The 243,793-nt window shown below is 38.2% G+C and overlaps 8 protein-coding genes and 1 long non-coding RNA gene across 14 annotated transcripts; 4 read left to right on the plus strand and 5 right to left on the minus strand.

The window, feature by feature from the left end:
* Positions 1 to 17,002: 17,002 nt before the first annotated feature.
* LOC119783629 (tripartite motif-containing protein 35-like) lies at positions 17,003 to 18,645 on the plus strand. The gene is made up of 2 exons (XM_038285248.1): positions 17,003 to 17,311; positions 17,415 to 18,645. The coding sequence occupies exon 2, from the start codon at positions 17,432 to 17,434 to the stop codon at positions 18,587 to 18,589; it is 1,158 nt and encodes a 385-aa protein (XP_038141176.1). The 5' UTR covers positions 17,003 to 17,311; positions 17,415 to 17,431; the 3' UTR covers positions 18,590 to 18,645.
* Positions 18,646 to 60,144: 41,499 nt separating this feature from the next.
* On the minus strand, positions 60,145 to 65,389 carry si:dkey-178o16.4 (vasopressin V2 receptor). Its single transcript, XM_038285216.1, has 2 exons — positions 64,347 to 65,389; positions 60,145 to 63,000 (listed from the first exon to the last, which is right to left on the minus strand). Exons 1-2 carry the CDS (start codon positions 65,206 to 65,208, stop codon positions 62,792 to 62,794), a joined length of 1,071 nt encoding a protein of 356 aa, XP_038141144.1. The 5' UTR covers positions 65,209 to 65,389; the 3' UTR covers positions 60,145 to 62,791.
* A 12,343-nt stretch (positions 65,390 to 77,732) lies between these two features.
* Positions 77,733 to 95,588, minus strand: trnt1 (tRNA nucleotidyl transferase, CCA-adding, 1). The gene is made up of 8 exons (XM_038285251.1): positions 95,472 to 95,588; positions 95,094 to 95,217; positions 89,345 to 89,538; positions 85,060 to 85,198; positions 84,235 to 84,361; positions 83,962 to 84,155; positions 82,066 to 82,319; positions 77,733 to 78,100 (listed from the first exon to the last, which is right to left on the minus strand). The coding sequence occupies exons 2-8, from the start codon at positions 95,215 to 95,217 to the stop codon at positions 77,855 to 77,857; spliced, it is 1,278 nt and encodes a 425-aa protein (XP_038141179.1). The 5' UTR covers positions 95,472 to 95,588; the 3' UTR covers positions 77,733 to 77,854.
* A 32-nt stretch (positions 95,589 to 95,620) lies between these two features.
* LOC119783633 (PRA1 family protein 3-like) lies at positions 95,621 to 101,316 on the plus strand. The gene is made up of 3 exons (XM_038285252.1): positions 95,621 to 95,819; positions 100,661 to 100,875; positions 101,047 to 101,316. The coding sequence occupies exons 1-3, from the start codon at positions 95,662 to 95,664 to the stop codon at positions 101,169 to 101,171; spliced, it is 498 nt and encodes a 165-aa protein (XP_038141180.1). The 5' UTR covers positions 95,621 to 95,661; the 3' UTR covers positions 101,172 to 101,316.
* On the minus strand, positions 97,033 to 98,927 carry LOC119783634. Its single transcript, XR_005280829.1, has 4 exons — positions 98,164 to 98,927; positions 98,014 to 98,077; positions 97,424 to 97,560; positions 97,033 to 97,126 (listed from the first exon to the last, which is right to left on the minus strand). It is a non-coding gene; the product is annotated as an uncharacterized LOC119783634 (long non-coding RNA).
* A 1,874-nt stretch (positions 101,317 to 103,190) lies between the features above and the next one.
* Positions 103,191 to 106,795, plus strand: LOC119783635 (PRA1 family protein 3-like). The gene is made up of 3 exons (XM_038285254.1): positions 103,191 to 103,479; positions 105,686 to 105,903; positions 106,145 to 106,795. Exons 1-3 carry the CDS (start codon positions 103,301 to 103,303, stop codon positions 106,318 to 106,320), a joined length of 573 nt encoding a protein of 190 aa, XP_038141182.1. The 5' UTR covers positions 103,191 to 103,300; the 3' UTR covers positions 106,321 to 106,795.
* Positions 106,796 to 112,368: 5,573 nt separating this feature from the next.
* Positions 112,369 to 168,045, minus strand: frmd4ba (FERM domain containing 4Ba). Of its 4 annotated transcripts, none has more exons than XM_038285224.1 (24): positions 167,786 to 168,045; positions 145,435 to 145,500; positions 145,213 to 145,307; positions 143,451 to 143,543; positions 142,424 to 142,508; positions 141,204 to 141,260; positions 140,871 to 140,893; positions 135,474 to 135,557; positions 131,353 to 131,418; positions 130,887 to 130,944; positions 129,424 to 129,510; positions 123,892 to 123,968; positions 123,289 to 123,427; positions 121,120 to 121,261; positions 120,898 to 121,031; positions 120,709 to 120,825; positions 120,128 to 120,356; positions 119,970 to 120,026; positions 119,758 to 119,893; positions 118,713 to 118,877; positions 117,280 to 118,040; positions 117,070 to 117,199; positions 116,500 to 116,736; positions 112,369 to 113,357 (listed from the first exon to the last, which is right to left on the minus strand). In XM_038285224.1, coding segments are annotated over exons 2-24 (3,039 nt in total). In that variant the 5' UTR covers positions 167,786 to 168,045; the 3' UTR covers positions 112,369 to 113,356. The 4 variants fall into 4 exon arrangements, with proteins under 4 accessions (XP_038141152.1, XP_038141151.1, XP_038141149.1 ...); XM_038285223.1 differs by lacking the exons at positions 116,500 to 116,736; positions 167,786 to 168,045 and adding exons at positions 116,044 to 116,178; positions 149,104 to 149,280; XM_038285221.1 differs by lacking the exon at positions 167,786 to 168,045 and adding an exon at positions 149,104 to 149,280.
* Positions 168,046 to 181,705: 13,660 nt separating this feature from the next.
* mitfa (melanocyte inducing transcription factor a) lies at positions 181,706 to 243,421 on the plus strand. 3 transcript variants are annotated; one of them, XM_038285257.1, is made up of 10 exons: positions 181,706 to 181,720; positions 191,728 to 191,965; positions 237,642 to 237,854; positions 237,937 to 238,032; positions 238,110 to 238,218; positions 238,481 to 238,564; positions 238,781 to 238,837; positions 238,982 to 239,057; positions 240,349 to 240,496; positions 242,549 to 243,421. In XM_038285257.1, exons 2-10 carry the CDS (start codon positions 191,945 to 191,947, stop codon positions 242,945 to 242,947), a joined length of 1,203 nt encoding a protein of 400 aa, XP_038141185.1. In that variant the 5' UTR covers positions 181,706 to 181,720; positions 191,728 to 191,944; the 3' UTR covers positions 242,948 to 243,421. The 3 variants fall into 3 exon arrangements, with proteins under 3 accessions (XP_038141185.1, XP_038141186.1, XP_038141184.1); XM_038285256.1 differs by lacking the exons at positions 181,706 to 181,720; positions 191,728 to 191,965 and adding an exon at positions 236,953 to 237,170; XM_038285258.1 differs by lacking the exons at positions 181,706 to 181,720; positions 191,728 to 191,965; positions 238,481 to 238,564 and adding an exon at positions 236,948 to 237,170.
* LOC119783626 (E3 SUMO-protein ligase ZBED1-like) lies at positions 225,786 to 228,459 on the minus strand. Its single transcript, XM_038285242.1, has 3 exons — positions 227,639 to 228,459; positions 227,029 to 227,245; positions 225,786 to 226,586 (listed from the first exon to the last, which is right to left on the minus strand). Exons 1-3 carry the CDS (start codon positions 228,457 to 228,459, stop codon positions 226,152 to 226,154), a joined length of 1,473 nt encoding a protein of 490 aa, XP_038141170.1. The 3' UTR covers positions 225,786 to 226,151.
* Positions 243,422 to 243,793: the final 372 nt, after the last annotated feature.

The raw sequence follows: 243,793 nt of genomic DNA on the forward strand, positions 1-243,793 counted from the left end.
CAATTTAAGAGCCTCTTTTGAAGAAATGCACAGATGTGAATAAGAGGTGCAAATGGGACCAGTTAACCTCATGCTGCTTGCCTCATAAAAACATGTTTGGACCTGGAAACAGTATGGTGTAGGATAGTTCGGGTTATAAATTTATTTTAATGAAGTCTGGTTACATTTCCTTGCTCTAAAACATAGTCTTTGGCTGCTTGCCCTGTTGGCAGCGAAAGGAAGCCTGCAAAGAACTCTCCATGTAGATGATTAATTTTGAGAGTACTTTCTCGTCAAAAGGACCTTTATACTTGATAGAAGCAACGTGTTCTGTCAGGCCTTTGAAATTCAAATGATGTCTTCCACTCTGCATACGGCTGATGGCTTTGAACACCCCCATAAAAGGGGAGCAACCAAGATGGGACCGACGGGAGCTCAAGTAAAACAGAGAGGTAAAATCAGTTCCTTCCTAATAGATGACAAGCCCAAAGCCAGCGGACAAAAATAAACTATTAAAAAGACAATGTCAAAGGATTCGAAATGTATAGAAACATGGTTATTTTTATAACAGCCATGCTGCTACTTCTCAAATACTGGCAGGCACCTGCCAACTTTACCATCGTGAAGATAAAAGTCTGTGGAGATGGATTTAAAATGGAACTGAAACCTTTTTATCTACCCAGGCTGTGGGTCCCATAAGGGGCTCCTTAAAAGGTTGAATATATTGGAGAAAAGGGCCTTACACTGTAACAAACCTTCAGAAAACACCCAGACATAGATTTTTTATATTTACAGGTGTGTCACACTGAATTCATTCATCAGAACCCCGTTTCACAGTTCTTATGTATTTTGTTTTTACCCTCTGTTGCCCTCTTGTGTCAGTCTCCTTCCTCTAGCTCCCCTCTAGATTCTTCTGTCAATATCTCTTCCTTGTCTACTAATTTCTCGTCTACTAAGTCCTCCCATTGTTGCTGTCTCCCATATATACACTCTTTGCTGGTCCCCGGTAATTTCTTTGCCCCTCATGTGTACTTTCCCTGACGTCTCCTGGATTTCAGTTTTCAGTATTTTGTTGCTGGACTTTTAATCTTGCCCTTTGGAACTATATTATATCTTCAAGAATCAACCTCAGCTTCTGTGTGTACATTTAGGTCCTCTTCAAACCTCCACACAACCTGACAGTAGGAACCATCCATGAAAAAGGACCCATCAGAGCCCATCCAGGAGGAAGCTACACTCAGCTTTTTTAGGGCTCACCTTGGACAAGATTTCCACTTCCCATCCATGCTGCACTTACCCTCTTCCATCTTGGAAGAGGGTAAGTGCAGCATGTGAGCTAAAAGAAATTAGTGAGAGACAGTCTGGGCTCCTGGCTGATATTGAAATAACTGGGCTCTTTGAGGAAATCGAAGGAATCCAACAAGCCGCTGCGGCTCAGTTCCTTAACCAACTTCCTCCATCCAGACCACCAATGACCCCCTTACCTGGTTCTTCATTTCTTGTCCCCGTCACTACTCTTCCCTATCCTAGTGATGAACCTCCCTTACCACCTGCCTCCTGCAAGCACAGATACTTCCGCCAGCAGAAAATGTAATGGCCTCCCCAGCAGGTCAGCCTGATGCCATCCTTTCCTCTCCAGTGGGTCAGCCTGATGCCATCCTTTCCTCTCCAGTGGGTCAGCCTGATGCCATCCTTTCCTCTCCAGCGGGTCAGCCTGATGCCATCCTTTCCCCTCTAGCGGGTCTGATGCCGCCGCTCTCTCCCTGAGTCTCCCTGTGTCAGCCTCATGGCCGGCCTCCACAGACTTTGCTTTGCCTCTGACCTGACCGCCGGACTCCAGAGACTTTGCTTCGCCTCCGGCGTCATGGCATCCAGCCTTCAGAGAATGTGTTTAGTCCTTGCCCCCTTTGGTGGGTTTATTTTTTGTTTGGACACTGTTTTTGGTTTTTGTTTCTTACCCTCCTTCCTGGTCCCACATCCGCCCACCTTGCGTGGTTTGCTTTGTGTTGTGGACTTTTATTGTTTTTGGTTTTTGTTTCGACATGCAGATCATTTTATTTTATTCTACAACTCAGTTGACAGGATATGATATTTGTTTTTGGTTTGTTGTCGTGGGAAAAAAGTATTCAACTATTCATCCTAGTTAAATAAACGGAGATCGATGGATTTCACTCAGTTGGCACATTTATTCATATCTTTGCAAAGAGAGAACAGTCATCATGAGGCCCTTATGGCACAGCATTCTGCTCTGTTCTGCTAGAGCAGGGTTCGCCCCCCTTACTTAGAACACTGCAAAAGTAGTCAAAGTCAAAATAAATTACAGACACTTTGGTTAACAGTAACATGTTATGAATAAACCTTGAGAAAGAATCTAGCTTGTTATGGGAAGAAGCTATGTCTGGTCTACGAACACATCCTGCAGAGAAATGTGTGGCCTTGAGAGAGAAACAGACTGAGTGAAAACTTTTATAGTGAGTAAATAGGATAAATTAATATATAATAGAAGAGAGATACAAATTTTCCGGCATTTGTTTAATATAAGTGACATGTCGATCATTTTATTTTAATCTATTTTTAAAGTACATGAATATATACTGAAATTATTTTCAGATTACACATAGAGTAATTAATTCTGCGGGGGAAAAGGAATAACTTAAGGATTAGGATTGGGTTAATTCAGTGATTACAACCTACTGAGCCTGATAGCAAAATCTGAAGCCATTGTACGGAACTGAGTATAATTATATAAATGCCAACAACAACAAACATTATAAAAACATTTTATAAAAACAAAACATAATTTAATGTACAGGTTTTATTTTTTGTACATAAATTTTGCCCTTCTGAGGCTTTGTGAAGGTAAATCTGTGTTTTGCATGGTCCAATATGGTGTCACAGAACATAAAAAATAATGTGCTAGTGTAATAATAGAGAAGCTATAAGTCAACTTTATACTTTATATGAATATAGTTTTTTAATATATAAAAAAATATTCATTTTCTGAGAATGTGTTTATTTAAGAGTTTATTTTTGGTTGCAAATTAACAAACATCTAGAAAAAGTACACTATATTATATTATGTTCCATGTGAATCCTTCATTCTTCTTTGCCTTTTCTAAAAAGTGTTTAAAATCAGTTGTAACTGTCGGAGAGGTGTCTGTCTGTCCAGACTGTGTTCACGTCAAATCACTCCGGTCACTTTTAAAAAGAGTGCAGGGGAAACAAAAATGTGCATTAGCTGTCCCACAGGCTGTGAGCCACGACTTGCACTGGAAGAAAATCCTGCTAAAAGTCCAGTTGTAGGATATTCCAAGAGCCCCAAAGCCTTTAATGGCTGAACATCACTCAACCTGTGAAACCTGTCCATCAAATTCTTTCCAATATTTCAGAATTTAACCCTTTGCCATTAACTAGCACTTCAGACAGGACCCTATCTCCTTCAACAGCACCCATACGAGGCTCCTCAGTTTCAGTGCTGGACAGGGCCTGTGGTGACTGCACAGCAGGGGCAGACAAGGCACCGAACATTTCAGCACTGGACAGTACCACCCCAGGTTAAATCAGGTTCAGCACTGGACAGGGCCTGTGGTGACTGCACAGCCAGGGCAGACAAGGCTCATGCCATTTCAGCACTGGACAGTACCACCCCAGGTTTAATCAGGTTCAGCACTGGACAGGGCCTGTGGTGACTGCACAGTGGTGGCAGACAAGATGCAAGCCATTTCATCACTGAACACTACCACCCCAGGTTAAATCAGGTTCAGCACTGGGCAGGGCCTGTGGTACCACCCCAGGTTAATTCAGGTTCAGCACTGGACAGGGCCTTTGGTGACTGCACAGCAGTGGCAGACAAGAGGCAAGCCATTTCAGCACTGGACAGTACCACCCGAGGTTAAATCAGGTTCAGCACTGGACAGGGCCTGTGGTGACTGCACAGCAAGGGCAGACAAGGCGCCAGCCATTTCAGCACTGGACAGTACCACCCCAGGTTTAATCAGGTTCAGCACTGGACAGGGCCTGTGGTGACTACATAGCAGTGGCAGAAAATATGCCAGCCATTTCAGCACTGGACAGTACCACCCCAGGTTTAATCAGGTTCAGCACTGGACAGGGCCTGTGGTGACTACATAGCAGTGGCAGAAAATATGCCAGCCATTTCAGCACTGGACAGTACCACCCCAGGTTAAATCAGGTTCAGCACTGGACAGGGCCTGTGGTGACTGCACAGCAGTAGCAGACAAGACGCTAGCCGGTTCAGCACTGGACAGTACCACCCCAGGTTTAATCAGGTTCAGCACTGGACAGGGCCTGTGGTGACTACATAGCAGTGGCAGAAAATATGCCAGCCATTTCAGCACTGGACAGTACCACCCCAGGTTAAATCAGGTTCAGCACTGGACAGGGCCTGTTGTGACTGCACAGCAGGGGCAGACAAGTTAATTGGTTTGGCTGAGGGCTTCTGGGAGGCTGCACATCACTCAACCTGTGAAACCCGTCCAACAAATTCTTTCCAGTATTTCAGAATTTAACCCTTTGCCATTAGCCAGCACTTAAGACAGGACCCTAACTCCTTCAACAGCGCCCATACGAGGCTCCCCAGGTTCAGCACTCGACCGGGCCTTTAGTGAATACACAGCAGTGGCAGACAAGGTGCCAGCCATTTCAGCACTGGACAATACCACCCAAGGTTAAATCAGGTTCAGCACTGGACAGGGCCTGTGGTGACGGAACAGCAGTGGCAGACAAGAGGCAAGCCATTTCAGCACTGGACAGTACCACCCCAGGTTAAATCAGGTTCAGCACTGGACAGGGTCTGTGGTGACTGCACAGCAGGGGCAGACAAGGCGCCAGCCATTTCAGCACTTGACAGTACCAACCTAGTCAGGTACAGCACTGGACAGGGCCTGTGGTGACTGCACAGCAGGGGCAGACAAGGCACCAGCAATTTCAGTAATGGACAGTACCACCCCAGGTTAAATCAGGTTTAGCACTGGACAGGGCCTGTGGTGACTGCACAAACTTAGTTGGTTTTGCAATTGTAGATGATTAAAAAAAAAGGGACGGTCCTAGGGGCTGAGTGGGCTCTCAGCCCAGACCAGTAAAAGCAGACCAGGAATGAAAAGTCCACAGGGCAGTTCTTCATCTGAGGTGTGACTAGGTGCTAGAGCAAATAGGGATCAGGAGCAATTAAAATAGTAGATGTGTATGGAGCATGGGGGATATTAAATGCGTTAAAAGAAAAAACATGAATAGTTCTAGCAATTAATGGACAGGCAGTTAGACTTATATGCGATTAAGGAGCCTGTAATACTTGTATTAAAGATAATGTAAATGCTAAAACCATCTAAAATGCTAATTTTTGTAAAATCAGCAAATGGTCAAACATCCTAGGAATGTATGTCAAGGGCAATATAAATAGAAGACCTTCAAACAGGAAAAAGGTTGCAAGGTTGCATGTTTCTGTAGTAATATCACCAACTCAGCCCATAATCTGTTAGGGCGAGACTTGATGGAAAAATTAGGCATTGCAATTTTCCCTATGCTGGGGGGAATGAAGGCTGTACGAATAATGCTTGTAATGGTGTTGCAACTAAATCCTTCTGTGTTTTATGCAACATGCTTATCATCTCTGCTCCATGTCTATCTGTTCCAACTATGGAAACAGCCTTATAAAATTCTGTTCGATGTAAAACCCCAGGTTCAAGATTTAGTATGTGTTAAAATAACTCAGCATTCTTTGCTATCACAATCTGATGAAAATTATTTCAAAGATATTCCAAATGCTTTGTGGTCTACAGGAAAAATTGATGTAGGACTGTTGACAACTGTAGATCCAGTTAAAATAGTTCCTAAATCGCAATACAGGCCAAGGATAAAACAATATCTGCTAAAATGTGAAGCAAAGGAAAGTATAAAACCAGTTATAAAAAAATTTAACGGGTGCAGAAACAAGTCTGTTGCTTGGGACATGTTATTTCAGAAAAAGGTAAAAAGCTACAAGAAGAGTGAAAAACTGTAATAGCAAGAGCGTAAGCCAGTAACTAAAAAACAAATGTCTTTTTAGAATTGTACAATTACTGCAGAGCTTAGATTCCACATTATGAAAAAAAAAAAACTCAGCTTTTCTTAAAGGAATAGTACACCCAAAACATGATTAGCCTTCATTTTCTACTCACCCCCATGCTGAACAACACTCTTGAGTACTTTTTTGATATCTCAAATGCATCTGGAGATCTGGGAGGCTTCTTGCTGTCTGCTGACATTCAAATAATGGAGGTCTATGGTGCCCGAGACAGAAAGGTCCATAAAAGTCCACAAAAAACGTGTCAATATTCCTCCATACTGCTTGTCCAATGTATTCCAAGTGTCCTGAGTGGGTAGCATCCAGAATTTACTCGAAACGAAGTCATTTAGAATGTTTTTAGAGCATAAACAGTAGTGTATAGGATTTCCTGAAAGCGCGTGCCTGCACGTTCCTGACGCTACGGAAACCGCGGCAGACCAAACCAGATGAAAGTGCGCATTCAGCTCGGCAAAGAACTCATGCTCTTCCTCAACACTGAAGTCCTCAGACATTTTTCTTTCGTTGTTTCTTTCTTTGCACAGGTAAACAGCACATTTCTTCTTCTACGCTTGCATTATTGGCAGAGCAGACGCTGAATGCGCACTTTCATTTGGTTTGGTCTGCCAGCTTCCGTAGCGTCAGGAACGTGCAGGCGCGTGCTTTCAGGAAATCCTATGCACTACTGTTTATGCTCTAAAAACATTCTAAATGACTTTGTTTCGAGTAAATTCTGGATGCTACCCACTCAGGACACTTGGAATACATTGGACGAGCAGTATGGAGGAATATTGACACGTTTTTTGTGGACTTTTATGGACCTTTCTGTCTCGGGCACCATAGACCTCCATTATTTGAATGTCAGCAGACAGCAAGAAGCCTCCCAGATCTCCAGATGCAATTGAGATATCAAAAAAGTACTCCAGGGTGTTGTTCAGCATGGGGGTGAGTAGAAAATGAAGGCTAATCATGTTTTGGGTGTACTATTCCTTTAAGCTTTATTTATGACACACCAGCAGCTATGTCAGAGACAAACTAATGGACCCCAGAAGCAGAACAGCAATTCACAAAGCTAAAAGTAGAATTTTTCTCAGCAACTGTCTTAGCTCTACAAAATTATCAAAAAATGTTCACACCTCCAGTGCAAGTTCAGCACCATGGACAAGTTGGTTCACCATGGGATCATGGCAGGTGCTGATGAAGAGATGAAGATAGCTTTACCATTTGTAGGATTGTTCTTCATATTTTTCCTTTTTATTTGTTGCTTAATACCATGTCTCCAGTCAATGATTCAGAGAATGATAGGATCCACTCTAATCCAGTATTCAGCTGTAACTTATGTTCAACTCCACCAAGATGCTGGTGAAGATACTGATGATGTGGCAACTGTGTAATCCGTTATAGGGATAATGATCGCTTCCGATGCAAGGGTCAGGTAAGAATTTTCCTCTATTGGAGAGGTTTTACCTACTCAAGGGACAGGTTTTTGAAGCTTTTTACATTCTTGATAAATCTTACATTTTTGCTTAAATTTTACATTTTAATCCTTTTCATATTTTGTTTTTTGCATATTGATCTTTTATTACTGAATTCCCTATCTGCAATGCATTTATGATGTCTGTAGTAAAAATCTTTTTAGAAGTACTACGTGCTGATGTTTATATGTACAACAGGAGGGAAATGTTAGGTTTATTCAATGATAATTCTAAAATTTATGTATGTACATATAAACATTAAAGCAAGGAGATGCCTCACTCTGTCTTATGATTAATCAGAAGACCGCTATGTCTTGTGATTCAGTCAAGAGGAGAGCTCTGCCTTGTGATTCAGTCAGTAGAGCATCCTGTCTTATGACCTGATGAATTGTCCTTTCAGAACAATACTCTGTTTTGTAACCATGTGATATGTTCTGTTAATAAATAAGGCACTGAAAGGAGAGGGGTCGAGGAGAGAGAGTAGCGAGTTGGGTGCAGCTCTCTTCCCCTTCTGCAGAAGCTGTTGTTGAAAATCCCTTACTGTGTACTCAGTCCTTCTTTTATGAACCTACATTTAACTTAACAGTGTTATGTGTTCAATGTTAGTTGTCCACGTTTGTTTTGTTTTTTTTAGTTTATTTAAGTCCCTGGTTCATGCCATGACTTTTGCTGGCCTGTGTGTCGAGAGGGTGTTAGCGTTTGTCTCCTGAGTGTTTCTCGGCCCTTCTCCGCCGAGCCCTCAGGGTTTCGGCTCGGCGTACGGGGAAATGTATTTCAGATATCATAAATACTATATATGCAGTCAGGCAGATAAATGGCCACTTAAATTGTGTAAACATGTCTAGGTATATAAAACTAAATTCTTTTCTAATTTACATTCTGAAAAAATGTAAATTGGAAAATATATTATTACAGTCTAGAAGTGTGGTCATTATCATTAAGATTTTTAGTGATCTACAAATGGAAAAAAATAGAAGAGTGCTTTTAATAAATGTAAATTCGGCCTGCCATAGCAGACTTCAAATAAACCTATGCAACTCGAGCAACAAACTTCTCCTTCTCAGTCTTCCTCTCCTAGCCCACTGTTTGTCTTTTAACACATTCTCCATTTTCTTTTTCAATTCTACATTAAAATCTCTAGTTCTAGTGAAATTGGCAGTTCCTGTTGACTGTTGTCATGGTGACTCGTAGGGACTCTATTAATAATGGCTTTTTTTATACTTGTTATCCACCTGCTCAACTCTGAGTGGACCTACTTAGGGTTGATTAAACTAATTCATAGCAGCCATTGTGAAACCAAAAACTCAGAGATACGAACCTTTGGCTAGATCAATTTAGAGTTGCAGATTTAGACTTGGACAACATTTATTGTCAATATGTATACACAGAGTGTATACAAATCTTTCATGACATTTGCATTCTCTAAAGTGCAGCACTGATCAAATGTAAACCGTGTGGGAGAAAATGACATGGTATTCTTTCAGGGACTGATATAGAAGTTCAGAGCATTAAATATATACGGTGCAAATATGCAGTGTTTTGGTTTGGTGTTGTCAGTGTAATGCAGAGTCTATGACATGATTTAGAGTTTTCTCAACAGTTCAGCTGTCTGATGCGGTGGTGAGGAAGCTGTTTCAGAATCTGCTGGACCTGCATCGAATGCTGCAAAGCCTCCTCCCAGAGGGCAGCAGAAAGACCAGCCCATTTAATCTGAGTTTGTTAAACCTGCTTAGTTAAATGGACCCCAGAGCCTAAATTCTTTAGGATTACATCAACATCACATAACCTTTTTGAAAATATTTCTTGAATTTGTTCAGTGCCTAAACCAAAATGTATCTCCCCATCAGAGGTGATTTTCATGGGAGCAAAAGGCTATGGTCATGTTGGTTTGCAGGGAGGGCTGTGCCTTTATTTAGAGCAAAGGAAATCTTCATAATTTTAAAGCTTCCAGACCATAATGGATGCAGCAGGACTGTTTTGGTTTGAAGCTGTGTTGATTATAAATTGGCTGCAGCTGGTGGGACAATGCTCCCACTTCATAACACCTGACTCCACTTCTGAATTAGACACACACACACACACACACTTCTCTTGCCATGTGTGGTAAGGACCATGTGTTGACGTCCATGGATTTTCAATCATTTTAAGCCTTTTCTATGTCTTAACCCTGACAATAACTTTAAACCTAACTATTTGCAAAATCGATTGTGAGGACCAGCAAAGTGTGGGCATGTGGAATCGGAAATAGTCCTATGACAAGGGAAGAACGAGAACAGACACACATTTTGTCTGTTTATTCTTTCAGGGATTTTCTAATTATATCCATTCATTTTGCATTAATTAATGTGGCCTAACCTAGATCTTTACCCTAACCCTGATCATTACCAACACATACCTAACCCTAAACCTAAACTATTTCACACTTCAGTCATAAACGCCATCCCCAACCCAAGAAGCGAACTTTTAGTCATAGGGACGAGTTAACCATCTCTCCAAAGAGAATATAAAATTATGTAATCATTTCTAAATCTTTCTAGTCATTAAAATGTGTCATTTTTAAACCTATAGGAGCCTGTTTCATCTCAAGTATTTGCACTAACTGTATGCATGCCGGAAGCAAACAAAAAGGCACTCAGCAAAATGGAACAGAAAAATAAATACCCAAAGTAAACAGAACTGCTGTAAAGATAATTGTATTCACAAAGAGTGGGGGGAGTCTCATGTCCTTATCTGCTTCTTTATCTGCCTATAAAATCATATAATTTAGACAGGTGAAAGATGTGGAGGCATAGATAAGTTATCCTGTTCTCCCAGCTTGGTCTACTGTGTTTTGACTTTAATTCATAAATGAAAAGAAAAAAAACTAATTACTTTGTGCCTTAGAGTTGCAGTACGCAGTGAGACAGTGACAGCTTCCCTTTGTAAGTAGAGGAGCAATGGAGAATTGCATTAACAAGTATCTCACTGTAAAGGGGCCCTCAAGGTGAATGGCAGATGTTCATATGTAAAAATAAAATGTTTAAGCAGTAAGAAATTTTAAAAGTAGAAACTCATCATTATGATTTTTAAAAAGTGTAACATATTGAGAGATTTAAAAAACAGCATTCAAATAGCTCTCTGGTTCAACAGGGAAATGGAGTTGTACCTTGAAAATGTCTACCGGCACTGGAAAAAATCGAAATCTAGACAAGTCATTTTTTCTTAAAATAAGTGCATTTGTCATGATGGGTTTAAGGTTCTTAGCGCACATGCAGAACACAACGGAGGCTGGGTAAAAGTTTAACAGAGTTTATTGAATGTTTCTACAACACAAAATAATGTACAGCAGGGGTGCTCAAGTCCAGTCCTCAAGAGCTACTATCCTGCAACTTTTTGATGCACCCCATTTTAAACACACCTGAATCAAATGAGTGGCTCATTACCACACCTCTGCTGGGCTAAATGAGGGGATTGAGCCTTTGGATTCAGGTGTGTTAGAGAAGAGATGCATCTAAAAGTTACAGGATGGTAGCTCTTGAGGACTGGACTTGAGCACCCCTGATGTACAGGGTCTGGAACTGGTCCGGGCTGGTTCACTGAAGTCTGCAGAGATGATAGTTTGATTAGTTAGGCAGGCACATGAGTCAAGAGTCCTTGATAATTCAGAATTCTACCTTGACTGAATCCGGGCTTCTCTTTGAGAGAGAGGGAACCGTTGGGTCCAGAGACTGTTTGTTCAGCAGAGTACACGAGCAGCTGCAGCGTCTAGCTTCTGACTTTGAATGGCAGACCTTTATCAGAGTTTCCAGCTCTTCACTAAGAGCAGCAGGGGAATCCACATAGGAATCTTCAGGTTAGGCTCACCAGGGCAGATTGGCAGGTTAAGCTCATCCAGAGCTTCAGGCTAGAGACAGGTTTCCTGTGAGGCAAAACAGAGGAGAGTTAGAATCTGATCTCTCTCTCGAGACAACTAAGATTCCTTCAGTTTCTAAGGCTCAGGTTGCTAACCAAACTAAGGTCAACACTGCGGCGTCGAAGTAAGGTCTGGCAGATGGTTATAAAGGGGAGGTCTCCTGATGAGTAGATGCGTCTCAGGTGTGCTGGAAGGGTCCAGCTCCAGGAGATCCACAGTGCACTCTGCTGGAGAAAGGTGGTACAGCTCCAGATCCCAACAGCATTTGTTCTCGAATTACTCCTCAATTCAATTGGCAACGTAAGTGAGATACGTTGCCAATGGAATAAGACAATTTACATTTAAAATAAGAAAACAATTGCATTGTTTTATTTCAAGTGCATTTTATCCAAATATCTAATTTTAAGGGTAAAAATACTCATTCCATTGGCAAATCATCTCATTTACTTACTCAAATTAAGAGTAAATCCATTAATTTAAGACATTTTTGCTCATTTTTAGATATTTTCTCCAGTGTGGAAGCCAATCAGCCTCTCTGACACAATATTTATAGAGTGGTGACCTTTGAGATGGCTTTTTGACCAAAACACAGGAGTAGTTACCACATTCTGAATATACTCTGTTGCTTCCCTAAAGGTTATTTCATACCTTAAAAGAAAATAAAAATATGCATAAATGTGATATTGATGTTTTGTACTTTGCCAATTTAATTCCATGACTGCATTTTAGTTTTTCCCTTGCTCAGTCGCTAGCTTTGAAAAAAGTACAGTGCTACCTTATCACATTAAAGACCTTTAGACATTTGGATTACATCCAGCTAGTTCTTTTTGTTTTGTTATGATTTGTAACATTAAGTGTCATAATTACTTATTGTTCATTTAAGGTTAAAAATAGTTCATGAGAATGTACATTTATTCCAAACCCTGGTAAAAATGTGTAGCTGAAACTTAAATACAAACTATAGAAGCACTCCTAGAGCACAAACCTCCTCCAAGCAGCAACTCCCCTAAAGATGTACTGTAACCTCCTTGTTGGCGGTAATCATGACTGTTTACATAGGCCAGGGTTGGTTTGTGTAGCTTTTTGATATATTGAATTATACCGTAAATTCTCTAATATTGGCCTGTATTCCAATAGCGGCCGGGTCTCTAATAATGGCCGGTCTCGCTGTCAGAGGAGGTAAATAATGGCCGGTCTCTAATACAGGCCGGGGCTATAAACGTTTTTTCTGGGCATACCTCAACATTATACTTGTGGTAGTAAGTAACACAAGTACCACAGCCCTGCGCAGCTGGACGACAGGCCGACTGCTGCCCGTCTGCGCGAGGAAGAGAACAGACACGCAGCACAACATGAGGAGGAGCGCGAGTGATGAGGAGATTAAAGGGAGAGATGAAGAGGAGGAGGAAACTGAGGAGGAGAATTAAACAGAATTGGAGGATTTTTTTTTTTTTTTTTACTTCAAACCAAGCGAGACATGGTAACTGTACTTTTTCAATAAATGAACCTAGTGTTTTATAGGTTCAAATAGACACAAAATCTCATTTTTATTCATTCCACTGGTAGTCTGTTTTGCTCAAATAGCAATAGAGGCCTGTCTCTAATACTGGCCTCTATCCAATAAAGGCCTGGACCGCGATGCACTTGAGTGAAATAAAGGCCCGGGCCTATATTAGAGAATTTACGGTATATATATGTCATGATCTGGCCTGTTTGCTCCTCCCTAATTAGTAATTCCTCTCACCTGCCCTTTTCCCTCCCTGCCTCAATTATAATGTATTCCCCTCACCTGTTTCCTCTGGTTTATAGTCAGTTCAGCAAGAGCATTCAGTGCCAGATCAATGCTTGTCTTTCTGTTCAGTTTTATTTGGTTCATGTCCTGGATCCTAGCTGCCAGTGGAAAGAGGGTTTTGGTGTTTGCCTCGTCTCCTGATTGTCCACTGTTCCTCCCCTGCGGAGTCCTCTGGGTTTTTGGCTCATTATGGGGGAAGGTTCAGTTTTTATCCAAGTAAGCCTGGCTCCAGGGAGGAGACCAGTTTAAAGTCCTGCTTCAAGTTCCGGTTCCTACGTCCTGTCTCGGCTACCCTCTTCCACTGTGCCTGCCTGTCTGCTCCTGTGCGTGACCACCTGGTCATGCTTCTGGTCCCAGTCAGACTCTGAACCCTCCTGGAAGCCTGTGGATACCTGAAAGTCTGGATCCTGCCACCTGTTTCTGTTCCTGCCTGATCTGGATTCTGCCTGTTCCGTCTGTTCCTGTCTGTTCTGGATCCCTCACCAGGATCGGCTTCCAGCATCACCTCTGGGACTGCAGCACTGGGGACATTCGTGGTCTGGACTGTTAAACCAGAGTGTCTGAGATTGAATTTTGGAAAATTAGAATCTTCTGTCAATTATTTCCTGGTTCAGGCTTTAAAGGGTTAAGGTTGAGTTCATGACACACCATAATTAGTCTAGAGTGTACAGGCATTGCTGAACATTTATAATCTACATTTTGGACGTGAATCGAACATAAAATTAATCTGTATACCGTACCTTTTTTGCTAGGTGGAAGCCAAACTCTAGAAGATGTTGGTGAGACAAGTGGAGCTGGGACTGAGAGCAGTGGAGGAAACCCTGAGGAGAGGATCGAAGGTTTGAAAAATCCATTTTAATTAAGCAATTTAAGACACGTGTTAAGATTATTATCTTGAAAAAACTGCCAATTTGATGTAAATTTCAAGCAATTTTGGTTTTCTGATAAACAGCCTATTTTATAGAAGAAAGAATAACACTAAATAAATATTTTAAAGGTGAGTAAAATTATTAGATTATAAATAGGCATATTTAATTTTCAGGGTAATTTGAAGGTATTTGAATTTATAAGCTCTCTTTAGCCAAACTCCATCAACATATCTTCAACTCATTGTTGCTGTGCAAAACATTCACTGTAAGTTTAAATTCCAACAAAGAAATAAAAAAATGTTTTCTATCCATTGACAATATTACTTCAGACTCTATTAATCACCATGTTGGGCATCAGCTGGTTAGTATGTTGTATGTGACCATTCTATCAGAGGTGGATAGTAGCTAGTTACATTTCAGTTACATATACTCGAATAACTGTTAGAAAAAATAAACTTTTAGGGCTAGTTGTACTTCACAGTACTATTCATTTTTACTTGAGTAATGCTCTTGAGAAAGTATTAGTCTTATTTAAGTAAACCTTCTGGTTACACTTAGCCTGACGTAGTCCTACTCAATTCTAGTCAGAATATGAGTCTGATACTGCTCCATAGAGCTGTGATTATGGGGCGTGTTTTGAACGAACCAGGAAAAAAAATGCCTCTGCACTCAATTGGATAGACCTACAACCAATAAGAGCAACGGAGTGCGTGACGTATGTTAAGCGACGCATAGCTGTTGTCAACAAAAATCAAAGCGTGCAGTTGCACGCCTAGAATAAGAAGATGAGCCTTGATCACGTTTCTCTGTTCCTTTTTTAAAATTAATTTGCTGTCGATATCTTCTAGAACAGACCTAATAGCAGAATCTACTCACCTCAGCTCTCCAGCGGCAGCCATTGTTGTTGTCACCCCAGCGCGCTTTGGTCACATGGTTGATTACGTTACTGTTGATCATCTGTCCATCATCGTATAAAGCCCGCCCTGACAATTTGATTGGCCCGCTAGATATTGTGCGAGCATACTCGCGCTACTGTTGAGCAATGCCAGCCCGAACTTCCCGACCTCAAACGTTGTGGGCGGGACTAAGTACGGAATGGCACCCAGGCTAGGTTACACTACCCACCAAAAGTAACTTCTGGGGTTTGGTGAATATAGGAATTATCTGACATAAAGGTAGGCTTTATAAGTTTCTACAGAGAAACATTGATTTGAAAAATTATTTCTTCTGGTGTGACAGACTGGCAACCTGTGCAGGGTGTCTCTTGCCCATAGACTGCCGGAGATAACTTAACATAACCTGACAGGACTAAGCGGGAGAAAATGGATATATGGATGGATGGATGGTTTCCTCTGCCAGAGTTTGTATTGTGCACATCCCTCTATATCTATTTAGAACATTGTAAACATTATATCAGAGGTTAGGAGCAAAGAATTACTAAGTACTTGACCCTTATTTTAGTAATTTCTTAAGAGTCTGCTTTCTACTTTTACTTGACAGAAAAAAATATATAAAGGACTGTTAATCTTACTTGGGTAAAATTTTTGTTTTCCCTTTCTTGCTCTGCATTTCACCTTTTAATTCTCAATTTGACAAAGATATGTTTTAAACTAAGAACTTGATACAGTCCATCTGTCTGAAGAGGATTATAGTTTTTGGATTCTAGGTTTACTGATTTTATGTGCCCCTCATCTCTCTTGGAGGACTGCTAAGAGCCTGACACTGATGTTCAATCATTTAATCCAGTATAAGCAATATATCCAGAAATCTTGTTTTTGTTTTACAGGTTAAACTAAGACTTAAATTTTATTCAGAGAGGACTGTTTTAAGTTAACAATGAAAAAATAAATAAAAAAGGATTAGCAATCCAGAAATATATTTTTTTCTTTAATGCTTAAGATCTGGGAGATGCTAACTCCTACCTTATTGTCAACTTTAGTTGCAGTAACTGCTCTTTCCTGGGGAATAGATTTTGCCTTCACAGGACACTTCATGAGTCTCCCTTTGTATCAGGATCACTAAACTGAGCCTTACTGCCAGCATTCGAGTTTTGTTGCCAGCTTTATGTAAAAATAAGGCAACAACATAATATTTACCATACCAAATATTCATGCCTTTCGCCTAAACTACCATTGACACACTAAATTTGTTTAAACAAACAGATAGCAATTAAATCATGCATAGTAAATCTAGTGAGACTCAACCTAACCAGTTTTCCCAGGTCCTCTCCAATTGGGTACCAGAAAATGGGTAAGAAAGGACAAATAAGCTCTTTCTTGAATGATATAAAGCCCATTTTAAACAGTTCTAAAACAGGAAGAACAGCTCATAAACTTCCAAGAGTGATGTAGAAACAAATAACTGCAATTAAAAAGCTCCATCATTTCACAGAACAATTAGAAATATCTGAATAATTCAGACTTATAGGGAACAGTTAAACAACAGAGCTTTTGTCTAGTCTAGAAAATCAGGATCTCATACAAATTGTTATGCAAAGCAGCTGGAGGCTAATAATTTGGGCTATGAGCTTCCCTTTATACAACTAATGTAAGATAACAGGTCATGTGTCTAACTGCAAGAAGCTAAAGTGGATCATATTCATGACAATGATTTCAAACATAGCAGCAAATATATAACAGTTGCTGAAAAAGAAAATTGCTGCTCTAATAGGCCTGTCAAGTACCAGACTGCACCCTGATTTTAATAAGGGTTTAAGACCTTTTCTGCAAAGCTTATTCCTCCACAGCAATGCGTGGTTTGTATTACTAGAAATGTTTGTAGAAGCTGTTTCATAATAATGTTTCAACTGAGAGAAACATATCTCAGTGACATGTGCAGAATGGTATTTAGAGCATGAATTTTAGCCCCGCCCCTCTCCTGACACACCTCTAACAACCCAGGTTTGTGAACTTTATTTCCACAAACTTCGTCCAAAGTATTTCAAGGCATGAACACTTGTTACCCCATGGTGATGGTCCTTGTAAACAAGAATATAAAACATGTTCAACTGCAGCTACAGAGGCAACTTGCATTAAATGGAGAACTTAAAATGAAAGCTTCAGTTGGATCTGAATCAGCAGGACAAACAGGTTTGAGATCCACCCTTAAAATCACCAAGCTGAGAATAAAGAAGAGCCACTGTGTGACCACACACTTCTGGCTTCCTCTGAGCGAGTCAACAACGGGAAGAGAAAACTATTAAAACTTCCGACACATTTTCTTCAGGCTGATCAAATTCTGAAGGTGAGATTAACCAAAAACACAGCTCAGAGTCAGATTGTGAAACATTAAAAGAAGAGGGAAAAGAGCCATGACTTAGTGGACTTTCTGTCCTCTGTATTTTCAGCTTCAATCAGAGACTAAATGGCTTCTAAATCAAAGGATCATCTCTGCAGTCTGCACTCTGAGAAACTAAAACTCTTCTGTCTGGACCACGAGGAGCCCTTATGCCACATCTGCAGAGATTCTGAAAGACACGTCTACCACAGGATCCGACCCATTGATGAAGCTGCACAGAAAAAAAGGAAAGAACTTTGGGAAGATCTGGAACCTTTAAAGAAGAGACTGAAGCGATTGAAGAAAGTTAAAGATGAGTTTGATCAGACAGCAGAACATATTAAAGTCCAGGCCAGGCACACAGAGAGGCGGATTAAGGAACTGTTCAAGAAGCTCCAGCAGTTTCTGCAAGAGGAAGAGGAAGCCAGGCTTGCTGCACTGAGAGAGGAGGAGGAGCAAAAGAGTGGAATGATGAAAAGGAAGATAGACACTCTGAACAGAAAGTTAGCAGCTCTCTCAGACACAGTCAGAGCCACAGAGGATGAGCTGGCAGCTGAAGACATCTCCTTCTTGAGCAGCTACAAGGCAGCAGTGGAAAGAGTCAAGCGTTGCCCCCTGCTGGATGTTCCACTGCTGCCCTCAGGAGCTCTGATAGACCAGGCCAAACACCGGGGCAACCTGGCCTTCCACATCTGGAACAACATGAGGGACATGGTCTCCTACACCCCTCTTGTTTTGGACCCAAACACTGCTGATTCAAGTCTCTACCTGTCTAAAGATCTGACCAGTATGAAAATGGGAGATAAGCAGCCCCTTCCTGATAATCCAGAGAGGTTTGATGGCTGGTCGTCTGTTCTGAGTTCAAAGTCTTTTGAATCAGGAAATCACAGCTGGGATGTTGATGTTGGAGACAGCTCATTCTGGACCCTTGGTGTCTTAGCTGAGTCTGCTCAGAGGAAAGGAGAGACACGGTCTGGACTTGTGGTATTAGGGTTCTTTGAAGATGAATACGTAGCACGGTCGCCACCATCTCCTCCCACTAACCTCCCAGTACATAGAAAGCTCCGTAGGATAAGAGTTCACCTGGATTGGGACAGAGGAAAGCTGTCATTTACTGATCTGGATACAAACAATCACATACATACTTTAACCCACCACTTCACTGAGAGGATGTTTCCCTTTTTTGTTGCAGTTGAAATGAAAATTTTACCAGGGGAGATTTCTGTAATAAAACAGCAATTCTGATGTTTAGGATATGAAAATAAAGCATTATTAATCAGTGTGAAAACCAAGGCTGGGCTTCAATTTTTTACAAATGTATTAGAATATACATTATTTTACATAAAGTTTATATAAAAATATTTTCAGCAATACAATACACACACAAGACTGATTGTCCCTGTTCATTTAAGTTGAGCACATATTTTCCCCTTTGTAAAACTGATTGGAATCTATAAAGAAGAAAAAACAGCTTCCACTGAGTACATATGCAGTTTGTCTTTTTTCTTTTGTGATAATTTTAGAAGAAAAAGAAAACTAATATTCTCAGGATCTTTTCGAGTGTCAATTTGTGTGCAGCTCGATCCCCTCTTGTTTTGTTTTTTTTCAATTAAATGCTATTTTTACATCTGAGACCTCTCAGCACAGTGTGAGGATTGGAATAAACAGTTCACAGTAAGGTAATTTTATCTGACAGGCTGCAGACTCTTTTATTCTCACTTTTGTCAACAGTTGCCTGTGGGTGATGAGAAAAAAAAATTCACAGCTGCCACAATTTATCTTAAAATGCTAAAATGAATCTAACTGAACTATGACAACATCTTTACATACAGTATACTTAATGAACTGCCCTATAAAACAAATCTTAATAAGACTTACATCACAACAAGAAGCTTCATGGACATCAAAGGAGATGAAGTTCAGCTTGTTTTTCAAGGGAACAAAAATTTAACTTGGTAAGCATGAATGGTAAATTTCAACCAAAAATACAGCATCATTATAGGATCCTTTTATGCACCACAGTCAATTTTAGTCACTCTCTAAAGTGATCCGGTTGACCTGAGTCAGTGTTACCATCATCTGTGAAAAATACTCGCTGGAAAGAGTAGTAGAAGGGAGACTAAAACTGTGTGTGCAGCTTGTTTTTTTGTCTTTATGAAAGAGAGAAAAAAATAATGTTACATTTTTAGTTTGTTTGTTTTGGGGTTTTTTTGTGTTAAGATGGGGTTCTTGGATGGAAGCAATAGAGAAACTTTGATGGGAAAAGTTTGATAAAATGGTCAAAAAGAAAAAGGTTGAGGCAAGAACGTTGTCAAGTCATGAACAGAGAAGTAGCATGGCAATAATAATAGAGTATATTCAGCAAGTTCTAAACAGAACTGCAGAGTATGTAAATGCTAAGAGCAGATGATACAGAGAAAACTGATGGGCATGAGACAGGTGGCCAGAATTAGACAGATTATGGTAGTAGTAGTAGATGAGTGTAAAAGACTGAATATAAATATGAATGGAAGTGAACACAGATACTGCGGAAAACTACAAACCTAACAAAAGTGGTTAATGAAATAAACAATGAAGTTTAAAGATTACCCCTCACCAAAAAAAAAAAAAAATCAAGCAAGCAATGAGCTTTTAAAAGGAAACTTAGTGGATATATATATATATATATATATATATATATATATATATATATATATATATATATTCCCCCTTTTTTCCTCCAAGCTTGGGTCCTGTACCAGAGGCCTGGGAGCTTGAGGGTTCTGCGCAGTATCTTTGCGGTTCCTAGAATTGCACTCTTCCAGGGATCTACTTATGCTATGAAACAGCAAGTCTTTTTCAAAGTGCTGAATATATCTTTACTTTAAAGTCTTAAGTCTAGCTGAAAATTAGAACATCTTCGTTGTTCGATGCTGTAGCATCGAACGTATTGTTTATATTTCGACCTGTCCAAATAGGGAGTACCAATATGTTGGCTTCACTTCAACTCCATACTACCACCGGGCAATCAGCAATCCAGTGAATAAAAAGAGATCAGTGGCCCTAACCCCTAAATCCCTCAATCACTATATAGAGCAGGGACTTTATAGTAGACTTTAGAGTGAACTCAATTAACTGACCCTTTGGGGCAGATGATCACTACTTTTTGCTCCACCGCACCTTGCCTGTAAGGCAAGGCAAGGCAAATTTATTTGTATAGCACAATTCAGTACAAAGACAATGCAAAGTGCTTTACATGATTAAAATACAGGAAGATAAAACAGAATCAAAGCAAGTAGGAAAAAATAAAAAACAAATAAAATAAAATAAAAAATGCAGAAACAAAAAAAGAATATTAAAAACAGTTGGATTAAAGAAAACATGTTTTTGTTGAATTGTTTAACTAGAACAGTCGAAGGCAATCCTAAACAAATGTGTTTTTAGTCTTGATTTAAAGGAACTCAGGCTTTCCGCACTTTTACAGTTTTCTGGAAGTCTGTTCCAGATAAGTGGAGCATAGGAACTAAATGCTGCTTCTCCATGTTTAGTTCTGGTTCTAGGTATGCAGAGCAGGCTGGAGCCAGAAGACCTGAGTGGTCTGGAGGGTTGATAAACTGATAGCAAGTCTGTGATGTATTTAGGCGCTAAGCCATTCAGAGATTTATAGACTAACAGAAGTATTTTAAAGTCTATTCTCTGAGATACAGGGAGCCAGTGTAAGGACTTTAGAACTGGGGTGATGTGCTCTACTTTCTTAGTCTTAGTGAGGACACGGGCAGCAGCGTTCTGGATCAGCTGCAGCTGTCTGATCCACTTTTTAGGCAGACCTGTGAAAACACTGTTGCAGTAATCAATTCGACTAAAAATAAACGCATGGATTAGTTTTTCCAGACCATGCTGAGACATTAGTCCTTTAATCCTGGAAATGTTCTTCAGGTGATAGAAAGCCGACCTTGTAATTGTCTTTAAATGCTTTTGGAGGTTCAAGTCTGAATCCAGCACTACACCTAGACTTCGGGCCTGATCAGTGGTTACTAGCTGAAGCGACTGAAGCTGTGTGCTAACTTTAGATCTCTCCTCTATTGGTCCAAAGATTATTACTTCAGTTTTTATTCAGTTGAAGAAAATTATGGCACATCCAGGCATTGATTTCTTCTAAGCATTTCCTCAGTGCTTGAATTGGTTCATAGTCACTTGGTGACATGGTGATGTAAAGCTGTGTGTCGTCTGCATAGTTATGGTAGCTGATGTTGTTGTTTTTTATTAACTGAGCAAGAGAGAGCATGTAGATATTGAATAGGAGGGGACCCAGAATGGACCCTTGGGGAACCCCACATGTGATTTTTGTCATCTCTGATGTAAAGTTGCCTACTGACACAAAAAAGTCCCTGTCCTTTAAGTAGGATTTAAACCAGTTGAGAGCTGTACCAGAGAGGCCGACCCAGTTTTCCAGGCGCTCTAACAGGATGGAGTGATCGACAGTATCGAATGCTGCACTGAGGTCCAATAGTACCAGCACTGTGGTTCTTCCGCAGTCTGTATTTATACGGATGTCATTAAACACCTTGATAAGGGCGGTCTCTGTACTGTGGTGAGCACGGAAACCTGACTGGAACACGTCAAAGCGGCTGGTCATATCTAAGAAAGTGTTTAACTGTTGAAACACTGCTTTTTCAATAATCTTACTGATAAAGGGGAGGTTTGATATGGGCCTGTAGTTCTGGAGTAGTAGTTTGTCTAAACTGTTCTTTTTCAGCAGTGGTTTGATATTTGCTGTTTTTAGGGACTGCGGGAAAATACCTGACAGAAGGGACGTGTTATCTGAGTCAAATCAGATGCTATGACAGGCAAAACTTTCTTAAAGAAAGCTGTTGGTAGAACATCAAGGCAGCAGGAGGAGGAACTTAGCTGCTGAATGATTTCCTCTAAGCTTTTATAGTTTATTTGGCTGAATTGGGACATTTGGCCAAGATCAATTCCAGTTGGAGACAACTTTGGTACTGAACTTGATATGGATGTATAAACTGATACTCTGATCTTTAGGATTTTCTCAGTAAAGAAATTAGCAAATTCATTGCAGGCCCGGGTGGAGTGGAGTTCAGGAGCCACGGACACAGGAGGATTTGTTAGCTTGTCGACTGTGGCAAATAAAGCACGAGTATTATTAATGTTCTTGTTAATGATTTCAGAGAAGAAAGATTCTCTTGCATTTTTCAGTTGTAAGCTATATCTGTAAAGTCTCTCTTTATAGATGTCATAGTGAACCTGGAGTTTCGTCTTTCTCCACCTGCGTTCAGCTTTACGACACTCCCTTTTTTCACTTCTAACTGCTGGAGCACTTCTCCAAGGAGATTTTTTCTTACCGGAAAAGACTTTCACTTTAATTGGAGCAATGCAGCTAATGATGTCTGAGACTTTAGACTGAAAGTTATCTACTAGCTCTTCTACTGAGTTGCACCCCAAGGTTGAAGTAGCAGAGTAAGCTTGAATAAAAGTTTCTGTGGCATTTTCCTTAAAGGTGCGTTTTCTTATGATGTCCCTTTGGCTAAATGAGTCACTGGAAATGATGCCCTCAAAGGTAACAGAAAAGTGATCGGATAGGGCAACATCAGTAACACTGACTTTAGAAATCTTCAGACCTTTAGTGATGATCAAGTCTAAAATATGTCCCTGTTTGTGTGTTGGTTGTTTAACATGTTGAGTTAAACCAAAGTTTCTAAGTGTGTCACACAGTTCTTTTGCACTTCTGTCTTCAGGGTTGTCAACGTGAAAATTAAAGTCTCCCACAATAATTAAACAGTCATAATCAACGCATATCACAGACAGGAGGTCACTAAAATCATTAAAAAAGTTTGACGTGGACTTAGGAGGCCTGTAAACATTTAGAAACATAGTTCGTACCGGGCTCTTTACCTGCAGAGCCAAATGTTCAAAAGAGTCAAATTTTCCCAAAAACACCTTTTTACACTTCAGTGAGTCATTAAACAATGTTGCCAATCCTCCACCTTTCCTTTGCTGTCTGCTCTCGCAAAGAAAATTGTAGTTTGGAGGAGACGACTCCAACAGAATATGTGCTTCATTAAGTCCATGTAACCACGTTTCTGTTAAAAACATAACATCAACATTGTTGTCAATAATAAAGTCATTAATTAAAAGGGATTTTCCTGACAGAGATCTACGTAATGTTTAATAAAGCCAGTTTATATGAATTAGTGGTTGATGTTGTCTCTGTAGCAGGCTGCATCTGACAGTTTATGACTCTTAAGTGTCTGTTCCTGTTTGTTCCCATTTTGTTTTTCTTATTTCTGCCACGTATCATCACAGATATTCCATAATCTCCGGTAGAAGGCCCAAGCTGATGCTGGAAACTGTTATGTCTGATAAGCTTGTTGCCAGGGCCCGGTGTGTATCACGGAGAAGTTATCTGAAGGTCCTGACGTTCCGTGATGTGTAGAGGAGGATCTGGGGCTCTGCTGCTTTTAGAAGATGCTGGTTTTTCACATAGCTGCGGCTTTCGGAATGGCTATGTGGAGAGGATGTCAACTGTAGGCCAATCTTGAAAACTTTGTTCATGTTATGAGAAAATTCCTGAAAAGGAACATCTGGGCTTTGTGGGGGAGAGGGGGAATTGGGTGCAGTCTGGACTGGTGTCTGTGGGGATGGAGGTTTTTGGTAATTTAAAGGGGAGTCCTCTTTTTGTCCTGTACCATTTTTGTTATTAGTCCTGCCTGTACAACAAATCCAATGATACTTTGCAAGGAGAGCTCTTGCAAAGCAATCTGGAATATATATGCTCGTCTAGTGACCATGGATGCTCATTACATTTCAAGGTGCATTTTGGGAAATTTCTGATCCACTACTTTTTCATCTACTAGACCACAGGTGTCAAACTGGTTCCAGAAAGGGCCGTGTGGCTGCAGGTTTTCTTTTCAACCAAGCAATAGCACACTAGACTCCAGTCGTCTCATCAAGTGAGTCCAATCTAAACATGATGACTTGATGAGATGACTGGAGTCTGGTGTGCTATTGCTTGGTTGGAAAGAAGAGCTGCAGCCACACGGCCCTTTCTGGAACCAGAATTAATTTTTTTTTTAAATATAGTGCCCTATATACTGATTAGGGTGGACGTTCAGACACAGCCATGTATGGCATATTTTGCTGTGTTTTGAGCAGCACTAGATGGGAACTCACAAAACCCAAGTAATGCTTGGTGCCATAAAATACAGTTTTGTATTTTCTTTGCTTCATTGAAGCCTCTTTATCTTTCAACATTCATCTGGTGATATAAATATCACCATTGAACCTTTCCGCGAAATAAACCCCAGCTGAGCAGCAGAAAACCATGTGACCTGAGTCACATTGGGGTCATCTAACTCATTACTTCCAACTGCTTTTGGCAACAGTAACAATATTAGCTAGATTCATGAGAACAGCATTACATGTGATATATCCACCCGCCCTTTGGCTATGGTCTTCATCAGATCCTGTCGTCTCTTCTGTTAGCTGCTGGGCCCGTGTTCTGAATTTAAAGACACAACAACAAACCAGTTTGCCCATATCCTGCAATCCTATTACTTCCACAATGTATCTGTGTCCCTGTCAGAGTTAGAGTAGCTCGTTCTCAAGTGTTCCTTCAAATGCAATGACTGCTCCAGAGGAAATTGAAAAATAAGACAAAGCTGCTTTTATATGATTTCCTTTTGTAATCACATCTTTAATAATAAAAAAACAGCTGTAACTAAAAGAGAAACATACATACTTTGCTGTTTTTGTAAACCGCTACAGTGGAGCAAGAGCATATCGGTTGTAATGAAAGCTGCCTGAGTAGTCCTCTGTCGTAAAACACAGTTTGAAAGCATGTCCCAGCCTGCTCGTTCTAAACCATTCAATTCTGCTCTGAAACCAGCAGGGAACTGGACAAAAAACACATAAATAATTCACTATGATCTGAACAACAGTGCGATATGGCCTGGATACTGATGGTCTAACAGGCAGAGAGCATTAAGCATAACTCATCGGACACGCAAAGCTTTGAACAATTATGGACAAGAAGCTGGTGGGAGGTGGAGAAAAGGTAAGGAAAAGGAGAGGCTTAAAGGTATCCATGCAATATAGATTGAAAACAGAGCAGAACAGTTTGTTATCATAACGTTCACAATGTTTTTTTACAGTCACTTCCATATGAAATCTGAATTCAAGGTCAGCTGGGGACCTTCAATTTAAAAGGGATCCAGTTCTGGATTGAAACAGCATACACCAATACTCTAAATTTAATTTGACCTTTGTTATCACCTCCAGTGCCAAAACATACATTGAACATACAAATATTCCAACATGTTGTTGAAATATTTGCTTTTAATTTGGAATATAATAAAGAGTTAGAAATATGTTTGCTGATACCCTAATGTTAATAATAATGAAATAGTTAATATAAAAGTAACCCCCCTGTGGTTGAAAGATCCTCCTCCCCGCCCCTTTGCTGAAGCTGAATTATTTTACAGAATTTTTCACATTTACACTGACTGGCCAAATAATTTAGACTTAGACAACTTTTGCCATTTTGTATACACAGCATTTTGTACAGCTTTCATGATATTTCTATACCATAAAGTGTAGCAGTGAGCAAATGTAAACAGTGTGAAGATGAAAACCATTACATTTCCACCTATATGCTTCACTGCATGTATAAGATTCTCTCCCTGGAACTACATGTTGTGTGCTCAGCTCTCTCTGTTCTTAAAACTTAATAAACAAAGTTAATAAATAAAATAATCAGCCAAGTGTAAATCTACCTCAGGCTTGTAGATTTCTTTTACCCTCAATAATCAGAGGCAGGAAAATTACATTTCTTAGGAATGAGGAAGACATAATTCCTTCAAAACACTGAGAAATTTCATCATGATTACTTCATGTGCTAAACACCTAAACGCATCCATTTTAAATAGTAAAGATCAGATTTATACCTCATCAGATTTGCATTGTTTTTGAAAAATTTCCAGAAAGGTTAAAATTTTAATTGTTGGTTAAATTCCAAAAATTGTCATTTGTCAAACGTCCACAAGGCCAAATATTCAAACTTCAGCCGATCAGCTGAATCAGAAGAGACATAAAGGTTAGGTTTTTCAAAATTGAATATTTTGTTGATGTTTAATTCTTTCTCTATAAAAGCTTATGTTTTTCTTACAAGCCTCAGCCTTCTTTGTAGAAGGTGTTGTTGATGAAGAATGTTCATTCAAAATGTGCTAATTAAACTTGCCACCTAAGAAAAAAGATTTTCTAGCAGTCTGCTGCCAAGGAAAACAGCAGGAGTAGTTGTGTTAAACATAGGATTGAAATAATGCATCTTTAGTCTTATGTATATATACATGTAACAAGGAACAAGGTACACTTTGAAAACACATCAGATCTCAATGGGGGGAAAAAAACCATGCTGTTTATTTATACTGATATGGACTGGGTGATGTGTTTAGAACAAAAGTATGCCACATCATTTGATGAAAAGGAAAATTATCAATTTACAGAGGGCTGAATTTAAACACACCCCAAAAATTACAGTGAAAAAATGATACCGCAGTCTAGTCAATTTTTCTGAAATGTTATTGCAGCAACTCAAAATGGTATTCAGTAATTTGTATGGCCCCCACGTGCGTGTATGCATGCCTGACAATGTCGGGGCATGCTCCTAATGAGACAACGGATGGTGTCCTGGGGTATCTTCCCCCAGATCTGGACCAGGGCATCACTGAGCTCTGGGAGAGTCTGATGTGCAACCTGGTGTCGTCGGATGGATCGAAACATAATGTCCCAGAGGTTTTCTATTGGATTTAGGTCAGGCGAGCATGGGGGCAATCAATGATATCAATTTCTTCATCCTCCAGGAACTGCCTGCATACTCTCGCCACATGAGGCCGGGCATTGTCATACACCAGGAGGAACCCAGGACCCACTGCACTAGCACAGGGTCTGACAATGGGTGCAAGGATTTCGTCCGATACCTAATGGCAGTTAGGGTGTCGTTGTCTAGCCTGTATAGATCTGTGCATCCCTTCATTGATATGCCTTCCCAGACCATTACTGACCTACCACCAAACCGATCATGCTGAACGATGTTACAGGCAGCATAACGTTCCCCACGCCTTCTCTAGACCCTCTGTTACATGTGCCCAGGGTGAAGCTGCTCTCATCTGTGAAAAGCAGAGGGCGCCAGTGGTGGACTTGCCAATTCCAGTGTTCTGTGGCAAATGCCAATCGAGCTCCACCGTGCAGGGCAGTGAGCACAGGCCCGACTAGAGGACGTCGGGCCCTAAGGCCAACCTAAAGTCTGTTTCTGATTGTTTGGTCAGAGACATTCACGCCAATGGCCTTCTGGAGGTCATTTTGTAGCGCTCTGGCAGTGCTCCTCCTTGCATAAAGGAGCAGATACTGATCCTGCTGATGGGTTGTAGACCTTCTACGGCCCTGTCCAGCTTTCCTGGAGTAACTGCCTGTCCCCTGGAATCTCCTCCATGCCCTTGAGGTTGTGCTGGGGACCACAGCAAACCTGGCAATGGCACGTATTAATGTACCCTCCTGGAGGAGTTGGACTGCCTGTACAACCTCTGTGGGGTTTATATATATATGTGTGTGTGTGTGTGTGTGTGTGTGTGTGTGTGTGTGTTTGTGTGTATGCATGTATATATTGGAGGAAGTCATGGGCGGTTCTAGACAGGGGCCAACGGGGGCCAGGGCCCCTGTAGATCAAGTCCTTGCCCCTATTATGGCCCCTGTACTGAAGACATAATACTCAAAAAAATTCTAATGATGATATGCGCTGAAACAGACATGGTAACTGATAGATCCTTTGGATCTATTTTATTTTTTTTCTTTACAAATTCCGTTTTATTAACTGTTTAAAAATATTGCATAAGTGGTATTGAGATAGGATCCCTGTCATTTCATCTGCTAAATGCTAAATGTTTTTTTCCAAAACAAATGTAAAAAAAAATACTCTACTTTTTACAGCTAATTTTAACAGTTTTTCTTAACTTCTAATTCAGATTTTATAGAAAACTAATTTCAACTTAAATTAAGTAAAAAAATAAATAAAAAATTAAATTCCTAAATTCTGAATGTATATTGACCTATTAAGACATTTAGAATTTTAATAAACCTAATTGAATAGAAATTTCACTTCCTGCAGATATCCTAATTTATTTGAATCCTTTGGCCTGTTTTTTTTTTTTTATTTCATGCTTTTCTGTGCCCCCATGAAAACATGCTGGCCCCCTCCTGGCCCCCCTGGTACATTTGGTCTAGAACCGCCACTGGAGGAAGTATTGCGTGTAGACTGTTATTACGGTTAAAAAGAGTGTGAGCATGTTGTGCATAGAAACAGCTTTTACGGTAGCATTTGAAAAAAAAACACATTGCTCCCCATGGGCTAAATTTATACTGTTTAACACCAGAAAAATCCTGCAAGTTGTCTGTGACTCAGTGATTCCACAATTAACATATAAACTCTCCTGCTAGTTGGTTTACTGTAACAGCCACTAACAAACTATAAGGGAATGCAGTTGGAGAATCAGATCATCAGGAATTTTGCTGTAAATAATTCCAGAGTCATAGTTTAGAATATGACCACTGTTGGTGTTGTGTATAATTAAGCATTAACACTAGGTGAAAAAGAACACCCATTTTAGATCTAATCTGAGCTTTACAGCACATTGTTACACAACAGCTCCGAAAGTCATACTTGACAGCAGAGAAGAGCAGCTTGACAGGTTCACTGGAGGAAAGCATTATTTTCATCAGATCAGCTTTGTTGTGGTAAAAATCTGCTGTAATTGATGGCAGAGACATGTTCTCTCAGGCGGATTGGTTTGAAATGAGAAGACTGATGGAGACGAGGGTTGCTGGGTAAACATGAGCTCATCGGTCTTCCCCCTGCCGTTGTGACTGGGGGATAAAGCTGTCGTTTTCGTTCACTTTTCCACTTGCTCTTCTTTTTCATCTCAGCACAGTTCACACCAGCCTCTGGCAAAACACTTATGCTCTATCTGGGTTTAAGAATTAAAAGCAAACTGACGGGATTTTAGCACTGTATTCTTGTCTAAGTCATCTAATTGGAATGCATATCATAGCAATTTTTGGGATAGCAAACATTTGCTGCATGACAAAGTGTCCTTCTCAATTACAGTTCTGGTTTGGAGTTAATATAATGATCACTAGTCATGTGAATGAGGTAATATTGGGCTGGTGGGGCTCTGGTTTGGGTATGGGCGGTTGAAATCTTTGCTCTTCGCAAATGAATTTGTTGCACTGGCTTCCACCTGCCAGTCCTTACAGTACACTGGGGTGGTTTGCAGCCGAGCACAAAGAAGCAAGGATGAGGAAAAGCTCCTTAAAGTCTAAGGCCATGGTTCTCAACCTGAAAAATGTGGCTTACTCCCTCAAGTCTGAGGTGAGTTCCTACCTAAAGTGAATGAGATCCTGTGGTCTGTTCACAATTGAGGAGAGAATGGAGCGAGATATTGATGGACCTATGGGTGAAGAGTATTGGTCTGTTTTGGTGAATAGACAGTTAATTTAAAAGGTAACGCTCTCGATCAGGGCCAGAGTGGAACAAATTTTTAGTACTACAGTTTTATGTCTCAGACAGGCCCACTTAAGATAATGTTCCAATATTATCAAAAATTATTTATGTAAAATGTAAACTTATAGGTTTAGTCTACTACATCAAATTGTTCTGTATAGGCTTTTAATTGGGTTACTTTTTTAATAGTCTTCTAATACAATAAAAGTTAGGGTTGCTTCTCAATGCACTTTTTTTTCAACATTAGTGCAAATTCCAAACATTGGCCCTTTCTTCATAACATATCAACAATAACAGAATCAACACTCTATTCAAATAAGTGTTCATATATATCCATATTCATATTCAATGAAAGAACTATAAATATCAATAATTCACATTACCTTCAGTTTCCGTAGGCTCTCCTGGACCTGCATTAAAAAAAAAAGTAACTTAAAGTTTTAGCCCATAAGATCCAAAAAGCACATTTGAACTTATCCAGTTAAGAGTTTTAAAGGGCTAAATATTCATATTTATGAAATATTTTGTAATATTCAATTTCACCTGTTGGTTTTGTGTTTTCACTATTCTATTATTGCTAAAAATGTAACCACTCACTTATATGGCTTGGGTACAGAAAGCATTTAGAACTTATAGTTTTTTGTTCACACACCATAATAACACCTGTTTCTTCCATACTAACAGAAGCAATCCCCTCATCACTACTGGTTTTGCTTCCTACACTAAGCAGCATTTGAATAAGAAGCCTATACTTCTGAACATACAAAACTGCACCATACTCTTCATTAGATTAATTTAATATTTACTTAATGAGTAATTCAACCTGCTAACTCAGGGATTGTGTATTCATGGCTACTTGGTGCTGTTGTATACTCCCTCTGACTCTACAAGACAAATATTACAATTTATGTGGCTTTGCATCATGTTATTATTTAAACTATATAACATTAGATAATGAGCCATAATACCAAAAAATGCAATGACCTGATAATTAACTTGCAGTGGTTTGCAGGCAAAGTTGAACTTGTTTCCTTACCCATTTTATGTACATTCATTAAGTCTACATTCCTACACTCAGCTACTGTCATGAAATCTGATTGATGACCGAAAGTTCAAGATACAAGCAGGTGAAATGAGCTTTACCGGCAGGGTGGCCACACACTCCCTTGAGGATAGGGCAAAGAGCTCGGCCATCCAGGAGAGGCTATAGGGGGAATTCTACTCCACATCAAGAGGAGTCAGTTAAGATGGTTCTGGCAAATAAAAAATAAAAAAACAAGATGGCTCTGGGATCTATTCCGGTTGCTTCCCGGTTCCAGGCATGTCCCACCAGCAGGAGGCCAAAGAGACAGCACAGAACACGGGGGGATCACCGGAACCCCTCTTCCCCAGCCGAGCTGGAGCAAGTGTCTGGAGAGATCGAAGTCTAGGAGTCTCTGATGAGGCTAACCCCTGCCCTACAAACACACACATAAACTGACACATAACCCTGTCCCAGATAAGCGGCAGACAACGGATATACAATTTTGAGTAACTGTCAATGGTCCCAAATAGGTAATTTCATAATTCCAACGTTTCAAACTATTACAGAAACCTCTTTGTTTTATCTTTAATAGTTTAGACCTCAATTTGGCAGGACTGACAAATCACTGAATTAGCCTACCAGTTTTGTTCTTGTTAACACAGGATGAAGAAAAACTGGTGTATGCTTAAATTTTTTCTTTAGGTTAGTATGATGTGTCAGTGCTCTGATGCATGGCAAAAAGGGGATTTCACAAGTGTGACCAAGATGATGAAGAGTTTGTTGCAAAAAGTGTTTTGAATCAAAAAGATTAAAATATGAAATGGTATCTTCACAGCAGCAATTCAACATTTTGAAATGTTTTCTTGATATCTTTATTTAAATGTAAGTATGAAAATAGATCACCTTCAAGACCAAATGAATTTGTCTCTACTGCAAATATTCAAATAATTTCATTTTGGTAATGGTTTCACAGCTATGAGTTGTTCATGTAACCAGAGGCCAGGAAAAATGTGCTACACTAAGTAGTACTGGGTTCCCAGTGCAATGAATGTTTTTTCTCCCCTATCACTGCTGCCCACATGGCAGTGCTTTCCAATCTCTTTATTTAATTTACCATCATTGGTTTTCAGAGTTTTTTTTTTTTTTTTTTTTAGCTGAAGAATGGTACTGATGGCCTAATGATCTGATATAGGAGTTAACTTGACAAAAAAAACTTTCGGTTCTTATTCATTTTAGAAGAGCTTGTTTTTTACAGTTTCAAAAGGAATTCAAATGAAAAACAGTATATGTTAACTCATCTTTGTGCAATGTGTCTTATGAGCTTTAACAAAAACGTAGCCTTACAATTTTGCCAGCTGTTAAGGGACTCTTGAAAGGCAGAGATACACATGTAAGGGAAGTACAGTAGTGCATAAACTCCTCCTTGTCTGAAGGGTTGTGTCAAGTTGGGGATGGGGTTTGACAAGACTTAAATGCAGACACTGAAGCTGAAGGCGGTTACTTGCAGATTTAGTAAAAAAAGGGTAACAGAAGCGCAGATCCAAAATAATAAATCCACAAAAACTGAGAATCAGGAATACTCACAACGAGGGGCCAAAGAAACAACGACAAACCAGCCACAGTGACTGAGCAAGAGTTGCATATATGAGAGAGAGTAACAAAGACCAGGCTAATCAGCAGATTAGGACCAGGTGTGAACAGAGGAGCCTAGGAGGAAGCTTGGGAAAAAGAGACTGACATTGGTGGGCAACAGAGGGCAAACAAGAAATACCTAAGAACTCAAATTCAATTAAAAATAACTAGAATAACACAACAACATCATGACAGTACCCCCCCACCTAAGGGCCGATCCCAGATGCCCTAAAATGTCCAAAAACAACCCACCCAGGGTGGGAGGATGGGGGACCATCTTTTCAGTTTTGTAGTTAACTTTTATATATTCCTGAGACGATAATGCAGAGTAAGCCTGACCATGCTATTTATGCACAAAACAAACTTAAGTGAATACACCAGCTGGGATCTGATGTAACAAGTCCTTACAAAGTTCTGCATGATAATACTTATGAACAGGTTCTTCCAAGTTTTGACACAGATTATTTTTATCAGAAACTGATTTAGACCTTAAGCGGTTTATTACAGGCCTAAAAAGGTTTTTATTCCTAGATTGAACTCTCCATCCATTTCCATCTATCTCCCTGCTGAAGACAATTGGGCCCACAGCATGAAGCTACCACTGCCATGTTCCATTATAGGGAATTTGTGTTCAGGACAATATTTAGTCTCAGCTTACACAAACAGTTTCTTCCGTTTATTTGCTGTGTCTCCTTCATGGCTTCTGGTGAACTGTAAACATGCTGCTTTATCATTGTTGCCTTTCAACTTGGGCTGACTTATTGACACTCTTACTATACATGGAGATCTGCAGAGAGCATAACTAATAATTGTCTCCCTCGTTGCACAGCCTTCTGTCAGGACATCAAAGGCTGTCAGGTTAACTCTTCCCAGCTTCAGAAGATGCATCTCAACTGTATTTAAAACATAACCTTTTAAACTTCTTTGTTCATTTATATACATGATATTTCTTCACTAATGTATTCTAACACACCCGTTAGGGTCTTACAAAACAGTTGGATGAGACAGATGAGATTTAATTATTATTTTTGAAGCAAAAATTGATTTATGAAACTGATTGTGTAATATTTATGGCTAATGCAAACCTGGCTTTGTGAGCAGGTTTGCTCTGACACTTTTGGCTGAAAGTAGCACTGAGTATTTAGAGAAGTATAGGACAGTAAGTGTAAGCCCGACACCTGCAGGTTGAAGGTTCCTACACAGTTCAAATTAAGTATCATTGTTCCTTTTAAATTTAAATTCTTCAGTCTGTCTGTTAAAGTTAAAAACTGCGGGGCGTGCTTTGGTTTTGAAGTGGTTAGCTCACATGACCCATGTATGGAGGCCTTTGTCCGCGACATGGGCGACCCAGGTTTGAATCCGACCTGTGGTCCTTTCCCACATGTCTCTCCCTCTCTCTCATACCCCCTTCTTGTCAGCCTATTGTCCATAAAACGAGCCACCAGTGCTGTTAAAAACTCAACAACAAAAAAAGTTAACAGATGCAGTTAGATAAATCTGTTGCATGTCTTAGAGAGACATATTGATGTAAGTACCTGCTGAAAAAGTGCTAAATCATGACTATCCCTGAAAAGCTGGATTCTGACCTTAGCTGCTGTCATGCATCACCTGATGGATGGCAAACAGGCTCCAGTCGCAACAAAGACAGAATAATTGATTGGGTATAGACTTGCTCAGCTCTTCCTGATCTCTTGCTGGGACTCCAGTCAACTAATCTAATCTACTACAATATACATTTAATTTCTATTTTATTATACTAAATCAGTGTGTCAGGTTGTATCCTTAAGATAATATTTGGTATTTAAGCCTTCAGTCACAAAGAAAGTTTGTTAATTGTTGCAGCTAGACCTTTAAGCAGATCTATAGTATTATTTATGCAATGAGATCTGAAATGCATACATGTTTTCCGTTGACAACCTGTGGATGAATTATTAAAGAAATATGCTTCTCCAATTGCTAAATTTCCATACTTAAACATTCAAGACATTATATTTTTGATGCTGGTGAAAATTCCCAGTCATGCAGGTCATAGTCATTACATAAAAGATTAAAAACAATCCACTGGACTTGGTTTGAAACCAAGTCCAGTGGATTGTTTTTAAACTTTTACGAAAATATATTTTTGATCAATACAGGAAACTTTTCTTTTGACAGCTCCAATCATACTGTAGTGCTTCCCAGTACTTGCTGTTACTGAATTTTCCAACATACTGCATAATCTTGCATTTTGTAAAGGAAAGTGCTGACATCTCCTGGACAAAGAGAACACTACACAAATTTAATTTATAAATTCAAAGATCAACAGGCTGTATTTTTTTTGTAGGCCATGGTATACTAGTGATACAGTCATTTACAACTTGATGTGCATTTAAATAGTATTGCAACATTTTATTTAAAACTTTCCTTTTTAAATTTTATTTATATGCTGCTTTTCTCAAAGTTAAACACAGTGGGAAAGAAAATCTATTAAAATATACATTATAATTAATGTTTCAATCTGTTCATGTACTCTTTGCACAGTAATATTTTAGTAGGCTACAATTCCTCTGGAGGGCACTTTTCTTATTCAGGTCAATTTCTACTTCTGCAAAATAGATGTAACATAATTTTGGTGAAAATGTCTTTGTTGGTGACTTGGCATCAGAAAGCAATATTTGATTTTGTTTTTTTTACATGGTTTTAGCAACTGAAAATCATTTATAACACCACAGTTACCATAAGAGCTCACAGTTTGTAATCATTAAGCATTTCAGTTAGGGTTGTAGGGTGTATTTTATAGGCTAAGAAAATTACTTTGCTTTAGATACACAGCAACAGATGAGAAAGTGTGATTATCAGAAACTTAAGTGTGGTGATGTTCTATAAACTAAACTCTAAACTCTATATGCATTCTAAGTGATTTTGAATTTCACACAATAGATATACATGTATCTATTGTACAAAATAGATTTTTGTAGAAGTCTTTCTATATTTCAGTTTCAAAATACAGTTACTCCTTGTCAAATCCTTGGGTCCAGTACACAAATGGATCGTAGGTGGAAGTTCAACTGAAGAAACTCATTGTCTCCTACATCCACCTTCGACACAGCCAATCAGCTTTGAACCACACCTACATGAAAGCCAATAGGCATCCAAAGTTCATCTTAAAAGGCCTCCGTTACGCACTTGTCTGCTCCTGTGTGCAGGCAGCAGATGCGCTGTGTGTCTTCATTCAGATGACTGCATTTCAACCCACCTCCAGCCTCATCTCCACTATAATAGCTCAAGCTTCATCAGAGTGTCATTCCTCCTGGACTCTTACTGCGTTCCCTGTCTCATCTTAACTGGTCCGGCAGAAGACCGCCATGTTGAGCCTGCTTCTGCCAGAGGTTTCTTCCAAAAGGGGAGTTTTTCCTCTCCATTGTTGCTCCATGCTTGCAAACTGGACTTCCATCTTCCAGGTCCCTGAGTGAAGCTCTAGTATCAATTCATGCAGTCCACTGGATCTCCCCATAAAGCTCAGCATACCGTCTTGCTATCTAGCAGTCTATAGACTGACCAACTTTATCTATCTCCACTCCACCACCAATTTCAGGCCTGGGTGGGAAACAGCCCTATTCTTTGCTCATGTTCACACATATCAATCAAAATTAAGTGCTATGTTTCCTGCCGAGGTCTGAGCACTAAAGACAAAGTAATTGTATCAATAAAATTCTCCTAATTTTCTTTTCTCTTCGTGTGAGTTTTTCAGATTGAAGTTGTGTTCTGTGAGTCACACATAAAAGATCTCATGCATTCTCATTTTTTGCCCCCTTTGATCAAAACAAATGGCACAAAATAAATCCAACCATCTGTAATAAAATTTTCCGACAACTTGTATTTTATAATGTCTTGTTGACAAAACTTCAAATCAGTGAATACGACTGCAAAACTCTGCTGCCGTGTGAGCCACAAATCCAGCTTAATAAGTTATACCTAAGCTTTCAGTTTTACTATAAGTATCATGCTGAAATTGAGCAAATTTGATCTGTAATTTGTGGGTAGTTCACATAGCAATACAGCAGAGGATGCTACCTGCTCAGTCAGTCTTCACCATATGGAAATACATGGGGGTGGGGGGCCTACTGCCACATTGCTTTCAAACAGCAATGTCACAGCAATGCAGAATTACAACCTAGGGGAACAATGAGCAAAGAGGATGAATAAAACAATTACTAGGGTCAGCTTTAAATATATATTTGTTCCTAATTGAGGAAGTACAGTAAGGTAAGCATTAGTGAGAAACACAGCATAGCCTATCCAGCACAACTTTATAACATGCTAAAATATAAGATATATCAAGATTAGCATCCTTCAAAGAATACATGGGGTATATCCTTAAAGGCAAAATGGTAGTAGGCCTTCTATGTATTTCCAGCTGATGAAAACTGATCAAGCAAGAACTGCCCTTTGAAGTGTGTCCATGTAACCTACCCAAAAGTGTCAGGTCATTTTTGCTTAACTCTACTGTGATATGTGTAGCAAAAAATAAAGTGTATAACCTGGCAAGCCAGACTGATCATGTGTAACACTCTTTAGATATTCACCTTTTGAATCTGGGACTCCTCTTTCACTTTGCAGCTGATTGGGCAAAATGTCATCTAATTGCTCACCTACCAAAGTCTGATTTTAGCCACTCATGGTAATAAGTGAAATAGCAGCATGAGAAACAACAGCAACGTTCTAATGCCTTTTCTGTTCCTCTTTCAAACGTGAAATTGGGGATTTAACAAAACAGATGTAATACCAGCAGACACGTGTGCATCCTCCTGCACTGCCATATTTACTTTAGTTTGACTGTAGGGTGGGCAGTTCTTCTTTTTATGCTATATGTATCATATTTCTGCAACATGATTGACAGATCCTCTTGGGTTGGTCTAGATTAGTTGAAGCAGGAGCCAGACAAGATGGACTTTTGTAGATGTGTTAAAGAAAAATCTGTAATAAGATAAAAGCTGTAGGGACATTTAATATAGGAGCTGGAATCTATTTTGCACCATTTGTTTCAAATCAACTGGAGCAAGAATGCAGGAGAATTAATTTTCTTCTGTAAAATCCTAATTGTCCTTTTTAACTACTGTCTGTGGTTTCAAAATCACAGCTGCAAAGCTCAAATAGTTAAGATTCAAAATGATTTCCATAACAGTGAGCAATGATTTATAATCTATTTTAGAGAGCTTTGTTGCAGATAACTTTGTCCCTACACAGAATGTAAAACCAATATGTATGCTCAACATCTTATCAATAACACAAATGGAATAAAACATGCAGATGGTCCTGCATTCAAATAGGGTATAAGTTATAAGTGCTTATGCATCCATCCATCCATCCGACCCCGGATAAGCGGAGGAAGTGCTTATGCAGAAAATCATTAATCAAATGGAGCGAACAGTGTACAAATATGAAAAAAGACTGAATTTTTTTTTTTTAATCCTTTAGTTTGGAAATAAAAAAAAAACAATATTGATCCCTGCTAAAGTTAAGGAAAATGATATTGGATTCAATTTACTTTCGCTGAATCTTTTACAGGTGTCAGTGCTCATACAAAAATATATTTATCCGAAACACATTCTTATAATCATCAAACAATGACTTAAGTTTTTCCAGTGATGAAACCAGGCTTTTTTTTTTACCTGTTTAAAAAAAATCAATGTAAATAACTAAGAAAAGCTTTTGTATTCAAGATCAAAACAAAAGGAAAAACAATGTCTGTCTGCAACGCATGCATATACCTATTTTGTTTTTTTTTGTCCAATATGTCTTGAGGTATGTACAGAAATTTGATGCCAATTTAACACCTTTACGTCTTTGCTGTGCAGCGCCCTAACAGGTTCTGACTTTATAAAAAAAGAGCAGAAAGCTTTTCAAAAGAAGATGCATGACAATGGATGCTTTCGACAGAGCCAATGATTAGAAGAAAAAAAAAGCTGTGAAGCATTTTCACATGATTCTGAGTCTCTTGACTGTTCTTTATGAGGAAAGAAATGTATTCACACACACTTAGACACTTACACTTAGACAGATTTATTTTGTCATTTTGTATACACAAATGTAAACAAAAAGAAATTTAATTTAAAACAGCTCTAGACAATTAATTTTTTTTTTAAGTGCAGCCTGGAAAAACATTATTAAATACAAAAAAAGAAAATAGTAATATAAACATATGACTATATATTTACAGTTCTGGGGGGGTCATTGATGATGTTATGGGCTCGGGACACGCAGCGCTGGGATGAAATATCTTTAATCGAGGGAAGAGGAGCCCCGATGATCTTCTCTGCTGTTCTGACTACTCTTCTCACCTTTTTCCAGTCTGAGGCGCTGCAACCTCCACACCACACAGTGAGACAATTGGTCAGCACGCTCTCTATATTGCTTCTGTTGAAGGTGGTGAGTTGACCAGCTCTACAGCTGAGCTGACCAGTAGAGAGTGGTTAGGCCTGTTCTTACTGAAGTCCAAGATGATCTCCTTCATCTCCACGTTCAGGATCAGGCTGTTTTCTCTGCACCAGTCCACCAGCTGCTTCACCTCCTCTCAGTAGTCCTGGTCGCTGCCATCAATGATGAGGCCCACCACCATGGTGTCATCTGCAAACTTCACTATGTGATTGGTGGTGAACCTGAAACACAACATATATATATATATATATACATATATATATATATACATATGCAAACTCCAAACAGAAAGACCCAGGGCTGTGACTCAAACCCAGAACCTTCTTGTTTTTTGTTATAGAAAGATATAGATATAAAACCAAGTAGATGAATCATAGACTTCTAGAATCCTGTAGTGGGGATATGATATAATTAAATTTTTTTTATTTAGCTTTTAAACAAATTTGCATTAAAGACTTATAATGATAATGATATATGTATAAGAGGAGAATAAGTGACCAGACCTATAAAACCAAAGGTAGATTATTTTAATTTCCAATTGGTTTTAAAGCAATTCAAGCATCCTAATGCTAATATATACTGTATAAAGCGGATTGCTGTAGCTTTAAGGCAGTAATTCACCAGAAACCAATTTACAGCATGAATCAGTAATTCCCTGGAGTGATCACAGAGGTTGTTAGACACAAGCTCTGGTTGTTTTCTCTACACCGATTTTCATGTTCTTGACTTTCGTTGCTTTTACATCATTACCTGTTTTGGCATATTTCAATGATTTCTCATAATCGATACAGCTTTATGTCTTTACTGACATTGTGGGCTTTTATTGCCACAAATGCAACATGACTTGCTTTAAAGCAAAATGCTGCCTTCAAATGCTGTTCATCGATTTCCTGAACTCATTTTGTCTGCTTTCTATTCTCTCTGTATGTGTCTGCAGCAGATAGATGTAGTATGTAATGACAGCTTCATTATCTAAGATGAGGCTTTTCTTAATTCTTCTGTGGCTATACATCCCCTTCACTTAAATTTTCATGTGTAGTTGTAACAGTTGTATGGGGTTTAGAGGTAAAAAAAAATTGGAAATGGCAATGAATATGTTAATGCTTTAAACAAAAAAGGGTAAAAAGTCAATCTTAAATATTTTTATGAGGCTGTTGAACTAGTTTGTTTGTTTCCTTTTTTTTTTTTTTTCAGTACTAATTGATAGAAACAGATCCATCCTTCAGTGGGAGTTGTGAAAATTATGGTTAATAAGGGATGGCAATAAAAAAGTATTGGAAATATGAATGTTATAATATGTGTCTGCATTCAAATCTGAAATGGAATACTGTTCTAATCTGAAGGTGATTTAATAACAACACTCGTTATTGCACTGGGAACACTGGACAATTATGTCTTATCATGCTTAGCCCTGTCACATGACAGAAACATGCTCAAAGAAGAGGCATTGAAACACATTCTTATTGGAATAAATACATAAATCATTGGACAACCCCTCAAAATAGTTCCCCTCACAACTACAGATATCTGTTTTTTTTTTAAGATTTAAGCTTTTAATGAATAGTTTAAGGGGGAACTATTATGCCTCCTTTTAAACAAGAAATTATAGGTCTATGCCGTGTACAAAACATAATTATTACAGTTTTTGTGCAAAGCATAATGAGATTTTATAACATCAGTTTCTCCCCTTTGGACTTACTTTCAAAATCAGCTTAGTTTCACAAGCATTTTTGCCACATGATTATTTTGCTACTCATTTATGATTGAATAGGTTATTATTTATTTACATTTGATAGCGATAGCTCTAAAGTAGATACATTTTCACTTTTTAACAATGTGCAAGTAGGGGCCTGCCTATGGGCATTACTCTAAGGATGTATAGATGTCAGAAAAATTCCCTTAATCTGCTTCTTTGGTACTCACCAAAAGTGGACAATATTGTTTTTCATTTGATGCAACTCATAGTTGCTTTACGCAACTTCATATTATATTTCTCGCAATTGGGCAACGTCTAATTTAAGAACGAAGCCACATGCTTAGGAATCGTTTATCCTATTAGACAGAAATCACTTGGACAGGACAGAGTACAGGAGGTGGAAGAAAAACTGTCATTGAAGTTACTATATATTTGTGTTAATATTACTGTGGCTGCAAAATCATTGTGAGTGTCAAGAGCAGCTTAACCATGCATTTTTTTTTTTTAGCAAATTTTTGTTTGTAATTTTAGACCAATGTCAGCAAATCAAAGCAAAGAGCAACCTTAGAGATTTCTTCAGCCAGGTGATTTGATCAAAATCCAGAGTGTATTCACAAGCACAAAAGGTCCAAACCAAGGGGGAAATAAATCTGATCAATTCAAAGCAGACCAAATGTTGTGAATGTTGAAATGCTTTAAGAAAGTATTGACATCTCTTGCAGAGGTAAGACAAGAACTTACCTCTTACCTGATTATTTTGCATCACATAAGTTTAGTATTCATGGTTCACACTCATATGGAAGTATCAAAGCCTTCACTATTGATTATCAAAAGAACATAAAGGCCAGTCTCATATCTGCACAAAGCATCAAGATTATCTCCCTGATTTGGGGCAAATATTCTCTGGGCTCTTGAGATCAAGTGGAACCATGATGGTCTTGAAGAATGCTTTTTATTCAACATTCATAGATTCACATAGAAACACAGAATAAAGTTCAGTGTTCAATAAAGTCTGGTGATGCTGATGCTTTTTTTTTTTTGTTCCATGGGGTTTCAGAGGAGGACAAATAGCTGGATTAGAGGTAGTAGTTGAAGTTAATCATGAAGTTAAGTCCTTCAGAAGTGACCTTATTATGAGAAGGTGTGTGTGTGTGTGTGTGTGTGTGTGTGTGCGGGGGGGAGCTCATGTTGTTTAGGGAAGTTTTCTCTTGGCAGAGGAGAATCTTTCTAAGTTTGGAGATTGCCCAGTTTATTTATTCAACAGCAAGCAATTTCGGTTTAGGTATTATTTCATAAAAGAGGATTGCTCCCTGACCAAATGGACAAATATGCCTTCCTCTAACCTCCAGCTGATGGATAGGAAACCTTCCTTGCAGGAATTACATCTAGAAGCCTAAGAACATGAATCTCTGCTTATCACCGAGTAGCCAGGATCTGTGGCAGTTAATGCACCAGTTTTTATGCATCAAACACTTAATTACAAAAAGAGAACAATATTCAAGACAGAGTGCTTTTTAATAATGATATGCAGAGGTGCTGTTTTCCTGTTGTTGACAACAGAATCCTGGAGGAGCAACACAATTCTACGCTCATTTGTAAGCATGCATAATTAAAAAACATAAAAAGGAGACATTATTTTGGGTATAAAATCAAAAGCCTGTTAACCAGTCTATGGTTAGATATATGAAATCTTGTCGGTTTGCTGTATTAATAATCATCAGCCCTTTCTAAATTATTCATATGCTGCTGTCAAATCCTCATTTATGGACTGCTCTGAGTGATAAGCCTGCCCACAACCTTTTCTTTCCCAGCTATATGTCAGGTTTCAGCATCTCTTATCACTGTCCTGCTGGCCTGTTAGATCATGGTCTACCACAGATATATAAAGTGCTAAAACATCACTGGCTTGCCAGCTTCCACTGTGTGATATGTGTTTTTACAGGGCTATATTTCAGGTCAGTTGGTGAAATTTTGCTCTATCAGTTACATGATTTTGTTCAAAAATTGTGTGAATTGATCCCCTCATGTTTTGGCTGCCACAGGTCAGCTCAAACATGGTGTTGATTTAATATATCACAGCTCAGTCCTTAAAACCCATGAAGTTATAGGGCAGGTCATAGTTTTTGGCCACTTGCATACCCCTTACAAATGGAATCCTCAGCCATCCATCAGTGAGATCTAAAAGCAAAAAAATTATATCCAGCCAGCTAGCAAAGATACTACCACATGGCTGTACACTTTATTTGGGGAATGACCAGTTACATGAGCCCTTGGATGATAGATCACCTTCTGTAAATTACCGTACGCTGGAAAAAAAGTTAATAAGTAAAAAAGCTAAAAAGCTAATTGAAAAGTTAAAAAGTTACATAAAAGAAGTGCCTGTATGAGCATTAATGACCTGAGTTTATTATTTAACAAACGAAAATGGGTTTCTTTTACTGTCTTAGTGTTTTTTTATGAATTTTTTACAAAATACCTTTTTTATATACATATTAGGGGAAATGGCCATTTCCTTTCTTTTACATTGACCTTGATATTTGCCATCAAAATACAAATATTTTTTAAATATTAAAAAAATTGTAACATTTTGATTGTCAAAGTATTTCAGTGAGTGCCCTATAAAATGTAAAGCCCTATAACTTTAGTCTTTGCAAAACTCCTCATCCCTCTTGAACTCTCTCGTGTATCCTCATGTTACTGACACAAATTGAACATTTATGTTTAAAAAGATTTCTATAAAAAAAAAAGACCAATATGAAGTAGTGCAAAATTGAGAAGTGGAAGGGAACCTACATTATAAATGGTTTTAAAAACATTTTTCAAATTGAAACCTGATAAACATACCAGAGTCCCCCTGTAGATCATTTAGTCTCTAAATTCAGCTTTTCTGCAAGAGCCAAAGAGATTTACTGCAGAACATTAATAAACTTAGAGCAGAGCAAGGAAGGTAGGTAAGGAGAGAGTGTGAAGAAGATTAAAGTAGAGCTAGGTGATAAAACATCCAAAACTTTTAAATTTGTCATGGACTTAGTTAATCCATCATCTAAAGAAAAGTATGAATGAGTGATTAGTGAACCCGTGGAAGACGTAGAGAAGACCCTCACTTGATGTTTTTCTTCACTGAGGACAAAGTTAATGAGGGTTTGCATGTAGCTGAATACAGATCGACCCTGGAAGACAATATAAACTAAAAGAGGCTTCTAAAGGTATTAGACTGGGAATGAAGCTGAATTTCCAGCTGGACAATGATCTTAAATTTTCAACCAGAGCTGTAGGGAAACGTTTGAATAAAAACATGTTCATGTGCTAAAATGACCCAGTAGATGTGTTTGTTTATAATCTGTGATATAAATAGATGTTAACTGTTGCTTTTCATCCACTCCAACTGAGCCCAAGCTTCATATTTTGAAAAGAACAATCTGTGAAGATTGTTTTCTCCAGATGTCTAATAGCAGTAAAGACATACCAGAAAACTTGCAGATCTCAAAAGAGACATTAATATTTACGTTTGACCCAGTATAAATCACACTTATATAAAAAGAGGCTATAAAAATAATTTCAAAAATATGTTCATAGACGTTCTCTGTCAATGCAAGGCAAGTTTATTTGTTTTGCACGGTTGAGCATAAGATAATTCAAAGTGCTTTACATTAATTAACAAATAAAATAAAAATCAGAATCAAAGCAAGGTTGTAAAACAGGTGGACCACAAATTTTAACTAATAATGCCTCAATTAATATTTTAATTTCAACAGTCAGATGCAGTTGTAGACAAATGGGTTTTTAATTTTGACTTAAAAACTTCAGGCTTTCAGCACAGTTTTACAGTCTTCTGGAAGTTTGTTCCAAATAAGCATAGGAACTAAATGCTGCTTCTCCATATTTGGTTCTAGTTCTTGGTGGACCAAGTAGGCTTGAACTAGAAGACCTGAGTGGTCTGGGAGGTCGATACACTGAAAACATCAATTGATGTTTGTGATTTATAGACTAGTAGAAGGATTTTAAGGTCTATTCTCTGAGCTACAGGGACCCAGTGGAATGACTTCAGAACTGGGCTGATCTGTTCTATTAGTTTATTGAGAAAACAGGCAGCAGGATTTTGGATCAGCTGCAGCTGCCTGATGGACTTTTTATACAAACCTATGAAGACACTGTTGCATCAATTCAATAATAGTAAAGATAAATGCATGAGTTTTTCTAGATCCCGCTTGGACATTAGTCCTTTAATGCTGGAAATGTGCTTCAGCTGAGAAAATGCTGAATTAGTAACTGCCTTTATGTCCCTCTGAAGGTTCAGGTCTGAGTCCATCATGACACCAAGATTTTGGCCATATTCTCTGGTTTCTAGATGTAATAGCTGAAGCTGTGAGCTAACTATGGAGCTCTCCTCCTTTGCTCTGAAGGTTATTGCCTCAGTTTTTTGTTTTTGTTTTCTTACCTTGTATTTTCTCAGTAAAGAACTTTGCAAGTTCATTGCAAGCCTTTTTAGATTAAAGTTAATTGGCTAGAGAGATTTTTTTACTTGTCGACTGTGTCAAATAAGGGGCAAGCATCGTTAACCCTGGGGTCCCCCAAACCTGTTAACATTGCAGAGTGTCCCAGAAGTGTGGTCTGCTGGACACTTCCCTAAAATATTTTTCACACTTGACATTTTTAAGTCCTCATTAATCTCAAGTAGTAGAGTCTTCAGAGTTTCCATCTGATTTAGTGTTAGATATTGACATGGTCATTATAGTGGGGAAGTTTAACATCCATTGCTGACATTAAAAAAAGATAGCTTAAATACAGCCTTTAATGCCATCTTAGATGCAATTGGCTTTGTTCAAAATGTATGTAGTCCCACACATTCTCATCTTCATACTTTGGACCTTGTGCTGATGGAAACAACAGTATTTATCCTCACAACTCACAAGTCTCTGACCACTTTTTAAAAACCTTCAGGATTACTTTAACAGAGTTCTTCTCCCCCCAAAAGAGGATTCACTTTAACAGATCATTATCAGATAATGCGGTTACAAATTTTAAGGAATCTGTTCCAATTATTGGTCAATCATAGGTTGATGATTTTGTTGTTGGAGTTGCTAGTTCTCTGAGTATTGCCTTATACAACGTAGCCCCTTTCAAAAAGAAAAACTTTTAAAAATAGAAAGTTGGCTCCCTGGTTTAATGCAGAGGTGCACACTTTAACTTTATGAGGATATTTTATTGACTTGCATTCATTTTATATGGCTTAACCCAGACCCTTTCTCTAGCCCTGTCCACTACCAATATACAGTATACCTAGCCCTAACCTAAACTGAATTAAATCTAACCCCAACCTAAATAAGATAACTTTACCATATGCAGATCAGTTAAATGTCGGCGTATGTAGCTGGAAGTCTTCACGATGAAGGATATTTTACATAACAAGGCTCCCACGTTGTAGGTAAAACAAGACAACTCACAAAATTGTGTTCAATTTAATATAGTAAAATATGGCTTGAATATGTTAAGTTATTTATGAAATAGACAAAAATACGTTAATTTAGTAGCTTCAAATTAATTTATTGGGATGTCAAAAAATACAAAGGATGGTATTTTCCTTTTAACTTAAATTCCTCTAATGATAGTAATGCACTGTGTTTATCTGAAGAAGCCTCCAATCCCTGTCACATCCTCATTTCCCACTGAAAGGCCATTCTTCTCCACTCCTTCTCCGCCTTCATTTTATTGGACTCTTTACTGTCCCATGTTCTCCATTCTCCATTCCACCATAAGTGTCAAACTCTGTGGGAATAGATAACCTATTAATTGTGGTTTGAGGACCCAAACGCAGAGGCAGAGAGGCAAAGGTGAGTTCTTGCAGTTTTAATAATGAACACCGGTGACAGAGGCAGGAATCCAAAGATCCAACTTAAAATGATACACAAACCAAAACCGTGGAGAAATCATGGGAAACACAAGCACGAGGAGCCAGGGAAAAATGACGAGAGACAAGGCAAGACGAGGAACCAGGACTGAGGAACTGCACAAGGGGTGTTTTTATGGTTGGCTGAACAAAGGGAGGACTAACGGGCAGATTGGGACCAGGGGTGAACAGAGGCTTTTAGGAAAAGAGCTAGGGAAAAAGGAAACCAACACAAGAGGGCAACAAAGAAAATTCTAAGAACTCAAATACATCCGGACAAAATAAAAAAATAAACAGGAATTAAAGTAATAAAACTAGAAAACAAAGAAAAATATGAAACTGCAAACTGAAAGAAAACTTAACAAGACATCAAACCAAGACCATAATATAAGATGTATAGCTACAAATAAAATATGTTATAAAGTAATACTGAGTTTTCCATTCTGTCTGTGAACACCATGGACATGTTAGATCAACAGTTGGGGAGTATTAAAAAATGTAACTGCAGACTTAAATTTGTGACTTGGCCTGGGTTCTCTTCAGTTAGGATCAGAAATCAGTACATGAACGACTTTTTAGTAATAACCACACAGTCCGACAGAGAAGGAGAGAAAAGAAAAAGTCATATGCAGTTCATTCATGAATATCAAAGTGATTTGGAGATCATCACGGTGCCTCTCCTGATTGATATGCCATGGCACAGCCCTGCTTCATCCTAAATTTATGTTTAAGACTGGTTCATCATCCTCTGCTGGTCTTTAACTTATCATGCATTTTGTCTGACATTTTGCTAAGATAATTTCCATCTGCTCATCTCAAAACAGACCAAGAGAAGCTGTGTTCTTTAAGAAAGTATTATATGGTGCATTAAATATTACAGAGCATTGAAAAATGAAACAGATTTGTTATTTTATATTTCCTTTCACTACATTGAGGAAGCTTTTGATACTTTTATCAAAAACGGATATGCTCTTTCTTGTTCAAATAATTTTTATTTCATTAAGGTAATAAAATAAACTTCATCATGGGAAACATGCTTGGCAAACATATGGCATTATTTACAGTTCAGTTCAGATTAAACAGATAAGTTTAAATTGGGACATAGTGAGCATAAGGTTATCGTAGTACAGATCCTAAGTTTCTCATCACTGCAGCAAATAGCGAAACATTTTCATCAACTCTCTGTGTCTCTCTGTCTCCCATCTCCTACTGTTTTCCTGCACACATCTGCTGGAGCTCTCATTACTCTTACAATGGTGCAAGCAGAGAAGAGAAATTCACTCAGAAAGTGATGATGGTGAAGCCAAAGGAGGACAGAGTTAGTGATTGTTGTCTCTTGGCGGTCCAGAATAAGCAGTGGAGAAAGATCAGTCAGAAACATGCCACCCTGTTAAAAGCCTTTATTTAGCTTCATTATTATATTATGATATACTATATCATGATTATACTGAAGATTAGAAAGATGCTTTAAAAAACAGCTTCAGATTTTATTATGATATACATCCTTTATGCTCAGAAAAGGTAAATACAGATAACATTTAAGTAAACTGAACATTTATTCCCATTTAGGTAATCTAAGATTACTCAAAGTCTTTTTGGTCGCTGAATACCAAAACAAAGATCAATGGAGATGTTTGATGCCTTCAAAAAATTCTGTGTACATCCAGGTTAAATATTATGATTTATGAGCAGCTGCTGTCACTGCGCCTCTAGGCTTTAACAAACCGAACCAAAGATGTGTAGATCTTTGCATCCATCTTGCTTTGTGTAGTTTAATATTGTCAATAGTACAACACTACTAATGCCACTGGATTGTGCATGCAGCCATTTGCAATCAGTCTGTATACATAAAATCTTCTAAAAGTGCTGCGATCAAAAACACAAGCCAGTAAATTATATCAACACATCTAAAATAAAGGTTGTTGCATTTTTTTCGTTATTTGAAACTTACCGCTTTGCTGAGTTCTGTTGGGTCCTGTGTTTTTGTTGAGGGAAGGAGCTAAAGTTTTTCAGCTAATCCCTCTTTAAACTTGCCAAGGTTTGTCTCCTGAGGTGCTTTACATAAACAAATATGACATTCCCCATGAATGTATGTTTCCATGAATAAATCAATTTAACCATGGAGTTAGAGGACATTCTGATCTTGGGGAACAAATAATTGAGATGTGAATTCAGATGTGCCCTTTACAACGTAAAGTTTGAGAAATGTGCTTCATGCAATGAAGATACAGTGCCAACTATAGATTTCTCTCCAAACCATTGGAAGACATTTTAAAATTGAAAACCGTGGGCTTTTCGAGCAGGAAAAATAACCTAATCATGTATTATCACTTGTTTTAGATTGGAAACAAGTTTTTGAAATTGGCCTTCTCAAAGACCTGACCCTAACCCAACAAAAACATTTGTACACTTCACATCAAGAAGGACCACAACAAATAAATAGGAATGTTACCAATTAAGTCAGTACCATCGTTATTATTTTTCTCTTAGTTGGTTCAAGAACAGTTTTCCTCATTTTAACCTTTTCGAATGTTCTGTTATGTGGTTTTAATTATTTTATTTTTTATTAGAGAGGGCTCTCTTTAAAAAAAATAAACATTTCAACAAAGCGCTGCAATAGCTCGCAGTATAGGCACAGGCAATATGTCATTTTTACTACTGTATGAGTGCAACTTTTGTATTCAGAAATATATTGCATTTCCAGTCTTCTTTTATATAACATAGTGGCACCACAAATATGTAAGACCATTCATCTTTCAGATCATGAATAATGTCTCCTAAAGTATACTGTAGTTAGTTAAATAATTATTTTTAATATTCTACACATGCATACAAAAAAAAGGTTTGTTCTTTCCCGCCAGTTGATAGAGCACAAAATGCAGGATCATCCTTTTAAATGCATGTTAAAGCTTTCATAAGATTATCGTGCTGCTCCATTTAATGATGTAACCTTCCTTTTACAATAACTCTCAGCTTTGACAATTTTCATGTTTAAATTTGTCATTGATTTAGGGTGAAATGTGTCAGAAATATATTTTTTTCTGTTGACTTCGAAAGTCTCTCATTTGATAAAAAGAGGTTTAAAACGCCAACCCCCCTGAATATGTACAGACCACTGTTTGTCTTTGTCAGTCCTGTCTGCTTTCCAACCTTTATCTTCTTAAAGGAAGAAAGGCTTTCTGTGCTTTGCATTCCAAATTGTAGAGATTTTACCATAACAACCTCCAATTTTTCTAATACCTGCATTTTCCCAAATGTAGCCTTTAGTCATGAAAAATTACGCTTAAAGAGATATTAAGCCGTTGTTCTGAAGTGATCCCCAAGGCTGCCTCAAAGGGATGTTGTTCCAGTATTTCCCATTATTGTGAGTTAGGGGGAGGTACAGCTGCAAGTGTACGACTCCTGAAGGAGGTAGATTGAATTCTTCTGCAACACAGGTGGGATTGTATATATTGCCTTCTATTATTCTTTGAGAGTAAGCTGGATCATATAAGCTTAAGAGTCTTTTGCACACAAAGAGGAAAAAAGCCTAACAGTTTTTACAGCTTGAATAGCATGATTAATAAGCTGGTTTATGTTCAATATTCTAATATTCTACGTTCTACTTAGGAGGTGAATTACAATCCTAAAAAACTTTAACAATTTAACAATTTTATTGTTTGTTTTTTTTTGCACAAAGACAGGAAATATACAGCTGACACAGATAAATTCAGCAATATATAATTTGCAATAAACAAATACAAGTTGAATAGGAATCTTATGAGCATACAGGTTAATATTCAACTATCTGCAAAGAAGAACACCATGGCAGTTACTTAAAGTTGTGGGGAAGTCATGTTTAAATGTCAAATAATTCTGGCTTAAACATGTATATAAATGTGTTCTTTATCACATGATATTGTCCCCATGTTAAGAAGAGGGGAACGTTATAGGCCCGTCAGATACTGTTCCCCCATGTCATTTATGTTGACATGGGTACTCAGGGGTTGACGTTAAGGATTTTTACCACTTGCCCTTCGGGAAAGTGACTTTCACATTTCATTTGCCCAGAAACAATTTTTACTTGCCCAGTATAATGTTTGATAAATATAGTTCCTGATATTAATTTTTCTATATATATCAATGAAACATGTTTGTTCTTTAAATGTTTTTCTAATTCAGTATTTTTTAAGTTTACAGGTTCCTGGTGTGTATATGCATTCATCAGATAATGAACTCAAGCCTACATTACCGTGTTAACATGCTTTTCAATCCTTCCTGCACAAACTGTTGTGTGCTTGGAAAAATGTAAATTGTAATGTTAAAAATCTAAAAAAAAACAACTTGACAGGTTAAAAACTTAAGATAAATCACATACAGAAGTCAATGTCACAAATAAATAACTTTTGTTTTAGAGTCACAGTATGTTTATACAAGATAACACCATTAATATAATGTGACTTTTCTAGAGAATCATTATACATAGTTTTATGCAGGGTTTCCACAGTCTTACATAATTTCAGAATTCCCTGACTTTTAACAGGATTAGTTTTCCCTGACAAAATAAATGCAGCAACAAGACAATAATAACATAACAGGTTACCAATTTAACATGTTTAGCTCTATAACATTTAGGTGCACCTCTCCAATGTCTAAGAGAAAAAAATTTAATGAACCTTTTTTAATGTATGACCTGCATCACTGTACAGAAGACTGCCATATGATAGCGCTTTCTAGCCATCTGGCGGAAAATCACCTGGCTTTTTCAAATCACGTGCCTTTTTTAAATCACGCGAGAATGTGTACAAAACAACAAAAATGGCACCGGCAACGCTTCTGGGTCGTTTTCAGCGAATGTCTGTGATTTAAAAGTAATTTTGAGTGATAAATATTTTTTTTTTGCGATCATTGCACTTGCCCAGCAGGCAAATGCAATGAAATTTGTACTCTCCCGACAATAACAACTATTTGCCCCAGGGGATCGGGCAATGGTTAACATCGAGCCCTGGTACTTGTCTTTGTCATCCACTATGGCTTTTGAAAAACACGGCGAGAAGGTGGGGGCCGGGTGGTGAGGGATACAGGGCGAGAAAAGCAAAAGTAACGCAATAGTTACTTTTACTAGTAACTAGTTACTTTTATTGTAGAGTAACTCAGTTAGTAAGTTAGTTACTTTTTGGGAGAAGTAACTAGTAACTATAACTTATTACTTTTTCAAAGTAACGTGCCCAACACTGCCCATTACACAAGTCCAAATATTATGTCATTAAATAACATATTTACCACCTCTAGTGGTGGTGGTGTGTGTTTGGGGGGGGGGGGGGGGGGGGGGGTGGATTGCACAACAATCATTTCTTTCCCCTACAACCCTTAGAATACCATGAGGTTCTGGATTGAGTTCAGTTGAATTTTTAACAATTTTATTGAGAGTTTTTTTTCTATTGACATTGATCAGGAATCTATCAATATATATAAGGAGGTTGATTTAGTACCCAGCACCAATAGAAAAGTTATACCAGCTTAGAGGTCTGAGGCAAGGTTTAGGTTTAGAAAGCCCAATGTGGAATGTTGCATTACTTGTGTTCCATTCATCCACTGACAATGGCAGTGTAAATCACTACTATGGCACAAGTGAAATCTACAGGCACGGAGAGAAGAGGCCAGTAGGCCCATGAACATAATAAAAGAAAGCCATTGACATTTTATTCAATGTGTGTAGGAAAAACAGCAAAAAAGGGGGTATTTATGAGAAAAAGCAAAGACTAAATGGCAGAATCATGCTGCTGGGATCCTTTTTTTCTTTAGAAGGGGCAGTGGTTGGTAAAGCTCAAGAATGCAGTAGATGTTAGAAAAGAGATGAGACTGGAAGACTCTAGAGAGAAAACTACCCTGTTTAGACATCCAGAGTTAATTGCTTTAGATAAAAGTATAATATATATTGTTTAGAATAGTTGAGTCAAATTCCAGACCTAAATCAGACAGAAAATCTTTGGAAATAATGAAATTAAATACATTAAATCCAGTGGTCCAATCCAAATGTGAAAAGGAGTTATAATAGCTTTGAAAACATCCCAAACAGTGAGTTGTGACAAAACAACTTATGATTTAGACCACATTCCAGAGATAGACTGAGCTTAACAAATGTAGAAAATATTTCTACCATTGTAAACGTTAATCTTTTTCCAAATACATATTATAACATCTCAGCCATGTTATAGCATCCTTACCTCACCCCAAGTGAAAAGTCTCAGAGCCAACACTGACCTCATCAAGCCCTAATAGCTCCTCTGATAAATGGAAATGTTCCTAAATATCACAGACAGAAGCCTATTTTTAGTATCAGGAGCTGTCATGGATGGAAAGCACTGATTCGTTTTAATGAGGCTGGGGATTTGCACAGAAATAAAACATTTTTAAAAATGTTATATCTTTGCCCTTTCATGTAAATCTATTAGCTGCTTGTATAAAGTCTTTTAGAAAGCAGCTTTGTGAGTTTTTTTTATACTTAAGTGAATCATAAAATCCTAAACACATCCAGTCATGTAATGTTTAGTATGCACCACAGGTACCACAGGCATATTTGATTGGAAACAGTTGTCTTCAAGCATCTCAATGCTCTCTTGGTTTGACAGTTTGGGAGTTGATAATAAACGTACTGTGACCATATACTTGTTTGTGGCTCGTTGAGTATTTTCAACCTATGCTTGCATGGTGAGCACATTCATTTATGCAGAATAGCCATTATTTCTTACATCCCCTACTGATCCTATAAAAGAAGTGCTTTGGGAATTGAGCAGCAGCCATTTTTTTGTTTTTGTTTTTGATGCAATAGGTCTGGAAACATTATTGGTATTCTGAACATTATAATGTATTGTTTTTCTAATAAACGGTTAGTTTTCCCCTGTTAAGATTAGTTTAATCATATGTTGCTTATGAAGGATAAATATATCTATATAACATCTGAAAATCTTCATACTCTAGCATTTTAGAGGTATGTTTGTACCTTTAACTCACTTTCACTTTTGTATTAGGTTATTAAAAGCCAATGATTATTTCCACAGGAAGTAGAGACAGAGCTTTTGTCATCACTCAGAACAGAGGACCCAGTTTTCAAGAGGAGACAGACAGTGGGATTATTCAAAAAGCATTTATTTAAAACCAGCAGATCAGAGTAGCAGCTCCAAGGCAGGAATCTCTGCTGGAGAGAAGCACAGGTCAGTGACCACAACAATCTGACGGAGGACAACCTTGAATGCACGATTCACCAACCTGGTCGCAGAGTTCAGTCCGCGTCCAGAGACTGAGTAAGGATCCAGCCAGTGGGCCGCCAACAAGATGCTGCAGGCACTGCCCAGAGTTTCCTAGCTGCTGACCCCCGGAGAACATGCAGGAGTCAAAAGTCGGGTCAGGACAGGCAGGCAGTTAAGGCAACATGAAAGGGACATTTCATGGATGTAAATTTTATAATTTACGGGAATCGGACCGAAGATACAACCAAGACAGGTCAGTGACTTTTACAGGCTTTATTTGAGAAATGAACATGGGAAGCATAACGGGAGCCCCAGACTCGGGAGGTCCAGAGCATGAAGAGCCGGTTTAAAGGCAGTTACCTAAGTAATGTACTGAAGTCCGGTTGCAGACAGGGTTTGCTGGGGCACGGGCCCGTAGGCAGCTGTCAGGTTTACAGAAGTTTCCAGAGGGGCTTTCCAGAGACGTGATCCAGAGGGGTTCAGGCTCAGCAACAGTGTGGCAGATCCAGCAGCACTACAGACAGTGAGATCCAAGAGAGGAGGTCCAGTTCCAATCCAGGTCCGTAAACAGAGTCCAAAATCCAGAGACAGATCCAATCAGGGTTCAGGCAGGCAGACAGAGGCAGAACAGGGACAGGCAGGCTCGGTAACAGAAAGCAGATCAGATCGGGCAACAGACAGGCAGATGGCTGGAAGGTTCTCACCAGTAGGTTCAAGACGATCTGGCACAGGTAGCTGATCTGAATGGGGCTTAAAAGCAGGTGGAAACAGGTGAAACCAGTAAGGACTGATTGTAGGTGAGGTGAAGCTGAGCAGGAGTGCAGAGTGGATAAATAGGCCAGCCCCAGTGCCACAATATTTCAAATATGCTGTAGATAGAGCTGCTGTATCAACAAATCAACAAAAAGGCACGTACTGTACGTTACATCAAAATCTCCACAAATCTGAAAACTAGCAGCATAAAAATACATTTTGCTTCCAGTCTGAAAAAGTACAAAACATTTTGTGGGTAGGTTCATACAGGTAATTTCTGGATAGTTTCATACTGTATATGCAAAAAAAGAAACAACAACACTGCTTCATATTAAGCAGAATTTACACCAGTATGACATTTTTAACTTTACTTTTAACACTTTTGGTTTTATTAAAGGAAATATCGAATTTTCTCAGGTGCCAAAACAAAATGTAAAACCTCTGTAAAGGCTCACCAGAGGCCATAACATAAAGTTAACATGACTATAACAGCCGAATGCGGTGATTTCCATGTTGCTCAGCAAAACGCTTCACAAATTTATTTACATCCAATGCTTTTGTGCATTTTGATTTGAGTACAACCAAACTTGATAGTATCTTTTCTGTCAAAGTTGACCGCAAATATGTCTTCATGAGCCTGAGACGTCAGGCCTAAATAACATCATAGTTAGAGAAATAACATTCTGCAACCTGATTTTTATCATCTCAAAATCAGCATTGCAGCTATGCTAGCAGCATTGTGCTTTCATAATGATTTAATTTCTCGGTAGATGGTTAATCAGTTTCTACCTGTTTCATCCTGTGTCTCCTCTCCCCATGACCCCTGACTCCCTCGCTTTGCCCCATTCGGTTTTCAAAACTAATCAGTCTCAGTCGCACTCGCGTCATCTCGTCCTGCATTCACTACAGTCCGACATTGGAAATTAGTGGTCGTAAAACAGTAAACATGGTAAAGCCTTATTATGGAGCTTCTTGTTTTCACTCAGAGATCTAAAAAACTTGATGGCTGTGTCAAGGAACGATATGTAAAAAAAAAAAGGAAACATTATACACAGTCTTTCAAAATTGTTGATGTAGAGTGGCATAAAAGACAAACTCCTAAGCTCAATTTTTTTTACCCCAATAAATTTTATGTTTGAAATTATTTAAATTAATCAAAAAGGTTTTCTGATAGGAAGCTTCTGGTAGATATAGTTCTCAAACTATAAAAACAAATAATGTAAAGCAGGATTAATCATAAAAATAAAGTTTTCTTTATCTATAATTCAATAAAAATCTAAATGTAGCAAAGAGAATTATCTTCTTTTTATTAATCATTTAAATCATCTTTATCGAGATTGTAGCAGATGCTTCTGATCTTTAGCTCCCTCCACAATGTTTCTGTCACACTTTAGTCAGGTCTCCAGCTACTCTGAAACGTTAATATTACTTTTTGGTGAAATAAAAAATAAAAAAGGTCTATTTAAACCCCAGTGTCTCAAATGGCTAAACTGTATGAGATAATAACCTAAGAGGTTTCTTTTGATTTTGCTTTTTTATTAATATTCAATGACTCAGGTTATAACACAAACGTACCTGCAGGCAAAGATAATGTGTGAAAATGCAGAATACTGTTTTGTCTTTGTGGAAAAGCAATTTTCCCCCAAACGTAATAACTGCTTGTACCACCCTTGGCTTCAGAACTACCCTTCATGTTTGGGATAAGTGGGGCCATTTCTGACCCACTCATCTTAGCCAAAGGGTTTCAGTTTAGCTGCGTGGCCCTGTTAGAGGGTCTTCAAGGAAAACTAGCCTTCATTATTTGTCTATTGCCAAGCCATTTTAGGGTGGGCTTGCTGCTGTCCTTTTGATCTTCTTCCTGCTGCATAACCAAAGTGTCCCTTGAGCTTTAAGTCAAAATCAAACCACCCACAACAAAATCATTCACCTTTGTCTAATCATTTAAAAAATATCCTTCCAAAAATGTTTGAAATCACCACCCTCTTTTTATAAGTAGAGAGACAGATCTTGGCCTGACTGCACATTCCCCAGTAGCCAGTGGATAGCATTAAAGCCTTGAGCATAGATCTTTCTCCTCACATGCTCAAACAAAAAAAACACAAATACTGACATTTTGGTGTAACTTTCATAACACCTTCTCTTTCCACCAGCAACCTCACAAACTTTGACAGAACTGAGATTGAAAATGTGCTAATGTTGTGTAACTCAGCCTGGTTATCAATGGTATGCAGGCAAAAATACAAGAGGCCCTGCAAAGGATAGTGAGGGGAACTGAGAAGCTAACAGAAGAGTATTGGCCCTCTCTCAAGTATCCTTTCTAGATTTTCTATCATCAGTGTCCTCATCAGAGATGGGAAGTAACGAAGTACAAATACTTTGTTACTGTACTCAAGTAGATTTTTCTGATATTTTTACTTTACTTTACTACTTATTTTTATGGCGACTTTTTACTTCTACTCCTTACATTTTTACACAAATATCTGTACTTTCTACTCCTTACATTTTAAAAAATTGGCTCGTTACTTTAGTTTTGAATCATTTCAATGGAGTTACCGTTATTATTTTTCACGTCATCAATACCAAATTCAATCTAATTGGATGGGAATCTACGTTGCATTTGACGCACCACTACAAGATGAATCGACAGATTCGGCGGTATTCATTGGCGGCAAATCATTGCAGCTTGGTGGCGGTGGCGTTAGCATAGTAGTATGGACGACGAGATGATTGAAAATGAACACAACGGAGATCTAGTCCTATTGGCAGACATCCATTTAAAATGTAGGCAACGGCATGAAAAAAGTGGTTTCTACTTTTACTTTTATACGTACTTTAAGTAAATTTACAAGCCTGTACTTTGTTACTTTTACTTGAGTAAAGAAGTTTAATCAGTACTTCCACTTTTACCAGAGTATTTTTTAACACAAGTATCTGTACTTTTACTCAAGTACGGAAAGTGAGTACTTTTGCCATCTCTGGTCCTCATACAGTCCTCATAAACCTTTAGAACAGTATATCCACCAGACTGCAGCACATTTTTCTACTACAAGCTGGTATAAATCTGAACTGCTGATAAAATTACCTAATTTACACTTAAGCAGTCATGATATTTTTATTTAATTTCACACTTAATCCATTTAAATTCCAAAAAAATGGCATGTCTGGTCATGTTTTTATTTGTGCAATTGCTTTCATAATAACATGAAAATAATTATTTGATTTATTAGAAATATGTCTTGTCAATCACAAAAGCTGGTTGTTTCTTCAATTCAGGTTTTACACAGGCACCAGCATCTGTATTCTCTGCTGCCTGTTCGTGTTCTGCACACAAATCAGGAGGAGGGAAAACAGCAGAGAGACGTCAGCAGTTAGAAAATGGTGTTGTTGAGTGGAAGCTCTGTTGTGTTCCAAGATTTGTGTGTTTTTTGTTTTTTTTTGCAAGACAAGGAGGTGGAGACCAAGTTATCTCCTCCTGCAGCTGCTGGCTGCCGGTTCTTCATCGTTAAATTGAGGGTTAGTGAAACAAAGTAAGTTTTATCTAGTTAGTGTGGTTCAGGAGAGAACTTTTTACAAAGTCACAGCATGTTGTATATAAATTTGGTTGAAAATGAGATTAGGTGCCCTGCAAATGTTTTCATATGGTTATAACTTATCCACAAACTGCACTCTGCTCTTAATTAGCATATTTATGTGGAAGACACACAAGAGATGCAAAACTGGAATTGACGGGATTTTAAGAGTATGTATGCTTAAAGCCCCTGTCACACCTTAAAAATTAAGCCAGCGTATGCCTAATTTTCTGTGTATTTTTTCAATTATGGGCGTATACATAGAGTATTACCACCCGCCAGCAGAAAGAAAGAAAGGGAAAGAAAGAAGGTTTGCAGTTGCAGCAGATTCAGCGTCATGACTTCTAGGAAGTTTGTTAGTCGTGGCCATGACGTCAAGAGGTACTTGCCGTATGTCTGTGCCAGCATGCTTCAGCGTGTTTCAGCAAGCTTTAGTGTGCTCATAGCTTTTACAAAACTGACCCATAACTTGTCCAACATTTGCCAGCGTTTTTGCCAGATTTTTTTGTACGCCAGGCATACCCTGTCTAAATAATCAAAGTGTGACAGGGGCTTTGCTTTTTGCTGTTCTGCTGTTATTGCAGGTGATTCTGAAGATTTTGCTCACTAATCTGTGAACATCAAGGTTTTAAATCTCCATGCTAAGGCACATGCTTTGAAGGGGCAGAATCTATTTATATGACAATTTAAATTCCATATTTAATTAATCTAAAAAAAATCACTGGGTCCTAATGGCATATTATAGTAATTCTTGCTCAGATTGTCAGCAGATTCCATCCGTCCTTGAATATTTCCATTAAAAACATTACTTGGGCTTAGAAACAATATGTGCACTGCTGGTTATGTGTGTGCAATGAGTAAACAAGAAGAGTATGGGGCTAAGCAATGCAGCAGCTTAAATACCTCTGCTTGCCTTTACAGCCACATGATCCTATAGCACATATATCCGGTTTTTGACTCTGGAAATATCTGAGATGTAACCTCAGAGATGAAATTATTAGACAATTTATGTGCAGTTATTGAGGAACAGACATGTTGTAAACAATGTTCAGTTGATTTAGGACATTCATCTGTTTTTGTTGATCATGGTTTTCAGATAGATCTGCAGCTTCATTTGAGCTACGTCTGACGAAAACAACTATTGTTAAGAGCATAGTCACTGGATTGAATATAATAAGAAATACGGATTGCAGACATCATGTTTAAATGATACTCTAAATTATTGTGGTATATTCTGCTCATTGTTTTGTGAATGTATGTTGTTTAAAGTATTGAACCTTGTTTTAGGAAGGCATTAAGTATATATATAAAAAAAAAAAAATCAGCAAATAAATGAGATTGTGACATCACAGAAAAAGTAGAGCCGGGTATAATGCTGCAAATATTACATCAAACATTGTCCAGTAATAGTGAAGATGCGATAAATGTAACATTTCATGAAATGCTCTTAAATTTCATCACATTCACGATTATGTAAATTCAGTTTTTCAGATATGCCATTTTGTGTTGCAAGACAGAAAAAAATAAAAATAAAGAGATGACCAGCTTTAGTGTCTCTCGACTTATTTATAACTGATTTCATGTTTGAACCGTCTCTCTACCTTTTCCTTCCCCACAGAATGTTAAGCACCTCAGGTATTCTGCCGGTCATTCGGTGATTGGGGTCGGAGCCACGTTTCGGTTGGCTGTCAAGCACACAGCTAAAAAGACGAAGAGCAATTTTATTCACTTGCACAGAGTTATGAAAGCATGAAGGTGTATTTTTTTTCCATGCTGATGTCTATAATGATGATGCTGCAGAGCAATTTCACAGTAATATTGTGCTCCAGACGGAAAATACCCTGGAAGTAATTTTAATCAAAGCATACAAAACTCTATGCTTTCATGTCTGAGTGATCTGCCATGTACCATGTTTTTGCAATATTTTCAGGCCTCTCCTACAGGCTTTTCAAATTATATGTTGCATTAGGATGTGAGGAATAAAGCATCCCTATTTTGCACAGAGGAACACACCACAATATGAAAAGTGATGTTTATTCACAAAGAAATAAAAACGCTCATGTGGTACAAAATAAGTTTGCAGAAAGCTCATGGACATGACAACAGTAGCTCAGAACATCAGTAGTTACACAATTAGACAAAGCATATTCACAAAATATAGGGAAAATAGGTAAATATCATTATCTGCAGATGAGAATAAATGTATTATTTTTTGGCCATTTTCTGCTTAGAGAAAAATACTCCCACTAGACCAAAAATTCGATTTTTATTTTTAAAGATGATACTGTTTCTACACAAAAAACAAAACATTTAGAGCTGAATCATTTGGCAACACCTTAAATATCATCACATTATGGAGACTGAGGCAGAAAATGTAACAAGCTGAAATGTTGAATAAATCGGCGCTTTATAGCACATCACATACCTGAAATTATGATCTTAACATTTATATCATATATACATATATATATATATAGGTACATACACGTGTAACATTATAAAGGAGGAATGAGAGTTACAATAAAAACCTTTAACACAAGAACAACATAATAAACACAAGTATTTTACAACACTTGATTATTTATCAGAGCTTCTGCAGAGAAAAATGTATTCAAATGATGTAAACCACATTTTTTGAATGATATGATGTTATATGATTTTTTTCAGCAACATCCACAGTCACTTAGTCCCATTTTTGCCAACACTTTTTTTTCCTAAATTATTCTATTTTCTGTGTGCTTGGCTTCGAAAACTATGGAAGGTGTTATAGGCGTGTTATAAGAAAACCACTACATAGAAAAAAGTTTGCGTACCAGTTTCTCTCAGGCTTGGATGGGATATTTTAACATACTTACCAGATACTAAAAAGTATAGCACAACTAGGTCACGTATTTTAAGAAACAGACTGGTTCTTAAAAATTTTGAGCAACACATTCATGAAAGTATCTGTGTATTTGAAAGATTTTAAAATGTTATTTTATGGGCTTAAAAATATATATATGTCTATGCCCATGCACAGAAAAAGTTATTAAAGTACATTTGTTTTCTTCAATTTCTTGGTCTAAAAGTGTATTACCTGAATAATCTACTTAGCAAAAAAAAACAAACAATACATGTCAAGATTCAAGAGGGTCAAGAGTCCAGAGTGGAGTCTTACTATGAAAGTCTAGTACAGTTGTTTGTTAAACAAAGGGTCAGACCCAGCAGTGATACTTAATGAATTTCCAATTGTTAAATCAGTCTTTTTCACTGTTGTTAGGTCAAAAGATACTATATTAAAGTTTAAATAAGAGACCTCTATTTTGTAATGTGCAATGGGTGGTGTTTTTAAAAGACCCTAGAGACTATTGAATCAATTTCCAATTGTTAAATCCGTCTTTTTTCTCTGTTATTAGGCCAATAGATGCTTTATTACAGTATAAATGGGAGGCTTTTATTTTGAAATTTGCAAGGGTTGTGTTTTGAAAAGGCATCTAGAGTCTAATATAAACAAAGTGGTTTGGGTTTGAGTTTGGGTAATAATGTTGAATGCAACGGCATTCTATGCTCCTTGCATTGCAATGGCAGGTACCAAATAGGTTACAAAATGTTAGCAAATCACTCTTCTGCTTGATGAAATAAAAGCCTCTATATCATTAATTTGCTTCAGTCATCAGCACTTTTTTTTGCATGAATCTGTCTCCTAAAACACTATTTCCCTACCAAAAACAGTTCATAGCCAACCAGCTGGCCAAGCAAAGATTTGGACACTTTTTACCAGTAAAGAGGAAAGAAAATGTTTGGTTTCTATAACAGAAACCAAAATGGTGCTATAATAGCAACCACTTTTTTTTTTTTTTTTTTTAGATGAGACTGTGAAACTACATTAGCAAGCAATGAGCTGCATCTCTCCAGGCTACCTGAGCAGATACCCTGACTAACAAACAGCTCTTATCAGTTTCATGTTTTCTCATAGTATTAAGATCAGAGATTATATACAATTCTATCTGAGCAATACTCATGTTCAACTGGAAACATCTGTAGATTGTTGCAGGAGTCTGGGTCCCTGAGCAAGACCCTTAACCTTGCACTGCTCCCCGGGCGCAAAAAGTGGCAGCCCACTGCTCCCCAAGGGGATTAGTTAAATGCTGAGAGTGAAATTCCCTATTATGGGATAATAACAGATTAATATTTCTTTTTTTATTTACAATTATATGAATTAAATTAACTAATAGAAATAATGGGTTAGCTATTGCAAGTGTATTCATCTAAATAAGCCAAAATGTAAAACTATTTAAGCTAACTGACAAGAACTTCCATGAACCAGAGAAAAGGTAGACTTTGATAATAAAGTAATTTAACTTGATCTCCAAAGTCAATAATGATTATTTTCTTTCTCTTCACATTTTAATTAGTATCAAAGCAGTGGTCACGTCTCTGTCCAGAATTTTTAACATTTTCTTTCAAATGTTGGGGCACACCAACTTTCTCAGTTTGGCAATTTTAGAATAAGATGTTTCTTTGGGTATTTCTCTGCCCTTTTTCCAACCTTTAGTTGTTCATTTCCCAACTCATGTTGCACATTAATCATCTCTACTGCAGAGAGCCTCCTGCAGAAATATGGTCACACTTATTAGGAAATATCACCTGATCCTGCTCCTCAACAGGTAGTCATGAGGTGAAAAGAAAAAAAGAAAAGTCATTTTGATTTCTATCTGCAGTCTGACAGTCCTTTGAGGCTAATGTGCAACGAGCTGACCATGGTAGCCTCCTCCTGCATAGACTCCTTCATATCAGGTTCATCCACACACATGAGGCCCACAAGTCTTCCGGGCAACTTCCCGCTGAAAGCCAAGTAGATGCAGGGGTTCACGCAGCTGTTTAGGCTGGCAAGCAGCATCAGGATGGTGAAGGTGGCCGCTGGAAAGTGAGTGAGAAAATATTGAATCTATGGTTTCTCTACATAATTATATTAATTCATCATTTTTCAAAGCTGCAAGTTATGTAGAAACAAGTGATAGAATATGAAGGCTTAGCATAATTAATAGTGCATCTTTAACTTTTAAAACTATCTATGTGTTGCTGAAGAGGAAGAATATACTATGCCGTTAAATCTGATCCCAACACTGTATTTTCAAAATATTTCAGGATATTTAAAGAGAGTCGGCTTTATCCAGTGCCTTAGACCTTAAATATGCTCCTTTAACTTTCCTATGTTCTGTCAAATTTCAAGGTATTGTATTAGGATTTTATGTGATGCATCACCAATTGCGACTGCATTATGTTAAACTGAAAAATTACCTCTTTTTTTTTCTAACTTAGAAAAATTTAGTAACGCAACTTCAGAACTACCAAACATAGCCATTAACTTATACTGAAAGGCTGCACAAAGGAAGCATTAATCGGAGAATGAAATAAGAGTGCGATGGTGACTCTGGAAGAGCTTCAGATATCCATAGTTAGGGGAGAAAATCTACTGTAAAAAAACAATTATTAGTCGTATCCTCTTCAGCCTGACACCTTTCATTTAAGAGTAGCTAAATTAAAGCTGCTGTTGAAGGAAAATCTATTTTAGTTTGCCTAAAGTCAGTAGACGATATTATATCTGAACTCTTTAAACATGTTCAAACTGCAATATCTCTAGGGTAAAACATTGGTGGCCTCATCATTGTGAGGGGACACTTGTCTCCAACCTGGAGTATTAGCTGGTTAGAAGGGGTGGATGGAGCTACGGCAGGACAATCATGGAAGAAAAATACAGCACCAAAATTGTCATGGAGCGCTCAGAGAAAAGCAGACCCTGAAACCCATACCTAAATCCATATGATGATTAAGGCTGTTCTGTACACTTATTGTTTCTGGATGAATGTGAATATGTCATAGTGGGGAGACAGACCTTAGAATACTTGTTTCAATTGAAGCAAAGGGTGATTAAAAAATGTGCTTTCTGAGGGGGGGGGGGGGGGGGGGGGGTGATTACAATATACACACTGCAATTTAAGCTTGTTTGCACTCCAAGCAGGTAACAAGTATTTGCCAATTGTAGTATTTCTTTTCTTTCTTTTTTTTTAGTGTAATTATATATTATGCCCTTGAATTGAGATACTGCAGTTGTTTTTTCTTTATTTTGAAGTGTCTTAATTCATTCGTGTATTTTTTTAACTTTGCAAAAATTTTGCAAACTTATTCATTATAATACTTTGAGTTTTTAGAATGTGAAGAGAGAAAATGAGGAAACTGAGTTGGATTTAATTGTTGACTCTTACACTGGGTGGGCGCCTCTGTGTCCCAGACAGACCAGAGCTGCACTGTGAAGAAAGGCGCCCAGCAGACGATGTATGCCAGCACGATGACCACAGTCATCTTCACCGTCTTCACCCTCGCCTTCGATAGCCCTGCCACGCAGCTGGCCCTGGAGGACAGAGGCTTCGTCACCGCCTCCCCCTGGTGCGCCTTCAGGTGGATGTTGGTGTGCACGGTGCGGCAGATGCGCACCTGACACACGATCACGATGAGAATCGGTAGGACGAATATCACCAGCGTCGTCCAGGTCACGTAGGTTCTCAGACCCCAGGGCATGACGAACTGAGCCCAGCAATCATACACGCCAGGAGCGACCTCCACCCGGGAGAAGATGAAGACCTGCGGGAGGCTTCCGATGAAGGAGACGCACCAGGCGGCGCACACCGGGCCGTTCCAGCGCGCTCTGCGCCTCTGGAAAGTCACCATGGGGTTGCAGATAGCTTGGTATCGGTCAATGGTCATCACAACGATCATATAAGTGGAGGCAAACATCCCGACCACCTGCAGGTACTTCACCAGACGACACAGGATGTCAGGACCGACGAATCTGTCCGTGATGTCCCACATGAGCTGCGGGCACACCTGAAAGAATGTGACCACCAGGTCGGCGACGCACAGGTGGAAGACAAAGACGCGCATCCTGGAGAGCTGCTTCCTCCGCTTCCACAGCGCCAACAACAGCCCTAAGTTAAGGAGTCCTGAAGCTATGAAGATGATGGACAGCAGGGCTATTTCCAGGCGAGCCAGGCGTTCATCCCGAGGCTCATCCCCAGGCAGGACACTCTCCAAACTGGTGTTACTGGTGTTCGCACTGCACCGAGCCATCTCCTCACTCCAAACACTGCTAAGAGGAGATCAGCACCACTACAAAACCAGCACAGAGTAGAACCATTTGAATATTATAAACACAAAGCAGATAGAATGAAACTCAACAGGCTCATTAAAAAGTCAAAAGATGGCTGTAGGAGATTAGATCATTTTTCCAATCATAGGTGAGCTGGTCCAAACAAACTGGGGAGCTCAGAGGGGAGAGCAGATGGCTTTATAAGTAATCTGTGCAGGAGGGAGGAGCAACTTCACTGGATCCAGTAGTCAGTTTCAGCAACAGAGGATAAGGAGAGAATACATATGACACAAGGCAGAGAAGAGCCTTTAAAGTATCACCTCTTAGTAAAACACAAAGAAACAGCTTACAGAAGCTTATAAGATATGTTGCTTATGCTTGTTTCCCTTTTAAACAGTGAAAATAAATACAAAAAGTGTCCTTATAATAATAATAATAAAGTGCTTATATTATTGGACCTTAGTGTTGCATTGCTGATCACTTCACTGCACTATAAAGCACCTAGAAAACTGGTCTAACTTTACTGGTACTGAACTAAACTGATTTAAATCCTTCTTGAAAGACAGGGATTTTGTTTTGCCGGTAGGTTACTTTAAGTCACATGTTGGGTTCCCCAAGGATCCATCATAACCCCCCCCCCTATTTAATGTGTACATGCTCTCCCCTAGCCAGATTATCATAAACAACATGTCATAGTCTGCACAGTTATCACTGTATCTATGAAGACAGCACAGAGCAATACATTACAATGTCACCAGTTAATTATGAATTGGTTCAAGCACCGGGTGAATGCATGGAACAGATCATCGCATCTACAGTATGTGTCAAAATTTAAAATAACAAAAAGAAGTGCTTCTATAAGAAATTCATGAAAAACACAATGACTTTTTTTTTTATACAACATCACCTTAGAGGCATTAATGCTGATACTGGCACTAACATTTTTTAGTTTATAAAGCTAAATATAATTGTTAACAAGGCTTATTAACTTTTCAACTTTACTTTTTAACTTTTAAATTAGCATTTTTACCTTTTTTTTTTACTTTTTTACTTTTTAATTAGCCTTTTACCCCTTTTCCTTGACTTTTTAACTTTTTACCTTTTTTCTTGACTTAAAGGTAATGTATCATTCAAGTGTTCATCTAATTGGTCAAATGCCAAAATAAGATGTACCGCCATGTAGCATTATCTTTGCTGAATGGCTGGATATAGATCTTGTGCTTCTAGACCTTACTGAGGGACAGAGGGGACTCCATTTGTAAGGGGTATGCAAGTAATCAGACATGCTAACTTGCCCTATGAAGGGTTAAAAGAGCCTAAAAAGAACATTTCCAGAATTAAATTACTAATGTCTCAGCAGGACCTTGAAAAACTAATTAATTTGTTTATTTTTATTAGAATTGATTACTCCAACAGTTCTGCCTAATAAGTGATCTGAACAAACTGTAAGAATGCTGAAAGCCTAAGTTGCTTTGAATCAATCAATTGGAAACTTATTTTGTCAACTTTTTTACATTTTTGGGCTCTTGGAAATTATTTTTAATAAGTAATAATTATTTATTTCTTCTATGATTATATGTTTTTAAATGGATATTTTTTTACACATTCTGTGTGTAAATTGTCTAAGAAAAGTGAAATCTTGAGAGCTGTGTATGTTTTGCTGTCACTTTACTAACATGCAACCTGCTGTCAATCAGCATTCCTGCTGTCGTGCTCCAGCTTCTTGGAACACGATAAACAGCTCAACTTTAAATAAATGATTAAAGTAACAAAAAAAAAATTTCTTGATAAGAACATCTAATGATTGTTGAATATTTTTTATTTAGTAGGTGAGCGAATACTTTTGGCAATAAAGTGTATCTCCATACTATCAAAACTATTTCTATAATCTGGCCAAACTGCAACACCCCACAAATAAACAGATTTTGACTGAATATCCTACAGGGGGATTAAATACCTGTGGACATTTTTTTATTAGTAATAAAGGAATATGTGCAGAAAATAAAATGTTTATTTACAAACCAAAATGCATAATACAAAAGCCTGAATTGAATTACAATAAACTGGTGCATTCAAGGTACAACACAAGTTATAAAATACAAATAGACAGAGAAAAAGAAAAGGGGCAAAATAAACACCAAGGGGTTAGATTTTATAGTCATATTTTTTAGTTTAAGAAACAAAAAGAAAAAGGGAATTCTATTAAGAGCACCGTGGCATATCAGAGGACAAAGGATATGTGAAACACTGCAAACCTTTTGCTGAGACAACCCCTCCTTTACTGGTCACACACTATAAAGCCTCATCTCATAACATCGAGCTGTGTCCACCTAGGAGTAATTAGACCTCAGACTACATCTAAAGATCTCAGATTACAATCTCTGTCCAACCCATATTGCAATATATATATTAAAAAAAGGACTATTATTAGCCAAAATGAACAATCTCATAAAGAATGTAGGTAATATAGTGGCAAACTAAGAGAAACGTCAGGATAACAATCTGTAATCAATATGCTTACCACAATTAATTGTTTCCTTGGCATCTTTAACGTTAAGTTGTGGCCTAAAATTAGTTCAACATAGTAACTCAGCTTGCAAGGATCCGATATTTTGTTTATGCAGATTTTTCAGAGATCTATAGCTGTCAGTAAACCTTTAGTTCCCTTTTTCACATAAGCTGGACTTTAGGCAAGCAGACACCCATAGATAAAACAAGTTCTGCTTGCTTTTTACCCCAAGCTATGCGGCAGGGACACAAACCTGTTAAAGGGGATGCCCTGGTCATATATCAAACCTTTTGAAATACAAAAAAGCGTCATCAGATGTGAGACACACCATGATCTTCTCCAACAGCAAGTGAAATGCTGAGCGTGGACGGAGAGATGGATGGAGCTTAACACAGACAAATCCTGGGAAAAGAACAGGTGAGAGGCAGCAATACATTCAAGCCTGGGGCAGAAGTTTATTTCCCAGGAGAATAACTGTCCTGAATATACAGCCAGAGCTCCACTGGTTTAGATTAAACAATATATAGCTGTTGGATTGGTCGGATTAAAGCAGAGACCGACAAATTAAACTAAGAGAAAAGACTTATGCTCAAAGACGCCATCGATCCAACCTCGAGATCGATAGGTCATGAGCTGGATCTCTTTAGCAAAGATGAATAGGCAAGTATGTCAGTTTATTAACAAGGCTGGTGGAGACATACTGTAAGAGTTCCTGCTGCAACTGCAGTAAAAAGGGGGTTTGATAAACACAAAGGCAAAATGATTTGTTTTTGTAACAAATTTGTGATAACCTATATGCATCACTTTTATCCCATTATACAAATATGCACAATTGCACTGCTGGCTTATCATGTAAGATCCTATTAGAGTCTACTGCAGTTTGTGACTGCAAAGTGAAAAAAACATAAAAAAAATTGCTTAGTCCCAAGTCATGTCTCATATTTATTGTATTGTTTCATTTTTTTTCCTATGACATAAACCGTTCATGTCTGGACTGCCGATACATAAGGGTTTAATGATGAGCCTTTTTTGAACCAGAGAAACTTCACTGGTTCACATGATAAAATGCGCTGCTGTGGCCCAGTTTCACTAAACACCAGCTGAAATGCAAAGCCTACATCTGCAAAGTTTTTCGATAATATGCATTTGATCTAACCACATCTAACCGCAGTGCAGTCATAATGTAAAACAAAGGCTTTCCTTATGTGATATTTCAGTTTATTTCCCCTTCATGGAAATCACGAGAACAAATAACAATTTGACAGATCTACTAAATTAACATAAAAACATACTTCTGTTTTAATTGGCAAACTTAAGGCTTCACATGACTCAGCAGTTCATCTTTGTCCATTTGGCACCGACTCTTCTTCCAGATGTCACAGAGCTTCTGCAGAGTGGCACCGATCTCCTTTCCTGAGGTGATGCCCATATTCCTGAGATCATGGCCGCTGATGGGGAAGCGAGGAACGGACCATCTCTGGTGAATACTTTAGTTGATACTTTAGTAACTCACACACTTTGCTCTGAGAGTCTGGCTCCCGGCTCTGAGGAGATACAACATGTTCAACATTTCACTCAAGTGGAGACGTTAATTTCACGTGAGTTTTATTGTAGAGTGAGATATTTTAAATATGAAATATCTGCAATTAGTATACAGGTAAAAAAATAAAATAAAAGATTTAGGTAGTTATAAGAAGACAGGCGATTTGATCTCAGACCACCGGGCAGCATAGCAGCTCACAAACTGAATGAGATTATTTCTATATATTCAAATCCTGACTTTTTATATCTAACTTTAAGGAGACATGAGTTTTAAAAAGGGAAAAGGCCGCATATAACAAGCCAATATTAGTTAACCTGATTTCTTTCACTCTGTAAGTGAACAAAGCAAGCAATAGAGTCCATATCTACTGGGAACTGTGGTAAAAAGGAGAAAAAAAATCTTTAAAATAAAGTAATCGTTGGAGCATGAAAAAATATATTTATTTAGGTCCATGTACTCTGTTTGAAAATAAAATAAAATCCCATGTTAAGATCAAGTCTGTTTACAATTAAAATCAGAGCTTTCACAATAATTACTTTCCCAGCCGGTAATAGCTCAGAAATCCCATCTTAATAAAGTCAGATATCTCTCTGTAATCTTTATCTAACAGTGAAGCAAAGAGGAAGGGAAATTCCTCCTGGATCATCAAAACTAGAGGTGTTATTTTGTTCATAAAAATACATAAAAAAATGTAAGAATGTTCTTTACTTGTTCAATAAAAACTTGATGTAAAATATTTGAATGTTTATTATAATTATTTTAAAACAAAAGGAACCTGTTAATTATGAAGAGCCAGTCTTGCGATTTTGTCTTGCTAAAAGAAAGCAATATACCATCTGACATGTTCTTCTCATATACTAACTCCACCAGCCATATTAATTGTTAAAGTTTAGTCTCCTCCGACCAAAAGCACAGTTTCAGATTGAATCCCAGTAATGAAAATTCCATATATCTATGTTACTGATGTTTGGAGTCTCAGAATATCTGTAATGGATTATTGAGATGCTTCTCTTTCCTCAGATCCTTAGATCTCCAACACGGAACACTTCAAATTAATATGCATCCATTCATCCCCCTGAAAATATTTATGGCCTGAGGAACTGATCAATTTAAAATGGAATACAGACATAAAAAATTACTTCAGTTACTGTTTTTAAAAAAAGATTGTTAAGGTTGCCAATAATTGTGACATCTTTATTTTTGTTCTAATTCCATAAAGATACATAAGATACTTGTAAATTCTGCAAAGAATCGACAATTAACACGACAATTTAACAGTTTCATGTGTTGATAAATTTAAATTGAAACCGAAATTCGGATTAAACCTATTAGACCAGTTTTACCACCTGTGAATAAACCTGTGAAAGCACTAAATGGCTTCAATCATCCCCAAATGAAGAACATTCATTAAAAGTAGGAAAGTAAAAAGTTAAATATGAGCTTTATTTCTAAATAATGTACATTATCTGGCTGTGTGTACTAAATGGCAAACTGATGACTGGAGGGGAGTGGCGGCCTAGTGGTTTGGGCATAAAGCTTGGAATCCTGAGGTTTTGAGTTTGAGCCCCACTGCCACAGACTCTGTACTCTGGGTCTCTGAGCAAAGACCCTTAACCCCACATTGCTCCCTGGGCGCCCCACGATGGCAGCCCACTGCTCCCCAAGGGGATGGGGTAAATGCAGAGAGTTAATTTCTCCAATGTGAGATCAATAAAGTTCAATTATTATAATCAATGACATAGTCAGTTAAAGAAAGACAAAGACGTCCATCTTCTCCACGTCCACCAGGCTGCGGAACAGGCCACCCACCCAGGACGGTCATGGGTTTGGGAGAGTGAGATCTGGTGTTCAGCCTCACCCGCTTCATCTCATCACCGTCACCATCTAGAGGCGAACCTGAGGCATAGCAACCCTGACACGGATAGAAACTTATCGAGGAAAATTTCATGGATATCCCAATTAGCTTGTTAGGATAATTATTATTGATGATGTGTGAGTTTATTACACCCTAATATTACCTGCCTGTTGTGTTTCCCCCAGTAGTTTATCTAATTAGTCCATCCAGATATATAGTTCTAATCTTCATTCTGTACCTGGCAAAGATTTGGGAATGGATAGAAAGCAGTGTCCCTCAGATAAGAAAAAAAGTGTAATGTTTTGATAAGGCTGGAGCCGTGGATGTCTCCTAATCTGCAAACGTGTATGATATAATGATGTAATGATGTGATGTGTGGTATACTGGAGATGTATATAAAATGTTTCTCTAACTGTTTATCGAGAAGTGAGCCTGGTTGGTTAAGCGCTGCATTCTATAACTCAAAGCAACTTCTCTGATCTGACTAATTAAATCTGTTGTCATGTCTCATGCTTATTTAATACTTATACATTATAAAGTGTTATTTAAAGCGTTTTTGTAGAGAAAGCTTCCAGGTATAAACACAGAGCTTTCCTTTAACAACCTATATACAAAAAAAAACAAGAATTTATTACATAAAAATTGCTTAATTAAATACAAATATAATAATCAAACAATTTTTACAGGGTTCTATCACATTGGTCACATTAGACATTTCTACAGAGACTTGGTTTCAAAGACTGAGGCTAAATAAAGGACGCATGGACAATCTGCTAAACTGGTATATGAGGGATCTAACTTAGAAGCAGGATTACAATAATTTGTAGTAAAATAAATTACCTCCCATATGTTATTGTTTTTGATGCCTGTATTCAGACAGAACATACTCAGATTATTTTAAACCTTTTAGATTGTTACAAACTTAATAGAAATGATGCATCTTGAGCCCCTAAATATCATATTCTTAAATTATTCTTTTTGAATTTGATTTTGTTTTAACTATAATTAAAAAAATAGTGTATTGCAGTATTTTACAGTGACATGTGTGCTAATTATTCTTGTTTAGAAGCGACTGGAACTGCTTCAAAAGACTTTTTTGAAAACAAATTTTTGAATATTAGGCTTTGTTTTAATACAGCTTAATCTTTTTGCAGTTCAAAACAATTTTTTGAAAAGTACCTGTATCAAAACCTGCTCTCGTATTAGTATTCTGTAAAGCTCATCTATCCTCTAGTATGTCCCTCAAATATGTACTGAGCGAGGGCCAGATTACAGATTAGCTCCAGCGGACCAGAAGCATGGTTACCAACCACCATCTTCTGTAATTCCACCCAGATTCTCTCTCCTGATATACGTAGCTGCCAGCCAGTGATGATTTGTGCTTTCTCAACTCAAGCCAAAGTCAGAACAAACATCTGCCAGGAAATCTTGAGAAGCTGATTTTATCTCCCAGCAGGACCTGGCACCTGCCCATACTGCCATAAACTGTTTTAATCACAATAGTGCAATAGCTTGTTGGTCCAGGAAACTTCTCTGACCTAAACTCCAGAGATGCAGCATGGTGAAGACGAGCTACAGGCTGCTTTAGAATAAATCACAAACCCTTTTCCTTCATGTCACACCTAAAAAAAACAGCAGCTAACTTTAATTCATAATAAACAAATTAACAAAACTAACACTTTTAGTAATAAAAATCACAAATTGTACAATAAATGCATATCATTTTATGAGTTTTACTTTAGCTAAATACAAATTTAGATTTTTAATTATATTTAATATTATTTCAATTGGATAAACTGCACCTGTGTCACTGTGTCAGTATACAAAGGTCTGCATTAAAGACTTCCAGGATCTGATCAGATTAATCTAACAGGGATAAAGGGTTCGAATTTAGTGGAAAATTGCATTCTCCATCCCATCATCATGCTGCACTGAACTCATTTCCAAACGTCATCATATTCAGATTTTATTTTATGTTGCAACAAACTTTTAAATGAGCTAAAAGCTGGACTATAGACCTCAACTAAAACATCGGTTTACTTTATTCCCGGAGCCCTGATTGCATTCAGTTCAGCTGTCGCACAGCTTCGAACTAACGTTCCATTTGATTCAGTAAGCTTAAAATCAGCTGCTGTTTAGATTAGATCAGTTGAGGACAAAGATCAAGGTACTTGCAGAATGTGAGGCAGCACACACGCTGCGTTATAGGCTTCAATGATGCTGCCCATCATCTCTGAGAACATCAGCTCAGCAAGACGGCTGCCTGCAGCCGGAAAGCGAAATGAAACCAAATGTCATAAATGGCAGTGGAAGAAATGAAGCTGTATCAGCAACTGTCCGGCTACTGATTACTCCCAAGTTTTATTCCACCACTCCCTGCTCTCACATTACTCCCACTGAGATTTGTGCTGGAGTCCATTTCAAGAAAAAGAAGTAAACTGAAGATCAGAGAGGCTGCTCAGAACGACTATTTTTGTCACTGAGCTTTCATTTTAAACATCATCATCTGACCTTTATTGTTGTTAAACTTACGGTCGTCATCTCTAATTTTGATTGAATAGATACTGTGATTTACTTTTGGTCGGCAAGTACTGTGCTGTACTTTCTAGATTACTGATCTTCAAACCTGCTGCATAAAGAGGTTAATGGGACAAGTTCGTTAAGATAACAGTATGAGGAAAGCCTCAGATCAGTCTGATTTAAAAAAAAAAAAACTTAGGTAAAACTGGCTATTTTTCTAGTGTAGTCTTAACATTCTTTCTTTTTAAAGTAAGGCTTTGAATATGATAAGTAGTTCATATTGTGCGTGCAGTTAATGGCTCTATGTATTGCTGCATTTAGTATAACACCAGCATAGTTGGTCCAGCTTAAAGGGATTACACAAACCTCTTTTAAGAGTCTCCATTGTGTCACTATGCTAGCATTATTTGTACAGAAGGAGGTCACTATTTACAACAGGACATGAAGCTAAATTGTAGCGTTCCTCTAGATATCTTAATGAATTAAATTATTTTTCTATTGCATGTAAGATATTGAGTTCTTATGGCTTTAAACAGCACCACTTTTCAAAAAACCTGAAATATGCTTCTAAACAACAGATTAACTTATGTTTGACTTAATCGGCCTGATGACAAAGATCCTCCATTCACTCAGATGGTTATTTCAGTGAGTCAAAGTATCAGAAATATCAGCTGCGCTGCTGCCATCAACACCCTTGTTTATAGATGTTGGAGATCGGCCAGTTCTTTCCCAGTGTAGTCCTGTTTCTCTGACTATGGCTGGCTGGATGTGCTCCCCTAATCCTCTGACATGGGAGCTGGTTCGGTGCTCGTCTGCCTGGCTGTGTGTTTCCTGGACGGGGCCGCCTTTTACAGCTGCTTTTTGTATCTCTGCTTCTGTCTCTTTGAACACCAGTCGGCCTCAGCATATGGCCGCTCACACTGAGCCTGGTTCTGCTGGAGGTTTCTTCCTGTTAAAAGGGTGTGTTTTCTCTCCTCTGTCGTTACAAGCATGCTTAGTGTGCGGGAATGCCTTCGAGTCAATGAGTTGATGCAATCAACCTTAGATAGAAAACTTTGAATAAACTTGACTCTATGATCTGGTCAACTGTAAAGTGCCTTGAGATGGCGTGTTGTGAATTGGCACTATATAAATAAACTGAATTGAATTATTTAAGCCTCTATGGGCACAAGTTCATTAACATATTTAACTGTTTGTTTGGATTCCCCTAAACTAGAGTTTGAGGCGAGAAGCAAATGCTGACATCTACCAATATTATTTAATAGCTGTGTATTTAAACCTTCTAGAGTTTTTTCCTCAAGCGTACCATCTGCTTTACTAAAGGAGGAATGATTCTGCATACATGTTTATAGAAACAGAAGTAAGTAGTAGTCATGACCAACATGTTCTGGAAAAAACTGCCAGGTGTCATTCATCAAAACCATCTGGCTATGCAACATTCCTGCTGGTAATCTCTTCTGCAGAACTCTAAAGTTTGTTTGTTTTGCTTCTCAAGTAATAATCAGTTAATCTATTGAAACAGAAATGAAAGTGATACACATTGCTGAGGAGTGGAATTTCATTAGTATCTAGCTTTGGTAACAAGGAGGGGTGAGCTGTAAACATGTTTTAGCCAAGTGTCACTAACTTTTTAACGGGATGGGTTTAATCCTATGTTCACCATTTATTTGGAAAGTATTTTACTTTTATCCTTATTACCCTTAACATTTTCAGCGTAACAGACTCAAGTGTCCTTAAAATCCTCACTAAACATAACAGCTGGGCAATTTGGCAGAAAAATGCATCACAGTATAAGTATTTCCTATAATTTAATCTTGATAAAAATTGATTAGGTTTTTGTTTTATTAATTTAAAAGGTGGTGTAGGAAAAAAAGATTGAAATTAAATCTTAACCCGAACCCTATTTAAGTATAGCCTTTATATACTGTAGAGGTCAGCACTACCGATAACCTTGCATTGGCCAATGCTTTTCCTCTGCCCAGGATTTGTTGTGGTTCTGGGTCGGAGTTTAGTGAGATTATTCAGTATGTTTTGTGTCTTTTCCATTGTTTTTGAGGTGACTTTTGCAAAATATATTCTTAATAATTTTCCAGCCAACTCAACATGTGTGTATTGTGTGTGTTTATCTTTTTTTACTTGTAAAATGTATGAAAAAAATACATAATTATTTTGAAGAGAAAGTAACTTGAAAGAGACTTTTCTTTTTTAACTTTTAAAAAATTATTAAAAATGTTTTAAATGTGTTCCCACCATTAATTTTAAGTACAGCTACAGGTTTCGTGGGGTTTATGCCTCTAGCACTTTGCACATCCAGAGAAAAGAAGAGGAAATATCTCTAGTCAACCACAGAATGTCAACACAATCAACTCTATTTAGCTGGCAACAAATGGAAGACAGAGAGACCAACATCTAAAGAGAGGACAATGAAGGTGCGGCAAAGAAACACTATTCATAACACCTCATTACTTTAATCAGTGACTATGCATGATTGTTCTGTATTTAAGTGAGTCAGAAGTAGATTTGGACATTTATACCATTCGTCTTAGGTGAAGATTTATTGTGTTCAAAATAAAAATTAAGCTCTTATTAAAGTCCTTATTTCTCTTTTCGTTTTCTACTCCAATCACTTATCATTGGTGTGCCCGTCCTTCACCATCTTCATGCTGATCTTTGTTTGCACGCTGTGTCATCCTAGCTAGTACAGTAGAATTACTGTTACCTTGTAGGGTAGTGAGTGTCACTGTGTGTCCCTGCTGTCAGCAGTTTCTTAAGTTGCCATTGCCCACCATTTAGAAAAAAGTTTTACTTATGCAAAATAAAAGAAATTCCACATCAATACTAAATCTGACTAAAATTAAAATAAATCATATGATCTACTAAAGACAGATAAATTGTCCTGGCAGTTTCTAAGCAGAACCTCATTAGCTTTGCATCAGCTGCTGTCATGGTTGCCTAGAGACAGATTCCTCTCACCTCCACTGCTCTGTCACTCCTGTTGTATCCTATTCTCCATTGCATCCTCATATAAAAATACAGACCTGAGTGGGAAGAAGCATATCTTATAGCATATATTGTACAGTGTCAGTGGGGATGAGGACATGGAAAATAAAAAAAATATGTTGGGCAATGCAAAAAAAATCCCTGCAAAGTACTGCAAAAATGATGATTGTGTTATTAGGAGCCTGCTTTATGGAACAGAAAACGGCCACAGTCCTGTAAGTGATGACTTTGCCAGGTGATGTGAGGACTCCTACAGCTCAATGCATCAAACACATAAGACAGGTCCATTGATTTTAGAGGAAATGCCTGTACATCTGAACTCATTATGATCAAATCCAATATCTTGAAACCATGATTGATTCTACTTTTGAATTGAGCAGTGGACTTCTTCTCATCCTGTTCACAATAAATGGCATCAAAAGAGCATGCGACTTGGGATGATGCTGAGAGAGAGGCTCTTATTTAAATTTGGGTGGATGACGCTATCCAGGCACATAAGTTACTGAATATTATGGGCACCACCTTTTTTGTTTGTGTAATTCCTGCCTTCAGAGCTGTAGTATCATGGACCGCAGACAGGATGCAAGGAATCCTGCTAGTGTGATGTGTACTCATATGCCCCTTTGGGGTGGACCCCTTCATCAATTTGCAAGTTTTCAAAACAAAAACAAGGTTTTGATGTGCTACTGTATAAAAGATCAAACCCAACGCTTTTCCTGAAATTTGAATTGAAAAAGCTTCCTGGTAGGGAAGTGATAAGTCTTCAAACTTGGAAACAAAGACCAGTGGATTGTTTTTAACTTTTTTTTTTTTTTTTTTTAAATAACTATGACCTGGATGACTGAGAATCTTCACCAGCATCCAAGCTCGGTCCGAATTCACCACGCATCGGTTTCAGAGGGTAGGGTAAATGGGTTATAAGCAGGTACAGCAACTGACAAAGTCCACGTCCGTGGGCGTCTCCCATCCACTGGCGATTGAGTTTAAGTAGCTACCATTGAGGCAGATATGGTACCTAACTGAGAGGTAAGACAACTCGCTACCTACCCTTTAATGCAACAGAATGCAACACAAACACTTTCCTTATAATATCTTTTAATCATTTTCCCTTCATACACATTGAAGAGAATTAAATAAAATTTGAACAAAGCAGCTTAAATTAAACTTAAAAAAAAAAAGATTGTTTAATTTGGCCAATTTTTATGGCTTCACGTGACTCAGCAGTTCATCTTTGTCCATTTGGTACCGACTCTTCTTCCAGATGTCACGGAGGTTCTGCAGAGTGGCACCGATCTCCTTTCCTGAGGTGATGCCCATCTTCCTAAGATCATGGCCGCTGATGGGGAAGCGAGGGACGGACCATCTCTGGAGCTCCGACAGCAGCTTCTCCTCACCTTGATACTTCAGTAACTCACACACTTTGCTCTGAGAGTCTGGCTCCCGGCTCTGAGGAGATAAAACATGTTCAAGTAGAAGAGTGAAATGATAAGAATTTGGTGCTGCGATATGTAAGTATTTAGTCAGCCACCAATAGTGCAAGTTCTCCCACTCAAAAAGATGAGAGAGGCCGGTAATTTTCATCATAGGTATACCTCAACTATGAGAGACAAAATGAGAACAAAAATCCAGAAAAACACATGGTCTGATTTTTAAAGAATATATTTGCAAAATATGGTGGAAAATAAGTATTTGGTCAATAACAAAAGTTCATCTCAATACTTTGTTATATACCCTTTGTTGGCAATGACAGAGATCAAACGTTTTCTGTAAGTCTTCACAAGGTTTTCACACACTGTTGCTGGTATTTTGGCCCATTCCTCCATGCAGATCTCCTCTAGAGCAGTGATGTTCTGGGGCTGTCGCTGGGGAACACGGACTTTCAACTCCCTCCAAAGATTTTCTATGGGGTTGAGGTCTGGAGACTGGCTAGGCCACTCCAGGACCTTGAAATGCTTCTTACGAAGCCACTCCTTCGTTACCCGGGCGGTGTGTTTGGGATCATTGTCATGCTGAAAGACCCAGCCACGTTTCATCTTCAATGCCCTTGCTGATGGAAGGAGGTTTTCACTCAAAATTTGACGATACATGGCCCCATTCATTCTTTCCTTCACACGGATCAGTCGTCCTGGTCCCTTAGCAGAAAAATAGCCCCAAAGCATGATGTTTCCACCCCCATGCTTCACTGTAGGTATGGTGTTCTTTGGATGCAACTCAGCATTCTCTCTCCTCCAAACACGACGAGTAGAGTTTTTACCAAAAAGTTCTATTTTGGTTTCATCTGACCATATGATATTCTCCCAGTCATCGTCTGGATCATCCAAACGCTCTCTAGCAAACTTGAGACGGGCCTTGACATGTACTGGCTTAAGCAGGGGGACACGTCTGGCACTGCAGGATCTGAGTCCCTGGCGGCGTAGTGTGTTACTGATAGTAGCCTTTGTTACTTTGGTCCCAGCTCTCTGCAGGTCATTCACTAGGTCCCCCCGTGTGGTTCTGGGATTTTTACTCACCGTTCTTGTGATCATTTTGACCCCACGGGGTGAGATCTTGCGTGGAGCCCCAGATCGAGGAAGATTATCAGTGGTCTTGTATGTTTTCCATTTTCTAATAATTGATCCCACAGTTGATTTCTTCACACCAAGCTGTTTACCTATTGCAGATTCAGACTTCCCAGCCTGGTGCAGGTCTATAATTTTGTTTCGGGTGTCCTTTGACAGCTCTCTAGTTTTGGCCATGGTGGAGTTTAGAGAGTGACTGTTTGAGGTTGTGGACAGGTGTCTTTTATACTGATAATGGGTTCAAACAGGTGCCATTAATGAAGGTAACGAGTGGAGCCTCTTACAGAAGAAGTTACAGGTCTGTGAGAGCCAGAAATCTTGCTTTTTTTGTAACTGACCAAATACTTATTTTCCACCATATTTTGCAAATAAATTCTTTAAAAATCAGACAATGTGATTTTCTGGATTTTTTTTCTCATTTTGTCTCTCATAGTTGAGGTATATCTATGATGAAAATTACCGGCCTCTCATCTTTTTGAGTGGGAGAACTTGCACTATTGGTGGCTGACTAAATACTTTTTTGCCCCACTGTATCCTGATACAATTCATCCTAAAAAAAAAAAAAAAAAAAAAAAAAAAAAAAAAAAAATTATATATATATATATATATATATATATATATATATATATATATATATATATATATATATATATATATATATATATATATATATATATATATATATATATATATATATATATATATATATATATATATATATATACATACATACATACAGGTGCTGGTCATAAAATTAGAATATCATGAAAAAGTAGATTGATTTCAGTAATTCCATTTAAAAAGTGAAACTTGTATATTATATTCATACATTACATACAAACTCATATATTTCAGATGTTTATTTTGTTTAATTTTGATGATTACAAATGACAACAAATGAAAATCTCAAATTCATCATATCAGAAAATTAGAATATTGTGAAAAGGTTCAAAATTGATGGCCCCTGGTGCCACACTCTAATCAGCTAATTAACTCAAACCACCTGCAAAAGCCTTTAAATGGTCTTTCAGTCTAGTTCTATAGGCTACACAATCATGGGGAAGACTGCTGACTTGACAGTTGTCCAAAAGACGACCATCGACACCTTGCACAAGGAGGGCAAGACACAAAAGGTCATCGCTAAAGAGGCTGGCTGTTCACAGAGCTCAGTGTCCAAGCACATTAATAGAGAGGCGAAGGGAAGGAAAAGATGTGGTCGAAAAAAGTGTACAAGCAAGAGAGATAACCGCACCCTGGAGAGGATTGTGAAACAAACCCATTCAAAAATGTGGGGGAGATTCACAAAGAGTGGACTGCAGCTGGAGTGAGTGCTTCAAGAACCACCACACACAGACGTATGAAAGACATGGGTTTCTGCTGTCGCATTCCTTGTGTCAAGCCACTCTTGAACCACAGACAGCGTCAGAAGCGTCTTGCCTGGGCTAAAGAGAAACAGGACTGGACTGCTGGTGAGTGGTCCAAAGTCATGTTCTCTGATGAAAGTAAATTTTGCATTTCCTTTGGAAATCAAGGTCCCAGAGTCTGGAGGAAAAGAAGAGAGGCACTTCATCCACGTTGCTTGAAGTCCAGTGTAAAGTTTCCACAGTCAGTGATGGTTTGGGGTGCCATGTCATCTGCTGGTGTTGGTCCATTGTGTTTTCTGAGGTCCAGGGTCAACGCAGCCACATACCAGGAAGTTTTAGAGCACTTCATGCTTCCTGCAGCTGACCAACTTTTTGGAGATGCAGATTTCATTTTCCAACAGGACTTGGCACCTGCACACAGTGCCAAAGCTACCAGTACCTGGTTGAAGGACCATGGTATCCCTGTTCTTAATTGGCCAGCAAACTCTCCTGACCTTAACCCCATAGAAAATCTATGGGGTATTGTGAAGAAGAAGATGCAATACACCAGACCCAACAATTCAGAAGAGCTAAAAGCCACTATTAGAGCAACCTGGGCTATCATAACACCTGAGCAGTGCCACAGACTGATCGACTCCATGCCACGCCGCATTGCTGCAGTAATACAGGCCAAAGGAGGCCCAACTAAATACTGAGTGCTGTACATGCTCATACTTTTCATGTTCATACTTTTCAGTTGGCCAACATTTCTATAAATCCTTTGTTTTTATTGGTCTTCAGTAATATTCTAATTTTCTGATATGATGAATTTGAGATTTTCATTTGTTGTCATTTGTAATCATCAAAATTAAACAAAATAAACATCTGAAATATATGAGTTTGTATGTAATGTATGAATATAATATACAAGTTTCACTCTTTAAATGGAATTACTGAAATCAATCTACTTTTTCATGATATTCTAATTTTATGACCAGCACCTGTATATATATATATATATATATATATATATATATATGCAATTTTTATAATATTATAGCTCTGCAAAAGTAGTTGCAGCAACTCCTTTGCACTGATGCAAAGCAGCTGAATGAAAGGCTCTTGGGGGATGCGCTGGCAACTAGTTGCTGGGGGTTTAAGAGTTATAGAGAAGGACATTGCGAGACAATAAAATGGATATTTGCCTACAAACCATTTTTACATTTAAAATTCATTCAGGCATATCATAAATCAATGCAAATACCATCTAAAGAAACATTGAGATATATGTATTTTGAATGTATACAAATATTGTCTAGTAAAGTATCACAATATTTGATGGATTAGAATATTTCCTACACCCCCATAATCTAGATTTCAATCCAATCTGTGATTCAATCTATGAAGGTACTAAATGGAAGCAACCATCCTCAAAAAAAAATTAAGAGCATTCATTAGAAAGCAGAAATGTAAAAGAAAGAAATCATCATCATCTGGCTAACAAACTTACATCAATAATATAATCAGTGAAAGGTTTGAGGCTGTCCGGCTCTTCGCTGGCCTTACAGAGCTCCCGTCTGTATTTAATCAGGAACAGAGCCAGCGTCTTCTCCTCTCTGGACACCTTCAGTCGGAGGTCCATCTTCTCCACGTCCACCGGGCTGTGAAACAGGGCAGCCAGGATGGTCATGGGTTTGGGGGAATGAGCTTTGGCGTTCTGCCACACCTGCTTCATCTCATCAACGTCACCATCTGGAGGCAAACCTGAGGCATAGCAGGAAAAGGAACAACGCTGACATTAATAGAAACTAAAACGGCTTTCCCAATGATAACCCGGGTTTAATAAAATCGGGTCAACAAGCTAACAAACGGCTTTTAGCGCTATTACCATTTGACCAAAAAGACGAGTCTGACCCCCTGCTGGCAAGCTGCGTGGACATTTGCCCTGCAGCTGGGTGTCTAATAACGCCATCACACTGGTGCGATGGAAATCAGGGGAGTAAATAATGGAGAGCAAAATGGACGGGGGCCAGAGTCTAGTCAGTGTTCTTTATTGTTTCACTATTTTTTCTGTCCGAATCTCTTACCAGTGCTGCACCATTTTTATCGAAAACAGAGTTGTTTTGGTTTGTTAAATCAGAAGTGACTGGCGTGATGCATTGACGTGCGTACGTTGTATTTAATGGTTGCCCTTAGTACATGCCGATCTGAGCCGAGGCGATTTTAAAGCGGTTCACTTGCCAAGTCATGCCGGCATGGGTCAGTGAGACTACCAATAAAAGCAGATTGTTCAAATTTTTTGGGTGGGGGTCTTCGGGCATTGGGAAAGGGGTTTAATAGAGGTGAATTTGATGGATGTTAGATTTGTAAAGTAAATCTAAAGAGCTATGTACAAAAATGTGAATTTACAAAATGGTTTAATTATATAAATATGTAAAATTAAACAATCGTTCATGGGGATCCTACACATTATCGCTGCTTATCCTCCCGCAGCAGTGTGTTGCAGTGACCTTGATGCAGATATTTTTGATTCATGCTCAATTTTGAAGCATGGTCAAATGTTATGTTATTCCACGCCCCAACGCAAGTGGGACAATCACGAACTAGGTGTGGGTCTAAATACGTTCAAGACAGTGAGGAAGTGGGAGCATTATGTGCAACAACATAGGGACATGAGGGTGAAAAAAGAGTGGGGATCCAGGTGGAAAAATGGTCCCAGCGTTCTCACGCACCTCGCTCTTCCAGCTGGTCCATCTTCACGAGCCGTTTTCCGCCATGGCGGTCATACAAACAAAACAAGCCGGTAAGGTACCAAATAGGAAATACACATAGCGTAGAGCGGATATAGATTTGACCAATGAGAGGCCTCCTGTCTGCGGCACTGTCTTTGGTCACCTACAATTTTGGAGAAGTGCAGCAGAGTGTCTGCGGAATTTGCGTTCACTGCGACACACAAGCAGACGACCTGGTTTCAGAGCATAAATCAGCCTTAGGTCACATTAGATATTTCTACAGAGGCTTTGTTTTAAAAATGTAGCCTATTAACTAGACACCGGACAGATCGACAAACTTCTAAACTCATGAAAATCAAACTACATAAACTAAACAGCTGAATAAAACTACTGTTCTTGTGGCCTTCAATGAACTAAAACATGAGCATGAAATATAGAAATTATTCTTGTTTAGAAGCTGTTGGAACAGCTTTAATATAATTTTTAAACAAAAGCTTTTTAAATGTTTTTTTTTTTTTTGCAAAAAGCAGCTGGTTGCTGATTTGATATCAACTCGTGTTTTAAAACGTATTTAATAGTAGAAATGAAAAATATGCTTTTAAAGTGCCTGTATGAAAACTTGCTCTCATATTAGTATTCAGTAAAGCCCATCTATCCACTGGTATGCCCCTCACCTATGTACTGAGCCAAGTCCAGATTATAGATGAGCTCCAGCAGATGAGCAGCATGGTCACCAACCACCATCTTCTTTAATTCCACCCAGATTCTCTCTCCTGATATAGCTGCCAGCCCTCTGCCATTTGTTCTAATGGCAGCCAGAGTCTCAGGATCATGCTCATTAGGCTTTAAAGCCACCCTTCCATAAAACCTGAAAGAAATTGACAGTTCTTAAAAAAAAACAAAAATCAAGACAAGTGATTACTGTCTGATGAAGGGAGGTAACCTACCTAAAATATCTCAATATTCTCAGATAGTCTTCCTTTATCCTCTGTTCAGCGCTGCCGACAAACCGGACTTTATGGTTCTGCAGGTCTTCATAGCCTTTGAAATGGTCATATAAAGTTCCATCAAGACCTGTGAGATGGAAAGTGAGGAATTTGAGAATGGATTTCACATTAAAGAAAGATCCAATATTCATCAACAGTTATATTTAGTGAGTAAAGCACATCTCTAAAGCACCTATTAGAGTCAAAAATACCTGTAAAACTTCGAACACATGAAGTTATGAGAAGTATGAAAACGACGAGGTGACATGTCTGCATTGCAGTTATCTAACCATAATGACTAATGCATGACTAATTTTCTTGATGTCGTTAAGAAACCAATTTTCATATTTTAGTAATGCTTCTTAGAATAACGACACATGAAGTTGGAACAGATCTATTGTGAGCCACCGTCTAGAATTTCAAATGTGATTACCAGTTTTTTTACTTTGGTTGCTCAAAGAGACATCTACTGTCTAATTAATTCTATAATACTTGTGATGAGGAGCTGTAGATGTTATTACTGTCTTTGTCTTATTTGTATTTAAAACCAGAAAACTGCTATAGGGCCAGTTTCTGATCAGAGATAAGCTCTGGACATGGTGGATGGCCAGCTGGAGAAGTCTAAAATGTATATATGAATTTGGAAGTCTTCTGCCTAGATGTGAGGAGATATTAAGAAGCAACCAGAAAAAAAAAAAGAATGTGTAAAGAAATTAAAGGGTCTAGAACTGACCCTTGTGGGACACTGCATGTTAAGAGGAGCAAAGTCAGATGAAGGGGAATTACCTAGAAACATAGAGTTGATGGTAAGATCTCTCCGCTCAGCGTCTTTCTGCCAGTCGGTGGTGAACTCTACCTCTGCATGTCGTCCATCTGTCTGAACATCCACTCGTAGTGTGGTCACCTCAAAATTCTCATTGTGCAGCTGAGGACGAGAAAATGTAAGGCACTAAAGACACACAAAAGGCAACAGAACACTCAGACTTGATTTCTTTCAGTAATTTAGTTAAAGTGGATCTCACAGATGTTTGATAAACAGACAGCAACAGACAGCAATTGCTGACACCCCCATTAAACGAAAGAAAAACCACAATGGTTATACAAAAACTTGAAACTGACAAAGTAATAATAAATTAAAACTATAAAAACCAACAAATGAAAGTCATACATTGACTTTCAAATATACATTAACAGAATTATTAAAAAACCAAACTCAAACATGTTCACAGATGAAAAAAATAACTCACTGGTAATGAAAAGCACTAGCTTAGCAAACTAACCCCACTGGCCATCGGCCAAAATCTTTTTTGCCTGCAAGTTTGGTCTAGAACTGATCAATCACAACGCAGAGATGTGTTTTGAATTTTTGGATGCAAAGAGGGCGGGGCTTTGAGGGTGTGATGACAAAGCTGCGCGACGCTGGAGTAAGCACAACAAGGAGGATGGCAAGAACTATTGAACAGTAGAATGCACTACGGCGGCAGCAGCTTTTAATGTAGCGCTCCATTGAAAGTTAAAAGTTCTATTTACTGTTGCTGTTGTTCAATAAAAGTACGTTTTAAGATCATTTGAGGCGAGGCTATTATACTTTAAAGCCATTTACAAATTTAATTAGTAATTAAAAAAACTATTTCAGAAGTTGAGAGGACCGCGGCAACCAGCAGACCTCCGAGGGTAACGGCAGCCAGGGCTAACAGCAGCCCGTCTGCAGCGGCCCTCTCTCAGCATAGTCGTGTGTGAAGGACTGCTGGCTCTGATGGCGATTTTTGACTCAGCTTTGGAATCGGTTTTGGAAGGATTAGACTAGGGCTGGGCGATAATTCAATAACGATATATATCGATCGATAGACGTGTGGCGCAATAGAAAAAAAGAGGGTCGATAAAAAAGAAACGCAGTTTTCCTTCCTTCTCATTGTAGCCTAGCATGTAGGTTTATGCTAGTCACTGCTTCCTCCCAACCAATCACAATCGCGGACCCAGGCACGCCATCACCAAGTGCCGCCCTCTCAAACCACAACACAGAGCACATGAAGATGTCGCAGCAAGGAGAGGCGGAGGAAATTGTTTCAAAGAAGGGTTTTTGTAGTTCGGCAGTCTGGCAATATTTCGGTCATGGCAAGTCGGACCAAAAACAAACCACAGTCATCTGTAAAATGTGTAGGGAACCAGTGAAAACCAAGTCTGATAACACAACCAACTTTTTTTTTTTTTTTTTTTCATCTCAGCCGCTCACACCCGCAGGAGTACGAGCTGTGTAGGCCCCGACGCGGCTCTCCTCCGAGGAATCTTCGGGAATTTCGGGAAAATATATATATATTTTCAGTTCTGGGCAGTTTCCCACGTAGTTCTAACAATTGAGATAAAAATGCTGAGGGGCCAGAAACTTCAAAGTAATAACTCAGGTTAAAGCAGGAAACGGGGGCGGCGGGGCATTTATTTATTTGTTATGTTTATTTTGGTCACTTTTCTGGTCACTTTAGTTTATTCTTTGTCAGTATTTAATAACATAACTCAGGTCTCTTAAGTTATTTTTCTTTAAAACAATTCTGTTATGGTTAAAAAAGTTGGTTAAATAAAGATTTAATTCGAAGTCTGTGTTTGTGTTTTTTATTAAAATTAAATCATTTAGCAATATTATAAAAAGTCCAGGCAGAGCTGCGCATAAAATATGGTTTCAAATCTTTTCAATAATTATCGATATCGATCAATATGCATTTTTTTTTTATCGATAAGCTTTTTTTCTATATCGCCCAGCCCTAGATTAGACTTTGGGTTTTCGTTGAAACTTGAGCAGGAACAGGCTCTACGCTCATTCATTTTTAAGAAGGACAATTCGCTGTTTTACTGACAGACTGTTTGTTTACACACCCCCACCAGCTTTCTGTCGTGCTTACTACGCCACAGTCAGTTGCGCTCATTGGACAGAGCGTTGGCCAATAGGCCCAGACATGGTTTGAAAAACAACGGGTTGTTCTCAACAACCTTCTGATGTCTCATTCATCGGGGCCAGACTAAATTACACACTTAATCTCACCTTTAGTCTAGTTTATCAGGCTAGAAAAGCACTTCATCTATCCATCCTAGTTGTATTAAACCAAGTAATTTTAAAAGAATGCCATCCCACTCTATTTTACTGGAAAATTATCAAGTATTGCTGCTTTTACTTGAGTCAAATTTATAGCAATGATATCCACAGGAAGTGTCGTTGCTGAAGAAAGAGCAAACCTTCTGTCCAAGTGGAGTCCTTTCATTAAAATATAGCACTAAAGGACTTGGACCTCCATGGGGCCAGTGTGTCCATACTACCTTACACTTTAGCTCTATCTCTGCAAAAGATGTGTACTACAGCAAGCTGGGCATCCTCTTGCATGTTTAAATTTTATATCAATTGCACTGTGTGTGCAAAGTATGATCTGCTTTGCAATACACATGTTGGAATATTTTTGGTTCCAACATAAGACACAAAACAAATGTTATGAAAGAGAACTTAATTTCATAACTCTGGTTCTCTTATAAGAAGAGTCTCACCAAGTCAACCCTCCGTACTCTGGGAGGAAAAAGAAAGCGTATTTGAAAATACTGTTGCAGTGACAGTTCTTTAAGTAGAAGGAGGAATCTTGCCCTCACTGACCAGGCAGATGTATTTTCGAGGATATCCTGGCAGGCGTAAAGTAATAAAGGCTGCTGATATTTCCCGGAGAGACTCATGTTAGTAGTAGTCTATATCTAAAGGACTTCAGATCTTATAGTAGTTTCTCTGCCAGATGTCATTCATCCAAAACATCTGACTATGCAGCATTCCTTTCGTTAATGTATCCTGCAGAAACAAAGCATTTTCGTTTTGCTTCTTAAACAAATAAGAATTATTTATCTGTAACCCTTTAGCAGCAGGAATTAGATTCATGCAGACTGATAAGGAGTGGAATCCCAAAAAATAAAGAAAAAAAAAACAGAAAACAGTTTATTGCCTATTTAATGCCCCTGTTAGGGGCTCTCAAGGCAAACAGGCCCTGAACGATGGTTCAGGCAAACGGTGTTCGTGATCAGGTTCCTCCTTAAGAGACCCGGCTGGGCCAAGCCTGAAGGAGTGACGTGAGGCCATCCCTCAGCGGGCCCCAACACCTGCAAGGGGAACCATGAAGGACTGTTGGCAAGAGGATTGGGCAGCAGTCAGAGGTGGAGGGGAAAGAGCTTGTATGGGATGTGGGACTATACTGGCTAGAAATAGTCAGGATTTCCTCTACACATAGCCCAGACGCCTTTCTACTCTTGAATGGCCTGCAAGGAGAGTAGGTAGGCTGGGGTGTGCTAGTCTTATCCCAGCTCAGCCATTGTGTTTAGGAATTCGGGGGGAGCTCTAACTGTGTGTTCAGACTATGGGCCAAACTAGTCATGGAGGCGGTCAAAAATCTCCCCGATGCCAATGCTTTGTTGGTGGATGAGCACCTTAGACCTTAGGATATTGCCAGGCTGTCATGGAGGTCAGGGACAGTGCCCTTGGATTGGCAGTCTGGGGTGGCAGTTCCACTTCATAAGAAGTTTCCCACTTCAATTATAGATGGATCAGATTTCTCAGCCTCCCTGGGAAGGGCAATGTCAGGGTACTGGAGAGAAGAGACTGGCTGATTGTTGAACCCTGTCCTCAGGGGGAGTTTGCCCAACCAGGCCACATGTGTTTAGTGGACCTGAACAAAACACTCAACCCCGTCTCTTGTGGTTCCCTGTGGGGGGCGCTTCAGGAGTACAAGATCAGGGCCCTCTACTAGAAACCATCTGCTTTCTATACAAGCAGAGCAGGAGTCTGGTCAATCTTGCCGGGAAGTCGGACCTGTTCCGTACATGTTGGACTCCACATGGTGGATGAACACTAGCTTAGAGATGGGTGAGTAGACAAAGCATAACGAGTACGAGTATCACTATTAATATTAAGATATTCAGTGTGAGACACTCAAGTGACATAGCTCTTAACCACAATCTAAAGAAACGTTCAAATCTTCAACAAAAATATATAAATTCTTAATATTATTGATCACAAAGCACCAATTTGCTGTTTTAGACGTTATCATCTTACTCGTGCAGTAATGGTCCCATGCTTCTCCCCTTTATTGTTGATCATCCTGATCCCCGCAGCTTGAAACATGCACTTCATCTCTTCTGGAGTGGCTGTGGTGGCAAAGTCCACATCTTCAGGTCGCTTCCCAGAAAGCAGATCCCGCACGGCACCTCCGGCAATACGAAGTTCATGCTGGTGCTTTTCAAATACCTCTGAAAAAACGAAGAACACACATTTACTTGTTTATTTTTTTTTCAACTAAGAAAGTCGTTTTTACTTTACTTATTTGAACAAAAACATTGTTTACTCCCCGTATTAATCCTGAACTAGGTGTTAGTTGGCGAGTGCCCAATGATTGGGGTCCTCCTATCAGGACCAGGCCAGGCCAGGCCAAGCCAGAACGGGAGCTGATCCCCCAGTGGGACAGCCACCTGCACTATCACTCAACTTTGGGAGCTCAACCTTCCACAACTTTAGGTTTAGCAATTCTGGCTGGACATAGTCCACACACCTCCATGCACAGCCTGGACTATGGGACCAAGCTCCTTGAGAGAGCCTGGATTTTCCTCTACTGGTGCTGTGGTTCACCCCAGTAGAGGGTGCCACATTCCTACACTTACAGGGAGGGGCGAGGTCTCTGACGGTTTCTTGGTCATTAGGCTGAGTACCGGTAACAGGATAGATTACAAGGCCTGCTTAGTATCCCTCCTGCCTATGTGGGAAACAACAGTGACATATTAAGGCTGCATTTCTTGGACACTTCACTGAAGAGAGGGGTGGAGCAATCATCTGGTGGTGAGTTGGATAGGTTGAAAGAGGAGGAAGCCAGACAGACTTGGCAGGCCCAAGAGGTAAGTGAGGGTATGCTTCGAATATCTGGCTGAGGCCCTCACTAAGAGACTAAGTAAACTCCAATCTCCAAGATAAGTTTTTTAACCATCAATCTTCTGCTCATCTCCTAGTACAGCATTGATTCATATTAGATAAGACATCAGATTCACACGTTCATCACAGTGATGCGGGTCACGGGTGACAAACACATGGGCAATTCTAGACAGGACCCAACAAGAGCCAGTGCCCCTATAGAACTGTTTATGGCCCTTGTACAAAAGAGATAATACCAAAAAAACAAAAACAATAATAATCTAATGATGATATTTATAATCTAAAATAATGATTTAACTTCCCTTTGAGATTAATAAAATAATTTTGAACATGTGCTGGAACAGACACTGATGGGTAGGGGTGTGGGAAAAAAATCGTTTTGGCGATATATCGTGTTATTCGGCTGCCCAATATAATATCGATCTTTCACTTCTTAGTATCGATTTAAAAAAAAATGTTACATAAAACATTAATGGGAAAATGGGCTAGCTCTGCACCACCACTCTGGCAGAAAGCGCTGTGGAGCCCTTTAACTGTGCGTGCAGCACCAAATCTGTATTTGAGGCAGTCACAGTGGAAGAAAACCCCAAACAACATGGATAATAATACCTAATCAATATTTTCTGATGAAAATATACAGCACTTGCTGTTTTATCTCATCATTTGATTTTGATAGCTGGGGAAAATATGGCAATATATAGTGATACTGCAATATCGTGATAATATCGTATCGTGACACAAGTATCGCGAAATGTATCGAATCGCAACACTCATGCCAATACTCACCTCTAGTGATGGGTGGACCTTTTCAGTTCTGTTTTAAATTATTCAAAAATCAAGGGAAAAGCTTTGTATTTCAGTTTGCATCAGCTTAAATTTATTTCTAACCTGTCCTGTCTTGCTGCAGCTTAATATGACTTCTCTGCATATATGTATAAGATAGACCCTAGATGTCTACACATTCCTACACTTAGTTATTGGCAACACATTTGCCACATTGCATCTGCAAACTGATAGCGGAATCATAGCAGTAAGAGTCTTGTGGGGTTTATTTCTTTAACAGTTTTGCACATCCAGACAGAATTTTTTCTACGCTAACATATAACCTTTAGCGGACAGCCTCTGTGAACAATTTTCAAGTAACTCTTCTTAACTAAATTTGTTTTCTGTCTCACTAAATTAGCCAAGAACATTTGGTTTTGATCTCAAATGATCAGATCATAGTCTTCACTCTAAGTGCTTTGTCCACCACGTGGCAAAAATCAAAAAGTACTGCTTGGAACTTTAACAATGAGAAAATATTCAGGAAGTAGAAATAATAGAAGCCCTAAATGTCAGGGATAGGTTGATAGTTCGGGGAAGTGCTGCTGAGCAACACATTCATTACATTCTAAGGGGAGAAGTATTTGGTTCAGAGAACAACAGCACAAACAAATCCTGGATGGAAAAAAACAAAGGTATCAACCTAAAAATAGGTTCCAGCTCAGACAGAAGGATATCTTTCTTAAGATGGAAAGGAGATTGAAACATATGATCACAGTATGACGATATTTATAATAAAAGCACTAAAATCCCTGATACTAGCAACATAGAGGCAGTCTGCTGACGATGCCCTTGGCTCCTTTAGCAGATGTTTAGTGTTTATCTATGATATGAAGGAGAAGAAGAGATTATTTCCGAGTGGTTTGATGTACAATTGATGTAGACTCCCTGGTTAAGCATCCAGTGAGCATCCTGCAAAATTTTCCAATGAGAAGGTGAAAATGAGGAAATATTTCAAATGTCAACACAATCACTGAGTTGATAACCGTTCAACTCTATCTGGCGACAAATGAAAGACAGAGAGACCAACAACTGAAGGGAGGACAAATAAATGTGCGGCAAAGCAACAAAATTCATAATACCTAATTTCTTTAATCAGTGACTGCTTAAGTTCTTTTTTGTCTAAATATTTTTTAGTCAGGTATAGCTCTGAATAATAAATAAATAAATTACCGAATCTGTGATGCAAACAGCCATTATGACATCGCCAATTTTATTTAGAGCCCTTCTTATTGAATATGTTATAGCTTAACTCATCATGCAGCTCTGCCATGACAAGCAGACTACAACTGAAAGTGAAGTAAACAGGCTGCAGATGAAAGATATCCTTCACATGGAGCCTCGAAGGTCTTAATCGTTTCTAGAGTTTGGCTAATGAAGCAGACTTTCCCTCTTTGAAAAAACACTTAAACCTCTTATACAGAAGTGATTTATTTCATAATTGGCACAAACATGAGTGTCAACATTTCTACTATGAACACTATGAATAGAAAGCAACCAAACGACACTCATCTTGAATATCTTGCTCTGATTGCAACAAGAAATTACCAATTATATAGAGTTAAGGATGAAAAAAAACACTTCTGCTTATCTATGTACTAATGTAAACTATGTTGTATATGCTTCCTCTGTCTTTAGAATTGATCAATTGATTTAGTTGTTTTATTATTTGTCTGAGTTATTTGGGATATTGCGGTTATTCCCTTGACTTTGCTAAGCCAACATGATTCTTAAGGCAACAATAGTGAGGATCACTGACCCTAATAGAGGCTAGAATAAAAATGTGATGACTATTACCCCATTTACACTACGCTTGAAAAAGCGATCCATGCCAAGACCGGTCCCAGCTCGGATCAGTTGACCAGGTCGAGCTTGGTTCTGACGACCGTTTACACATCACGCTATCTCGGTTCCTCGACTCCTCGCCTCCTAGTGACGATCTGCGGTAGTACTGCCAAGGAGGAAATCAAGCAGTTGGTGGCGGTAATGCACCAAAAATGAGCCCACCTCTGGATAGGGGTGTGCAAAATAATCGTCATGATGATGCATCGTGATTCTAATATTCGTGATCTACTGCATCGATTCTTGATGCCAAGAATCGATTATTAAGTTTAAAAAATGAAAAATTGCATGAATGGTTGGCGAACATCAGCCAAAAACAATTGCAATACCACTTCCAGTCCAGTAGATGTCGCTGCAAATGTGTTGACGAACGCTGCCTTGTGTCACAAGCATTTCCGGCCGTGGGATACTGTGCCGAGTCATTCAAAAACAAAACATGGAGGAGAAAATATTGCAATGCATCGCAATAATTCAAGTATCGTGATGCATCGTGATAGAATCGCATCGTGGCCTGTGAATCGTGATTCGAATCGAATCGTGACTTCTTTGGCAATACCCACCCCTACCTCTGGAACTGGTCTGCAGTAAGCGAGGTCCGGTTGTGTCTAGCTCGGTTCAGCTCAGTTTGCTTTCCATTTACACGCGATAAGTTATCTCAGTTACTGAGCTCGGACCGGTCTCGGCATGGTTTTTCAAGGCTAGTGTAAATGGGGTATATGAAAGCTAAAGAAAATTATTGTGCATTTCTGATATTTAAGTTGTAACCTCAGTTGTACAGATTAAATATAGTGAATAAATATTTTAACAAAAAACATTCTGTTTGAATTGGTCATAATCAAAACCATGATGTTGCACCAGGAATCTTACAGGAAACTATCTGCTATTGTTAGATCATGAATATTATTAGGCACACATTAATGAACAAACCAGCAAGTTAGTTATAAGCATAGGTTCCTCTATTGCTTATTATTTGATGTGAATCTAATTTTCAAAATGGTGTTCTAAAGACAAATGTATGCTTCTGAGGCATATCCTCTGCAACCGTCAAATCTGTCTCTGTGCGCAAAGGTTCTGCAACAGTCGTCGCGCAACTCAAAAAATCCTGACTACGCCTTGGTATTGAAAGTGTGCAGACAAAAAGCAGCTGTGATTGGTCCTTGGTATGTCTTTCCGACTGTCTGTGTGGTCGTCCTTCTCAATTCGGTACCGAAAACCGAGGACCAACTATATTGGACAACTACAACGAAAGGTTAATTGGCCTTTTTGCCAACTCCATAAACAGAATCTGTTCCTCTTCAATGTCAAGCAACTCTAGATCCATCTCCATCTTGCAGACGCGCCATTGTTGTTTTGGAAGTTAAAGACTCCAGCTGGCGCCGCCGAAGTGCTTGCGAGTTTTCGAATAGGCTCCCCCTTGCGCTTTGGCGGGAAACTGCTGTGCGTCTCTACAAAGTCCAGACCGGCGGTGCAGAAGCATACCAGCATAACTGGTTCGTGACCAGACCCAAGCGACATTTGATGTGTGCGATTGCAGAAGTATAATCTGCCCTTAATAATGAACTGTGGAGGGCTGCATGGTGACCCAGGGTCTTTCTGCATGGAGTTAGCATGTGCATGTGTGGGTTCTATCTGGCTTCCTCCCATAGAACAAAATCATGACTGTTAGGTTAATTGGCTTCCCAAAATTGTCCTTAGATATGTGTGTTTGGTTTTATGCTTTTGTGTGTCTCTCTGTTGCCCTACAACATCTCTCACCCATAGACTGCCAGACATGAGCACCAGCTCCACCGTGACCCTGACGGGATAATGTTTGCTGAGAAGATGGTTGGATTGACAGTTAACGGTAATATTTTCACAATTAAATAAAGAACGCTGTAATTAATTACCCACATGACCAAAGTGCTGTGGACAAACCAATGATATTATATATGTTTTGTTAATTAAAATTGGTCAAATAGTGAAGGACATCATCTATCTCTCTTTCTACTATATTAGAATATATGGATAATCAGTTTAGATATTCGTAGCGTTTGGTAGTGCAAAATCATTTTATTTTGTAGATGTGAAATGATTGAATCAAAACCAGTTATGCTACAAAAAAATGTGTGGCTCTCCGGCTCTCTCACTTTACAACAGTAAAAATAAAGGCTAAATAGCAAAAGAAAGAGGAAAAACAGAAGGTCTAGTAGATGAGTGCTGTCTAATAGAGTAAACTCACCCGCTATTCCATTCAGCCCATCAGTGAAGAGAGACTGGAACTCCTTGGTCTTCAGCCTCATGGTAAACAAACTTCGCCATACACTCAGTCTAATCCCAACAGGTTTGACTAATGTGCTCCACATCTACAAACAAAGAGAACGAGACAAGTCCATTTAACTTGGGCCCCTTTGCCATAAAGTTTGAGCTAGCAGGCTAACATGCTAGCTGGATAACCAGCTAGGTTAATAGCTAGCTCGTTAATAACGTTCTCAAAGCAGCTGCTACTGTCAGCACGTGTGTGTAAACAACGTTTTATCGAAAATTCAATAACAAATAAGACATAGAAACAACCGAAAACTTTAGTAGACACATAATAAATCAAAGATACTGCTGTCACCGAATATTATCTTTATCGCTCATGTCTTCATGAAGCGGAGCTGGAAGGTTTTACAAACGTGTGTTGCTGGCGACCAATGGGTGAGAGCTCCAAGTCTCATAAGGCGGGATTTAAACTGTTCTCGCGATAATTTCGTAGTTAAAGTTTCAGGCGCTGCTGTCTGGGGCTGTCAGACAGAACAGCTTCTAGGATGTCGCCGCTCAAAGAGTGGAGTGATTTCTTTCCTGGCTTGAAAGGCTTTGCCTTTCCCAATAATTTCCGCGAGTTTGAAGAGAGATTGATCAGCAACCTGCTTTATTATCAGACTAATTATCTGGTTCTAAGTACTGCTGTTTTCATCTTAGCCGGGTATGTCAAATGTTCTTCACAAATCTAAACAGTTTTTGTAGTTTTTTTTTTTTTAACCTATTGATAAATATTTGTGATTATGCACATAGTTTATTAAAGATGAGAGGAAGTTAAAATGATCTAGACAAATTGGAATAAAACTAAAGTGTAAAAACATAGAAAAAATTATATTTGTAGGTTAAATTAATTCATACAATATTTTTTATTGGTTAAACAATATATATATATATATATATATATATATATATATTGTTTAACCAATAAAAAAAAATTGTATGAATTAATATATATATATAATTTTTTTAGGGACTGCCCTGCTGAAAAATAAATGTGCTAAGTGTACTAAAATTTAGCATACTTTTGTGTACTTGAAGGCACACTAATCATTACTATACTTTAAGTGTGTTTATGATTAGTTAACTTGAAGGATGCTATTTTGGAACAACTAATTTTGTACTAAATATATTTTAATTGTAATTAAATTGTGGACAAGCTCAACTTGAAGTGTATTTAGTGTACTTTGATGTGCTAAAGTGGAACAACTTAAAGTATATTTTGTATACTTTAAGTATATGAGTTTATATGTACTAATATATGCTTAATTAGTCAAATTAAAGTGCACTATGGTTGTATTATAACTACATTAAAAATGATTTGTTAGTGTCTTAAAAATATATAAGCTTTATACTTTTAATATACTCTTACTGTGGTAATAATATGCTTAATTATACTGTTGGCTTATTCCAATTACTAAAAAAGCATACTTTGCAGTTAATAGTAAATATACTTTATCATTACATTGCTATACTACTTTCTACCTTGCACATTCTTGCAAATGTATTAACAGTATACTAAATGCTGAAAGACTTGTGGATATACTTCCGTGCAGATGAAAAAATATACTTTAATGTATTTGAAACATGTCCAAATTATAGTACATTACAAATAATATAACTTGTACTATCTCAGAATGTATAAACATTTACATATCGACGTTAACCATTTTCATTATAAAACTTACAACACATTTTCAAATATTGGTACTTTAGTACACTTTGTAGAAATATGTCAATTTCAGGCAGCAGACCTAAACATTACAAATAAACTTTAAAGAACGCAGAGGAATACTGAACAATGAAAAACAACATTCCTTATTATTGCACCCCTAAACCCTCGCACCATACAAAAACACGCCCACCACACATTATTTTCCTTTTTTTGGCTGAACTGCTCATTGTTACATTTTCGTCTGATGGCCGTGCGCACATCAGAGACACTTGTCTACGGAAACTCCAGAAGAACAGCGTCTGTTAACCAAACAGAGAGATACTGTAAATTCATAGTATTTTTGAGCAGTACATCAGAAAAGTCTGACAAATTGTATCAGTATGATATACCAGGGTCCATAAGTGCACCAGAAAAAAAAATTGTCCATTTCAGTTGAATTTAAATAAATCTGATGCATCAAGTGGTTTTATCAGATCTGATCAAAAAAATTAAACAAAGTAACAACAAAAATTGTCAGAGATCTCAGAAAAGAAAAAAATTATGAATCCGCAGAAAGAAAGGGAAGAAAAATCCTTAAGTTTCCTTGTTTTTCCTACCACCCTCCAGGGAACCGGATGGCATTCACATTGGGAACATTCTGCATCAACATCTCTGGTGGAGTCTAGTCCAGTCCATACAATGAACCGCTCAGCTGTAACAGCAGATTCTGCAACTATGTAAAAAAAAAAACAGCCTGCACACAAATGTGCAGAGCAATTACTTCAATTGGAAAATAAATCATGTAATCACCATAATATAAATTGGTTTTTACCACATTTATACAGACAAAAATATAAAGTAAAATTATCAATTTACATGTGGTTCACTGTCTAAGAAATCATTATGGTCAGTAGTCAATACTTGTATCTGGAAAAAACAATCCAGGACACCTATGAAGGGTTAATTTTACGTTAACCCCTTGTGGGGGTTTTACAGCAACATCACACAAGATGTAGCTAGCTTGAAAGTGCATTTTCTTTTTTAGAAGAGCACATGGGGGGTGTGTTAGCCTCCTTCTCACTGTGCTAATGCATTCAATAAATCAAAAGAGCTAGTAAAATTACATATATTACAAAACATTATATCCTGACTGGTTTTACATCTCAAAAAATATATATATTTCATTCACAGGTTCATGTGAACTCACCAGGATATTCTTCAACACAATAATACAGCAAATCTTCCTGCTCAACCGATTACATCTCCTGTTTCTACAATACAAATATAATAATCAAAATCGCGTTTTATACAGATATCTTAAGATTTCAAAACCAAATGGGAATGTTTTGAAAGTTACCTCTCTCCATGCAGACCAAGGCCTTAAAAGAAAAGCACGCTAGCTCTGAGCAGGGAGGAGCCGTGACTAACTGCTGTGCAGGTGTGGTGCATTCAAAGTCTATGGGAATTCTGATATCAGTACTGAACCAAAAACTCCCCAAGACTAAAATTCTTGGGGAGCTACTACTTTACAGACATCAAGGCCAAACAACCTCCACATATCACTCCTATATGCATGAAGTGCTGTCAGCGACTTTTAAATATGTGCACTCACCAATTGGTCTTGTTTGCAGTAGCCCTGCTTTGATCCATTAAACAATACTAATGAAATGTTCTTTTTTGAACACTTGAGACAATTGTAATGTGTTAAGTTTATTTCTTTTGCATTTGGCCAGTATTAACTTTTCTGTTGCAATGTGGGTTATGCTATTTGTTAGATCATAATGTAGCACTGCACCAGCTTTAAACCACTTGCTTTTCAGCAGAACACACATTTTTGTGCACCTGTACTTTTGAAGTGAACATTTAGTGTTTTGTTCAATGTGGTTTTGTGTGTAAGATGTATTGTATCATATTTCTTTTTCAAAACTTATTAAACATTACATAACAACTGCAATAATTGCTATCTGTGTACTTTACACACAGCACAAAATTGCATAATAGGGTTTAAGTGCATTTTTGTAGTTATACTATTGAACACTTTCCAAAAGAATTACCTGAAGTACAAGCGTATATAACTTCACTTCATAATTAGATTCAAATGTAACTTAAAATGCACTCAAACTTAATATTACAGTGTCGATATTAAAATGTGTACTTTTAAAATATGCTTTCAATGTACGTTACAATGACAACTTTGAGCATACAATTTAAAATATAGCAAAAATATATGTAAAAACAAATTTAAAATAAGTACACTTTAGAAATTACACATAACTTTCACTTAAAGTATACTTTTTTAATAATATATTTCTATAAAGTGTAACATAGTGTAATTATGTTAAAGTGTGTTAAAAGTATTAGCATGAAAGCGTAATGTTAGTATACTTTTTATATATTTACAAAAAGTACAATTTGTCTAAGTACATTTTCAGTAAACTATAGGAAATATGAATATACTTGAAATACAATAAAGCACATTTTTTTTTTACCAGGGTGTTACTTATGTAAAATCTAAAATATTTAAACAAAGGGGTAAGCAGTGAGTTCTCTGAAAAAAAAACTTTAACTTGAAGAACTGATCGATATTTAATAACACCAAAGTAGAAAGTATGTAAAACCCTGGAATGTTTGGCTCATTATATAATTTTACAATTTAAAACTTAAATGTATTATGCCACTATAAATTTAGAAGTTTTTTACTTAATCTTTTACATAACTTTAACAAGTTTTGAGGTCAGTCTAAATTCTTTTTAAACTTTATTTGTTCGGTTCTATCTTATCTATCTATCCATGGTCGTAGTAGGCTCATGCTTTTGATTTTATTTTAATAACTTCAAAGTGCTTGACTGTACATTAAAAGAAACAGGGATTTAAATTGTTGCCAATTAACCACAAATGTTGTCTCCATGCTAAATCTGTTTGTATACAGTAATGTTAGACATAATTAATCCAGTCTTACAGGAAGATTCCAAGCCTATTTTAAAGTTGTTCAGAATATTATTCTACTTGGTCTAAAGCAGGAAGGCAGGGACTTGTAGATGCAGGAATTTTTTTGTTTCTGTTGTTTTTGTTTTTTTAATGCAGGAAGTTGAATGAAAAAAAAAAAAAAAAAAAAAAAAATATATATATATATATATATATATATATATATATATATATATATATATATATATATAATTTTCTTTTTTTTTTTTTCTTTTTTTTTTTTTTTATCACCAGAAATTAAATCACATTTTTCTCAGACATTGGAATGAGATTAATCTAGAAATCTGTATTGGAGATGTCATTTTAAAATTACTGTATTCTTATTGTGATTCACTATTTTTGTCTTATGGCTGTATTTAATAAATCAGATGGAAGAAAACAAACATCACTTTGTAAACACCATTTCCATGACAATACATTGTAATACCTGCATCTGGGTCAGGGAAACTGGTTAGAACTAATAGAAAAGTTGATGGATGGAGCAGAAAACAGTGTCATCCTGGAAGAAAACCTGTAAGAAGATTTAAAAAAACAAAAAACTTTAGCCTGCATTATGAGTCCAACCACACAGACAGGGCTACAATGGAATAGTTTATCCCAATTGATAATTCTGCCTGAGCTTAAGCACATTTTTATTGTTGTTCTGCATGTGTTGGCCAATTATTTGTGAAAGCACATTGCATTTTCTGATTATGGATGTGTCTAAGGGGATATCATTATTTTTATCCAGGTATTATGTAGAAGTCATGTTGCTGTAGATGAAGCATCTAACCACATGGTGGAGTCAGTGCTTACATGCACTATCATGCAACATCAGTATTTTCAAACTGCACTCATGCACCTTCTGTTGTCCTGCTTTCCTCCTGCAGGTTAAAGGATCCTATGGGGTTTATTACTGGCCTGGCCGTGCTGTTCGCCGTTTATCTGGTTTTAGTTTGGGCTGGAGAGATACAACCCTTGCTTAGCCTAAAGAGATGGAGGCCATTAGCTTTTTTGATCACAGTCATTGTTGTCAATTATGTGGTGATTTATTCATTTGCCAGAATCAGAAAACTTGCACCCCCAACCAGTTTTATACTGACTGGTAAGTTGATTTAGTACTCTTTTAGCTCACAAAAAAGCGAAGCAGATGTTAATTAAACATGTAATAATCTATGCAATATTTTTATTTATTTTCAATGGAAGGTTTAAAATAATTATCAAATCATTCATTGATTCATTGTTGTTTTTATGTCCTTTTCTCTCTGCATTGCAGTGATTACTCCACATGTCTCCTTTCGCAACCGTGGCATCAGCGAAGTGGCATACATGAAAGAAGCTACAGGACTGGGCGGATCAGCTATGGGCATTCTACTCATGACTCGCAACAAAAAAAAATAGGAAAAGCTAAAGGAGAAAGGATGATTGAAAAGGCACTTTGTGAAAACAGATGAATTATTTTCCCATCTTATGGAATTAAATGTTTCTTTGTCTTTTAAACCTTTTTATCATTATTATTTTTAAGCTCTAGTGTCCTTGATGTTTTTTTTTTGTTTGTTTTTTTTTTTTGTTTTTTTTAAAGTAGGCAGCCAGGACATGGTATCAGAGAGAGAGAGGGAGAAAACATGCACCAACAGTCACCAAGCTTGAACTTGAACTTTTAACGGCCACATTGTGGACTAAAGCTGTATCTAAATACCGGTAAATACATGGAAATATTAGACTTTGGTGTATTTCATGTCTAATATCATTTAAAAAAAAAGATGTTTTAATAGAGGGCTTACCACTAAAAAAATTTATTTGAGATATATTAATAAGGTTAGGGCCCGACATTCTGTATTACTTGTATTAAATCCCATATTGTTAACATTTTACAGACTCCACCAAAGGTAATGGAATTAGAAATACTAAAATAATTCACCTTATGGTGATATTTTGATTCAGGTATTTGATCTCTTAGAAATGTGAATAAACTGTTTTTAAAGCTTTCTAAGCAAATTAGCAGGATTCCAATCATATGTTGAAACATCTCAGTCTTCCATTAATGAATTATCTGTGAAATAAATTACCTTTTGCTGTGGTGTTATAAAGTATTTGTGAATAGGTTGACACAAAGCAGAGAATAACTGTAAAGTAAGCTAACCCTCAAGTCTCTTATGATTTTATGAGCCTCACGCATCTAGAGATTAAATGTTTTGTCAAATTTTCTCCACAAAAAAGCTTTATTTCCCTCAGATTTAATAAAGTGTCAGATTCTCAATAGGGTTTAGGTCTGGGGTCCATTTCAAAAAGCAGGTTTAACAAAGTCTGACTCAAATCCTCAACTTTGAATTGATATAGCCTCGTAAGGTTGGTTGGTTTCATAAAAGCTGCTGTGAGTTGGTTTAATCAACATGCATAGAAAATATAAAAAGCCATTATTGACCAGTCACCATGACAACAGGCAACAGTAAGTGCCCATTTCAGACCACTGGAACTAGAGATTTTAAGGCAGAAATAAAAATAATAAATGTAGGGGTTTAAAAGACAGAAATAGTGCTAGAGCTGCAAAAAAGAAGATTGCTGGATTTAAAGCGTATGTTTATGTGCAATACTACGGCAGGCCATTGTGACATTTATTAAAAGCACTCTGTTCCATTTGTAAATCACTAAAGAAGGATTTTTGTTGGGCAAAATCACATTTATATACATAAATGTGATAACAGATATTCCAAGTATATTTTTGCAAAAGAAACTGAATTTGAGAAAGTAAAAACACAAAAGTATACTAGTAAGATTTAAGTTTTATATGCCTTGAAATGGTAGGACATTTTAAATGGCCGTATGTTAAGGTTATTTGGTATGGAATAGACTTTCAGTTCTGTTTGTTTCCAGCACACGAAGGGGTGAGAGGAAATGAAATAGCAGATAAGATAGCTAAAAAAGCTTTAGGAGAGCAGAATATAGATCATATTCCATTTGGGAAAGGGGAAGGTAAATCAATAATTAAAAAGAAAGAAACAGAATTATGCCAAAAATATATGGGATGAACATGAGAAAGGGAGAATATTATATAGGGTTCAAAAATCTGTAATTGCTAAACGATTACGGAGAAAGAAGCAGAAGGGAAGAGATAATTTATACTTGATTAAGAACTGGACATACCCACTTGAATTAGTTTTTCTGTTGCATTAAATGTGCAACTGAATGAGAGAGGATGAGGAAAGTAATTATAGAAAAAGAGAGAGAATGGACTATTAAGGGAATTTTAGGGACAGATGGGGATAGGGAGGAGAATTTGGCTATTAATAGAGCTTTGTTTTTATTTTTACATAACACAAAAATAAAAATTGTATATAGTAAGTGGAACTATAGAGCTACACACTCGTGTACAGTAGGTGGCGGTATGCACCTTAAGTTGTTTGCAATCCGCCAATCTAACGAAGAAGAATAACTTGTTCTCGCGAGATTTACCTACCAGTCCTATTTGTTTACTTATTCTGTACAGTTAATCTCCTTTCGCTGTCAAAGTGGTAACTTACTGGACTCTAATGGCTAAAGTAGAGCTGGCACCGCTTAGATCGTGGGATGATTTCTTTCCCGGTTCGGAACGGTTCGGCGCACCGGATGTTACAAATATGACGAGATGGAACAACCGAGTTGTCAGCAACTTGCTTTATTACCAGACGAATTACCTGGTTCTTTCTATTGCTGTTTTCCTCATCGTGGGGTAAGAATGTGTTTATATTGCTGGATATTTCTATGTGTTCAAGCAGGGAGGTCGGCTTGTTGACATCAGGAAGGTTTTAACTTTAGAGAGAGATCAGCGGATGCTGACAGGAATCAACTCTGCTGTAACATTAAAAGGGGTTGGTCCATGAATTAAACTCTGCTGTAACATTAAAAGTGTTGGTCCATGAATTAAAGGAACGATCTGCATAGGTTACATGTTTCATTGATGATTTGATCGATTTGAGAAGTGGCCAAGTTTCAACAGAGCACAGAGTATTTGGTCTGCTCCAGAAAACAGGCTAAACCAGACAAGTAAGTCTCACTGCTAAACCTGTAATCTATGAACAGAGTTCATCATCTGATGAAAGCAAACAATGAGAGTTTGCAGCTCACAGAATGTGGATCCTGTGTTAGATTTCACTTGATTCCAGTTTTAAAGCCTGCTTTTCTAACAGAACTCAACTAAACTAAAACTTTATTTATAAAGCACATTTGAAACAACCAGGGTTGACCAAAATGCTGTACAGGAATCACAGTTGCAGAGCATAAGAAAAACAAACAAACTGAAAGCTAAAATACATAAACACAATGCAAGAAGAAACATTGAATGGAGATAAAATATAATAGGATAAATATTTCAATTAAAATGCATTTTAAAATAACATTTAAAACAAAGTTTTGCCAAATGTCCACTTAGACTTGATTAAAAGCCATGGAGAAGAAGTGTGCTTAGAGAGGATTTAAGGAGGCTGCTGATCGAATATGTCAAGGCAAGTTATTCCACAGTCTCTGTGCCGCTTCCAGAAGTGAAGCCCAGTAATTAAAGGTCTGCTCTTAAAGCTGTTTTCTTGTGATGTTTTGATAAAACCATTGAAAAGGCCACACTGATAAATCACCTGCCTCTTCATCTCTGTTTAGTGTATAAATACAGCTTTGGAAAAATCACTCAGTGACTTCATCTTGACTCATCATCACTGTAGCAGCAAATCTGAACTTTGACACACTTCTGAGTAATGGTTTGAATAAATATTCTGGTGTTATATCTATTATATTCTTCCAGCGAGACAAAGTAATTCAACTTTCAGTAAAGGTGCCTTAAGAGCATGTTATAGTAAGTTTGTATAAAATAACCTAAAATCATCTGATCCATTCGTCGCTACATACAGCGTATAAAGCAGGTCACAGTTCTTTAGTAAAATATTGAAAGGTGCATAGTGCACAATAAATATGAAAATAAACATTGGTACCAATATTTCAATCAGCCAACTATCAAAATCAGAAAATGTTACCTCAAATGTCTCTGAATGACAACTGAGGTAATTTTTTCCCGATATTAAATTAAATGAATCATAATTAAAAACCTAAAGTATTTTTTTGTTTGTTTAGTAAACACACCATCAAACAAGCTGTGGATCTCTACAGCTCCTGCAGAGTCCTGATGGGGCTTTCAGCTGCTTTTCTTATTAATGTTCTCTTTTTGTCAGTGCAGCCGCCTGTTGGTATTCACATGATATTGTTTTATAATCTATGGCATCTTTAAACATCCCAACAGCATCATCCCAGACCTATCTGCTGTGCTTCTTGGTCTTCGTGATGGTCTTTGTTTAGAAAAGAGCTGTAGAGTTCACAGCCACTCTATATTATATATTTCTAATGCAGCTGGTCACTTTTCAGAGTTAAGTTTGTAGAAAAAAAATGTATTCATTAGGGCTCAAAGAATTACGGTAATCAGATTAATCGCGATTAATCGATTATTGAAGTACTCGTCAACTAATTTAGTAATCGATTAATCGTTAACTGGAGTATAGAGACTGTAAAACATGCCTTTAGCTGATAAAGCAACTCACTTAGAGCAGTAATTGTACTAAAATTGTAAAAAATACATAAACATTTTGCATTTGAGATAAAAACAAAAATATTTTTCTTTTCTTCTTTAAGGAACGTTTGGCTATCCAATTATAAATCAATTAATCGAAAAAATAATCAACAGATTAATCGATTTGCAATAAAAAAAAAATGTAGTTGTAGCCAAAGTATTCATATTTTTTTTATTTCTTTTGCACTGCTTGGTGGGAGAACATGATATTTTTGTAGGTCTAAGATCTGAACACTAGGTGGAGCCAGTGGCTGCATCATAACTTGTCCTATGAGTCTAAAACAGGAGCTAACCCCTCCGCTCTCTAAACTGCTTTCTGGTCCTGCAGGTTTCTCAACCATGTGGGGATGGTCACAGCCTTGGTCGTGGTGTCGGTCGTCTTCCTGGGTTTGGTTTGGGCTGGAGAGAACCAAGCCATCATCAAGAACTTCAAAAGGCAGAGCCCCACAGTGTTTGTGATGGTCGTCATGGCGGCCAGCTACATGCTGACTTCTCTCCTGGGGAGCGTCATGACGTTTATGACAGCAGTCACTCTACCTCTGATTTGTAAGCAGATTTTGTGGTCGTAACGTAACAAGGACGTTCATGCACAGTGTTTCCTGCATTATGTTTTACACCACATTTACTTGAGTTGTTACATCACTTAAATGTAAAATGATCAGTGCATGTGAGGGATGATGAAATATTCTTCATTCTCATTTAATCAGAGCATGCTTTGAGTTTATTTACGAGTTTGTTTTTGCCAAATGTATCAACCTTGACATTTGCTTGCCCATCTGCACTGCAGTGATAATGGCACACGCTTCGTTTCGCCTACGGAACATGAAGAACAAGCTCCAGACCAAGCTGGAATGTTCAGGGCTGAAGAGAACTCCGATGGGCATCCTACTCGAGTGTCTGGAACAGCAGGAAGAAAACATACAAAAGATTCAGACTTTTTTAGAGGGAAAAGTGAAGGAGTAAACCTTATCTTCTCCAAAATGCTACAACTCCAATGTTCTCTGTTGTCTTTTATGTTGTGCGAAAGGAAAGCCTGCAAACCAGCAATGTTATCTCCTCCTCAGGGTATCTTGTGTCACTCTGCACAGAACTTGTCAGGGCGCTCCCCCCTGCAGCGATCAGGGCACCTCACTGCTGCCTCACATCTCATCTGTGCAGCTATGCATGTTGTGTCCCAGACAGCAGCAAGCTTCTCGAAATCTGTGTTTAATCAGAAACTCCTCCGTTTGCACTTGAGTGAAATTGTGAAAGCAGCACAAGTGTTGCCTTTTAACAGAGGCCGAAAAGTGCACACTCAACATGCATTGCTGCCAAGACCAGCGCGTTTTCAAGTTCATGCAGGAAATCTCTTCACATTCAGAGTAACTGTTTACTTCAGCCCAGAGTTGAATTGAAACCTTCTGCTCATGTAAATAAAGAGAATCATGCAAAAGAGCAAGCCCTGCTTTGACTCCAGTCTGATTACTTTGTCAATATTTGAAAGGAAACTTGAAAGGAAAGCCATGCCTATCAGGAATTCTTCTGACCATGCCTGAGTGTTTAATCTTGACGGTACCTCCTGGCTGATGGATGGGCTCTCTGTGCTTTCCCTTCCACTTATCCAGCAGGCTGATCAATGGTGGTGGAGTGGATTTGTCTGCAGTCAATAAGGCCTTGAATTTGGATCAGATACTCCAATGCTGCTTCATTTTAAACCATCTGACACTAACTCAAACATACAAAAAGAACATTTCTTTCAGATTAGAGTATTTATTTAAAAGTGGCAAATGTTTGTTGAGCCAAGAGATCTGTACAACAGTGTCGCTCACAAACCGGACTTTCCTGCTCTGCATGGAGCAGTGCCTTTCAGGGATTGGAGTGAAATACTACTCCTTTTTCTCCAGCTTTACGAAGCTTTGCTGTTCTAAAATAACCTGAATGTAGGTCCTGTTCATATTTGGGAAAATGGTTCAACATTTAGCAAATAAATTCATCTGCCAGCAATAAGGCCCAAATTTTGGGTTAAATCACTGTTCTGTCAGTTTGATATGTGTTCTGTTTGCAACTGACTGCAGATTTCAATCCAGGATGAACATCACATTTTCAGAGCAATGTCTTATATTTTCAATTTTTTTCATATACACATATATCCTTTAATTGCAGGGAACTTGCTGTCCTTTGCATTTAAAGATCTTAGGGCAGGGTGGGCTGCATACACCAAGGAGCCCCCAGAAAGCATTGGAGGGTTCAGGGTTTTTCTCAGGGATCCAGAGTGATGGTGTGTTTCTCTATCAAACTGGGACACTATGCCATAAAATCTATGAGTAAACATTTTCCTTTTTTGAACATATAAATTAGAGCAAATTAATGTTCATGGCTTGTATTTTCATCAGCAGTCAAAAAACTCTAACTTTGTATCTGAGATTGATGTTTGATTTAGAATTTTATTTCATTCATCTTGGAGCAGACTGCAGCTAACACCTGGCCTTCAGCTCTAAAGGTAAATTGAAGCATCATTTTCTGGTAAAACATGCAGTATAAAACTTTTAATTTTTGTATTTTATGAATACAAGGTGTATTTGCAAAATGTACCTTTGTATTTACCTGTTATTTTTTTTGTGCTGATTTTCAACTATTACAGTCCAACAGACATGTTACCAGGGGCTGATTGTTGGAACCTGATGGTAATTCATTCAGTATCAGTGGAACATCAGTGAGCTTTCAAATAGTTAACATTTGTTTGAAGATTAGAGGATTACGGAGCCACGGCATTCCTCCCCGACTGGTCTTTGCAGTCCCGTCCACCCAGGTTTGTTTATTGGTTGGTTCCTCTGCCCTCATTTTCCCAGCGTCTGCCTCCTGTCAGATCATCCTTACAGCTTTGTGCTGCTGTACAAGTTATCATATTAATCCTAGTGGGGTTTTTATCACTGTAAAACAAAAAACTTCCAACAAAATGTTACTAAACCTTAAAATGTAAGGGAGTGCCAAATATTCTGTGTTGTAAAAAGATGAAGAATTATTTCTATGCATAATGGCTGAAACTAATTTGGAAGTGAAATTTATTTATTAGTTCTTAACTGTTTAAATGTGTGACATATACATAACAGATTAATGTTAGATTATTTAATGGAAACTTCACATTAAATTTACATGCTTTTAAATTATATTTTATCATGTATTGGGTCTCATGCAATTTTTACTTATGTGTTAAAATTTACTCTCATATATGTCGGTATTCATTTTTACAATGGCTGGTTCACAATGCAAGATTTTAAAATTGTCTGAACATTTTCAAATCCTAAGAACCTTCACATGATGAAAGATTGTTGATATAGTGTGTGACAGTATGAAGCTGTACAGCAAGAGCAACACATCAACAGATTTAATTCAGATATTATTCAGGAAATTTCAGGTGTGTGAAATCTCACAACACCTCTTGAGTTTAGGCATGAGTTCAGTGTAAATAACAGTGGCCAATTAGAAAGGAGCAATAGTGATACTTTGTGGACTGATTTTAAAAGAGGAAAAAAAACATTACAATAAGAAAAGGAATTAATTAAAGGAATGGAGACAGAACACTATTCACCACACTGGTGAGCTGTGTTTTTGTTGACTTGGTTAAAAGCTTTCTGATTGGCTAGATGTCACATTAATCATCCTGTGTCCCCATCTGCTCTCTGGGAACATCACACACCATCTAGAGTCTAGTTACAGACCTGCACTGTCAGGAGCCAGACCCCTCTCCACCCCATTGACTGCAGAGGTCAGACCAGGACAACCCAACATGTTGGACTCCCCCATATCACTCTTAACACACACTAGGAATATCTTACCTGAGTTTATCTTAAACGACATTGCAGTCATAGGTGTGTCCTTAGAATTGTCAGAAGGGGAAGATGGGGCAAACATCTTATCTTGGTCTGTGAACCCGCCTAAATCGACAAAACTGCACAAGAAATTCACCTCAGACCAATAAGAACGACCTGAGTAATTAGTTAACATTCACTCAGGTCATTGGCTAAAAGGGAAGGCTGTCAGAAAATGAAAAAATATGACACGCTGAATAATAGAACAATAGAACAAACCCCCCAGCTGGAGGCTTCTTCCTGTTATAAGGGAGTTTTTCCTCTCCACTGTCGCTACAAGCATGCTTAGTGTGAGTGATTGATCCGAGTCAATTAATCGATGCAATCAACTAGTTTTCCTTAGAAAGAAAACTTTTAATCAATTTGACTGGTAAAGTGCCTTGAGATGACATGTGTTGTGAATTGGCGCTATAGAAATAAACTGAACTGAATTGAATAGTATAATAATTCAGGGTTGTGTGTGTGTGTTTTGTTTGTCTTTTATTTATTTATTTATTTTTTGCTTGTGCATGATCTAAATGTGCTGATAAGACTAAAGAAACACTTTCTGGCCGAGCTAATGCAGCAGATTTTAATGCCAGGACGAAATCTTAATGCCAAGACAGGATAGTGCCTCAGTTAATTAACTAATCCATCCAAATCTTAACAGCTCACCAGTTCATCACATGTAGCATTTAGCCTCTCCTTGTGATTTTGACTTAAAATCCAGAAATCCCAACTTATCTACACTGCAGTGATAAAACAATCCCCCACTGAGCTGCAGCAGTGATTTACTTCCCCTGCTGCCTTATCACGTCACCATTGTGAAACTTGGAGTGAACACAAGCACCGCTGGCAACAGATTCAAGTAAAGTCATGTCTCAGAGGATACAGTGGAGGCCCTTGTTCCTTCCCGGAGCAGCAGCTGCACGTACCCCAGCAACACGTGTGTGCAGCCCGCCGTCTCACTCAACAGGTGTGTGTCAGTGGTGTCTGCTCAGCAGAAAGGAAAGGAAAAACAAAATGTGAATCCTCCATTGTGAAATGTTCCTGATGGCAGGTGTGCACACACACCTTTTATAGTTCTTTATTTAATTTAACTTTATGTGATAAGTAGGCCTGAAACAATTAATCGGATTAATGGATTATTGAATTAATTTGGTAATCAGTTATCGTTAACTGGAGTATAGAGCTGTAAAACAAGTCTTTAGCTGACAGAGCGACCCCCCATTTCAGCATAATTATGTAAATATTTTGCATCTAAGAAAAAAAAAAAAAAACTTTTTCGTCTGTCAATATGCTTCATCCAGAACTCCTCAAGTGGAAAGTTTTAGTTTCACCTGGTCTAAAGGTCTTCTTTAAGGATCCTTTGGCTATCTGATTATTAATCAATAAATAATCAACAGGTTAATCGATTTGACTAGACCATTAATTGTTCTGCTGGATTTTAGATCTCTATAATCTTTTGCAGTCTTTGGTCGGATGTCCTCCCAAACCTGTATGTAGTTCCATTGACCTGCGGCCCCAGAGGAAGATGCTAGCAGTACTATTTCCTACCATGGCGATGGTCGGTGTTCAAAGCAAAAGCAGTGATTGCCTTTCCACCAAACATTTTCCACAAAGGTCAAAAAGTTCAGCAGCATCTTTATTTCTCCATCTTTCCACTTTGAAATGACTGAACTGTGCTCCATGAAATTTAAATCTTTAATTTCCCTTTCAAGGGATCCACTAATATCCTTTGGTACGTAGCCCAAAATTCTACAAAAAAAAAAAAATATATATATATATATATATATATGTATGTATGTGTTCAAGTTTCTGGTTGTCTAAATGTGAAGGATAAATTCGTAAAAATGCTTTTACAAGTGAATGTAGTTCATATAAATACAGCAAAAAGACCACTAGCTGTTAAGGAGCATTTCTTTTTTGCAAACTATTAGAAAAAAGGTTGATTCAGATTTTTGATTTGTAGAGTCATCATATAAAGTTGGGGTCAGATCCTTTTAAAGGTGAGGAGTCAGCAGTTAGTGATTTTTCCCTTTGTGTGGCTCATACCTGATTAACAATAGGTACTCAGTAATAGTCAGACATCTGATGCTGCTTTTTCAGTGGAGACATCTCTGTCTGAACCAAAATTGCTGTGGTTGACACCAAGCAGTATTCATCCCTCCACATTAGAGAAGCTGTCTGCAAGGTTTAATGAAGGGAAAGTACGGGGGGTGGTGGGGGGCTTTGCTGGTGCAGTGGAGCGTCAGCTGGAACAGCCTTCTCCCCTGTTGTCTGACTGCAGCTGGTGTGAAGCAGCAGAGAGGGAGGGAGACAGCTGGAGGAGATGGTGGTCTCATCACGCTGTGCCTTTGGAAGAACCACAAGTCCTGGAGGCATCAAAGACCTTCCTTCAGCTTGCATATCACCGAGAGGTTCTGTGTGAGAGTGTCACGATAATGTGAGCATTTTGAGGAAGGGAGAGGAAGCTTGTAGGGCAGAGCTGTTGGAGGGTTTATGGGCAACTTGTACAGCAGGCTCCTCTCACATAGGCTTTGGTGCTAAACTACATGCACTTAGTCATTCACAAGGATGGTAAGAGAAGTTATGGACTGAAAAAGGGTGGGGCAGGTTTTAAATACTGGTTTGGTTGGTTTACAACTTTAGAACGCTTCAAAACCAGCCCGACGGGAAAGCTCAGCAGTGGGAAAACAGCTGAGCACCATGTCTCAGTGTGTTTAAAAAGCAACTCATTTAGCCATACTTGCACTGGCTAGTAGTAACCAGAAGAAATAAAGATAGCACGGCACATAACCCTGTGCACACTATCTCAATGGTGAAAACCAGATGGTGGCAATATTATTCTGATTGGACAATTTTCTTCTGCAGTTTATTAATCTCATTGGGATTAAAGTATTCTGGTAATAAGTAAATCCTCCTCTGAAGACTTGCAAATATTATTATGGTAAAGATTGGAACTACAAGACTGATATAAAACAAACATTTTCCAGGTTGTTATAGCATTAATTTGTTATCTAAAATTCCAATAAAATACTGTACATTTATTCCTGGAGTAACAATCGGTGATTACCCTTCCAAAAACAGCTGCTTTCAGTTTTGAGTCATGTTATGTCTTTCTGTAAATTTAATTCCACCAGTTTGGTTTATTTTTAAATTAAAAGCCTAATTATCAAAAAAATCAGACTCAAATACTTTTTTATTGCAAAGAAATGCACATTAAACAAATAACTAAGAACCAGCTTAACACTTATTAATTACTATATATTACATGTTCCTTTTTTTCCTCAATTATATAAAAAAAAGCTCTATAAAAAAAGGAGAGAACCAGTGTATTTACAAAAAAAAACAACACTTACATAAAGGTTCATTCTCTAATGAGAAAAGACGAGCACCGGCCCATGATTTCCAGCATGGATCAAATATCGAGTTCATAACAAACAGAAAACTGTAGTGGCAGTAATCTAACTGGTGACCTGCTGTAATACTCACATGGTGCAACAAATCTGGCTCACTTACTTTGTATTTAGTGATAAAAAGAAAGACCAAATTGGAGGTTGAGTGGCTGCTGGATAAAGTAGCCTCTCTATTAACTTATTTTAATGAGTTCAATCCTTCATTTTTGACCTCCTTCATGGTTCCAGTGTTCATACAGGACTTTCAGGGACAGAAAAGGGAGATGGCCATTTTTGTTCGTAATCGCTCGAGTTCCTCTTTGCAGAGACGGTCTGTGTGAAGTTGGGGTCTCTGGAGGCAAACATTTTGGCTGAAACATGCAGTCCACAGCAGATGTAGTTTCAGTGCAGAGATGATAACATCACAAACACATGTAGACACTCCAACTTCAACAGAGGCTATTTTCAGTTTTTTAAAACTGCATTCAAGAGAAAAAACAAAACTGAGAGCCCTTCATTTGTTCCAATCCATTAAGTTCCTTCACTCGTTAAGTCCTCTGAAGATAAAAAAAAACACAAAAAAAACTAATCCAGTAAGTGCAGTGTAAGGCACAGTGAAAGCTAGTCCACGCCAAAAAAAATCCTGCTCAGCACGACAGCCAGCTAGACAATAGTTCCTGGTTTGGGGCTTTCAAGCCAGCAAATCTGCTCCTCTGGCTCCATACGGGTTTGGTTGTTCATTTGAGAGTCCATGTGGCTCACGTCTACGTAGGATCTGGAAGTAACACAAAAGATCGGAGGACATCAGGATAAGTTGGAAAAACAACAATGCTGAGAGATAAAATATCAAATCTGTGCATGTTACATAAAACATTTTGGATAAAGATGCACCGAGAAATAGTGTGGTGACCAGAAGCAGCAGATTTTAACACAATGGACTGCTCTAAAATAGAAATTTTTTTTTTTTTTTTTCCTTTCTGATAGGTGAACACACTAAGTAGTAACAGGATGGGAGAAAAAGATATTCCAGTTTGGAAGTTCTTACAGGAGGAATCTCTCAGCTGTTAAATGTAACAGATAGATATAGAAATTAACTGATGCACTTTTTTTTGGGACATTCCAATTAGTTTGGCATCAGTCTAAACCCGCGGTTCTCAAAGTGTGTGGCGCGACCCACTGGTGGGGAATTGAGACGTGACAGGTGGGGCGCGCCAAGTTCCGGTGTGTGTGTGTGTGTGTGTGACTATAAATGTAGAATGTGTGAGAGCAAACTGTCCTTATAGCTGTATGTTGCCGCTTTTTAGACCAATCAAACCCACAAAGTAATCATTAATAGCCTACATGCAGTCTAATTAAAAGAACATTAGATATGAGAAAAATTTCACCTGGAACTGAAGTGCCAAAATAATGATTGACGTGACGTCGGCATATTATTTGTAACGGAATAAACTTTCGCGCCCCAGTGTTGCCAACTCAGCGACTTTGTTGCTATATTTTAGACCCCTCCAGCGACTCTTTTTAAAAAAAGGGACTAGCGACAAATTAGCGCCTTTTGGAGACTCTTACGTGAAAGCACGTATCATTCCTTTTCTTGTCCTCCAGCGGCAGGTGCTGCCGTGGGGCGCCTCCCCCATCCCCACCCCGTTCTCCCCAGCTATCGCAGGAGTCCCTCTCAGCGCTGCAGAGACACAGCATGTTTACCCTCAGCGTCCAGACTGCAAATAAAGCGCACATGCGCCGGGATTGACGGCGCAGGTTGATCATAAATAACTGAATTTGAAATATTTTATCTTAAATAAATAGGACCAGTTTATTGAAATGACGTCTGACTCCACCCTGAAGCTCAGGTTTAATGCTCAGACTAATAGTGAATTCTGGTTTGGAGTGGAGAGGGAGTATCCACTCATCGGGCAGAGAGCTGTGTGCATTCTTCTTCCCTTTGCCACATCATATCTCTGTGAGATGGGCTTTTCAACTGTTGCTTCACTGAAAACAAAATACAGATCTCAGCTGAACATTGAGCATGACTTGAGAGTGGCAGTATCAAGCCTGCAACCCCGTTTTGAGAAACTGTGCAATGCAAAACAGGCTCATTGCAGCCACTGATGCAGGGATAAATAGACCTGTATTGCCAGATGGATTTCACTTCTTTTCTTTTATTAACAGATTGCAGAGTGGCACTTTAATTTTTTCTATCTTTGAGCTTGATACAAATTTTGACACAGCTGCATTTTCATTTTCTTTATTTTTGAGCTTGCTGTTATTTGATGTAGATAGTTTGTATTTAGATACTACTTGTTACTTCAATAAAATTGGAAAATTTTAAGATTGTTGCATATTTCATTAGCATTGTGTTGGGGCGATGGGGACAGGCGGGGCTTGAAAATTCCCCCTTGTCCAAAGTGGGGAATGACAGAAAAAGTTTGAGAACCACTGGTCTAAACGATCCTCAATATATGTGCTGCAAGGGTTTTGACCAAATCCTGATGCTTAAATGGGCCAAAAATGCTGACTGACTGGCTGGTGCACTGGTTTATCTTTAGTTAGATATTTAAGCATAAAGTCAGAGAAGATCAGCAACTAAAAAAGTAAACTTTATTCTATATACCTGTTGGTCATTCTAACAAAGATTTTTCATTAAGAAACAACAAGCAGAACCCTCACTGTAACTGGACCAACTATTGGTTATGAAATGCTGGATCAGAAACTGTTTACATCTTTTAGGATTCTACAGATCTAAGCTCTCTAAGGAGCACACACAAAGCCTGCTCTTAGCAATGCTCCTGGCAGTTATTTCTCCTGTTTGTAACATTTTTGTTTGTTACATGTAAAGCACGAATCTATAATTTATCCATCCATCCATTTTCCATCACACTTCATCCCTGCTGGGGTCGTGAGGGGTGCTGGTGCCTATCTCCAGCTTTCTACAGGCAAGAGGTGGGGCACGTCCTGGACAGGTCGCCAGTCCATCACAGCACAATCTATCATTTATTTTAAATCAAAATATAAATAAATACTTTATTAGTTGTATTATTTGTGAAGAAGTAAATTAGATTTGCTTTAATTGTATCCTTGAGATAACTAAATGCTTTATTTATAGAGAAAGCAGATTTAATATATTGGAACTGGATGTAATCTGCAGGTCACACGAATTTCTGATGGTGCATCTCTAACTTAGGTTTTGTTAATTAAAGTCATTTTAAAATCCAGAGTCAAATATAGCCACACATCGAAGACTGACGTTACAAACATGCACGGATTTCAATGCAGTAAGGTTCAGAGGTCACATTTTTCCTCTGCCACACAGGTGCTCTCCCGCCACCATGAAACACCCAGCTAAAAGAATCAAAAGAAGTGGTTTGAAATGATTGGAGCGTTCAGTTAGTCCTTGGTTCACTGCTACAGCCACACATCCCCATCACCGCTGTACCCATGATGGGAAACCTTTTCTTGTCTCTCACCCTTCCTTGTTTGCTGTGATGGATAATTAAGGGGGATAAATTTCCTGGTCAGTGGCAACAGCAGCAAACCTCTCTAAGGGCCCCTCAGGGCCCGTCATCTTATCATAGCTCCGCCACTGAATTTCTGGGAGGCATCTGTGCATGAGAGGGGGGCAAAGGTCATGGTTGAATTTTGGGCAGGGAATGTCTGCCCAAAAAAAAAAAGAAAAAAAAAAAAAACTGTAGTTACGGCGCTCTGCGATGAAATGTGACCAAATGAAGAAAATATGCCATCAGACAAGCTGCTGGAGGTTAGGTATATTTTCAATAAGTCATGCAGTAACCTTATTATACAGGACAAAGATGGAGTAGACATCTCAAAAACTGCAGAGTTTAATCAGAGACATCAACAGGCAAACTTTCGGGACACAGGCAAATGCACAGACTCAGGCCACCAATCACTTGCTGTTTACTTACTATGATTTACCATCTGCAAAAGGCACCTTAATAAGCCTGTGGCCCCTGGAGAGCTGTTGCTGTGCTTGGCCAGAAAACACCTGCCTGAACCGACAGCCGGGGGAAGAGGAAGAGGAGGGTATGGAGGAATCTGAAGGGGGGCTGGAGGAAGAGGAGGGACTAGTGGGGAGAAAAGTACAGCGCCTCTGTCCATCAGGACTGTACCAATTACCTTTTAAAAGTTTGGAGGTGGCAGATCTATAAGAGAGCAGGGGCCAGGGGACAGTTAAACAGAGCAGGGACCAGTAAGCTATAAGGAAGGCCTGACTGATGGCAGAACAAATCCTCTAATCCTACTGAGTGCTGTATATCGAAAAGCTGTGGAATAAGTTTTATCATTTTTAGGAGAATCAAAAGATAAGATGTACATATTATTTAGAAAACTGAGGAAAATACGACACAAATAGGCAGCAGTTTCTTAATTGTCTAGCAGCTGAAAAAGTAGTACTTCGCTCTGAGGATTAGCTAGTGGATTAGTGGATAAGAAGAAAAGCTGTAGCCAAGTTTTTTTTTTGTTTTTTTTTTCCTCACCTGCTGTGGAGTGGGTGGCTGTGGGAGGCTGCGCTGTATGAGTAGGAGAGCGTCTCGTGCACAGACATGTCATAATCTGACATACCACAATTACTCATGGGCCAGTTTCCACTGGAGGAGGCTGATGACACTGGAGAAACATGTTTTTTTTAAATTAACGACAACAAATATAAAACTAAAAGTGACTGAATTGTGGAGCAGTGGGCTAACCTGTAGAGTAACACATGTTCCTGTGATTCTGAGAATAAGGTGCAGGCATAGTCTGATAACTCAGGCTCTGCTGTGAGCCTCTGTCATGCTCGCAGTTGTACATCCCCTGTTTCTGTGGAGCGTTACGCTGGTACCAGCCCTTCAGGTGTTCTGCCACCAGTGCTTTCTTGATGTTCCTGCTGACCTGCTCAGTGCTGCGGTGTACCGGGCGGTTCCTGGGCAGCCGTAGTGTGGCATAAGATATCTGAGAAACGCCGTCTACCATGTCTGACGAGTACTGAGAGTGGATGTCGCGACTGTAGAAAGCTGCCTGTGTGCGGCGGTAGGCAGGGTTGACGTTGTAGTGTCCCTCCATTTCATCCTCGTACACGTAAGGTCGGCTGGAGTACGGTTGTGGTTCTGGGTGGCTGGGATAGCCGGTGACGTAATAAGCCGTAGTGGTGGGTCGCCCTTGAGGCTGGTAGGCATAGCAGCGGGTGTCCGCCTGAGCCAGGTTAGGCATGCTGCCAGTGTTGGCGTAAAGGTCTTTTCTGTGTCGGCCACGAACTCTTGGCCTGTGGGTGTGGTTACTGGGTGCACTGTATTCCATGCTGGACTGACTGGTGTGCGACGAGCATTCGTCGATGAGTTCTGTACTGTTGCAGCGTCGGGCTGAGTTAACGGTGATCTGAGGTACTGGCGGTTTGGTCTCGTTCAGGAGCCGAGACAGAGACTCCAGGCTGCCGCTCCTCTGATGGAAATGTTGCGGAACATCCTCCGATCTACAAAGACAATGAAAGCTGATTAACGGAACAGATTTTACTCTTGTTCATTCTGAGCTCTTTCTGAGGCAAACATGAAGCAAAATAAAAGCAAAACCATCAACTGTGAGGTACTAATGCTAATTTATTTGTTTTAAATCAAATATTTTAGCAGAGAAAAATTTTACTGATTTTGGAAAATTAAGGTCCTGTTAAATCAAATCTATCCAAACTTAAGCGTCTTTATGAACGCAAGCAAGTCTGCTGCTTGTTGGTGTGTTTATAGAACAAACTGTGATAGTTTTTAGTGTTCATGAATTTTCATTTTTCATGTATAGGCCTTCTGATCGTTGATATCCTTCAATATTTCTTGGTTCATTTTCTATTTATTTAAGTGCAAATCTATATCATGAATTGACAGATTAATATCAAATATTTTAACAAAAAAGCAATATCAGATCCGCAGAAAATTTGGATCAGAATATCAGTCTCCCTGTAAGATTTGCCAGTTTTAATGGTTTCATAAAATATAAACTAAAAAAATCACAGGCATTGTTTGACAAGAAAGACAACAAAAACATTTTAAAGATCATAATCTTTCTTTTGCCAGACCTGGAAAATACAGATATCAATTAAAGTAAAACAGTAAAACCCTGAATAATTAAGAGAATAAATCCTTGATGCCTTCCTTACCTTAGCTGTGTGCTGCTGTAGGCGTTGCGGGTGAGGAGAGGGGTGGGAGGCATGCTGCGGGCATCAGAGGGCTGTCTGGACGACAGTTTGTGGGGACTGTTGAAGCCTGGTAAGGCATCTGTGGGACTGTAGTACAGGGATTCCTGGACTTGGTCATAATTTAACCTAGAGTAGATAAGAACTTTGATTTTAGGCCATTCAACTCTTTGGGGCAAAGTCTTTCCTACATAATAACCTTAACTTCTCTACGGGAACGAAAGCTACATTTGCTCGGCAGGGTGCTAAGGTAATATTTCACATATGAAGGACTGATCATCCTCTTCATGCAATCAGCAAACTTGATGAGTGTAAAAAAATGTTTTGAGTCTTTGACAAGTAGAGGAATATAACTTGCATCAGCTGCTGTTTGAACCAAATCTCCAACAACTTTTTTTCCCCTGTTTTCCTCTCCCTTTCCGCCTCAACTTAGGACTGTTGTCTACTCCTTCACATGCATAAAGTGTTTTTTTCATCTATTTTTAAAGCTTGTGCTATTTGCCTGATAAGAGGGAGGTAGCTGAAGAGGCAGCAAGAGGAGGGAGGAGACTGGTAGGAATTTAGCTCTAGATATGCGCTGCAGGTCTCAACTGGCTCTCAGCTCTGAGTTATCACATCCACAACATATAAAGAAGCACAGAGCCTTTTAGTGGTGTCTTTCAAGCCTCTGTTTGACAACAGTGTATTTTGACCAGTTCTGTTGTCAACATAATCTGTGCAACATCTCTGAGCTGTAAAAAAAAATGTCCTTCTCTCACCCTGAGCCTTCATCAAAACAACTGCTTAAGACTTGTTTATTGAATAAAGCCTCACAGACTTCAATGTTCAGAGTTAAAATGATTACACACAGAGCAGCTGGTATTTGAAAAGGGGAAGGAAAACATCAATCTAAGAACCCCACTGCTAACATGAAGCATGGTGGTGGCCCCATCATGCCATGGAAAAACAAATCTGAAAAATGTGGCCTGCATTTCTATTTAAGAATAAATTACCCCCAGCGTCTGCATACCTTCTCTCTGACAGCTGGTCATTAGCAGAGGCTCGTCGGTTATTGTTGTAAGAAATGCCCAGAGTTTCTGCATGGTAGAGCTTGGGGGAATACTGGGCCAATTGAGACCGCCCCCTGTGTGAACCCAGTTCATCATCTAGGAGACAAAATGTCAGACTGATCAACATCAGGTGATGGGATGAAGGAAACATATGCTCACTCGTCACGCTTACCATCATCTAGAGTAAGGCTGTCAGACAGAGAGCTGAGGTCTGAGCGTTGGGCATCATCTGTGAGAAACAAATGACAGCATTTTCATTTAATTAGCTGAAAATTGAGCCATGCTGAACAGGCTATGGGGTCTGACCAGTTCTCACTGCTGATAAACTACCTGCCGAGGTGAGTGAGGATCTCTGAGTAGGTTTCCTTCCTGCTTGCATCTTATAGCTGTTTATCTCTTTCTCAATGTCCAACAGTTTCTTCCGAGAGTCCAGGAAGTTATTTTTTCTTTTCCTCTTCACTGTCTTGTCGAGGCCTTCTTCCTGTAAAAGCTTCTCGGCTGCCTCTACAATCTTCTGCTGTGTTGCACGCTCGCTCTCCAGATCTCTAAGATATGGGTCCTGTAGCAAAGCGCAGAACATTGGCTCAGTTAAAGAATACATAGAGATCTTCTCAGAGACCTTTCTAGTTAAACAAAACAAGTGTTTTTATCTACAAACAGAATTCCCTGCGTCAGCTAAAATATTCCATTTACATTTGGTTTCATGTGATTAACTGAGCTGGAATTGGTGACCAGCCTGGTCATGTTAATTTAAGACACAAAAAACACTTGTTGAACTCTTAATCACAATTTCAACACTCCACTGATTAAAGTGACTTTAGCAAACACTGTGGACCAATAACAGTGTGTTGACCAAACCAGAACAGCTCCATAACAAACAGCAACACAGTAAAAACAACATATCTACAAACCTCATGATGCTGGTTCGGAACATCCAACTTGAAACCTGTCCCAACACGGCGAGGCACCTGAGGAGCTTTCTCACCCGTGGCCAAGGGATATTCTTTTGGCAGTTTGCCTGTGAGCTTCTGCAGAACAAAACCCGACATCAGTCTGGATACTCCGCTCTGGAATCTCCATCAAAAACCAGACATACTTACAGCTTCATCCATGCAGATACGTTTTAGATCTTCAAGTTTCTGTGTGAGTTTATCCTGAAGTTCCTTTTGCTTCTTTTTTAATTCAGCAATCTTTTCTTTCTTCTGCTCTTCACTGACTTCTGAGTCTGCAGAACCTGGAATACAAATATTCCAGATAAACCACTGCCCATCACCATAAATCATCCCTCATAAACCTGCTGTAAAATTATGAACTGTGAATACCAGTTGAAATTAGGCTGCCATTACTGGCTGTGATGAGCAGATCATTGTTCTCAATGCTGGACAGTTTACTGATCCTTGGGGCGCTGATCGCAGTGAGGTCCACTGCAATGTCTCCTGAGCTTCTAGTTGTGGTCATGTTGACCTATGAGGAGAAGAGACAGAGGAGATGAAATAAGCTGGAAAATAATTGATGCTAAACTGAAACTGAGCATTTCATGTTAAGGTATTTAAAAGTAAACTGTATTTTAAAGTCAACACATGTAGGGACCACTAAGGCTGTGAGAGAATCACACACTGAGCACATAACAGGAAGGCCAAATAGAGCCGGTACTACTGCCCTGTTTGTTTTTGCAATATATAATCTATGAGAAAAATACACAGAAAGACACTGTTTGTAATTCTAGCCAAGCTAATTTAAGATAGCTTCTAATTGTCTTTTTTTTTTAAAACTAAATTAAAGCCCTGTATTATAAAGGATGCTCTGACAGAAACGACTATGGTCTGTTACTGGCAGGATGGCTTTGATTTTTTTTTTTAATGATAGCTTCTTATATAACTTCTAAGAGAAGAAAAAAAAAAGAACACAAGTTGCATCAGTGTTAGCTGCATATTGCTTCCTAAAAGCCAGAGATTATTGCATCTTTAATAGAACCCGACCGATTAATCTTCATCTCTCTCATGGAAACAGTTTGATAGGGCGCATTAACGAGAGCTAACGAGTTTTATATTGCTAGCTTTGGCTAACATATTAGCATTTTATCTCTGTAAGTTTTAGCTCTTTGTGAAATACACATAATTTTAGAAGGAAAATAAGATTATTTCATTAAATCCACTTGGTTGTAGGCAACTGTTATTAAAGCATTTCTTCATGTTTTCTCTCGGAAAACACGAAAACTACAACAGTAAGATTTTCACCAATACAGACATGTAAGACATCGTTAGAAAGCTTAGATTCGCCACAGGTTAACCAAATTTTATGGACACAGCGAGCACAAAAAACACAAATATAACAGCATGTCGAAATGTAAAGTAATTCATTTCACAGGCAGAAGGGAACAGCCAGGTATGGAGCCACAGATTTGAGGCATAATCTAAATCAGCACCACGAAAATGTATTGTATTTATAGTCTTATGTTGACATTGCTCAAATTAAAGTTGTTTAATTCTATACTTCTAGTTCTTTGTCTTGAATCATGTTTTTGGTTATTATGGGAATTTGAGTTTGACTATATTTGGACAGTGCATATCCCATGTATTTCGCATATAATTTGTTTAAAGCCCCCAATATCTATATTGGGCTTCAAAATCCTATATCTTTGACTGCTTATCTTTCATCAAAACTTCTAACTTGATCTGGACAGTAAGAAAAAAAATTCATAAAGTTTTAAAGAGGTAAAAACCTTGACTCCTTTTCCTTTTTTGGGGTAAAGTTGTTAAACAAACACAGTCCTTCACAACTAAAACATTGGTGTTTTGGTTTTGCCACTATGTAGCTGCTTTTCTTCTTTTAGATGTTTATCTGAAGATGGGCAGGAAACTCATGAAGTAAGATTCAATATATGTGCCGTTTATGAGATGGTTAGGAAATACATGATGGTGAGAATTCAAGCTGAAATCCTGGTCAATACCTTTACTCATGTCTTCACTGATAGATGTAGATCAGAATAATCTGATCACTCTAGGCATTACATCCAGTGTTTCTACTCGGGCTCAAACAAAGTCTTTGATCAAACCTGAGGTTATTTATTTTACAGTCAGATGAAAACAGGCCACCACCATAGATGAAATCAGACTAATTCTGTGAAATGAACTTCCTTGTACTGACATTCTGTTTGACAATCCAGAAACATTGTGTGCTGTAAGTCTCTGTGCTGCTTCACAAACATCCACCTGGGCTTGCAGTGCAGCCCTTATTAGGTCATTCACCGACTTCCTTCTCTTCCTCATAGACAACTACACCCAAATAATATCCTTGGTCTTAACCATAACTAGATCATACCACATCTCAGCCCATGCCTTAACCCAAACAACAAACAAGCAATCCTAAGCACAGACTGGCTGACCCATACAGGCCACCAAAAACCATGAAAGCTCTCGGACTGTCTCTTATAGTGTCAGATGTGCGGGTAACATCTGTAAAAGTTGAGTCTAAAAAACATAAAAACTTACTTTGGTTTGTTTCATGTTCAGGTAGAACTGGTGCTGACTAATGGCATTTGCCCAGATGGTTTTGATCAGAGAGTGGCTGGCATACCAGGAGTGAATAACCAGGCCGGCTTGTCCAAACGTTCGCTTGGTCACTGTTCTTCTGTACAGGAAAGAAAATACAAACAGAGGAAATCTTTAACCTGCTGTTCATACATCTTATCTGATTAAATTTAAAACTCCATTTAGTGTTAACAGAGGAAACAATCAATTTTAACCCAAGTGAACACAATTCATACAGCACTCAGGAGAAGACTGGCAGAACCATGAAGCTTTAACAGCTTTAGTAGCTGAAAGCCTCAAACTTAAAAGCTGTTTAAGGGACAGGATTCTTTTAGCAACCTGAGAATAAACAAACTGCTTTTGAGGAGCAGGAAACCCCCCCACTAAAAACAGGCAGGCTTTAGCTATTAACAGTGGGTCCTAAATGGGCCACTGGCTGTAGATGCCCTTCACAATGACGGCACATCAGAAACGAGGGTAGCAGCTAAAATAGAAGCACTTCAGGAAACAAGGAAAGCATCTCTTCAGATCAGTACAGATAAATGAAGCGGCCTGTCTGCTGACCTGTGTGGGTCGTTCACTTCTACTGCAAACTTCTTTTCACGGAAGTACAAATTCTCCAACTGCTTCCACTGAAACAACTGTGAAGCAGAAAGAGAAATGGTTAGACTGACAGGGGGTGGGGCAGCAGCAGAGGAGTTACATACCACTGAGTACACAACCCTCGAGTATTGACTGAGAAGTGGGTTTGCAGAACATCAACATTAAAGTCATCTGATGCACAAAGGCTGTTAAACAAATATACTCCGAAAAGCTGGATGTCCTGTCACATGAGGGAAGAATTTCTCTTAAAGACAACATAGCAGAAAGCAAATATTAAAGGAACGTGGTTCATTTTTGAAACTGCAGCACCCTTTGGAGCAGTTTGCAGACGTCATGAGCGGAACTCATTGTGCCAGATAGTCAGGTGTCAGTGCAAACTTCCATGCACATGTTTTCTTTAGGCACTAAAGTGAAGAATAAGGAGGCTGGCGCCTATCTACAGTGGCCAATGGTCCAGAGCAGGGGTACACAAAGGAAGTTCACATTAAGCAGTTCCAGCTACAGGAAGCCAATCTTAGCCAGATACAGAGTCAGGTTCTCATTTTATTTAGTGGTGGAGGTGGAACGCGGCAGAACTCGTCTCAGAAAGAACCAGCTGTGCTTGCTAAATGGATCAGGGAACAATTAGCAGGAAAAAAAAAACAACCTCTATTAAGAAAAATGGGATTTACTTTATGCCAACAAATAAATATGCAATTTAAGTTTGTAGGTAAGAATTCTCTGAAAGCTTTGAAAGCAATTTTACACTAACAGAGACACCAAAGATATCCTCAGCTTCAAATGCAAATGCCGTATTTACACTAACAGCAACAGAGCACTTATCTTAGCGGGACACAGATAAACTCTATCACAGCACTCTAAACCCTTTCAGATATTAAAATGGCACAACCTAAAATACTAAATCTGCTCAGGAGTTAGATCCAGTGGGATAAATCATTCCTGCACAGTAGCAGGTCTTACCGTGGAGGATATTTAGTCTCAGATCCTTGAGGAATTCTCTCTGTTCATATTAAATCCTTTTGACTGTGACTTTCCCACAGGGCTAGAGCTTCATCTAACAATACTCTCTTGTCTGTTCTCAGGGATTCAGATAGGTGTTGTAAGTTTCAGCCGAGGTAGCCCCGCCCCCCTTAGCTCCAACCCCCTCCTCCCACTGACATCACTGACAGCTCATTCTACCTCCAGCTTTTCAGTGGGCTGGAGGCCTGATTTCCTCCTCCTCTTTCTCAGTCTGACCTGATGAGCAGGTTGTGTGCCGGTATTTACTGGGTTTGGCTTTTTCCGTGTTTGGGGACATTTAAACCCAGCTCAGCTTCCACTCGCCCATGCTTTAAAGACTTAAAGAAACCGTTTTCAACTTAGTGAATAAAACACAGAGCCTCAATCTTTATCTGAATTTGAAAAAGTATTGAACCCTTTAAACCTTATTAAAATATGTCATGTTATAAAAAAAACATAGCTTAATATATGACATCTTGATTATAAAGTATATGACAGCATGACATTTATATATAAAAACAGCAACATATGAGGAGAAACATACTAGACAAGCTGAGCTAGCCTTAGATTATAAAGTAAAATCTCAAGGTTTAAACAAGGGCACAGCTGCAAAGTTATTTAGCTCCAGTGGGATAGGAAATTAGCCCTGTTCCACATACATTCACTTTTTTATGTAATAGAAACAAGTAGAAAGTTTATTATTTCTAGTTTGCCGTTTTAGGTATCAACAGTGGAAGAAGGTGATCCAACAAGATCACACAAATATATTTGGACCGACATGTAAAGTGTCGAAAATATAAGACACAAGAGTCTGAACACACATTCTCCATGGTGACACGGCGATGGCAGCACCATGCTGCGGGGATTGAAGAAGCTAAATATGAAGTAAACCTGTGAGCTGCTGCAAAGGACATGTGACTGAGATGGAGGCAAAACCCAAACATACAGCTAGAGCTAGCCAGCTAACGATCCGGGGCAGAGCATTTTCCTGGCTTAGAACAACGACATATCGGACAAAATCCCCCCAAAATAAATCAAAGTTTGTGGTCACAATTGTGAAAAGGTGTAAGGGGTTTGAATACTTCATTAAGGCATCTGTAATTATGGTATCATCTTTGATTACAGCAGCTTAATTCAGCTCAACATTAGGACATTTTCTCAGTGAGCACAACCACTCCAACCAATAAGATCCTGCTACTTTGAATACTGGAGCAGGTTTAATATGTTCTATCACAACATTATGGATCAGCAATTGTAATGCAAACTTCAATTCTCAGGGAACTGTTGGTGAACAAAGAGCTTAACCTATTGAACCATAGGAACCAGGCAGCAGGATTCACCCGAAAACCCTACTGTCATTGGTAAGGATTCTCACACCAATTCACACATGCTCCTCATTTGCATAATAATAAGAGAGTAGAGAACAATAAACACTTTCATACTGGATCAGCAAAGAAGCAGCACTACTGTGAAACTAATACAATCCAGTCCCTGCTGGAAAAGCTGCTGCTGAGATAGTCAGTGAAGAGACACACCTAAAAACACTGGTCACAAGACTACAAGCAATCTCCTTATTGGAAACAGTCCAAGAAGTCATCCTTTGTCTTCCTGTGTCTCTACACCATCATGTCTAAATACATCACTTTCTTAAACTAAATAAGTGAACAGGGGACAAAACGCACACCTCTTTTCTATGTACGTTGCTTTTGTTGCCAAACATCTAATTAGAGAAGTTAAGCAGAAATGCCTGTGGTTTCAGGATGAGATCAACATGTTCAGATCCAGCTACACCCACAACCCAAAGACCCCCAGGGCCACTAATCTACCTATAAGTCATATATAGACGTTTGATTTATGAGCCTGATCAAAAATTAAAAATGTGTCAAAGGTTGTTTCTAACTTGCTTGTGCAGAGTAAGATCAGCCCCTCCTTTCACAAAGGACGTCACATACCAGCTCTGGCTGCACGGCAACACCGTACATTTCCAGAGAATGACACATAGATTCAAGTTGTGAAATCTAGACAATGGCAGAGGAACTGTCAGATGAGTTATCCAGAAATTATAAAACAGAACAGGTTTCTTTCAATTATTTTAATTCTGTAGCAAAGATTCCTTCCAAATCTCTGATAAGAAACTAAAGCAGGGTCTTATTTAATGCCTAACACTAGCAGGTTGTATTTGAGACTATCGCCTTACCGGTACATAGTTTCACAGCCCCAGTGGCAAAAGAAAGAGAGGCATGTCATAAATTGCTTCAAAACTGAACAACTTTCTCTTTCAAGACACACAGGAGTTTGTAGATAGGATTTTATATCAGCTTTGAGCATTTCTTAGTTTGCGGTGAGAAAGCTTTAGCATTTAGACGCCGTTTTCCAACCTAAAAATAAGTTTAAAAAAAGGAAAAATTTTAATATGCTTTAGATATTTATGTGCAAAAAGAATCTTGGACAATTAGCCCTTCTGCCAATACATGCCTCCTTTCTGTATTTACATGTCACACTTTCATCGCCCTCAAAATCCTCCAAAACATACCAGTAAACAGGCCACTGCTTACTAATAAATACTGAAAACACTGAATACAAATGAAATAAAACAGAATAGAAAGTTTGGAATTTGAAAATGTGTATTTGTAAACACTTTACGTTGAAAATGATGGAAAATATAATTTAAACACCCACATACATCCCAAAACAAACTCAGTGTCTATTACATCAGTTATTTTGGAAATAATAGCAGAATTAGTCACATATTGTAAAATCATTAAAGAATTATAGAAAATTAACCAGCAGTTTGCAATCTGTGGCTCCTGAGACGCAATTGGCTCTTTGGAACTTTCTCAATGATGCTAGATAACTTTGGCTAAAAATGATAAACAAAATTATATTTTAATATACAAAGTTGATTAATTAAATGCAGGTTTCAGGATAATTGCATTCTAATATTTGCATTATAAGAAAAGCAACTTTTACTTTTAGGTAGAGCAGTGGCTCTGGGGGTATAATTGCATTATATATATAGTCAAATACATCCAAACACAAACTTTTTTTGTCATTGTGCTAAATCAATTTAAGCTAATTATTTGTGTTTATATATGATATGATCTCACCATCAATACATTAGTTCTTACTTATCACTTTTTACTAAGTAGAAAACAAAACATCTGTAGTATTTTAAAGAACATTCATTTTATTTTAGTGTAAATTGTAGCACAATATTTGTCCAGCAATCTAAGAAACACATTGTTGTGAACTGACATTCCATTACTAATAATCCTAAACTAAGAACAGTCTCAGCACCCCAAACCAGTCCTGATGACTATTTTCTATTGTTTGATAAATTGCCTTCTCTCTTGTAGTGATGAAAGCCTCCTGCTGAGGAGGGCTGGCCACAGGCGAAGAAGTTACAGAATTAAAGCCAAACCAAAAAGCTCTGTCCATACTTCCCGGAAAACTCTAAGCTTAGGAGATAGAAAAAGCCCATTTTGGTTTCTATGGGGCATTCCAGCCCCTCAACACTTTCACTGTTGCATTCACCCCCCCTCAGCACCGGGAAGAGGCCAACTGTGTCTCTGCCCGTTAATGACTCAGAACCTGGTGTAATAGCGCACCCTGCTATGTCAACAGGTTCCTGCCATACAGCTGAAGCTTCCGTGAGTCTAATAAACAAGGCCTAGGAGGGATGAAACAACACTTTCCTGAAAAAGGCAGCAAAGACAGAAACAAATAAGATATTGCAAAAGAGAGGGAAGGGAGATTAAACAAAAAATAAATGTCAACAATTAATTTGGGTAATTATAAGATTGCTAAAGCCAGTTTAAAACCTCCACACGCATCATATTGTCCTTATTTTAAAATATCAAAGCTGATCAAAGCTTCCTCAAGAAACCAGCTGGAAATTGAACAGGGAAATTTAGTCAGGGCTGCTGAACTATCATAATGAAATACTCATTGAAGTGATGTCAGTACACAAAAGACACATCTACATTATATTTTAATTTTTGTATTTCCTTCATAAACGTACCAAGTTGAGTTATTCTCTAATCACTGGGGTAGTTTTGATGGTATTGATCCCCTCTGTTTGCTCTGACACTTTCAGCTTTCCAAGTGACTCACCAGACAAATTTGCCACCTGTTTTCTGCTTCCTCCTCGCATGAGAACCAGAGGCCTAACTATGCCTATTTAGAATAGCTATAAATCATTGATTTTTTAACATAAAACTGTAAAGTTTATGTAATGGCTTCCAGAGAGGCTAAGTATTTTCCTTCATCTACTTTGATCTATTGTTATCAGGGCTGAATGTTGCATTTAAGAAAGCCCCACAGCACTTCTGTTTGGAAACTCAGCTCAAAAGTTAGTCCAACAAATATATATCCCAAGACCTTAAACTGCTTTCTGCAAAAAATGCATTTGAAAAGTAAAGAAGTAATGAGATATGTTCTGAAATTGAAAGCTTGAATAAATGAGAAAATTAGAGCAGCTGTGAACGACTCTACCTTTCTTGGTTTCAGTTTATCCTGCAAATCGTACTGGCTGATGCCTTTATAGCTGACTCCAAGCCACCAAGGTATTCCTTGCTTGTCCTGCATGAAAGCGCACACAAACAGAGCACAACAATCATTAGGGCCTTTTATTACCAGCTCTATTATCTCATTAAGATCACAGCAATGGTAATGCAAGAAGAGATCAAATACATTAAAGGTCTTAAAACCAATCTGCAAAGCTGACTGAGCAATTTCAGCACTACTGTTTGATCTTTTTCCAACTCCTTAATTTAATAAAGTCTGGTAGGAATAAGGCCAATTAGCATATTCTCCTAAAACTTACAAAGCAGTGCTGAATATATTTGACCAATTAAAAGTGATTTTAGCACCAATAATTAAATAAAGTGCTTTGATAGAATACTCATAAAAGCTTTTTTTTGTCATGTTATAACTACAAAATTCAGTGTATTTACTTGGATTGTATGGGATGCTTTAATGCAAAGTCCAGCATAAATTTAACAGTAGTCTGAATCTTTAGGTTTTTCTTAAACTTTTACTCTGATATCCTAAAATAAAACAGTGTGGCAGCCCGTCTTCAGATTCGTACATAGAGTCCACCTCTATGTGATTTAACATCAGAGCATTATTAAACAAACAGCATCAAGGAAACCTAGGAACACTGCAAATCACATAGAAGCTTAGAAAAACTCATTAAGAATTATTGAGACCTTCATCTGAAAATAAACAGATCAAAGTTTTAAACAACTGCAGACCAACCAAGACATGACCGTCCACCTGAACGGAAAAACAGAAGGCCTGGGGTGGTGAAATAAATAAATCGGGAGTCTGCTTAATCTATTCAAATCTATTAGTTTCATATAATCATAGAGAATATACTACTAAGTTCACTTTATCTGGATAAAAACTGAATCATTCAGTTTAAGTTTCCTAAGTAATGGGTCTCCTAAAAATGATAATGACCCATGAGGTCAGAAAGATGTATTAAAAACCCAGAGCAGTGGGTACGTTGTCTCGTTGCACTGAAACTGTTCCACAAAACACACACGAAGATAAAAGTGAAACGAGACAAAAAGAAAAAAATTTTGGCTGTTATGCTAAAATCAGTCCGCTAACACTACAGTTTTTTTGTAACAAATTATCACTTTGTCGGAACATGGTCGTGGTATTATCAGGCATAAGGTATATTTTCTTTAAGCAGAGACATGAAGCTTGCTTAGAAACGATAAGGATCCCTTTGCATGCACAATCCTTATTTGTTAACAGTTCTAAATAAATGTGTCCTTTTTTTTCCACTTCACGACTACATAATATTTTGATTTGTTAATCACATTATATTCCATTGAAGCACATTTAAGTAGTGATGTGACAAAATGTAAAACGTTTAGGTTATAAAAACAGTTTTTGAAAGGCAATGAACTACTGTTGAAATGTAAAAGTGGTGAGTATTCTGTTACCTTCACAGGATAAAAATGAACTCCATATGTGGGCAGAGATTCCACCAGGGCCAGATATCTACAATCAGAGGGACAGGTTAACAGGCATTCAGCTACTTACACTTCATCATTGTCACCTGATATCTGTACAACAACTGACAGATGAGGCTTTAAGGCCCAGGCAATGAGAGGCTGCAGTCATTTTACAACGACAAGCTGATCGATTTGCTTTGGGGCTGCTCAGGGACAGAAATCATTTGGACCAGTGGAAAGCACGGCAGAGGACTTACACCCTCCCAAAGCTGGCAGACTGCCTACTATAGAAGCAGCTTTTCTAATTAATGACAGTCTGGCATGCTGACAGCTGCCTCATATAACTACAGCCACCGCAGTGCAAACACGAGGTTAAAGAGGATGAGCTGATTCAGACTCTGGGGACAGAAAAACAGAGGCAACACATATATTCTATTTGTTTTCTTCAACTTACTTTACGATGGCTTGTCCTCTGGTCACTCCCTTCAGTTTCTTGTAGTGTTCAATCACTCTCTCTTCGCTGCGGATGAAAGGATAAAACGTTTAATGAATAATCCATCAAGTGTAACGCATTTGTGGCCACAGTGGGACTTTGTTGAGAAGGCTCATTCTTTAAAACACGTTCAGCCCTCTCATGCAGAAAATGCAGTCTAAACCCACTGGCCTGCTGATAACTTTCATCTGCTAAGCATGCTAATGCCTCCCATTTCTGTAATCAGTTTTTTATAGCACAGTGACTGCCCACAGCAGCATCCCCAACATAAAGATAGAAGTAGATATATGGTGATGTTCCCACTCATTCCCAATAAGACCCTAAACTTTACTAGAATGTTGTACTGATTTATCTGCTTGATATCAGCAGTGCCGTTTCACATGAAGAAGCAGAGAGACAGGCAGCAAATTAACAAGGGACAGACAGATCAATAGCGAGAACAATCGGATGCTGTTAGCACCCCTTGGTGTTCTTTTGGAACTAATGAGTAAATATAATTAACAAAGTTCACAGTCCAGTCAGCCCATTTACAACAAAAAACCCACCATCCAAGTAACAGGTCTGTAAACACCAAAACTGCTTTGCTCTGGATGTTACAGCTCTGCAAAACAGCTTGTACCTGACCTGCAAGCTTTTATCGAAGGGAGTTCTCAGTGATTGCAGCTTATAGGATATTAAATCATTTGAGTTGTAGTCTTTCAATATGCAGTAAAAAAGGATATCCTGATCTGATTTGGGTACAAAGTGAGGGATCTTTAAAATATATCTGACTAAACTCAACATTTAACAGATATTATCAGTCTGAACCATCAATACGCTATGCTCATGATTTTATTGGACAGTTTTTAAAAATCATGGCTAATTTTCATGTAAATGACCTGCAGTGTTTTTTGTTTTTTCTTGTTGTTGTTGTTTTTTTGGCCCTGCAGTTGCTTGATAGATCTAAAGCACCAAAACAAATAACATAATATTGCAAAAACAAAGTTTTAGGTAATTAAATTGTGTAAAGACCAACAATATTGTGGTTGTGGCATTTATGTTTGGTCTCAATATCCAGACATTTTTAGAGGATTTTTCTTAACGTCTGGGCTAAATACCAAAAACAGCAAAATAGCTTTAATTATTTATTTATTTCCACATTTGTCAAATATCAGATTTAAGAGTAAATCAAGGAAAATAGTAAACAGATGGTGCAGTTGTTTTTTGAGCATCTTTAGTTAAAGAAAGTTTTAGCCATTCCCAGAATAGTCTTATTTAGAAATCAGATGTAGATTGGCTTCCAGCTGGTAGTGTGATAGAATCATGCAGTAGAAATATACTATAAATGACCGCTTATAAAAGCATCCAGATTAGCTAAGCCGAGGCCTTAAGAGTTTTTCATCATTCAGTGTGAAATGCTGAGTAACTTAAATACTACCTCTCTCTTTGTGAAACTGGGCTTTAAGTGCTAGTTGATAGATTTTGCAACATTCAAATTAAACATTTCTTGTTGTACTATGTTTCAAAACTGGTGCATTGATTTTAATAAAGTACCAAATTAAGACTTGGTATTAATAGTTGCCTAATCTTAGGGCTGCAGCTATTGATTAGCTTAGTAACTGATAAATGTAACAATTTTTCACTTGATCTAAAAAGAGATGGTTTTAGAGAATAAACTAACTTAAAGTTTTTTTTTACCTTAAAAAAAAGTCATGAAAAAAAAGAACTTATTGAACAGTTTAAATACATTGTAAATGTCAAAGGTCAAGAATGCCACTTCAGGGTTTTCTGGACAGATTCTATTTACAAAGCGATTTACTCTTCCATTAAATGGATATTATTTTGACTGCTACATTATTTGGTATTTATTATTTTAGTAATCAGCTAAGCACGATGAATCAGATTAATTTTTCCAGCCCATATTCTTATTTGACTCAGATCAGAATAGGGAACAATGAAAATGTCTATGAAATCGATTATTTTTAACAACTAAACTTTTTTTTTATATAAATATATAATTTTACCAGGTAATAATAAAAATGAAAGGATAAAATATAGGCTTCAAATAGCACCGGTTAATGAATGGTGATTAGAAATGGCTGAGACTGTTTTGAGCAATTTGTGAAACAGTCCTGATTGGAGTCTGACCTTGCAAGTATTACATAAGATCCTGCTGTGGCACTGAATGAACTCCGGTTGTCAACAGGCTGCTCAGAAACACGTAGACCACTACTCCCCTGTCACGCTTTAGGTGGCCAAAAATTTTTTCCTTATGACTAACCATATATTCTTAATCGAAATATTTGTGCGGGTTAACTACAAACATAACCTGTATATAGAGCCAGTTTATAAAGCTGAAGCTAAAGGAAGAAAATAAAAGTGACATTTTGCTGGAAAGCCTGAACAGCAAAGTGCAGAGAGAGCTTTACAGAAAAAAGCATTATCTCAATAATCCCTCTACATCTAAGATCAACATATGCCTTTAACTCTTAATGCTAATTTACTATGTTGTGTTACAGTTCCTACTCATAGGTGCAAAGATTAAATGTCAGCTAAGGGCTACATTTTAACACATAAGGTATGACTCTTTTTTTGCAAATACTGTAGTAGTAAACAGGAAGTTCTATACTCCTGTTCATCAAATTATCAGGTTTATCTGCTATTTTAGTCGTGCAATGCAAATCATTTCAAATACAAAACAGATGACTGATTGAATGGTTGAAATGGTGGCAGACAGAGTAATTCAGGTCCAAAGAAATATGGCTGCTGATATCTGTGGCTCAGTTGTGGTCTTGGGAGCTGTCTGCTTTCTTGCTTCGAAATCATTGGCTGGTTTGTATTTACAAACCCATAGAGATTACAGTAACCTCTTATTACCTATATGCATTGTACCAATCAAAAATACGTGTTTCATTTGCTCATCTTCCAATACTGGATATTAAATAGTTCCAAAGTGTGAGAGGCTTTTCAGCTTCATCTGCCCTGAGCTGTAGCTGCAAGGAAAAAACTCAAATAAAGGAACTACACCATAACAATGTCCAATGAAAGCTCCAAAGAGGTGATAAAATGTCATGTTGGCTATGCTATGCTTTACTTATGTGTTTAAATGAAGCTAAAAAGCTGTAAGTAGCTAAGAAGGAAACTGTATATAGTATTGAGATTTTTTTATGCAGACAAGACAGAAGACGCAGCATCAATGTTTTTAAGCAGATTTTGAATCATTGAACGAGAAGGAGCTTGAAAAAAACTGCACATTTTAAATTATTTCACAAAAGGTTTTCACACTTCCTTATGTTAATTTCTGACTTTAAAAAAAGATAAGGAATGCGCTTAAGAGTTGATAGAAACGCTTTTATTGAATAAGTTCTGATGTAACCAACATTTACCACCCATGACTGATAAGGTCTTTCCGCTGCCAGCATCCTACCCTCACTGTAACAATTACTATTGCATTTCTTTCTTGACGTTTTTCGATGGCATGTAAAACCACTAATACTAGCTGACATAATAAACAAAGTACAACTTGCTCAATTGCAACAAATTCCTTTAAACTTTGCTCTGTTAATGATCCGTGGTTGGTGCTAGCTTGATACCTCTACTTGCACTTTATTGCAACAAAGGTAAACATCAATGTATGGCAACATTACACTTTGCATTGCCTGGTTAATTCACTCCAAACCAGAATGACACCTGCCTTATTCACAGTTTCTGTTTTTCTGAGAATAGGACGGAAACACCTATTGGAGTTAGAGAGAGAACAGGAACAGGAAAAACACATGGAGACAGTTACTAGTAATTGGCTATAACTTACACTCTCTCTCAGACACACAATTACATTGCTTAGAGCCATTATATAAATGATTTCCTCAAGCAGGGAGACTAGAAAAAAAAGGCAGCAAAGTGTAGTTTTCAAAAATAGATATCAGAAACAGCTGAAATCAGTATTTACAGGAAGGTGCTTCTCAGAAAGATTAGGAATGGGCCACACAACTTTGGTTTCTACTTTCCTTTAAACAAAGGGAAACTTTATTATAGCAGCTGTTTTTTGCTAAGGAACTGAAATCAGGTTAGCTTCTAGTGCTTTTGGGGTTCACGTATCTTACCAGTAATGAAGTGAAGGATGCTCCCTCAGTACTCTGGTGGGCAGAACTGGTAGCTGCTTCAGGTCTGACACTGCAGTCTCAGCACTGGAGAAATAGATACAGAAACTTAAAAACGTAACATATATAATTATTCATCATATACTCAAATGCAAGAAATGCACTCACACAACAATTGCTGTGTGAGTGTCCCTTCTCAACTGATCATGGTTTGTCAACAACCAATTAATGGAAGTTCTACTTTTTGTGAGTTAAAAGGTATTTTTACATCCGTTTATGATCCTAAAATAAGAGCAGAACATGTGGACAGCAAAAGGCAAAGGTTTATGTAAAAGATCTCAAGCCAAGTCCAAAAATTTGACTATTTCTCCACATGTTCAGGGAGCTTTGATTTCTTATCTGAAGGCACAGCAGCAATAACTCTTATTTTCAATTCTTTGTGGGAAGGTGAAACGACAGAGGATTTTGTTGTTTTTTTTCTTTTTCTTTTTTCAATATCAAGTATAAAGAAAATGACTGCCTGCCAAAGTTAAACTTGACTTTTACTCATGTCTTGCCAGAGCTCCGTTGCAAACCCTTTGACTCATTAGAGGCCTTTCAGAGAACAGAGAGAAATGTTTTAAAGGCTGCAATTGCTTAAACTGAGCTTATCCTTATAGAACCATCCTTTGAACTGGCCTTAAATTTTCTAATGACTTTTTAGACATGTTCATTGGTTAAGTTATGGTTTGTCCATGCATAATTTTTTTTTTTCTAAATATTCGTCAACAGATTGCATAACTGGATTTTGTAGCTCTGCAGCAAAAACTAAACAAAAACACTTCTTATAGGAAGTAAATAAACCAAGGAGTAGAGATGCTCAATAATCCAATTGTTCTGCATTAACAGGGGAGCAGGATTGCACTAATCAGTTCCTGTGGTAATGATGATAGAATCTAGTAGCAGTTGAAGGATTAACCCAAGAATTTATAGTGTAGCAGGGATGCATATTTTTCCCATTTCAACTATTTTAGACAATTTCTTCATTATTCACAATTTTTAAATGCTTTGTAGATGTTGTTTCAATAAATGACTGAATGGAAGTTGTTGTATAGCTTTCAAATGGATCAAACTCACCCCACCTTCTCTCAGACACTAGCTGTGATGCCTGGGTGTTCAGACCACCATGAATAAACCATGGCGCGTTCATAAAGGTGGATGTAGCCTCATAACTGGGAAGCCAAAACCATTTCCTTGTACGGCTTCTTAATGAATTTAAGCTAAAATACTAAACTTGAGAGGCTATTAAAGGAATGAAGACAGTGTACAAAAGAGTGAGAAAAAAGATAAAAGATTTAAAATATGTAGCATAGAGAACCGAGATCAATATTAAGATTACCTCTAAACATACCCTGATGCAAAAAAAATAATAAATAAATAAAAGAAAAAAGGACTGGTAGATTAATATAAAAGCCATTTATGTTAACTTTATCATTCAATAAATCAGTTCATCTGTTCTCAGGAGAAGTAATGTAATTCAACATCCCTCCAACATGGAAAGGCAGAGATATAATGACCCTGGTATGTGGAGCTGCTATAAGGCCACTCTCCCCTGTAGCTCCCTCTCCTTGGCTGACTGGGTTTGCTGCCACGGCACTTGGCTGCTTGTTTGATGGCATACATTTTATGGGGAGCTCAGGCCCTGGTGCTGTTGGGGTGATCTACTCCGCAGCCAGGCTGCCGTGTCAGCAGTCTGGAATTCATTACTATGTCTGTTATCTTCCCGCAGCATGTGGGCGATTCCTACACCCGGTGCAGCCCAGCCCAGAGCAGTCTGCCCAGGGTGGGAGAGATAATACTCATGTGTCAGCTATTCCACAGGGCTGAGACTTGGGGACTTCGGAGGGAGCACAATGAGAGAGCAGGCTGCTGTGAATGAGCCACTAATTACAGGCCACACCTGCAAATAGAACTGTGGACAAAAACTGGGTGTAATGCTGCTGCGTGTGTGGGAAATCTCCATTCATACTAACTGAAGATCATTTCAAATCACAGGCAGTTAATATACATATGTAGTGGAATAAAAAAAAAAAAACTCAGAACCAACACTGCATTTCAGAGTGCTTCCAATTATAAATGAAGGAGAAAAAAAAAAATCCCCTGGTTGCTCTTAAGGCATAATTAAAAGCATCAATCAATTTTGTTTTCCTTCCTTTTTCGTTGATCCTTTAAACCAACCCCCACAGAATAAACCCTACACGTTGCACTCAGCTGTGGATTATAGCTGCAGGTGGTGAAACCAATAGCAGTAAAGTGTGAATAAGTAGAGCATTGTAAGACAATGCACTTAACTGGGGAGTTCTACAACAGCAGAAGTACAATAAGCAACCTGATGGAGCATTAATTCAGTTCACAGCAGGGGTTTGGCCCACCCCGCAACAATAACATGACTACAGTCAGTCCCCTTGACGCCAACTTGTCTGCAATTGGACAGTGGGTCCTGCTGATCCCTCTTAAGGCAGCTGGCTGTAGGAGGAGACCTCCCTGACTCCTCCACAGCTAATCTACTGCTCTAGGACCAGAGGCTGCTGATACAAGAAAGGGGAGACATATTTATACTGTATGATTCACGGGGGATTTTCTGGGCAAGTTTTCTGAAAAAAGTGGAAACAAAGGGGATCGCTGACAAGAATGCATAATACTGACACAGGACAATGTTTATAGTAGGTAAAAGGATCCAAGAAGAAAGATTATTATTACCCATTCGACAGTTTTCTAAACGACAAATAAGATATTATATTGTGGATCTGTTACAACACCAAGCTGTAGATGAGCATGTATTCATACCTCATCGACATCATCAAAGTTCTCCATAAAGAAATACTGCATTTGAATTTTGTCCGAAGTGTATTGGGATGTTATGTAACAGACCATAACAAAGTAATATATAACTGTTGAGTGAAGGAAAATGATGCATGGCTTTCAAAACTGGCTTTCCTGTCCCTGCTGAAGAAAAGTATCCCAACATGATGTTATCTACACCACGTTTTACCATGAAGATTGTTTCAGGCGATACACATTAGTTTTCCTCCAGATACAATTTATTTCATGTTTATCTGTTAGACAATAACACTAAAAATGTAACCTCCTTGGCAGAGGTGAAATGACAGCGTAATTTGGATGTGAGTCGCTGTAATGAATTTAACCAGAGAACAGTTGGTGTTGTCTTTTATTGGTTTTTTTTAGACTCAGGACAAAGTACGGCCCATCCCAACACCCACATGAAGTGAAAGTTCAACTTTCACAGGCCGAACATTTAGAACAAGCAGAGGAGTTTACATTTTAAAACTCTGAAAAGAAAATTTGAAGACACTGAAACCATTTGTAATAGTTACTTATCTGGTCAGGTGCACTCGTAAATAACTAATAATTGTTTAATGAGCTCTAGCATGTGCCGCCTGGCGGGATTTCTTTTCTGCAGGGAAACAAAAGCCTATGGTTCAACAAGAAGACAAACTGCATTTTCAGCATTGCACATTTCACCATTCAAAACTACATGCACAACATTCCTTGCTGTGCACAAATTTTTGTTTGCATAATGGACAAAGAGGCCTTCGGAGGCAGCGAGACAACACAGGTTCGGCTGCAGCAGTTTGCTCATTGACACTATCAGTCTGAGCAATGTTTACTACTGCCAGCTAATGCCCTTCACCTCTTAGACTTGTTAAAATAAAACATTGAACATTATCAGCAGGTCAAGCCCACTGTGAAAACAAAGTCACTATTAATGAACAGACCATGGAGGTTTTATACTGAGTCCAATCAAAAATACTGTGTCTCCTCAACTGTATGTCATTTATTGACAGATGATGCAATCACTACACGTTGAAAGGAATTGATTGTGCTCCACATGTTGAAGTTCATGTCTATCATTTCTCTGAATTCTCTGTACACTCACCTTTATTTGCAACTACAGCTGCAGGTTTTCATGGTTCTGTCTGTTTCAGCATATTTATAGATGGGCATTTTCTATTGAGCGAAGCTAACCAAAACAGATTTCACATTCTGACATTTTTTTTAACCATTTCTTAACATTTTGGTCTCTTTAAATGCTCATCCAATTTAAAGTAGTGTTTGAGTGTGAATTGAAAAGAAAAAATAATGTGAGTCTTAAATTTTCCAAAAAATCAAAATGTGGGTTTGCCTTTATAAAGCCCTGCACATCTAGATAATAACTTTTTTTTTTTCTTAAAATGTTTCCCTTAGTTTCCCTCCTAATGTCTGAGGTCTGTCCAAAACCTAAATATTATCCAATTCGATTGATTGACTTTATGGATCTCACAGTGGATAAATTTACTCGTTACATCAGTTCAAATAGTCAAAAAGAGAAGAAGAAGAAGGTGCCAAAGGAAGAAAAAGGTACATGGGATATATACAGTATATATAATGGGTCCACATATGACAGCTTTGTTTTATTTTTGTTTTAGCAAGATTTAACTTCTTTATAGTAACTGTACGTTTAGGGTCACGTTTCTGTTGGAATGTAAACCTTTGCTACAATTTCAAATCATTTTGTAATCTCTAAAAGGCTATTTTCTAGGATCAGATTGCCCTTTATGAGGGCTACCCTTGTTTCCAGCAGCTCTTGCCAAAATCACTGTCCCTGTTAGGGGAAAAAATCCCCACAGCATAATGCTGCCACCAACATGTTTTGCACATTTATTGCCAACTGGAGCATTTTGCATGTAGTTCAAAAAGTACAGATCTAATATTACACCTGTGACCTTCCTCAACATCTTTGCAGCACAACCTGGCTTTATTTTAATCCTGAAAACGGTGTATAATTTTTCTTCCATTTCATAATTTTGCCCTACTTTTTTAAGGCTTATCCAACACAATTGTAATAAAACATACTGATCTGAGGGGTTATGATATATATACAGGAACTAAGATTCTGATGGGTTTAAATACTTTTACAAAGCACTGTTAACATGACGTAAATAATATGGATAGAGTCAGCAGAGTAAACAAGAGTTTAGCTCTGTCTCCAGACAAATTTAAGACAATTATTAACTGAGCGTAGGTTCAAGCTAAAATGAAATCTAAGCCAGTAAGGTTATACATTAACAACCATTATTTAGGATACCCAGTATTGACCAAACACTTCTTCCTTGTACATTAACACGAGAAATTGTGTAGGGCTTTTGTCCCCCCTCTATAATCCTATTGGTTAGCAGCATATGTCAATATTTTAGTTTGAACATAATCTATAAAGTAAAACAAAACAAAAAATCACCAATTAACTTATTAGCCTAATTTACACAAACACATTTCTAAGGAAAGATTTTTTTAAACTTAAAACGAAACATTGATAAGAGAAACATAGATTTGAAGTTATGAGAAAGAATAATGGTCTCTTACCTGGTATAATCTCCCTTTGCCTCCTTAAAAAGATCAGAATAACTTAGTGATTAAACAGCACTTAACCACTGACAAGCTAGTACAATAATGTTAAATATCGGTAGCTTTCTACAAATGTTACAAAGCTGGCTATTAAAACTTACGTTTTAAGGTGTTTTTTCTTATTATTATTGAGTTAAACTTAAGTTTAACTTTATTTAAAAGATTTAAGCGCCCCCCCACCCCTTCGAAGGACAAACATTTTCAAATGTTCAGCTCGTCCTCCTTTTTTCTCACTGGGGGGTGAGTGACATTAAAGCATGGAGGGACTGCGACAAAAAAAAACTCTCTTACCTGCAACGCGAAGGCGGCTAACTTGAAAATATTGTCGCTCTCCACTTCAATAGTTTCCTGTTAGGAGAATAAATGAAAACGGCAGGCTTGTTAAAAACATGAAGCACAGCGCTAACTGTCTGAAACACTTGACTAGAGAGTAAACCCTCCCGTCCCATACTTCGAGACCGTACCTCGGTCCCACCGTTACCGACTGAACCACCGCGGCAACGACATTTCGGGGTTTAAACCTACTAAAAAGATGTTTTCTCTGTTTTTTTGTGTGTTCTAAACATCATGGAGCAATCTGTAAAAAGCGAAAATCACCATGAGGGACAGGCGGACTATTTTAAGGTTTTGTTCGAAGTTAAAGCCCCCTCGGTGAAGTGGTACGGTCCTTTAGCAGGTTCAACAGTCTCCGTCCCCATGGTGACCAGTCAGCTCTCCCCGCGAAAGAAAAAAACAGAACACCATGCAACGTTTGATCTCATGCTGCATTCATGGGCGTCCCGTAAAAGTGTATTCTTCACTTGTTAGGAGATAAGTGTCGACTACCAACACCAGATATGTTTGTGTTTTTTCTGGAACCTTTCTAAGGTCTAAATATATTTCATTTTCAGATTTTAGAGCGGGCATTTCTATTTCTATTTAATTCAAAGACAGAATTTTAAAGCATCTATAGCACCTTAAATGTGGAACCCAAATAAGACAATACAATTTTGAGAAACTCATGAGATGTAAAATGGGATTCCCAAGACACAAACAACAACGTCAGATATATTTGTTTTGTATATAAATACCGTTAGTTCATCCTAAAAACTACTGAATTAAAAATCTAAAGTGCTAAGTACATAAAGTAAGTGTTGAACAAGTAATTACATATGTGGCCATCTAAATAAAACAGATGAAAAGAATAACAGTAATATATTTATGTAATTAATATTAGATTAATTTCTAAATAATAAATAAGCCATCAATAGAATCATCTTCTGTTCTACGAGCATTAACCCTTAATTTGATTTAAAGAATTACAAAACAGTTTTTGTACTATTTGCAAAGTGTGTAAGGTATTTTTTAAAGCCCATCTTGCACAGTAAAGCCATTTAAAATCTGTCATGTATAAAAAGAGCAACCAAAAAACGTAATTGTGCAGTAACATCCAACTTAAAAAACAGAAACAACTGCCATATTTGACAAATATAAGAGAAAAAATTATGATATTTCTTAAAATAACAACTCACATTAAACACTAAAGTTTTAGCATTTAGGAAGAAAAGCTCCACCGTTGTATTCTCTTTCAACAGCGTGATCTTCTCGACATAAAACCTGTAAAGAGTCAATTTTTTATAAGCATAAATATTAATACATATGCATATATTCAGTATTATCTACAGATAAATAAAATGACTTCTGTTTCATTCTACAAAACATAAGTTGTGTTTCCTCACTGCCACCTGCTGGTTGAAAGATGTCACTGATCTTAAAGGGGCAAATAAAAATACCACCTAGTTTAAGGCACTTGTACTACATAATGGAAATGCTTTAGGTTTGAATTAGATTGAACATAATATATTTTTTTTTAAAAGGTGGGATACACAACCTCAATTTTATAATCATATAATTAATTCTCAAAATGCCCATCCATATTTAATTGCATTGCTTTTTATAATGTGCCATAAGTAATGCACATTACCCATTGATTTCCCTATAACATCCAAAATTCTGTTATGGGGTTTGGTTTTAAGCAACCATAGATATTGTTACATACCAGCACAAACTTCCAAAAAGGTTACAAAGCTAGCAATCAAAATCTAAATTTCATAAGACTTTTTCCTGTCATTCATATCTATCATTGAAAGGAACAAAGACCATTCAGATTAATGCTACTTTGCTAGAATTAATCTACATTAATGCTGCTATGTATTTACACTCAGATTGGCTCTGTATCTCTGTCCACTTTTTTTCTTTTTCTCAAATGTAATTTTCAAAAAGTTTCATTTACATTTTACTTGCTCCTTACCAGATGTGACTTAGCAGACAATAGAATGCATACGAGGTTGTGGCTCAATGTGAGAAAAAGTGAAGTAGCATAGAAAAGTGCAGCCCCTAGCTGGCCACACCTTTGCAGTATTTCTGGATGTGATCCTGATTTTAGACTGCAGCATTTACAGCACTGTATTTAGAGATTTTTGAGACGGAAATGCAAAACCATTGGATTAAATCTTCCGGGTGTTACATAAGGCAAGCTTTGAAAGTTACAACACTCACCTCACAAGAAACTTGAGTTCTAATTCCCCCGAAGTCTTGGAGAAGGCATGGTCAAGCACTTTACGATCCAGCTGGAGCCAGTTGTTCTGGCCGCTGAGCAGCAATGAGAAAATAAATCATACATCACATAATATTGCAAAATCCACCCCTATCCTTTCTTATTAAAGAAAATTCATCTGCTCCACTAATGTAATACTCGTATCGTACTCCTCATCGTTTTGCTTACTTCCACATCTGTTGCAGAAGCAGTAGACTTCCCACACACCTCATCCAGCTCTGCTGGAGGAAGTTTAGATGTTCTCAGGGACTGATCATTTCAAATGGGCCTTGAAGAGCTAATATCCAGTTTGAAGCAAATCTAATCACCCTGACACTTCCAACCAGTGTGATGCACCTAGAAATCCTCCAGAGGGAGGCCTTCAGGGGGCATGCGAAAAAGACATCCAAGCCACTTTAGCTGACTCCTATTGATGTGGAGGAGAACTGGCTCTATTCTGAGACTCTCCTTGATGGTTGAGCTTTTCACCTTACCTCTAAAGGAGTGCCCAGCCACACTGGAGAGAAAGTTGATTTCAGCTGTTTGGATCTCATACTTTTAGTCAAAATCCCAATTTCATGACCATAGGTGAGGGTAGGAACATAGCCTGACTGGTAAATCGTCAGCTATGCCTTTTGGCTGAACTCTCTTTTTACCACAGCAGGTGGGTGCAGCATCTGTATTATAGTGGCAGCCGCATCAATTCATCTATCAAGCTTATTCATTTCCCCCTCACTCATGAACAGTACCCCAAGATACTTGAACTCCTCAATTCTAGGCAGGAATTCTTCTCAAACCTGAAGGGGGCAAGCCACCTATTTCCTGTCAGAACCATGGCCTCAGACTTGGAGGAGCTGATCCTCAGCTTCATACTCAGGTGGAAATAAACTCATGCTGTAGGTCTCAGTCGCGAAAAGCAGGAACAAACTCTGCTGGTCACAAAATCATATCCTTCAGGCCTGTGACTGTGCTTAGAAATCCTGTCCATAGATAGGAACAGGTCTGACTTAATGCCAGCAGTGTGGACCAAACTCCTGCTGCACTTGTACAACCACTGGGTGGTCCCTAGTAAAGGGTCCCTGACCCTAGTTCTCCTGGAGCTCCCCCCACAAGTCACCACTAGGGACACATTCAAATGCCTTTTGCAGTTCCACAAAACAAATTTGGACCGCCTGGGCAAACTCCCAAGCCCCATTGAGGGCCCGGCAGCAGGTATGGAACTGGTCCATTGTTCCAGGTCAGAACAAAACGCGCACCGCTCCCCCCTGGGGCTGAGGTTCGAAAATCAGCCAAACTCTCATATCCAACAACCTGGCATAAACCATAGGCCACTTCTTAGGCAGGGGAACCACCACCCCAGTATGCCAGTCTCCAATTGCCATGCAGTGTTGAAGATGTGAGTCAGCTTCGACAGCCCAACAACATCCAGCAACATAAGGTTCTCAGGGTGGATCTCATTCACCCTAGACGCCTTGCAACTGTGGAGTGTTTTGACTGCCTCCATGACTTAAGGCAAGGTGATGATTAAGTCTAGTCCCGAGCAACCAGTCTCTTCTGCCACCATGGAATGTGTATCAGTCGGATTGAGGAGATCCTCAAAATATCCCTTCCATTGTCTGACGATGTTCTGAATCAAGCTCAGCAGCTCCCCAATGACTTTCTTTATTGAAGGAAATTCAATTAAATTTCTACATTGTTATTTCTAATATGAAAACATGTACTCACTTGTCATCTTCGAAGCACAACCCAAAATATTCCTTCTCCTTTAGGTTAAAATGAGACGCCACCAGATCTAACAGCTCTCGAGACAATAGCTTAGGCTGGATGGGTCAGAGGAAAATACAAGGGAAAAAGAGGAAAAAAGAAGGGAAACGGATCAACAAGTGTTAGAGTTTAAACAAAGAGAATAATATTTTCCCTAAAAATGAACCTCAAGTGTTAAGTTACCTGAACCAACAGCTCCAGCTTCCTGCCGCCAAGGAGGTGAATCTGAGACACACGGCCCTCTGTCATCTAAGGGAGCAAAACAAAGTACACTCATTGAGACAAAAAAAACAACAATCTCCAATTTTAATTTTTAATGTTTTAACTGAAGGCTTTAACCATATATTAGCTTTTGTTTTAATTTACAAAAATTCAAAGATCTGACAATGGTTTTTGGCCATGTGTCCTTATTTTCGTCGTCCTCCTCTCTTTTCCTCTAGTGATGAAACAAATGGAAACGCAATGCCTTTTGCCTCAAGGCTCAATCAGTTTTTCTTGTAATGTTAAGGATAGATAGTCTATCCCACTAGTGCAATTAAAGAAACCCCCAAATGACCAAAAAATATTTTTCATACAGATTAAAAAAAGCAAGCCTTAGTGGGCTTCAAAATTGTCCAATTAAAAAGTATACCACATCTGCATAAGTATCTGTAAAAGCATTAATATTCCATACACATATAATAGGTTCATTGTCCAAAGTCTAATGGCTTTCCCTTTCAAAATATCTGATGTGCTTTTAATGTTTAATGTGAGACTGATTTCTTTTTTTTTTGTACTAATAGAGCCATCTGCTGTCATAGAATGTGTCCACAGTGTCCCTTATTTCTCTGTTGTCAGTAAAAAAGTTGATTTTAAGCTAATTAGTCTGTGTGCTGGAAAGTCGGCTTTATATTGAAGTCCAGTTACTTTGACCACAGGGGTGGAGGACGCCCTGTGGCTTGGTTTCTATGACGTGTTCTTCTCAACACCACAACAAATATGTCTTTATAGTTTACAAGCTGCTTTTCTACTTCATATTTTTCACCACCCAAAACCACAAAAGGACGTCTCTGTGACCAGCATTCAACAACTTGACAGCGGTCATGCCAACTTAGCATAATGCTAACTATTTCCCCGAGGTCTCAGATGTAAAGGCTCTGTAATGCTCTGTGCATCCAGGCTCTAAATGTTGAAGAAAGTATGTATTTATGTGCTATAATGATAATATATCTTGGTAAACACAATTCTTTTAATGAGATTCTTCAGAAATCAGCCTTTACATCATGAGCTACTGGTATTGATGGAAGCTGGATAAAGACCCAAATGCAGGGAAGAGGATGCAGAGATGAGTTTCCTGATTTAATGGGAAGTTGATGGCAACAGAAGCACAAATCCAGGAAATAATCCAAGAAAAAAAAAAAAAAAAAAAACAAAGAAAAAAAAAAACAGGAGATACCAGGGAGAAACAACACACGGGGAACTAAGCAATGAGGCAACAAGAACCTGGCACTGAAGAACTGCACAGAGAGAGTATATATGGTAAACAGAATAAAGACTGGGGTAATCAGCTGATACGGAGCAGTGATAGAAGTGACTAGAAGGGAGCAAGGCGAAAGGAAACTGGCACAAGGGGGCAACAGGGAGTAACACAAAAACACAACACTGGCAGAAAACAACTACAAAGACACAAAATTACAGAGAAACTAAAAATAAACCTAAACAAAGGGCAGGACCCTGACACAACCGTTCCTCCTAGTGCCAGTCCAATGACGGACCACTGCTAACCAGAGCCATCAATGGAAAAAGAGACGAACACACTTTGTCAATAATGATTTTGAGTTAATGGCTAAAACAAAAATCCACATTCATTTTCAAAATGACTTGTGGCTCAAAATTGCAACCTATTTTCTTTAAGCAACAAGTCCATTGTTTAAGTATTCACACCAACGGAACCTTTCCAGGGGCTGTTTTTAGAACCACAAACATCAAGGTATTTTATTTGTATTCTGTGATAGATCAACAAAGTAGCACATCATTTTGAAATGGAAGGGGAAAAAAAATGAAAATCTTTTTTAAATATGTTTACTTAATCAGAAAAGTCACCTACAGATGCTGTTCTTAACTGAACACCTTGACTCTAGTCACTCCCCCAAAAATATATTTGTAAACAACTGCTAATTAATTGTGCACTTCACAAATATGGCCTTTATGAAAGACTGTTAAGAATTAAATTGTTTAAATAAAGCAACGGAAGCCTAGGTGAAAGTTTTACATTTATCATAAATCAAAAATACTATAAATAATGCAATACTAGTACTGGATAGTCACCTGGACGCACAAGTCCTATGATGAAAGATGTTAGTGGCAGTCTCATGCTGCAAGATTGCTTTTCTTCTGGCCAGAGCTGACGAAATAGATGCAAATATGAATGATGCTAAATACATGAAATATCTTGGAAGCAAACCAGTTAGAGGCTGTGAATAATTCAGATGGGACAGATGTTCGACTTACAGAGGGAGATCTAACATAAACATACATCCAGAGAAACAAAGTATGGTTTGGACTCCATCCTAAATGTGGATTTTATTACAACCTGTGACTTGCTCTGCAACCCATCTCTCCACATTATTAAAGGAAAGAAACAACCATCTAAGCAGATGGGGGAGTCCCTGGTCAAAAGGATGGAAAAGACAGGAGAACACTTTAATTTATTAGCCAAAGCTGTGGGTTTTTTTCATATTTTTTTAGGGAAGTACCCTCAAGAAGACTGAGAGTAAATTTACAATTTAATTCAATTCAGCTTATTTATTTAGCTCCAATTCACAACACGTCATCTCAAGACACTTGACAGTTCACCAGATCATACAGTGAAATTGATTCAAAGTTTTCCATCTAAGGAAAACCATTTGATTGCGTCGACTCATTGACTCGAATGCAATCCCTCACACTAAGCATGCTTGTAGCGACAGTGGAGAGGAAAAACTCTCTTTAACTTCAACTTTTAAGGAAAATTTTAAAATCACATATATCTGTTTAAATAAGGAAGAAGTTATTATAGATTTGTCAAAAGAAGGACATTTTACCTTAACCAAATTTGGTTTAGTTGTTCTGTTTTTTCACTATTAAATTTAAGAATGTTAGCAGACAACCCTGACTCAATTTTACACATTTAGTAAAGGAGAGCCTTTAGGGTCGAACAGTTCTGCTGGGTTGAGCGTTATCATCATATGATAAAAAAATGTATGCTTTATTTCTTAAATATGGGACCAGGAGTCAGAGCCCAGAGGAACACGACTGATGATGGGTAAAGCTTGGGATGTAACCTGTACCTACTGATTACATTATGAGAGGCCCATTGTAAACAGAAATTTGAAGAAAGCCAGGGATACCTGACAGCAAAATTTAAAATACCGGTAGGCCTTTTACCTATTTATTTATTTAATAAAAAACAGCTCCATGACAATCAGTATCAGGTAGTGCCTTTTACAGACAACATACTGGAAAAGTTGGCAGGTCAGATGATATTGGTTTCATCATATGATCAAAAAAAACAGTTTTCAATTCTCAGGTTTAGTTGAAAAGCGAAGAGTCAGGTGATTCAGCATCAACACATTTAAAAGTTTTCCTCTTAGGCCAGACACTGAGATCAAACAGCATTTCATACTGCGCTCAAAATTACTGCCACATGTGTAAGCAGAGGAACTTTTATTGGAAAAGAAAGACAAATCAGATTTAGTGACTCACTCAGACAAAGCCTGGTCCTTATAACAATAAACACAACACACACATGAAGGAAAGTTTAGGGCATAAGAAAAAGATCTCTAATAAAAAAAAATGTCATTAATGATTTCTTTACTCTAAGAAGAGACATACCTGGTAGCATTTCCCTATCCTGAACCAGGATTCTAAGAGGCGCCTGCAGGGCATCAGCCCCCGATTGTACCACGTCCTTAGCGTCTCATGTGCCAGGCTCCAGACAAGCTGGCTGCCTGACGCTACCAGGTCTTCCAGTCCACGTATGATGCGCACAGCCATGCTTGCCTAAAGGTTCCTATTCTACTACTTCTACCTCTAGTAATAAGACCGCATGTCCTCAGGAACAAGTCAAACAACTGGTCTACAGACCACTTTGTTTTCCTTTAAAGCAACAAGCTGTGAAGAGCATCTACACTCCAGCACAAACACTGAACCACTCTTTCTCCCAAGCTGATGTAATGTCAGTGTGAGTCAGGGCTCTGGAGAGGCTGGAGCGGAGTAGTGTGCCTAAGGCTGGGTCCTGGGCCCTGGTCCAAAACAGTGCCTCAGAGTGCAGGGGAGGGCAGGACAGAACCAAGAGGTCCCTGCCGCAAAGGCTCCATCTGCCCCTCCACATAAAAAAACTGTACACAAACAGCATCCACACAAAAACAAACCTTTAGACTTCTTAATCCACACACTTGGATTGCCAGGGTGTTGATAAATTACATTTCTGTAAATGCAAAACAACTTTTAATCACATTTTCCACATGCTTAAATATCATTGTCTGCAGAGGGTGTGGGACCAATTTCCTGAGCAGACCAGACATTCCCACACATTGTGTCTTGCAGCAGCATTAAAAATAATCAGTTATGTCTGAGCCAGCGGATACAGCTGACATGGCAGAAATAAAGTGAAACTACGAGGCAATAAACAATCATCTGGGAGCTCTGATTTAAAAAACAAAAAATATCACAATTGGACGTCTTCCTCTGCACAGCTGCATCTCATATGAAAATGTGTTATGAACCTAATTTAGCTAAAACAAACGTATTTAAACACTGAAAAAAATTATGGAAGAGCTCATCCGGAAATTGGAAATTTTCAAATTTGTTTATGTGATCCTCAGACTCAAAGACAGTCGAGAATTAAAAAAATATTTAATGGAATATTACTTGTTGGAATTCTAAAGGTAAAGTGGAGGATGTTAGTTTTCCAGTTGGAAACCTTAAAAATAAGCGGTCCTAATTTTGAGTCATTCTGGTGACCTGTTATTGTTTACGTAATGCCATCCTATGTGCTCGTCCCCACTTTCAGTTACAGGTGGTCAGTCTGACATGGTGAAAAAATTGCAAATCTTCTTTTGGAAAGAAAGCTTGTATGAGCGATGCAAACAGCAACTTTTAAACCGAACGTGCATTAAGAGAAATGGGCTCATGCATGCTTTCGCACACGTTTTATAGTCATTCCCTGTCGGGAGCATTTTTTTTTTAAGTGGACAGGGCGGATCTTTTCAAAAACTTTAACTTTAATTTTCTAAAAGAGACAATATTGCAGAATCTCACCCAAAGGCCAAAAAAGAAAAATGTGACCATATTCTGCCATGACAAGGAACTCATCATGGCAGAAACTTCCTAATGACAAAGTTTATTGGAAAGTTTAAAAATGTCTAAAGTCCATGAGAAAAAGACCTACTTTGCTATGGAGGCCCAATTTGGACATCACATCCCAACAAGATATTTACACCGACACCGGGAAAAAATTACAGCCACACATGAAAAAATCCAAAGGCAATTTACAGGATTACTAAATACAGGTAGGATAACTTTTACATGTGATGCATACAAGGGTAGAGTCACAGATTATGTCTATTTCCAGTGCTACACACCAGAGAGGTTAATGAGAGTCAGAAAGGAATGCACTATAAAAATGGAAGAGCAGATTAGTAAGGAGGTTATTGTTACAGTTACAAGGAAAATGTATCGCTTCAAGAACAGGTCTTAAGGTGGGCTACACCCTGGACAGGAAGAAAGTTTATCTCAGAGCCACACAGAAAAACAACCATGTATTTTCATACTCATACAGAATAGCAGTTTATAGTAAAGGATAAAAGCAGTTATGCTTTTAGACTTTAGGAGAAAGTGACAGTACCTGGAGAAAACCAGAGAAAAAATGAAAGAAACCCACCCAAAGAAGACCCCAGATCAGGATTTAAGCCATCTAGGTAACAGCACTACCAACTGCAACACTGTGTAGCCTGCTAACGTTGTTTCATAAAAAAATTGTATTCATTTCTTTTCTATTGATAGGAAGTACATATTTTACAGAAACCACTTCTTTTCATGCACAGTGTGATCAAATATAAGCTGAATTTGTATTATGGCTCACAGCAAAATGGCAAAAAAATCATATTTTGAATGCTGTAAATCATAGAACTTAAAGAAGCATAGTGACTGCAAAAAAGAGATAACGGCAGATAAGAACTTTAAAGAAATTAGGTATCGAAAATAAAATTAATATAGATATCTTGGTTTTTCAGAGTAAAAATGTCAACTAATTTCTGTAGCAAAAAAGGCTCTCTGGAAGAGTTTTAGATATCAATCAGCTCAGGTGGACGAATCAATTTAGAGGAAATCTTAATTGTCATGCAATCCACAAATCTAGGCTTTAAGCGAGGATGGCAAGAAGAAACACATTGTTAAGAGAAAAGTCTTTAGAAGACTAAAGCTTACGGCAAACGTGGAAGATTAAATAGGAATAAATCAGAACTTTTTGGCTGAGTAACAGAACATTACTTGTAAAAAAATGTTAAAAGTTTCGTCACAATGAACAAAGTTTCACAAAAGTGAAACATAGCGATGGCCACATCATGCTGTGAGGATTCTTTTTTTAATCTAATACAGGTCAGTACTAGAAGACAACCCCAATAGATGCTGCACATACTTTCATCTAGTTAGCAGGAAAAACACTGCCGTAACTTTCTGAAGGACTGGTGTGAACATGTCCCTGTCAACTTTTATCACAAAGTTACATCCTTTAGGAAAACCCTCAAGTCTGAATAAACCTGGACCAACATTTTTAATCTCATGATATCGGATGGAAGCAAAATGTTGCTCTACAAGGTACGGATTTGGAGGCCTAAAAACAAATACAGTTCCACTTCCCCATAAATCCATTTTCATTTGTATAAATTTACAAATGTGTGCAACTAAGTGTTGTTCCCTCACATAAAATGTGACAAAATGAAAAAAGTGAATATTTTTTGCCATTTACTAGTCCGGCAGCTTAATTTAAGATGGATGTCTTCCAATACCACCCATTGCCTTTGTATTTCATTACACAATCTGTGTCTTAGCCTCTTGTCTGGAGCCTGGTACAGAGGCAGTCAGCAGCACTATGACTTCATATTGTGGTCATCCCAAGTATTGTGACTCAATTGCAAATACAAAGGTCCTTAAATAACAGCCTCATTCTTCTCAAAGTGTCCTTATACCACTCAAACAAGTTGCCGATCAGCCATTGTGGATGTGATGCACTTGTTCCGCTTTTGAATATTTATTCTGCACTACCATCCTTCTATCAGTAGATGGGGACATTGAGTATCACAAAATATTAATTCTTTGTCCCTAGAGACAAAGAGCCAATATACTAGAAAGTGCTGTAAATTGATTGATTCTGTCTGGAGTGTTTCCCCGTCTTCCCTGTTTCTACCATTAATAGGGGTTCATGTCACTTGTGACTGAAGCTGAAGGTTTAACTTAGAAAACGCCCTGCAGGTTGTTACAGCTAAGCCTCGTTCTGCCCCTGAGGTTCAGAGTTAATACGTCTGACTCTGCAGGGAATGACAAGGCAGGACAAGACACAAACAACCATTCTGCAAATATGATCAGTTTCTCATCCTCGGGCAGATTTTCAACAATGAATGCCAATTACTTGTACAATAAATGTCTGATTAATTATCTAAGAAGGTCTCCCAGTGAATGAGAGCAGGAAGAGAAACTGAAAAAAAAAAAATTAAAAGGGTGGGGGTTGGAGACAGCTGTCATCCACACGGTCCTGCAGCTGACTAGCTATATGCCACATACGGAGACTGCAGCTGACACGCTGAATGGAAGACATTCTGCGACCTTATGCCCGACGCAAACACGCTTGCAGAACAACTTATGATGCCCGTTCCATGGATGCATGCATGCATGCTTATCATGCTTGGTACAGATGGACACAGCTGTCAGAGATTATGATACCCCTTAGGAGGATGATTTGTACACATACATAATATATAAATCTACAGATTAAGTTCATAAAACATGAAAGAAGGCAATCACAGATCCTGCATGGAGCCTCTCCACCTTTTTAGGATTTGCTGAATATGACCTGCTCTTATTTTTAAGCAGTCTAAAAAACTTCCGCCCCATCTATTCATCTTCTAAGTATTACTAGAAACAAACAAATCAAAAGGAACATTTTTATGTTTTATTCTAGGTCATTAAATTGTAAAACTGAGCCAAAAAGAACGTCAGTTAGTATTAGGTTACCATTTTACAGAACATGTTTTTTTCAAAGCATCTGCTTTGGAAACCACAAGCTGTTTTAATTGCAGCCAATTAACACCATGTGATTAAGCTCCTTCTAAGAAATGAAAGGAAACACATGAGGAGCTCTTTGTGTGAGTTACAGAGGTACAGTCAGGCTCAGCTTTGTGTGGCAAGGCTGGGGGTGGGTGAAGAAATTAAAGCCAGAATAGGGGTAAGGCTTCAGGCTGCCACCATCCACCTATTGGTTGTAGTAGAGGGTGTCAGCGGAGGTATCTCTTGTCGGCCTGTCTTGTTGTGCATGACGGCACCCAGGGGCACCCTGGAGGTCAGAGGCTGTGTCTAACAATGTGTGCGCATAACCAAGATGCTATGATGAGCATCACAGCATGCTGAGACTTCATGGAAAACGGATAAAAGGCTGTGTTAATGGTTTTATTATCATATTTGAGTGAAGGAGGATATGTTTGAACCCCATGTGCTTTTTATAGCCCTGCCATTGAAAGCAAGATACTATTTTCCAAGGAAAAGATCCCAGATTGATTCAGAGAGGAAACACTATTAGTTTAAATCAGATGAACACACGCAAATAAAATGTTCGAGATACACAGAGAAATTGATAACATTCCAGATAAAGCCATATTACAGTTGACCGAAGTTGTCAGAAATACAGAAATCCCGTTAATTATCTTCTCTAAAAGTGCTATTGTTAAGCTCTACCAGGCTGAGCTAATGACAACACTGTTACTGGGGAAAACACTGTAATCCTTTTAGATTATAACTTTATTCTGTCTGACCTTTAAACATTGAAATCCAGTCCCAGAGGCCTTGACTTTGTGTGAGGATGGGGTTGTTGGGAGCCCATCCTTTAATACAGGGGTCTCCAACTCAGGTCCTGTTTTGGAGCAGGGAGGCATCTAAAATCTGCAGATCTTAAGGAACAGGATTTGAGACCCCTGCTTTAATATCATTCATGAGAGCCACATATGGGCGTAGGTACAAACTGCTTACCACTAAGAACTGACTGGAGAAATGCCCATCAGGAGCACAGAGATTAGTGTCACAATTACAGGTATCAAATGACTCCTTAGATTGAATGGAAGAAGTTGGCTGTGACAGAGCAAGTTACTAGACTTCAGCCTTACGTCAGACGTTAACAGTCGCTAACTAACTGTAGGCTGCTGCACAGCTTAACTTATGCACAGTGATTTGGACACAGAAGATAAACCTCCAGCAACTTGCACATCCCAACTGAATGCAGACAGAAACATATCAAGGACACGGTAAAAAATGCATTGAGTGTGTCTGCTTGAGAACAGTTCTAAAGAACTCAGCATGTAGAAAATATCCCACACATCTCTTTTAAACTCAGGTAGATTCTCAATTTCAAGCCTTTTATTGTGCTGTTCCAGATGCATGCAATGAAGCACAACCAACCTGTGATCACAGCAGATTAAATTGCATGATGTAAAATGACATTGGTGACTTCCTGTTTGCTTTTCAATGCCTGATTATGATCTAAAAGAGTTTAAATGAGGTATTTCAGTATCAGTAAATTGGTAAGAAAATATAACCAGAAAATGCTGTAAATTTAGGAAAGATTTCATACCTGTGCATTTTGCAGCTTTGTAGCTAGTAAAAAAAATCTTTTTCAAACAACTCACCTGGTTTAACTCCGTTTTATTAATTGGTTAAGGACCTGCAGCCTAATCAGTTACCAGAAATGCTCAATTTCAAACAGCAAAATTGCAAACGTTTTATTTTAGCCATCAGCCTCTGTCTGTAATGAAATAAGCTGGCATAGACATGTTTGAAATCACAGTTAAGGTACCTGTCTTCTCTTTCAATATGCATAAAGTCTGCTGCAATAACAATCATCCCAAGTCAAAATAAAACCACTAATATCTAAAAATGTCTTTGTTTAGAGGTTAGTTCAATGAAATATCTGTTGAAAATTCATGCATGTTTAGAGGTGCTAAAGGTCCCGTTTGATGCTATATTAAACCAAAACCTCTGAAGCTTTTATGCAGTCATAGTCCCCAATTAGCAGGGTTAAGGCAGCTAATCATATCTGCGTATCTCTGAGCCTCTGGCTTATCACTCTCAATCCAATTTACTGGACATATAATCACATCACTTACATGCTCTTATCTGACCACATGCCACATGTCGGTGCAAATCGCCACAACACATGTGAAGTAGTGGAAAATGCACAAGCTTTCAAGACCTGTGCTCTGAAGGTACATTGCCAAACCACTGGTGCTCCCATAGTTATTACAAGCTTTGAGGCTTTTTAGGAAGAGTTGGCTGCATCCTAGCAGGGTTCGGCCACCAGTGTGCTTGACACCCTTTGTTAATATCCTGCTGTGTGAACACAAAAGCTTTCTTTAGGCCTGAAGTCTTTATACTCTGTCAGAGGCGCAATGAAACCAAGAGCCTAGTGGAGTTTAAAAGTAGGCAGAGCTTGTGTAGCAAAAAGTAAAAAAAAAAAATGAAGCATCTGTTCCTACTTTTCTGTGACTAGAATGTTTTATGTTCAGTCAAACTGCTGTTTACATGTTCAGACTTATTCTGAAACAGCTGCTGAACAGGGCAAAATTCCTTATGGCTTTTCAATGTTGCACTGGTTACAAAATGCTCCACACGCAAGTAAACCCCATATGTGATTAGTTTAAATAACTAAAAGGGTTACTTTGACCAAAAGGGCAGATGCAAAAACTGTTTTACTGAATATGCCCTGCAGCAGAGATATTCTAGATAGTTTATAGTATTAGTTTAATTCTGCAATAAACATAATTGATCTATAACACTTCTTCATATCCCAATCAGTGCATAAAATTAACATAACATCAAAAGTAATGTACTTCAAAAAGTAATTGCCACCTTACAGATTTCTTCATAGTTTTGTTTGCTTTTTCTTCCACACAGGCTTTAGCATCAAAGAAAAAAAACCCTGAACAAAACCATCAAAGACACCAATCAAAAACAGTACACACAAAAGGCTGCCTTAAACATTGCTAAAAAATTCTTAGGGGAAACAGCTTTCTAAAGTAGCCTGGGCTGGGGTAAAATAGAATCCAAATACTTTTAATGTCCAACAGTGGTGAAATCTGGATGTGACTCCGGCAAAAACAAATAGACACAAAAAATGGGAAAACATTTTCCCACTCGGTAACACAAATAATGAGTTAAATATGTTTGAACTATTCTCTAGAGTTTTACCTTCATTGATCTACCCGAACAATAAAAAGATGCATCTAATCAATTTAGGGAACATTCACTCGAAAATGACAATCAGCAGTCGTTTAAAAAGTATTAAGCAATTAGGATCATTAATTAGGATGAAGCCCGAACCTGAAAGGAAAGTGTCAAGACCTTGCTTTCAGAAATGTACGCTCTCTTGTTTCGTCCAAAGCAAGAATTATTGAACTGTGGGATTGATAAAAAAACGGTGCCATTCTGCACAATATGAACTATCTTTGAACTTTTAGAACTTTGATGTGTTGCTTTTTCTTGATAATCTGTGTCAATATTTTCTTTCTTCCCCTGATGCAATGTGTATATTTTGTTAATAATTATTACAAGCACTGAAAAAAGCACCATACAGCACATCTACGCATTATTAAGCTTAACATCTTCCTCTGAGCCGAATTTAGACTTTTGGTAGTCCATTGGTTACAGTTGCTACTGAATATATATGCAGTATTGTACATGCTACAATCACCATATCCTGGATGACTGGGAATCCTCATGCACATCTTCCAAGGAGACGTTGGCTTACCAAATTACTCCTACATCTAAAGCACTGCAGACCTCATCTGTTTCAGTTATTACCGCAATTGATTGTTTAACAATAATAAAACTGGCAAAAACTGCTTTAATGGAGGATTTTTAAGGTGGTACTGCTGATTATAAACAATACCAAAAACATTTCTCACATTGTCAAGACTTTAATGAAATTTTATATGGAAGGACATCAAAAGTGGAAGTTTTGGAAGGTGAATGTCCTCTATAACAATAGCTCACAGTTAATACACCTGTTTGGGAAAACAGAAGCCATCATACCCTCAGTCCACTTTGTAGTGATGCTCTGGAAAAAATCTCCATTATGGCTGAATTAAAATTGACCCATTTTAAACTTTTAAAATGTATTTAAAAAAAATATAAAATTCTCACCAGTGACAATCTCATTAGCTTGACAATGATGACCCCTAGCTTAAGGACACTTGCTCTCATCTTTCTTTCATGCGTGGTGAACACCTGTTCTAGCTGCTCCCAACCCACCACCCCCATATCAGGTTTCTTTTCCAGTCTTCAAACATTATCCTGACATCATTCATTTCAGACTGATGAAGGCTCGACGTGGTTAAAGAGAGTCACATTACTGATTTTGCCGTTGTAACGTAACCCCAGCGGTTGCTTGGCATACCTCCGTAAATAAGAACCTGAAGCATGCTGCTGTAGCAACAGAACAGAATTGTAGAGTAAGTCAGTCCCATAAACATCTGGGCCAGTTACCAGATCCAGGTACATGGTTCTAAACAGCAGTGGTTTTAACACCACTAATACTTTTCATTATATGATTCCTTTAAATTACCATTATTTAAAGTCATATACTGTGATGCTTTCTATTGTTGTGGAGAAGGGAGTCATCTCTTCTTCGGTTACCTGATGCTAAACATCATCAATCAGCTGGCTCCCTAAAAACAAACCATTTACTGAAAAATACAAACGTTTACAGGTTTAAAAGCTATTCTGATATAGAAAATCCAGGAGGCCTCCTCCCAATAGGACATGCCTGGAACGCCTCCAGAGGGAGTCGATCAGGAGGCATCCAGAATAGATACCAGGGCCACCTCAGTTGACTCATTTCGACATGGAGGAGCAACGACCCAGATCTCATGACCATAGGCGAGGGTGGGAACATAGATCGAACGGTTAATCGAGAGCTTTGCTCCCCCGACTCAACTCCCTCTACACCACAACAGTCCGATAAAGCGATCACACCACTGCCGATGCCTCACAGATCTGTCTATCGATCTCACGCTCCATCCGTCCCTCACTCGTGAACAAGACCCCGAGATACTTGACTCCTCCCATTGAGATAACTTAACTCAAAATATCTATAGCTGTGTAACTTCTGACACATTTATTCATAGCGTCTCTTTTCAAATCTTTGAATCTAAATTAAATGATTATGAATATTTTATATAACATTGTCAAATGAATATTTTATTTTTGAAGTAACATCAATACACATGTTTTTATTGGTAGATAAATTTCTTTACAGATGTTGGACTAATTCATTGTTTCGAAGTCTTAGCTAAGACTTTTATTCTTTTTCTCAAGCCCTGAGTTGAGTCTCCAGCAAAGATGGGTAAATTTAAAATCAAGTCCCAAGTCTGAAACTTGGAATTTTAATCCCCTTTAAATATTCTTTAACAATGTTGATTTTAGTTCAATAATAAATCAAAAGTTATTTTTTAAATCTGTATTTATCTGTGTATTAACACCTGATGAAACAAGTGTAACAGAATATTTGCAAATAAAACAAGTTAGCTCGAGTCAGCTATCTTATTGTAGAAAAAAAAAACTCCTCCTTTTCTTTATGCATCTTCAAATGTCTAAAGTCTGTACACACAAAAAATAAATAAATACATTTATAACCGTTAAGTCTAACACTAGATTTTTCAAACGGTGTCACATAAAAGCAGGAAGGATTATAAAGCAATGTGCAGGTGCAAGACGGTGGTATAAACTGTGTCAGTAATATGATTTCAAAACTTAGGTTATACCAACTTAGGTTACCGTATATTTGAAAGCATAACAACGTGAAACATATCATACCTTTATAATCTTGTTCAAAATGCCCAACTCATTCCTCTTCCTTTAAATTTCAGCTAACATTTATAACTTTGTCCTTGTCTAAGATGTGAGCCAGGTCAGAGTGGATCAGCGGGGAGCTCGGTTTTGGTCCACAGGGCAGCTGATAATGACTTTCTACACTTCCCTGCTCCTACACAACCCAATCTCCAATGTGACTACAGCTGGATGATTTCTGGCCTTCCTGACTGCAAACGATGGAAGCTGTGGTGTCGTTGTATTCCACTAAGAGCCGAGCTAAAGCTAAACCTGGGGTGACCCCACATCGATGATGGGATATAAACATTCAGGCCTTTAAAAAAACAGAACCAAAGAAGAACAAACTGATCTAAATAGCCTGGAATATAAAAACGGGGGCTTTTCTAGTGTTTCCCAGAGCTTATTCACAATCTCTGTGTATTCATCCCCTAGGCAGTAGATCTATGAAGCATTCACATGGGGTTTTTACGAGCTGCACACTATTGATCATGGTGGATATGAGGCTGCGGGGTATGTCTGCTGTGGAAGCACGGTTGTTTTTTACAGACTCTCAACCATAGACCATTTCTTTTTTTTTTCAAACCTGAGAGGGTAATAATAGCAGCTCTGACCTGGTACTCCCATCCCCTTCATCTACTTGTTTGCCATGTAGGCCGCCTCTCCTTGATCAGTACAATCAGGCTTTTTAAGCACAATCGCAATACTACCCAGTGTTATGTGTTCACAGTGTGTATTCAAGAAGAACATACAATGAAATGACAGCATTCACAATGGATAGATGGAGAGAGGCTCATATCCAACAAAATGTGAAAAATAACCCCTCCCCTTCCATCTCTCCAAAACCTCTCGGGCTAGTCAGCAGCAGCAGCACAAACAGAGGTGGAAGAAGTTCCCCTATTGTTGTTAGTGTTTTTTTAAGCCTGACAGCATCTATTTTCCAGTCACAGAATGATGTGCAGATGTGGAGGAGGAGGACAAGCAGACAAACAGGGATATCCTGGAGTCTAACACTGAATACAGATTTATCAAGTTCAAACTTCCATCCTTTGCTCCAGGCAAAAGGTTAAACCATATGAGGAGAGTCGGTTCAGCTCTTGTATTTTCCTTGTTTAAATTATACCCACCCACACACCTGTGCTGCAAATAAATCTATATTCTATTGCCATAAAAATGTAAACAGCATTGCTATGAAATTAATGTTTTGAGTAAAGTTTCCGAAACATCAAGAGAACTATAAAAACCAGAGAAAGGTAACCTGAGTAAAAGCAAAATGTAATTATAAAATGATGGCTGTGTCTATCAAGGCAAATGTCCACCCTTTTTCAAATCCTGATTTAATTGTGATTCACTAAATTGTTTTGTTCAGTTTTACTAGTGACACAAATCTGTTTACCATTTGATTAAAATGACCTGTCTAACAGCATGAAATAGACTCTAACATCTCGTAAACCAACACATCATGCCCTGAACTAAACAATTTCAAAAATAAAGGAGAAACCAAGTCTTTTACATCCCTCTGATATTGAGAACAACAATGGGAGCCATTAAACATAAATGGAGAAAACATGAATCTTCCCTGGGAGGGGAAATAACCCAGAACTTTCAGTGGGAGACTTCTGTAGCACTAAACACTGCTGACCAATGTGGGTAAATACACAGATTTTTTTTTTTTCTTTGTAGAAAAGACTTTTTGGAAAGAATACCATGACATGAAAAAACAGCAACCTTCTGAAAAGTGAAAGTGTCCTGTTAGATCTACCAGCCAACCAGAAAACCAACAATGTAGAAAACAATTCAATTTTCAGAGGAGGTTCAAAGGCTCCATCAAAATCAACAAGCAGGTAAAATAAGTAAAAGTTCAATTTAGTATATATATATACACCAAAAGTTAATCAGTTAAGTTGATCTGTGCATCATGTCTCCTAAAATCTTCTTTTTTTAAATCATCTTAATCCTTATGGGAAACACATGAATGCACAGTTTTGCAAAACAAAACAAAAAGTACAGTTATAATTTTTAAAACTCTTTTTCTTATTTATTTCTCTGAACTGACTCAGCCTCTGGATGCAACTGGTAGCTTTCCCTGATATTCACTGCTTGCTTAACTGGAAATATAGTTAAAAAATGTGATTTATAGAATCATATGATGGGTCAGAAGTCACTGATCCACACGGATAACCTATGACCCCATTATTGGGTTCATTTTTAAAGAACATCGTGATGTTGGCTCATTTTTAAATGTGAATGAATATTTGTCTGCAAACTGTCAAATAGTTTTTCCTAAGCAGATTTGAACTTCATTTAATGTGGTCTCTTCTTAGATTAAAAAAGGTCTCTGAGGAGGCCTGTACTTTATTCTGAGGAGACATAAACCCTCAGGGCAAATCTAAGCATCCCTACAGAGCCACACACTAAATTATAGAATCACTTGAAATCAAACAAAAAGCAAGACTTGTACATTCATCAGATGAAAGTAATTAGCTGTTGTTGTTTTTTTTTTTGCTCTGCTATTATACATTTTAAAACAAAAAAAGAATAGAGAAATAAATATTCATGGTCTCTGTTTAGCAAAAAAATAAGACCCAGACTCTTTGTGTCCTGTCTGAGGACACAAAGCAGACATGAAATAAGGAAGAGAAAAGAAAACAAGTATCAGCTCTCTGCTGAGCTTCTGCAATAAGGGAACTGATTCCTGTTGGTGTTAATTTCACAGCGGGTCATGCTTGCAGCTGTAATGCAGCAGAAAAACTCCAGAGGAATATAACCATTTATAAATAAAGCATTTCATTGTGAATGCATCTAACCCTTTTGTTCAGCACATGCTGAATTGATTTTTACTGCTAAACCTATAGATTACTGGTGACCCACAAAGATAGTGAGTAGAGAAACCCCCACCCCTCCTTTTCTGAGTGCATGACCCCAAACTAGGGTTCAGACAGGAAGCGTAATCCTCAACATCCCTGTTGGTCCAGTTGAGAGCCTTCAATGTTTTTACATCTTGTGTTTGTGTTTTTTCTATTTGTAATCTAAGAGAATCTTTTTCTTGATAAAGCAGTTTCGGAAACAAAGCCTCAAAGCCAACCAAAAAATAGAGTATAGAATATACAAACATGAAATAAACAGCAATTTCAAGTCTGGTGAAGCAAAAAATCCTTTTATTTCCTTTGATTTTACAGCTTTATACAGCTCTGCCTGATTGCTTACAAACTTTTGTGTCTTTTTTGCCAATCTTAGTCAATGCAGCTGTTGGTTCCTGTGCATCAGGACACAGGCTGAGAAACTTTGGTCTGAACAGATTATTGAAGTGTATCTTCTGAAACATCAAGTATGGCTTTTAATAACGTTTTTTTTGGTCATTTGTGATATACATCTATATTACTTTGTCTAAATATTATCAAAATTTGGTCTTCTGTATGTATGTTCTTTTTTTTTCTTCAAAATTCATAGAAGTAATTTTACAATATAGGTACAAACACTTTTACTCTGTAAATGACAGAATAATCTGTCTTCATTAATCTGAAAGTAGGTTAGTGGTCTGATGGCAGGGCAATTAATCCCGGATTTACACTTGCTTGTGCCTACTTTCCCTCTGATCCGGATTTTGCCCCCATTTGCTCCAGTCCCACTTTGCTCTTCAGCTCTCTGATCAGTCTGCTTTGAAGCCCAGAGGTGCTCAGAGCAGCAACAACCAGATTGTGCAATAAAAATCAGTAATCAACACAGAAGTCAGACCAAAACAATTGATCAACTGCCCTAAAACAACAGCTACAACTGCCAGGCTTTTTTGTGTTTTTTTTGTAACCACAAATTTTCACAAGTTTTGTTCTACAATGTATTGTCTTTATTACGCTAAACTATTTATGATCAATTTAGACAACAGAAATGTATAAATAAATGAGTATATTTAAAGAGTTTCGAGAAAAGTCCTCTATTTTAGGGGATTTGGAAATTTGAAAAAACTGAATGCTGTCCTTGTGCAGCTTTCTGTTATTGCAGAGTATTCTGTGTAGGTTAGAATTACTCTTGACTTGCTTCAGAAAACTCTAGAATATGGTTGACTTTGGCAAATAGATGTATTCTTGCCACTGCCATATGAAGGAAGTTAAATTAACTCCTTAACTATACCAGGGGTCAGCAACCTGCGGTTCACAACCACAAGTGGCTCGTTGGATCCTTGACCATGGCTCTTAATACTGGCTAAACATAGTATAATGACAAATACCAGTCTTAGATGCTTTAGAAGAACAGTATTTGACATCAAATGCGCCAGATATAATTTTTTTTAGATCTATTTTTCTTGTCATTACATTGTAAACTGCTTTTGTTATTATCCATCCATCCATTTTCCATCATGCTTATCTCTGCTGTGGTTGCAAGTGGTGCAGGTGTCTATACTATCTGTCAATGGGCGAGAGGTGGGGTACACCCAGGACAGGTCGGCAGTCTATTGCCGGGCAACACAGAAACAAACAGGACAAACAAACATTCAGGCACTAAGGAGAATTTGGAGAAGCCAATCAACCTAACAGACATGTTTTTAGACTGTGGGAGGAAACCAGATAACCTGGAGAGAACCCACGTCTGCATGGTGAGAGCATGCAAACTCCATGCAGAAAGACCCTGGGCCGGGAATCAAACCTGGAACCTTCTTGTTGCAAGGCATTAGTTTTATTATAATGTTCCACAAATATTAGTATACTATACAAGAATCTATGCTTCCTCTTTAAATAACTTTTTTTTTTTTAAAACCCAAATACAAATAAATATTTACTTGTTTAAAATGACAGCAGATTTTCCTATAACAGATACTTTAGTATGTTGTGTAGTATTAAAAGGCCATATATTTCAGCTCTTTATCCATTTATGCACAACTTCACACACTATGCAAGCTACATTTTTAGCCACATCTGCCCTGGGGCTTCCAGATTGAAGCAAGGCTTTCGTCCACAGCACAGGCACCCTCGCAATTCGGGTGAAGTGTTGTCCCAAAAGACTGTGACGTACGGAGCTGGGTTCAAACTGGGGATTGTCAGGTTGCAGGACAAACACCTGTATGTGACGCCACTGTTGTAATTCTGTGCAAAAGGTGAACCAGTTGCTGCTCTTCACATCTCCAAAGGCTGCCCATTAATGAGTAATAATTACTATAAATTGATAAACTATCTTCACATCTTATAATTGTTGAAACAGTGAAGGCTTTTTAAATTATTATATTTCAATTTGCTGCACTAGTACACAATCATGGTACTCTAAATTATAATGCGGATATTATTGTAAAAAAAAATTATTTTATAGCTGAAAATATGTATTTCCTTTTCTTTAACATTGTTGTTGGCTCATGCTGCTGTACAGTAACTTTGTTACAATAGGTGAATTGTTTGGACTCCTAAAAGTATCTGTGATTCTCATACCTACAGTACTATTACATTGTAAAAAAAAATCTTAGGATGCTTTGGCTCTAAATTTTATTCAAGCCACGTTTCCAACATTTTTAGTTTGCAACAGCAGAATGCTGAATTCTGATTTTAATTATCTGCTTAAAACTAAGTTCCTTATACAACTAGCAATTTTTACCGTACATGCCTATCATCTGACACAGGCTGCAATCAAGGGCTTGATCTTTCTGGGTTGAGGACATTTACACGCATAACCAGTCCAACCTGAACTACAGCTAGTGTTGAATGTTGCAGACCAGCATAGGTGCTGTATCATATACCCAACGAGCAAAGGCTCTCACCCAAAACTGAACAAAGATCCTATTAACAACAATATGTGGGAAAGCCAGAGGAAAATGCTGATGATCAACTTCTCACACTAAACAGGGCTTTTGAGGAAAGGTGGGAACACTTCATCAGCTCCAGTCACACTGCTCAGGTGGAATGTTTATGCTCCTAAACACACCTTTACAGATAATACCCTAGCTACCATGTGCCAAACTGAGCGGTGTAGCTGGAGCTGCCTGTAACAGTTGATAGCTTTATTGAATCAGAAGCGCTGACCTCATTAAAAAAAAGAGGAACATCCCAGACTGAAAGTCAACACAAAAAGCGGAGCTGCATTTGTATTTAGTCCCTCCGACAGCCAGATAAAAAAGAGGCAGCACATGTTGCTCCCATGAAACACAAATAGTCACCTACACAAAGAAAGGCAGCCTCGGCCTTTGTTCTGTATCTTTCTCTCACATCTTCCTGTCTCTGTGTTTTCTCGGACCTGAGGCTGTGACAGGAAGACAACATCTCAATGTGTTTTCAATTCATACCACTTTACAAAGAAAATATTTATTTTGATTATTTTAATTCCTCAACAGAGATTACGGGCAAGTTGAGATTTTTATTGGACAAATCAAAAAAACATGAACGATTATCACTTTTGGCTTTATGTACAGCTGTCTGTCTTCTGACTTATCTCTACACCAGCTTGGACTCTCTACTGAATTATTGTTTTATGTTATTTTTAAGGTTTAATCAGAATCAATTTAAAGCACCTACAGACATCCATATTTAAGTATTGCAACTAGTGCTGAAACAATTAATCGGATTAATCATAATTAATTAATTATTGAAATAACTAATAACGTCAACTAATCAATTAATCGTTAACTTCAGTGTTGAGATTTTAAAACATGCTTTTAGCTGAGAGAGCAACCCAATTAGAGCAGCAATTATGCAAAAATTGTTAAAAAAAAATACATAAATAGGTAAACATTTCACATTTAAGATAAAAATCTTTTTTGTCTGTCAATATGCTATATATCCAGAACTCCTCAAGTGGAAAAGCAAAAGTCTTCTTTAAGGAACCTTTGGCTATCCAATTATTATTTGATTAATTGAAAAAAATAATCAACAGATTAATCTATTTGCAAAATAACCATTAGTTGCCACACTAAGTGCAACAATTTCTCAGTTCTCTTGGCTCTATTCCCTAACCTGTATTTAGATCTGGTTAGATTCCCAATAAACTCAGCTAGCTTCTCCTTCCCTGGTAAGACAGAGCGTTACTCACCACCATATATTACCATGGAGATGGGTCCAAACTAGGGGCAAACCTTCAATGTTTCAGTACTATCTTTACTAAAAAACATTAATACTCTTGAAACGAAACAAATTTGTTTAAACTGCTTAGAGGATAGTGGTCTTAAAATTATATGAGAGCACTATCCTTGGCAGTGGGTGATTTTCAGACCTTTTATTGATAGGGATAAGAAAAAAATCTCTTTTGACATGTAAGTTTTGACCAATTGCAGATCCACTAAAATTAAGAAAATCTGTTTCCTTTGGTCAGTGTATACCTCATCCAAACTAAGGTTATCAATATAGTCATCTAAAGCTGCACAGTTTATCACATTATATCACCATTATAACAATGTGTGTAAAATTAAATCACAGCAATCAAAAAGAGCTTCCTGGATACAACATTCACTTGAACGTTGTGTTATAACAGCCATCCTTTCCTGTCCATCAGCAGTAGAATAAATCTTACAAACTGGATGAACTTTAGCTGCCCCTTGATGCCAGTACCTGATATAGATGTTTGGTAATTAAGATGCAAATGCTCAGTGAAAGGGTTTTGGCTATTATGAACATGTAAAATAAATAAAAAAGTTATAGAAAATATAGATTGATTGTAATTGATACATCAGAGTTTTCAGCCAAAATATTGCAGCTCTTGCCCTATTTGGCACATGTACTGTTCTTATTTAGGAGTATAATTTTAAAGGGAGCTGAATACTGAATATATTTTTCTCCTACTGCATATTTATACTGGTACATTACTTTGTGTTGGTCTATCTCATTAAGTTGTCATAATGTACTTTGGTTTAGCGCTTTAACATATTAAATGTTTAAAAATATAAATGCTATGAACATTTTGGCAAACCCCTGTATGTGTATATTTTGAGGGGTGTTTTTATCTGCTAGATGTGGCAGGATATCACACGCCTGGCTGTATCCTATTGTATGTTTAGTCCAGGAAACAGGATATTCATCCAGAGAAAGGCAGCTGGTCAGAGTATTATTGTAATGGACTCAGAAGAAACGGACTGTTGCTTCTTTATTTGGAAGTTTTTCACGGTTTTTCTTAGTTTTTTTTTTTCCAAAATCAGCATAGGACTGGTGTTGATATGTCAACACTTTATCCAGCTGACATTCAGGAGTCAGCTGACCTGAAAAACAGTTCCTGTGTCTGTAGATTCACATCAAACTTAGACACAAAAAAAAAATGAATTGGCAAGAAAAGTGAATTAATACTCATCACTCATCGTTTTAAAGACGCTCATCTACTATAAGCAAAGTGTTAAGAAAAGCATCATGCATTAAAAAAAATAAAATACTGCACCAAAACGTCATTTTTCCTCCAGAGTGACAGGTGGTTACATTCATACGCGTCGTTTTTAAGTGTTTTTTATTTAATCGGAGTAGTTTCTCACCTTGTGTCCTTTGTTGCGATCTAGTATTGTTTGGCCCCGGAGCGCCTCAGCCGGCGCAGGTCCGTCACATAGGGTCCGTCACTCCAAACCCAAAACAAAAATCAAAATATAAAGCAGGAGCTTCCTCACAGTAAAATGTTTGGTTTGAATGATGGGGTTAAAATAGTCCACAAAGTCTGAGAGAGGAATCAGTTCGGCATGATAAAGAGCCCCACAGAGAGCCAGCCGCTCACACTCCCCGGCCGCCCCGCCTCCGCGCTGCCTTCCTGGGATGGGACAGTTGAATGTCCCTCTGCGGCTGCATGGCCAATAGGAAGGCGCTCTCTGCTGCCCAAACCCTCAGCTGGTGGATGGGAGGAAAACAATCAAGAACAAAGCATGCTGATGCAAACCTATGGCCATTAACAGACAGCTTTGTATTTCAGCTCCATATCACAGTTCCAAGTATATTAAAATATGAGTATAAAATAAAAATAAAATACTCAGCCTGCTCTGCATACCTGGAATCCAGAACTAAACATGGAGAAGCAGCATTTAGTTCCTATTCTCCACTTATGTGGAACAAACTTCCAGAAAACTGTAAAAGTGCGGAAAGCCTGAGTTCCTTTAAATCACGACTAAAAACACATTTGTTGAGGATTGCCCCCGACTGTTCTAGTTAAACAGTTCAACTTAAACGTCATTAGTTCAACTTTTGTATTTTTAGTCCAACTGTTTTTAATGTTCTTTTTAGTTTCTGCATTTTTTATTTTATTTATTTATTTTTTTTTCCTACTTGATTTGATTCTGTTTTATTTTCCTATATTGTAATCATGTAAAGCACCTTGCATCATCTTTGTGCTGAATTGTGCTATACAAATAAATTTGCCTGTGCCTTGCCTTAGCAGGAGTGACAGAGAAACAAAAACTAAACACACATAGCTTACCAGAGCAGGGCTCCTTAACTCTCATTCTGAACAGTTGGCCACCAGAAATACTCGAGTATGATGCTGCCACCGCCGTGTTTTAGCATAACAACTATATATGTTCAGGATGTTTTTCAATGTTTTCCAAACAGTGTTTGCACATAGGTCAGAATCCTACATTTTCTCATCTGTACAGACGTTTTGCCTCATGTGTTTGCGCTCTCCTTTATCTAGCATGTCACAAACTGGACATAGGACCAATGGCCTAAGGACACAACAATAGGCCCGTAAGCAACATTATCTGGATGGGCCCCATATGAAGTACAACGCCAGTGGATTACCCATAATTCCAAGACGTAGTGTAAAAAATAAAACACTCAACTACGTCGTTCTTTTAAGATCTTTATTGCGGTTTGAAACATATTATATGAGTGTAGTTTTTTTACCAATCGTCTAATGAACTATACACAGTTATTAACATAGTAATTAAAAGTACTACTGTTTGCTTTGCTATTGGTGTCATGTTTGAACGGCTCACCATCATGTTGAAATCTGCCATGTGTTGCTTTATAAATAAGGTCCGGTCAGTCACTTTTATATCAGTTGGCTTCAAAACAAATTTTTCGCACCATAACATCTGCAAAGAAAAGTCCTAGTCCACAATTGCATACAGGATCAACCAGGTGTCAGCGACGGGGCCCCTAAGAGATCGGGGGCCCCTGAGCAACTGTATACTCTGCTTACCGATAATTGCGCCATTGCATAGGACTTCAGATGGTTTTTGGAAACATTTTTGGAAAAAGGGTGGATTTAAACTTCTTAATAAGTGAATTTATACTCAGCTGTATAAAACAATGAATTATTAGTGTTTTTTGCTGCAAATCAGATGTTATAACCAGTATAAATTGAAGCTTATTAGCAACACAAGGCATATAGGGAACAGCACAATGATTTTCCATAAAAGTATAGCTATTCATTTAGCTGTTTTTATATACAAAACTGGCAAATTAATCTAAATGACCTTTTTGGAAGAATATTTTTTCAATCATCATTGCATTTAAAATTGACATAAGTCATAGAAAATTGACTTGCTACACAGTTCCAAGTGCACCAAGGAATTTATTTTGCAATAAAACAATAGTATCAGAAATTTGTTTGAAATTTGTTTGAAATTGAACTACAGCTTGTTCATCATTAGGTTCTGATTATCAACATGTTTCAATCCGAAATTATAAAAATGATTCTTTGCTGCATTTTTCAATTGTCTGCTTAACCTTTTTGGAATAACATTTAAGTGTTGGAGATATACAAAGTATGAGTTTTTTTATAACGTTACTGAAAAATCACTTAATTGCAAAGTCGTAGGAGTTTTAACTTAATTCTTTATATATCAATCTTTTCTTTTTGTATGAAAATCTATTGTTCATTATTAATTTCTCATTACTGTTTTCCTAATTTTAAGTTATTTTTAGATTACTTTTTGCATAATAGAAATAAATGCATTCAATTGACATTTTCTACAATTATATTTGAATGATACATATGACTAAGTTCACTAATCTCTCTTCCTCAGTTTCCTAGAGAAAGCTAGAAAGCTTTAAACTAGAAAATCCAAAATAATTTTAGAACTTTTGGACAGATGTTGTACATTCTTATATATCAATTGTAAAAGAAATCAATAAACCTGTATCTATTTTTTTTATTGTCCAGCTTAATTCAGATTTGAATATTTTACTGAGTTTATCGATCATGTTTATTTCAAACTCCCAACAACTAAATAATAAATAAATCACATTTTATGTTATCTTTAATACCAGAAGCCTATGTATAAACCAATAATTGCATTATATAAACCATGTTGGCTGTATTTAGGCTGGATTAGAAGCTAATTAGCTTCCCCCATCCACAAAGGTTGGAAACGACTTGTCAATTTAAGTGATCAAAGGAAAATAGACAATAATATAACAAGAAGAACCTGCTAGCGCCACAGCATGCAGAATAACAGCTCTGCACGTAAATCATTTGGAATCTTGAAACAGATGGTCTGCAGCAGCCGTGGACCATGTTGGGTAAAACTTCTATCAGCTAAAAAAAGTAAACTGGGTATACGTTCACACAGACTGTGAGAGATTGGAAAATGTTTTCCTGATCACATGTCTTGATTTCAATTTTAAAAATCAGAATTCTGTGTAAATAACCTAAAGCCCGAATCCACCCTTGTTTCTATAATTCAGGCTAAAACTGAATAGAGGATATTTTATTGGCACACCGTGAGCCCTTAGTACATTTTTAACACTCTAGATTCTCTGATTGTGGTTACTGACCATCTGCATATTTTTACATCTTCTGATATTTTCTCTTTTCCAGCAGGATAATTCACAATGGCACAGCACTCATGGGTTTTAATTTTACCTTTATTTAACTAGATAAATCATTTAGACTAAAGTGTCTTTCACAAGGATGAACAAGCCAAGAGATTTTCAGCACACACTATAGAAAAATAATACAGTTATGGACATTAAAGAGATGAGATAAAATGTTATATCTATCCACAATATAGTAGACCAGTTAAAATTCGGCTAAATGGTGATATTTTGCTGGACCATCTTAAAGACACTGGCATTACTGTGGATAACTTTATCATTTTAAGCTCCTATTTAAAATGTATTGTAATTATTGGTCAGATTTCTTGCACATGTTGATGAGTTTACTGTAAATCAGTGGCGCCGACAGTGAGCAATACAATAGACCACCTTTGGGATGTAGTGGAAACGGGATCATAGATGTGCACCTGGAAAATCAGCATCTCCCTTATGCAAAACCTACTTATTAAATGTGAGCCATAAAGAATTGAAGCTCACATGGGTGCTGAGCCTATATAATCAAGTTTACATGATAAAGTGGTCAGTTTACAGTGAGCCATCCGTCTATCACTTTTGATCAAGGCATCAAGATGCATAAACTCCTCTTATTCTAAATATGACTCTTAATCCAAACCCAAGATAGTACTTCTGGATATAAAAATAGCCTGCAAATATTTACTTATAGCCTGAAAATGTTTTACTTTTTTAAAAATATTTTTGTCCCTTGGTCCATCTGTCAAACAAATAAAAGTAGTGAGGAGAGAACAATGAAAGTAGACATAGTTAAATTTTTACAAGCTTACATTTAAAAAGATTAAATATAAGACTTTAAATAGATTGCCAACTTTCCAGTGACTGCACTATAAAGGAAAGGAGTGCCACGCTGTTGTGGTCTGATAGTAGACAGAACAATGGAAAAACCCAGTAATCCACAGAAACTGCAGGAGAAAGGAAATGGGAGGGATGAAACTGTCTGGAAGTTTGACACAGAGGGAGAGCAACAACAATGTGACGCTGCCATGTCTATGCCCACTGTGTATGCATGAGAAAGGGAGATCATGACGAAGAAAGCAAAAGATGAGTCTTGATGTCTTAGCAAAGGCTGCCTCTGATGCTCACACCGAAATGCGTCACCCTCATTGGGGATGGGGACCACCCCCACCCCTCTAGCCCTTTGTAACGGTTACTGGGAGCCTGTGATTAGGCCTGGTGCCATGTGTGCGCCACGTAACCCACCGCAGCCCCGCCCCCCCTTTTAATTTGCACTGCAAATCTGTGCTTGGACTTAGCTCCTGCTGAGATTAGCCCTGCAGCTATTGTCCTGATGAGACTACATACAAAAAAGACAATGCAATGACCACACTCCATTGGTCATATCAGGTAGTTCTTGTGCTGTGGTGCTCTGCTTAAACTGAGGCAATGGGGGTATCTCCAGAAAAACTTATCTTAAACACCTCTGATTTCTGTGTATAAAAAGCAAAAAATATAATCTCTCTTTATCTCAGATTAACGTGAAGGAGTCCTAATGAGGGGACATTTACTTGTTCAAATGGGGAGTAATACATACATGTTAAGTGCAAGGGGATTATATGGTTCTAGTGGAACATATGTTAACACAGAGAAGTCTACCCTCCTGAGAGTACCTCCTGACTGACACAGTCTCATTGGCCCGATGCCAATATGTATCAGATCCTGTGAGTCTTTCCCTGCATGCTGCCCCCATTTCTACACCCGCAGAGGAACACAGCTTACTCCCTTTTAGCCTTGACCTCGAAGGGCCGATACTGTCCATTTCCTTTATATTCTGACAGACATCCCATCTCGGCCAACTTTTCTGGCTTTTCTTTCAGGAGCAAACTTAATACATTCATGAGCAGCTCGATGAACCGAGGCTGGGACATGAACAATAAGTGGGCACTGACCCCTTCCGTTCCATCTAATCCTTTCAGACCTTAAAGAAAGTCAGCTCATGTTTGGCAGATCCTATACCACCCATACCCATTCTATAGCCTGATTATTTTATACATCTTTCATATTTTCCAGGTCAGACTGAAACATCATTGTGTTGATATAAAAAGTCTACATGAAGCGTGCAACACACATCACCAACTATAGAGGCAGACAAGTTCACTGTTAATACATTGTGCGACATTAAAACCTTAAACTTCAATGAATTTTATAGGGAGCTTATGTTACAGAGCAAAAACGTTTAGATATCAGTTGAGCATATAGTGTGCATATTGTTTCATTATCTCATCAACTGCCTTTAGAAGCCGCCCTGATAGTAAAACAGTAGTGAAGAACAGTGAAAAGTATCTTAGTATAAATGCAGCAATTCTGCAAAGAATTTGGAGGTTTGTTGGGGAACTTTAGTGAACAAGAGGCTGTATGAAGACCAAAGAACACATAAAGCAGGTTGGGGATAAAACTATAGAGCAGAAAGTGAATTTTAAAGCAATACCACAAGCAATGAAACTGTGAATTACTGCTTAGTCAGAAATTGTAAAGAAATATGGCAGACATGCAAATCTACCAAACATGTTTATTTATCTGCACTGATAATCTAAGCAAGGTGAGGATTAATTAAAAACTCATGTAGAAATCTAGAATTTTTGAAAGGATGGCAAGCAGAAAATCATTAGGCAAACATCTAACAAAGTCCTGCTTGCAGTATTTCAGAAGCTATTGAAGAGACACAGCAAACATGTGGAGAAAGAGGCTGTGATCAGATCAGACCTGTTACTCTAACTACCGTATACGTTTTGCCTTCATACAACATTGAAGCTCGTCAGTTAATGTACGGATGGATGGATCTAGATACATGTTGAAGGAAAACCCATTTAGAGAGAAGTCTGGCTGAGTTACAGCTGATGTTTGCAGATGTGTAAAGTAGGTGGAGACAAAGAACTTGCAGCTGTAATTTTAGCATATGTCTTTCTGCACAGTCTTTGCTCAGAGGGGGGGCTGCATGCATGCTCGCTTTTCAGATTTCTATTTGTTACCAAATCTAATCTCTCATAAAATCCCATTAAAACACCTTGATGTTTTTTGTCTTTTCATGAAAAAGATTACTTTGGACGCGAACAGAAAACAACCTTTTGTTATAAAGCAAGCATGGATGGATGCACAAAGATAAATTCATGTTTTGCAACATCTAAAAAAAAAGGTTTCCGTTTGCTCCAATCACACGCTATGGGAACTAAACAGTTTTTCAAAGCTTCTGTCCTTCTTGAGTTACAGCTGCCTGTGAAGTAGGGTGTTACATAAGTGGCATATTTCCCTCTTTGCTAACATTTTGCTCTCATATGATAAACACTGTGGGAGTGAAATTATAAAAAAAAAAAAAAAAAGGAATGGACGAGCAATATTTTTTTTCACTATTTCTCGTATGGTCCTGCTGTTTCTATTTATTTATTCTCCTATTTCATTAATGGTTGGCTGACCCAAAAAAATGTATTTGCTTTAATGCAGCATTTAACTTTTTAGAATTTTCATATTATTTTATAAAGCTTTCTGTTGAGTTATGGATTTGAATAACATTCAAATTTTGTGTTCATTCAGTTTCCTGGACCTGCCTTTTCCTCTTCAGGAAGGAGCTCGAGCCTATCCAAGCTGTCAGTAAGGGAAGGAGGCATGAAGCTTCCTGTCAGTTAAAGGTCTAACTAACCACACACTCACATTTAGTTTGGAGTCTTAAATATGCATGTGGTTAGACTGTAGGAGGAAACTGGATCGCACATTGAGAAGCTGCAATATGACTGCTGAGATTTGAACCGCAGGAGCGAAATCAGGCATTTTATTTAACTACCGGTAACTGTCTTGGAGAAGGAAACATCCAAACCAAGGTGAACTCCAGCCCTTCCGGACTTAAGTCAGGGGTCCCTAGTCTTGTGTTCTCTTGCATGAAGATTTGTATTTTTTTAGGGTTATGCACACCTTTTGATTTCAACCACAAAATTCAAGCTCTTTTATTATTGATTATTTATTTTTTAATGCAAAAAAAGGCTTCAGTGAAATAGGAACCGAGGAGCAAAAATACTTGCCATTCTCTTTAATGCTCTTTATCTCTCATTCTCAGAAGTCTATGTAAACAAATATTTGAGACATAAAAGCAGTAATCCTCCCTAATTTGCTGTTTTTGCACCATGCTTTTTTTCCTTGCAGAACCTATGGCGAGTTGTACCTGTATGTTCCACCACAATGTTTTGTCCCTTGCACTTTTTCGGCAGTTATTACTGTGACATTCTTCAATATCCTTAAACTTAAATTAAAATAAAGGTTCTTGTAAACTAATAATAGAAATGTAGCTTGCACATATTTTTTAAAAGTGCACAAGCAACATAATGTTGACAATCCAGACCTATGGGCCTTATGGGGATAAAAGTCTGGTCCTTTTATAGCGGCCCCCCTTCCCTTTATTTTTTTGTTAAGGATTTATGGGTGTGTTGTGAATCACAGGAAATTTATATTAGGGTTACTTTAGTGAACTGAAGTCAATGCAAAGTTAAAGTATGGGTAGAAATACCAAGTATGGCAAGAAATTATCACTAAAACAAAAGTGATCACACCAGTGGTGAAATGAAACCTTTAAAGGTTACTGCATTATTGGAAAAACCAAGGAAACTACTTTGACTCAGCAGGAAGCTGAGCAGACATGACAGTACCCTGTTCCTGCTCTGTTACTCGCTGACTTTAGCCTCCATTTGACTCTTGTTTTAAGCATTTCACTGTTTCTATTGTAAGAAATGAACCTAAAAAATAAATTTGTGGATTTGATTAGTCAAAAATGAATAAAAACATATTGCAAGACATAATTTATAAATATATTAATCAAATAAGTATTTTTGATCACTTGCTTAATTGCATTTTTTTTTTCCTTAGGGTATGTTTCCAATGGATCATGAGGGAGCTGATGTGATGAAGAATCCTGGTTTATTCATATCCTTTGAATCTTCCTCTGTGGACATCAGCTATTTATTGTTGTTATAGCACCACCTTGTGGAAAAAATATATCCTGCAGTTTAACAAAAAGGAGACCATTTCTATTACATGATTTTTCATTTCCAGAGATACATTTCAACACAGGAAAAATAAATAAAACCCTCCTGCAAGCAGGATAGATGCAGCTTCTCTTTTAAATAAAAACTTTTCCTCCCTGCCTTGTTTATGTGCAGAATTACGTATGACAGAAATAACAACCAATGATTGTTACAGCAGCTCTGAATATGAAAGCAACATAACAAAAGGACTCTTAATGCATTCCACTCTCTTGAAGTTGTATACTTAGTTGATAAGACATTTTTAAATAGTAATTGCATCTTTAAGCACTTTAGCATAGATATTAATTGCTTGATTCAATTTCTCAACACACCTGATACTGGTTGATCAAGGACCCCATGTGGGGTCATGACCCCAACTTTTGGGATCATTGTGCTAGATTAGATTGGATTAGATTAAACTGTTACGATCTGTATTTGTGATCCCTTCCAGTAAGTTTTCACGAGACATCAGTTTTTTAGGTGCATCAGTTTAGCTGTCACTATTGAGGAAGTAACCAGAAGATTGGATTACTTGGATCCAGTAACCTTGTCTACAACTGAGGAGGGTGCCCAACGGACAATTTTAGACACCAAATCTGGACTGCAAATCAATGTATGGAACACTTTAAGACATCTACCTATGCATCCACCTATTAGCAAAAAAATAAAATAAATAAATAATAAAAAATAAACAGAAAAAGAAAGATTTTGGGATGAGCTGTCCTTTAAAGCTCCAGATAGAACATTAAGTTATGGCAGAACAGATAAATAATAATGGTGTCATACAATTAGGACTCGTGAAAATAAATAATAAAGCCCTAAACTGGACTCATAAATGAATAGTCAGTTTTAGGTGTTTGTAGTGTTTTTGACTGCAGTTATTTACAGAGCTACCAGGCTCTGTTTTTTTAAAATCATCTTTTAATCTATTATAACTATAGCAATCATGCATCTCAACTGAAAAACCACCATCTTAAAGTTGACTGAAGCACGACCCATAGTTAGGTCTTGGCAGGTAGTTTTCCATACTCATAGAACATACATGGCTAGGAGAAAGAAGCATTATTTGTTCTCTGGTGCAGTAGATCCAGTGAATAACTCATTATCACTGGTAGAGAACACAAGATAGTGGCATGAATCGTCCCTTTGTGTACTGACAAATGGCCTTGTAACAAGTAGCATCCTTGCACATTAAACAGCAAAATGAATTTATATGCCCCCACCGTTTATAACGGGCAGCCTCATCCAGACAGTGGAGCGCGAAGTAAGGAACATTTGACATGCCTTTCTTTCCTCTGTGACAGACATTACTGTTAATGGACATGATAAATGCCAGATGGCTGCCAAGAATCATACAGAGAGAGCATATCAAAAACCCGTTGGCTAGTTAGTTGTTGCTTTTTTTTTGAAGGCATTGAACACACTTAACTGGAGGAAGGCGATAAAAGAGACTGGAAAAGAAACCAATTTTAGAGCCAAGTTTCAGAATGGAAATAGCTGAGTCACTATTCATCCTTCCTCTTTTTAGTGGCAAACATCTAACAAAGTCCTGCTTGCAGGACATGTTTCATTTTCAAAAATGCAGGTCTGTAATCCAACATATAGTGATGTCTTTTGTCATTTCTACTTGTATATATCTATATTTGTTATGGAGCTCAGAAACCTTATCAGGAGAATAAAAAAGCAGTGAACCTCTTAGTTGTACAATAATACATTGCGATAATAAATATCGCAATACACCCAGAGAAAAACAGGTCAGTTTGTGAAAGTAATAATAGATGGTGTCTTTGACAATGGTTTCCACTGAAAGGGAATGAGGACACTGACTCTGTGGAATTAATGCCACAGATTGTTTATGGTTCACATTACCCAAGTGAAACTAACATCCGAGGAAAACCACAGCACATTTCATTTGATTATATATCTGTAGATACAATGAGATAGTTACACAAGGGAGGATAAAAAATTTGCTTCCTGTACAAGACCTTATTGTAATCAGTATATTTATTATTAAAAGACTACTTAACATCCTCCCCAGCAATGGTACATTACTGTTTACCCTTTTAGTCAACAAAAAGCATATATATTTAATGTTATTATGATTTTATATGACTGAAAAACACAAAGCAAATTAAGTAAGATTTTTCTTTTTTTTTATGTATATTAGCTTTCCTTCCCAAAAATAATCAAGATCAGCCAGGCTGAATGTAGACTTTCCATAAAGAGAAGTATTTAGGTCCACACAAGGATTCTCTTAGGGAAATTTATCTGAACTATGACTGGGCCATTTTAACATATGCTTTGATCTAAACCATGTTCTTGACAACTCTTGCTGTATGTTTAGGGTTATCCCGCTAAAAGATGAGCCCCTGCTCCAGTCTCAACACACCTATATATTTATTAATTCTAATATTCATTCTTATCTGACCACCATCTTCCACCTATTATCCGTCTCCATATCTCTGCCTGGTTGTTTGGTGTCAGACTGCATACAGGTGAACTGATCAAGTACATTTTTAGCAGCCTTGAGCGTTTCTAACAAAATTATGCTGCCATCACAATTTTTCACTCTGGTTAAGGTGTAATTTCTCCAATGCCTAGCATTATTCTTGTGGGAAAACAAATTCAGTTTTGGTCCAGACCAGAGCACCTTCTTCAACATTTTTTTAACTCCGCTGGAGTTTAAGAACAGCCAATGGTTCTTTTCAACAATCAGTCACCTTCCAATAAAATGAAATCTAAAATAAGTGTATGCTTATGTGCATTTGGTGAAGTGAATTAGCCAAGATGTAGAAAATATATACAATTAATTTGACTCTAAATAAATGTATAGAAAATGCAAGGAAATATATTGTGAAGAAAAATTATTGCTGGGGTCTTTCTGCATGGAGTTTGCATGTTCTCCCTGAGCATGCGTGGGTTCTCTCCGGGTACTCTGGCTTCCTCTCACAGTGCAAAAACACGACTCTTAGGTTAATTTGCTTCTCTAATTTCTCCTTAGTTTTGGATGTGTGCATGCATGTTTGTATGTCTTTGTATGTTTCTGTAATGCCCTGCGACAGAGTGTGACCTGTTCAGGGTGTACCCCGCCTCTCGCCCATAGACTGCCAGAGATAAGCACCGGCCCCACCGCGACCCTGATGGAATAAGCAGGAGAAGAGAAGATGGATACAGGTGCTGGTCATAAAATTAGAATATCATGAAAAAGTAGATTGATTTCAGTAATTCCATTTAAAAAGTGAAACTTGTATATTATATTCATACATTACATACAAACTCATATATTTCAGATGTTTATTTTGTTTAATTTTGATGATTACAAATGACAACAAATGAAAATCTCAAATTCATCATATCAGAAAATTAGAATATTACTGAAGACCAATAAAAACAAAGGATTTATAGAAATGTTGGCCAACTGAAAAGTATGAACATGAAAAGTATGAGCATGTACAGCACTCAGTATTTAGTTGGGCCTCCTTTGGCCTGTATTACTGCAGCAATGCGGCGTGGCATGGAGTCGATCAGTCTGTGGCACTGCTCAGGTGTTATGATAGCCCAGGTTGCTCTAATAGTGGCTTTTAGCTCTTCTGAATTGTTGGGTCTGGTGTATTGCATCTTCTTCTTCACAATACCCCATAGATTTTCTATGGGGTTAAGGTCAGGAGAGTTTGCTGGCCAATTAAGAACAGGGATACCATGGTCCTTCAACCAGGTACTGGTAGCTTTGGCACTGTGTGCAGGTGCCAAGTCCTGTTGGAAAATGAAATCTGCATCTCCAAAAAGTTGGTCAGCTGCAGGAAGCATGAAGTGCTCTAAAACTTCCTGGTATGTGGCTGCGTTGACCCTGGACCTCAGAAAACACAATGGACCAACACCAGCAGATGACATGGCACCCCAAACCATCACTGACTGTGGAAACTTTACACTGGACTTCAAGCAACGTGGATGAAGTGCCTCTCTTCTTTTCCTCCAGACTCTGGGACCTTGATTTCCAAAGGAAATGCAAAATTTACTTTCATCAGAGAACATGACTTTGGACCACTCACCAGCAGTCCAGTCCTGTTTCTCTTTAGCCCAGGCAAGACGCTTCTGACGCTGTCTGTGGTTCAAGAGTGGCTTGACACAAGGAATGCGACAGCAGAAACCCATGTCTTTCATACGTCTGTGTGTGGTGGTTCTTGAAGCACTCACTCCAGCTGCAGTCCACTCTTTGTGAATCTCCCCCACATTTTTGAATGGGTTTTGTTTCACAATCCTCTCCAGGGTGCGGTTATCTCTCTTGCTTGTACACTTTTTTCGACCACATCTTTTCCTTCCCTTCGCCTCTCTATTAATGTGCTTGGACACTGAGCTCTGTGAACAGCCAGCCTCTTTAGCGATGACCTTTTGTGTCTTGCCCTCCTTGTGCAAGGTGTCGATGGTCGTCTTTTGGACAACTGTCAAGTCAGCAGTCTTCCCCATGATTGTGTAGCCTATAGAACTAGACTGAAAGACCATTTAAAGGCTTTTGCAGGTGGTTTGAGTTAATTAGCTGATTAGAGTGTGGCACCAGGGGCCATCAATTTTGAACCTTTTCACAATATTCTAATTTTCTGATATGATGAATTTGAGATTTTCATTTGTTGTCATTTGTAATCATCAAAATTAAACAAAATAAACATCTGAAATATATGAGTTTGTATGTAATGTATGAATATAATATACAAGTTTCACTTTTTAAATGGAATTACTGAAATCAGTCTACTTTTTCATGATATTCTAATTTTATGACCAGCACCTGTAGATTGATAGATGGATGGATGAATTAAGCTTCTATCTCTACTGTGTTTTCTGTAACTTCTTAACACCTTAACAGCAGAATTACAAAAATCCCAATGTAATCTATTTTGAAATGCATGTCAATTAATTTTCTTTGTATAAAAAATTAATTCCATCAAAAATGTGTTGGTTTTTTTTCACATGTGTCTGTGTGGTTTGAGATGTCATGGAGTGAATCATACGTACTTGACAGATGGAAACAAAGATCCCTATGTCTTTCTTTCCTCCTCAGGAAACCAGTAAAATATTGACCTAAAATACCATTTAAACTATACTTTGGGCCATTATTGCAGATTAATATTTGTATAATATGTGTGTGTCTAAAGTTTTATTCACACAGCATCTTTTTTCAGATAATCCTTAGATGAGTATTATACAATAAACAGCAAAGTCCTAAGCTTAAAGAAATAGAACAAGATCCTTAAATTATTCTTGTTACTTATTTAGATGTAACTTTCATCTAAATAGCTTATGGAAATTTTAATGTTATAGCAGAGACTAGAATCATGCTAAAAGAAAAAACTAACAAAAAAGAAGCTGTTGTGCAGCCATACATTACCAGAAGTAATAAAAACCACAAAATAGCCATTTCTCCTTCCCTAAAGCTGTAGGTTGAACTAAACCACTAAATATCTTGACAAAAATCATAACTTGCGAGGCTTATTATTGTGTCATCAGCAAATGAGACATTGTTGTGTCAGAACAGGAAGTTCCTAAATCTCTGAGTTCTTAAAAAGGACCTTATTCCTCAAAGTGGAACATCACTGGCATTAGCAACTTTGGATAATAGCCGATGAAAATAAAAAGGTGAGTGCGACTTTTAGTTTATTTCAACAATATGATAAATCCTGTAAAACCAGCAGTTTTATACATAAATAGTGAGAGGACTGTTTTAATGCTTGACCTTTCAACATTTATACATTATCAGAACAATCAACACATCAGTGATATGAGAAGCTCATGCTTTGTGGTCTTTTTGTGGCCTTTGTTAATTTAAGAGTGCATCAAATTGGCTTTCTGTGGTCCCCACAAGATCAGAAGGCCCTTCTTCTGAGACGAAAGGGGAAAATCTTCCATTTTTAACACAAGGCAGTGGAACAAATGTAGTTGTAGACCTCTTAAAATGCTGCATCAGCGTCTCGGTGCTTCAGTTGTTGACTGAAGCTGACAAGAACAGTCAGGAGAAATGTGTAAGAATAGGCAAAGCTAATTTTGAATTACACCATGGTATTTTTTGTCAATAGATGTAACTGCTTTGAAAGAAACATGCTGTAAATGCTAAATTTTCCAAATGCAAGTGCTGGGATCAAATAAGGTGAATTGACCTCACATGTCCCTCAACCATAATCTGGTTTGCAGGCCAAATGAGGGGTTTAAAAAAAAATCCATTATCTATGAGATAAGGTTAAAACAGGAAGAAAATAGTTTTAAATCTCAATGGGCTCTATGCACAGCTCCACTACTTCCTGAATTTAAAGCAGCTCCTTTGTTTCCTGTCTTTCATTACTGGACGAACTGATTAATCCAGGTGTGTCTGGCCAGTTACTTAGGTCATACACACCTGGATTAATCAGAGCATCCAATCATGAAAGACAGGAAACAAAGGAGCTGCTTTAAATTCAGGAAGTAGTGGAGTTGTGCATAGAGCCTATTATTAGCTTGTGGATCCCCTTTACAATGTTTATTAAGAGGACTCCCTTTTCCATAAGAAAAATCCAAATATCCTTTAAGGAAGGGAGGAAGAGCTTATAGATAATACTCATTAGAAACAGAGTGACTCCAACTCTTTTTAATCAGGTGCTATCAGATTTAGATCTAAATATAGCATGAATTATAGCCTCATTACTTAGCTGCCCATTGGGTTAAATCTATTTGATTTATTTAATAATAGTTACATGCATGCTGCATTTATACAGGAAGAATAATGTCTGATTTATGTCTTCACAGCCGAGCCTAGCATCATATACTTGCAAATAGGAAAACCTGCAGGATTTGCTATGCTCTACCATGATGATAATAATGTATTTCTCTTTATTTCTTGAATTCAAACCTTAAAGGAACATATTCACAAATATAGGTATTAACAGAATTTGTAGACTACTACATAAGTCTCTGATTTAATAATTTACTAAATTATAATTTTTTACAAGCAACTGTTCATATCCGGAAGCTGGATTTTTTTTTTTTTTATAATTTGAGTTTATCCAAGACCTTCAATGCGAACTTTTGTGCATTTGTGTAGTGTAGGAGCCAATTCTTTTTTGTTAATAATTAAAAATGTTTTTTGTCTTTTATTTTACTTTATTGTTTGATATCTCTCATATGAGATCATGTCTTTTGGTTATTTTGTCATGTTCCTTTCATTTTTGGTTAGTTGTGATTAATTTAGTTGAATTATTTTTCATAAATATCCAGTTAATGTTAGGACCAGCATGCATCTGGGTGGGCGTATGTTTTTTTTTTTTACCAGCGCAAGAGAAACATGGAGGAAATGTTTGTCTTTTTCTTTTTCTTTTGCCTGCATAAAATTAGTCCATGGTGTCATCAAAACTGGGCCACAACATGCTGTATTTATTACTGGAAATTAAGAGAACCAGGGAAGTGACATTATAAGAAGTAGATTAGCTGAGTCATTGATAGCTTCTTTAACATACTGCATTAACTGTGTGGTATTTTACTTAGCAAGGAATCGAAAGAAAGGGTAAGGAAAGCTGCTAAATAACTGCTGCAGTGTCAATTAATTTTAACAGCATTCCCATTTGGGGATAATAAGCCATTTAAGGTCTTGGATTAAAGCTAACACCATTATATTAATGGTTGGGAAAAACAGCACTTTTTTTTTTTATTAGAAAGGCTTTGTTCACACAAAGTGAGCAAACATATTGTTTTACAGACTTGACGGTAAGCTCAATGCTAAGATTTATTTAGTGTTGAAGCACCAGCGCCATATGGCCATACAGTGTGATGGTGATCAGTCAAATACTTAACGTTAACTAAGCTTTGGTGTGTCACCATATTCATGTCACAGCTCCAAAACAACAATGAAAAGGAAAAGGTGACAGCCTTGATTAAAGGCAATAAAAAGATGACTTAATGTCATAGTTTCCTTGGTTATGAAAGATTTGAACAGGCAATAAGATATCCTCTCTCTCACAGTGCAGCCACACAGCCATTTCTAACTCACAATCAAAATGCATTTTTAACACTTTATAAAAACAAAATCAAAGAAGTTTTGAACACAGAGGTATAAATGCCCTGTCTGACCTGATGCTTTAACATTTTGGTGAATTCTGTTTTTTTTTCACCACACAAACTATTTTATTTTAATTCAACAATGAAATTCTACACATCAAAAAAAAAAAAAAACACTTGGTTTCTCTAGGAGTACAGCTCTGTACCAAAGGAGAATGTCCCATAAATAGATCAGATTTTTATCTAATTAAAACATGTATCTGCTGATGTGTTTACAGCATGAAAAAGTTCAGGGTTTTAGTTTGATGAACTTAATGTAAAGAAATATAACCAAAATCTATTTTTTTTAAATCAGTTTTTGGTCGGAACTGAGACAAATGGAGAAAACAAATTCAACCAGTGCTTGATTGTACAAATTTTGTCATGATGGGTAAACAGAGAGGCCCAAGATGCAGAACACTGACGACTCAGAGGGAAAGTTTTAACAAGTTTATTGTTTGCACAAGCATGAATAATAATAAGGACAGTTGACTGGTTCTGGTCTGGGACTGGTTCACTGGAGTCTGTGAGAGAGACAGTTCTGTTAGCGAAGGCTTTGTTGGGATTGATCTTTATTGTGTTCAGGTTTGTACCTTGAAGAACGTAGAAGGGGCTTTGGGAGCGGAACTGTTGGGTCCGGAGATGATTTGGTTCTGCAGAGTCCGTAAGCTGTTTCAGCGTGTTACTTCTTGAAATGAGTTTGACCTTGGCTTGAGTTTCCAGCTCAGTATCCAGAGCTGCTAGGAAATCCAGAGAGTGAGTCTTCAGGTTTGGCTCGGAGGGCAGGCTCGGCAGGTTAAGCTCTTCCAGAGCTTCACGGAGAAAAACAGGTAACCTGGAAGCAGAGACAAAAAGGGGTTGAACCCAAAACAGGACTCAGAAGTAACTAGGTTCTCAGAGGATCTATGGCTTAGGTGCTAACCAACTGATTAAGACACTGCGGCGTCGAGGCAAGGTCTGAAGACAGCTTATGTAGTCTGGTCCTCCAGATGAGATGATCCGCAGCAGGTGCGCAGAAAGCTCAGCTGAGAGGATCCAGGGCGGACTCTAACAAATTTAGGGTTTAGATTTAGAAAGCTTTGATTGAAACCAGGATACTAACATTGAACCCATTTTTACAAAGAGTCTCCAGCTTTGTTTACTAAGTTTAGACCTAAAGATGTGTACCTCTCTGAGCTGCTTCTAGTTATCAATCTCCAATGAGCTTTGGAAACTCAAGGTGGTGACAGAGAACCAAAGCAAGCATGCAATGGAAGAAAGAACGAATCCATGAACAGCGTTAGGCATAAAACTGGTGTTTGAAATCTTTTTATTCTAAAATGTCAAACGCATCGCTGGCTTATGACAGTTCTGTTCTATTTTCAGTTGACGCTTAAAAACTACCCATGGCTGAAGTCCTATGATCTCTTCCGTCTTAGTGCACTCCAGTGTGATCTGTCTAATGTGTGTTAGATTCAAATGACTTGTCACTTTATCTGTAAAATAGCTGCACAATCATAGCACTCCTGTCCTGTAAGCTTGAAGGACGTCTGTGTCTGATCTTCAGAATAAGATACTATTGTTCAGTTGAAGGTCTGGAACTTCCTGATGTTCCTCAGATAAGGTCACGTTTTCCAATGACAACTGCTTAAGCGCAAGGCAAATATTACATTCTCTAACCATAAAACATTTAATTTTATTAACTCTAAACTTCTTTTTAAGTTCCTACAAAAAGCCTAAAGAAACAAGTTAAATATAAAAAAGATAGTTGTCTTTTTTTCAGCCATTATAGTTTTCATGTTTACATCCTTGGTTCATTGAGCTAAGGTTAGTTTCAGGTAGATTCAGGGGCTTTTATAATGGTGTTACATGTCTGAACTGTGTATCCCCACACAGAGTCTTTGACACATTCATTTGACAAATAGTGAGTAATGATAAGGTCATGCCTGCATAATTTACTGTTTGGCTTTGTTGTCTTTGTCATGGATGTAGAGCCATGATGAATGTCACAAGATCAGCTAATGTGCAGTAATGAAACTAATGTTTTCTTTTTCAATTGCCCCCATTCTAAACAAAAAAAGTGATTTGGCTTCATTGGATTTAATTCATTTTTTTCAGGTAAATACTTTAAGATCTCGGTGGAATTGTCTCATGCAGATTTCAGATGTAAAATTTCTTTATTTGGCTCACACAAAATTTCACTGCACAAATGTTATGGTTATAATTTTCTATTATGTCTTTCTGATATTAAACAATACACTGACAATACACCTGTACAGCAGCTGCTACAAGAGAAAAGACAATTAGGAGAAATGTATTGATACAATTACATTGCCTTTGGTGCTCAGACCTCGGCAGGAAACATAGCGTTGAGTTTTGATAGATATGCATTAACAGGAGCAAAGAATAGAGCTGTTTCCCCCCAGGCCTGAAACTGGTGGTGGAGTGGAGATAAATGAATTTGGTCAGTCTGTAGACTGCTGGTTAGCGAGACAGTCTGCTGAGCTTTTTCGGGAGATCCAGTGGATTGTGTGAGCTGATACTAGAGCTTCACTCAGGGACCTGGAAGACGGAAGTCCAGCGTGGATAACTCAGGTTGAGAGAACCTGTCCATGATGAGCAAGCATGAAGCGATAGTGGAGAGGAAAAACTCCCCTTTGGGAATAAACCTCTGGCAGAACCAGACTCAACATGGTGGTCTTCTGCCGGACCAGTTGACAAGAGACAGGGAACGCAGTAAGAGTCTAGTAGGAATGACACTATGATGAAGCTTTAGCTATTATAGTGGAGAAGAGGCTGGGATGGGTTGAAATGCAGTCATCTGAATGAAGTCACAGCGCATCCACCACCTGCGCACAGGAGCAGACAAGAGTGGATCAGAGGGTTTTTAGGATGAACTTTGGATGCCGATTGGCTTTCCTAGAGGAGTGGTTCAAAGCTGATTGGCTGTGTCACAGGTGGATGTAGGAGACAATGAGTTTCTTCAGTTGAACTTCCGCCCAGGCTTCATTTTTATTATGAGAGGCAAAATGAGAAAAAAAAAAAATCAAATTAAATACTTTGTAGATTTTAATAAAGAATTCATTTGCAGATAATGGTGGAAAATTCAAACTTGTTCAATAACAATTTTCAGCTCACTACTTGTGAGAACAACATTTGTTGGAAATAACAAAACTTTTGCTATCAGTCTTTACCAGGTTTAACACTTAGTAGCTGGTTTTTTGGCCCATTCCTACATGCAGATCTTCTTCAGGCATGATTAATGATTAGTTCTGGGATTTTTTTCTTATCTCTCTAATTTTGATTTTGACCCCTAAGGCTGATTTTCATTTGGGGCTTCAGATCAAGGGAGTTATCAGTGATCTTCCATTTTCTTACAATTCCTCCCACAGTTAATTTATTTGCACCAGCCTGCTCGCCCACCGCAGATTTAGTCTTATATATACAGAGTTCAAACAGGTGCTGAGTAACGAGTAGAGGACAGAGGAGCCTTAATGAAGTTACTGGTCTGTGAATAACAAACATCCTATTTGTTTGCAGGTGACTAAGTATTTATTTTCCATCATAATTAATATTAGAAAAAAAAACCTTTAAAATCCCACAAACGAATTTCCTGGATTTTGTTTTTATTGTTTCATTTTGACTCTCTCAGTTAGGTTTATTTGTGATATAAATGACAGACCTCTCTCCTCTTTCTAAATAGGAACTCTTGCACAACCAGTGGCTGACTCAATGGTACTGGATCAATGCAGTTACTTTTGGCAAGTGTTTGTAAGAAAAAATCAACAGACAATTTTCTCTGACTTGCAGAATATTGGGACTGACCTAACTTAACTTTTTACCTCCATCTGACATAAACTGACTTAGAGGCAAGCTAGAAACTGACATGTGTCTGCTGTCTTGTTAACTATCTGTTTGATGGCTTTGTCCTTGTATAACATAGTTTACAGTAGTAGTTCAACAAAATTGAAAAAAACATTATATGATAGATTGGAAGATGTATAATTAATTACATTTTCTATCATTTTCTCTGAAACAGTTGTGTTTGTTAAATGCTCATTTAATTTACCATTCTAACAGCCCTTCGCTAAAAATAGAACTTACGTTTTCTATTTCTTCTCTTTCTTCCCCAACTAGTTTGAATTTCTAGTCTAATCAAATATTGAAAACCTTTATTAATAATACAAAAAGTTAGTCGCACTGACAAATTCCCATGTCTGTTAAATGATTTTAACATTTGAAAGTAATTCAAATATAAACAGAAACAAAACTTTTTTTTTGTATTTGAGAGAAAATGTAGTTTTTGATTATTCTCATGTAGAACAATGGCCAAAAATTAATCAGACCGTATTAGCAAAAACAAACAAACAAAAAAAAATCCTTGGACATTGGTGCAAAAATAGTTAAGGACTTTACTGGCTGAACTAGCAGTTGAATTGTCCTTGTTCATCTGAATGGAGTTTTGGTTTCTGTGTTAAAGAACTAGGGTGCAATATTGGCGAGACAAACAGTCATAGCCAGAGCAACAGGATAAACACTTAACACTGCGAAACCATTCAGAGAACTCAGTGAATTGCACTTTTGTCCCAGCCTGAGAATACAATGAGTATAAGTAGGTTACATGGAAATCTGGCCATAAGCAAGAACTGAAATATTCTACAGGTTTAGAGAAACTGAGTAGTTTTCTGTAACTTAATAGCACTGCTGTTGTCTTGTTGAGAAACCCAAAAACAGACATGGAAAAAAAAAAAAAAAACTGGCCTCAAAGCCATCCCACTGGCAATGTTGAAGTAAAACCTGTGAGCTGAGCTTAGATTTGACATGCCTGCCTAATTAGTGCGATTATCACACAGCTGCACAGGTTGAGAGGATTTGAAGTGGTTATATCAAAAGAATGATTTCCTTGGAGAATGTCTCATACTGACAGCGTGTGCACTCCCATATCCATTTCAGTTTGGGATGTGCAGATGTTGTCTGCTTTCATGCAGAGATGATTTGAAAAGGGGAACACAGGAAAAACTGTTTTTTTTTTCTATGACATGTTTAAATCCATAAAGGGATTAGATGCATTTCAGCAGATGTTTTCAGCAAAATCCCATACTTTTCCACATTTAAATGTCCTGAGATCATAGTTATTTATGGATGGATGGATGGATGGATGGATGGATGGATGGATGGATGGATGGATGGATGGATGGATGGATGGATGGATGGAATAGGATAGGGAATAAGCCTTAAAAACATTTTTAGAGACTTTTCCAGATTTGAAAAATAAATTAAATTCCACACTTTTCTAGAACCTTCCAGACTGCGGTGGAACTCTGTATGTAAGCCATTATTCTCTAAGCTGGCAAAGGAGTGTGTGAGCTTAAATCCAGAATAAATGCCTTTGGCCATTGGTTTAAAGATAATTAGCAGAAGTATTTGGTGATATAATTCCTAAGCTAGAGATTTGGCTTTCAATTCTATTGAAGACAAGTCAAGACAGGCTAATACGAATGAATTTTAATATTTACATAGATATAAATTACTTATGATGATGATGAACTTATTGAATGATGCTGCAGCTTGGAATTGAATGAGTTTTAAAAAAAAGGTTTATACTCATACCCATTCATTTGAATGGTTGATTGTTCTTAATTTACTATTGTTCTATTTTTGCTTGTTTTCTTTTCTTGTCTCAAATATAAATACTACGTTCAATAAGTATGACCATTAATCTCTTTGGTTCACATCAGTCATTGAATAAGTATGACTTAAAATATGTATGTGTCAGAATTTCTTTTATCTTAATGGAGAAAAAAATGAATTTATTGTATTTGGTCATTACAATTGCAGGCCAAATATCCAAAATGAAGCAGTCTTTGTGAAACTACAGTGTGTGCATGTGTGTGTGTGTGTGTGTGTGTGTGTGTGTGTGCATGTGTATGTGTGGGTGAAAGGGTGCTCTTATTTTTAATACAGTGTGGGGTTATGTCTGCTCCTTGTGGGGCCCAATGCCTGAATTTCTGTTTTTGGGTCAGGGGTCATGTTTATGACTAAGGTGTGAATTGAGTTTAGGTTGGGGTTAGAGTTAAATATGAACCCGTATTGGTTAAGGTTAGGGGTAAGGGTCACGGTTTGGCTGTAGAAATGAATGGATGTCAATGTAAAGGCCCCTCAAAGATAGTGAGACAAGTTTGTGTGCGTGTGTGTTTAATTTCTTTTAGATCTCTCGATTCTTATAAACAAACATCAATATGCCAACTAATCAATATGTATGTGTCAATATACAGTAACTACAAAATAACCCAAACCGCCAAGAGTATGACATCATTAGTAATACCTGATTGATCATATCTCATGTTCACATGCAATGATGACCACTGTGCTAAACCCAATGTACTAAAACAAACAAGTCGCTTCTAGTGGTTCTGAAATGAAGTATATTATATTTACATTTGAGCCTCAAGTTACAAAGTCATGAAAAAAAAACAAGACCTTTTGAATATGTTCCTGTTAACAATTCATTTTGGCTTTGAACTAAATAAAAGCTGTTTGTAATTCTTCCATATTAGCAAAGTTGAACAATTTAGATTTTATAAATAGTGCATTGCTCCAAATTACCAACCTGTTTATTTTTTTAAACTTGTTCTTACACTGTTATTAATGATTATTTTGTGTTTATGTAGTTATCATCCCATGACTGCATTGTAGCTCAAACGAGGTAAAACTAGGGAAACTGTAAAGAAGACAGCTCTTTCCTACAGGACATGTTTTGTTTTATTCTTTATAAATGGATATATTAAATGAAAATCACTTTTTTTTTAATGGGCAGTCTTTTCTTTTTCAATTGACGCTCTGCCGACTTGTGGAGCCTCGAGGACCCTCACATTGGATTTATATTCGTACAGATTTGGTAAAACCCTAATTACTTCCTGTCTGCTAAATAACATTTGAAACAGTTTAACAAAGTACCAGGAATACCTCTTTACTTTTTCAGTCTAAAGAACAGGGTATAATGATTAGCATTTATAAAGTTAGTAATAAAACAAAGACAAAGAATTTTGATGTATTTCTTTGAAAAAGGAAATCCTTCAAAACCTTTACTGATGCAGTGTCAGAACTGTTGTGTGATGGATAGGCTTACATCACTTAGATGAAATTGAGTTTTTCTTTATATAAAAAGGAATAAAATTGTTAATAGATGGCCTTTTGGCAATCCTTGCCAAAATATATAAGTTATAGAGTATATTTAACCCTGTAAATACTAATTACTCAGGCATTCATGTTAGTTTTTTTCTATCGCAGGATTAAGCATTTTCAGGGCCTTGAGCAAAAATTACAACAGTATGGTTTGTTATCAAATTCCACAAGTTAATCCTGAATATATTCAAAATCCCAAAGCTACTGGATGCATGTTTTGCCCATCCATTGGACAATAGCATATTCTTGGTGAAAGAATTTCTGGTTTTCCTTCACTCAATCATCACATTGTCCTCTACTACAATACCTCATATTGCTCTCAGACTTAGGATGGCTCAGAAAAATGGCCGCAGCTGCTTTAGCCCGGCATGTTTAACTCCTCCTTCCGCTTGTATCCTTGGGTGGGCTGGGGTCTTCAGGAGTCCCTCAGACCTGCATGGCCTCTTCAAGCCCCGTCAGAGACTCTCTCCCTCCACGACTGAGACGCCGAAGCTCCAGATCATAGAGAGGCTGACATACCTTCACCTGGCTTGAGAGGCCGAGGAGCACAGTGAATGGTGCAGAGGGGACCCTCTGCTTCCCAACGCCCGTCACACCTTCGCCGTCCCTGTCACACCTGCAGCCAGTGGGAGCCAGATGTCCATGGAAGTCTTGAAGGTAGGTTTATTTGTGAAAATAGTTCTTTCACCTTTTGGTTGTTGATTCCACTTCTCACAAAATTGTTTCTAATTTTTTAAGTTTCCAATTTGCATTGATTAAGGTCTTGTTTTCCTAAATGTCTGTGTTAGTCCGTGAGACTCAATTAGAGTTCTTTAAGAGCCTACGTTAAATCCATAGGGGGATTATCTCCTGGGAGAATTCCTATTTCCAGACATTTGGTATGCAAACCAGCTAATCCTATTTTCTCCACTACACTGACACATTTTTCATTGATTTGAGTGCTGTTACAGCCCCTTGCAGGTTCAACTTTTGAAAAACAATCATCATCACAAATCTTTAAAAAAGTGAATTAATGTTCCTTAATTTATGGCCAGATGGTTAATACCACTGCCTCTCGCTAAAAACCTGGCGCATTTAAGGTTTATAATTCCCACAGCCAGTGTTTTAGGTTTGTGGAAGTGAATGGTACGTGGAAATTCCAGCTGTCAGACACTTTCTAGATAGCTTATTACTCTTGGTTTTCTTTGATTTTCTGCACAAATGGGTCAAAGACGAATATCATTGTGATTTCAACTAATTATCACAGATATGCATGTGATGGCATTAGGCTGGATACAATCTGCTCATGGGTGACAGAGACATTTAAGTTGTTGACTTGTCTGGAGAACAGGTTGTTTATTCAGCTCTGCGGGGTTTTTTTTATAGCCGTGCAACACAATCTCCAGCTCTATACCCCTTCAACTTTGGCATGAAAATCAAATCCTGCTACAGTGGTTTTTTTGGCACGTGGCTTTCCATTTTCACATGGCTTTCTGACTGTGTGTGTAGTAGAAAGTTGCTTTAAGCAAATTATATCTTGGAAATGTTATTTCTTATTGCTAAAAACACTAACTTCAATTATCTAAGGGGATAGTAAAGCATAGCATAGATAACTATATTAAAACAAGTATGAGGTAAACACATACAAATCCCTTTCTGTTTATATACGTGTGTGGAAGGTCGAGGTAATCCTCTACTCAGTTTTTTTTGCATAATCTAAGCAGTCAGTTATTGTGCCTTTAAGTCTAACTTAAAGTTACCATTTTTTGTGGTATTTTGAAATGTTGGCCAGTTTTAAGTTCAAGACGTGACTATTGCAACAATTGTGTGGGGCGATACAGTCTCTCCACATTTGAAAGCTATCCAATCAGATTCGGACTCTCCCGCAATCACAAAAGTGCACTGTTTCTCTTGCTTCGCGAAAGAATCCTTTACAGTAGATTGGCAAAATATTTTTCTAGGTCTAAAAAAATTAACTTCATGTTTTACTGGTTACCTACAATGTTTTACTGATTCTCCAAGTAGAAACAAGCATAATCAAGAATGTCAACTGATAACTGAACCAGGTAACAAGCAGGTATGGACAAAACGCTTTTTTTTACATAATGCTTTCATTAATGACCCCTGCGGTCATGGTAAATGACTGCTCAACTAGCAGATATTTAGGAGAAATTTACTTAACTTTGCTCCACAACTATTATGTTAACTGAAAATGGTGTAACACATGGACAAAGCGAACAAATAACCCTGGGAGAATGCTGCGCTTTGGTAAATAGTTTTTTTTTCTGGATAGATCTAACATTTAGGAGAAAGAAATTAACAAGATAAGAAAGGTTTTATATCAGTTTGTTCAGTTGCATTTGAGGAATCTTATCTTTTTTTGGTGCTGGATGAGTAGATGCGTGGTAAATTGGAACAGCATTGATACTTTGTATTCAGCTGAGATGGTGGTGGGGATGTAAAGGGGTCAGCGGTGAACTAGATATAAAGTCAGGATGTGTTTAGATTTTGCTTTCTGTTTCCACTGTGTTTGTAGTAGTTTATGAATATTTAAATTCTTGTGGATACACATATGTCTAAGTTTTACAATGGGGCTGTACAGTAATTCGAGAAGAGAGATTAAATGTGGTTATATCCTTGCCCTTGACCCAGGGCTAGTGGTTCAGCTAAAGTACCTTTAGAGGTGATTGAATTTTAGATGTGTGTCAAACAGAGGTGGAAGTGGATATTTCTCAACATGACAGATTAACTGGAGTTTAAACGAGAACCTCATAAAGTCACTAAGGTGCATGGACAGAGAGCAAAGCCCCATGCTGCTGGTAAACATCCCCTTAGAATCTCTTCCCTTAACCAATCTACACCATCCCCCCCATCTCAAATGCTTCCTACACCACTGGTTCATTTGACTTTTGTCCTCACATGACTTCATCTTACATTCCTTTGTTATTTCCCCTTATTGCATTCTTTTACTAATAGCGTTTTACTTTTACATGCTATATCGGGTGCCCTGTCAAAGTTCAATGTAATATGACACCATCATGGATTACACAATAAGGCCACTATGACTTCAGCTGAGCACTTTGACCTGGTGCACAGTTGAATGTTTGTCAAACAAGGTTAGAGATTTGTTTTAAAAGTAGGACCTAAAACCTTCCACTCAACTATAGTCATAACTCTATTATAGAAACTGTAACGATATGACCCAAATTGTGAAATGCTCGATTATATAAAGATGAATCACAAGTAACACTAAATGTGTGCCCCAACCCCCCATCATCTTTCATAAAACTTTCTGTATTTCTTGTTGGATGTTTTCATCCAATCTATAGAATTTAGTGCACTAGCTGATATTTTCTCTACTTCATAAGAGAACAGTAAGCATGGCAAAATATGGCCTTTTTTTAACCTGCTGTATTTTAGTAGGTCCCTAACAATTTTTTCCCTTCTACTGTAGGAGGTAGAATAGGTTAGATATTTCTCTGCCCTCTGAATCTGTTGGCAGTAAATTTGCCGTCTCTGAGAAAAGCTGTCTTTTTTGTTGGCCACAGTGCAGGACCATTGAAATTAATGCCGTGATCCATCCCTGACCCACTAGGCTCAGACACTCCGATCGGGCAAAAAGCCCCTCCACCTGCACTGTCCGTTATCGTTAAGGATAGATCTCTTCATTTGTCTTCTCCTCAAACACACGCTTCCCCCTCCCCCCGAAACTGCAACGGGAGAACTGCTGCGCTGTCCTCCTTTTTCTCTGTCCACCAAGCTCCCCGCCTCAGCTGGCTACCCTGCTCTGCTCTGTCTTTCACCCTACACCTGAACCTCTGCCATCTTTCTACTCTTTTGGTGCTAAGCTCATGCATTTCTGTAAAAGAAAAGGTGTTTTCCCTATTACACTAGCTAGCTGATGCTATACTTTAAAATCACATTGATAAACACATTACTTCTTACCTGGCTCTGAATGGGCATCATTCTTCTGCAATTCCATTCCTGGACCTGTTCTTGACTCTTCCTCAGTTTATTTTTAATATTTACCCATAAAAGCACTCAATGGTAAATGGCATGTACCTATATAGAGCCTTTATTCAAGTCAGGAGACTTGACCAAAGCGCTTTACACTACATTCATTCACACACACACTCACACACTGATGGTGGCAAGCTACATTGTAACCACAGCTGCCCTGGGGCTCACTGACAGAAGTGGGGCTGCCGTACACTGGCGCCACTCTGACCACCATCAGAAGACAATGCAGGTGAAGTGTCTTGCCCAAGGACACAACGACACTGAAAGTCAGAGTCAGGGCTTGAACCATCAATCCTTCGATTTTAGGGCAAACTCCTACATCCAACGCCACTGTCGTCCCTCAAGCCTTTGGTGTCATCTTCCCCCTTCTCTTTTATTTTATGTGTGCTGGACTTCTGAATACCTGATATTCTCAGTTTGCAGCGAAGCAAACTTATATACTTATATATATATATATATATATATATATATATATATATATATATATATATATATATATATATATATATATATATATATATATATATATATATATATATATATATAGTTAATTTTTATCACAAATATTTTGTGAAAAATTACTTCTGCCTGTATTTTTGATGATCAGAGTGTCAATTTTGGGCCCCCTTGGTCCTGGGCCTTGGAGAATTTTACCCCTTTGTCTCCCCCTGTCGGCAGGTGTGATATACATATATGAGCAACCAGTTGAATGAATTACATCTCTAAGAAGTGAACTTAAATAAACTTTACCTCTAACTTTTCCTACATTTTATATGTGATACCAGATACTGAATATAGCTCGGTTTAGAAACCTCAGACTTTTGCAGCTGAAATTTTCTAATTTTAAAGTTGTAAGGAAGCGGCTGTTCCAACGGTTGCAGTTCTGAATTCTCCCGAGTGGTGCCCGACTTTACACAAGTGAATAAAGTGAAAGTGATTGGTCGTTTATCAAGGGGATTGTTGTGGTGGAAGGTTCGCAAGCACGTTTGGTTGTGGCCAGTTTCTCTGAAGCATCTTGATAACTAGTCAGCAAATTAGTGCCAGTAGGTCCCCAATGGGAAATTACATTGGGACCAAGTAGCACTAAGCAATGCCACTGTCAAGGAACGCAGTGGACAGCGGAAACATGCAAGAGGAGGAGAGTTTTGTGACGGAGGTCATGGATGAGTCTCCTCTGTCAAAAATTTTTTTTATTTAGAGGAGGAAAGCGGGGACGAAGTTGTTGTGGAAGAGGACACCAGGGCAGCAGAAGCTTTTTTTGGTGTAGAAGCCTTACAGCCGTACATGTCTGAGCCCTTGCCTCGCAACGCTACCAGTTCTGTTAGACAACACAGACGTCCATCCCCGTGAACACTGGGAGGTAACTCAATGGTAAAGTAAATTATTCTTATTTCAACCATTGCTTATCTTAGTTGAGACATATGAATCAAGATGCTATGAATAAAAAAATGTGATTGACAGATGACCGTTGATGATTGGCCAAATTTATGCGTACAAGCTGAAGTATAACTAACTGGCCTGCATAAAATAACCGAAAAAACAACACAGATTTTAAGAAAGGAATTTTTGTTAAATAGAAATTTTCTAACTTTTAGGACAATATTGCTGATAAAGAGTACATTTATATACATGTTTAAGCTTGTTGAATTTAGATAAACCAAAAGTATCTGTGTTTCTATATCAGAGATATAATCCTGTTTTCACTGACAGGTTTCTCTTAACTGTTTTTCAATTAACTGAGGGTTATCTATTAACAGCCAATTCACCTCAAAAGCCATCTCAAGTCTCTTTACAAGGCAAATATATAAAATTTTTATTTAACCTTTACTTAACCAGGAAAAAATCCCATTGAGATTAAAAACCTTTCAAGGGATTCCTGGACAAGAGGCAGCAAAGTTACATAAACAGAGATACATTGAATTACATGACAGGTATATAAAAAACATATCAATTAAAACAATTACAGATAATTGAGGCTGCTTCAAATTCTTTCACTTTCAATTTCAAAGCATTTAAAAATAAAAAAATTCAAAAGGAACAGTGAGCAACAGCTGATCGTTGGATCTCAGGGCATAAAGGCCAATTTATGCTTCTGACACATGGCCTCTGCAACCTTTAAATCTGTCCTCCCCCCACGCAGAGGTTCTGTAACCGTCCTCGCGCACCTCAAAAAAATCCTGACTATGGGTCGGGTGGTCACAAACCCATGCAGACCTCAAAGCAGAAGTGACAAAAAGCAGCTGTGATTGGTCCTTGGTATGCCTTTCCAGCTGTCTGTGTGGTCGTCCTTCTCGATTTGGTGCTGGTGCGCTCCATATTTAAAAAACCGAGGAACAGCTACAATGGACAACTACAACAAAAGGTTAATCTGTCTTTTTGCCAACTTCATTAACAGAACCTGTTCCTCTTAGATGTCTAGCAACTCTAGATCCATCTCCGTGACCGTGATATCTAGCATTGTTGGTTTGGAAGATAAATCCTCCCGCCAGCGCTGCCGAAGTTCTAATGACCATCCGCCGAAGTTCTCACGAGTTCTCGAGTACTTTGTGATTACCCTTGCAATTTGGCGGGAAACTGTTGTGGCTCCCTAGAAATTCCAGACTGACAGTGCAGAAGCATACTAGCAAAACTTGTTTGCTACTAGACCAGTGACAATTGATGAGTGTGGTTGCAGAAGGATAATCTGTCCTTAAGAAGCCATGCTTTTCTGTGTAAGTAAGTTACAAATGTAAGAGGGCAGTAATCCAAGAAGGGCCTTGCAAATAAAAGTGTACCAATGACATCCCACCTGAGAGTACAGGTCACAGTGATGTGTCATGGCTCTACAGTTTGTGATGAACCTTAATGAAGCATGGTAAACAGACCTACATTTGAAGACATGAAGAAGTGAAGTAGCATTCTTATAAAAAAAGCCAATCTATACATATTTATAGAAAGGTCAGTTATTTTCAGAGTTATTTTCAAAGACAACAGCCAATAAAGTGAATCAAGTCACTGAACAATTTTAGAAACAATGAAGAATAAAAAGAAAGGCATGGTGAAATAGTTAAAATTAGGACAAAGTCATAAAGTCTGGCCTGTTTCACAGAGCAGAACATGATGTACTTTCGATCTGTGGTGATGGTAACGGTTTAATGTCATTCTGGAAATTAAAAAAAGATTAGAAAAAAGATTATTTTTTGTTTTATCTCCTCTGGGCAAAATTGGCTAAAACGGAAGGAACATCTCAATTACTGAAGCATTTGGTGCAAAGAATTAACCAGAAATATATTGCCTCAGCCCTAAAAACAACAGGAAAAATAGTTTTGATGTGTAAGAATGAGCTAGAAAAAGCTAAATGAAATTAAATGTTCATGTTCAGGGCCATCTGAAATTCGCCATAGAGTGAATGAATTATCCAGAAAAGGATTAGGAAAATATCATGTAACCAAAATATAACTTTTTGTTTTGGGCACAAACAGAACTCCTGTTTGGAGAATAAAGAAGGCTAAGTGCTTTGGGGCTGCTTTTCCTTCTAATCTCATGCTTTTCTCCATATGATTAGAGAAATAAGACAAATCCTCCTACCCACAACAGCATTGAAGATGGGACGTTTCTAGGTCTTCTAGGATGACAATGCTGGAAGACACACTACTTGGGCAACAAAGCAGTTGTTCCACAAAAAGTATTTCAATGTCCTGGAGTGGCCTCGCTAGCCTCCAGACCCCGCTTCACCCCTGTGTTACCCCACTAAAGCCCCCAAATTAATCACTGCTCTAGTTGAAATCTGCATCGAAGAATGGGCCAAAATACCAGCTACAGATTGCTACAGACAGCTACAACTTGTTTAAGACATACAGGAAATGTTTAACCACTATTATTGCCAGCAATTGTTATGCTAAAGCACTGTTAAATGTTTTGCTTTTGAACAAATTTAAAACTTTTTTTAATGTTAAAAAATGTTTAAACATTTATTTTGTCCTAAAGTTGATGTTGCCAAGGTAACTAGGATCATCTATCTCGCCGTTTCCAGCTAATGTTTTAGCCAGGAGAAACAATGAGGCTTTTTTAATAGTCCTCATATAGCCATATATAACACCTTGTAACGGACACCCTACAGCCAATCAGAATCTAGTATTCACCCAGACTATGGTGCATCTAATGATGACTTTGCTAACCATTTTCCAACTCTAGTAGAGAAGTGGTTAGTATTAAGTTGCTTTGCTAAGAAGCTTTGTCTGGTGGGTAACGCCTTCAAAGGGACAAAAGTTGATAGGAAATGGCCGCGTGGAAATCAAGCCACATGTGCGCAGAGACGCAACACGCATTCATGTGTGGTGTGGAGGCTGAAGCGCCTCAGACTGGAAGAAAGTGAGGAGAGTAGTGTGCCCCGAGCCTGTAACTTTATAAATGACCCTTCACACCCCCACCATGAACTGTTCTCCCTGCTGCCCTCTGGAAAGAGACTTCCAGGCATCCGATGCAGGTCCAGGAGATTCTAGAACAGCTTCTCCCCCACTGCCATTAATCTGCTGAATGTTGTATATAATGGGGTTTAAAAAATAAATAAAAAGCACTAAATGTTGGAATATGTAAATCATATAACAGTTGTATGTTTACATTTTATCACTGCTATTTATATTTTATCACTGCTGCATTTTAAAAATGGAAAAGTCTTGAGAGCTGTACTGAATGAAATTTCTTTTTGTATACACTGTGTGTAAAAAATGACAATAAAGTCTGTCTAAGTCTAAAGAAAAAAAGGGTATTTTGGAGCCCTCTGGTACTCTATTTGAGCATGTAAAACGTTAAACATATGTGTGAGGAGTGGTGAGGAGTAATTATTTAGCATGTATGTGAAATAAAGCTGCTTTTAGGAGTATTTATTCTGTAAGTGCACTTTTGGCAGAATCCCAATGCCATAATGGTGGCTCAAAAATCAAAATATGGGGCATGTTTTTTATTTCTTCTCCTAGATTAATGGTCAGCTTAAATACTACAAAATATCTTAAGAGATAATGCGGAGCTAGGCATAAAATTGGTGTTTTCACATGAAGGCGTCCCAAACTGATCAAAAAATTATAATCTAACCATAAAATGTAATTAATTCATCATGTTTTTCTATGGAATGTAATCTGCCTACCCCTTGGTACAATTGTGGAAATGGAAATTAAAAAGATTTGCAGCTTTACTTAAAGCTACAGTGTGTAATAATTACAGGCATATAAAGTCAGAAATTTAATATATTATACATAACTATGTTATTTATCATCACCTATGAGCTCAGCCTTTTAACCATAATATTTGCGTTGCCTTAGAATTCGTTATTTATAATTACATAGGAGCGGGTCTCGCAGCCATGGAGGCTGACATCTTTGCGCTACGGCAAGCGCAGAGGCAACAAACTAGCGATTGCGAGATCTCCCATGACGCTCAAAAATAACTACGGCAAGTTGAGAGAGATTAGAGAGAAGAAGAAGAAGAAGAAGAAGAGAAGAAAGAAAGGATCCTGGTCGAGACGTTGGTCGTTTGGTGCATGGCGCGTGTTTTGAAGCTGCTCTGCTTGTGGAGAAATGTCCTGGGCCGTGAGTAGTGAGGAAACAGGAAGCGATTCTTGTGGGATGGAAGAGGGAAATAGTGACAATGAAGGTTGGAAGATAGCAGCATCAAAAAATGAGAAAAAGCGGAAAAAACAGAGATCAGTTAAAGGGGAATCTAGTTCAGAACAATCCAGTGATGATCAATCCATACATTCCACAGCAAAACAAAATGAATTCAAAGTCATATTCAAAGTCGTTAATCAGGCAGACTCTTTTACAAACTGGAATCCGGTTCACTTAACAAAAACCATCAATAAACTTGTTGGAGAAGTCAGAGGTGCCAGAATTCTGTACAGTGGAGACCTGCTAATTAACTGCAGAGACAGCGCCCAGCAAGGCAAAGCAATACGAATTAACAAAATTGACGGGATAAGAGTTCAGTGCAGCCTAATGGAGAACAAAAAGATCAGCAGGGGAGTCATTGGAGGAGTTCCTCTGAAAATTTCTGAAAAAGAGATTCTGGAAAACATAAGCGGTGCAAAAGTAAAAGAAGTAAAACGGTTAAAAACAACAAGAAACGGAGAAAGATCTGACAGTTTATCTGTACTAATTAAATTCGAGGAAGAGCAATTACCAAGCAAAGTATTCATTGGTTACATCAGTTACAATGTCAAAATCTACAATCCACCACCATTGAGATGTTTCAAATGTCAAAAATTCGGACACATTGCAGCAGTTTGTAAAGGGAAACAGAGGTGTGGAAGGTGTGCAGGAGAACATGAATATGGTAAATGTGGAAAAGAAGCTAAAATAAAATGCTGTAATTGTGGTGGAGAACATACTGCTGCTTATCGCGGCTGTGAAGCAAGCAAAAGGTCTGAAGAAATAAAAAAAATGAAATTTGAGCTTGGAATAACTTATGCTGAAGCTGCAAAAAGGATCCCATCTCAGTCAGAAAAACCCAAACCTACAGTTCAACACACGGCAAATTTCAAACCTCTAGAGAAATCTCCAAAAATTGATGAAGACTCACTAATTGTTAAAAAGACAAATTTTGTTCTTTTCATGGTGGAAGTGATTAATTGTACTGCTCAGACGACAAAAAAAACAGAAAAAATCAAAATAATAGTGAAGGCTGCAGAAAAATATCTGGATGTTAAAGATATGAACTGGGAGATGGTTGGAAGCATGATGGAAAGACCAATGGGACCATCAGAAACTGGCAGAGTTACGATGACCTAGAGTAAATTAAAATTATACGGGCAAATGTAATTTAGTATAATTTAGTATTATGTGGGTTTAAGTTACACAGGTATTTTTTTTTTTTTTTTTTTTTTTTTTTTTTATTGGGGGGGGTGAATCGTTTCCTGTTTCCTTGCTTTACTCCATATCAGTTGGTGGCGGTAATGCACATTTCACAAGTTTGCCAACCGCCATAAAATCTCATAAGAAGAAGAAGAAGAAGAGAGAGATTAAAGGAATAGTACACCCAAAACATGATTAGCCTTCATTTTCTACTCACCCCCATGCTGAGCAACACTCGGGAGTACTTTTTTGATATCTCAAATGCATCTGGAGATCTGGGAGGCTTCTTGCTGTCTGCTGACATTCAAATAATGGAGGTCTACGGTGCCCGAGACAGAAAGGTCCATAAAAGTCCACAAAAAACTTTTCAATATTCCTCCATACTGCTCGTCCAATGTATTCCTAGTGTCCTGAGTGGGTAGCATCCAGAATTTACTCGAAACGAAGTCATTTAGAAGGTTTTTAGAGCATAAACAGTAGTGTATAGGATTTCCTGAAAGCGCGCGCCAGCGCGTTCAGGACGCTACAGAAGCCGGCAGACCAAACCAGATGAAAGGGCGCATTCAGCGTCTGCTCTGCCAATAATGCAAGCGTAGAAGAAGAAATGTGCTGTTTACCTGTGCAAAGAAAGAAACAACGAAAGAAAAATGTCTGAGGGCTTCAGTGTTGAGGAAGAGCATGAGTTCTTTGCCGAGCTGAATGCGCACTTTCATCTGGTTTGGTCTGCCGCGGTTTCTGTAGACTCGTGAACGCGCTTTTAGGAAATACTATACACTACTGTTTATGCTCTAAAAACATTCTAAATGACTTCGTTTCGAGTAAATTCTGGATGCTACCCACTCAGGACACTTGGAATACATTGGACGAGCAGTATGGAGGAATATTGACACGTTTTTTGTGGACTTTTATGGACCTTTCTGTCTCGGGCACCATAGACCTCCATTATTTGAATGTCAGCAGACAGCAAGAAGCCTCCCAGATCTCCAGATGAATTTGAGATATCAAAAAAGTACTCCAGAGTGTTGTTCAGCATGGGGGTGAGTAGAAAATGAAGGCTAATCATGTATTGGGTGTACTATTCCTTTAACTGAGACGGTACTGAACAGTAGATGGCAGTATTATGCCTGAGAAGCGTTTAGTCTGCCTGAAACCAAAGAAGAAGAAGAAGCAGGTATACTGCGCCTCAGTAACAAGAAAGGTGAACAAGGCGGCAGGCGTGAGTGACTTTGCAAACTGTTTGGCACTGTGTGGCCAAACATCAGACGAATGGAGGATCATGCCTACTCTGTATCACAACGAAAAGCGGCGGACACCGAACCCCCGTCATCTAAGAAGCGGAAACACGACGAGAATAAACGCAAGCGTGACAAGAAACGGCAAAAAACACGGATCAACATTGGCACGGCATTTACACGATGGAAGTCACTGATGGAGGAAAAAGGTTTTCAAAGTGACGCTCAAGTTGCCAGTTTTCTCTTGGACAGGTAATTAATCCTACACACACAATTGTCTAATATCACTGCAGTTTTTGGAGTACAGGATGCTCAGACCTGTCTAAAACAATAACATGCTGCGTGATGATGCTGTTACTCTCCAGTATACTTATTCAGCAACGTCCCTGACGTTTCACAGGTATGATTCAGTAATTTTCTGTAAAATAATTTTCTGGATATATACCTCGGTTACTTCTCTCCGGCTCCTTTGGAGATCTTCAAGCCTTTCCTCCTCTGCTCTCACCCCGCTGGCACCCCTCTCTCGCCTGGCCCTAGCTGCACGGCCTCCCTGCCTTCGCCCTCGTCCTCTCCCTCTCCCTCGCGTTGTAACCCCCGTGCCACCAAAATGACTTGGACTCTGTAAACGGGGGATATATATTCTTCCAGCGAACACAATCTCGCTGTTGAACTAATGACTACAATTACTTCGTCTGTTTATATCACCATGCAAAGCAGCTCACCAAGACGTCACAACGATGTAGAAAAAATAACGGGTATATTTATTATCTTAAGTCTACATGAAATCTATACCCTACACAGACTAATGAAATACTATCTGTAAAATTATCTATGTAAACAAACCTCATCACTTGAGAGGGTAGGTGATGTGGACGTCGTGGAAGACATTTTGTCCCGTAACGCTCGCCGTACTGTTGGGGGGGAGAAGCGGTGGGGGGGAGATGTTCATGTTGCTGCGGTCTGTAGTCTGACCGCTAGATGTCGCTGAAAATTACACACTGTAGCTTTAAGTAATAAAGTTTATGGGTTTTCTGGGTGAACAGCAGTGAGAGGAGTCTTTGTACTCATGTGAGCTCCAGAATATGCTTCTTTTGAGTTATTTGATATATCTTTGCTCCTTGAAATTTATTTTTTCAACTTATCTAACAGGTAGATGTATGTTACAAAAAAGATAGAAATTCAAGACAGGGATGTTATATGTAATGTGGACTTTCTCTAATCTGCACAGAGTCAAAATTTTACATGCATGCATTTATCTCTACTGATATTTGATTCAAATGTTTCTGGCAAGTGGCTCTTCTAGCATGATTTACATTTTTAAGACGGTTACTAGGTCAGCCTTTTATCACCAAAGGTGATAAAATCCATTTCCAGGATTAAAGGACTAATGTCCAAGCAAGATCTAGAAAAAATAAGTTATCTTTAGTAGTAGTTGATTAGTGCAACAGTGTCTTCATAGGTTTGTCTAAGACGTAAATCAGACAGCTGCAGCTAATCTAAAACGCTGCTGCCAGTGTTCTCACTATAACTAAGAAAGTAGAACACATCAGGCCAGTTCTGAAGTTCTTACACTGACTCCCTGTAGCTCAAAGAATAGACTTTAAAATCCTTCTGCTATTCTATGAATCACTGAATTGATAAGCACATCAATACATAACAGATTTGTTGTCAGTGTATCAACATCCCAGAACACTCAGTTCTTTGAGTTCTTTTTTTTTTTTTTTTTTTTTTTCTTTTTTTTTTTTTTTTTTTTCCACTTAGTTCCAGTCTACTCTGAACACCTCAGAACTAGAACCAAACATGGAGAAGCAGCATTCAGTTCCAATGCTACACTTATCTGGAACAAAGACCTGAAAGACTGTAAAAGTGCTGAAAGCCTGAGTTCTTTGTTCCATTTGTTTAGAGCTGCCTTTGACTGTTAAGGTTAAACTGTCAACTGAGTTTAAGTTTGTTGATCTTTTCTTGGTTTCATTCTGCTCTTATTTTATTGCTATTTTCCTATTTAATTATGTAAAGCAATTTGAATTGTCCTTTTATTGAATTATGCTTTATAAATAAAAATACATATATTCACAAAAATATAAATTGCCCTTTGCTATTTTCTCTTTTCTCTTGACATGTCTTTTCACCAATCTTTTTTTTTCTGTACAGCACCTTATCACCAAAGTAAATTCCATGTAAAACTCTACTTAGCAATTAAGCTTTTTTCAGATTTTTAACTCTCTGAATAATTTGTAAAGATATTTGGCTACAATTCAATTGGAGTAGGTGGAGTTTATTTATATACATAATTATGTCCACATTGAGTGAGTTTTTTTAGAGCAGTCGGCAACAAAAAGAGAAAAAAAACCCTAAAGTGCAGGCTGTAAAAAGGCAATTCCAAAAACTTACCCTTGTCAAACAGTTAGTACTGTGTTCTTTGGTATGAAAACATTCCCATGACTCTCTCTAGCTACTTAAGGTCATCATATTTGGCATTTCGCATCACAAACTGCATACATTAACTTCTGTGTGGACAACACTGTGCCCCTCATAAGGATACGACATTTCTCCAATAACAAGTGCAAAGGAAAGCTCTGTGTTTACACCTTGAAGCTTGAACATCATCATTTGTAATTATAATCTTAACATAAGCTATGGGTTAACCCTAAAATAAAAAGTCTTCTGAAGGAGAAAAGGAGATCATTTAGATCAGCTGAGAGCATTGCAGAAACAACTAAGGAAGAAAATCAGGGATGAAACAACATCTAGAAGAAGAAGATGGAGGATCAGCTGCAGAAGAACAATTGTCTTGAAGAGCCTGAAGACCATTTCAGACCACAATCAGAACTCCCAAGCTGCTGAAAGCTTGAAGTGGGTAAATGATCTGAAACAGTTGTTCAACAGCTTTGACCACCACCCGCTGCTCCCCAGCCCTGAACCCTCTGCTGTTTTTTGTACCTTCTACAACGAATGACTGGGTTTCCTCTTAAGCTGGGCATACACTGTATGACTTTTTCATTCATTGCACGAAACTACAGCTCACACTATACAATGAAACCGCAGGGTTTCATCGTACAGTTTGAGTTCACAGCTCACGATGCATGTTCTCACACTGTGCGACCCGACGCTCTGATGCGATCTGCCTGCTCACACTGTACGTCTAAAAGCAACTTCAGACTCAGCTTTAAAGTGAGATGGTGCTACTCGAACTCATCTATCTGGAAGCCAAACAAGTAAAAGTGGAATATGAAGCTCACTGAAACGTGCTGCCTTGGCAATTTTCGCAATTTTGTGCTGAAAGCCCTAAAAAGAAAGGCAACAATGTATTTGGACAAAGACATGGCTGAGCAAACATGGCTACTATGGTCTATCAATCTTACAGAAAGAACTCCATTTCACTTGCACCCCCACCATGCTTTTATTGTTTTCACCTGAGAGGAAGAAGAAGAATCCTTGTTTGTGCATGTCCACTGAGCGATTTGCCCATGACGGCTGACTGAATTTCAAACATGTTTGATTTTCTCCCGACCTTCACGATTCCTGATCGGGAGGTGGTAGTGAGAGGCTGATTGCCCCTCATTACCCCCTGTACACTTTATGATGCAAGATCAGGCTTAAAGTTGGCCCCATCGAAAAATTCATGCACGACTGGAAAGTCGTCCCAAAAAAGGCAAAAAATCATACAATGTATGCCCGGCTGTAGAACCTCCCACTCTTTAAGTCCAAGCCACCACCGACCACCTTCACTCCAGAGTACTACATGCCAGAGCCCCTCTCTACCCCCTCCATCTTATCCCTTTCAAAACCACAGGCAAGGAATGAGCTGTGAAAGATCAAGGTGCGAAAGGCTGCAGGTCCAGAGGGCATCAGCTCCAGGTTTCTGAGATATTGCGCAAATTACCTGTGTGGCATCTTGTGTTACATGTTGAACTTAAGCCTTAAGCGGGGAAAATACCAGTGTTGTACTGGTGCCAGAGCCAAATATCCAAAGTACCTCAGCAGCTACAGACCAGTAGCCCTGACTTTGCACCCGATGAAGACCCTTAGGCGGTTAGTCTTACACGATCTACATGTACTGGTGAGGACTTCATTGGATCCACTGCAGTTTGCCTATTGGCCTGGCATCAGAATGGATGATGCATCATCTTCCTCCTTCACCAAGCTCTGACTCACCTGGAGAAACCTAGAAGCACTGTGAGGAAAACAATAGTTGTAAATATGTCTGAAACAATAAATCAGATTAATCATTAATCGATTACTAAAGTTATCGTCAACTATTTTAGCAATCAAATGTTAACTGGTGGAAATTCTAAAACATAATTTAAGCTGAGAGAGCAACCGACCTTGAGCAGTAATTATACCAACCCAGTCTCATGGGAAAATGTACCCCCACTACGTTGGTCCACACTGCAAAACGTAGTGGAGGTACATTAATGGCCATTTTTTTGTGGTACTGTTACGTTTCTTCTGCCTATACGCTTTCTATTGTTTTACGTCCTAGTCACGTGACTTTCAAGATTCCAGCTGGGGGAAGAAAAAAATATATATAGATGGCCGACATTCGCTCATTTTTTGTGGAAAGATTAATGACTTGAGTTTGTTTTTGCATTAAAATGAGTTTTGATTACATTTCTAGTGAGAAATGTATAGTTTGTTGCCAGAATATTTACTCAGGGAATGTACATATTCACTTGCTTGTTCGTTTCTTGCAAAGATTTTTCAAGATAATATGAAACTGTAACATTTTGGTATAAACATGGCTGAGATTTCTCTAACTTTTAGTGGGAAAATCAATAATTTCAGTCAGTTTCTGCATTTAAATGGGTTTTGATTACATTTATAGCGAGAAGTGTAGGGTTTATTTACATAATATTTACTTAGTGAACATACATAATCACCCGCTTGCTAGTTTTTGCTACGTTTTTCGGATCTCGTCAGGATTATGTGAAATTGCAACGTTTTGGCTGCTACCCATCGCCTAGCATTTAGCTGCCGCCCCGATTCAACATTGAATTCTTTGTGATTTAACTCCATCTGAAGGATCAAACCCTCGCCACTGCCTGCGTTGCATCTGAGGTTGATTTTCAGATCAATGCATTACGTCGTGGCATACGGGAGAAACTAATTAAACTAGTTAAAAAAAAGGATCATGGGTTAAGATCGGATGTGTTTTATTTGGAAATCTACCGGATCCTTTGTGCAATTAACTTCCTGTTTGGTGCGATCTCATTGATGAGTTTTGACCAGATTTTGACCAAAGAGGAACTAAAAAAAAAAAACAAAAAACAATTTGAATACACAACCAGCATATCTGGAATCAGTGACAGAGAGCGACTGGGACCAAAAGTTTATTAATTTCTCCCCACTGATTTCCATTCAAAATGTTTTCGATCCCACCGGGCTCTAGGGAAGGGGCGTGCATACCGCCACCTACTGTTCATGAGTGTGTAGCAACATTGTTTTACATCTATTAAATTCTATTTTTTAATTTTGTATTCTGAAGATAAATAAATAATGTTTTCCTTAATCTATAAATATCTTTTATATTTCCTTTATTTCCCAATAATCCTTTAAGACTCCATTCTTGGCCTGTCCTCTTTTCAATTTCTTCCTTTCAGGTTCATATGTTTTGCAGTTCATCAATACATCTGCATTTTCTATCTCTCCACATCCTTCACATTTATCATTATTTTCCTCCCTATTAAGTATAAATTGTCATTTAAATAAGTATGACCTACTCTTAATCTGATCATTATTATTTCTTCCCTTCGGTTTCTCTCATTAATATTTCTATTTAATACTGACTTTTGTACTTTATATAACCTTCTTCCTTTTTATCTTCATTCCACCTTTTTTGCCATTTTTCAATTTCTTTCCTCTTAATAAATTATTTTCCTTCCCCTTTCCCTAAAGGAATTGTAATTGTTATTTGTCTACTTTTCATTCCAGCTAACTTTCCATTAATTAGCTTGAAAAAAGCACTTTGTAGGCACCCAGTTTCTCTAACAATGGCCCTTTTTGGGTTACCCTCCATGCATTGGGTGTCAGTTCAGTGGCAGTTCCACAACATTTTCTTAGGGTTGACCAGGCAGCACAATAATGTGCATGTGGCCAAAAAGTAATAGGGATCAAATTCGGTTCAGAGTCAAGCTATTGGGATCAGGCATCAGGTTCAATTTGCATATTTTCTTAGCCAAAACAAGGATTTGTTGGGCTACTGTAATTTTTAATTGAAAAACGTCCTGAATGGGAAGTCTTCAGTCTTTCAAACTTGAAAAAGTCCAAAGTTGTTTTTTTTTTTTTTTTGTTTTTTTTTTTTTGGAATGATTATGACCTGGATGTCTAAGAATCTTCACCAGCTTATCAGGGAAATGAATGCCCACAATGTCTATATTCTCCAAATGAGAATAACAGAACAGACCTTCATGAGGCCCTTGTTAAAGCTATGCACATATTTATGCATTTATGCTCTTCAAATAACTTTCTGGTTCGACGCAACATTTACATTAAATGGGTTGAGAGGTTGTTCTTTACCAGTAAATACATAAAAGATTCCCAGATGACTCTCCCCTATAAAACCTAAAACTAATTCTTATAAGAGAGTAAAATCTGTATTAGTCTTCAAAAATGTAGCATATTGTTGTAAATATTCGATTGCTTTATTTTTGGTGTCAACTTTTGGTCAATATGCTAACCTTAAAAGGTCAAAGTCGGAAAATGTAGTAGAAGGAGGGAAGAAATAATAATGATCAGATTAAGAGTAGGTCATACTTATTTAAATGACAATTTATACTTAATAGGGAGGAAAAATAATGATAAATGTGAAGGATGTGGAGAGATAGAAAATGCAGATGTATTGATGAACTGCAAAACATATGAACCTGAAAGGAAGAAATTGAAAAGAGGACAGGCCAAGAATGGAGTCTTAAAGGATTATTGGGAAATAAAGGAAATATAAAAGATATTTATAGATTAAGGAAAGCATTATTTATTTATCTTCAGAATACAAAATAAAAAAATAGAATTTAATAGATGTAAAACAATGTTGCTACACACTCATGAACAGTAGGTGGCGGTATGCACGCCCCTTCCCTAGAGCCCGGTGGGATCGAAAACATTTTGAATGGAAATCAGTGGGGAGAAATTAATAAACTTTTGGTCCCAGTCGCTCTCTGTCATTGATTCCAGATATGCTGGTTGTGTATTCAAATTGTTTTTTTTTTTTTTTTTTAGTTCCTCTTTGGTCAAAATCTGGTCAAAACCCATCAATGAGATCGCACCAAACAGGAAGTTAATTGCACAAAGGATCCGGTAGATTTCCAAATAAAACACATCCGATCTTAACCCATGATCCTTTTTTTAACTAGTTTAATTAGTTTCTCCCGTATGCCACGACGTAATGCATTGATCTGAAAATCAACCTCGCAGTGGCGAGGGTTTGATCCGTCAGATGGAGTTAAATCACAAAGAATTCAATGTTGAATCGGGGCGGCAGCTAAATGCTAGGCGATGGGTAGCAGCCAAAACGTTGCAATTTCACATAATCCTGACGAGATCCGAAAAACGTAGCAAAAACTAGCAAGCGGGTGATTATGTATGTTCACTAAGTAAATATTATGTAAATAAACCCTACACTTCTCGCTATAAATGTAATCAAAACCCATTTAAATGCAGAAACTGATTGAAATTATTGATTTTCCCACTAAAAGTTAGAGAAATCTCAGCCATGTTTATACCAAAATGTTACAGTTTCACATTATCTTGAAAAATCTTTGCAAGAAACGAACAAGCAAGTGAATATGTACATTCCCTGAGTAAACATTCTGGCAACAAACTATACATTTCTCACTAGAAATGTAATCAAAACTCATTTTAATGCAAAAACAAACTCAAGTTATTAATCTTTCCACAAAAAATGAGCGAATGTCGGCCATCTATATATATTTTTTTCTTCCCCCAGCTGGAATCTTGAAAGTCACGTGACTAGGACGTAAAACAATAGAAAGCGTATAGGCAGAAGAAACGTAACAGTACCATAAAAAAATGGCCATTAATGTACCTCCACTACGTTTTGCAGTGTGGACCAACGTAGTGGGGGTACATTTTCCCATGAGACTGGGTTGATTATACCTACATTGTAAGAAAAAAAAAACTATGTAAACATTTTGCATTTGCGTAATATAAACAATTTAATTTGTCAAAATTAAATTGAGACAAAAATGTCTCAAAAATGAGAAAGCATTTTTGTCAAAATGCTTTCTCCAGAACTCCTCAAGTAAAAAAGTTTTGGTTTCACCTGGTTTAATTTTGTAAAAAGTCTTCTTTAAGGAACTTTTGGCTATCCGATAATTAATCAGTTAATTGAAAATATTATCAGATTAATTGATTTGCAAAATAATTGGTTATAATCAGCCTTGGTTGTAATCATGAACAATAATTAAGATGTACTGCTTTGTTTTCCCTTCATTTTTTTTTTTTTACAAGGAAGCCTTTTCTTGTGGTCGATTCTGTAGCGTCATTCATTTGACATTTTGGCCATTTGTTTTTTAATCATAATCAGACAGAATCAGAGATAACTTTAATGGCCATGTTTGTGTTCACAAAACTAGAATTTGACTTTAGTTTCATTAATGTTTCAAACAAAAAACACAGTTGAGAAAAGGTGCTTGAAGGGATAAAAAAAGTAGCCGTATGTAAAAGGATCCACGTGCCTCTGATTCATTTTTTATAGATACAATGGGTAATTCAGGTTCTAACAGTGAAAAAGGCTTGACTGTTTCAGAAGGAGTGAATACGTTGGCTTTAATTGTTCTTTATGGAGAGAGACAGCATGAGGAAAGAAGCTGTCTGTCTGTTGGCTTGTTTTTGCCAGTAGTGCTCTGTAGCTCTGACCTGAGGGTAAAATTCTAAATATTCTATGACCAGAGGTCAGGCTTTATAAAACAGGTTTAATGAAAACTCTAAGTCTGATGACCATGAAATAAGAGAAACTCTTTTCCTTTTAACGAAGAGAGTTTACATACACTCTGTGTCAGTTACCATACAAACTTTCTCCCTAGAGCTAACCTGAGCTAACCTGATCAGGAGCAGGTTTTCCTCCATTAACTCAGTGTCTTCTGTCTCTGCCCTCCTTAAAGCCAATCATGCTGTTTCATTTCCTGATTTAGTCAGCACCTTGTTGTCATAGTTCTGTGTGAACAATGAAAAAAACTCAATAGGTCAGTTAGACACATTATTTGTAAAAACACAAACATGGCATGTCATTTTTACAAGGATCCAATCAATGAAGGAGTGGCATTAATTTGCAAAGAATAGAATATTCGTCAGGAGAGGGTTCTCAGGCTACAGTAGATATAGATGACCTTTCAGATTCAGAAAGTTATCTTTATGAGCGCTACCGTTTCACCTCACAATCCATCATATACATCAATGACCTTATCTGTCCTCATATTTGCAGCATTACACAAACCTCTTTAAAAGATATTGATAAGTGTGTTAGAGAACAACTGCACAGTCAGTCACTTAGTATTTACTTTACTGTAAGACAAAATGAAGATACCCTAAGAGATGAAACAATTTCCTGGATATCGGAAATACATTACTTCCTAGTAAAACATGAAATTCAGAGCTACATATTCCAATTGTGACTGTTTGTAGTTTTTATTATTTTGACTAGGAGGACATTTAATTCAGATATCAAAAATCCATATTCAGTTAAACAACATTTCTAGGTATATAAAACTTAATTTATACAAGTGCAAGTTTTGACTAACTAGGATGATAATTTTGACCTGAAAAATACAATTTTTGTGATATACAAATAAAAAACAGGGGGTATTGTTTGTAATAAATGTGAAATCTACCTGTTATAAAAGACTACACATTAACTTATGCATTAACTCAAGCAGCAATCTTCTCCTATGTAATCTCAGTCTCCATTGCAGCTGCAGCTGTTGCTCTGTCTTTTAAATTATTTACCAATTTTTTAAATGTTTTTATTCTGCATTAAAATCTGTAGTTCCAGTCCTATGAAAAAGACAGACTTAATTTTGTCTTTCACCATTGTGACTCGTCGAATCTGGGATCCACTGATGATGGCTTTTTATAGTTGTTACACATGTGCTTGATCCCATGTGAACCTACTCACAACTGAATCGATTCAGTGCCAGATCAATTTAGAGACGACGATTTGACTCTAAATTTTTTTAGAATTGCTCTATAAAATTGACCTTAGGACGTGAGGGGTCAACAGACTTGTTAGTTGCTCTGCTTTGTTCTTTTGAGGGTTCCTGGAAGGGTCTTAAACTCCCCCCTGTAAACAGCTATTTCTCTTATTATAACCCGCAGCATAGCAGTGTTGATAATTATTGAATGAAGTTTTTTGGGTCATTGTTTATTTGATCCAAAGTCCGATCAAGTTGCAACATTCATGTAAACTCTCATATCACTCAATCTGGCCATGGATCTGTACTACACGTTTTGCAGAAAAAAGATGATTTCCTTGAAACTGTGGCTCCTTGATGTGCTATTTGATTGGTCAGATCACAAGCTGTGTGTTACTCAGACTGCTGAAGAAGGGCTGCTAAAAAGTGACATGAAATTGTGAATAATTGAACTGCCCCATCATAAACTGAAAAAGAATCAAAAGACTAAGAGGCCAAAAAATGTGTTTGGGCACACATATTGCGATTGCTTAGCTAAACAAGTTTCTGCTGCACTTGATGGCTGCTGAGGAGACCATCATTTCAATCAAGTTTGCAGCAACAGAGACATCTGAAACATGCATGGCATTGCACTCAGAGGTGTCAAGTAACAAAGTACAAATACTTCATTGCTTTACTTAAAGCTACAGTGTGCAATTTTCAGCGACATCTAACGTCCAGACTGCAGACCGTAGCAACATGAACATCTCCCCCCCACCGCTTCTCCCCCCCAACAGTACGGCGAGCGTGACGGGACAAAATGTCTTCCACGACGTCCGCATCACCTACCTTTTCAAGTGATGAGGTTTGTTTACATACATGCCATCTATTGTTCAGTACCGTCTCAGTTCATGCCATCTATTTTTCAGTACCGTCTCAGTTCATCTCTCTCAACTTGCCGTAGCTACTTTCGAGCATAATGGGCGGTCCTGCAATCGCTAGTTTGTTGGCTCTGCGCTGCCGTAGCGCAAAGATGTCTGCCTCCATGGCTGCGAGACCCGCTCCTATGTAATTATAAATAATGAATTCTAAGGCAACGCAAATATTAAGGTTAAGAGGCTGAGCTCATAGATGATGATAAATAACATATAATATATTACATTTCTGACTGTATATCCCTGTAATTCTTACACACTGTAGCTTTAAGTACACGTTTTAGGTATCTATTGTTGGGATCTGGAGCTGTACCACCTGTCTCCAGCAGAGTTCGCTGTGGATCCTCCTGAGCTGAGCCTTCGACACACCTGAAGCCCATCTCGTCATCAGGAGGATCCTCCACCATATAAGCAGCCCTCAGACCTCGCATCAACGCCGCAGTGTTTATCCAGTTTGGAAACCTGTTTTTGTCCTGTTAGCTCTGGATGAGCTTAACCTGTCGAGCTTGCCCTCTGAGCCAAACCTGAAGACCCTTCTCTGGATTCCCATGCCGCTCTGGACTAAGAGCTGGAAAACCAAGGTCTGTCTAAACGTTAGATGCAAGACGCTGAAGCTGAAACTGAACTCTGCTGAATCAAACAGTCTCTGGACCCAACAGTGCCTCTCTCAAAGCCAAACCCGGATTCTTCAAGGTAGATCTCAGAGGTTAACATTTCCACATTCTTCTGCTACGTGGCTAACTGAACTGTCTCCCTTTCAGTATCCTGTGAACCAGATCCCCAGACGTGAACCAGTACCTGACTCTTTACATGTGCTTTTGTCAATAAACTCATTTGAACCTTTACCCTGTTTCCCATGGTGTTCTGCATATTGGGCCTCTCTGAACCAATCATGACAGAACACTGCGGCCAAACACAAGGCCCAGCAGACCATCTCCATCGCCATTTGGAGGAGCAAGATGCTCAGATTTATGGGAACGCCCAAGCTCTATGTGAGTTAAACACCCACATCGAAATGCAAAATCAAATGATTCAAAGCCTCGCTAACAGATTGAGCAATGCTAACGCCACGCCGCTAGCACAACCATTTCAGGGTCCAGTTCCTCCTCCGAGGTCACCAGCGGTGACGTCATCGTCTGAGTTCCGACCTAGCCTCCCTGAAAAGTTTTCAGGTAACATAAGTGACTGTAAAGGATTTTTATTTCAATGTCGACTAATCTTCCAAAATTCCCCTGGCAGTTTTCCAACGGATTACAAGAAAATATCATTTATTTTGTCTCCATTGACTGGAAGAGCTCTGGAATGGGCGCAGGCTAGGTTTTCTTCCGACGAAAGCCTTAGTTGCCAATACTCCGACTTTATTTCTGAGTTTTCACAAGTCTTCAACCAGGAAACAGATCAAACTGTTGATTCCCGAGCTCTTTTGAAACTAAGACAAGGAAATTCTTCTGTTGCTGAATTCTCTATTAACTTCCGGGTTAAAGCCGCAGCTTCCGGTTGGAATCAAGCAGTGACAGTGGCGTTGGATGTAGGAGTTTGCCCTGAAATCGAAGGGTTGACGGTTCAAGCCCCGACTCCGACTTTCAGTGTCGTTGTGTCCTTGGGCAAGACACTTCACCTGCATTGTCTACTGATGGTGGTCAGAGGGCCCGGTGGCGCCAGTGTACGGCAGCCCCGCTTCTGTCAGTGAGCCCCAGGGCAGCTGTGGCTACAATGTAGCTTGCCACCATCAGTGTGTGAGTGTGTGTGTGAATGGGTGAATGAATGTAGTGTAAAGCGCTTTGGTCAAGTCTCCTAACTTGAATAAAGGCGCTATATAAGTACATGCCATTTTCAATGTGCTTTGAAGACTGCATTTTTTGAGGCTCTCAACGAAAACATAAAAGATGAGCTTGCAACCCTCGACGAACCTGCCACTCTCGAGGAATTAATCCGCCTGACAATTAGGCTGGATAATAGGATTCGAGCCAGAAATAGCTCTAAACCAAGGAATCATGGACCTTTGTATTCTGTTTCTGCCTCTAACAATGAACCTGCCTTCTCCTCTTCCACAGAACCTTTTTCTAAGCCAAGACCTAAGATCCAATCTCTCCCTTTGCCAGTTCAGGCCTCTCATGCGTTTGAAGTGGAGGCCGAACCCATGCAGGTTGGACATACGAGGCTAACTCCTGAGGAAAGGTTAAGGCGTGTCAGGAGCAAGCTGTGCATCTACTGTGGTGAGAGTGGCCATTTCATTGCCTCATGCCCAGCTAAATCAAAAGCCGGGGCCCGTCAGAGGATCTGAGGAGTCTGACGGGCCATGTTATTTCTGAGAAATCTCCTCGTCTATTACTTCCAGCCACGTTGTTTTTTGCTGACCAAAACCTCACTTTATCTGCATTCATCGATTCAGGCTGTGAAAGGAACCTAATTGACTCAAATTTGGTTGAACAGCTACAGATTGAAACTGCTCCCCTAACCCAGCCTCTCTGTGTCTCCGCGATCGATGGAAAGAAGCTTCACCAAGTTACCCACCAAACACAACCCCTCAAGCTGTTGGTCTCAGGTAACCATCGAGAGACCTTATCTTTCTTTGTTTTTCCCTCTGCATGTTCTCCATTGGTTTTGGGGTTTGAGTGGCTGGAACGGCATAACCCCCATATAAACTGGACCGATCGTCATATTGAGTCTTGGTCGACCTCATGCCATGAGACGTGTCTTCGTTCAGCAGCCCCCGCTGTAAGATCTCCTAGAGGTGGGGGGGAGATGGACTCTCCCGACCTTACTTCTGTTCCTCCAGAGTACCATGATCTGGCTCCTGTCTTCAGTAAGGTCAGTGCTACGTCCCTTCCACCTCACAGACCATAAGACTGTGCTATCGAGCTATTACCAGGAGCTCCTCTACCCGGCAGTAGACTTTATAATATCTCCAAACCCGAACGGGAGACAATGGAGAAATATATAAATGAGTCACTAGCTGCTGGAATAATCCGCCCCTCTTCATCTCCATTAGGAGCAGGCTTCTTTTTTGTGGGTAAAAAGGATGGATCACTTAGACCATGTATCGACTACAGAGGTTTGAACCAAATCACTGTTAAGAATAAGTACCCACTTCCTCTACTCGCTTCTGCATTCGAACCAGTTCAGGGCGCCACTGTCTTTACTAAGCTCGACTTAAGGAACGCCTATCACCTTCTCAGAATCAGAGATGGCGATGAATGGAAGACAGCCTTTAAGACTCCTCTGGGTCAATTCGTGTATTTAGTCATGCCCTTTGGTCTAACAAACGCTCCTGCGTGTTTTCAAGCCTTAGTCAACGACGTTCTCAGAGATTTTTTGAACGTGTTTGTTTTTGTCTACATTGATGACATTCTCATTTACTCCAAGGACCTCTAAGAACACAAGAAACATGTCCGCCTGGTTTTACAAAGACTGCTAGAGAATAAACTTTTCGTCAAAGCCGAAAAATGCGAGTTTCATCAACCTTCAGTCACTTTTTTGGGGTTTGTGCTCGAGGGCGGACAGGTTAAGCCATCTGAGGATAAGATAAAGGCAGTTTTGGAGTGGCCGGTTCCCGAGAACCGCAAACAACTGCAGAGATTCCTGGGTTTTGCTAACTTTTATCGACGATTCATCAGGAATTATAGTCAGACAGCTCTACCTCTAACCTCTCTTACTTCAGTCAAGAGAACCTTCCAATGGTCCCCCGAGGCACAAACTGCCTTTGACAAACTAAAGATGTTGTTTTCCAGAGCTCCAGTGTTAATCCAGCCTGATTCATCAAAACAATTCATCCTCGAAGTCGACGCTTCCGACTCAGGAGTTGGTGCTGTCTTATCTCAGAGACTCAATTCAGACCAAAGAGTTCACCCATGTGCTTTCTTCTCCCGTAGACTTTCCTCTGCTGAGCAAAAATTACGACGTTGGTGACCGCGAACTACTGGCCATCAAATTGGCATTAGAGGAGTGGAAACACTGGCTTGAGGGGGCAGAATACCCAGTTCTTGTTTGGACAGATCATAAGAACCTTGCCTATATCCAATCCGCCAAACAGGCCAATCCTCGGCAGTCAAGGTGGTCACTATTTTTCTCTCGATTCAATCTCATCATCTCTTACAGACCCGGATCCAAGAACATAAAACCCGATTCTCTCTCTCGTCTTTATCCCACTGATCAATCCGAGATGCCTGAACCTGTTCTACCCGCTTCCTGCACTGTTGGGGTGGTTACCTGGGAGATCACCGACCTAATAAACTCTGCCCTGGCTTCAGAACCTGACCCAGGTAACGGTCCCCCAAACAAGTCTTATGTTCCTTCTTCAGTCAGGTCTCGTCTAATTCAGTGGATGCACAATGCCAAATTTGCCGCTCATCCGGGGGTGAGTAGAACCATCACCCTCATTTCAAGACGTTTCTGGTGGCCCACCCTGCACAGAGATGTTAAGGAGTATGTACTGGCCTGTTCTACCTGCGCCAGAAACAAGTCCACACATCAACCTCCTTCTGGCCTGTTGCATCTACTTCCTATTCCTTCTCGTCCCTGGTCTCACATCGCAATAGACTTCGTTACTGGTCTTCCCATTTCTCGAGGTATGTCCACAATTCTCACCATTGTTGACCGATTTTCCAAGTCCTGCCATCTTGTACCCCTCAGGAAGCTTCCCACGGCTTTTCAGACCGCCCAGCTCCTTATAAAACACGTTTTCCGTCTACATGGCATCCCTCAGGAGATTCTTTCCGACCGTGGACCACAATTCATCTCTCAGGTTTGGAAGGCCTTTTGCTCAGCCCTTAACTGCAAATCATCTCTCACCTCAGGTTATCACCCACAGTCCAATGGCCAAATGGAAAGAATGAATCAACAGCTCGAATCCTCCCTTTGTTGTCTGACCTCCAGTAATCCCACCGACTGGAGCCAACACCTCCCATGGATCGAATATGCTCACAACTCTCTAAAGTCAGCTACCACCGGCCAGTCTCCATTCCAGGTCAGTCTAGGTTACCAACCTCCACTTTCCCCGCAGACGAGAGAGAGATTTCGGTCAAATCAGTCAACCACCACATCCGCCGCAGTCATCGCATCTGGAGAGACACCATAGCCACCCTCAACCGTTCCTTGGAAACCACCAAACATTTCGCCGACTCGAAAAGACGCCCTGCTCCAGTTTACTCCGTCGGTCAGGAGGTATGGCTCTCCACTCTCTCCAAGATTCATTGGCCCCTCCAGGATTTCCCAGGTCATAAACCCATCAGCCATACGACTGCAACTTCCTCCGACTCTTCGCATTCATCCCACATTCCACGTCTCACAGATCAAGCCTGTGATCTCCAGCCCTTTGAACCAATCATGACATCTATACTTTACTCCATTACTTATTTTATCTACTCATTACATTTTCACACAAGTATCTGTACTTTCCATTCCTTACATTTTTAAAACAAACGTTACTCATTACTCTTGGCTTTGGTTTAATGTTTATAACTATTTATTTCACGTCATGTGCGCCATCCAATGCAGATCATTGGCGCCCTCCACATCTAGTGAAAACTAGGGTAATTGGATGAGTCATATAACGCAATTGGTTAGCTAAAGGAAATCATCAGAAGTAAGCAGATGTTCTTCAAAGATGGAGACGGAGACCAACAAGACCTCCCTCATCCTCGGCCCTATCACAAACAATTTTTCGAAATAGTCGAAAAATGTAGCTTTCAATTCATATAGGGGCATCTGGCTGTTTTTGTTTTAAATGTTATTTTATACTTTTATACTTAAAGTAGTTTTTGGAGCACATACTTTTTCACTTTTTCTTGAGTAAAGAGGTCAAGTTGATACTTCAACTTTTACCAGAGTGTTTTTAAACTGCAGTATCTATACTTCTACTTAAGTAACAAACATGTGTACTTTTGACACCACTGATTGTACTTGAGAACTAATTCAATTATGAGTTCAGAGAAACAAATTCACATTTTCCGCTCTTGAAAATAGGTTTTCTTGTGCTTGTTTTAGCTTATTTGACAGTTGTCAACCCATTACGTTTATTTAATTAACTTTTAGTGTATTTTTACAAAAATAATTAGTTAGATCCATTTCACAATATTAGCCATTAGCTTGGGATCAGTTAATACATCATATCTATATTACTATTTCCTAAGGTCCTATAAAACCTTGGGAGCCTCCTTTGCCCCTCCACATACAAGGAGGTCATGATGACCCTCTCTGCAGACCCAATGTTGTTAATCAACTTTCTTAATTGCAGTCTGGACTTGAGCGATTCTGGAGATGAGCCAAACTATAGAGTAAATGGTAAATGGTAAATGGCATGTACTTATATAGCGCCTTTATTCAAGCCAGGAGACTTGAACAAAGCGCTTTACACTACATTCATTCACCCATTCACGCACACACTCATACACTGATGGTGGCAAGCTACATTGTAGCCACAGCTGCCCTGGCGCTCACTGACAGAAGCGGGGCTGCCGTACACTGGCGCCACCGGGCCCTCTGACCACCATCAGTAGACAATTCAGGTGAAGTGTCTTGCCCAAGGACACAAAGACACTGGAGTCGGGGGCAAACTCCTACATCCAACGCCACTGTAGAGCGATGGATGTGCACAAAACAGACAGTTTCTTTGAGGGATTATGTCTATTGAATACCAACAATAAGTACAATCTCCCCTGGACCTTCTACTAGACAGAGTATATACTGTATATCTACCAGCTTTATATTTTGCTTTAAATTCTCTCCACAGTAGCATTAGACGCCTAATATAATGTCACAGCCTTAGAAAAGCATCAACTTTAAAATATATCTGATTTAAATCCACGTGCAGCTGTTTGTGGTTTGCAATGACCTTTGCTTCAAACTCCAGGCATATTGGGTAAAATAATGCCACATCTTTGTGCTCTTTGATATTCAGACCAGGCAAAAACAGAGCTTTAGTTGAACTAAAAGAGAGCCTTTTGTTGCCAAAACTCAGAGTACACCTAAAGCTGTGTCCTCCATTTTAAACAGTCAGTAGATGTTTCAAGATAATATTTTCAAAGAAAAAAAGGGCATGTCTCTACAAGTTTCCAGAATTTGTTTATCTGACTGTTTCAGATATAGCTGATCCATGTCCCCGCCCATTTGTGACTGATGCTTGTACTTAAAAGAAAAGTAACAGGAGGCTGTTTAGTTTGATGCTGTTTTTCTTCTTTTTGCTTCTCTGCGAGCAGCCGTGATAATGGAGGTCTGTGCATTCATGTAGCCACTAAATTAAGCACCATGGTCTAAAATTTCAGCAAGTGCATGTTCAATACCCCACAGTGAGAAAACATTGTGTCTAATTCTTAGAAGAGGATGCTAAATTCTTGCTGCTGTTACCCAAAGGCTTCAGGGTGTATAGCAGAGAAGACATCTCTTTGTCCTAAGCTCCTCCTTTAGATAAAATGGTCTGTCTCAGCTGTAGCTGCAGACAGTTGACAAATGCGATTTAGAGAATAACGCAAGGAAGCAAATGCCTTGAGGCATTAATGGAACTTGGCACATGTCTCTTTAAAAAAAGTAGCTAATTAAAATAAATCTTTTTATTTTAATCAGTTTGTTGCATTTTTTCCTACATTCTTGGAGTCAGTGTGTTTAATGATCTGAAAAATAAACATTTGCTCTTCTGTCAAAGGTTTTATATGGATTCTATTACACCTAAACTTAGATTTGTAAAGGGGAGGAAGTCTTGTCTGAAGGCAGCCACAGTTGAGTAGTCACGGTCCATACTGTTAATAATTTTCATTATGCCGATTTTTCCAGTCACTAACTGTGAAAAAAGGACACATTGTGTTCTGTAGATATGAATTTTGAATGGCCTTTTGTCTTAAGATTTTTCCAAAGAGCTTAGTAAATGTAGGGGGGGAAAATTCCCATGATTCCTAAAGAAGACGGTATTTCACGTTTTTGCTGGAATGGAAAACTTAGTCAACCTTCTGATAGAGGTGGTTTCATATGGAATCTGAATGGAGACGCAAACCAGGCAGAACATAGAGTTGATAAAATAGCTATATTTTAAAAACATGACACCAAGGATGCTGAATTATCACACATCTTTCTATCAGGTTTCCATATCTGCTTATTTTTGTTTAAGGCCAGGCTTGTCCCTGTCTTCATTGGTCAAAGATTGAAATGTTGAACTTTTATTATTATACCACCCCGTATATTCTATTGGGATGTTATATGATAGACTAACACAAAGTAATACAGTGCGGGGATGTAAGTAAACAATGGACTTTTTTCAAATATCTTAAAAAGAATATACTGAGACTGTGACCTCTTGTGAAATGACCACGTCACAATCCTAATCAGCAAACTCCCATCCACCTCAGCAGTGCTGGAAACAGTCAAGCAAATCCTTTAGAGCAAGCTTTATTGACACCACATAATGTTAAAAAGGACTCACGGTGTTAAAAAATTGATTGGAAATGGTATTTATGGATTCAGTTTAAATTGTCTTCATTAAAGTACGTTGTTTATTCCTGTTTTTAATGTTTTAAATTTTACTGTCAAGAGAAGAAACTAATATCTTGAGTTTTGGATTTGGCTGTCTAAATGTTTTATTAACTGCTGTTTTTATTGACCCCGCCTAAAGCTCCTGATGAAAGTGTTTTTTTTTTTACTTAGCAGAAAAGCTAGACTGGTTCCTTGTATAGAAAACTCTCCTTGCAGCAGGATATTACCATCACCCGAAGGTGATGGTGCTCAGAAGTAGTAGAGATTGATTTTGCCAAAAGCTAAAATTGCAATGACTGGTGCGGCTGCTACAATAATCCAGATGCTGCGTCGGTCTGTTGTGGTGAAGATTGAGGTGAGCCAAAGAGCAAAGATCTTGATATACTCATTAGTCTATGTTACTCCCACCTATGGTAATACACATTTGGATTATGACTGAAAGAAAAAGATCCCAGGGTGGTCAGGCACTCTCTCAGGGATAGGTTGAGGAGCTTGGCCAAACCTGAAAAGGTTTGGAGTAAAGCCGTTTCTCCTCAGGAGATGTTACAGGCATGTCCCACTTGGAGGAGGCCCAGGGGAGAAACCAAGACATGCTGGAGAGACTATGTCTCCCGGCTGGCCCCAAATCACCTTGAGCTTCCACCAGAGGAGCTAGAGGAGGTGTTTCAGATAGAGGAAAGTTTTGGAGTCTCTGCTGACACTGCTGGCCCTGCAACCTGATCTCAGATAAGTGGAAAACAATGACAACGGGATGATTATTATTTTTTTTATTATGTTGTGATTGCGATACAAGCATGCAGATGTCCAGGGTTTTATTGCCTTCATGACCTTGAACGCTTTTTTTCCCCTTTCTTTTAACCATTTTCAGGTAATTGACCCTTAGAGAGTCAGTGCTAGATAAAAATTCGGTATCTTACACTAACACATCCTGAAGCCCATTCCTTTAGTTTAATAGTGGAAAATAGTTTCCTGTTCCCAAGGTGTTTTATCTTGCAACCCATAACCTTCTCTGGCTTCCATCTTCACTTTGAGTCTGAATAAAGCTGTAAAGTGAGCAGCAGTCTACAGGTTTGCTCTGTGGTGCTGCCTTACCTTTATTAAACTAAACTGTGTAAAATAGAGGCTAATCAAGATGGCTAAGTAGCAAGATACTGATTGAAAAGGGGGAAATGTAGGACTATTTAATTAATAAACTACTCTGCATTTTCCTTATATTTCTTAACTATACTTTACTTTTTTCTTTTAACTACAATCTCAATATTACGAGGTCTTACTACACTTCCAAGAGACCATACAATGTAGTGTTTATATTATTTATAGGAGACCAATCTATTCTACTTGTTTTGCTTCTGTGGAAAATTGCTCCAGGGGGTATAATTAATATGTTTGGTCTCTTTTCCTGGCATTAATTCCTTTTTAGAAAAAAGAAAAAAAAAACACAGTGTTTTTAGTCAAGTAACATTATTCCCTTTCAAGCTGTTAATAAAACCACACTGATCATATCACTAAATTACCCGAAGAGATATGTTAAAAATGGAAAAAAATATTGTTACAGTTTCGAAGTCAAAGGGAAGAAGGTCAAGGAAAATATATTTTAACTTTTGGATTAGTGGAAATTCTCTTACTATTTATTCATTTAACATTTTTACTTCTAAATCTGAACATGAAAGTGTACCTTTATATTTGTTTCTTAATTGGAGGGGAAAAAAAACTTTTTCAACTGTTCTATATTTAAGATTTTTCAATTGTTCCTATATTTAAATATATATAATATATATAAATATAGGTAAATATATATATAAATATATATATATATATATATATATATATATATATATATATATATATATATATATATATATATATATATATATATATATATATATATATATATTTATAGTAAATCTCCTTATGTTAACTCATTCTATAACTCAACCCATAACCTCAAATAAAAAAGCTCATTTAAACTTATTTAACCCCAATACTATCGATAATCATCAATGAATTAAGCAGCTAAGGCTTTCCTCAAACATTTCCTACTTAAGTATTTGGCTGAAGGCTTTTTTTTCCAGGCTCATCATTTTAAGACAGGGGTCTGTTTCAGTGATATGTATCAATACGTTTGGTTTTTACATTGGCCTTAAGCTAATTGTAACCCTTACCAATTACCATGACTATATCCTTAAACACAACTATATTAAGAAGTCATTTAACTTGAAATGGTTTATTAGCCTATGCACAGTTATAAACCAGAAGAGAACTGCACATTTCTCTCTCTGCACAAGAAGCGTTATGCCTGCACTGGGCTGCAGTCTATGTCAGCAGTAACTTTGCAAGAGGTGGGGAAAATCCTGGACAGTTAAGCACAAATGATCATACCCCCAATTTTAACCCTGTGAAGTTTGTTTCTGATTGGAAAGTATGTTGACATTATTAAAAGGGAAAATGAACAAACCTCCATAGTGATTAAACAATCCCTTATTTCTATTTGTACAACATTTTACATCTGCGAGTAATCAAGTGGCACAGTTCTTGAACTGCTACTTAAAACAACCATCAGTCAGTCTATAAGGATGCATGCTATTCATGTCTGATTTAGTCTTCTTTAACAGCCAAAGAGTTAATTTCCCTCCTTGTTTCAGACAACCTCCGTAATACAGCTGTACTATAATTCAATAAAAAGAAAAAAAAAAAAAATATATATATATATATATATATATATTAGGGGTGGGACGCGATTAAAATTTTTAATCGCGATTAATCGCATGGCTGTGAAATTAATTAATCGAATTAATCGCATTTTAATCGCATACTTGGAAACAGCAGGAAGTAACTTTTTCCACATGGATTTTGAATGACAACACATAAGCTTAATAAACAAAATATTGTTTGTTTATTTTCTTTAAAGAAATATCAACATGCCAGTGCAAATTTTAAAGTTCAACATATTTAGGAACGCTAAACTCAGAATTCAGGTAGCTCTACAGGTATAGGTAGTGCTTAATACTGCTTTTTAAATGCAAAAATGCAATACTCTCAAGTACATTCAGAACAAAAAGCCTCTGAGGCTTTAACACAATTCGTGGATTTATCAACAGTTCAACTGTTTACAAAAAATAAGTCAGAAATAAAATGAAATTCAGTCCAACTCTTTGTAACATTGGCCATTCAGACAGTTCAGTTCAACATAAAGTGACAGTGATTGACCTCCATTTTTTCCCATTTGAAACACAACTGGCCAACTGGCCTCAGGATACACATTTAACTTATTACTTCCTCTCTTTCAGCCAGTTGCTGAGACATACTAGCCTGTTCACATTTTCGGAGCTCAGGGCTGCCCTCTTCTTTTGAACTATATTACCTGCCAGGGAGAATAATCTTTCGCAGGGTACCGAAGTGGCAGGGCTGCCTAGATACTTGCGGGCCAGGACAGAGAGCTGTGGATGGGCTCTCTCATGAGTGGACCACCACTGCAGTGGGCAGTCTCTCTCACTGATGGTAGGCTCTGCCTTGTAGCGGGCCACGGCTCCTTTGGGCCCATCTTCATCCTCTGATTCAGAGTCGGAATTATACAGCAGGAGGCTCCTCTTCCATGCTGGCTCCTCTGTGCATTCCGGAGTGGCTCTGCCTGGTTGTTGTTGCACCAGTGCCTCAATGCTGGTCCACACCTCTCCTCGCTCTCCTCTTGGTAGACACTTTAGGTCCTTAAGATCAGAATAAGAATCAGAATCAGGTTTGTGGTCACATTAATCAGAGATTTACAGAGTACAAGCTGGATGAAATTCATTAGTATACATGGTTTCCATCATCCAGAATCTCCTCTACTGGTTGTGCCTATGGTCAAGTCTAAACTGTCCAAATTAGAACTGCCCTAACAGCATCTTGTTTTAAAAAGAAATTAAAAATAGCATTATTCTCATCTGCCTTTGGTAATAGTTGGTTAATTATCTTCAATCCATAAAACAACATGGATTATTTTTTTCTGTTTTCATTTTTTTTACTCTTTAGCACATTGAATGACAATTATGTGATAATGTGCTATACAAGTCATGTTGATGTTGTTATTCCATAAGAGAGGGGAGGGGGCCGAGGAAATAAAAGAGTCATAAGCAATAAAAGAGAAAAATAAAGAAGACCATTACACACCTTAAAGCGAGGGTCGAGTGCTGTAGCCACTTGTAGAAATCTGTGATTTAGGGCATCCTCACGCTGAGACAGGTCCTTTTCAAAAGCAGCCTTGAACTTCACCACATAGGCTGGGTCATCATCTGAGGCCTTCATGGTGCGGGTCAGGTGGCGGAGAACAGGCAACACAACTGAGCATGACACATAATTCTCACCCCCAAGGAGCTCTGTCACGTCTCTGCAGAGGATAGTTAATCACGCAGTCAATATCATTTATATAGCAAATTTTACACTACTGTCATTCAATGTGCTAAAGAGCAGAGAAAGACAAGAAAGAATGGTATTGCAATTGTCAACTCTACAGGTAAATAAAGCATAGATTAATTTCTGCAAACTCTGTTTACATACAGCATTTTTAATTTATGCAACGTTCCTAGGTGCCAAAACGTTGATTACAGTGACACATTATTTTGCCATTTAATATTGGATTAAAAACTGTATACTGTAGTCATAGTGATATTAATATTATTCAGTACAATACATTTTGGAAAGGCAATTTAAATTATACAGGACTCTCATAGTCCAGTCATAACGTTTTTAATCCAATTAATGAACGTTGATGAGTATTTACCTGCATGGGGAAAGTAGGGTTTCGAGCCTCTGCAGTCTGTCCCATTCTGCTGCATTCAACATGGTGAGCTTGTGCTTCTGTTTGGCGAGCGTAGCCTTAACAGCATCTTGGTTTTTCAGCAGACGAGAGACCATCAACAGGGTGGAATTCCACCTAGTGGGAACGTCCTGTATCAGTGGCTCGTTGTCTTGGCCCAGTTGTGTTTGTTCGTTGTGCAGTTCCTCTGTGTTTGAGGGGCTGTGTTTAAAATGCCCAACTATCTTACGACATCTCGCCAGTGTGGCTGTGAACCCGCTGTCACTAAGACAAACTGTGATCGTCCTCTGTACCATGTGAGCAATACACGGCATGTGCTGAAATGTGAGCTGTGTCATTGCAGCGATCATGGTACGGGCACTATCTGTTCCGATTGTGGTGACTTTCTGTGTGATTTCCCAGGCCTCCGTCACAGACTCAAAATCTTCTGCCACGTTTTCAGCAAAGTGCCTCGTGGTTATCTTCTTGATGGTTAAGGCAAACGAGTGAAGGCGCCACTTGTTGTCAATAAAGTGTGCGGTCACGCCGAGGTAATTTGCGTTGCTGACTGAGGTCCAGTGATCTCCAGTAATAGCGACGCATTCGGCTTTCTTCAACAAATTCTCCTTCTCCCCCTTTTCACTGTCGTAGAGCTGCTGGACCCTCTTTGTCACCGTTTTTCTACATGGCAGCTCATACGTGGGGTCAGACAGGGCAATCTGAAGAATCTTTTCCAGCCCCTTATCTTCTACAACAGCAATGGGTCTGCAGTCGAGAGCCGCCCAGTAAGCCAGCGCGTTGGTCATTTTATCGGCCTTGGTCTTGCTTACCCTGCCCTTGAAGCCAGTCAGCTGGTGTAGTGTGGGTTGTTTCGTCTTCCTCCCAGTTGGACTAGCTTCCACGCTAGTATCTGCCAAGCTAGCTGCTACATGCTTTGCGTTCAGGTGATATTTGAGGCTTGATACGCTGCGGTGATAGGCGAATTCCTTGTTGCATAATTTACATATGACCGCGCTCTTATCGACTCTTCCCTCCTGTATTTTAAAACAAAATTTCCCCTGCAAAGGACCAACTAAAATATTTTCATCTGCTTCGTCTAATTCTTCCATGGTTGTCTCTCATAGTTTAAAGCAACTTTCTTCTCTGTTCTTCTTCTTCAGTTTCCATCCGACGGTATTCTGGCCATAGTTGTAATGCTGCCCCCACAGGTGAAATAATTACTTGGGTGAAATCCCAAACGACTTCCAGGAGACTGTGGTGTGCGATTAAAATGCGTTAATTTTTTTAACGCGTTAATATTTGTGTGATTAATTAATCGAAATTAACGCGTTAATGTCCCAGCCTTAATATATATATATATATATATATATATATATATATATATATATATATATATATATATATATATATATATATATATATATATATATATATATATATATATATATATAAATACAAATTACATTTCATTAATCATGCTGGTACCTATCTCCAGCTGTCAATGGGCAAGAGGTGAGGTACACCCTTGACAGGTCACCAGTGTATAGTAGGGCAACACAGAGACGACAGGACAAACAGTGAAACATTGGACAAACAACTGTTCATGCACACAACCTAACAGTCATGTTTTTGGACCGGGGGAGGAAGCTGGAGTGCCTGGAGAGAACCCACGCATACTCATGGAGAACAAGCAAACTCCATGCATAAAGACCCCAGGCCATGAATCGAACCTGAAACCTTCTTGCTGGAAAGCAGCAGTGCTACCCACTGCATCACTGTGCGGCCGATAAATTTTCTTTCAATATAAGATGAAATACATGACATTCAACAATTCACATTACAGTCTATTGTTACAGCTTGTCTTTTAAAACAAATACTTGTAAGATTATGTCTTGAAGGAGTTTAATAAATGTGGCAAAGATAATTATTGTAAACTTTTATTGGATTCGTCCAGCTCTACTCTACAACTTCAAAAACTTTTGACTCTTTTTTAATTTTCTTTATTTAACCAGGTAAACCCCGTTGAGATCTGGATCTTATTTTCAAGGGGGACGTGGGTTTTCAAGGACTTACTGGCTGTTGCTTAAAAACACGCCTGCCAGCATTCTATAGAAAAGTATTCTTGGATGCCTTTCCAAAATAAGAAATGAAGTCTCGGATTCTGCATTAAGTGAGCTTCTCTTGACACTCACAATGTTATAAATACATACCTGTGGATAAACATCTGGCTGTTGCAGTATGGAAGATGTCCACAAACAGCGAATACAGGATAGTGAGTCACATTTTTAGCGTTGGTGTAGCGGTTACCATTGTCTGCAGGACTTTTGTGATGCTGTGATCAAATTGTTGTTCCTACACATTTAGAGACCCCTGATGCCAGAAAACTTGTGGAACTAGCACAGTTTTTCAAAAAATGACGGGGAGCAGCACAATTTCTTGGAGCAATCAGTGGCAGTCGCACCCCTATTATAGAACCACCTGAATAGCCGTTGGACTACTTCAACAGAAATGGGTGGCATTCTATCATTTTAAAGGCATTTGTTGACACAAAAAGGTCAGTTTAAGGATGTGTGTGTTGGCTTTGCTTGGAGTATGCATGACGCTTGCACGTTATCTTGGTCAAAGCTGTGACACTAATAAGCTTCAGAAGTCAGCTCAGTGATAGAAACTAGGTCCAAGCAATTAGCAGCTATGCCTTGCCAGGAAACAGATACTCTGCTGGGATATTAAGCTGGCCTAATGAGGAAATTATGACCACTGATGTTAAAATACGAAAGCTACTCACCATGCATAGTGGATTCCACGCCAAACCCAGTTTCCACAAGCTATACCTTAAGCGCAAAGAAGGGGGCAGGAGCTTAGTTTGCATCAGAGCCACCATTGAAGATGAAACATCCAAGCTCCCAGCATACATCAGGATTATGTCATCAAGGGATGGAGCACTCAACAAATGTGTCAGACAATGGAAAATTGAAGAAAATGAACTAGCTGACGTGGCTGATGTGACCAAATCCTAACAATTCCTAGGGAAGGCTGGGCTGTAGGACAGCAGAGAAAAAATTTTCATGGCAGCAGAGAAGCAGGCTTTGAGCATGAGATGCCCTGATCTATCAAACAACACAAAATCCCAGCTGTAGCATCTGACAGCAGAGTGCCATATGCTATCAGGAAAGGAATACACGAAACTTCATAGACAAGTGGCTGGTATAGAGTATGGAAACATCTGTGCCGAATACGAACTGATTACCCCCAGGTCAAAATGGGAGCCTCCCCGAGGAGGACTAAAATCCTGTGGGACTTTCAGATACAAACGGACAAAATGGTAATGGACAAACCTAGAGAAATTGTGTCAATGATGAGCAGCAGAGGACAGCCATAATTAACATGCTACCATCTCAAATGATGTAAACATAAGAAAAGAGAACATGAGAAACTGGAGGAATTCTCTCCTCTTTTCCTACGCTGGCCATTTAGTTACCTGTGCTGGCCTATCATTAATCATATCATGTGCTGGAATTGCGATAAGGAAGTACCGGTGGATGTGCAATAAGTTTAATTTTGGCAGTCATAATGCACCATATAGCAGTCCCCCATGAGATAGTCTTGCCCCCCATCTGGCTCCCTGAACAATAAATGTCCAGCTACACCACTTAAAACAAAATAGCAACTCAAGTCACATGTCATACCTTTAATCTCAAACTTTTTATCTCGAGAATCCTGGATTATTTGTTATCAGGCCTTGTCATAAATGTCTTCCAACTTGGCCTCTGTGTCAAAATCACAACCAACTTTTATGACTATCTTTATGTAATTGACCTATCTTTGGTGGGACTCAAAACCACAGCATTTCGTTGTAAAAAAAAAAAACCTCTTCTGAAAAAAACATTTTAACTTTTAAGAAAACAGAAAATGTTATCTGTCTTCTTTTGACGAAATGCCCCGAAGAGTGGCCAGTTGCCAAGGAAATGGGAAAAGTTAAAGTGTGGAGAAGAGCTGGTGGAGAGATGTGAATGGATTTGTTTCATTTCAAGGGTCAAAGAGTGACGACTATCTCTCGAAATTTTGTTGGTCCTAAAGGCATAAGTCTAGAACACACACCCATGTGCTTTCCCGGAGAAGGTAATAAACCCACATCTCACAAAGAGTCTATGAATAAAGGAAGAAGCTGGGCTTGCTCAAGGGATTGCTGCAATACATCTCTACTAAACAGTTCAGTATAAACCAAAGGTTTGGCTGAAGGAAAAGGGCACACTGCGAAGCAGAAACAAAGAAACACTCTAGTACGAGTTCACAAAGAATGCTTTTTCAGTCTTATCTTATTAAGCTGTGTTCAGCCAGCGGGCACCTCCCCCTGTATTTGTGTTCACCTCTACAATTAGAAAGTTTAAATACTATCCTTAGAGGGGAACAAAACTTTCTGTTCTTGTACCATCACACAACATTCAACAGACATTTGTATTATTAAGTGCAAAATACACTTTAGGACAGAGAGATGCATGCAAAGAAGCATAAGAAAAATCTTTCAGTACACATTATCCTTTAAACATTTGATACTTCTTCTTTCTCTGCAGCACTTGCAAGTTTAGATTCACTTCATCTTTAGATGTAATGTGAAGCAGTGTGTATAATTTATTTTTTTACTTGCCCTAACCTTAGAGCAGAATAATGGACAGCAAGCATTATCAGCACATTGGCAGCATTCGTAAAAGCTAAATTATAAAGTCAAAACTGAAAAAAATATATATTTTAATGACTCCACATATCACAATTGATGGATTAGTTCCAACACAGTTTGTTCAATAGCCATTGTGTTGTCTTCAGTAATATTGTTTTAAAATCATTTTAAAGAATAAACATTTGATTTCCTGCAAATACTAAACAGATTGCTTGTAAATTGATCTTTTAAACAGTTATTTGGAATAGAGATAGAGATAGATTTCTGTCCCAACAACTTGAAATCGATCAGTTCTATGTAAAAGTTTTATTCAATCAAAAATTACTTAATTAAATTAATTAATTAAAAACTTAATTAAAGCCACAAGATGGACAGTCCTAACAGCTCAGCTCTACTCAACCTATCACTAACCGCGGGAGCCAAGCACCGTCGCCTTATTGCTTCTTCTCTGCCAGCTTACAAGTTCCACACTTAACCACTAGACAAGCAGGGGACAAGCACAGCTTTGGTTAGGAAGGGTTAAACTACAGCTAAAAGACAATATCTGGCACAAATCTTATCTCTTCACAGAGGCTCATGGCCATTTCCTGATCTCAGTTGGCTGGACTCAAGTAGGCATGCCCAAAGTCGGTCCTCATAAGCCGCTGTCCTGCAGATTTTAGAGCTCTCCCTGCTCCAGCACAGTTTATTTACATTGATACAGTGGCTTTTAAAACCCTTCATCCCAATTGCTCCCCAATGGGATGGGTTAAATACAGAGATATATTTCTCTTATGTGAGATCTATAAAGTTGAATTATATGTCTTGACATATATAAATATATACATATGTCAAGACATATCATGTCACACATATATATTTATGTTTTTGAAACGGGGTCGTTAAAGAGACTACTACAGTGTCTTGTCCAGAGGTACATGAACACCTTATGGACAAAGGACGTTCTTTCGAGGACCAAAATGTTCACATTTTGAACAAGGAAAATAGGTGGTTTGAGAGGGACATGAAGGAAGCATCTATGTTAAGAAAGAAAAACCAACCTTAAACAGAGGGGGTGGACTCAGATTTCAGCTTTGAAAAATCTACAAGGTAGCAATTGAGTTAATCCCTTCGCGCTATCACCACAAGCCCAACCCCTATACAAGGGACTAGAAGATATTGCCTAGTAAGCCAGGCCAACAATTACCTTTAAGAACCCCCTTTCAGGGACATAGACATGTATGGTGCATTGCAGGCTAACAAAAGAAGCCAAACGTCCCCCATTCCAAAGGGGTGGGCTCATTTGTGTGTTCAATTTGCAGGTTTTCTAAAAGCTTTCTTGGGCTACTGTATAAGAGCCTCGAACTCAACACTGTTTCTGACATTTGAATTGAAAATGCTTCCTGGATGGAACGCGAAACGTCTTTAAACTTGGAAACAAAGTCCAGCGGATTGTTTTCCAACTTTTTTAAGAATGACCTGGATGACTGAGAATCTTCACCAGTCTAACAAAATAGTTCTTAGTAGTGACCCAGAGATTGCTGATGTCCAGCTTAAGGCAAATCAGGTCTACATGTAAGTGGTCTATAAAGCATACCTTTAAATTGAATATTTTTTTTTTATTTTGATATTTATTTGTTTTACAGAATTTCTTTAAAAGAAAAAACAAAACAAACAAACAAAACAATAAAAAACTACATAATTAAGACTATAAAGCAGATGTTTAGATGAGACAAAGAAAATTGTCTCATTTAAAAATGTTCCTATAATGATTTCATTTATCAAAAAAGAAGCCATTCAAATATATTTTGTGTTTTGTTTAAAGATAATTCCTCACATAAACCAATACGTAGGTTTGCCACCATTGTTTGCACTTAAATGCTGTAACAGGATTGAAGTATTAACTTTTCCATTTAGTTCAGAATAATTAAAAGGTGAATTTATTGGTGTGTTTTGGGTTATTTTTCTACTGTATAACAGCAACTGATAGGCAAATGTTGCAACAGAGCTCGTCCTGTGTAGACTAACAAATAAATTAGTGGGACTAATTGCTTGAGCAGACTGCCCTGTTTAGAACATAAGGCCAAAATAAACTTTGCTGTTATATCTAATTAAATTAAGTGCCCTGCAGAAAGACTACATCCTTTATGTTTATTTTGAAGCTCCACTTCCTCTTGAACTGTCTGAAACTGGTAAAAGCTATGCTGATGTAGACTCTGTCTCCCAGTTCTTACTTCTTATTCTTTGGGCAAAGATTAAGGATGGTCCTCCTTTTAAAAAGGGAAATTACAAGTATAATAATCTATTTTTTTATTTGCTCCTTCTCCAACGACAACACATTTTTATATATAGTCAGGCTGGTTTGGATATCTTCCACCTATATCATCTAAGTACTTTTTTTATTTAAAAAAGCTTTTTATTGATTATTGTTTATATTTCTCAAAAATGTTGGTATTGTTAATACATTTAAATGTAATTAAAAGAAATGGCAACACACTATAAATAAATCAACTAGTGCATTGCCAAACCATTTTGAGCTGAATTTTCAGAGGCAATAACGAGAACCTGAATGCCCCTGAATAGTCAGGTTATGTTTACTACACTAATCAATGCTGGTAGAGTGTCTGAATAGTGTGGCATGAAAGGAGGCCATTTTCTCAACGGGTCATTGCTAGGACATTTCCATGGAAATGTTGAGGACATCATTGGTAGACCTGTAAAAAGGCTATTTACACAATAAAGGAAAATGAGATAGCATTACCTATTACTTTATTTACTTTGTGTCCCAGGTATTTGTTTAAAATAGTTAGTGTTTATCTCTTTTAGCTTAAAAAATAATAAAGTTAATAGCTTTGACGGCAACCTAATGAAAAAAACCAGATGTTAGTTAAAGATATTTTTTTACAAAAAAATTAACTGTTACTACAAATTTTTTTTATATATATTTATGATTATTAAAACCCACTATCCACTACAACACTTAATCCCCTTGACATGATTATTTTTGTCATTTCTTGAAGGGGTCTTCTGGATTAGTTTACCAGCATTTAAACATTTAGTCCAAAACTTTCTCTTGTTTTTATCACTTTTAAGATAATTCACACTGTTTCAGTTATTTAAAATCAGGCCCAACTTGATAATGTGAAAAACTAAACCTGAGTGCTAAATATTATGAATTAGGCTTGCCATGTTAAAATCAGATATTCCTGAAAAAATGCCACAAATCCTCTTAATTTATGAGAGGTGCTGATATTTCCCAAGGTGTACCGGTAAGCTGTTTGTCTGGCTATTCTTCTGTATGGGCAGCTTTCACTCTTTCACTATGTATAAGAGAGATTTCAGGGTTCAGACTTGCCATGCGCACTAACTGAGGTGTTTATCTACCAGAAATAAATGATCTGTGACTCCTTAAAAAAACACCTTAGATATTACAGTTTAATAACACCTGAAGCATCATGTTGAAGCTTCTTACTGACTTAGGTCGATCCCATACAAGGTCCAAAGGCTTAAAAAAAACATCAAGATTAAAGTAGATAGGAATAAGCAAGGACAAATGAAAAAGTTTTAAACATGTTTTAAAGTAGCTCAGCATCGGAGCGGTTTTACAGTGTACAGGAAGCTTATTTTAGACCTTTAAAGCATAAAAACCAAAACATGCTTCCCAGGACTTTGTTTTAAGTCCCGGAAAAGTCAGTATCTTTGATACCAAAGATGTTTTAGGTCTTAGCTGATAAACCTGAAACATGTATCAGAAGAAACTTCTGCTGTTTCCGGTTGACTTTTAATTTCAAACCCCAATGAAAAAGCAATTTCAACTCCACTTAACTATTCCACAGTTTTTGGGTAACATACGCAGTGAGCAGGCCAACTGCTATTAGTTATGCATGCTTAGTTCTCTGTATTTCTTTTTATTTATTTTTTTCAAAGATGTTCAAAAAATCAGGTAGCACCAAGCTATTGATGAAGAAGAAGCAAATAGAAGTGTAAATAAACATATTTTCCAAAGGCCATTACCATGTCTTTTTATACAGCCTATATGGTTATATTAGATTTCCCTCTTGGGGGCCCTTTTTAAACGTCAAAATAAGATAAATTAATGAGTAAAAGGATTTATTTTTCCTCTTCTTTTTGCTACATTACACAACAAACTTTAAAAGGTCAAAATCCTGCATTGCTCCTTTTTTTAAATAGACTTGGAGATTTTTACTGGTTGGGAAACTTTAATGTGGTGGTTTTTCTGTGCAAATATAGTTTGTAATGAACAAGAATGACAACCCATATATAAGTAAAAAAAAAAGATTGTCATCTTCTTTACTTTGCATGCCAGTTGACAAGTAAACATATTTAACCTGTAAAAGTCCAAAAAGTGATCAAGAATTTTGTAAATGGCGTATACTACTGAGCTTTTATCTGGCTTGTTTGTCGGGAGACAGTGGTGTGAATTGTTTTTCTGGCGCTCAGAACAAATGATGTTTTATACTAGATGAGCAGAACTAAAGATTAAATGTTAGTTGGCCTTAAGCAAACTTCAGTTTGCAGACCACTGGCCCATCGACAGAAAGACGCCTTTGTGAGCTGGAGGCTGTGACGTCAAATGGGCTCCATAAAGACATAAATTCATAGTTTAATCTGGAACAACACAAAGATGGGAGGATGAGTCTTGATGTCCTCCTCCAGTCCTTATCGTGCATAACTAATTAGGCTTATTCCCAGGATAAATAAAGCAGGACTAAAAGTCTGCTGTCAGATTTTCAACAGCTGGCCTGCCAAGCAAGGAGGTGTTAACGTAAAGGGATTAAACCATTATTTTCTTTGTTTCACAATCACAAAATGCTGGAGATGCTTGAATACAGCCACTATCAGGTAAGATTTTATGTACCTTTTTTATGATAATGTTAGGAAATATTAAAAAATGCAAATAAAATAAACTTAAAAGATGATGCTTATGCATTGGTACACACACTCTGAAATGATTTCTAACATTTAATGGAAAAGTTTACGTTGTAGTTTCTATACAGCTGCTGCGGGGTGAAGCAGCCTTTTTTGTGGTCAGAGATCATGTGATTGAACCTAAAGGCTTTGCAAGAGTATTTGTGTAAAGACAAACTTTTGGTTCATCTTTTTCTGAAATAACTGTCCCTTAAGTTTCCTAGGAATTATAATGGGGTTTCTCTAATTGGTATATACCAGTAATAAAGAATCCTAAAGAAGAATTTATAAATACATTGACATTTATAACATTTGATTACCAAATTATCATCCACATCTAAAACAAACTTAACATTTAAGAAAAAAAAAGCAAGCCAAATGTTTATATATCAATACTCTTGGTAGGTACAGTCCCACCTGGAAAGTCCGACCAAGTACCACATCCAGCCGTCTCAGAGAGGGCAAGTGAGACAGTATCTTTCTTCCAGTCTAAGTGGGAAAGCTGGAAGCCAGTGTCCCAGCCTGCCCCCCGAGCACAGCATGCCACCCGGGCCTGCTGGCAGCGCACCCAACAGTCCCATGGCCCTTCTAACACTCGGTGCCAACTGTGAAAAAGAAGTACGACTGATTGTCCCTAAAGATGATCCCTTTTCATTCCAATTAAGGAAGCTTTTACTTATATATTTTCTCACTCCAACAGATGGATGATGTCATTGATGATATTATAAGCTTAGAGTCAAGTTACAATGAGGATGTGCTTGGACTGATGGACCCAGCTTTTCAAATCAACAATCCGGTATTACTTTTACCTTACTTTTTTAGTTTTTTTGATTTTTTTCAAGAAAAAACTAATGCAACATCTGTGACCTCCAGCTCCCTGTGTCTGGTAATATACTTGATGTGTACAACAACCAGGGCCTTCCTCTCCCTGGCATCCCCATGGGCAACTCATGTGCACCGAACATCAAAAGGGAATTCACAGGTAAGAAGGAACCCCATACAAACTTCATTAGTACCATGCTTTGAACAAGGACACCCGAGTGCATGTTCTCCCGATTGTTTCCTTTCACCTTGTGATTTAAGATAGCCACAGAGAAGCTACATACATATAAAGAAGTAAAATCACTTTTACCATAGGAAAGAATAATATGAAATGATTACTGTGGACTTAAGTGAACATTGTGTGCAATTTGGAAGAGCACAAAATACTGTTAAGTCAATGCTTTGCCAAATAATTACTCCAGCTCCTGGCATGAAGCAAGTACTGGACAAGCCGGGATCCTGTGGCCAGTTTGAAAGCTATCAAAGGCCAGACGGCTTTCCAGTAGGTAAGCGAATCAAGAATAAAATGTTTTCCCATCAGATCATGTATTTTGTGTACGACTAAATCGCACACAATAAAAAAAATTGTATTTACCTGCAAAAACTTGAAAGCTAAACTCTGTTTTTTTTCCCCCCTGTTAATCAATGTGGATAAACATATGTTGAAAGTAATTAAGAAATAAATAAAAAGTTGACAAAACCCCTTTGTTTTTATCCCACAGAGGCTGAAGTACGAGCCCTTGCTAAAGAAAGACAAAAGAAGGACAATCACAACCTGAGTAAGTCCATTCTAATAACCTGAAAGGGGATTTATATGTGTTTTATCATATTTCTGTCCATAATGAGGAGATGGTAAAATGGTTTAAGATACATTTTTTGCTGAACAATGTCTTTGTATGATCATTCATTTGGTCAAATTTTAGTTGAGCGAAGACGGAGGTTCAACATCAACGACCGCATAAAGGAGCTGGGAACCTTGATACCGAAGTCAAATGATCCGTAAGTATTTTTTCTGCGTTTGGAATGAGAGTTCAGTAATAGTATTCATATTCTACATTATTTTATTTGTATGAAGCTTTTAATTGGGATTCAATGTTACAGACCAACATGAAGTTGTGCATAATAAAGAAACTAAAGGAAAAGCAAATACTTTACAGCCATTTTTTAATTGAAAAAAACCCTAAAGATTTGGGCATGAATTTTATTGTTCTCCTTTGACTCTTATATTCCTAAATTATATTAACTGCAACCAACCGCCCTAAAAGCACAACAAGGTTTAAACCAAGTTATAAAACCTCAGAGGCTGTTTAACAAGAAAACAAGTAGTTAGCGAGATAAAAAAACATTTGAAGTCTGTTTCCCCAAAAGCCATGTAGGGGGCAGAGGAAGCATGTGGGAGGAGGGGCTCTGATCAGATAAGACTAAAACTGTATTTACTGTGTACGTGCAAAATGCTTCACTTTGTAAGGGCTCTTTCTCTCCTGCAGTATTAGACGCTGTAAAAATTAAGTCATAACTAAAATTGAAATATTTAGTTCAATGCATATTCATGTTTTGGAGTTGTTCTACTCTATTCTATAGATTTATAATGTACACTTGCTGTCTTTGTCCAACCAAACTGAGCTTTAGATTTTTGGAAAGGAGAATGTGCAAAAAGTTCAGTAATTTTTTTTTTGAACCCTCATAAGAGGTACACTTATTAAAACCAAAGAAGGTTCCACTTTTTCTGATTAGTGACTCGAGGAATGATCAGACGCGCAAGCCACAAAATTGCACTTATCAGTTTAATTCATTTTTTAAAACAGTGTAAACCCGTTTAACCCTTTTGTAAAGCCTTTTCAAAATCCTGGCCTGACATTTTTTTAATAATTTGGTAAAGACGTTGTGTACCTCGACTGATTATGAAGCAAAATGCTCAAATAAATGAAAATGATCGTTTTTTTTCATCTAAAATATTGTATGAAAGATGTTTTTCACTAAATTTTAAGGTCATGTTTGGTTACTAAATCATTAGTTCTTTCTTCTCATGTTCACATATTTTAATGTGCCAAAGTAACTTTTAGAAAAACTTAGCATTACTTAATTGAAAGCAAACTCCACGTGCCCTGACATTTATCCATCTGCCTGTGGAGTTTTTCTAAAGTGGATTTGTTTGTAACCTTCTCCTCTTCATTTGTACTCTTAAAGTGCATGACTTATTGACCCAGATGATCCATGAAGAATCCTGTGTTGTTCTGGTCAGCTGGTCAGCTGTGTCTCACTGTAGATCTTTGTCTCATGCATACCCCAGAGACATGCGCTGGAATAAGGGCACCATTCTGAAAGCCTCTGTGGACTACATCAGGAAGCTACAGCGGGAGCAGGAGAGAGCCAAGGAGCTCGAATGCAGACAGAGGAAACTGGAGCATGCTAACCGCCATCTGATGCTTCGTATACAGGTGTGTCCCTAGTGGTTGGATTCCGGTGAAGTCGGCCTTGTGAATGTTGCTGGTGTGACTGTTGCCGACAACAGGCAAATATCACTTAAAGGATGATTTTAAACTCAATTGATAATCAACAAAACCAAACAGATTAATTCATCAATCGTAACCCAGCTCAGGATTTTATATTTAGGCACATAATTAATCATTTTAAGGGGTTTCCCCTATTTTTAATGCCATAAATAAATAATAAACACATACTACTGTAGGTGCCGCTCACAACTGTAATAATAGATCTAAGAATACCTGCGTTATACTTTTGTGAAAACCCTCTTTCATCTACAACATGATAAAGATTTTCTATTTGCTCTAGAAACATATCAGAGATGTCATCTCATTTATATATCATATTGTTTATTGAAAAAAAACCCTAAAGATTTGGGCATGAATTTCATTGTTTTCCTTTGACTCTTATATGCCTAAATGATATTAACTGCAACCAACTGCCCTAGAAGCTCATTCTCATTTATATATCAGACAAAATCAGTATTCTTAAGTCTTTAAAATGCTTTATAAATTGAAATTTTGATTTGGTAATTTTTTTGTATTTATTTTTTTTTACAAAGAGAATACTGCTCTGGTATTAGTAGTTTTAGCAACTGTGTACACTTTACAAGCACATATGCTTCTATACTATGATATTCTACGTGTATGCCTTTTTTGGCACCTTTGGACCAGCGAAATTGCCATGGTGGCCTGCATTCATCATGCAGGCCTTGAGTTTGACACATATGATTAACATCTTTTCAAAATATTTAAAGTCAGTGAGTGATCAAACTGTCTGTAAAAAACCGCCAGAATTGTCTTTTGGTTATTTGATTGGTCAAATGTTTGATGTTACCAATATTTACCTGTAATGGCAGCAAAATTTAGAAGAACTTATGGTTGGACAGTAGGAAGCAGTTTATGGAGCAACACAGAGATCTAACAGACACACAGGGATCAATGCAGTGTCGGGGATGTCTGGTAGTGCAAAATGAGAGAACAAATTTGTTATGATAGTTTTAAGTAAATGGTAAATGGCATGAACTTATATAGCGCCTTTATTCAAGTCAGCAGACCTGACCAAAGTGCTTTACACTACATTCATTTACCCATTCACACACACACTCACGGTGGCAAGCTACATTGTAGCCACAGCTGCCCTGGGGCTCACTGACAGAAGCGGGGCTGCCGTACACGGGCCCTCTGACCACCATCAGTAGACAATGCAGGTGAAGTGTCTTGCCCAAGGACACAACGACACTGAAAGTCGGAGTCGGGGCTTGAACCGTCAACCCTTCAATTTCAGGGCAAACACCTACATCCAACGCCACTGTCGCCAAGGTCTTGAGTCTGGTTCTGCTGGAGGTTTCTTCTTGTTAAAAGGGAGCTTTTGCCTCTCTAAGGTCACTTCATACACGCTCAGCGTTAGGAATTGCTGCAAAACCAGCAACACAATGTAAGCAACTGTCCACAGTTGCTACATGCTTCTGTGGGATGAGCAAATTTTGCTGAGCATACTGTATGTGTTAAAAGTTGATTATCCTTTCTGTTTCTGTGAATTCATACATTTATATAAATTAGCTTGGAATTTACTGAAGTTGGTTGATACTTCATGTCCTGTTGTAAAGTCTTGGTCTCTTTTGATGTTGATACTTTTCTTTAAATGGATCCAGGCCGAAATGACAGACATTGGTTTGTCGCTAACATGTCTTCTAAATAAAATTCTAAGTCTGCCATGACCAGCAATGTTGGTTGATTTTTAAATCTTAGATAGTGGATCCATATCTTTATTTGACTATCTTAATACACTGAACACTAAAGGTTTGGCTAATCATTGGGCAGGAACTGTACCTTTCCTGTCACCCAATAAAAGCAGGTGATAGGCAGCAGCCTCCATGTGACCCTGATTAGAAGAGAATTAGCAGGTAGAGATAACGAATGGAGAGGTTAAGGTATTTCTTTTTGTTAATCTAGAAATATATGCAACTGATTAATGTACAACTTTATTTTTTATTTTTTGCCTAGGAGTTGGAAATCCAAGCCCGGGCTCATGGCCTCACAGTGGTATCATCCCCCTCAGTCTGCACCTCAGAGCTTATGGCACGAGCCATCAAACAGGAGCCCATTCTTGGGGACTGTCCATCTGACGTCTACCAGCATAACTGCACGCCTGAAATGTCTCCACCAACTACGCTGGACCTCAACAATGGCACCATTACCTTTGACCACATCCCTGCAGATGCTGGGGACTCCTACGGAAACTCTAGGACCTGCAAAATGAAAGAGCTGGTTAGGGACAACAGCCTGGGGCCAGTTTCCCCAAGTGACCCCCTCCTGTCCTCCATGTCCCCAGACGTTTCTCACAATGTCAGCAGCCGCCACAGTTCTAGCTCTAGTATGGACGAGAAAGATCATGGATGTTAGCCCTATGTCATAAGTGTTTTTTTATGCATAAAGGAACTCTCTGATAAATTTCATGTTAAAAGAGTTTTTACATAAAGTCTTTTTATTTTCATTCATTGATGTAATTATATTACTGTGAGCCAAGACTCTTAAGACGCTCTCTCTGGTGTTTTTACTTTCTCATTTAATTTTTATAAACTGTTTAGAAAATACTTGACAAACGTGTAACAGGAAATCGGCATAATTTTGAAGTTTTCCTTGTTATTTAATATTTGCATTTATGAGCTGTTTTACTGTTGATTTTAAGACAGCTACCATGCTTTATACATAAAAGTGCATAATATAAGAGTCATGTTGTTGAAATAGCAGGATAAGGCTTGTATGTGTGTTTGTACATGTGGAATGTGTAAACTCCTTATTTGCCTGATCTTCTGCAAATTATCAGACAATCCGATCAAACAAAGAGCCTAGTAAAAGGTTTTTATGTGACATTTATTTAGGCTAATTTTTCTTTATTCCCCCCAGATACCACTTGTCTATATTTGGTCATATTTAGATGATTTGCAATAAATTGTGCCATTGCATCTTATCATTTTGAAATTATAAATAATTTAACATAAATACGTGTAAACAATCTTAATAAATCAGTTATCCATACGGCCTTTTAAAGTAGAGGTGCTGGCAGCAGTTAATTTCAATTACTCTTAACATAAGCTGCAAGAAAAATGATCCCACAGTGGCTTCGGTACCTTTTAAAATGTAAGCTGCACATGCACACTACAGAATGAACATAACTGACACTAATATTTGTGCAATGACCCAAAAATGACATCACTTAATCTCATGCAGCACTTTGGAAGGTCTTTA

The sequence above is a fragment of the Cyprinodon tularosa genome, unplaced genomic scaffold (assembly GCF_016077235.1).
Source record: "Cyprinodon tularosa strain WSP-4 unplaced genomic scaffold, ASM1607723v1 ctg209, whole genome shotgun sequence".
Lineage (NCBI taxonomy): Eukaryota > Metazoa > Chordata > Actinopteri > Cyprinodontiformes > Cyprinodontidae > Cyprinodon > Cyprinodon tularosa.

What these genes read in the sequence shown, in the direction of transcription:
- LOC119783629 (XM_038285248.1), top strand. Translation starts at nt 17,432, where the DNA reads ATGGCTTCTAAATCAAAGGATCATCTCTGCAGTCTGCACTCTGAGAAA.
- si:dkey-178o16.4 (XM_038285216.1), bottom strand. Translation starts at nt 65,208, where the DNA reads ATGGCTCGGTGCAGTGCGAACACCAGTAACACCAGTTTGGAGAGTGTC. An exon ending in CACAGAGGCGCCCACCCAGT is followed by an intron (nt 63,001 to 64,346) that starts GTAAGAGTCAAC and finishes CTCACTTTCCAG; the next exon opens with CGGCCACCTTCACCATCCTG.
- trnt1 (XM_038285251.1), bottom strand. Translation starts at nt 95,217, where the DNA reads ATGTGGAGCACATTAGTCAAACCTGTTGGGATTAGACTGAGTGTATGG. An exon ending in TGGGCTGAATGGAATAGCGG is followed by an intron (nt 89,539 to 95,093) that starts GTGAGTTTACTC and finishes TCGTTTTTTCAG; the next exon opens with AGGTATTTGAAAAGCACCAG. An exon ending in GGACTTGGCTCAGTACATAG is followed by an intron (nt 82,320 to 83,961) that starts GTGAGGGGCATA and finishes GCTATGCCTCAG; the next exon opens with GTTTGCCTCCAGATGGTGAC.
- LOC119783633 (XM_038285252.1), top strand. Translation starts at nt 95,662, where the DNA reads ATGTCGCCGCTCAAAGAGTGGAGTGATTTCTTTCCTGGCTTGAAAGGC. An exon ending in GCTGTTTTCATCTTAGCCGG is followed by an intron (nt 95,820 to 100,660) that starts GTATGTCAAATG and finishes TTCCTCCTGCAG; the next exon opens with GTTAAAGGATCCTATGGGGT. An exon ending in AACCAGTTTTATACTGACTG is followed by an intron (nt 100,876 to 101,046) that starts GTAAGTTGATTT and finishes TCTGCATTGCAG; the next exon opens with TGATTACTCCACATGTCTCC.
- LOC119783635 (XM_038285254.1), top strand. Translation starts at nt 103,301, where the DNA reads ATGGCTAAAGTAGAGCTGGCACCGCTTAGATCGTGGGATGATTTCTTT. An exon ending in GCTGTTTTCCTCATCGTGGG is followed by an intron (nt 103,480 to 105,685) that starts GTAAGAATGTGT and finishes CTGGTCCTGCAG; the next exon opens with GTTTCTCAACCATGTGGGGA. An exon ending in AGTCACTCTACCTCTGATTT is followed by an intron (nt 105,904 to 106,144) that starts GTAAGCAGATTT and finishes TCTGCACTGCAG; the next exon opens with TGATAATGGCACACGCTTCG.
- frmd4ba (XM_038285221.1), bottom strand. Translation starts at nt 149,265, where the DNA reads ATGGCTGTGCGCATCATACGTGGACTGGAAGACCTGGTAGCGTCAGGC. An exon ending in GTATCTGCATGGATGAAGCT is followed by an intron (nt 120,826 to 120,897) that starts GTAAGTATGTCT and finishes TTTGTTCTGCAG; the next exon opens with AAGCTCACAGGCAAACTGCC. An exon ending in TACAGCAGCACACAGCTAAG is followed by an intron (nt 118,041 to 118,712) that starts GTAAGGAAGGCA and finishes TTGTCTTTGTAG; the next exon opens with ATCGGAGGATGTTCCGCAAC.
- LOC119783626 (XM_038285242.1), bottom strand. Translation starts at nt 228,459, where the DNA reads ATGACCAACGCGCTGGCTTACTGGGCGGCTCTCGACTGCAGACCCATT. An exon ending in ACCCTACTTTCCCCATGCAG is followed by an intron (nt 227,246 to 227,638) that starts GTAAATACTCAT and finishes TATCCTCTGCAG; the next exon opens with AGACGTGACAGAGCTCCTTG. An exon ending in CACTCGACCCTCGCTTTAAG is followed by an intron (nt 226,587 to 227,028) that starts GTGTGTAATGGT and finishes TCTGATCTTAAG; the next exon opens with GACCTAAAGTGTCTACCAAG.
- mitfa (XM_038285256.1), top strand. Translation starts at nt 237,138, where the DNA reads ATGCTGGAGATGCTTGAATACAGCCACTATCAG. An exon ending in TTGAATACAGCCACTATCAG is followed by an intron (nt 237,171 to 237,641) that starts GTAAGATTTTAT and finishes TACTCTTGGTAG; the next exon opens with GTACAGTCCCACCTGGAAAG. An exon ending in GAAGGACAATCACAACCTGA is followed by an intron (nt 238,838 to 238,981) that starts GTAAGTCCATTC and finishes GTCAAATTTTAG; the next exon opens with TTGAGCGAAGACGGAGGTTC.